At 33.8% G+C, this 288,358-nt stretch overlaps 6 protein-coding genes and 1 long non-coding RNA gene across 15 annotated transcripts in view; 3 read left to right on the top strand and 4 right to left on the bottom strand.

Annotated features, from left to right (window-relative positions):
* Positions 1-20,114: 20,114 nt before the first annotated feature.
* Positions 20,115-22,225, top strand: LOC125061037 (probable small nuclear ribonucleoprotein Sm D2). The gene is made up of 2 exons (XM_047666178.1): positions 20,115-20,122; positions 21,758-22,225. Exons 1-2 carry the CDS (start codon positions 20,115-20,117, stop codon positions 22,041-22,043), a joined length of 294 nt encoding a protein of 97 aa, XP_047522134.1. The 3' UTR covers positions 22,044-22,225.
* An 11,506-nt stretch (positions 22,226-33,731) lies between these two features.
* On the bottom strand, positions 33,732-177,347 carry LOC125060651 (histone-lysine N-methyltransferase PRDM16-like). Of its 3 annotated transcripts, none has more exons than XM_047665641.1 (9): positions 177,065-177,347; positions 121,009-121,053; positions 73,915-74,324; positions 57,334-57,462; positions 56,395-56,491; positions 46,272-46,392; positions 36,486-36,642; positions 36,028-36,171; positions 33,732-35,913 (listed from the first exon to the last, which is right to left on the bottom strand). In XM_047665641.1, exons 1-9 carry the CDS (start codon positions 177,102-177,104, stop codon positions 34,213-34,215), a joined length of 2,844 nt encoding a protein of 947 aa, XP_047521597.1. In that variant the 5' UTR covers positions 177,105-177,347; the 3' UTR covers positions 33,732-34,212. The 3 variants fall into 3 exon arrangements, with proteins under 3 accessions (XP_047521597.1, XP_047521595.1, XP_047521598.1); XM_047665639.1 differs by having other exon boundaries at positions 36,028-36,198; XM_047665642.1 differs by lacking the exons at positions 121,009-121,053; positions 177,065-177,347 and adding an exon at positions 78,471-79,022 and having other exon boundaries at positions 36,028-36,198.
* On the bottom strand, positions 162,202-163,503 carry LOC125060653. Its single transcript, XR_007118896.1, has 2 exons — positions 163,306-163,503; positions 162,202-162,863 (listed from the first exon to the last, which is right to left on the bottom strand). It is a non-coding gene; the product is annotated as an uncharacterized LOC125060653 (long non-coding RNA).
* A 7,834-nt stretch (positions 177,348-185,181) lies between the features above and the next one.
* On the top strand, positions 185,182-275,073 carry LOC125060635 (protein gustavus). 4 transcript variants are annotated; one of them, XM_047665609.1, is made up of 5 exons: positions 185,182-185,405; positions 267,075-267,374; positions 269,262-269,523; positions 271,480-271,735; positions 272,457-275,073. In XM_047665609.1, the coding sequence occupies exons 2-5, from the start codon at positions 267,184-267,186 to the stop codon at positions 272,591-272,593; spliced, it is 846 nt and encodes a 281-aa protein (XP_047521565.1). In that variant the 5' UTR covers positions 185,182-185,405; positions 267,075-267,183; the 3' UTR covers positions 272,594-275,073. The 4 variants fall into 4 exon arrangements, with proteins under 4 accessions (XP_047521565.1, XP_047521564.1, XP_047521562.1 ...); XM_047665608.1 differs by lacking the exon at positions 185,182-185,405 and adding an exon at positions 206,583-207,099; XM_047665606.1 differs by lacking the exon at positions 185,182-185,405 and adding an exon at positions 239,067-239,185.
* A 1,840-nt stretch (positions 275,074-276,913) lies between these two features.
* LOC125060880 lies at positions 276,914-281,618 on the bottom strand. Of its 3 annotated transcripts, none has more exons than XM_047665994.1 (3): positions 281,521-281,618; positions 277,869-278,464; positions 276,914-277,698 (listed from the first exon to the last, which is right to left on the bottom strand). In XM_047665994.1, exons 2-3 carry the CDS (start codon positions 278,452-278,454, stop codon positions 277,250-277,252), a joined length of 1,035 nt encoding a protein of 344 aa, XP_047521950.1. In that variant the 5' UTR covers positions 278,455-278,464; positions 281,521-281,618; the 3' UTR covers positions 276,914-277,249. The 3 variants fall into 3 exon arrangements, with proteins under 3 accessions (XP_047521950.1, XP_047521948.1, XP_047521949.1); XM_047665992.1 differs by lacking the exon at positions 281,521-281,618 and adding an exon at positions 278,543-278,738; XM_047665993.1 differs by lacking the exon at positions 281,521-281,618 and having other exon boundaries at positions 277,869-278,738.
* Positions 281,613-284,390, top strand: LOC125060879 (kelch-like protein 10). Its single transcript, XM_047665991.1, has 4 exons — positions 281,613-281,826; positions 281,897-282,909; positions 283,092-283,441; positions 284,152-284,390. The coding sequence occupies exons 1-4, from the start codon at positions 281,689-281,691 to the stop codon at positions 284,376-284,378; spliced, it is 1,728 nt and encodes a 575-aa protein (XP_047521947.1). The 5' UTR covers positions 281,613-281,688; the 3' UTR covers positions 284,379-284,390.
* An 870-nt stretch (positions 284,391-285,260) lies between these two features.
* Positions 285,261-288,358, bottom strand: part of LOC125060897 — a 22,772-nt gene continuing 19,674 nt past the window's right edge. For both annotated transcript variants that reach the window (XM_047666012.1, XM_047666011.1), the window contains 2 exons: positions 287,163-287,295; positions 285,261-285,859 (listed from right to left, as the gene is read on the bottom strand). In XM_047666012.1, coding sequence (XP_047521968.1) covers positions 285,725-285,859; positions 287,163-287,295 — 268 coding nt within the window. In that variant the 3' untranslated portion in view covers positions 285,261-285,724. The remainder of the gene's footprint in view (positions 285,860-287,162; positions 287,296-288,358) is intronic.

The following is a 288,358-nucleotide window of genomic DNA, read 5'->3' on the forward strand; positions in this document are numbered from 1 at the left end:
AGTTATGACTACACCTATAATTTTAATGTTGTTATTTTATATAACATTTTAAGACTTTAAGTACAGCCTTGCTATTCTGTAACTCACTTTCCGAACTCGAATATGGAGGGAGCTTGTAGTTTATTGTTTATCAGAATGCCAAAATCATAAAATGACTGATTTGAGCGCGACCGCCGCTGCGAAAACCGCTGTGTGAGTTCGAAAAGTGAGTTACAGAATCGCAAGACAGGAAAGGCTGTACCGTTTTTACACAAGCTTAGCTCTTTATTTTCTTATAATCACGTATATTTGTATTTTAAATTTGGAAGTAGAAATTCAAAAATAACAGGCTTTAAAGCAAATTTACGGCTGTCAAGAAAACATTCAGCTGTAGGCTAAGTCCGGCCAGAGGTTCTGCAGTGCATCATATTTTGGCGGGAACGTACAGAAGAAACACAATTATTTCGAAAATAATGAATTGTATCTCTAACTGCCTTCTGAATTGTTGAATATTATTTACTTATTAACACTTCGTTGCATTACAATATAATCATTGAACATAATTAAATGAAAAGGAGGGCTGGCGGCCATATCGCTTTCGAGCGATCTCTTCCAGGCAACCACTGTGAGAAAAAATGTATTAAATTAGATAAGGTAGGCAAGAAGTGCAAAAATACTTATTACATATAGTTATTAAGACAAAAAATAAACCGGAACAAAAAAACAAACTGATGTAAAAAAATAAATCAGTGGCGCTACAACCTCTTTAGGTCTTGGCCTCAGATTTCTGAATCTGTTTCATGATCATTTTTAAATCTAATAGGCAAGTAGGTGATCAGCCTCCTGTGCCAGGCACACGCCTTCGACTTTTTGGGTCTAAGACATTTCTGTTTTCTTACGATGTTTTCCTTCACCGTTCGTGCAAATGTTAAATGCGCACATAGAAATAAAGTTCATTATGCACAGCCGGGGATCGAACCTACGACCTCAGGTATGAGAGTTACACGCTGAAGCCACTAGGCCAACACTGCTTATAAAAGAATACATGAAAAATAAAAAGTGCACATGAATCACTATAGTTTACGAATACCAACACAACTCACATACTAAGGCTACCATCTTAAATTATGTTATCGCAAAATAAAACAGTCTAAGAATAGATGAATAAATTACCAACCACTTTTTGATTTAAATTCGTTAAGACTTTGTCTAAACATCTGAATTGCCTACTAAACGTTATTAGCTTGCTAAATAAGTCCACTTGGTCCTCTATTGAGATGTTAAGTTAGCCTGACAGCCGTATACTTCTCCAACACACCTAAAGGGGCAGCTGAGGTATGTAAGCACATTGAATAGAATGTTAGTGATGTTCAGTGCAGACAAAGGCCGGCCCACAGACGTAGGGACAGGTTAATATATTACGGTGGAGATAGTATCGTGCGAGTGCTTTGAGACTGCCCAGTGATTTTTATTGTGTATATGTAAATGTTTTCAGTACAAATATTAAAATTACAATTTAAAAAAGGTTTAACATCGGCGAAATATAAAATAAACATATTTAGTCTTCCATAATGCCATAATTCAAATTTGATTGTAGTAAATTAAATGTTATTTAATAAAGTTTACCACGTCATAAACTTGCTAAATCTACGGTATATCTCATTGTATTTAAAATGTATGACAATTGAGGTTAACATAAATTTTACAAAAAAAATAAAATAAATACAATTTAAAATAAAAATACCGGAAATTTTTGTTAAGCACAAAAAAAATTACCAGCAAAACAGCGGATTAGGTTCGAGATAGGCACTTAACAATGAAACCGATCAGCCCACTACCGAATATGTCCAGCTCCGGGTAATTACTGTTTAATGTTAAAATCTATTCTTAATCTTATTTATACTTAAAACGAATCAATAAATGATAAGCGATAGTTATAACTTATAACTAATATTTGAAGTAATTGCATATTAAAAATTAAAATAAATCGTTTTTGTTAATTCCACTGGCTTTCGACCCAAACTGTGGCTAGGCCTGCTAAGCTTCTTAAGAAACCTTTTTAATCTAATATATACAACTCTCGTGTCACGTTTTGTAATTAAACTCCTCCGAAATGACTCGACCTATTTTCGTGAAATTTGGTGTGCATATCGGTTGCAAATTTTTTGTTTTTATTTTTTTATGATACATCATACAAACAACCCTTAATTTTCACCCCTCTACGATCAACCTCAATTTTTATTTGTTAATTTAAAAACTTTTGACTTGAACTCTAAAGTTTTATAGAGAAAAATTCACAGGAAAACCTAAAAAGTTTTCATTCCGGAAAATCGCACAGTCTCTGGGGTAGCATAGCAAAATGTTCCATGTAGGTATGTACTAAAAAGGTAGCCTAAGGTTTCTCCTTAAAATCACATAAGGAGAAACGAATTCGATTAATTTTGTTTGTACCTACTAATACTGTATATTTGATTGTTACTACAAATAAACAATATATTTTCTTAATTCTTTAACAAATATACAGAAATAAGGCATAAATTGCGTTTCGTGACGGACAATTACAAAAAGAGTCAGAAATGTGTTAACAAGTGTTAAAACGTGAGAACAATATGACACTACTCAACACCATTTATTAAAACATTTCTTTTATGGAAGTCGCGTTACGTGGGAAACTGTCGTCGACATGATTTATTTATAAAATTGTGTCGATATCCTTTATGTCATAATCTCAATACTTGAATACATACATACAAAATATACAGACTGAAATAATGAGTCATTTCTCATCAAAGAGGTAGGGTAAGTCTAAGCGATTGTGCGTTCTAACTCCGAAACGTCAGTAATTACTTGCCGTTGAAAATAAATTAAGACACATTGGTATGTCTAGTCTAATTTTAGTCGCAGCTATAAAAATTAATCTATTAACTTAACAAAAATCCCACGAAATCTAGTTTTTAATCCGCCCAAAAAAATTATCTAATTCTTAACAATTATTCTTATTTTTAACTTTTTATTTTATTTTATTTACTTCACACCACATTACACAAGACTTCATTACTTACACTGCTAACTTTTACTAATATTATTTTCTATTAAGTTTTATTTTTTTCTAATTCTTTTTTTTTTGCGACTGAGGCGCAAACTAGCTGATGTGGTCTCTGGCAGAATGACCAGCGCTGGAATATTCTGCTCCTCAGCATATTGCTGAGCCAGGGCCAATTACAGCCACAGCACACACGCATTACATACTTGAAACGAACCGAATTGGAAAAGGGATTTTTTTTTAATTTTAATTTTTATTGTTTTGGATATCTCTCATTTTCTTTGATTATTGTTATTTTGTGTGTTTATGAGTGTGAGTTTTTGTTTGTATTAAATGATATGTGTATGTCTAAAATCGCGAAGTGCCCGGCAATTTCCATACCTTTCTCTTCTACCTCTGTTCCTCTATCATCCTTCTAAAGATAAATTATGAACGAAATATAAATTAATAAGCAACCATAAATGTTTGTTACAAACACTTTAATTAAAGTCCTGATAAAAGTTATACGTAACGTAATCTATATTGAAGTTAAATTACTATGAGTTTAATCGGTTGTACAAAAAGCGGTGGCGATACAACCTTTTTAGGTGAGCTTTCTGTATCTATTTGATAACATTTTGTCAATCTAATAGGCAAGTAGGTGATCAGCCTGTACCTGACACACGCCGTCGACTGTTAGAGTCTAAGGCAAGCCGGTTTCCTCACGATGTTTTCCATCATCGTTCGAGCGAATGTTAAATGCATAGAAAAAAATCCATTAGTGCACAGCTGGGGATCGAACCTACGACCTCAGGGATGAGAGTCACCCGCTGAGGTAACTAGGCCAATGAAGAAGGTTCATAGAAAAGGGTAAAAAAGTTACTCCCTGTTTGTTACACACTTTTTAATATTCCTCATCTAGAATCTAAGTAAAAATTCTTTCAATGTTATAATAAATCAAACGACAAATGTATTTTCTTTAGATCTTGCCGCTTAGTATCAATAACTTGTTGTTATTTATTATATCTTTATGAATGCAGGAAATAACTATTCCGTATTGACTAGCTATGCTATAGTTGATTATCGCAAACAAGACCAAAAAGTATTTCACAAAGAGGATTGTCTTTAAGTACCAGAGTCACAGACTTTAGTGGTTAAGCGGGCGAGTCATAACTAAGAACCCCGGCGGGTTAACGGATTTTTCTTTCTACGCAATTAGCACTTGTTTATACGTTGTAGGGAAAAATTGTGAACATACTGGAAACTCAATATAATTCTTAAAATAATGTATGATCGACTCAATTTGTGCTAAAACATATTATACTTCAATGATTGAGATTGGTCCATTGGCCTGAACATGCTAAAAAAGTCGTCGGGTATATTAGAAATTAGATAATCAATTTTATAAAATAGAAAATTTATTAATTCTAATTATGGAAATCTCCTCCGGAGTTTTCGAACTGAGTTGAAAATCGAGTGCTTATTGGCGCAGAACTACCTACTTGTCTATGAAGACCTTTAATCATGAATAAATGATATCGGGGTGGCTAATTTAGAAGGATTAACTGGTTCCCTAATGATGACAACGCTGTTTTTTTTACAATAAATGTATTGCTTTGTATTATTATATTATAATACTCATTTGATAACCAGCATTGCACCCTTTTGATGAAAGTACTCTTTCTTCTCTTTCTGTCAAATTGTGTTTACGCTGAGATAAAAAAGGGACAGACAGCGCTTTAGCTAAAACAATACGATTTGTAATAGCTGCTTGTATAATAAGTATAAATAAGTATTATTTATATAAATGCGATCCCGAGAGAAAAGATTCAATGTAACGTAGTGTTATTTAAATTGCCTTAGATTATATTGTTCGTGAACAGTGAAAAAACTTGAGATACAAAAGGTTATGTATGCAGATTAGCATGTATTCGATGTTATTTCATTGATCGATTCTTGTTTTCGATTGTGACAGTTCAAGGTCTTTATTTTTGGCACAATATGTTGTTTCGTGTCAAACTATTCCAGACTTCATTGAGACGCGCTTAAGATGCTTCAAGTCTAAATTGGGCAAGACGAGCCAGTGCAGCGGACAAATACAAATCCATAGGTGCACAGGTTTGAATGCATGAACTCATGGTTGACTACCCACTAGGCCAACAGTGCTCTGTTTGTAATCAAATGCCTCCAAAAAAGCTTTACCGACTATTTTTTTTTCACAGGGCGCAAACGGACAGGCTCGTCTGATCTTAAGTGATTTAGATAGAGAAACTAAGTCTAATGCAATACCTACACTGATATTATTCAAATTCAGAGATCACATCCGCCCACATAATCAGTCCGCACCGAAAGCCTCCTTTGTGCAATTTTATAACTATTGTTAGTGTTAATCGATAGCATATAAGGTTGACAATTGCTTAAATGTCAATTTAAGTTTCTTGTTGAGTATTAAGATGAGTATAGACTGCTTTTTGTTACAATTTATAGTTAAATAAATGTCAGTTAAAGTAGAAAATTATTTAAGATGACCAATCAAATCAAATTAAAAAAGTTTAAATTTGTTTCAATATTGGTTTCGATAAATTGATTTCAGTTCATAAAATTAATTTCATTAACAATTTGTATGAGATACTTTTTTTTTGTCAGGCTTTAGGTCAAGTCATACAGTGTTATATATTTCGCAGATAAGAAAGAATATAAAATAAAGATAAATTGTAAGAAATGTTACCATAGTGCGTGAAACCTAAGAAACCCTGACATAAAAAGTAGACATCATTTTTGCATCCTCTTAAACGTTGTCTGTGGTTATACGATTAGGGCATCTTTTATAAAAGAATTCAAAAAACACATTTATCGCCCTTTGATTGCAACCTCTTTAGGTCTGGGCTTCAGGTTTCTGTATCTGTTTCATGATTGTTTGTCAATATAATTGGCAAGTAGGTGATCAGCCTCCTGTGCTAGACACACACCGTCGACTTTTTGGGTCTAAGGCAAGCCGGTTTCTCGATGTTTTCCTTCACCGTTTGAGCGAATATTAAAATCGCCCTATGATAGCCAAATATTCTAATGTACACGCACCCTTACTCGTTTTGCATACAAAGAGTTATAAATATTTTGTATGGATTACAGCTAGACAGTTTTGAAATGCAAAGGATGACACGTGATGACGCCGGTACATACAACTGTGTTTTATGAGTGGAAAATGTAAATATATGCAAAGTCATCTAGTTATGAATTGTTTGAGCACAATGTAGAATTGTTATTTTATGCAATCTTACCTTCATTTGGTGCCTCTCATCACTGGAGGTTGGTCTCGTGAAGCGTGTCTTGTCCTTAGCCAGATGCAGCAACTCTTCCGCAGTTGCAACACCTGTCTCTAACGTTACAAAGCTTGATTGAGCCTTCTACCATCACGCCGTTTACCCTGGATTTTACCCATTATAATTACTTGATTGGCCATGGTGTAACACGTGTCCCGCAACATCACAATGTTTGATATCGATTTCTAATCTGTTTACTAATGAGGAAATAATCGATTCGATTAATTTACCGAGAATGTCACATCACTTATAACCAATAGAAAACTAGAATGTCACATCTCTTATAACCAATAGAAAATTAGGAAATGGCAGTTTCACAATTTGACGGTTTCACTTCGATAGATTACAATCTACCGAATAATAATACGTTAAATTGTAAGCAGTACGCTGAGGTTCACAATCTTTCGACAGTTTATAATCTCGCGAGATAGATTTCAATCTAACGGTTTTTACAATTTTACGTTAACATAATATATATTATATAGAAAGATTATTTGTGCACAGCTGTGATTCGAAGGCGTGATCTCTGGGTTGTGAGACGCTCGCTCAAAGCCCACTGCACATTGTGGTCCTTGTGATACCACCGCCGATAGATACTAACATTACCGGAGCGCTCGCAAGTGCGTTGCCGGGCTTAAATTTATAACACGTTATTACGCAAGAGAAAATCCCGATATTTGAAACTGTAACACCTGGTAATCAATGCACTTCGATATCTGGAACGAAATAAAATACGCCAACGGGTGGAGCAGTTGTTTGCTTTGACAGGTGATAAAGAAAGCTAAAATAGAGCTCGTGTTCCGGCTTTATACCGAGCAAAAACATTCTTGTTGAACGAAAGTGAAAAACTTTGTGTATATATAGCGAATAGTGAGGTGTATTTATTTTTAAACACACTGTTTGTTACTATTTTTAACATAGACCAAAAATCATAGACAAATGTTACAGGTGTAAATTATAAACAAATCTAACAAACCTTAAATAATATCTTAATAGCGTGATAATGTGTTTGATTTACGTTAATATAATGAAAATGAAATTTATATTACCATACCACTCAAATTATCGACAAATAGGTATATTATGTGGACAATTATATTGATACATTCGCATTTATATTCCTCATAAAAATAAAAAAAATCAGTGGCGCTACAACCTCATTAGGTCTTGGCCTCAGATTTCTGAATCTGTTTCATGATCATTTTTAAATCTAATAGGCAAGTAGGTGATCAGCCTCCAGTGCCTGACACACGCTGTCGACTTTTTGTTCTCGACTCACGATGTTTTCCTTCTTCGTTCGAGCAAATGTTAAATGCGCACATAGAAAGAAAGTCTATTGGTGCACAGCCGGGGATCGAACCTACGACCTCAGGTATGAGAGTCGCACGCTGAAGCCACTAGGCCAACACGGCTCAACTTATATACTATATTCCTTATAGAAGTTTTTTTTCCACCACCGTTCCGCCACTCGTTTGTTTATGTTAAGCTTGTAGAATCTAAGTCTATCTATTAGTCTATTGTCTAATCCAGTTTTACCCTTTTCTTATACGTCAACCTATATAAATTGTATAGCAACGAGAGAACGCAATCCTATTGAATCGACCACTTAAGTAGATAAAGTAGCTATATTTATTATGTTCCTCGATGTTCTAGTTCTAAGGATGTTGGTTATATGTGTAATCCTTTATCGAAAAAGGTTTGCAGTTCCTTTAATAACAACATTTTTTACGAATACGTGAATTTTTATTGAGTCAATTAACATTTTTGACAGATTTATAATATTAGTGACGTAATGTATTCAAAAATGACAGATAGATAGAATCAGTCCGAATAATATATGTCCACGAAGCACTTTTCTACATAGACCATATGGTTTTTTTTACACGCTGTATATTAGCTTCACCTGTATGTATGTATGTAACCGACTCCTTCGGACTCGATTTTGACCCACTTTTAACGGACAGATTTAAAACTTTGCGCACCTGTCAAAGATCGATGATCGTATTGCATTGTCCAAAAAAAAAATTAAAAAAAATTAACTAAAAAATAAAAAATTTATAATAGTTTAAAAAAACTAGAACACACGCTTTTATTGATGTGCTTTAAAAGCGTGTGTTCTAGATTTTTTAAAGTATTATTTATTTTATTTTAGCTGTATTTGATTTGATTTAAAAAAAATATAAAATCTGTCATTCCATTTTTGAATACGACACCTAAATAGTGTGCAGTATTTCAAAAATGGAATGTATTTTACAGAAAATTAAGTTAACAGGTGTTTTACGATTTTTATATAATTTTCTCGATAAATACTTTCTGCAAATGTGAATCAATACTGACTCAGACATAGGTCCATGTCATACCTATCGCCATATTTCAATTTGACACATCATGTGAGCAATATGTGTTAGATTGTGTTGAACAATAATGAAATATTGATATATTACCGTATTCAGCGCGAATCAATCTCACGTTATAGATATGTAAAGTTTTATATGATTCATTCATAAGAGCAAGAAGTAATTGATAATAATTTTAAATGTTGTCTACTATATGAAGAGCAGAGTAGGCTTCAGCGTGCGACTCTCATCCCTGAGGTCGTAGGTTCGATCTCCAGCTGTGGACCAATGAACTTTCTTTTTGTGCACATTTAACATTCGCTCGAATGGTGATGGAAAACATCGCGAGGAAACCGGCTTGCCTTAGACCCAAAAAGTCGACAGCGTGTGTCAGGCACAGGAAACTGATCACCTACTTGCCTATTAGATTGACAAATGATCATAAAACAGATACAGAAATCTGAGGCCCAGGCCTAAAGGTTTTAGCGCTACTGATTTTTTTATATGCTATAGGTATACGAAAATCTTTGAATATCACGGACAAAATATTTTGTTAATTTTTTTTATACATTTTTATTAGGTATTATATCTTCTGTCTTCATTAATATTGCATTTAAAACGTGTTAATTCAAAATAAAATAAAATTGGTGCAAGTTAATTGGCTCGTTATTTTTATTTGTCGATATATAGCAGTTGATATATAACGATAATTATTGTTATATATCGTATCCATTATATTATTAAGAAACAGTTACATTTTATGAGGCTTTTATGGGGTTGGGGTTAAGTGATATAGTGTACTATATGTTAAAAAGTAATTGTATTATTATCAATTACGCTCCGATGTATTTATATAAGAGAAAAACTCATCGTAACTGGCAGAGTGGAGGGCACCTTGATGCCGATCCCCTACTCGCTGGGCCGATCAAGTAAAGGCCCTTACGGGTCTTACCATCACCGCAGAGGCTTGTCGAAGACAGGGGAGAGTGGAGGAAGTTGTGCCACTAACACGACCTTCAGAAATGAAGAGTGCGACTGAAAGAAAAAGAAGTATTTATATTGGACTCGCGTATGCGCTGAATTGACAGTTTTAATGTAGTAAAGCTAGTATACCAGGCTAAGATGTTCATTTGTCTATGTTACTGATATTTTTTTAGGACCCCTGCATAGTATACTATCAGGCATGCAATAAGGCAGATCTGTGGCGCAGAAAGTAGGCAGCAGGAGAGTGTCAAATATAGGGGATTCATAAAAAGGGACTTTATTTGCTTATATAGCTTTGCGACACACTCCGGGCCCTAGCGACAACTACCCCGGGAATATCCTCATGATATTTATGGGAGAGTTGGCGTTAACCCGCGTTTCCTCATTGATAATTATAAAGAACGACGTGTCAGCTACGAAGAGTTTATCATCATCTGTGATGTCTGCCTTTTCATAATTGTCTGAAATTGCCTCAATTGATAAAGGAACAGACTGACGTATACATAGGGGAAGTGAGATGGTCTATGCTCATCCCAGGATGTTGGAATATCGATGTCAGATCTAAGAAGCAGGTTTAAGTTTACATAAAAATTCTACTTAGGGTCCTTCAAGAAACGTACCAATTAAAAGGCCAGCAACGCACTCGCGAGCCCTCTGACATTGAGAGTGTCCATAGGCGCAGGTATCACTCAACATCAGGCGAGCCTCCTGCCCGTTTACGCCCTGTATAAAAAAAACATAAGAATAATTGTAACATTATGTAAATGTATAAAAATGTTTTTTTGAAGTTATGCTTCTTTTATACGCGTTATGAAAAATTGGTGAGAGTAAAATTTTACGATGCGCGCGCCCCGTGACAAAAAAATTATCAGTATGAAGTTTTTAAACCAGCCGGGCGTCGAGCGTGCGCGAGCGAGATGGGAATAAGACAATCTACAAGTAAAAAGAAATAGAATATCCGTGAAGTTAGCAGCTATGCCAAGAATTATGAATGACCATAATGACCTTTGTAGTACCTTATAATAAATAATAATAATTATTATTATTAATATTAATTAATAATTGAATAATATACTAAATATTAAATATTATTAAATTATTAAGGTTAAATATTTATTATTAATTATTTAATATTGAAAAAAAAATAAAGAAAGCCAAAGAAGTATAACTTCTTACGCGCGTACATAAGTACACGCACCCTTTTTTTTTCTCTGTGTTTAATGTAATTTACGTATTGAATGTGTTTTTTAACTCTTTAGTATATAAGGAATTTAAAATTAGAACTGTGGACTAGCCCTTCAGGATCCAAGGTTAAACCCCAGTGCTTTAGGTATTTTCTGTACTTTATTTATAATGTTTAAGCAATAATAAAAAATCACTTCTTAGATCTGTTAAATGTAATTTCACGAATTGGAAAAAATGAGGCTACGACGCATCGTAAAAACCTCATATATCACCATATGCAATCGAAGAAAAACTGCATTGCATTCATTTACCCAATTAGAATCGATTACATCGCTCCTTGTTAAGTGCGCGCGCGCATGTTGACATCTTCTAAATAATTCACATGTTTCCGGCACGCTCAGGGGAATGTTATGCCTTATGAGTAGCTTTGATGTACTGCTAAGGACTTGGCAGTATCATTAACAAGCTGTGTAATTGTGTAAAATGTTCTAATCAGTATGTGTTTTCCGATTACGGAATTTATTTCTTACAATAAAGTTCGAAAATAATGAATTTCATGAATTACAATCCAATACAATAGCTAATAAGTAATATAATATTAACTTAATTTTCTACAAAAGCTAGCTAGACTTCAATATGGGCTGATTTATGCGGTGATTAAATAGGCATGTCCTGAACAGATGTGCCCTCCAATAGGCCGCATCTCACTAATCATCAGGTGGAATTGTGGCCAAACGGCTGTTCAGGTCTAAATAAAAAAACTATGCTAATGTTCATTAACAGTCTTAGTTTAAAATGTTTTGACACTATGTTCATGTGGCCGAGATACCGCACTTATATATTAACTATACTAGTAACTCAAAAGGGTTAGTTATATTAGTAGAAGTTGGATAAATCTTATGATTTCGTCTTCTATTCTAATCAAAAAAATAACTAAATCAAATTCTCAAATGTATTTGAGAAGGTATTAGAAGTAAAACAAAGTATTTATAGAGCAGTGTTGGCCTAGTGGCTTCAGCGTACGACCCTCATCCCTGAGGTCATAGGTTCGATGTCTGAACCAATGAACTTTCTTGATATGTGCGTATTTAACATTTGCTCAAACGGCGACGGAAACATCGTGAGAAAACCGGCATGTCTTAGACCCAAAAAGTCGACGGCGTATGTCAGGCACAGGGGGTGATCACCTACTTGCCTATTAGATTGACAAATGATCATGAAACAGATTCAGGCATATCAGGCCTATCCTCAAGGATTAGGATCATTTAAATTATCGTCAAATTTATACAAAGCTATATTGATTAATTTACGTTTAACTAGAGTTTTAAATTCGAGAATTTCGCTTGGGGTTTGTTGTAATAATTAAAACATTTTCCATACAAGGAGTGGTTTATCTTCCGGATAGGTGATAAGTTGGAAGAGAGATCATGCGTGTCGTCAATGTATAGCCAGTGGAGTAACTATACCATCTGGGGCCCGTGGGAAATTCTTTTGATAGGACTTTTGACGATTTTTACTGATAGGGTATCAGAAAAATTCGTCACGTTGTACTCAGTATAATTTTAATAAACATCGAGATATTCATCGTACTCAATTACACGTTGTAAATGTCCCACTAATAGCCATAGGCCTCCTCTCTTAGGCGAGAGGGTCTGTAGCCCCCACGCTAGCCCAATGCATATTGGAAACTTCACATTCATCCATAGAACATAATATTTCTTGGGCATGGGCCCTCTTAGATCGGAGGCCCGTGGCATTTTGCCAGCCCTGACACCCTATTGTTACGTCACTGTTTACAGCTATATGCATGATTAAACAATATAAATCAAAGATTTAGGGTCTGTTTCACAATGTACGGATAAGTTCTAGATAAGTTCCAAATTAGCTTTCTATTACTTATTGGTAGGATAAACACTATTGTTGCGTTTCACGACTGTCAGATAGCGCAATTCGTCACATAAAGTCCATCACAAGTATGAGTCCGATGAATGTCAAATAGCACAATTTATCTTCCAATTAATTTATGTGTTGCATAGCTATTCGGTCCATACATTGTGAAACAGACCCTAAGTAATAAATAGCTAATTTGGAACTTATGTAGAACTTATCCGTACATTGCGAAACAGACCCTTAGAATATGGCATAGACATTTCGCGCTGTTACACTTACCTTGTTAAAATATTTCCTAATTCGAATAGTAGGCGATAACCAGCCAACGCAAAGTATTTTTAAAGGATATTACGTCGCATGGATGTAAGGTGACGCATCGAATCGATATACTTGGATGTTAATCATATGTAATTATCGGATCCGCAATTTGAAACGCAATTCGAGATAATTTAGGTTTTCCTCTTCATAAGCACAGATTCAGGTTGATGTCGCGGAAAATAAGGTTATATTACTTAATATAGTCAAGAGTATGCATCATCATAAATTACACCATTTGAAATAGTCTAGGAATCTTGATTTTAAATGTGTAGTTAGTAGATTTGACGGAACTTTGTAGTTAATGTCATAAAAATATCATACTGTTACTTTTAAATCAGAAATTAAAACAAGAGTCTCCTTTTAAATAATATTGTAACAGACCAATAAATACTTGGTAATTGTTACCAATGTATGTCCTAGCTACAGCTACGATATAGCATATATTTATTTATATATTTTCATTATTGGCAGTTGAACGGGCTTTTTATTATTATTATTAATCTATGTTCGCTTAACAATGCTTATAAGTAAACGTACGCACGTATAACTCCTTACTCCATTAAAAAACTAGTTCTAACTAGTTTTGAACTAGAAATTATTTTCTTCTTTTATATTAATATTAATCATATTCAAAACAATAAAAACCAGACTTTGACAAGAATAATGTTTTTGAATACCATTATACAGTACAAAACTACAATTTTTTTTCCGAAAAAAAAGGATTTCGACCGTTCAAACTTCTCTGATTCTAAGTCTCAACTCTGAGCCCCAAAAGTCACGCGTTTCTGGTATAAATAATTAATTATGCAGACAAACGAACCCTAGCCTCATACATAGTCTAGCACTACTCGACTTTTGACTTGTCAATACTCTTATTCAAACCAAGAGAATAAACATCCTTTCACTTTTATATTTACGAGATTTTCCTTCTACGACACCAATTAATTATATTGAATCAACACGTTAGGCTATGTTGGAACAAATTTCGCAGAAACAACTGCAAAAAGTATGTAGGAGCAAAAAGCTTTTCTATTACATAATTGGTTGACTTTTACTAGAAGATGCTTCGTAAGATTTATTGCCGATAATTGACATATAAATAAAAGTAGCCATTATTCGAGTACATAATATCATTACATTAAGTACATGCCATTATGTTTAACATTAGTACACGACCTCCGACGGAGTGAATATCTCCTCCAAATTCTTTGTCTTTCCATCCTTTTTTCATCTTTTTATTCCATCTTCCAAGATTTCTGGTGGGCGTCCTCTCTTTCTTTCCACTAAGCCATTCCAAGTAAGGGTCTTCTATCTGTTTGTCATAATTTTGCTGAATAAATATATTTTTCTGTGATAACCCGACTTGATTAAATTAATATTATAACTCGGTTTCGGAATATATACTACCTACTACTATGAATAACCATGGAGGTTTAAATCAAATTAAACCTCCATGGTTAGCAAGTTAGGCGTTTCCAACGAAACAGTAGTTATTTTGAGATTTAGAGAAAAAATCTTATTTTGACAGCTAAGCGAGTGACAGCATATGCAGCAGGGGCTATGGTTTCAACAGTAGAATATTCTAATTCGATTAATTTATTTCGATAATATTTGTCCACAAACCTTTCTTTCTTATATGGTACTTGCAGACTCGGCCAAGCGTTGTTGTGGCTAAGGTTTTTGTTATATTTCATAGTAGTAAACTATTCAAGGGAAACGGTAGGAGAACACCAGTCATGGGGAACACCGTGTTTTTTGGTGGGTATGCCATTAAATTGTAGCTGTAACGTTGGTACTTTCAACACAGCGCCATCTCTTAGAATTGTGACTGTCAAATAATAATTTATAAATAATTTGCAATAAAACAATATTGCGGGTATAAATTAAGATGTAGGCTATCCTATCGTTTAAGTTAGATCAAATTGCACACGGCGTGCAAATTTGATTGAAATCGGTAAAGTAGTTTAGGAGTCCATAGCGGACAAACGTGACGCGTAATTTATATATATTAAGATTTGTTCAAGCTACGTAATCGTTTGAATTTATTTATAGCATCGAGGTTTGCTCCAGTTTTTTGCTCTCGCTAAAAATGTCCGTCCTTTGCGATGCGTGGATCGTGCTACCTTAACTATCATGTTGATTAACGAATATTAATCGTTTTCGTAATTGGTCTTAAATGGAAACGAGGCCTAGAGTCGTCTTTTTTATTCATCCTTTATGGCTGTGAGCAAGATTTATAAAAAATATAACGCCTTCTATGGCTAATTCCATATTTATTGGTTATTAGTTTTTGCTTCATATTATTGATGAATGTGACATGGAGCCGCTTGTAATGGGTAAAGAATTTGCTCTAAATACTAATTTTGATTAAAAAACTATTTATTGGGAAGTAATATAGCCAAGAAAGGTTAAGCTTTTATTATATAAAAACTGTGTGGCAATGCGTCACAGCAATTACTATGAATTCAATATATCTTAAATTGCGTAGACTTTAAAACGAAATTATATATTGTATTTCTCGTAAACAAGGGGTCATGCGAGACGTTTTTGAGTCAGTTTCATTGTGCTATTGCCAGTTCTTCTCTTCCGTTCTACGCCCTTGATTTGATAACTGGCAGTAAATGTAAAATTAGAAGCATGATATATATTTCTTTTTTGACGTTCATAAGTGCACATTGTTACCTATATGAATAAATGATTTTGACTTTTGTGGTTTGAGTTCGTTGTGACTGTATTATTTATTATCTAAAATGTGTACTTACGAATATGTTCAAGTGACAGATATAGTAAAGGGAAAGGTTAAACAAATATACAAATGAACTGGCCAAAAATCTCTTAACTCCATGAGATGATGTAACTCGTCTAAAAAGAGGGCAAATACTAGACCTAGACCAGGGAAACTATAACCTTAAATACGGTCTTTCAATGGGATCGCACCCAACCCAAATTAACCTCAGAAAATATCTCATTATGGCTGATAGCCGATTGCAGATGAAAGAGAACACACACAACAAAAAAAATATTCAAGTTGATCAGCCTCCTGATTCACATCGATTGATGCCGATTAACTCAAAATGTTTCATCACCATTCAAGCAAGTAAAGAAATAAAATCAATCGAAATTTTTATACGGGGTGTCAGTATTAAGTTGATTTACAATATAAAACGGCAGACAAAGTTATACCATAACATCTGCCCTGCGAGTCTGTAACACCCATTTTGGATAAACACGACTTTCGCTTTTATTCCGGTGACGCACATCGTAGTAATAATATATATAATAATACTAATAATAGTATATATAATAATACTAATCTATATATATATAATGAAAATGGTCTTCTTTTGAGGCTCAATCACGCCTAAACCACTGATCGTATCGACATGAAACTACCACCATTCGATGCGAAATTTTTCCAAGATGGTTTATGGCTATTTATTCCAACGTTCCTTCATTTTTTATTGCTGTTTTACTTTTATGAAAATTTATCCATACGGACTTCACCGCGGAAACATTCGGGGAGGCTTCCTAGAACCTCTAAACGTCAACATCTGTTAAAAACTCGATTTTCGAAATATTTCAATTTTCTTAGCGGGAAGTTAAAAAGAAGAATAATAAAAATATGAAATAAAATAAAATAATGAAACATAAGATTTATTTTAATTCGTCCAGCAAAGCGGGCGCGAAACGGCTAGTAATATATATAAACAATAAACTACAAGCTCCCACCTTTTCAGAATGCCAAATCATAAAATGACTGCTTCACGACCGATTTGAGAGCGACCGCCGATGCGAAAACCGCTGTGTGAGTTCGAAAAGTGAGTTACAGAATCGCAGGGCTGTACTGATTTTATTGTGATCTTTCTACGATGTGCGTCACCGGAATAAAAGCGAAAGTCGTATTTATCCAAAATGGGAGTTTACCTTTGCACATGACGTAATTAATCGGAAATAAATGTTTCAGTATGATAGCTCGGTGCATTTAAGTCAAGAACATAAAAATACGTAAAACCAGTTCTGGACTGAGTTCTCACGTTATTGTTAAGGTAATTAAATAGTTGTCAATTGCGATTATATATGTTTAATATTGTTTATGTATTAAAAAATATATTTATACAAAATTTAATGTCAACATATCTTCGGCCTATAGAATAGTTTTGTATGTATATGTTGTTGACAGAAGTATGTATCTCTAGTTAATATATAAGTTGACCGATTCATCTCCATAATTCTCAATGAAAAGTTCATAATATTGGGGAGGATTTTTACCTCAAAGAAGGAGAACAAGATGAGAGAAGAAAGAAGGCTGTCAGCGTTCTTGGTACCCATTTTTCGTGCTCTTAAGTTGTGCAATCTCTGTTATAGGTTCCAGTTCGTACACAATATGAAAAAATTCTGAGGACACTGTTATGCCTTAGACCCAAGCTGTGTGAGCTTGTCTTGTCTTGTTACCTGTGTGAGCTTGTCTGCTCACCTACTTCTACTACTCTATCAGCAGCCAAGACCCATTCATACATAAAATACGAAATCGAGCCATACTAATGTGAGCAAACCATCAAATCTATAATTACTTCTATCAAGCAGCAAGCAAGCAGTGAATAATCTAAACAACAACACAGTCCAGTGATAAAATACGTTTTATCCGATATAGTTTTTTTGTTATAAAAAATAAAATAAATCAATGGCGCTACTTACAGGGCCCTAGATTTCTGTATCCGTTTCATGATCATTTGTCAATCTAATAGGCAAGTAGGTGAACAGCCTTCTGTGCCTGACACACTGAATGTTATGTGCGCACGTAGAAAGAAAGTCCATTGGTGCACAACCAGCGGGATCGAACCTACGACCTCAGGGATGACAGTCGCACGCGGAATCCAGTAGGTCAACACTGGTCTATGCTTTTTTGTTATATGTAGCATACACCCTAAATATGGAGTAAAAAATGAAAAATCATAGTGAAGGCGGCCTGCAAAATTGTATTAAAAATTCATCGACAGTCGTCGCATACAATCGAAATTAAAATAAGTAAATAAAAAAGGTCCATTACCTATTATAGAGGTAATTAAAACATTAAAAGTATGACCTTTTAAATGGTTATTAAATAATTATATTTTCTACTATTAAAAGTACTAAGTACACATATTAACATGATTCATTACGATTAAACTGTAAGCGATATTTATGATGATAATGAACACTTATGACCATAAAATGAAGACAATCCGTAATAAGTTTTATCTAATATGGCAGCTGTATCATTGTTTATCAAGGTTTTTTTATTATCGATAATATATATTTTTATATTAAATTCATCGATATATTATAATATTAATAATTAATATATGGACTGTAAATTTTGTTCACCTACTACTTCTTTAGAGATGAAACATATTAAATGAACCAGTGGCAACTAAATTTTCATCAAACTTATTATTTAAATTACCTATTTTTCTAAAGATATATAGGGTTTACCTAACACAGGACTATTTAAAACCGATATCTCTTATCTGTCTTCCCAGGCATCAGAATGGAGATGGATTTCATTAGGAAGACGAAAAAAAAGAGATAGCGTTGAATGATTGGAAAATAGATATAGATGAGAGACAAATGGAATAATTTTCGGCTGTCGGGAGGTCGTGTAACATTAAAAATAATAACATAAACTTTATGTATGTGTATGTATTCTTTATTATCTATCCGTCTTGGCGTTGCAGGTTCGGATCCCAATATCACAGATTTTTTTCACCGTCTCTAGTTACCCACTGTACCGTACACGGCCTGTCAGGTTTTTCGTGTGGCGGGTACCGACAATATTGCATCGACTCTATAGATAACTAAGTTTTCCCGTATTTTATTATTTCTTTAATTTATTATTATTTCTTTTATTTCGTTACAATCATGCGGAAGCTAAAATAGATAAATACTGATTACAACATCTTTCCATTACAATAAATTCAGAATGTTTACTGAGATTGCCCCAAGCCACGCAGTTCTATGCTACTGATAATAAATTTTATGTTCGCATATAATTGAAATGTCCATCCAAACGTTTAAGTGTATTTACGGTGTTTAAGATATTCCAATGGTGAATATCAAGAATTAAATGTCTTGCCTATACTTCAGTTAAACAGTGAATTTTGAGTGAATTTTTCATGACCGAGGAATAAAGACTTTATTCCTAGAATAAAGTCTTTCGACGACTCATTGGTCTAGTGGTTAGTACCCCTGACTGCGAATCCTTGGGTCCCGGGTTTGATCCCCGGCTGAGACGAACATCGATGTGATGAGCATTTGGTGTTGTGCTTAGGTCTTGGGTGTTTAAATATGTATTTATATGTCTATCTATCTATAATATGTATGTATATCCGTTGCCTAGTATCCATAACACAAGCTTCACCAGCTTAGCATGGGACTAGGTCAATTGGTATGAATTGTCTTTTAAAAAAAAAACTCCCATGTAATACAGTTTTGTCATATATCGAGTAAACTATTCGATTACGATAGCGTTTTCACGTAGTTATTGTTTATCGAATATTATTATGATCATAGAACAATTACAACGCTAATACTGACGAAGGAAATGAATAAAATGTATTACTAAAAGATCATTAATAATTAAATTAGGCACGTAATGAGTTTCCGTGACATCCTAATATATAATTTTAATAATACAGAAATATTAATAAAAAATGCCTCCGATTTTAAATTTGTATTTGTTTTTCTTTAAATACACAAATACCTATAGATTTAAAAAATGCGAATTATAAACGCTTCCTGTCAAAAAAATTAAATTCTTTGTATTTCAATTCTACAGTGTACATGACAAAACATTGTATGATGAAATTTAATACCATACATACTTCGGTCCATAAATAAAAAAATTCCATATATCCATCCCATTAATTAAGTAATATTTCATTAAAACGATGAAATGTCACGTTCCCAACGTAATGGATACACATAAAGCATAGTTTATTACTGATTAATAACTTTATATATAATGATTTGTTGAAAAAAATATTATTAACCATTAATGGTAGCCATTAGCTATCTAGATACTATTGTTTACACTTTACGACTATGACTGAGTATGAATTATATAATAAAATACTAGAAATATGAAACTGTTTAGTTTGGTAAAATTATTGCTAGTAAAATGTACAACTTTAATTATTTCGTGATTTAACAGGATTTGAACTCAAACTCAGACTAACTTTATCGTATAGGTAAACAAGTACACTTATGAACGTCAGAAAAGAAGTTAAATCAATTCTAAATATATATTTACTACCAGTTCACAAGTCAAGGGCGTAGAGGTGGAGGAAGAACTGGCAGCAAACTTTCCGCCACTCTCTTTAATCGTTTCGTGGGGGCGCCGTGGCATAGCGAGACCATTTTCATTTAGTAAATTTAGTGATATCATAAACTGTAATATCTATCAATAGCGTGTCAACCTTTTAGATCTATGCCTCAGATTTCTAAATCAGTTCCATTGGTCATTTCTAATAGGCAAGTAGATGATCAACGAAATATTTCATTTGATTAACTATGTTTATTAAATTCAGTTGATTTATTAAAAGAATCATCAACAATACTTTTAATGAGAAATTCATTGTTTAAAACAAGGTATTTATTATTCCTTCATTTATTATTTATATTTCCTTTTCACGACTTCCTTTTTGACCGACTTTATTAATAAAAAAATATTTACTGGAACTTGGAATGAAGTTAAAAAACAGGGGCGCTGCAACCTTATAATCTGGGCCTCAGATTTCGGTTTCGTAATATTTCGTAATATTTTATAATATTTAGTATTTTATAATATTTCACTTAAAAAGTATCAGTGCCAACGCCCTTGACTTTTTGAGACCTAAGACATGCTGGTTTAATCACGATGTATTCCTTTACGCACAACTGTTAAATGTGCATATAGAAAGTCCATTGTGGACAGGGGTTCGAACTTACGTTCACATGTATGAGAATCGCACGCTGAAACCACTAGGCTAAGACTACTGTGCTTGGCATGAAGTAGATATAGAGATATCTTTAATTTTTTATTTTTTTATTGATAAAAACTTGCCAACGCTCGGCACACTGATTCATTGATAAAAGAACCACAAAATACAATTTTTAATGTGACAAGCACTAGGCAAACATGACCTACACGAAGAGATAATACAAATATTAAACAAAACAATTGCTAAGTGTGAGGGGATCAACTATGGAAAAAAATTAAATTAAATTAACCATTTGCTGTGGTGTTTTACCTAAACCCGAAATACTTATTCACAAATGAAATTAAAATTAACTTAACAATTGAATAAAAGATTTACGAGATGTTAAGCATTTTTGCCGGGTTTCGGTTTTTCCAAACAGGTTATACACGATAAAATTTATATCTCAATAAGCGTTCAATTTTGATCGCTTTTATTTTGTATATAATATACTAAAGATACAATATACTTATTCATATTTAAATAACGTGGTTATTGTTAGTAATTTTATTGGTTTCCGTTTTAATCTTTACGTCGTTTACAGCTTTTATTTTTTGAACTTTAACTTTATTAGCTAGAGCAGTTTGTCATAGTTAGTTTGTATAGCCCTCCTTCAGGTCAATATAGCTTAGAAAAAATATTAGAGCAGGTTCTGTACAAATTGCAAAAGGCCAAGAAAAAATTGATCGTTTGTGGAGAGTTTAATGTAAATTTGCTTGACAACTCTAGTACCGGACCTTTGTCTGTTCTTACACAATCCGTTAAAAACAATACTCAAGTACTTATTAATTGTCGTAACAACAAGAAATTGTTAGGGCGCGTCAAAGCGTTTGACCGGCATTGCAATATGGTCCTTGAAAACGTTAAGGAAATGTGGACCGAAGTCCCCAGGACTGGCAAAGGCAAGAAGGGTAAAGCAGTAAATAAGGATAGATTCATCTCTAAAATGTTTCTACGTGGAGATTCTGTGATTCTAGTTTTGAGAAATCCACTTGCTACAGCTGCGGGAAAGTAATTTCTGATCTAATGGTGACTTATATTAAATTGGGTAATTGGATATGAGCAGTTGATATAGAGGAAAGTTAAACATTGCTTCTAAATAACTTGTACACAATCCATAGATTACTGTTGTACACAGAAGAAAGATATGTGTCATACTGATTGTGTGGTATTGTAATTAATGCTTAGTTAAGTGTATGAATATTTGTTTTTCAGTATGTACTTTCTTCTGTGTATGACCTTCATCAATAGCTTAATGTATGTAATAAGTTATATTTTGTGTTTTGTTCAGACTTTGATACCAATAGTTCAAGTAAACGTATGCTTAATTTCTTTAAATCATATAATTTTACTGTACCTACTAGGATAACAGCCACCACGGCAACATGTATTGACAATATCTACAGTGATATAGTTCCTCTCAACACCTGTATTATCAACAAACTAACATCTGATCACTCTGGTCAATTGTTTGAATTCCAAATACTTAAATGTAAAATATACCTACTAACATACAACAATAAATGTTTTGTAATCCAAATGTCATGCACACGATAAGTGAATTAACCGGTAAGTCTCAAAGGACCCATATATTTCATAAAAACACGTCACTTGAGAAATATCGCAATACCTTATTAATAGGTACAATTACCCATGGAAACCCTCGGCTAAAAATGCCATAAAAATTGGAAATTACAAATATTGACGTTACCAAAACCTGGGATTCCTATAGTAATGAAAATCCTTTGAGTCATCTACCTACGCGCCGTTAAGGAGCTCCGTAATTGACCGGTAAATACGTTTTATTGGACCCGGAAATAGCTTCAGGCATACTTTATCACTTCGGAGTTTCCATTGTTTAACTTAAATCGATTATCGAATTATTCAATTAATATTCTCGTTAATTTCAATGGCATGTGGATATCATTTTAAAATAAATACTCTACATTTTCAAAACTAAAACAGACTTCTAACAATACTCAAAAACATCTCTGACACATTGCAAATACATGACCCCGTGATATAAAACGAAAATAGGAATGAAAAAGGCATATTGTTACACGTGACTTAAAAAAAATACATTTATCGTGTTTTTTTATATGCGTCATTCATTGTTTGATGTCGCTAGAAACGCGAGTCAAGTCGCGGATAAAAGCTTGTTATTGAAATTGATACCACAATTCACACGAGAGCACCAATGAATGGCCATGCAATACAAACTCATACCGGTAAATCCTGGATTCCAAGAATGTTTCATAACATAACTTGCTCTATAAAAATTGTAACAATGCAAGTTTACTTTGTGGCATTAGAATGATTAAAAACGTACAATAATTAATAGAATCAGTGACGCTACAGTCAATATAATAGGCAAGTAGGTGATCAGTCGTTTTGGGTCTAAGGCAAGCCGGTTTCCTCGCGATGTTTTCCGTCACCGATCGAACGAATGTTAAATGCGATTAAATAAAGAATGCACACCCAGAGCAGTGTTGGCCTAGTGACTTCAGCGTGCGTCTCTCATCGTTCGTAGATTCGATCCCCGGCTGTGCAATGCACAATAACTGATGATCAATTTATAATTAAAAAGCGTTTAGAATTGGTTAGTTGTTTACGTCATTTGATCATAAATCGCGAACCTTTTTAAAAGACTTCAAAATAAGTATGTATTATTGTAATATTTGACAGCCTTTTCAGTTTACAGGCATTGGAATTCGCTTTTACTTTTTTATTAACATAATGATAGATGTCCTTTGTCTAATTGGTTATAGCGTATTGAAATCACTTAAAGTATTAATTTGTGGTATTTTTTATCTTAGCACAATCACAATTTATAACATTGGTAACCTAATTGTTTAGAACAAATTATTCAAAGCGAATGTTTTCCGTATAAATAATTTATTTTGAAAGAAAGAATTATATCAATAACAACTGTTAGTCTTTCTAGTCATATTGTTACTTTAGGGTCATCCTATTGTACTCGCATCTCGTGCGGTGAGTGAGCCGTCTGATTCCCGGAGCCCTCGAAATTCCATCCGTATCACTTCGATCTCGCCGTTTCACAACTGAGCGTTATTTAAGGCAGTTTTTGTGCACCACCAATCTGTGAAACCCAGAAGTATTTCCGAACCAATTCAACAAAACAGTGTACCGATTCTTAAAAGGCCGGCAACGCACTCCCGAGCCCTCAAGCATTGAGCGGTATCGCTTAACATCAGATGAGCCTTTTATTCCGTTTGCCAGATTTCCTCTGTTTTACAAAAATAAATAACAACTACTCCTATTACTCTTTCTTTTATAAAAAATCTATCCACCCACGTGGGTTTTGCACGGATGTTTAACAGAAATCTATGAAAGATATAAGACATATATATGTGCAAATGTATTTATTTCAATGAGTCCTGTTTATACTGTGATAACAGTATTGTGTACTCTTTGGGCACTAGATAGCACTTGCGTGGCGCGTGCTTAATGCTGAATATAAACATTGTATTGTATCGTTAGGTTTTGTAGTGATGTGCCAGGTAGGTCGACGAAAATCATTTGTTTTTAAAAAGTCAGTATTTAATATAATAATAATAAGTGTAATTGACAATCATTACAATTTACTCTCTCTCTTCAGTCGGTAGTTCATGTCTGAGGGTCGTGGTCATCAAGGAAACATCTGGAGCAGACAATCTGTTTCCAACGGTTTCTGTCCAGCGCCTCTCTTATTACAGCGTACAGTTGTGACGACGATGAGTCTTTCACTTGATCGGTGCAATCGGCCAATTGATAATTGACTCACTACCAACTGTATTAATATACTGTGTCATGTCAATGTTCCTGTTATTTTACTCACCTCTGTTTTTGGCGGTTGTTTCGCGTTCCAATTCTAACGGTGGTAATCTCTTCGCATCTTCTTTACAACCAGCATTATTTCTTTTACATATCCTTGTATGTACTTAATAAGTCTGAAATGTGTATACGTGATTATAAAGCATGCTAATCGTGTCTAAAATAAGACAAACAAAACGTAATATAAAAAACATTATAATTAAAAAAAACATAATAACATGACTCCGACACAATATCAATTACAAATTGATCTCATGACAATCGTATATAACATCTATTAAGTAATCGTAAGTCATAGATAGATGCGGAAGTGATAATCGACAAACGATAGTGGTATTGGCACGCACTAGCTGGGCGCGGTCGTTTCGCAACTCACCCCGGCACGCGAACTCGTGTCTACTACTCTACACAGTTTCGATCTTTGTCAATGCGCTTAAATTGTTCAACTGTTGCTCCAATTCTAATTTCCGCGATCTTTACGTTTCCATTAAATCGAATTTTCGGTCGTCACGTTTGTATAACGGTTGGGTTGAGTGCCAATAATGTGGTCCAATTATTGTCGTTGCCTAACTGTACTCACTTGACTTATATTTTATGTTGTCTCTAATGTTTCCGTGGCATGTCGCACGTTGAAGACGAATAAGCCGACGAGTTTAAATTTTTGTATTCCACAAAAGTTAGTACTTAAAAATAAGTGTTGATATAAACACACCAGGAGATGCGTTGCATTTAGACGATATTTGAACTATAATAAACTATTCCTTAACCTAATGATAGATGTTACGAATTTAAGTCTTCCAAAATTCAAAAAGTACAAAACCATTTATGACAAAAATCTCTAATCGATATCTCAAATCAAAATCTAGTATTCAGGGTCAATAGTAATGTTACGTTTCAATCGATGCAGTCAATTTTTTTGCAAATTTTCATCTCTTCGTGTGCAAAAATAATGTTAAAATAAAGAATAGCTTTAAATTTTATTCAAATTGAAGGTAGTCGCGTATATTGGGTTGACCTTTTGGAAAAATCTATGACTAATTAATCGTGTAATCATACATATTTATTTCCACTCCAATAACCCTCCCACCTTATATACGTACTTATAGTATACGGTTACTATAAGAGACATTACTTGTAGGGCGAGTCGCGATTGTTCAAACGGGATTTGGCGCCTTGTATAGAACGCACAATAGCCGGACTGCTCTACTATAAGAAGAAGTGGGATGGGATTACATGGTGCGATATAATTTATCAACACTTCCACAATTGCAAGATATATATAATTTGACACATGGAGTATAGTTCTCACTTCTGGGCTCCCCATTACCAGCTCCATATTTAACGAAGAGCGCATCGAATCGTCGACGACCAATCTCTTTCCGAGCGACTTGATCCCTTGGCGTTGCGTAGAGATTTGGGGTCTCTCTACATCTTCTACCGTATTTACCGTAGTACCGTACCTGAGAGTATTCGCTAGTTCGAGAATTATTGGGGTTAATAATATTGTGTACGTATATCTTAATTAAAAATATAATAATATTCACAATACTTGAGTATAAGATGTCTGTCATATTTTAGATTATCAGTTTGTTTACACTTTGTCGTTTTCCGGGCCCGAAGTTGGTTTAGCTTTTGTTTTGTTACCATGGCAACCATACTTTTTGTACCATAGTATCTTCAGCATAGTAACAACTTTAATATACGTTATAAAATACGGCTGTTTTACGCTGCGAGTATTAACACATACAAAAAGAAATGCATCGGAATGGGAACCAAACGGATGACCCCAAACCCCCGTGTCAAGTCGCACAATAATATGCTTACAGTGGTATTTGTTATATTTTATATATGATGTTAGCCTTAGTAACCTAAAATAACCCAAGAATTTTGTTATATTTCTTCGTCATTAACAAGGAATGTTAAATCTTGCCCGCTCTACGCTCTTAACTAGCGAACAGCCCTGCGATTCTGTAACTCACATTTCGAACTCACACAGCGGTTTTCGCATCGGTGGTCGCTCTCAAATCAGTCGTGAAACAGTCGTTTTATGGTTTGGCATTCTGAAAAGGTGGGAGCTTATAGTTTATTTTTATTTGAGTAAAGTTATTTTGAGTTTGAGTTTATTAATCGAATATATATTTGTCGCCATGTAAATCGACCTTAAGGTCCATAGTGGGCAGCGCAGCAACATGTCATGATAGTGTCGTGCGATCCCTGCGAAGCCTTATTCAGATTTGCACATGTACCGAGCCTTTACACTCACCGGTATACTTTCCGATATTATTTAGTTTAATAACGTAACACTAAGTTAAATTTATGTACCCACTAAATTGGGTGTCCATGCGATAACTACGTTTGAGAGTCCCGTTTTTGCACACCTATACCATAAAAAAATAATTTTGTTGTTGTTTGTTGTTGACGACTCATTGGTCTAGTGGTTAGTACCCCTGACTGCGAATCCATGGGTCCCGGATTCGATCCCCGGCTTTGACGAACATCGATGTGATGAGCATTTGGTGTTGTGCTTAGGTGTTTTATATGTATTTATATGTCTATCTATCTATAATATGTATGTATATCCGTTGCCTAGTACCCATAACACATGCTTCACCAGCTTAGCATGGGACTAGGTCAATTGGTGTGAATAGTCTTTAAAAAAAAAAAAGTTTTAAATAACCATTGATCCAATTGAAAATTATAGACCTGTGTCTCAATTAGTCGTTAGTAACTTTACCGTTAGAAATCATTTAGTACTTTGAACAAAACTTTGGAATGTACCACGGGTATAGTGAAACTATTTTTTTCCTAAACTTATATTATCCGATAATCAGATATTTCGCGCCACATTATGATAAAGAACATAGCTCATAAAGATGTCACAAAGGGAGGCCATAAATAACGCTAGAACGTTTATTGTGTCTATAGACTATAGACAATAAGGCGTGTCACGGAGCTAACTCTAGCGCCCACTTATTCGCTTCTATAAGGTAAGTGATCCAGTAAAATATAGCTTTCAGTTCTAAGTGAAGCTTAAGAGATTTTTTTACATATTTGGTGCAAGTTAAACATTGTTAATACATATATATTCCTGTCTCAAATAGCTAAATGTTGTTTTAGGAGTTTGTAATACATTTATGACGCGGGCTCACGTCGGTACATAAATAACTACAAGTTTTACTATATAGAGAACGGAAAGAGAAAAAGAAATATCAAATCATGATTTTTTTAACTAACTGAAAAGTGATTTCAAAGTGTCAAAGAAGCACATTTGGATATAGCCTAGCCTAGCTCTTTAATCAGTGTTGCGTGAAGACTTAACTGAATATGTTGTAAAAAAATAATTTCCACTTCAACACGTTAATCAGGATGTTGATTGCTATTGAAGAACGAATAGGCCTCTTGAGTTCTTTAAATTAATTTTAATTTGTTTAACTTTTAGTTATTTTATTCATGGTGCCTAGGTATTTATTTATTATTTACACTTCATTACTTCTATAGAAAAACAAGTAAAAAAAAATAAAAAAAATCAGTGGCACTACAACCTCTTTAGGTCTTGGCCTCAGATTTCTAAATCTGTTTCATGATCATTATTAGAAAAAGAAGTAATAGGTACTGTAATGTCCTGCTTCTTGGAGTGTTTTACGGCTCACCAACACCACAACACTTGTACAAACGTCCTACAGACAACCGCTCCGTTCGGGTGTCGGATTACGACTGACAGTCTGACATGTGACGTAGGCGCATGAGACAACCAAGCAACACTTTATTTAGTCAATACACTACTGGTACATAAAAATTATAAGGGCATGCAACGGGCGGCCTTATCACTAACAAGCGATCTCTTACAGGCAACCCTAAGCCTCTAGGTATCGCTGGATCGACCGACTGCTTGCAGACCCTGCAAATGGCCAGAGATGGCACTGGACCGAGAGCGCTGAAAGTTTCTCGTTTCGGAGGCCAAGAGTTGGGTCGCAGAGAGTGTGTGATTATTCCATTCATGTTCATAATGTCTATGCCTCAAATATCAATTTATAAACGTTAAACCAAGTACAAAGAGGACATAACTTGGAAGTAGCACCGATAAAATTGTTTTGTTTGAATTGATATCACTGTATCAAGGAAAATAAAATGACAATTTGGAGTTACTATAGATAGAAGATAGAGAGTATATCTATCGCTTTGATAGCAGTAGAACACTTACCTAAGGGGTAAAGACACGCCGAGCGAATGGCCGGTCGGTCTGAAATAAGTGTAATTGCCTTATCTGCGTCCTTGCTGCGTCCTTGCTTTCACTGATAACAGTCGCCCGGTACCTGAATCTCTTGTATCATATCGCCAACAGGATTTAAAGTAATTTATTCAAAGGGGTTTTCCGATTTCAAGAAACCATAGTAGTTTTAATTCTAGTAAAGATGGACGTTGATTGACTCAGTAATGCGAACATAATTTTATATTTACACGGATATAACATATTATATTATTCACATATATAACAATAATGAACGGAAATCGGAATGTTTTATAACTCGAATTTTTAAAGCGTTTCGCATTGTTTAATAAATAGAATTAAATGGGTTTTTATTTAAAAAAATGATAATCTACAATTTTTAAATTAAAATTTTAAACCAAATCGGATTACAACAAACACAATGTATTACATATATCTTAGCTTGTTAAGGTGTGTGTGTGAGGGTGAATAGGTGTGTGTGTGCGTTTTTAGGTTTTAAATTCATTTGTATATTATTTTGAGCATAGTTTGTACGAAAATAGGTGTAGTAAAAACAAAGTTTTGAACTCATATTTGCAAAGAATTAATAGATACGACAAAAAAAGTACTTTTTTGCAGACTGAACACGAAGATTCCACGTAAATTTTGGAAATTTCATCTCACAACTCGTCCTTTTCTTTATATTACAGTCATCGCAGCCCATGGACACCCATTTAAGTGGGTGCGTTGCCGGCCTTTGAGAGAGGAGTATGCTCTTTTTTTTAAAGTGGTATCTCCCCGCCGGGAGTGAATTTCACAATTCGTTAGCTCACAAAATAAAATGTCTTGCAAAGCAGACTGTGATTGACTTGAACTTTCTCTTTCACACTACACTTCCACTAGAGTAGGCAAGTCTTTTAGGATCTCTAGTAATATCTCGCCATAAAGTAACGGAATACGCTCTCCAGATCCCATACGATTGGCGACCTCTTTACCGTCTTTTAAAAGCTTTCTACATAAAAACCCAAGTTAACCATATACTTTCCATCTGCTCAGTAATGACTTTTGTAATTATAAAATTTTTATCGAATTTTGGAACCTAGCATTAATTGTGATTCATGATTCTTAATATTAGCTTTAAGATATTTTTTGATTCTGATGTTAGTTTGTTAAGTGTACGTAATTGCTTATATTTTTTGTGAATTTAGTTATAGGACATAACTAAATTCACAAATATGTTTTCACTTTACCTTTTTTTTATTTTTACTTATAATCAATCACCCGTTGCCTGCTTAATCATTTAAGTTATCTGATTGTTTATACACTAGTAATGAAGCAGTGTTAATAAATAAATTTAATAAAAATAAAAGTCTGTTTTATCACTTAATATCAATAAAAAACATTCCTTTATTAAATATGCGAATAATGTCTCACGTAAGTCTTAAATCCGTCTCAAGGTAGGATGGAATATTTTTGTTTTTTTGGCGTATAAATTATTCAAAGTACGCCGCACTTGTTTTGGTAATATATATTTTAATCGGCAATTAAAGTTATGAAATAAATATTTGTTTATTCATCAGTCAGACGAAACATAAATTATCATAGCATTTCATAATGAGGTTTTTAATTAATATATTTATCGATTTCATAACTCTTCCGACTGTTCTACTTATGTTTAATGCCTTAATATTTCCTTTCATTCATCAAGTCCATCCCTTATCCTCAATCTTCAACAAAAACAAGAGAGTGACAAGAGAACGCCACGTAAAGCTAAATTTTTAATCGGTTTCAAAAAAATCAAAAAAGCTTATTCGATGTGTTAATCGATTGTTTTTTTGGATTCAAAAATCGTATACGTAATAAAATAAATATTATAGTCTACCTATCTTCATAATAATTGAAGACTCGGAAGCACAACTGACTATTATGGACTGGACACTGACTTAAAAGATAGCCATAATTTCATTTCTGTATATATATATATATATATACCAATGTTGTCCTAGTGGATTCAGCGTGCGACTCGCATACCTGAGATCGTAGGTTCGATCCCCGGCTGTGCACCAATGGACTTTCTTTCTATGTGCGCATTTAACATTTGCTCGAAGGGTGAAGGAAAACTTCGTGAGGAAACCGTCATGTTTTAGCCAAAAAGTCGACGGCGTGTGTCAGGCACTGGAGGCTGATCACCTACTTGCCTATTAGATTTAAAAATGAACATGAAACAGATTCAGAAATCTGAGGCCAAGACCTAAAGAGGTTGCGCTACTAATTTATTTTTTATATAAATAAATTGATTGTCATTCAATAACAATTAATTCTCTTAGTTACCAAACAATTGTTACAATTGGTACTTTTTAGTATATTTTCTACTATTATATGTAGTTAATAGTAGGTTTTTTGGATATACAGAACACATGCTACAACCTCGAAACACTGCTGGAATACGATGGTTAAGAAATTAAATCCTTTATTTATTTTATTAAATTTTTCCAACTCATTACTTTGAGACACTAACCGAATAATGTCAAAACTGAATTTACACATCAAGTTTCACTGTTAATTCCTATTAAGACGAACGCCTTTTCTTATAAAAAGTTTAAAGAATTCTCGTCATCTAGACCATTACACTAACATCAGTGGAGGTATGCGAATCACCTGAGTGAATTCGAGATAGTGGGTGTAAAAAAATGTCCCTTTCTATTAGCGAGATCGGAATGCGATCGCGTAATTTGACGTCGGAAATACATCCTGTATTGCATCTTAATTTATGAGAATTATTTGTGTAATAGCTTTTTTTTATGTAATAGGAGGCAAACGAGCAGGATGCTCACCTGATGTTAAGTGATACCGCCGCCCATGGACACTCACAATGCCAGAAGGCTTGCAAGTGCGTTGCCGGCCTTTCAAGAATTAGTACGCTATTTTCATGAAGGACCCTAAGTCGTATTGCTTCGGAAATACTTCAGTGGGCAGCTGGTTCCACATAGTGATGGTGCGCGGCAAACACTGTCTTAGAAAACGCTTAGTTGTGGAACGACGGACGTCGAGGTGATACGGATAGAATTTCAAATGATTTTTGATGATTAGCTTTTGTATGATTACAAAATGTGCAAAACTGATAAATCGCTACCGGGTACACATGTAGATTTCGTGGTCCAAACATCTGTTACAAAGTATTTTCCGTCACCATCTGTTTGTATTACTAGTGTTATTATTTTGAGGCAGTTTTTGCCGGGCACCACCACTATGTGGGGCCAGCTGCCCACTGAAATATTTCCAAACCAATTCTACTTAGGGTCCTTCAAGTGAAGAGCGTGGAATTTTTTTAAAAGGCAACTCGCGAGCCTCCTATCTATGACCTGGCCGTTTGCTCCCCTGTTCTATAAAAAACTCGTATTATGTCCAAGTCTTTGTTTTAGGAGTTTATAGTGAAATAGATATCAAAGATACTGCTAATATACATACTGTACTATTCTTGGAAATTTAATGATTTCTAAATTAAGTTGTGCACTTTTTGTATAGGCAGATAAAAATAATACAAGAAATTTTATGGTATTTTTTTTATTTATCGATTCTTTATAATAAAGGGAAGAGTCAATGCAGTTAGAATAAGTGACAAAATGCAATTTGTGACAAGTTTTGAAAACGAGTGCTTTGTGAAATGTCTATAAAGTAGATGAGACAAATTGTTCATATTCTGTAAGGTTTGATTAATACGCATTATGCACTAATATAATTCTTATAAAAGAGTTTATGAAAACTTTACAAGAGAAACTTATTTTTTCTGTTCAAAAACAAATTTTCTATACAATCAATGACTCGTACAAAAAGCCGGCGTTAACTTAAAATAATGCCAAAATATGTAATATAAGCTATATTTTCTTTTCTTTAATTTTTGCCTCAACTACCTTATACAAAGAGTTTGGTAGAATAATATTGCATTAGATATGTTTTAATTTTAAGACTTTTCTAATATTAATACTAATTAACCACTCACTAAGGTAATAAAACCTAGTGAATGGTAAAATAATCCTAGATTACACGAATAGAATTGATTTATTATCTATATAAACATACATTCTGACATTTTAAAATTAATTTTAACAACTATCCATATGATATAATTTTTACAGTAACGTGTAAATAACAAATTTAACAAAATAAAAATGATTTTCGCAACGAATTACACCGAATTTTCACGATACACTTTGGTAGAATTTTTGACTAAAACGAACGAAATCGTTATATTTAATTAATGCCAATCACATATAGCTAGTTTAGCCACGAAAGTTGCAAAAATATCATTTTATCTACAATATTGATAAATACCTATACTAAATGTTTAAAAGAATATACTTTTCAAATTAAGGGTCTGTTTCACAATGTATCGATAAAGTACCAAATAGCTATGCAACACATAAATTATTTGGTAGATAAATTGTGCTATTTGACATTCATCGGACTCATAGCTTATGATGGACTTTATGTGACGAATAGCGCTATCTGACAGTTGTGAAACGCAACAATAGTGTTTATCCTACCAATAAGTAATAAATAGCTTATTTGGAACTTATGTAGAACTTATCCGTACAATGTGAAACAGACCCTAAAACACATAATTTTAATATTAAAAGACACCAAAATGGTTATTATCTGAAATGTGTATATATTCTTTACACCATTCCGTAAATGCATCGTAAAGTACAAATACTTTTGCAATTTCGTGGTTTTAAATGTCATATTTTACAATCTTAATATGTACCTTATCTATTTACAAATTCGGAGTCTCCATAAGTAAATCTAGGAACAGAAATTTCGTATTTTTAATACGAATCTAATCTTACCTTATAGCTTTGTACAAATAACATTAATACAAAGTAATAATTAAAATCTATTGCTATCTATTCCAGAGAGTCATCATTACGTTTCCCTAGTTAGATAATATTTAAAATCTACCTCATTGCATGTTATCGACAAAAAATCCACTGAATAACGATTTCAACAAACATCGACAAATACCCTCACTTATTAATTGATTCTTGTCTTTTGCCGTTCTCTTATTAGTAACTGTCATGTGTAATAGGACCTAGATAATTCACTATTCGAAATGATGCCACAAAGGCATCGGGTACATCGTTGGCTAGGTGGATATCGCAAGAGGAGGACGCGAAGCATGGGACGGGTGAGATGAGTGTGGTGTGTGCGGCGAATCAGCTGTTGACCTCGCCCCAGGGGAACAGGTCACTTTACCCATAAACGACCTGATATCATCAAAGCAAGCGTCTTGCTCCGTATCTGCTGAACTAGGAGAATCTCCGCCCTCAGCTTCGTGCTTCTTCAAATGCCTGTCCAAGTTTGTTTGCTGGCCGAAGCACCGGTCACAAAGTGGACATCTAAACGGGCGCTCCTTGTTGTGTATGTTCCGGACGTGCCTCTGCAAATTCGATGAAATGGAGAACGACCTCTCGCAGTATTTACACTTGTACGGCTGCTCCCCTGTGTGTGTTCGTAGATGACGGGTCAGATTTGCACTTCGAGGGAACACTTTGCCGCAGAATTTGCAGGCGTAGCGGTCGCGTAGCTTACCAGATCCGGCACTTAGCTCTCGAAACTTTGCGTAATTTGACTGCCTTTCTGGGCCATCAGTACCGAGAAGTGGGGATAAAAAATTAAATGGACTCGGAACATAAGGTGAGTGTGAATTCAGGATCGACTCGGATGGCTGAAAGGTAGGGAATCTAGGTCGGTACATGTCCATGAGACTGGTATTGTGTTGTGGGTGAACGGGCATCGGAAAGGCCAGAGATGGAGAGATTATTTGGGGAGACTCTTCTCGTTTGGGTTCTACTGCTTCTACGTCTACATCAGTAGTATCATTTTCAGGAGTCTTAGTGTCTCTTTCAAGAGGACTTTCTGCTGGGGAGTATGACTTGATAGATGAGTTACGAAAGGAGCGATCATCATTTTCCTGTTCAGAATATTTTACGCTTTTTCTAGTTATTGATAAATCTAAGGGTTGGTCGTTTTGATCTTTTTTGGTGTCTTCCTCTTCCTCAAAATAATCTGCTTTCTTTTCAGTTCCTTTTATAGATTTTGATAAGTCAGTAGGTGACGGCGAAGGAGACCTGGTTTCCATTATGTCAATATTGTTAATTTTTAGCGACAAATTATTTGGGCTTTTAATATTATCTCTGGAGAAGTTAAACGGAGCCAGGGATGATGATGAGGACATGGATGAATGCTTGGAGATTTCATCCGACTGTGATATGTGCTTTAGGAAAGGGTTTTGAGGCTTAGGTGTAACTCGTTCATTTTCATCTTTTTTGATGACATCCACTTCATTTTCTTGCCTTTTCACTTCTTCAACTGAGGCTGAACTGTCGACACTTTTGACAGACATTCGCCCATCTTGCTGTTGTTTTGCCACTAAATTAGCATTGTATGCCATGTTTTGTTCCATGGCCAGCCTTGCTCCTTGCACATTGAATAGGAGAGGACTTAAGAATTCTGGAGGGCACGCAGCGGCTGCCGCAGAAAACAAAGCAGGATAGTGAGCAAATGTATTGTATGGAAGTGGCAATGTTGGCCTATACATCGGGAACGGATTGGTGTTATTTGGTGTATTCATGACGTTGGGTATTGGTGATATTTGCGGAAGGCCTTGAGAAAGCTGTCCTCGCATATTTACGTTGCCACCGGTAGCTGTGTCACAAAATCGCTTGTGTTTAGTCAGGGAAGCGTAGGATGTAAATGATTGCCCACATTTCTGGCACTCCACCAGGGCTCGACAGGCGACGTGCATTCGTTTGTGTCGACACAAGTTGGAGAACTGCGTGTAAGCCTGGAAAGAAGATAAATAAGAGTTTAAGTTTCCTTGTTACTAAGAATATAATCATTATTATTTTTGGCACCAAAAAAGGTAGCATTTGACACGTCATCAAAATAATATAATTACCTTGAAGCAAACTTTGCACTGGAAAGGCTTGACACTGGAGTGAATGTGTGTGTGCTGCTTGAGGCCTGACGAAGTGGCGAAGGTCTTGCCACACTCAGGACAGGCGTGGCTGCGCGCACCGACGTGCTGGGCGCGGATGTGGCGCTGGAGGTTGGAAGGATCGGTAAATACCTGAAATATAGTCAGGTTTCGGAACGTGATATAATTTTTCATTTGAATTCACTTGGTGATAAATAACATCAGGTTTCGTAACGTGACTTATACGGTAGCGGAATTTGTCTTGTAATCTATTTTAAAGCAGGATTCGAACCTTTCAATATTTAGTCGGTTATTTCACTTAAATATTAAAACATTAGGCTTCGTTCGTGTCATCTAAGTAAATCAAGTTCCTAAGCTAGAGCCTGATCAACGCGCTATGCATATTAATGAGGTTTTAATGGATGTGTAATAACTCTTACCTTAGGGCAGTTTTCGCACGGATATTTCCGTATGTCTGTGTGTGTTAGAGCACGGTGACGCAGAAGTAACGGCCGAGAGCAGTAAGCTCGATTGCAAAGCTCACAATGGTATGCCGCTGCTGGCTGCGCGTGAGCTTGTATAAGATGGCGATCGAGTCTGAAATTAAATATTAAAAACTTATTAATACGTATATAGTGGGGAGGAAAATAATTAAATTAAAAGTTCAATGATGAACACTTTTTTTACACCTGATGATTCATATTTTATACTGTTTACAAGGCAATATTCCTTTCAACATTTTACATTTTTAAATATCTAAAGAAAACAGTTGTCCAACGGCTAGCACACCCATTTATTGCATAGAATTACTAATATTTATCACGTCACTGAGTCACTTAAATAGAACTCTAGACTCAAGTGTTTAAGTATTTAAAGTCATTGTGTCTATTACTCTCACAATGTCAATGCAAATTATCAGTTCTGTAACCTCTTCCGACATATGATGTAAAGCATATATTATTTTCAAAAATTGAATCAAAGACTCCTTGACGCTAACTGGTTCAGTGCACGCAACCCTACATGCCGGAGGCTGCTCTTAATGTTACACCTGTCAAACCCCACATTACCGACTGCTCGACAATGTTAGGAATCCATTGACGCGTTACTTTCAAGTACAAAATTACCTCCAGTATTAATACTACCATCTACACTATGTGTAACGAATACTTCGTTTGCCATTGATAGGAGCGTTTTCACTCTCGACAAGCGGCCGCTGCCATATCTTTTAATTAATCTGCAGAATAAAATCTAAGTGGTACTACCGTCCATTGCGTATCCAACTTCACCGGTAATCAAAATAGTGAACGGGAAAGTGGTTATTTAATTTGAATCAATCTAAGCTAGACCATATTTAGCAGCGATGTTTTCACGCATAATTAATGCAATAGAGACGTGTTCCATTAGCATGGTCTATCTTTTAATAATTTAGATGTTTACTTTATGTTTTACCGCGTGGAATATTTAGAATATCATTACATTTATGTTAATGTTAGAAACAAGCAATCGAATATAGTGAAAACATTATTTTATTCAAAAAAATTGCGTACAACAGTTGACACATCAAGACTTAATTGTAATACGATTATTGTGTTATTATCATTTTGTTACATAAATATAGATGCTAATTATTTCAATTTAATTTGGTCATTATAATCTTGGTAAACTGTTGTACTTAATCTTTTGAAAGTAATATTTAAGTGATGTAACACACATCCGAAAGTTGCATTGTATCTGCGCTCCCGATCTTAACATGAATATTTTTATAAGCAAATAATATACATGACTCTATTATTGTGTATTGTGTGGCTCTTAATTGCTTTTATAAAGATACATCAGAAAGTTTTAAAGGAAGTCTAAAAGTTTATTTTTGGGTTAAATATATGTTTTTCATGGTTATGATGTGTTTAGTTACAATTCACGTATTACTACTTCCTTTTTGTCTAAGCCACATCACTTTTCATATAATCAAATGCAGATATTTCTACCTTTTGAGAAGAGAGAGAGAGATAATTGTGTGTAAGTCCCGTAACATTCAAAGGTTCATCCAATAGGTATATAGCTAGTCTCGAACTCGAAGTATTCAAGCAAAAAATGTCGGCAACTAAAATCTAGAAGTCTCCGAAGTTTGAACTTATAGAAGCCACTCACATAATTTTGTTTGCAAAGCGTTAATATGAAAGCGGTATCTATATTGGATCTCCGGTTGTCGTGTTCCATGCAAATAACAGAAGTTTCAGAAGTATAAGATCTTGATCATAGAAAACGAGCAACGTGTTCGCGGATTGATAACATCCAATGAACAACTTTCATTCCGCTTGGAATCATTTAACTCCACCCACATACGCCGCTGAGGTCTGATGTGGCTGTAAGATGCTGCTGAATTAATCTTACTCATATTACACGGCTTTAAAAAGCGTAAAATGTTTTTATGGAATACATGTAACTACTATATAACTTGAATAAGATATTGATTTTTATATATAATGTGACACAAAACTTCCTGCTGATAGAGGACAAATCTTTGGTTTTGTTTATTTTATTTTTATTAATTACTTAAGATCATGTGGAAAATGGTGTAATGGCTCCTAAAGGTGCGTACAGACTATATAACATAACATGTTATGTATAACATGTTATGTTATACTACTATATAACATGTACTATACAACATGTTTCAGGTAATGTGGACACTGAATGTTATAAAACATGTTATAATAACATGTTATTGATATGTTTGCTAGGACGAACCCAGCATCTACGTTGTTTTGTTTTTCTTTTGTTATTTAAAATGGTTATATAACATTGTTATATTGCATTGTTATTCTAATATGTACAGTATTGTTTTATGTTATAATGTTAAATAACAAGGTTACATAATGTGGACGTGTTATAAAACACAAGTTATATAATATGTTACATAGTCTGTACGCACCCTTACAAACATTGTGTAAAACAAAAAACTTGGCGATTAAAAAGAGTGGCGGAGAGTTTATTGCCAGTTCTTCACTTTCGTTCTACGCCCTTGATTTGAGAACTGGCAGTAAATGTAAATTTAGAAGCATTTAATTTAGCAAAGCAAGCAATTTAGAATAAATGATATTGATTTGATTTGATTAGAACTTCACAGAAGAAAGTCACAGACTAGTCGATGTTCATGATGTTCACGATTTAATTGGTTACGTAATAACTGTTTTAAGTTCATTTATTGGAAAATCATTTTCAGGTTCTCACCTTTCTGACGGTTCTTAGTTTCAGTGGAAGAAATCACTATCTATTTGATAATTAAGTGTACGTTGTAATTCGAATATCACTTAACATCAGGTAAGCCTCCCGCCCATTTGCCTCGTTATTTAAACAAAATAGCAATGTAATGTTTTACTTGGACAGTCATTTTATCATATCCAACTTTGTAGATGTTGGTAAATTTGTTTTAAGCGCAATTTTACCCGCCTAACGCTCTAATGATGCACTACCGACATAAGTGCTTACATTTTAATAACAATCTATTGTAGAAGCCACCTGCCGACTGGCAATTTCTATTTGTTATTCAGATTAGTTTTATTACAAGTACGATCTGATGTAGGAATTAATAGGTTTCGTTTCTTGATATTGCAGAACATATCCAAGATGATTTGAGATTTTTATTATTAACAATTTAAAGTGTAGGTCTAGTGGTTTCAACGTGCGACTCTCATTTCTGGGTTAGGTTCGAAGTTCGCATCCTGGCTGTGTTCTTATGTGAAGTACTCGTTCGGTGAAGGAAAATATCGTAGGAAAGTGATAATTAAACCCAAAAGTTTAGTTTCACAGAAGGCTAATCACCTGTTTAATTATAAGTGCTTGTCACATTAAAAAATTGTATATTGTGGTTGTTTTACCAATGTATCAGTGTCCCGAGCGTTGACAAGTTGACAATTTTTATTATTATTATTAAAATAAGCATAAAGGACATAAAATGCTATTTTTTTGTCACCAGTAGTCGGTGTCTTATCTCCATAACTCAAGAGAAGCATCATTGATCAGAATCTTTTGATCACGCGCGCCTGATTCATCAATCAAAATTATTGTATGTAAATTAATGTAACGGACATTTTACGATCTGACTAGTTAGTACTACGACATTGTCTTGGAACTAGGACAAACAAGTACATAATCCTAGCAATTAGCGGTAATAGCGGCTTTTTAACTTTATAACGTCCAATGAACTGGAAGGCATGACTTAGATCACTTAGGGCTGATTAGGCTTCAGTAATACCTAACAATGATTTCCTTTGCTGACCGAGTAAGTGTTGCAACATACAGTGAAATTAGTCTCGAGAAATTTTTGCATATGTAGTGGTGTGTATATTACTCAGATCTTAGAGCGCGTTTCCACTATATCGTTCTGGCCTATACAAAAATGTTTCGATATCCTAACATTACTATTTAATATTATACTTATCCCTAGCAACACTCTGATTTTTGTTATCAATAAAAACAAGTTTTTATTTAAAAAAAAAGGTTTTGACTTTATAAAAAAAAGGTGTGTGCGCGATTCACACACGATAGAAGTGAAACTTCAAAGAGGAGAGACCGATATATTTTTTTTTTTCCTTTCATCTAGGTTTTTAAAACTCCGGGGGGTCTACGGGGGGGTCAAAATTTATTTTTGGCCTAGGACGCACCGTTTCCGAGATATTTCAATCTAAAGCAAAAAATCGTCACTTGATAGTGGAAAGTGGAAACACGCACAAAACCAGAATAAACCAGTTTACGCTGTCCGCAGGTGCCACGTGCAGTCCGGCGTCAGTCGCTTGGTACTGTTAGAACATAAAGCACACATTTCATTCAAAAATTATAATTATTACGTTAATTGTTAAATTTTGTATTTGTTGATTGTTGTTATTGTTTGTTATTATTGTTATAATATTTGTTGAAGTGTTTAATTTGTGTGTAAGTGTTGCAACTTTATATTGTTAATTAAAAATGGCTCCAGTGTTAAAACATGGTCGAGGCAAGCCTTTGACTTCTCAAACTAAAGAAGTTTTGTACTGTTTGTACAAATATTTCGAAAATGAGTGTAATAACAACCCGAGCAGTATTATGACTCCCACTCAATTAGTTGCTAAATCAACGGGAATTTCAATAGCATCCGTCAGAAAGGTAGTATCAGAAAGCAAATGTCGACCTTCAGATCAGGAAGTAACATTTAAATCTCCTAAAAAGAAACCGAATCGTAAACCTACAATAGTAATCGATAACTTTGATCAGCAAGTTATCAGAAGAACAATTCATGACTTCCACATCACAAATAAAGAAATTCCCACTTTGAAAACTTTGCACGCAAAATTAAAAGAAGATATCGATTATAAAGGTTGTGTCAGCACGTTACGAAAACACGTCATGTCATTAGGTTTTAATTGGAAGCAAACAGAAGATAACCGGAAACTTCTTATGGAAAAACACGAAATTAGATACTTGCGAATTAATTATTTGATGAAAATTGCTGAATATCGTGAACAACGCCGACCAATTGTTTACACCGACGAAACATATATACATACATCACATACCCTCTCGAAATCTTGGTCAGATGGAAGCACTTCAGGTTTGAAGCAACATATATCGAAAGGCAACCGCTTAATCATTGTTCATGCCGGTGGTATGGATGGCTTTATACCAAATGCATTGCTTATGTTTAAAGCCAACCAAAAAAGTGGAGATTACCACGACAATATGAACTATGACAACTATTCAAGGTGGATTCAAACTCAATTAATACCCAACTTACAACCAAATAGTGTTGTTGTTGTTGACAACGCACCATATCATAACTCAATACAAAATCCTGCACCGAATAGTAATTCTAGAAAACAGCAAATGATTGACTGGCTGACATTGCGAAACATTGAGCATTCATCCACGTTGCTTAAGCCTCAATTATATGAACTGATTCTGCAAAACAAGGCGAGATTTGTAGAGTACAAGATAGACGAAATATTACGACAGCACGGTCATACTGTGCTGCGTTTACCACCATACCATCCGGAGTTTAATCCTATAGAAAATATATGGGGGATAGTGAAAACATATGTCGCAAAAAAGAATGTCGCAATGAATATGAAGGTTATAATGTCATTAGCTGAAGAAAAAATGAACGCCATAACTGTAGAGGAATGGAGAAAAGTTTGTCTGCATGCTATTGAGGAGGAAAACAAATATCAGGGTAGAGACGCAGCTTTAGACACAATATCAGAACGAATCATAATTAATTTAAATAATTCATCTGATGAAAGCGAGGATGGGGATGATTGTGATATGCCTGGGGTTGATGAATTATTAGAATAAAACATTTATGGCCGGAGAACACCTAATTCATACACGTCTTCACTGAAGTGAAAACCGGCATTCACTGCTTGTAATATTTGGAACTGGCTTATCTGCCTCATACAGTTCCATAGATTACAATGCAGTGGATACACATTTTCACGTCCGTATTAGTACGTAGTGCGTATGCGTAGACGTGTACGCATTTGGTGTGCTCCAGCCACAAACGTATATTACCTTTAAAAAAATAAAAACTAAAAATAAAATGTTGTTTTTTTTTTTATTTGCTGACCATACACTACTACAAACGCAAAAATTTCTCCAAGCTAATTTACCTATACAAAAATCGGTGCACTGCTGAAGTTCAAACGCAATTTTGCATCCTTAACCACGTGACAATAAAAATTATTTATGGCGTTATTAATTATTATAATTATTATAAATATTAAATGAAAATATTTGACTGAAAATACCAAAAGGACCTCCATGAATTTTTAGTTAATTTTTCCAAGAGTTCATATTTGATTCATGTTAATTTCTTATAGGTGGCAACCTTCTGTGCCTGACACACACTGTTTTGGGTCTAAGGCATGCCGCGGCCGGTTTCCTCACAATGTTTTCTTCACCGTCCGACTATGAGCATCGAAAGTCCATTGGTGCATTACCGGAGATCGAACCGACGACACCAGGATGAGGCACTAGCCCAATACACTCTTGTTTAGTATTGTAAAAAAGTCGAAGTCGAAATCACACTTAAATGTTAAAAAGTATTATATAATGCGGCCTATAATTTTGATCCTTTACTGTCACATCAGATCGCTTATCAAACATGACAGATTGCGAGATGGTAGTGATTACGACGCTCAAAGTAAAAGCGGAATGCGAACTGCATTGTAATGGCTAGTTTAGGTATAATTAGAATCTTGAAATACGTTTATTATATAATTCATACAAATAATGTAGCCTGTACAGAAGTAAGTTAGAAGATTAAGAGAAACTTCTCAAAATATAAAAATGTTCGTTTGACTCGAGAATGGCAGGACGGATTTGGCTAATTATTTAATTGAAATTGTGACAGTTCAAGGAAGGTTTAAACTAATTAATAAGTAAAGAAAAATATTAAAAACGGCAATTGAATTTGTGAATAAAAACTAGCTGGAAAATATTTGATGTCTTTTGTTTTATTAGAAGTCAAAAATTGTCACTTCGTTGTGATATAGTTATGATTTCAGAAATTGATATTTTATAGTTATAAAAGTATTGTTTTAAGTTTTGACACAAATTTATATAGGTGATACGAAGTCCACCGAGTCTTTTAGTGATTTATAAAACCAAAATACGTATTTAAAAATTCGAATACATTTCTCTGATTAAACGTGTTTAATAATTATACCAATATATTTAGTCATTATCAGAAGGTACAAGTTAAAAGTTACCATAACCGACGAGTATGCAATGTCATAAAGAAAAGCAAAAGTTACGTTAGGGCCGTATCAAGTGGAGATCCGTTGTCTCTGCCCATTGCTTTGGAAAAAAGGCGTGAATATAATAAATAATAAATATACGAGAAAACAAAAAAACCGTTCGTCGAATTTTTTTTTTTTGTATATTTTTCCTTTTAAATCAATCTGCAATCAGCCTCATGGCTTTTATCAGATTTTATAAGAAATAATGACAATTAGGGAACGCAGGGAATCCAATAATTTTTTTATTTCCCCTCCGTATTTCGAAAACTGTCAGACTGCGGCAAGTTTTGCCCTTTTCAGCCGATACACACTGTCCGTCGTTTCCAAAAGGCCCGAAGCTAGGGGGTTGACGTGTTACTGAAGTCTCATTTTGTATCGCACGGTTGATCTTTTAATGTCTTCCTCGACAGTGGCAATTCCCAAATATTTATGGACTTCAGTATTTCGTGTTAACCAAGGCGCACCGCTCATATTTCGCAGTGTTTTGTTTTATAGCCGCTGCAGGATTTCAATATTAGAGCGGCTTGCTGACCCCAGAGCTGTATCCCATAGAACCATTTCGTCGAAAAATTTAAATTGATTTTTAGTAAACTATTTAATAGAGATGTGATAGCGAAGATATGTGACCCGTGCATGTCGATAATCTAGAATCCTTGCATTATTAACGAAGTACGATGTCGCTTCAATAGAATATGATGACACGCGAAGCGATATCATAAAACAAATCAATGATTTTACATTGTTTCGTGACAAAACTTTTTTCTCATTAGGATTTCAATTGTGCATTATTTTGTTATTTTTGACAAGGCTTTACTGTCACCGTGGCTGAATGGTACACATAAAATAATATTTCCAGTCGGTAGCCGCCAAAAAGCTCTTCAATTATTTGCCTTAAAAAGATATTAAACTTCTGCAAGCCATATGGCTAAATAGGAATTCGAAACAACTATATATTTTCTAATTTACAAAATGGTGCTTAGCTACTTTTACCATATTACCAGGATATAACCAAACAGTCTCGGCAAGTTCGTAATGGTAGGAAGGAGTGATGGCAGGAGAAGTCGGGTTTGATCATCCTATCCATTGGTCTGACCAGACAATTATGGGTCTCAAGGTGAGGATAGAATGCTGTGGAGGCAACAAGTCGATGTATCGCTTAGAGCTTTTCAAGACAAGCACGACCTTCAGTAATAAAGTTTTGAAGGATATCTTTTCTAATGAATTAAAAAAATATTAACACGACTTTAAAATACGAATTTTGACATTAACGCCTACTGCATCTTAACAATAATGATATTCTTTTTTGACAGATAGCAGACATTCTTCAAATAAATTGTATAGCAATTCTATTCCATTACAGCTTGTAATTACACACCTTAAGATGTCGAAAGCGTGAGGAATTTAAGAGATGTTGCGACGTCGCGTGCCACCGTCGCAAGCAACAAATCATCGACGAGGCTTATCGAATGGGTACATCTCTAGCCATCGGACTTTAGAACTAAATTCATTTCTCGCTGACCTTACGACATTTTATATTGTTAAATAACTATAATTAGCTACGAGGCATTATGAGCTTTGATTGCTATATCAAACGCTATTCATCTTAGGAATTGCATAAGATTTTGCCCTAAATATGTAAAACGAATTTCTATCACCTAGACAAAATGACTCGTTAGTACTGTTTGTATTTTTTTTATAGAACTGGGTGCAAACTGACAGGAGGCTGATGTTAAGTGATACCGCCGCCCATGGACACTCAAGTCCAGAGGGCTCGCGAGTGCGATGCCGGCATTTTAAGAATTGGTACGCTCTTTTCTTGAAGGACCCTAAGTCGAATTGGTACGGAAATACTTCAGTAGGCAGCTGGTTCCACATAGTGGTTGTGCGCGGCAAAAACTGCCTTAGAAAACGCTCAGTTGTGGAACGACGGACGTCTAATGATACGAGTGGATTTTCGTATGATGCCTAATTTTCAGCCTTTTTGAATTTTTGAAGTTATACTTCTTTAGGCGCGTTATGAAAAATTGATGAGACTGAAATTTTACGATGCGCGCGCAGCGTGACACAAAATTAACACAATGAAGTTTCCCACGGAAGATGCTAAGATAATTTTAAAAAAATATACGAATAGTAATATAATTTATGTTACACTTAATGTAAGAGAATAATAATAAATATTTATTTATTTAATTTTTCAAATGTAAACTGAAATTTATTGACTATAATGACTCCTTTTCCAGTCTTTGATTATTTAATTGTAATTAATTATTTGCATGCAATCTAACAACTATTTTTAATAATGCCAAAGAAGTATAACTTCTTACACGCGTACATAATTACACGCACCCTTTTTTTACATATCAAAGATGCATTTATATTATTTTATTTAGAAAACTTTTACATAGACACAGTTCCTTTCAGTATATTTTCTAAAGAATATAAATATGTACTCACGCGTCGATATTTGGAAAAGGTGCGTCGCAGTGGGAGCACCTTGGTTCTGTATCTTCTCTCTCCTCGTCTTCAGTTAGCGCTTGGGAGCCGCTGGATGAATTAACACTAGAGCCTTCACGACCTGAAATTGAAAATATATAACGTCAAAAAAAGTTCCTGTTAACTACGTTGATTTTTTAAAAGTTTATATTTTATGATTCTTTGGTGTTCCAATTTTAAATTTTGAAGATCATGCGCACACGTCACGCATAGTCACCCCCTTTGAGATTTGTATGAATATCTTTCGTAATCCTTGGACCAGTATAGTCACTTTGATAGTAGCATTGTACAAAAATATTACTATAAATGAACAATACAAAATGGATGACTCAATAAATTTTAAAATAAAAATATCGTTTTGTGTCTCACAATTCTCAGGATGGTATAATGATAGCACGGATTCACCAGGTACTGAGTTCAAAAGTCAAGCGGTTACTATTTGATGTCAACACAATACAAGTGGTGAATTATGCCACCCCCACCCCACCTGAGGGTTCAAAACTTGACCCACTCGATTTAGAATCACCAATGCGTGACATACAATATGACTTTAGTTTACGCGATTTATTTTCTATCGACTATAACGTTGATTTTATATGTATAATGTGGCTTTTTGAGCATTATTATCTATTCCCATAAGTATAAACCCTAAAATCTAGTTCTAACTAAAGCAGTTATCGGTCTAAGCCTGAGCAACTGGAGAGAAAAGTTTTGGTTAAAATACTGCAATGACCTTAATTTTTTATGATTACGAATTAATTATAATTTGTAATCTAACAATCTTCTTAACAGTCTTCGGAAAAAGTTGGTGAATATAGAAATTTAATTGATTTAATAATCTGTATTGTATCGTATACTAAACAAATAAATTTAATTACTAGCGATTATAATAATAATAAATTATTTGAAATAGTATCTATGGTACAAAAATATTAATTAATATGTTCAAGATATGTGTGCGTGAAGGGATGTCCTAACAACAGGATATCACGGTGTATCTGTATAATTTGGAAAAATAATAAATAAGTTTAATTAATATAATTTTCTTGTTCTAGACACCCAAAATTATTTAGATAAGCTACCTACCCTAAGAGTTCTTGGAACCTGTATAATTCTTCGCACGAAATGAACATATAAAACAAATAGCAAAAGCCCTTGGTTTTTATAGAACTAAAAGCTCGCGGGCTTTCCCGTTTCTCAACTTTTTGAAATTGGAAGGGTTTCAAGCTTTTTTAAAAAGCTCCGGGCTTTTCCATGTTTTATAAGTTCGCGTTTACATTCCTGTAATATAAACTTTTCTGATGATCTATCACTAATACTTTCTGTTCTAACACAGTTTGAAATTGTCAATTCTAATAAGAATGAGCAGTCGTTTTCTTAAGTATTGTAAAGAACCTATAACTTTACTGGCGATTTTCGTGTATTGTTTATTTAAATTATATTATTGTTTTGCTTAATTTCTTTTTATTATTTCTTATATGGTATGTTTGCCTGTAAGTGCTTGACACATTAAAAAATATTGGTTGTTTGTAAAGTAGGTTAACGATCGAGATGTTTACGTGATAACGTCTTATTGGTGATATAAGTTTTTGGGAAGTAAGGAATTAATGAAGATAACAATTTTTTCAAATTTTATATTACATCTATCGTTTTATTCACACTTTTGATGATAAATTTCGGGTGTAAAATGACAAGTTTACTTATTCGACTATGATATACATTTTTCTTCATACATTCACGGAATTACTGGCAGCGCTCGAGATGAGACGGGAGATCGGTCCGTCTCTCTCTCGTTATACCTGCGATCGCGCTCGTGAGGTTTTGGTGTGACACAAGTTTCTGAACATGTCACCCGACTAAAACGATTTTAAAGACGTTATCACGTCAAAAATTGTATTTTATTTTTATTTTATCAATGTATCAGTGTGCCGAGCGTTGGCAAGCTTTCATAAATAAATAAATAACTGTTGGCATATAACCTTTTCTTATCAACCCGAAGTCTGTCGTTCCTAAGCGTTTTAAGGCAGTTTTTGCCGCGCACCACCACTATGTGTAGCTTCTCACTGAAGTATTTCCGAACCAATTCGACTTAGGGTCCTTCAAAAAAAGAGCGAACCAATTCTTAAATGGCCGGACACTCGCAAGCTCTCTGGTAATGAGAGTGTCCGAGGGCGGCGGTATCACTTAACAGTTGAGTCGTTGAGAGAGTTTACATTAAAAAATGGACAAAACTTAAAGTCACCTTAATGACCTCTTGTTCCAACTCGAAATTGTTGCTTACAGATATCCAAACTCGAGACCACCGAGTTAGCCGACACAGCTCTAACCTACTGTGCATTATCATTATATTGGTCATAACCTCACCTCGCAAAGGCATATTTTAAATAATATGATTCAACTGTTAGAGTAACCCAAAACTAACCATCTGACAGTACGTTTGTATGTACGTTAAGTTTTCCCACGACCGCCAAATGGCGTAAACTGACAGCGTGACGGTGACTTACTGATCTTTTAAATTACATAAGTGACCCCCGCACTTGCTCACCTGTTGTTTCTCGCGGCTTAAACAGCCCTTAATTATTTATATTAACGATGTATTACCGTTGCCGTTATAAGATGCATATTAGGCAAGATTCTTCATGTTGATTAACTTGAAGCTCTGATTTTAAATACGGTTTTATATTAAATGTGTCGCTACAAGCATAAGTATGGTTTATATACATTTGAAAAAAAAAAGTAACCTTATTTTCAATATTGATTTCACTAAATCGCAAGAGGTCTCGCAAGTGCGTTGCCAGTGGCCGGTAAAAGTTATAATTATTCACCATTATATATAACCATAAGAGCAGTGTTGGCCTAGTGCCTTCAGCGTGCGACTCTCATCCTTGACGTCGTAGGTTCGATCGCCGGCTGTGCACCAATGGACTTGCTTTCTATGTGCGCATTTAACATTTGCTCGAACGGTGAAGGAAAACATCGTGAGGAAACCGACATGTCTTAGACCCAAAAAGTCGACGGTGTGTGTCAGGCACTGGAGGCTAATCACCTACTTGCCTATTAGATTTATAAATGATCATGAAACATATTCAGAAATCTGAGGCCAAGACCTAAAGAGGTTGTAGCGCCAAGGCTATAAACTCCTGATTACGCACGCATGTCTAACACATCTTCAACCAACTAAAATGACATCAGATTCTTTTTAATTAATACAAAGTTATTCACCATTTGAACAATACTAAAATTACAGCGGAAAACCTTTAAACGTACAATACGAGGCAGAAGTTCCTATTAGCCTAAGAATGTTTGAATAATACAATGGGCATCGCGATCTTATTTCCTATTAGAAATAACCCTGCGTGCGCTCGCGGCTACTTTCTGACACATCAGGTGCGACCTGACTTACCGTTACACCCCGCGGTGCGAACGGGCCCTTACCGGCATTGTCCGTTGGCGCAGGATGCTGATAAAACGCAGATTTGAATTCATTATAATTTATTACCGTTGCGTATACTGGGTCATAATTTTCATATAGGTTATCAGGGAATATGAAACTTGATTTATAATTCACTACGTTTTATCTCCAAAAGAGCTTTTTATATACACATGACTGGGATTAATTTTTATCTATGGTTTTATAAAAATTGTTTAATTTCGCGTTTCATCTAGGTAAGCTAGATAAGCTAGACTGCTTCATGCTGCTGGATCATAATTTTCATATAGGTTATCAGGGAATATGAAACTTGATTTATAATTCACTACGTTAGATTTATCTCCAAAAGAGCTTTTAATATACACATGACTGGAATTAATTTTTATCTATGGATTTATAAAAATTGTTTAATATCGCGTTTCATCTAGATAAGCTAGATAAGCTAGACTGCTTCATGCTGCTGGATCATAATTTTCATATAGGTTATCAGGGAATATGAAACTTGATTTATAATTCACTACGTTAGATTTATCTCCAAAAGAGCTTTTAATATACACATGACTGGAATTAATTTTTATCTATGGATTTATAAAAATTTTTTAATATCGCGTTTCATCTAGATAAGCTAGATAAGCTAGACTGCTTCATGCTGCTGGATCATAATTTTCATATAGGTTATCAGGGAATATGAAACTTGATTTATAATTCACTACGTTAGATTTATCTCCAAAAGAGCTTTTAATATACACATGACTGGAATTAATTTTTATCTATGGATTTATAAAAATTGTTTAATTTCGCGTTTCATCTAGATAAGCTAGATAAGCTAGACTGCTTCAAGCTGCTGGATCATAATTTTCATATAGGTTATCAGGGAATATGAAACTTGATTTATAATTCACTACGTTAGATTTATCTCCAAAAGAGTTTTTAATATACACATGACTGGAATTAATTTTTATCTACGGATTTATAAAAATTGTTTAATTTCGCGTTTCATCTAGATAAGCAGTCTAATCTGTTAACAAAAGTCCCGTTGCAGATTTAACCCTTTACTGGGGGCGGGAATATTAAATTGAAATATTTCTGTTTTATTGTCCTTAATATTTATTTGATTGTAAAATAAATATGCGATGTGGGACGCCGAGCGATTGTGTACGGTTTAATGGGGTGTGTGGGTATTGTTGGTTAATTTTTTGATTAATCATTCTATATTTGAGGGATCGTTGCGATTATGTCTTTACATTCTATTCTATGTTCGGAGGCGACAGTGCCAATTTGAAATATGTTTAATTATTATTTTATTTTTAATATTAAAATTATTAAATGTTAATTATATTTATTTATATAATACTCGAGATTGAATGATGTACAATTTTTTTAATATTAAATCTAAAAACTTTAGAGGTGTCAAGGGACACCCGGATGGAACGAAATTCCCTTCGATTAATTTATTTGTTAATTGGTATCATAACAGTATGATAGATTTTCTCGATACCAATCTTACGACGAAAAAAAAAGCCAACATCACGAGGTGTTCCCAGGCGGTCACCCATCCAAGTACTGACCCCGCCCGACGTTGCTTAACTACGGTGATCGGACGAGAACCGGTGTATTACAATAGCAAATAGCAAAAAAGTGTCGTGACAACTTTTCGTAAGAATTTTTTCCGTCTAGCCCCCTTTCACAACGCGCGATAAGGAACTTTGTTCCAATATCTTAAAATCTGTAACATTTAAAGCTTTTTTGTTATTGGGCGTCTATATAAAATATGACTTATATTATGGGTTATCAGATTGCGAAAAATAATGGTCCTGATAACGGCTTCTGTTCAATAAAGGCGCGTGCGCAACGGACAAAGCAACGTCATCAATTTTAATCTGACAATTGCGCGATGACAAATGTCAACGCGACACTCATTCATTATACGCATGAGCGCACGCGGCCAATATGAAAAAAGCGCGGCTAATAAAGGGTTGACTCGGTATTATTATTGCGTTTGACAGACAGATTATAATAATTTTATTCATATTTTACATCTATATTAATCCTTAAAGGGCTTAAAAACGAGATATTTGAATATTAATCTCGTTTTATTGTGTAAATGTGTATTCTGTTTACTATATCAACACTCTTATTTTTTGAATTTATAAAATCTTGAACACACCAAAAACAAAATGCATATTTATCATAATATATAATTATAAATTACGCGTCACGTTGTGTGTCCTCTATGGACTCAGAAACTACTTTTTATTTTCTATCAAATTTACACATCGTGTGCAGATTAATCTAATTTAAAAGATATTATGATAGGTTACATATATATATAATTCTACTGTACGTGTGTATGTCACTGAACTCCTCTTAAACGGCTGGACCGATTTGAATGATTTTTCATGATTTGAATTATTGCTAATTACCGATTAAATGATTAATTTTTTTATTAAAACAAAAGACCTCAAATGTTTTGAAAACAGAAACAAACTGTATCGGAAAATAAAATTATTTATGCTTATATTATATTTATATATAATTCGTTAAACACACAAATTATCCTAGATCAAAATTAGCCAAACCGGTCCAGCCATTCTCGAGTTTTAACGAAACAAAGGCAAAGCAATTCATTTTTATATATTTTCTTTGCATATCAATCAAATCCAAAATTTCATTACTACACAACTTATCTAGCATGTGCCATCATATCATTAATCCTTTCGAAGCGTTATCGAAATTAATATGAATGAAAGAATCTCACGATAACTCCCATCAATCATGTCTTACGCAAGGCCCGGAGCTTTATAACAAATGCTTGAATGGAGCGACTGCAAATCGATTCTAATTAGGGATAACATTTGAGAGTCACTGTCGAGTGCAACAGCTGATGATAATGTGGGTGTTCTGATAAATAGCTTTTGTCTGAAAGCTTACGTTTATATATGGAATATATGTACATCAAATAAAATAAATCAGTGGCGCTACAACCTCTTTAGGTCTTGGCCTCAGATTTCTAATAGGCAAGTAGGTGATCAACCTTCAGTGCCTGACACACGCCGTCGACTTTTTGGGTCTAAGACATGTCGGTTTCCTCACGATGTTTTCCTTCACCGTTCGAGCAAATGTTAAATGCGCACATAGAAAATCACACACATCCCCGGCTGTGTACCAATAGACTTTGGTACACAGCCGGGGATCGAACCTACGACCTCAGGTATGAGAGTCGCACGCTGAAGCCACTAGGCCAACACTGCTCTTGTACATACATCAAGTATGATGTAAACAACAATAATTATCTTATAAACTTGTAAACGCCATATACGCTAGCTAGAACAATACCGTTTTTAGGTTGAATAAGAATTGAAAAAGTATTTTAATACAGGATAGCAGACTCTAGAGAAGGCTTTTGTGTTAACTCAAGCAATTATCTATATTCTGTATACTGTTAAGTAAGGTATTGAGATATCTGTATCTGTTTCATGATCATTTGTCAATCTAATAGGCAAGTAGGTGATCAGCCTCTTGTGCCTGACACACGCTGTTGACTTTTTGGGTCTAAGGCACGATGTTCCTTTACTGTTCGAATTTTAAATGCGCAGATATAAAGAAAGTCTATTGGTACACAGCCGGGGATCGAATCTACGACTTCAGGGATGAAAGTCAGACAGTGAAGCCACTAGGCCAACCTTGCTCTTTGTATGTATGGAATATGGTGTATAAATTATATATAGTAAGAATATAAGCATAGTAAGAATGCATACTAGTGACTGCAGATATCCGAATTATCTGCATTGATTGCGCGTTATCATACAATCTAAAGCAAAATAGATCAAGACCACCTTGGCTAAATTCACGAATTGTATCCTCACAATTACCTTAGAATGTAGCCGCACCTTGTACTATGAGTCATTACCCTAACAAACCAGAAAATAGACACTCTAGTGGATAATTTTATAAACAGAACGGTAATTACGTGCAATTGGGATCGCATAAATCACGCAGAACGCGACGCCAGCGGAAGTTGCGCCGGAAGTTCTGAAGACCCTTGTAAATATGGTTTCGTACTGGATGTGACTACTGGCTGTATAAATTTAAATTTCGAATCCACTTTATTTCAAATATTTGAGTCGGTTTTATAAATCCCTTAGGTTAAAATAATCCATTATTAAAATGGACCGTTCTAAAAGCTTTTTTTATGTTTCATAAGTGTGATTATGTATTTAACGGAACATATTTTCGTAGCTTTATACACTAACATTAGTTTTATCATATTTATTTAGTATAAGATAGTGATAACGGACATAAATTTACCTTGTATATGGTTGTATTAAAGAAGGCTTTAAAAATCGCTTGTCAATAACTCGCTAGACAATACATTGAATAGCTATTAAAGACTGGTACGTTCGAAATAATACCGGCACTTTTATCTTTTTAGTTAGCAAAATTCAAGGCAAGAGAAGGGCTGGTGGGAGGAAGAAGTCGTGGTTGCGGAACGTAAGAGAGTGACCGGCATCACATCCGCGGTGGAGTTTTGACTAGCGCAAGATACCCGGCAATTCAAGTTGTTAACAGCAGTAATAAAGCAGCAACGGAAGAAGAAGTAATCCATTTGATAATAAAACAATTTTTTACCGAATTGAAGTTATGTATTTACAATTATTTTTCATAATTTTAAATTTAACCGACGTTTTGCGTGCTTTTTACAGAGTGCGTGGTCACGGTGACTGAAGACAAAAGATGTTGAATGTAAAAAAGTATCACAGCTGTAGAAAAAGTTGTATTATCTGTATTTGTTTCCCCGGAGTTGGTATCGACTAAAAGATGGAGGGTTTTGGCAGAAATGGCTCACGGTGTCCTCTATTTTCGCGGATTGTTTATCTTGAGATTTTAATTTGGATATTATTGGATCCCAGGTGTTTGACAATTTAAGGCCGTCTTCTCTATTGAAATAACTTCCATCCGGTAAAAAAATTGTTTTATTATCAAATGTGTGAAAGTTATGTCAATAAAAGACAATACTGGAAGTAATCCAAATAGCTTAAATATCATTTTAGTTCGTAAGTTGTTTCGTATCTTTTGGATTTTTATTATTTAGGAATAAGGCGTATCCAGTGATAAATAATGATTGTGGACCCCACCGTTAATATGGCATATGCGTGATTTTTCACGACGTGCGTCGTACGTTGCGATTTATCTAAATTAAATATCGTATGCGCGTGCCACCCGCCCTGTGATTTTTGTTCTACAGTATGAGCCTTCATTACTTTGATAAAAATACTTGATTGTGTATGAGAGACATGGGAAAAGGTTGTTTATAATTTGGCAAGCTTTTTGACTGTTTTGGCGGTTGTTTTTTGTTTTAAAATGGGCTTCGATAACGGCGCATATTTTCTTCAGGCGTTCTTGATATGTGCGCATTTATCTTTTATTAACAGTGAAATCGGCTTGCCTTAGACCCGAGTCGACGGCGTGTGGCACAAAAGGCTGATCACCTCTTCGCCTATTAGATTGGTAAATGATCATGTAACAGATACCGAAATGTGAGGCCCAGACCTAAAAAGTTTGTACTGCCTACTTTTTTTTTAATATTTGTTGTTTCGGCACAGAAGGCTCTTGCTTTAAAATTTATCAATACCTCAGAAATATACCTAATACATAAAAAAGGTTATTATTAATTTGAATTAAATCAACCTGTATATGTTGTTCGAACACACAGGGTGCTAGTCACACGTCGGGGGCAGGTGACTCCAATTAACTGCTGGTCAGAGTCAACCTACCATGACACTGATTGTCATATATTCTGATTTTATTTACGTGAATTATTTATATATATATATCACTAGTTTACGCGGCAAACGTTTGATTTGTCATGTATATTATTTCTAGCAAACATTTTTTTAGTTCAATAAAAATAACTATCTACAATAATAAAAAATAAGGGTTGATTGTAGAAGGATGAAAATTAAGTGTTGTATGTATTTTTTTTTGCTACATCATAAAAATAAAAACAAAAAAATCTAAAAAATAAAAATAAAAAATTTGAGGTACTTTTTGTTACTTAGGGGTTTAAAAAAAGATAGTAGCCGATTCTCAGACTCACTGAATATGCATAAAAAATCATAACAATCGGTTGAGCCGTTTCGGAGGAGTATGGGAACGAACATTGTTACACGAGAACTTTATATTAGTATTAGATGTTATGACCAAGGAGTAATTATTACCAATTATTATAATAATGTTAGTACATATATCATTAGACTTATGAAAGAACTCTTGAAAGAACTTAAGAAATTACCGTTTTTTAATTCTTAAATCTTGTTACAAGCAAATTTTGCACTAAAACTGCTTAGTAATAAAATAAGTAATTTAATGTAATAGCCAAAATATATAAACTTTAACTCTTTATTTATTATATACCTACGTAAGTAGGTAGTAATAGTAATGACAAAATGAAAATGAAAATGTAATACTACGTAGTAGTAGTAATATATTACCAGTTAGACTCATATTAAGGAGTATTATCACTGAGACTAAATATACCACAATATACAATTTTTAATGTGACAAGCACTTATAAGGAAATGACTCGAATAGATCATACAAATATAAAACAAAACAATGAAAATTACAAAATAATTCATATAAGATTCAACTTACCCCCAGCGGATAAGACGTCTTGCAACGGCAGAGGTGTCCTTGGGCCAAGAAGGAGTTCCTGTCCTGATGGGATGTCACGTGTTACTTTGTACCATATCTGGAACATTTGTTAAATCATTTAAGTACATAAAAACTTTGTGTTTATCAACGTGTACGTCCAATCATTCGTATGCAAAATGGAGGTTATTTATTAAATTATTTATAGATAATATATGGTGTTTTTGAAATATCCACCCATATATAGATAGTTTTGCGGTCTGATCGTATGTAAGTAATTTCTTGTTATATATTTGAGCTATTTGAGAATCGCACAACGTCGAATAAGAAAAAAATACTTATAATAATTATCATTAGGTACCAACGATTATTTCCATTGAATCAAACTTTTAATATTACATAAAGTTCCCAGACATATAGGGCAAATATCAAATAGCATTTAACCTGAAGGGGCCTGAGTGAATCTAATCATCACATCTGTTCACTCCCCTCTGACCGGAAGTGGGTCACAGTTGTTCGAGGGAACACCGATTTTCAGCCACCGGAACTTGCCAACGTTCCACATTCAAATTTTATTGGGGTAGTGAGAAACGCGGTTTTAATGAGGGTTGTGATTCGTTTAATTGTTCTAAACTTGAATTATTATAATTATTGTTCGGCGTGGAATAATTGCAGTAGTTTTTGTGTGCCTTGTCTTGATACTAGACGCATGTTGTAGCTTACAATATATTGTTTTATTACATTATTGAATAACGAAAAATATTTACGATGGTACAATAAAAATACATAAGTTTGAAAGAAGCAGAAGGTCATCTTACAATTCAATAAAGAACTGTAAAACAGACTTTCAAATTAGTCGGGGGCATGGGGCTTTGGCCGTTACTAAGATTCACATTGACTAATGATGTTATTAGAAAGATTTAAAATAAAATGGTTTCATACTTGTCCTGCCAATAGAAGATGCTGCACATTGACATCATGCGAATAATTTGATGAGCGGACGAATTTGAGCCAATTTGATTTATCTGCTGTCCCGTCCAACCAGCCACGAACACCATTTTTACCAAGAACCTGAAAAGGCATAAACTTTAAAATATGAACGCATTCTTAGTATAAAATAAAAACTTTTTATTTTCAAGGAAAGCGCCATCTAGTGTAATTTATCAGAACTAAGATAAATTTGAGGAATGTACGAACTAAGTTGGTTGCTAGCTATCATTTCTTTTTTTGTTCTATATATAACATGTACTATTTAATTACAAACTACATTGTAATAAATATCAAATAATAAATCAGCACTATTATTATAAGAGACTATTAATATAATTATAATAATGTAAAATTGATTTCTGAATGAGCGCCATCTATATATTGACGTCAATACAATTACTTTTGCGGCTGTCTAATAGATGGCGATATTAGTCCACGCCAAGATTGTCGGACAGTCACAGCTTGTACATTTATCACCTCACCCTTGATAATTTAATTTCATAGGCACTGCGATTATTTATTACGATTTTATCACTCAAAATTTATACAAAGCCGGCTTAGTTTGAACAAGTTTTTTAATTAAAGAATTCTTTTTTTATTTATATATACGCATCGTGTTTCTTTTGTTTCATTAATTATCAATTACAAACAAATCATAAATATGGAGGAAGGAAGAGTTTCTTCATGGCTGAGACCAAATATACTTTAAGATCGTAAGTGTCTAAGTAAAGTTCTGTAACGTAATTGGGCAGGGCCTGATTAACCCATAGGCTAATTAGGCTGCAGCCTAGGGCGCGACGATCTAGGGGGGCGCGGGCGCACTGTAAACGTGTCTTCGCTAGAATCACACCCTGCATACAAGACAAAACACTAAATGAACTGTGAACTGGATCTACAAGCAGATGGAAAACTTTAGTATCCAAATTAGATGAAGAATTACTAAAAAATTCGAAACGTTACTAAAAAATCTGTCAAAAACTCAAAGTAAAGAGACCAAAACAGAAGCAAAAGCAATTTTAGACAAAATGAAAACTAGAAATTTCAAAAATGTGCTTTTGGAACCCTGTGCTCGTAAAGTTTCAAATCGTTAGTACACAGCTACAAGCAAGTTCTGTTGATTTATCTGACGTTGTTACTCTTTATGAGACATAACATGCTTATCTTGAAACGAAACCAAGAGATGTAAGAAGAAGAAAGAAACCAAAATTTCATTTTGTTGAAATTAACACTGGGCACATTGAGTTTGAAGGGAGGTGATCTTTCATTGTTGATAATTATTATGCAATTATTGATTATGTTAAAGGGCACTTAAAAATCGGCAAATTATTTATAATACAGTAAACATAACGTTTGGTTTTTCAGACTAGTAAATAAAGTCATAACTAATATACTACTTTTTACACTTTATACTTGTTACTACTTTTTCGATCGACCGTAACACACCTGTCATCTAGCGGGGGGCCATCTTGATAAATAGCCTAGAGCGGTCAGAAGTCTTGATCAGTCTCTGGGCATGGGGTCCACCCATTAGAATATACATGAACTTTAAAATAAGAATAGGTAGAAAAAAAAAACAAACTAAAAAAAAAACAAAATCCATGACATATTAAAAAAACTTAAGACTTATATATATAGTCATATTATTAAGAATATATGATATTACTAGCTGATCCGGCAAACGTCGTTTTGCCATGTAATAACATTTATAATACAAAATAGAGGTTGATCGTAGAGGGGTGAAAATTAGGGGTTGTATGTATTTTTTAATGCTGTATCATAAAAAAATATCTAAAAATTAAAAAAAAATTTAGGGGGATGAAATATAGATGTTGTCCGATTCTCAGACATACCCAATATGCACACAAAATTTCATGAGAATCGATCAAGCCGTCTCGGAGGAGTTTAACTACAAACACCGCGACACGAGAATTTTATATACGATATTATTAATTTATAGGTTTAATAGAAAACGAATTATTTCGAAGGTGCGGGCGCTAGGTAGGTACCCTAACCGTATCAATTATTGTGAATTTTTAAATTTCTCAGAATACAACCAATGTGGTTTATACTAACGTTCATTCATTCTTATTCCATTTTTAAAGTCTTGAAGTATAACATGAGCTTACCAACTCCTCAAATTACAGATAAACGTAAGTAAAACAAGGGTTCTAACCCACAATTTACAACAGACACTTCATATGCATACAGCAAACCGAGTATTAAATATAATTTTACTTATTCAAGGAATAATAATGCTTGTTGTAAAGTAATTGGGGCTGTTATCGCATATTTTATTTCGATTGAGTCATAATACAATAATAGGCTGTATTTTTGTATTAGAGGGGTTTGTGTTTACGTAATGTTCAATTGATCTATTGCTTTGGTGAATATAGTTAGTGGCCATCGCAAGCTATCGCTCATTATACCGCACTAGTATTAAAATGTTTTAAGTTTATATTTGATAAATGTTTTATTTCATACGCGATAGATACATATAGGTACCTATATTCGCGTTTCGTGCATAAGTATAGTTTGTTGTTCAAAACATAATTGTTAGTTTGGAGATGACATACTTAAAAATGCTAAAAATATTCTAAGAGCTCTAGTTTCTAATTTTAAATCAAATCAAACAAATACAGTCTCTGCTACTTGTAATATTTTAATTAGATTAAAAAAATAAGACTAGCCCCGCTTTCTCTAAAAGACATTATCTTTGTGGTAAGCACTATCTATTTATTTATTTATTTGCACTTCGTTGCAAATAAAAGAAATATAATACATAAAAATTATAAGGGATGCAACGGGCGGCCTTATCGCTAATAAGCGATCTCTTCCAGGCAACCCTAGTTAAAGAGAAAAACTAAAAAAAAAAAACAAACATGATGCTTGCGAGAAGTGCAGAAACAAATGTTATATAAAAAAATATTTATATATATAGAACCTTAATCTAAAGTAATACAAAAAAAAATAACAACCTAAAAACATAAAAGCTAATCTTACAGATTCATGAACAGCGAATAGTGATGCAATGAAAAAGAAAAGGAAACACAAGAATTACACAAGTCACGATTGATCAGGATAGGATAAGGTTAAGAAATGTTTATACAGAAGAGTTTTAAAAGATGACAGAAAGGTCTACTATCTTCGTTATTCATCTCATAAGTCTCTTAATTACGTCTTAAAGAACGAATGAAAAATTTGCCAACACAATACCAATTTGTTAACACTTAAACGATAACTGATAAGACATAACTAATGACAAATTGAATTCACGAGGCGTAAAATTAAATCTCGATCCCCAACACTGAAAATTACTCGAAAAATAAAAAGCATCTGTTACACAATAAAGATATCATAACAAGTAAGGTATTAATCAAAGGTTGGGAAACCCTCCTTACGCGTCAACAGCAAGCCTTTACGCAGCATTTATCACGTTATTAAAACTACGTCGGGTGTAGTAAAAAAGATAATTATCTTAGAACCCTCGTCTTGGGTAGGGCTGGGCTTGCGGAGATTCGAATTTTGAATTCGGTTGACCCGACAAGTGCCACACTTAAGTACCAACAGGATTATGTTTAAACGTTGTGTTCGAGTTATACATTGTTTGGTAAAAATAGTACTCCTAATATCTTCTAAATATTTTAAACATTTTAAATTGGTTTTTATATGAGAATTCGAATTTTGAATTTTGACCTTTGCGTCTCTGTCGACGAGTGTCTAACAGTTTTATCAATAAAATTAAATGTTAAGTCGTGTTTGAATATATAATTAATTTGATAGGATTGAATTGTTTGGTAAAAATTGTACTTCTAATATCTACTAAATATTTTAAACATTTTTAATTGGTTTTTATAACTGAGAATTTGAATTTTGAAAATTGACCTTTGCGTCTCTGTCGAGGAGTGTCTAACAGTTTTATCAATAAAATTATATGTTAAGTTGTGTTTGAATATAGAATTAATTTGATAGGATAGAATTGTTTAGTAAAAAATTGTACTTTTAATATCAAGAGAATGTTGAAATATATTTTAATTGGTTAATTAATTAATTTATAAGTTTAATTTGATAGGTAATGTTAGTTATAATGATAGGTTTGATATAATATACATAACAAATAGTTTTTATAACAGAAAACACAATTGTAAAACTCTTTTTAATTGTGTCTTAATCCAGCCAATATGAAGAACTAATCTTAGATGATTTAGTGTCGTCGGAATTTTTTGTTCATAAAACTTTAATACAAAACGGTCAACCCTATCTGATGTGCTGAAGCAGCACATGCAACCGATCAGTCATCGATGAACAGTGGGCAGAGGATGGTCGCGGACACTGCGACACTGAAATATGTGTGTCCGCTGTACACGACACTTATAGATGGACATTGTTAATTAAATTTGGAACGGAAAATTCGAACGTCATTTGAATTTAAAATTCGAATATTCAAATAGATACCTTGACGGGCAAGTGGCTTAAAATGTTAATTCCCGAATGATAATAATTAGAATTTGAATGTAGGTGGGGCTAAGTTCAAATATATTTAAAGTCTATATGTTTATTCACCAGAATTACATACATTATCTGTAAACTAAGCCAATACGATTATGTCGAATATGATATACACAATATCGCTACTGTGAACACCGCGAACATATAAAGATGCTGATAGTGTCAGAGACAGTATTCAGTGGGACGTTTATATGTTATGGGGATTTGTGTAACATACTGATTCTGGCCCTTGGTATCGCTCACAATCTTGGCCGTCACACATATCCCCTAGGTACATAGAAACCCAGTTCTTAGTGAACCCCGGGGTTTGCTTACTCCCAAAAGACTTTAAGTAAATAGTAGGTAGTACTAGTAGTTTTTCTAATTTATTTTAAAGGTACACTGCCACAGGGGCCAAACTTTTAAATTTGTTTAATTTTTTATTATTAATTATTATTATTTTGGTTAAGAACATTGTAAATAATATATTTGATTGTTATGTTTAGTGACATGAATAACAATATTTATTATATCTAATATAGGAGTTAGTATCATAGATTGTAATAGGTTCAATAAATGAGAAAAACAAATATCAAAATCGCATTTAATTATAAAAACCGCTGCGGTATTTATCATCCGTATAAACGGAGGCCGGAACCGCACTGCAGATTATTATAAAAACTGAGTTTGTAATTTAAACGAACTGCGGTAGATCTCATATTTTCCGCGGAGATCGCAATTTCCCAGAATACTCGGAAAAGCTACAAATGTTCGCGACTCGCGCCGGAAAATTACATTTCATAAATTTTAGTGATGTACGAGAACATTTATCGATGTTTATTGTTACTTTGGTTTTCGCTAATGTTGCAAACATTGTAATTGTTAAAGCTGTATAAAGAAGACTGAAATAGAAGATAAGAAGTTTAGTTTCTAAAATACAACGCTTTTAGAAACTAAACTAAACAAAAGCTTTTATTTCTAATTAAAAACAATTATGACATCTTTTAAGAATTAAAAATGGATTTAATGTAGACAAAAACAATGATGTCAAGAGATATAGATTTGTCCTGAAAAATATTCTGATAATAAATATAATTAAAAGACGTGTTGGCCTAGTGGCTTCAGTGTGCGACTCTCATCCCTGAGGTCGTAGGTTCGATCCCCGGCTGTGTACCTATGGACTTTCTGTGATGTGTTTTAAATTTGCTCAAACGCTGAAGGAAAACATAGAGAGGAAACCGGCTTGCCTTAAACCCAAAAAGTCGAAGGAGTATGTACAGAAGCTTGATCACCTACTTGATATTAGATCATATACAAAAATCTGAGGCCCGGACCTAAAAGGTTGTAAGTATTTAAAGCATTCTTATGATTTCAATAGAAGTAATAGTACAACAATCGCGTTAACATTGTCTGTATTATAAACTTTGTAACACTGTCACATGCGTCTATCTATCTATATGTTATCTTATCTATCTATTCCGTGTATAACATCGATCAAGGCGCATCCCTAGCCCCAACTGAAGAGCGGTTGGTACGAGCGGCTAACACGCGTCGTTGCGCGAATCATACGTCTCGTTTCACAAGATAACAATTTGTGTGCGGGGTTATTTACCCGTGCACGCCTGCGCCAAATTGGACCAACTACATATGTGGCCCCGTTTGAAGAATATACATTTAATTTAAACTTTGTAGGGGAAAATACTTGTTTAATTTAACGTAAGAAGCCTTTGGGAACCCCGGAAGGTATCTTATTTATTTATTTATTTATTATATACATGATCTTAAATAGAAAGAAGTTGGTATGGTGGAAACACAAACTGGACACAGTTTTTCTGTCCACCAGGACGTCAAACATATTTAAATAATTAACTTATTACATAATTAGGCCAGTGACATACTATACAATATCTATCTATCTATATCTAAAATACATAATCTAACAATTTTCATATTAACTGTCTTATAAAATAAACTCTGTTAGAATGTTTGTGTGTAACAATTATTGAATGTACTAGATAAAGAGAAAACTAGTTTTATTTATAGGTATGTTAATCACATACTATATTTATTAAGAATCGCATATGTTGCAAACCGAAGACGGCTGGACCAATTGGAGTATTTTTTATTTAATTTACTCTGAGGAAGTTTTTTATTGGAAAATATAAAAAAATATATATTTAGGGAATTATTTATGTAGCTACTAAAAAGTTAGGCAAAGTTAAAAATCATATTGCGAAATGAAGTAAGTTAATATAAGCTAAGTTATAGCCAAATTAAATTTATGAAAATTTGTTGGATATGGGAAATAAATTTAAAAATCAAATTAGAATACATTGTCTTCTATTAGCTAAATTTCTCTGAATAACTCAACCATTCAAACGCTTTACAAAACGTAATTTAAATTACGTTAAAATTTCCGGCGCTTCAAGAAAAAGTACCTTGTAACCCTCAAGTTTTTCTATAAGCCACATTTCAGCGTGAGGAAGCGCGTTTCCTTCACTTGTCTTCGCTATCAGCAGGAAAAAGTATTACTTCCGGCTCTGACAGCGACCACCATTTTTATAAGGAAAAATACGTATTTTATCGAAAGCTTTGTAACTTTAACACCCGAACAAATTATTGAGAAATTAGAATATATTTCTTCGGTCACGTTTCGACCATTAAACGGAGACAAAACGACCTAATTCCTTAAACGACAAAATATCCACGAACTGGCGATATCATTGCGCAAAAAAACACGAATTTGCTGGGAAATGCTACGCGATTTTGAACCTTATTATAAGGGCCGTGGTGTTTTGTTTATCAGCCGTGGGTGTCAAAATGTGATGTCCCATTGATCTGGTATTAATGGCACCCTAGGGGTTGGCACAATGTACGTCCATCGTTTGTTCAGTGATCGCCACCGCTATTGTGGATATTTTTGTGTTATTTGTTTGTGAAAATAACAAATAAATTGTCGATAATATATTTATAACTACTATGAGTAGTTTTAAAGCATACTCTTCTATCAAGGGTGTGACACAGATACGATACGAACAACAATTTTGTTTAACACACTACTTCTAGGTACGCCTTTTTGGTATTTTTGGAAGCCTACCAAAATGATTGTTATTGGTATTATTATTTATTGATTGGTACAAGCCCCCAAATTATACTATAAATTTAAATAGTACCTAAGCATTACAAAGTTTATATCGAATAATATTATTGGGTACTTTAATTTTTGTAGTTATTTTTATACCTAAGTGTAAAACGGTGACTTTTAATTCCATTTAATTATATTAATTCCAATCTTAATATATATAAATTACGTGTCACGTTGTTTGTTCACTATGGACTCCGAACCGAAAACTACCGAACCGATATCAATCAAATTTGCACACCGTGTGTAGTTTGATCAAACTTAAGAGATAGGATAGCTTACATCTCAATTTATACCCGCAATATTATTTTATTGCAATATATTTGTTTATTATTTAATAGTCATAATTGTAACAGATGGCGCTGTATTGAAAGTACCATCGTTTCACATAAGCTACAATTTAATGGCATAACCACCAAAAAGCATGGTGGTCCCCATGACTGGTGTTCTCCTACAGTTTCCCTGGAATAGTTTTTTTTTGTATTTTTGTTAAGTGTATGTTTGTGAATAAGGTAATAAAGCATAAATAAATAAATAAATAGTTTACTACTATGTAATATAACAAAAACCTTAGCCACTGCAACGCTTGGCCGGTCTGCTAGTAAAATATAAATTTCTGTTAAGATATATGTAGAATCATCAAAAAAAATCTCTAGAATACCTTGTACTAAAACTTTCTTCGCAACATTAAAAGACACAAAGGAGTGTTTAATTTCTTCATCTGAGCACATCTGGACGTGTTAAAACGGATTAACCAGAAGATTACAAGCAAAAAACATTCAAAGACACCGTCGCCGTGACAATTTTTGAGATCCCGAATTATTCGGTTAGTTTTTTTTTGGATATCAATGCTCCCGTTTCGCGTGACGAATGGGGTGATTGAGGATGTATTTTATGGGTTTAACAGTACACACCACTATTTGACACAACTTAAAACTCAATAGGACGTAATAAAACATTTTTTTTTTTTTATAGAACGGGGGGCAAACGGGCAGGAGGCCTGATGTAAAGTGATACCGCCGCCCATGGACACTCTCAATGCCAGAGGGCTCGCGAGATTATCTCAAGATTCAAATATAAACAAAACAATAAGGTATTTTCGGAGCAGTGTTGGCCTGGCTTCAGCGTGCGGCTCTCATCTGAGGTCATGGGTTCGATTCCTGTGCACCAATGGACTTTCTATGTGTACATTTAACATTCGCTCGAACGGTGAAGGAAAACATCGTCATCGTCATCTTAGATCTAAGAAGTCGACGGTGCGTGTCAGGTATAGGAGGCTGATCATCTACTTGTATATTAGATTGGTAATCATGTTACAAATACAGAAATCTGAGACCCAGACCTAAAACTGTATTTTGATAAATGAAAGACTCTGTTAGTCAGCAGTGAAAGCAGATCAATAACTTTAAAGAAAATAAAGAAGAGAGGATACCCACCAGAAAGTTGATGGAATAAGAGGGATAGCGGGGAAGGATTGGACAATTGTGGCGAAGATGAGATACCAGTGGAAGAATTTGGAGGATACCTTCACTCCGTCGGAGGTCGAATGCTAATGGTTAACATAATGGACTTAATGTAATCTAATGCAGTACTCGAATAAAAGCTTTTTTTTTCAAATACTAAAACGGCCGCTTTAATGATCTGCCTATAGCTATTTAAAAACAACACACATGTCACACATTATATACATGTCAAGTATATAAAATAGCTGAGTATTATTTTGTTTATTCAACAAACACTAGAAAAACATATACAAATCGAATATTTTGACATCCAATAGGTTATATTGCGTCAAAGTAAAGCTCTTGGCATCCCACGCATCAACAAAGCGCCAATTGTAAACGTGTCATAACCTTACCCAATAATTGGTGCATATATCGCATTGCTTTCGAAATAATACGTTATTTTGTCTACACGGATGCTGGCGATGGTATTCTAGTGGCCAGAATAAAATGAACTCGCAAATCTCTGAGCCGTGTTTGGCTCGGATTGAATTTCAGGGGAGAAACGTGGGCAGAGAGGTCAGGATACAGTGGGCGGCTGGTTACATTGTGGTTCGAACGTGCCGTGGCTTGAACTCGAAACGCTATTATTGTTCTGGCCAGCTCAGATGAAATATTGCTCCAGTGCACTGTTTTGCGAACGAAAAATATTTCTGAAAATAAGAAGCCGCAGAGACATTCGTGTGTAAACTTCGCAATGCGATTTTATTGCACCGCACTTGTATACAGCCATTTCACATTTAAAAACGTTAATTATTACGTTGAATAAATGTTGTGTCCTTTTGAAGCGCGTCCATACTTTAAATGTTTTAATAGGTTCATAAGTAAAATACCTACTCATTTAAAGAACTTTTTTACCGGATTGAAGTTATATATTATTATAAATTTACAATTATTTTACACAATTTTAAATTTAACCGTATTTCGCGTGCTTTACAGCGTGCGTAGTCACGGTGACTGAAGACAAAAGGTGTTGAATGTCAAAAAGTATCACAGCTGTAGAAAAAGTTGTATTATCTGTATTTGTTTCCCCGGAGTTGGTATCGATTAAAAGATGCAGGGTTTTGGCAGAAATGGCTCACGGTGTCCTCAATTTTCGCGGATTGTTTAACTTGAGATTTTAATTTGGATATTATTGGATCCGGTAAAAAAGTGTTTTCATTAAATGTGTAAACGTTATGTCAATAAAAGACAACACTAAAATACCTACTCGTCGCGTAGTTTGCTTATTTTGCCGAAGCCGCGTCCAAATTATTTGAAAAAGTCTATTGAGTATGAGGGTGTGCAATTATTTATAAAATTACCATCTAAAATTCGTAATATTAGCGCGGTTAACCAATTCAAAAGGGCATTAATGATACATATCAGAATGAGCCTAGTAGACTAAAGTTAGGGCGGCTGATGGTGACGTGTTTCTTGTGAAAAAAAAATACATTTTTTGGAATGAGAAATAAAGGTCTTTAAAATACTAAGTAAATACTTTAAGATAGCGCTGTGTTGGACGTTAGGCCGACGTGATATAGATGAAAACGAAATTAATTGATACTATACAATCCCTTCGCAAGTTAAATTAACACATATAGTATTGAACATCAAACGGGTAAATAATATAATCTTTAGGGAAACAATGAGACTAAATAATTAATTTAATTTATTATTAATGAGTTGGGCTATCTGTGGTATTATCCTTAATATTATCCTTAAATTATTTTGCTTTTAAACTAAATAAAAATAATAAATGAAGACTAATTTTAAATTAATTATTTAATGATTAAACCTCAAAGGCCAAATTCTTCGCAAAATAGGTTACAATTAAAATTCGAATTTCGAATGGATTTGACGTTTGAAATCCACAGAGCAACAAAAATCGGTAATTTTTAATCAAATCGAACCCCAAGTATGAAACATTTCCCAAGTTGGGGTGAAATCCCTTACCAAGATAAATTTCTATCACGCCTGGAGATTAGCTGGCATTGTACAACGGTGAAAGATTAACAGATAAGTGTCTTCTTGTTAATAATAATGTTTGGATAACTCGATGGGGTGGAAATGGGTACAATTTAATTGCAGACGAAATTGGCCATACATCTATAATGTAATTGATTTTAAGGTTATTTAAAAATTGTATTACATTTAATTTCGGAGGAGTTAGTTATATGACAATTAAATTGTATTAAAATTACCCTAAACTTTAGTCACATATATATTATATTCGGACTGTAATTGGCACAGAGTATAAACATATCAATGAATTTTAAATTGTTAGAAGTTACTGCCCGACCTTTTAAAAAGGTTACGTTAAAAATAATGAATATTAAGACAATGACAATTACATTTTACGCAAATATTTTTAGACCTAGATAGCTTACAATAGCTGGAAATTACCGAATCAGACAATGTAGTGCATGAATATTAATTTATGACAAAATGTACAAAAATTGATGGCAGAATTGTCAAAATTTTTAAAAATGGAACGAAAAATATTTTTCTTACCACAGATAAAATTTAAAAACAATGTTGAAACGGAGGGAAAGTGTTTCTGTTTACTTTTTGAATATCGAATACTGTTTGAAATGAATTCCAAAACTGATACTTTTGCATTTAAATCCGCCTGTGTCAGACCATCTGCACTATTGTAAACGGAGATACGCGGATCGTATTAATATTTTTGCTTTTTATTATTATTGCAAGTACAATAGTGTCAGCCGCCTACCGTAATGAAGATGTAATGGGTCCTTAATCCTTTGCTGAAGGGGTGGCTAGTTATGAAAAGATGTCACACAAATTTGACAGATATTTTGACATTAATGCAACGGATTCCATGCGGCCGAGATTAGCGCATTCGAAATTTAAAATTGTGATTGATTAACATTACAACTCGTTTCGTTAATACATTACTGCTTTATTTATAAATTATTTCTCTAGCATATTATTAGATAGTAAGAACTTCTACTGAAATTTATTTGTACATAGAATTGATCTACTAAAGACCCGGCACTGTAAAACACAATTAACATAATCATATTACCATAAAATGCATTTGGATATGAATTTATAATTAAAAAAACAAATTAATTCAACAGAGCGAACTGTATTGATATCAAAAAATAATTTTCCATGCTCCAACACGGCTCTCGTTAAAGTAAACAAATAAAAAATTCATACCCAATATCCTTTGTGAGCAAATTTATTCAAAATATTGCAATTAACAAAAAACATTTGCAAATCGAACTCTATCTCCCTAAATGAACAATCGAATCAAAAATTATAATTTTGATTGACACTTGCCAATAAACTTGTTATTTTAATTCACATCTAAATTATTCATATCTATAAGATACGAATCTGTAACGCGATTAAAATTAAAAACGTGAGAACTTTTTGGTGATTTCGCATTGACAATTGACGTAAAAAGTTGCCAATCAAGTTTGAATTTTTAAGTACGAATTCGATGACATCCCGCATTGTCATTTCTAACGGTGGGTTTTTTTAGAAAAAGTGTAAAATCAATGTTGACGGGGGTCACGCCTCGACCGAAATTAACGTTATTTGTACGCAACCTTTTATTGCACTTTGACATTTAAAGAATTTTTTGCGATCTTTATTGAGATATCTGTGAAATTGTGGCTTCAACTACCCCTTTGACGGTTTAATCCTTTTAAAACGTCTTTGTTAATTTCCAGAAATATAAGGATTTTATAAATAATAATAAACTAATATTATTATTATTTAGTAAATTTCGTATTTCTTAATATTCATTTAATAATTAAAACATGAGTTTAGTCGTACGTGACATTTACAAGTAGTTTTTGTAATTGACAACTCCCCTTTGTAATAACCACAGACATCACAAAGCTAAAGCCATCAAAGAGGTTCTAATAGAGCGGAAATGGCTTGGTCAGCGACCACAGATTGGCGTATTTACTGGTATAACACGTTCAAATAAAGAATGTAACTATTAATATTTAATTATCTCGTATTAGTATAGCCGGTTTATTTTAGTCGGTTTCAAGATGTCTCTTTTCATCACAGCGTAATCACTGTTTGTCAAAAAGAGATGTAGTACGTTAGTTAAAAGAGTGCAATTAGACAGTTTTACGTATATTAAAAAAAGACAAGAGACTACGTTTGTTCTCACTTCGAGCGTATATATATTAATGTGTGTGTTCGTGGATAACTTCGTCGTTAAACTGATTTTGATGATTATTTTGTTGATTATTTTTACTTTTCATAATCAAAAAAACTATTACGTCACTCCTACGATTTAGTTTTTTTTAAGTGAAACTTCCTTAGGCGCATGAGGGTAAGATTTTTACGGAACGTCACGAATTTGTGCAGTGTTTTTGTCGAAGAAAAAGGAGAGAGTTTAAAAGAGAGTGAGAGGGCGAATTACCTTATAGAAATTCTATTTTTAAAATTAAAATTTCGTAAAGAGAATTTATGAAATATTAGTATTTTATATTTTAATGCAAATAATTTATTGAAATCTCGAATTGTAAATTGAAATGCCACGTGTTTTTATTATCGAAGAAATAAATTTAAAAAATTAATTTATAATTGGTATTAATTTTCGACACTTTAATATTTTAATGACAATTAATTTACTAACATATCTTCCTTTTTCCCTCCCTCTAAGTCTTGGAAATCTAAAGTTTTAGATTTGTATAAATATGAACAAGGGTTAAAAAATTAGTTTGCCAAAAAAGTTTCACTTCTGACATGTGTACTTTGTACGCACGCACTTTATTTTGTTAAAAATTAGTTATATAAACATATACACTCGGTAAATAGCTATATGACTCACAAATATATGTACTTAAAACCGATTCAAGCTCCTAATTAATTACAAAAACTATTTTAATATTATCTTTAATGCAATGACAACTATCGTTAGTGAATGCACATTACCAAGAACCCCGAGGCGTGGCGTTATCTTCTGGGAGGAAACGGAAATCAATTGTCTGTCGCGATTCCAGGATTACGCCAATGTAGCAAAAGTATTGAATTACATTCGCGAATTCAAAGATATATTGATAAGCTTAAAGCTGTCTTTTGGATTATCCGAGCTTTTTTTCTAGAAATCATTTCAATTGCTAAATTAATAATTGTATGGGTTTAAACGTTTAGCGAGGTCTAATTTGGACGTCCTAAGTTCGATTCCTGGCAAAACAATCTCACTGAATACTTTAAAAAAACTTTTTTTATATAACAGGGGCGAAGGCAGGAGGCACATCTTATGTTAAGTGATACATCACGTTGCTAGAAAGCTCGGAAGTGCGTTGCCGGTCTTTTAAAAATTGGAACGCTCTTTTAAAGGACACAAAATCGAAAAGTGCCTGAAAAGTCGCTCAGTTGTGGGACGGACGGTTATCATAGCAAATATTCAAATATAGTATATTTTTAACATACATGAATAACTTTATAATATATTTATAAATATAACTGGCTTGCCGATTAATTATTAGTGTTTATAGTACTTCACATTTTTATGTAGTGTATGTATACGAAATCTCACTAAAATATTAATATTAAATTAGGTACATAATAAAACAATCTTACAAATATATTGTTCTTCACGATTATTTACAATTCAAAAGATACTTTTTCAATGATATTCGAGACATCTCATAATTGTTGGTGTCGCATTGCAGTCAAACCACGCCATTGTGATGAGTCGAAGCGCGAATTTAGTTCCGGTCCTTGCTCTATGGTTTATTAGACTATGGTTTTGTGATGTCTATGGCGAAAAGGCTAGCGTTTTTAAGATCGCTTTTATTTGGCAATGTATTTATAATTGCTGTCTTTTTGAATAAAGTTTTTTGTAATAAGTTTCCTTTAAAATTAATTCGATCAAATAAATGTTACATTTTATTAATTAGATAAAAACTTTCTTAATGACAAAATTCATATATCGCTAGTTCCCACACTAGGGAGTCCCTGTGTTGCAGGAACTAGATAATAATTAGTCAGTGGTACATGGTACATTATTTAAACAGTTTTTTGAGAAAAAGTAGATTTAGTGTTACAAATAATCACTAGTCTTAAGACACGTGTAAATGTGTAATTATGTGAATGTGTGAGTGTGTGGATGTATTTAAGAGTTGTTATAAGTGTGTGCTATGTTTATGTTAATTTTTGGCACGTCAGAGTCATGCCTATTCTGTTGTTTATTTTATTATCTACACATTTCTACTGTTTATTCTCGACATTTTATAAGAATTCTTAAGTAAAGAGCTTTAGAATACTTTAAGTTTTGGCTTAATGCGCTTAGTATGAGAAAATACGAAAGCAAATTACCAGTACTTATACACAAGCGAAGTCAGTATAGAAATAACTAATAATAATATTACAATCCTGTCACCAACAAAACCAATTAGGCAAAACGATCAAGTGTCAAAAAAACTGTTAAGTTGCTCACTTGAATTGAGACCAATAAAGTCCGTACTTTATTGCGCTTCTCCGACATGTTTCAAAACTACCAAATTTTGGGTATTATTTATGAACACTTATTCCGTTTTGACACTTAACTGAGTGGTCTGTTAACAAGGATCAACTGTCACCTTTTAAAAACAAAAGCAATCTACAAATAGTTACGTGCCTTGTTTTTTTGGGCCAGCGGTGTGTTGCCGACCTTTCAATGGTTCTAGCTTGTGTTGATGTAAATTCTATGATTGCTTAAGTTGTAATGTACAACAGTTATAGTTTTAATGCTACCCCGGGAAAATCCATTTGCAGTAGGGTTTTAGTGGGTTATGCGTAGGGCTTAGTCGATGGTCGATTCCCATATCCTATCCATATCATTATATCGAATGTAAAATAGCTTTCATCTTCGGTTATCAAATTTTTAAAATATAATTGTATCAAAATTAAACTTTTTGTGTAATTTTATTTAAAAACACCTTTGTTCATGTAATTTACACTTATTTAGTTATAATTATAATTTAGGATTTTTTTTTATGGCTCTGGCACGATTTGTGCATTAGCCAGCGTCAAGTAATTTTTTATAATTCGTGTTTGTCTTTAGAAATTCGACCGTGTCCTCCATTTACGGTTTTGGCACTCGCCCGGTACCGCACAACCCTCCCAAAGGCTGAGAACAAATTTAAATTAAAACTTGCCCTCGAACCGGGAATCGAACCCAGTACCCCTCACCTAGCTGCCGCATAAGGCCGCTAGGCTATGAGGCCCCTATTTAAGATTTTAACATATCATTTATAACATAATAGTGGTTTGTTATCTATGGAACTTGACCTAATTCCCTATTTTGACTGCTATAGTATAGTTTTCAAATCAAGGTTTATAGTTTCATGAGTTAAATTGTGTGTTTGACAATTGACGTTTCAGTGTCCCATTATTTAAGGCGATCATTGTACAGACTATATAATATATTAAAAAGTAACTCACCTCCCACGCGTATCTTCTATCTAACGGCTGCGTTTCCCATTTACCATTAAACGGCCCGTACTTCGTACCACTAGTTACATTAAAACGCGCGTAAATACCGCCAGTTTTATATATCAATTCTGGTGGTACATTATCTGTATCATCGTACTTTTCATCCTTTCCGTTCGGTATCTTCAAGTCGTGGTCTAGAAACCCTGGGTTTTGCATGTCGCTGTACAAACGCCCGTAGTCGCTATAATTCTGTGGAAGGTATGTCTCGGGTAGACCAAAGTCGGCGCCATAATACTCTCTGCTATCAATGCCGGGTACCATGTTCTCTTGTTTTATGTGTACTAGGGTGGGCGCAGTTTCTGATGCTGTGGATTCAGACGGACTTGGTGGTGGGCTGCCAGATTCCTGGCTGTCTGCTGCTGTAAAGGAAAATAAAATTTATTTATTTACACTTTATTACCTTATACAAAAATATACATATAAAAAAGGAGGTTATATTAATTATAAGGCAACGGGCGGCCTTATCGCTAACAAGCGATTTCTTCCAGGCAAAAAAAAATCTTTGCATTTGTTAAATAGTATTTTTTATACATTTGGCACACACATATTGATATACATTAATGTTAAATTGGAGATTTCTAGTCTAGGCTAGATGATTGATAATAATTATAAAAATAAACAGTAGCGCTACAACCATTTAGGTCTGGGCCTCAGATTTGTGTATCTGTTTTGTGATTATTTCTCAACCTAATAGGCAAGTGGGTGATCAGCCTTCTGTCAAACGACTTTTTGGGTCTAAGCCATGCCGGTTTCCTTACGATGTTTTTGCTTTACCGAGAAAGTGTTAAATTTTACAGAAAGTTCATTGATGCACAGCGGGGAACCGAACCTACGACCTCAGGGAGAGTCGCACGCTGAAGCCACTAGGCCCAATCTATATTTCATTAAACCAGACAATTATTCACTATATTTCTGTAATGTTATCTACAAACCACGATTTGTAGTTTTTAATTTTATTGAACGTGAACAAATGAGCAGCAGGCCATGTAATGTTAAGTGTTACCGCCCATAGACACTCTCAATGCCAGAGGGTTCGCGAGTGCGTTGCCGGCCTTTAAAAAAAATCTTTTAATCACCTATAGTTTTGTTATTATAGTGTCATCATGTTTAAATTGTTTAGTTAATTAGAAATGTTGATGTGTTTAAACGCGCGTGCATATAATAAATAGTTATCTTCTGATATCCATAGTCCAAGATTTTATCTATAGATATTCGCCAATACCTTTATCTTAATCGCAAGCATCCTGACGCGTTCTTATTACAGACATAAAAAAATGATGGAATGCAAGATGGTGGCATTATGCCTGATTTCCGCTGACAACAAAGCATATCCGCTTGTCTCTTGTGTCTCGGAGCATCCCTCCGAAATGCAAATGAACTACATAAAGATATTTCTTTGTTTCTTTTATCCTTAATGAATAAAAGAAATTCAGAATGTTATGAATATTCGCGGATTTATTAATTTTAGAACACGTTTAAATGTACCACAGATAATGGTCTTATCTATGGTTATCTATCAATATAGAATTATTAATCTGTGATAGTTTCATATTAAATCGATAGAGGGATTCCTAACACATTTGTTTGAACATGACAGAACCGAATAATGTATATGACAAATGGTAACCATCAATTTCATTTATGCCCATTACGGCCATTACGTAACAAAAAAATTGAAAGACAAACATCATATGTGTGTTTAGTAAAGGAAACAGAATTACATTGCGCGTGTCATCAATAAACTACCCCACTGTAAAAGACACTTCATAAATCATAACGACCCCATTACAACTAATATAGATGTTAAAACAACCCCTATCTTGTCCATAGTAGCACGTGGCGACTAAAAAACTCTATAAAATTAGACGTTGCATAGATCACTAGACTACTTTGCATTATAAAGTGCAGTACAATAATCAGGATGTACGCTAAAAAACCCTTTATATTCTGTTGCTATGCTCATTTCACCTGTCGCCACAATATTAGTATAGTCTGTTGGAATTCTTTCGGAATTTTTAAATTTCGAATTTGCTGTTTTCAGCCAGATCTAATAGGCTAGTAAGACATAAATTTAGGTCATTAAATAAGTAAAAATAGTTTGAATTGAAGTTGTTTATATTGAATATGTGGGAATAGGATAAAAGTTAGCTTATAGTGAATTAGACTTTTAATCGACACAATGTAAAAGCGAGGCATTAAATTGATACAATTTAGTGAACATTTATCTATAGAATGACAAACAGATATTATAACGATATACAGAAATTAAAGAAACATAAAAACAAAAGACTATTAATTTTATACCACAGACTATGAATAAAAAATATTGTTTGTGGCCAGCAAGACAGAGGACTACGTCGTAAAATGTGTTCGAATTTCAAATTCAAATTAGTCATCGCGACGAGCATTGATGTTTTGAATGTTGGCTTCGTGCGGGGACAATGCAGAGGAGTTGTCGTTAAATTTCTGGTTTCCGCAGAAATTCGCGCCAGATTTTAAATAAGTACATAAGCTGGATATAGAATGGTGTGGAGTTGTTCCACGTATGTATTTTAACATTAAATACTTCACTATATCAGCTGTGGAATTTACGATTTGTCTAGGTTATTTCTTTTTAATCTTTGTGATATAAACAAATGTTCCAAGTTTTATTTTTTATCTCATACCAAATCAATTCTTCAAACACATTTCAATCCTTTATGTCAGTTTAAAGAAATCATTATTTTCATAAAGGAAGATAAGAGATCCAACATCTTTAACCGCCATTAAATTACACTTGTACAAAATTACGACGCAAAATTTAATTAAAATCAGCAAATATCACACAGATGTCGTTGTCCGAAGACCCTAGCACGACGATTTCACGTATTAGTCACGGCACTGACAATGCGCGCTTTAGTCCCCGGGTTCATGGCCCGGCGCAATCATAAAACTCTCTAAACATATTTATAATAATATCTTTCGTACGCCGAGCGCCTTTATTCCACTAACATAAGGTATATATTAGTGTAAATTGTGAATAAGAACCGCAAAACGCAAGACTCATCGGACATACAGATCCGCTAAATAGGTATTCAAAATAACAATAGCTAGCTTCGCGGAAAGTTGAGCTTTCTAATTTTCTACGCTGTGGAAATTTGGCATAGAGTTTAGAGAACGTAACACAGATTATAAAGTATAATCTATTTTAATGGTTGTTCCTATTTCAAAACTTTTGCTCTGCCCTGCTCATAGATTGGAATTGGTTTGGGTAATCGTTTTGCATTCTTATTTTAAAATTAATAATTATATTGTTATATCTGTTACATAACTATGTCACATTTTAATTTTTATTAGAATAAATTTCTTGATTATTTTCAAAAGTTTTAGTATAAAGTGTTCATACTATTTATGGACACATGTTTCGTTATTAAGAAGATGTCATATTGTCATAAAAAGGGGTTGTAAATGAAACATTTGTAGCGTGACGCAATCTCAATATCATACAGATTTTATTAGTTCAATTCAATTCAATATATTACTTATTTAAATCAATACTTTTTACGTTTTATTATCTATGCCATTTTATTCTATAGAAACGATTTCTATTATCAAACACTCAACATTGTATAGTTTATTTCTATTGTATTTATCTATAATAAGAATTTAATAGTAATAAAAAAACATTTTAAATAAATCACTTCACAGATAGCATTCACATGATGATGTAAATAAAACCCTTAACATAAGCTGTGACAAATAAGAAATACAAATAATCTTTGGCCCGGCGGCGCCCGCCAAAAGTTGACACCCGCCATTTTACCACAGACAAATAATCAAATTGTGGTCGGGTCTTTTCGCACACACTTGACAGAATTAGATAATGTTTGACAAGATTATATCGAAGAGGTGTATTTTTTATAACAGCGTTTATGTTAAATTTAGTAGTTAATAATAGATTATTATGATTAGTTTAGAAACATCTACGGTCTATGTTTTTATTTCCGTAACACTTACATATTATTCTAAAGAATATGTCAATATAGAATATTAATGAGCTAAATGCTAAGAGCACATATCCTCAATAATATTGACTCTATTTTAATAGTTATAGTTTAAGCAAAATATCTGCAATAATAAATAATACGTGGTTTAATTATCTAATTTTAATTAACCTTAATTCCTTTGTAATTATAACAAATTCACAAATGTTAATCTTGGTTAATAAATATTCAATAAGTAACTGACTTTAAATTTTCATAAAATTATAGATAATACCTATTGGTAGCGATTTTATTTTACAAGTAACTAATATGGACGTTATCAATTAGTGAATCTTATTTATTATTAGGAATATTGATCTGTGGAATTGCTTTTTTTTATTTTTATTAATAGCCATTAATATCAGCTACCAATGTTGACTACAATTAGATTATTTAATTTTATTCTATATACATTAATTATTCGATTTTTAAAAAGTATTACTTAAGAATGTATGAATACTTTCAATAGCAATATCAACTTACCAGACATCTTCATATTCACACAATCACTGTAACAATTACAGTAGAAAATATTTTCATGACTTTCACGCACACATAAAAGATTAACTTGAATTAAACAAAAAAAAAATAAATGTCAATTGTCAATCCGAAAAATCACTGCACGAAAAAATTTAAATTTGGAATTGTCTAGTCATATCACGCATACGCATTCGATGCGCTATCGCAATTCGAGATATGTGCGACGGCCGCGACGAACGGTTCCAGAGTAACGAGAGGAGGCGAGAGCTCATCCCTAGAATCCCGAATCATACCCTCGCCGACCCGGGCCCCTCCCCTCGCGCCCCGGCTGTCTTTGTACAACACCCCTCTCTTTCGTACGAGTTACGGGGTAGCTGAAAATCTTGTCTATGCTCCTTTGTTCACATAATTTGATACGAGAACAATTAATCTCAATTTGTAAAATCAGGCCCTTGTTTCCTTCCCAGAACGCTACTATAACAAACCAGAATAGTTTGGCCTCGTTCCGTTCACCTGATCGACCCTTCGCGTAGACTTTGCGTGCGCGACTAAAAACAAAGCAGGTCAGCCAACAGTGGATATTCATAGCTGATTATGAAAACAAAATTTAAACAATCTTATCGTGTCAAATTCTATCGTTAGACGGTAGCCATATTGGCTTCGTATTGAAGTTGTTATACCATAGATTCTAGAAACAACCGTGATGTAACATTTTCAGTCTGAAAGCGTCGTGTGTGCCGCAAGTGAGACGGCAGATAACTAGATAATATTCAAGATGTGTAGCGGGCTGCGATTGGTGGAGGCTTGCGGTGGGCGTGGTCACGCGACGGATGCACCAATGGGATGCTCCTTATTATCTGCGTCTTTGTCTGTCAACGGAGTCTGTAGCACCTGCGTCGCCCATCAAGTAAGCGTATAATATTATGTATATATGCTGTACGCTTTCAGACTGAAACACTCGTTCTCGCTCGGGTTTGATTTAATTATGAATGTATAATTAAGTAGTTTACGCAAAATACATTTAAGATAGGGTTATAGGTTATTTTATATCTATTTAAAGATAAATAAACTGCGTAAACACTAAACAGGTATTTTGTTGTTCACGTATTTTGTTGTTTCACAAATTTAAAGAGCGATTTTGAAAATGTTTGCAATGCAAGTTGATTAAAATATATAGTTTAATGATTTTAAACATTTTTTACAGGATGGTTGTGGATTCGACTCCAAAAAATCACAAATGCTTCGGTTTTGACATTCAAAAACAGCTGACAGCTTCGCCTAACCTGATTTCAGAATGTTTCAGATAAAAATTAGGACTCTACGCAAAAAATACCATCACTAGTTAATTTTTTTTATGTATTTGTTATTCTTACAAGAACTAATACTAATTCAATTGAAATTTTATTTCTAATATATTGCACTAAAAACTGAGCAGTGTTGGACTAGTGGCTTCAGCGTGCGACTGTCATCCCTGAGGTCGTTGGTTCGAACCCCAGCTGTGCAAAAATTAACTTTCTTGCACTCAACTCAAAAAGACGGCGTGTGTCAGCTGATAACCTACTTGCCTATTAGATTGACAAATTAAGCATATAGGTAACATAATGTACACTTATGACTCGTCAGTAAAGAAATACATATTAATGCTTCTAATTTTACATTTACTGCCAGTTCTCAGATCAAGGGCGTAGAACAGAAGAGAAAAACTGGCAATAAACTCTCCGCGACTCTTTTTTATTGCCATTTTTTTGTTTTACAAAATGTTTGTAAGGAGCTGCAACCATTACACCATGTCCCATGTGACATTTTAAGTAATTGATAATGAAATAGATGCAGAATTCTGAGGTTTTAGCGCCACAGATTTTTATTTTTCAAATTATTATAATTACGGCTTTGAATTCAGCCATTGTTAACAGACTGTAGATTTTAGGCTTAAGATAAAACTTGGTGTTAAGGTGACGAGTTAAATCGATTCGAAATAGACACGATGCTTGATAATTGGTTCTTGTGTCAAATAAATCGATTTTACGCTGGCTATTAAATGTGTCAAACTGAAGTTTAATGATTTCAATTTACTATGTGATAAACGTGAAAGAATTTTTAATTTAAATTTCGCCTGCGAATCGCGCAAAACGGAAGTTGGCCTATTAATATCTATTTCAATGCCAGACGGTTTGTGAGTGCTTTGCCGGCCTTTTAAGAATTGGTACTTTCAATGCTAGAGGGTTTGCGAGTGCGTTGCTGGCCTTTAAAGAATTGGTACTTTCAACGCCAGAGGGCTCGCAAGTTCGTTGCCGGCCTTTTAAGAATTGGCAATCTCAACGCCAGAGGGCTCGCGAGTGCGTTGGCGGCGTTTTAAGAATTGGTAATCTCAATGCCAGAGGGCTCGCGAGTGTGTTGCTGGCCTTTTAAGAATTGATACTATGGGATGTTCTATCTTATAATAAATCATAACCCATATTTAACTTTGTTCATTGGTTTATTCTTCACAAAACAAGAGTCATTAATTTATATTCTAATAGAAAAGCCCATGGAAAAAATATACATATCTCGCTCCTCTAAAGTCTGTGTTGAGTGACATTAGTTTTCTTCTTTTCTTGACCGCCGGTATTTATGTTGCCACATACATCAAAATATGACAGAAAATACTACACAAACGCTACAATACTATCAATGCCAGAGGGCTTGCGTACGAATTGTTACGTTCTTTTCTTGAAAAAAAAAACGGAATTAAAGAACACTCAGTTGTGGAACGACGGACGTCGAGGTGATACGGATGGAATATCGTATTCTGCCTCGACGTTCGATGATATGATTGTTAGAGGAATTTTGCGTCTTACCTCTCTTTTTTTCCATTCGGGCGTGTAATAGATTATAGTCTATTGATTTCTTTTCTAAATCCCTTCTAATCGCTAATATTGTTATAAACCAATGCAAAATTCTAACGCCATAATGGATTTCCTAACAAATTCCTAAGCTAAACGTTAATTATCCAAAAGCGTACACATTAAGAACTTTGTAAGCTCACCTACAGAACTAAGAACTATCATAAATAATGAAACATAGCATGGCGCAACATAGCAACAAAGTTTGAGACGGGATGCGAATTCGAAATTATTTGCGGTCCCTCGGTTTTTAGTTCTATATTTTTGTTGTTTCTTATGATGTATACGTTTTATAAGGGCGGATTTTGTAGTAATACCGACTGTCAAAATGGGCTACTTTTATTGATTTGTGATTGAAATCTTTATCTAATTAGGTATATATTATAGTGAAATTAGATTATGAGTGAATAAATTCAAAACTCTCGTTAAACGTAAATTAAACAATAAAACTTTTTATAAATTTTACGATTATTTAAATGATCCTAATCCTTGGTTGATTTGCTCCAGTTCAAACAATTTATATGACTCAAAACTTGTTAAAAAGAGTGGCGGAGAGTTTCTTGCCAGTTCTTCTTGCCCTAGTAAATTTAGAATCAATTTAACTTCGCTTCATAAATGTATTTATTTACCTATATAAATAAAGTTTTTGAGGTTTAATCTATTCTTAATTCTATCAAGTATTGAAATGTCAAATATTCAGTTTAATAACCCGCCAAAACGCTTATCCAAGATGGCGTCACACGTCGTCAAGTGTGCGTTAATTGTCAATTCGACTAATCTATGACCGTTTGACGTGACTGACGTATAAGAAATAATTGTTTTAATGATGAAAAAAAATGTAATAACGAGTTTAACGCCATGTTTAATACAGATTACTCTAAATAACCCGTTTTTCATACTATCCAAGCCAATTGTAAATGCCCAGTGTTGGAAATATCTGATGTACCTACACAATAATGAATACATTAGCCGAGTATAGTAGATTGAGACTGTTGGGAAAATGTGGAATTTTAGGTAAATTAATTCATTTTTTTTTATGTTGTCCTGATACTTAATAGGATACTTAAGGCTAAGTAAACAATCTTAATAAGGCGAAACAAAGTTCGCGAGGGCAGCTAGTGGATAAATAAAATAAATAAACATATATTGTTTCATACAGTCGCTGTTGTGTGATCCCAAATGTATGAAACTACTGCGGTATTAGATATGAACTCATGTACAGGTACATACAAACCAAATGATTTATGACATGGTGTCGGTATCAAAAGGTTCGGCGGCCGTTGACGCACAAAAAAATATTAAAATAATAAGCATAAGTACATACCTGGTTTCCATATATTCATAACATGAAAGGCACACAATTGTCAATGTCAAGGATATGGAGATAATTTAGGAATAATAAAAGAGGTTAGACTGATTACAATAGTTCACAAATCACAATACGCACAAACACTTACTAAAAACTTAAAACATTGAGGACGTAACTAATAATGAATATAATTGGCAAAAAGGTAAACCCAGGCGAAACAAAAAAAACTTCGATCGGCCGAGTTAAAATAGTTTAGATTTTATCAAAATTTTTGAAAAAAAAATCGAACAATGTCTATTAAATGTCAGTAAGAGAAATTTTTGTCACAGTCTTAACTATGAAATCTACTCACAATAATTGTATCTATGGTTAGTCGACGTGACACACAACAAATCACAATCAATTTAAATTAGTGTTCCAAATTCGATTCTGTCAAAATACGCGCACCAAATGTCATTGTCGAAACGTGACAATTCTAAATTCAAATCGAAAGATACGCCGTTCACAGATAAGGAATCGTAGCCCGAATATAAATTTGATCATTTCGATACCCTATCGGTCACCTAAAGTACGTTTAAAATGTCGATTTTAAATCGCTCCAACAATAGCTTAGCCATTTCAATTTAACGAAGAGAGCCGATAGCCGTACCCCGATCTATTGAATTTATAGAGGTTATAAACTTGCATTGGAAAGTTCGCTTTCTATGTCATTTGGAAAGGTCTTTTTGTTAAAGATATATCTGGCATAGTTGTAAAAGATTGTTAGAAGGGACTTTGATTGAACTTTTAAATATAGACAGGGTTTATTTAAAGGACGAAGCCCATATCCAGTAGAATGTTCAACATTAAAACATATACGGTCATATAATTATTTATTGAAATTATTATTTTTTATTTTGAAATTATTAAAAGAAAACGTAAAGAACTTTTAAACATAGTTACGACAAGTAATCTACTGTTCTAGTTGCTGCTACGTCTCCATTCACTTAGTATGTAGAATAAAACAAAAAAATCTAATAGCCAAGTAGATGATGAGCTTTCTTTCACACGCTGTCGACTTTGTGGGCCTAAGGCATGCCGGTTTCCTCACGATATTTTCCTACATCGTACGAGCGAGAGTTACAGATAATTGGTGTACAGTTGGGGGTGGAACCTACGACTTAGGTATGACAGTCGCTGAGCTACTAGACCAACACTGCTTTGCATAAACAAAAATGAAAAGCAAACTGTGCAAACCTTCTCTCTACTATGTGCAGTGGCGTAACAATACCATCTGGGGCCCGTGGCAAATTCTTTTGATGGGGCCCTATCAGCAAAATTCGTCACGTTGTACTCAGTTTAATTTTAATAAACTTTGAGATTTTCAGAGTACCCACTAATGGCCATAGGCCTTCTCTCTTAGGCGAGAGGGAATGGTCTGTAGTCCCCACGCTAGCCCAATGCGTATTAGAGACTTCACATTCATCCATAGAACATAATTTCTTTTGGGTAGGGCACTCTTGGGTCGGGGCCCGGGGGCCCGTGGCATTTTGCCAGCCCTGCCACCCTATTGTTACGCCACTAACTATGTGTGTATTCCAGACGATAGACTGAAAAAAAATCCAGAATAAAATTGTATCTAAGTTTATTATCATCGTTAAAGAATCAGTATATATATGCAGTCTGCGCCACTTCTTAGATCTGATAGAAGCTACATGAATTGAAATGAAATAGTTTATTCTTGCAAGTAGGACTATATAAATAACTTTTACAATGTCTTCCTCAGGTAGATGAAGTCGTCATTTCCTAACTGACTGCCCTGAGAAGAAATATCGAAACAAACGCGGGGGTCTTAGTCTCTTTTATAGTCCAGATAATACAATAATAAATTAATAAATTGGTGTAAACAAATGCAGAGTATTTACTGGACTGGTCTTTGGAAGAAAGAACCTGATCGATCTGAGCAAGCCTGTGCCAGCAGACGGCAAGCATACCCCGAATAGCTCATGCAGCTCAACCATTTTTGAGGGAGCTGCACAACCCGGTACACCACAATACCGACGTACAAAGTACAGAAAGTACAGTCTTTAAAGACGCAAAGTGATTTGAGATTAGTAGTATCATGTCTAATTTAATAATTGTGTAATTGAAGTAGCGATCGCAGAACAAGAGCTCATCAGTCACTACACCCTAGTAGACTTCAAAGTATAAGCTTATGCGAAAATACTACATTACTTAGGGTCCTTCAAGAAAGAGCGTACCAAGTCTTGAAAGGCCTGCAACGCACTTGCGAGCCTTCTGGCAATGTGTCCATGGGCGGCGGTATCACTTAACATAAGGTGAGCCTCCTGCCCGTTTGCCTCCTATTACAGAAAAAAATGTCACTTTCTTTTGTTAAATATAATTTTTAGTAAATTAGGTTAGGGAGCGTTCAAGTATTACGTCTCGCAATTTTTGGAGATTATTGGCCCCCATACATGGGGGTATCACGCCGTAACGTTTTTCTGTACCTACCCAAGTTTAGTAAAACGTTTCGTGACCACCTAGTGACTCTTTATACCTAAAAGTAAAAGTTACCATTATGTGGTGTTAAGTACCTACTGGAAAGTCGAAAAACAATAACGCGCAATTTTTTCGTTTTACAAAAGCATTATCATAAAATTTATCTTATTGCGAAAACGAAGCCAAATGACCAAAAAAGGAAAATCCAAAAGATATTTATAAAAATACTCCATTACAATATATATACTATTTATAATATTCTTAAGCTACATAGTAATAATAATAACAAATTGATACATAGAAAGTTGAAACAAATTTAAAAAGTTTGATCCCTGCATTTAATGTTGGCATTTCCTCGCAGTATTGTGATACTTATGGAGCGAGGAAAGCACCAGCCCTGCGATTCTGTAACTCACTTTTCGAACTCACACAGCGGTTTTCGCATCGGCGGTCGCTCTGAAATCAGTCGTGAAGCAGTCATTTTATGATTTGGCATTCTAATAAACAATAAACAAACCGCTGTGTGAGTTCGAAAAGTGAGTTACAGAATCGCAGGGCAGCTCTGGGGTCTGGGACTGGGGGTATGTTATTTTTATATTATATATATATATAAAAACAATTAAACAATTTATAATTATGAAAAATAATTGTAAATACATAACTTCAATCCAGTAAAATTGTTTTATTAAATCATTTACGATCTTTGTCTTCATTTATTTAATTTTATTTTTCTCCTGTTTAAGTGTTATTATTAATATCTCTCGCTCGTCACTTAAAACACAGCCTTTTGATAAAACCACTTAGAGCGTTATCCTCACTTCAGTTTTAGTAGTCATTAGAGGAAATCGCTAATGTCTTGAGGTCTGTAGGGGAGACATTGAAAATTAATGTACCTCTATATTTTTGCACAATGACTTCACGAAATATACAGATTATATTTACGGTGATAGCGGGATTGCCCTAACATGGACTGCGTGGTTTAAAAAAATGTGTTTTTGTTGCGTTTATGAAGTTTGTGAATAATTTCATGATTTAATAAACTAAGACAATTATATGATTGCTTAAACAAATAAAAAAAACGTGTGTGTACTTATGTACACGCGTATAGAAGTTAAACTTCTTTGGCGTAACAAGATAAAAAAATCTTTTCAAAAATTTTACCTTTCGCCTTATTCTACGTTTTTCTCCTATTTTTCCCTAACGCGCCAAAAGAAGTATAACTTTAAAAAAATATTAAAAGGTTTTCAATTTTTAAAAAAATTAAAAAAAAATTTAGTAAGTATATATTAGTTTTGGAGGTCGAGTTGTTACCGGTGGAATTTTGTATTTTTCCTCAACAGTTGTCGTTCCACACCTGATGTTTTAAAAAAGAGAAAATTCCAAATATTCCCTTCTGTATTCGCGACTGAATCTTAAAGAAAATGGCCACCTTTATCAGAATCCTTCCAGCTTACAGGTAATGGACAGATGCAACAGATGCGGCAATCTTTGCAAAAATAAGATTGGCAAGATCAGCTAATTTTTCCTAATGTTATCAGGTTTCCCAGCCCTTTACGGTTATAGAACCTTAACTGCACTTCTATTAGGTCTCTTCTTCTTGATATCACATTTCATAGAGTGATACAATGCTTAACACCCAGCAATCCAAGACTGCTTTATTATTATTTTTTTTAATTTGCAAGTTTTCTCGACAGGAATCAAACCTACGGACAGCATTGAAACGATATACAGCGTGAAGTTTATTGTTAACTTAATCTGGTCGAACTAAGAAGTTACACATGCTTGTATGAGGGCGCGGTTATGTTTCTAAAATTTCGATACATCTTAACTACCCCTAAAATCGCCTTATAACAATGCATAACTACCATTGACTTCGAGCCCTTCGCAAATTGCGCGCAAACCCAGCAATTACTATTTGCTAACAACAGATACATTTGTATGACAATGTGTTTTTTTTATAGAAATATGATATGAAACGGTCCGTTGTTCGCTCTTTGTTAGGTTTGCTAGGTTTGCGTATCGGCTAAAAATATGTTCCAAATTCAAAAATAGTCCGTAAACTATAGTGGTTCGTCAAAAGAGGTTATGTGTTCCAAATTCAAAAATTATCCATAACGTTGGCTAAAAAGGTGTTCCAAATTCAAAAATGATACGAAAATATACAGGTTCGACAAAAGAGTTTTTATTGTTGACAGAGTTTATTTACGAAATTATAAGAATATTTTCGATGTTTTCAAAGTCTTCTAAGGAAAAGTAAAACTGATGAAGTTCTAGAAGTGCTACGGTAACACAACAATAATACAAATAACGTAATATTAAACAATCGGTGGCTCTACAATCCATGGTCTTTGTATTCTATTTTTGTATCTGTTGGTCGTTATTTTTTTTCAATGGACTGCGACAAAAGGGAGTTATTTCATTAATATTGATTTGGTGCGAAAAGTATCCACAGATAAAAAATTACTATAGTTAAAACGCTAATCAAAAAGATCATATTAGTATATATGTTAACGTAAAATTGTAAAAACCGTTAGATTGTAATCTATCTCGCGAGATTATAAGCTGTCGAAAGATTGTGAACCTCAGCGTACTGCTTACAATTTAACGTATTATTATTCGGTAGATTGTACTACACTAACTTAGTTATCATTCAAACTTCTTTGGTCAATTACAGATTAATTTTACTTCCCAACAATTTCATATAACTACCGAATAATAATTCCTTAAATTGTAAGCAGTTCGTTGAGGTTCACAATCTTTCGACAGTATACAATCTCGCGAGATATATTACAATCTAACGGTGTTTACAATTTTACGGTGACATATACAATGTAGTAACAATTTAGTTATTTAACTTAGATTTTTTATAAAAAAGATTTATATTCAACATAAAAGTTTTAATAAGTAGTGAGATTCTTTGTACAGATTAAATATCAATTCCATAGAATGTTCGGTGAAAATTATCTATAAGATATCGAATTATGACCTTAACCCCGCTTCCGAACTTCATAGAATAACTTTGTAAACATTACTTAGTATTAAGTACGATAAATATTTTTATCGTTTCCTGGTCATAGGTGACAGAGGATGCAATAACCACTTTATGGTACAATAAAATTTTATCATTATCATAATCAGTATTTACATTAATTATGCAAAAATTTCAATGTGTCTACTATACACTGAGCGTTATTTAAAGTAGATTTTGCCGCGCACCACCACTTTATGGAACCAGCTGCCCACTGAAGTATTTCCGAATTAATTCGACTTAGGGTACTTCTGGAAAAGAGCGTCCCGATTCTTAAAAGGCCGGCAACGCACTCGTGAGCTGTTTGACATGGGCGGCGATATCACTTAACATTAGATGAACCTTTAATAGTACAGGGGGGCAACAGGTAGGTTGCCCCCCTGTACTATTAAAAAATCTTCATTGTCTGTATTTTAATTTTTTAATTTGAGAGATTTTTGGTTATGAAATTTTCAGCGTTATTATTATTGACGTCTGCGTTTTATATTCTATAGTTTATGAAAATTATATATGCGTTGACAGCTATCAAAGATTATTTTGATAATAAAATGATTGAGAAAAAGATGGACGACACGGTAGCCAAGTTACGTTACCAAAATTCATAGACAAATATACTTTGATTGATCTCGAGACTACTTTTGTCTTATCCACTCTTACAGTTCCTACATAAAACAAATCTATAGATATATAAGAAGTCTGACATTTCAACTTTCCAATATCGGTTAACTGTATGATAGAATGAAGGGTGAACGGAACCCACTGTGATCTGTCATTCCCGAACGAGTGAAAGGGTTTTGTCGCGCGAATTAAATCGGCCAGCGGGAGGCTTCAGAGGTGACGCGCAATTGATCGGAACTGGTTATAACCGGTTCTTTTGTCATGTCACTCTTTAGTCTATTAGCTATGGAGTGAAATTTAGGCGCCAAAATGATAACGTCTTTCATTCGCCGACGGCTATGTTCTGACTACCAAGTTCAATTATAATAGCTATACGTCGTCTCGTTCGGTCATTCTATAGAAAATGCACCAAGCTTATATTATAGAAAAGTACTTGGATTTTGAATATGGAACTCGCCCGGAAACCCGGAACGTAAATTTTTTTTTAATAGAAACGGCCAGTTGTCATTTAACACATCAAAGAGATATATCAGAGACAACCTGTGGTATGAATAAAAAAACAGAAAATAAAACAGATGCAGAAATGAAATAAAAAAAAATACTTAATAGGTTTTGTTGACGAATAAGTCCTTCAATTGATACTGAAGACTGGACGCACCATCTTAACGCAATTCTCAAGTTACTTATTAATATTTGGTTCGTAAACAAACCTTGAACTTCAATCAATCATAAATTTCATAACGCGAGAAAGGGGATTTTCTTCCGATCAAATAATTATCGTTTTGATAAAATATTGGCAACATACCCCAGCGAGGACTGCTGATGTCACCTTAATTTACGACCTTCAATTATAACTTCTCTCCCGAAGAGATAGTTGACCTTACCTCCTTAATAATAAGGTTCACAATAAATGATTGAGATTGCTTCTTCATACAATGTTTGGAACGATTTGAATTTCGAATTCGGCTTCTAGAACTCCACTGGCATTTCTTCTCTATGAAATAGGTTTTGTTTTTTCTTTTGTATTTTGTTCTTAATTCAAATTATTAACTTTCGCACTTGTTTCCCGCTCTTTTTAAATCATTTGAAATAAATTGCTTGCAAATTTTAAAATCGCGGAGGATTCTGGCTAAAATTTAGATTACGCCCTTAAACTCTCCTCATTGCCGGATGCCGATATTATCATTCTGACAAGCATTAAAAAAAGAGAGTTGTATCTTCTCTTTCTTCAGTGTACGCTTTTATTGCGAAATGTAAGGATTAAGATTTTAAGTCAAGGCTCAGCTTGAGTATAGCTGGAGTATTTGATTTAAAACTAAGTTTCGAATCTAAGGATCAATCTTATTCCTTAGCATCAAAGTAACATAGTACACACAATCAATAATATTTTATTTTTTTTATAGAAAGGGGGGCAAACGGGCAGGAGGCTCACCTGACGTTAAGTGATACCGCCGCCCATGGACACTCACAATGCCAGAGGGCTCGCGATGCGTTGCCGGTCTTTTAAGAATTGGTACGCTCTTTTCTTGAAGGACCCTAAGTCGAATTGGTTCAAAATACTTCAGTGGGCAGCTGGTTCCACATAGTGGTGGTGCGCGGCAAAAACTGCCTTGAAAAACGCTCAATCAAATATTATAAGAATGTATTTATCCACATCTTATTTACATATAATATACAAAAATTTATTGAGCGGCCCCCGTCCGGTTGAAGGACTCGTCCAACTGTTTTAATATATTTAGCTTAAAATTCTGATAAAACTGAAATTATCACTTCATTATAAACATATAAAGATAAATTGTCACTGAGCCGGTCTGATGATTAACAGTTTCCCGTAATTAAAACCGTTAGTTAACAGATAACGGATGATTAAAAATAATAGCCGCTTTATGGCGTCATTTTAATGTTTTAGTTTCCTTGTCGACGACCTTTGACATATTCACGCTAATTAAATTTTATATTTGTATTGTTATCTTTTAATGGTTTATCAATAGCTTGTATTGTGACCTCTGATTCGGTGAATTTTTATTGCCTTCAACAATCGTGGGAGGTCATAAAAAAGTAACCCAACAAGAGATATTTACGTTATTCTAAACGTATATAGTAATATTAAGGGTCTGTTTCACAATATATGTATAAATTCCAAATTAGCTATTTATTACTTATTGGTAGGATAAACACTATTGTTGCGTTTCACGACTGTCTGATAGCGCTATACGTCACATAAAGTCCATAATAAGTTAAGAGTCCGATGAAGTGTCAAATAGCACAATTTATCTTCCAAATAATTTATGTGTTGCATAGCTATTTGGTACTTTATCCATACATTGTGAAACAGACTCTAATAATGCTAAGTTAAGTAAGTTGACCCCAGAGCTGGTGCTTTCCTGGCTCAACAAATAAGTATTGTAATACAGCGAGGACATGCTGCCATCGTTAAAGGTACACTGCCACAAGGACCAAACTTATTAAATATGTTTTAATGTTCTGTATAGTCATTTTTAATTATTTTTAATTATTACGAAATTGAGTACTGTTTATTTGATTGTCATGTTTAGGTTTTAATAAACGATAAATATCTATTAGTAATATTTATTTGTTCCCTTTGGAGTAGACTTGGGTAAACTTTTAAGTTGGCTGGTTGATAGTACCGTTAACCCCAGAGCTGGTGCTCCTCGCTCAACGAAATGCCAGCATTAAAGGTACACTGCCAGAGATCAAACTTTTTTTTTAAATTTTCTAATTACCAATTTTTAATTATAATTGACATTAAATTACATAATTTATTTGTAACGTATGTAGGTTGCATAAAACTATACAATTTTCGAACCAATTCGACTTAGGGTCAAGAATCAAGGTCAAGAATGGCAAGTCACAGTCTGGCAATGTTTATGGACCTATCACTTATCAGGTGAGCCTCCTGTCTGTCTGCTATATATAAAAAACACCAATATTTATATCTAATAGAGGTTATATAGTATATATATTATATAGTACACACACTAAAGATGAACTATAATGGGTATGCGTCGACGTGTTGCGTGATTAAACAATCATATTTCTCTGCATAATATAGAAGTCTAAGCAGAAATACTGTATAATTTGTACATTGACCCACTAAATTCAAAGGAAATTCGTAAAAATCACTTAGCGATTGGCGAATTTAAAATTGGAATATCAAAGAATACTGTTATTGAAAAGTTGCTCTCTCGGGTGTCAAAAAGAAAATTAGGATGTGAGCCGTCAAAACTTCAAAACCAGCCCATCAAGATGACATTTTAGAGGGATTCCGCCCCCACATTACACCTCTCTTATTATTTATCACATTGTTGCCGAAATTAATGGCAAACCCTCGTCAAATGATTTTTATTTTATAAATAAAGACTGGCTTCTGGCAGCTTAATAACATCCTCATGCCCTCTTTTCTATTACGAATTGTTGCATTGATGATCAAAGTTTAAAATTCAAAACAATTATCACTACATTATAAAGAATTGAGGTTAATTAAATTGGATTGTAGCATTCATAATATTTGTTATCATTATACACATCAAAAAAATACGTACAATTTCGATTTTTAATACATTTTATTAATTGATAAGCAACTCTGTGCTTACCGTTAAGGACCTACATACGTTTGGACAGTTAATTCAGATTCTAAATAAGTAATTGTATCGTGATAATTCATTGCATTTTATTCAGTCTTTCATGATCATAGTTCAGTGTTTAATATCAGACATATTATATTTTATTTACTTCTCACGTTAATTTAATACAAAAATTAAACACAAAACATAATATCACCATAGGGGAAAAGCCGGATAGTTGCCCCACTTTTCGAAAAAGCTTTATATTTTTTAAATATGAACTTGCTGAAAATTATTTAGTATGTATCTCGCAACATAGGTCTTTTATCTTCTATAAAAGCCTATTTTTGTATACATAACTAACAATGGTTTTGAATAAATACTGTTTTATTTCACCTCTCAGAAAAGGGATAGTTGCCTACTATGGCGGATAGTAGCCTAGCGTAGAAAATGCTTCGGGGGATACTTGCCTCGTGCGTTTTTATTTTGGATAGAAATAAATTTATATCAATTAGAGTAATCTTTATTATTTATTTAACATTCTTTATAATTTACTGAGATCTTTTATTAAGTACAATTTGAAATATTAAGAAACAACAGTAATTTTTCTCCTTTTTCACCGGAAGTAACTGATTTAACTGCTTTAGCACCTTTCTTAGCTAATACTTTACCAATTTTATTATTGAGTTGGACACCGCTTTCATCCATGTTAAATATTTTATCTGGCTTATCCAGAAAATTATTCTCAGTTAAAATAGTTGTCAAGAGTTTGAAAAAAATTTGCAACTTCTGTTCTGTTGAGACCCTTCGCTCTTTCAATTGATAAACCCTCAGCTTGTCTCAAAGTTATATCAGGATTTTAGCCATTGAGGTCCAGCCATTTTACTCTCATTAATAAAGTTGTGCTTTAATCCCAACTTGGTCTCAATTTTTCGAAGGCAAGTGTTAAGCTATCTTCTGTCCAGTTGATGTTGATGAGGCATTTTGCTTATCTATAATAAATATATAAAACTGTGAAGTAGATATATATTTAATTTACAACAAGTTAGAGACAAAGTAAATTCGAATAAACACCAAAAAAACAGCAAAAAAATAAAATCCGTCTTTGCTTGTTAAGAAATGTTTAGTCACTCTAGGGGCAACTATCCGCGACAGTAAGCAGGGCAACTATCCTTTTTGATGCGGATACTTGCCCTTTTTATTTGCGAAATAAATAAAAATTATTTAGCAATAAAACATGATAAACAGTGTAATTTAAACTCTAATGCATGCAAAGAAACAAAAAGTTGACTGAAACCACGATCAGTAATAAAAATATTCAATAGAAATTACTTACCAATATAAATATAACGCCCGTCAAAGTTTCGGCGCGGAAGATTTTTGCTTACACGTACAAAACACTTGGGCCTATTCCGATGGCTTATGTGGCATTTAGGCCTGAGGGGCAGTCACTACTTATTGTAGTAAAGCGCCAATACAAATCATAATCTTAACATAGTTTTTTAAACACCGGGGCATGTATCCCACCGAGGCAACTATCCGGCTTTTACCCTATATAAAACAAGAAAACAAATCCTATTTTATAAGCATTATTGCAATAGACAATATTAAGCAGTGCCGCCTTGTTAAGCAAAAAATTACTAGTAAAAACTGAAATTGAAAATTTAATATTTTTATTATTTAATGTTTTGTTACACTTATGTTCACCATAATTTAGAATAGATAGCTTGTAACTAACTGTAAGAAAATGTATTACATATGATGTGGTAAACTTATAAAAAAATATAATAATGCAATCCTTGTGACCCGACAGTGTTCAATTAAATAGATCATTTCACTTGCATTAGGTATATTAAAAGTGCAATATATATCTCTCTATATATGAGATCTTTGTAATATAAAATAACTTCCCAAGGCTGGTCTACCGGTCTACAAAGACCTGAAGTCATAGGGGTTTGAAAAATTAAATGAAAAAAAAAATGTAATGAAAATTCAAAAATAAATCAGATTATAGATCCACACCTTTCTGTTTGAACTTTGAACATTAGGTGTCGATTACATTAGGTATATGACGTCACTTGTTCGAGCATCAAAGGCTGTCTAAAACAGAATGCATGGCCGATGCAATTCAATGCAGACAGGGCTGTCATAGTAAAGGCAAATTTAAATTTAAGCAAATAAATAAATAAATAAATAAATAAAATAAATAAATTCACAAAAATACATGAAAAATGTTATTAAATTAATATTTTTTTTACACCCCATAAAGAGATATTTGTAGTTTGTGAAAGTATAGATATATGTTTGAAGACTAAGAAATAGTCAAGAAATCTTAAGAATATGTTGCACCCCGAAAATAGAAGAAAGAAAACCATGCATGGCCATCTCATAGGAAATGCAAATTTAAATTAAAAAAAAACAAATGAAAAGCGTTATTAAATTAATAATTTATTGACACTCCATACAGAAATATTTGTGGTTTGTCAAGGGTACAAATATGTCGTAGACTTAGAATAGTAAAGAAATTTCAACAATATCATGCACCCCGAAAAACAAAAGAAAGCACATCTTCGTCTGCATAATGAAGCATGATAATTTTAAATTTCAATCTAGAACTATATTGCAAACACATAATCAAACATGTAAAATATTAATTAAACCGATAATAAAAAAGTTATAACTCAAACAGATATTGCACACAGTCGGCGCCAGTAAATCAAAATCTCGATAGCAACTCATGACGCGACGCGTGATCCGTGAAAAATTGCTTATTTTACTCCATCCTTTCTACAGGCTATCTAAAGCAATGTTGTTTTTAAATTAAAAAATAATTTATTAGCACTACAGGTAAATAATTTACGAAAATATCATAAGAACCACAATTCAATATGGTTTCATCATCTGACGAATTTCCACACGTATCACCTCTACGTTCGTCGTTACACAACTGATATTTGTATATGTACTAGCAGACTCGGCCAAGCGTTGCTGTGGCTAAGGTTTTTGTTTTATTACATAGTAGTAAACTATTCAAGGGAAACGGTAGGAGAACACCAGTTATGGGAAACACCATGCGTTTTTGGTGGTTATGACATTAAATTGTAGCTTATGTGAAACGTTGGTACTTTCAACACAGCGCCATCTTGTAGAATTGTGACTGTCAAATAATAAACAAATAATTTGCAATACAATATTATTGTGGGTATTAATTAAGATGTAAGCTATCCTATCTTTTAAGTTAGATCAAATCGCACACGGTGTGCAAATTTGATGAAAATCGGTTAAGTAGTTTGGGAGTCCATAGCGGACAAACAACGTGACACGTAATTTATATATTAAGATATGCATATTTATCTGCAACCAGCTGCCCACTGAAGTATTTCTGAGCCAATTCGACTTAGGGTCCTTTAAGAAAAGAGCGTACCAATTCTTAAAAGGCCGGCAGGGCACTCGCGAGCCCGCTGGCGTTGAGTGGCGGTATCACTTATCAGATGAGCCTCCCGCCCGTTTGCCCCTTGTTATATGAAAAATTGTTATGTAGTGTGCAGTGTCAATTATTAAAAAAAAAAACTTGATTCGTTTAGCTTGGAATGCGTCGTATTAACGCCATAGAAATCGAACCAAGTGATTAGATTTCTTCAACATTCTTTTTTTTTAATTAATGTTTTCTAGATAATTCCCCGACTATGTAATCTTCGGAGGTTAAATAGCTTACGTAAATTGTATTGGTAACCCGAATGATTAAACACTACTACCTATTTCTTTTAACAACTTTTTGTATGGCAACAATTTCAACATTCTAAAATATTAAATGATTTCATTTATATATAACTTGTACATATATGTATACCCAATTGAATATATATATAAACTTCAAATATGTTCAACAACACGCTGTATACCTCGCATCCATATATCATCGGAGCTCATCGCATTTTTAATAAAATCCGTTTCAGGCGAACTCCCGGTTGATTATATTTGTTTTGTAATTGATTTATTCGTTCATTTTGAAAACATAATGTCACAGACTATGTAAAACTATGGAGTATTGACTGGACTATTTAAATTCAATATGTACTCTACTATTTGGAATGCAGGTAGACCAACGAAAATAAAAAAAAGTCAAAATTTATATATATATTTTGTTGCCTGTTCAATCGAGTTTAAAATGAAAAATAAATAATAAAAACTTTATTTATGACAAAAGGGTTTGTGACAGAATTAATATATCTTGTTGTGGCTTAAACTAGAAAATAATTATTACGTTGTACATGTTTAAATTAGTTTAAAAAAAAAAAGTTATAAATTTAGTGTTACAAATGAAGTGAATCAAAGATATTTATTTGTCTCTTCTTGTTTAGAGGCTTGTTCCATATCAGCCCTCCCGACAGCGTTACGTCCTTTTAGCTCAGGGCCTCAGTTTAAAAATATCAGGAATTATCCAAAAATGCAAATACAAGACTGGCAGACTATTGGAAAAGATAGAGACAGCTGAGCATAAGAAGTAAATACTAGCAACACTTCTAACAATTTTTGAAATTGAAATTAAGGATTTGGAAGTAAAAAAGGATTTATTATAATGGCTTCCTATAAAGCGAATTTGATAGCCCTTATAAAATAATCTACGACTCTTGAATGCAACGGCGAAAATGGAATATTCGGTCAGTCAAAAATCAATTGTATTTGTAATGATATAGTTTTCGTCATCTGCCGTCAAATTATCGTAATTATAAACCACGGGCCCACTTCAAACCTCTCAGGTTGCTGTCCAAATATACGTTGGGGTCCGTTACGATTCTTGCAGTCAAAAGAATTTATCGGCAAAGTCGACCCCATATCTATTCTTCTCAAGCCCTACCTTGAAAAGTATGGACAGTTGAAATTGACTCTTATTGATGTGTGGTAAAGTTCTTAATACATTGAATGCATTGCTATTCAAAGTCGAGTGTCTGCTAAAGAAAATAGTCAATAAACAAAAAGTTAAATTAATGCTTCACTTATGTCAGGGCAAACAGTGTGTTCATTGGTTTAGGATTTGCGTCTTTAGAATTATATGGCATAATGTTTGGATTTTTGGAATTTCTGTTTTTTTTTTGTTTTTGCCAAAACTCCCAAGAAGAATAAAAGTAATGTTTTGTGTGAATTATATGGTATGTTTGGATTTTTGGAATTTTTGTTTTTTTTTTATTTTTGCCAAAAACAATAAAAGTAATGTTTTGTGTGAATTATATGGCATAATGTTTGGATTTTTGGAAATTTTGTTTTTTTTTATTTTTACCAAACCTCCAAGAACAAGAAAAGTAATGTTTTGTGTATATATGTAAAAATATGTGTATTTTCGTAACTTCAGCTTTGGCAAAAAAGGGGGTGTATATGTATACGCATTAGAAGTTATACTTTTTTGGCGTAACAAGATAAAAATCTTTTCAAAATATTTCTTCTACGTTTGTAGAAAAAGCGACTCTAACAATAAAAAAATAAAATGTTGACTATAGCTAACTTCAAAAATTTACTCTCATCATTTTTCGATAACGCGCCAAAAGAAGTATAACTTCAAAATAAATAACTTGCTAACAGTCGTAATAGCATTATATAACTGACGGCAGCTGTAGTGGAACACCTTGTATATAGATCGAAGAACAAAACTAAACTTGATGAAGCCCTTGAAATAATAAACGTATAACATTGTGAGCCGAGGTCGGGAATCAAACCTACTTTCTCGTTAATTGTTTTTTACCCCAATGAATCGCGGGACAAAAGATGTCTTGATAAAATCACAGTTCATTTGTTAAATTGCTCTATTTTCTTGGGAATTCATATTTAGTTTTAAGTGCATTATTTTTTACTAAAATTTATCCAGAAACAGCGGGAAAACTATACAGCACTACAGTAGTAGTATTTTATATTGAAGCTTTAAATACATTTTATTATTTGTATGTTAATATATAATCTATTTTATATACAAATAAGTTTTCTAATCAATTCAAACTTTTGTTTAATTATAAAAAAACTTAAGAGGGTATTTGCAAAATGTTTCAAAAAATGTATGTTTCAATTAGTATTTTTCATTTAATATGACAATTATTTTAATATAAGAAGTACATAAATACCAAAAGGAATTCATAGAAAAATTACATTACAATAAAAAAAATCTGTGATTCCTGTGAGTACCTTCATTTTAAAATATAAATTAATTTATTTCAACTATTCGTCGTAACAATTTAATTCAAGGTGTGAGATAAAATACAACAATAGGCACTGATTAACCCGAAGATTCACAGATTTTAGAAAAAATTAACCTTTACCAGAGGTCAAGGGATCAACCCTTTAAAGATAGCACGAAGATAACCCTTTGCCAACCGAAATTACTTGTATTCAGTCTGACACATTGATTGTCATAACTAATCGTGCGAAATTAGAACGGCACAAAAAATGGCTTTTTTTGACAAAAAAGGGTAAAAAATTGTGTCACTGACATCTGCGTGATTCACGCTCTAACCTTATTTGAATCGGTTAACTGAGTAATTGTAGATATTGTTACGAACTACTTTTATATCTATCTATCTCTGTATAACTATCACTTGGCACGGGCGTTAATAACAAGCTACTGTAGCAAGATATTTCAAACCAATTATTATGGCATATTTGAATTCTCTATTTTGTTTAATTTAAATTAGTAATTAATTTAAATATAACTTTGTTTTTAAGTACTATAAGGTAAATTTGTCAAATCACAGGTTCACCTTAAAATAGCTCCAAATTTTTTTTTTACATATTTTCATGCAATAATGTGGTGGCGCTTTAACCCTTTTGAAATTAATTATAATACATAATTTGTTAAATGAATGAAAGAAGGTACAATTGTTTGGCGTTAACATAACCTAAACCTGCCACTTAGAACAAAAAAATAATAACAATAATAAAAAAATAAAAACCTAACCTAACCTAACTGGGAACTGAGACAATATCAATTACATCATGCACGTAATATTATCAGTATTTTTATTTTTTTTAAGGTTTCCAAGTTTTTCTTTTTAATATTATGTGCATTTTATGTTCTATTACTACATACAAGTCGTAAAGACCGATAGAAATAAATTTGGAGCTGTTAAAGGTGGAGCAGTGATTCAAATTTACCTATTATATTAATGATTCTACTCTTCGGTGGACGGAGAAATTGACTAAAGTGTTCTACCGTCACATAAATTTCTGTTTTTTTTAAATTAATAAATAAAATATCTCTCTACAATCTTAACACATACTGTCTAGAATCGGTTGCCTGGACTTTCTTGTACAATTAATCCTGAACAAACTGACTGGAGTTGACGTCCAAAGACAGTAACGTAACACCATCAGAAGGCCCGCAAATAATTTTTAATTAATAGTTTTGTAATATGTTATGTTTACGCAATTATCTCTTCGCTTATTTACGATCCAGCTATGCTTTTAAATCAACTAAATTTTAGCTAAATATTCAATAATATCTATGTACCATTAAATTTCGATCTAGAAAATTGAACATTTCTTCATGTAACTCACACGAATAAAGATAAAAACTTTCGCATACTCGACACACGCTGTGATCCATAGGCGTCCAGAGTCACGTCATTACCACATTATAGTTTAAACGCCTTTATATAAACGTTGTTAAGGTTAAAAATCCCTTAACATTTCGTAGAATGTAGCCACAGGGCGTATCTATAAAGGTAGTGATGTGAATAACTCCTTAGAAATCCTTTTAGTGTTTATCATTTGAATGACAAAAGTCAAGTCAAAGGGGCAGCTATAACGATCTTTGCTATGTGCATAGTAGTGTTAATGGTTATTTAAAAGTCAAGCAAATTCAGGGGCAACTCCATAGTAGTCGGTAACGATTCTCCTATATTTAATTTTTAACTGCAGTAATGGGATTTTGTCATGGCTTAGTTGGTTTATATGTGCTATATCAGAATAACTTGTGTTCAAAGTCAGTTTTCTCGCTTTTATTTATTAATTAGTCATCTTACTTGACAGTCACAATTCTAACAGATCGCGCTGTGCTGTACCAACGTTTCACATAAGCTACAATTTATTGGCATAACCACCAAAATATCATGGTGGTCCCCATGACTGATGTACTTCTACCGGTTCCCTTGAATAGTTTACTACTATGTAATATAACAAAAACCAAAAGCCACAGTATATTATATAAATCAAATCAGATATAACCTGTGGACGTTTCAGATAGCGTCAATTTGACGTACACAATTCTTACAGTGTTTTGTTTGTTCTGACTGTATCCAGATAAGATAGATCAATCAAATCAAAATACGTTTATTCAATTTAGATGCGTATTAGGGCATGCTTATGAATGTCAAAAACGTTTACAAAATTCGCGAAAGAGCAAGACTACGCCATCCGTTAGCAAAACTACCAGGAGGCCTTGTTCTGAGAAGAACGGGCAAGAAACTCAGCAAGTTTTACCCTTCCTCTACATTACAATTATTCAAAGGAAAATGTCATAAACCACAACGTCATTAAAGTTACATAAGTTAAAAAAAAATTGTTCTGTGATTTACCCACCATTACACACATATTCACAACACTTCAAAGATAACAAATCAAATTATAAGAATATATTTAGAACTATTGCCAAGCGTTTTTATCTTCTAGGTAGTTATTGACTGTGTAGTAACCTTTACACATTAAGGTTTTTTTTATATGTGTTTTGAATCTGTCCTAAGGCAGTTCCAATATTTCACTAGGAATCAGTTCAGAGCGTGTTAAATAATCCTATTACGTATGCATATTACCAATATTTAAGTATTGGTTTTTAATATTTAGAAATGTTATTATAAGATTAAGATATTTTATACGCTTTATATTAGTTTCACCTTTTATGTATGTATGTATGTAACCGAGTCCTTCGGACTCGATTTTGACCCACTTTTAACGGACAGATTTAATTCAAACTTTGCGCACCTGTCAAAGATCGATGACAATGCAATAATCCGAAAAAAAATGTAACTTAAAAAATAAAAAATAAATAATAGTTTAAAAAAACTAGAACACACGCTTTATATAGAAAACTAAACTAAAAAACAGAAAATAAATTTTAATAAATATTAATTAAGAATAATGTAAATAATTCCTAATTTAGGCTGAAAATGGTAATGAACAAAAAATACTGGTATTATTGTGAATGCTGTGTTGCTCGATAGACGAAAAATATGGCACATAGCGCAAATATGGCAATAAACGGCATTGTATAAAGTAGGAACAAAAATATCGAAACAAGATGACACAATGCCACTACGAACTACGTAGCATCGATCTGCGGCCACAAGTGAGAAAGTTTTTCAAGATGGCGGGGGGCTCATATTTTTTACTGTCGCAGTCAGGGTGAGCAGTGAAGCCTATCGCTACATCGCTCTCCACTCCTCTTAAAAGCCGAGGGATCAATGTATGTTGATGTCTGACTTGTAGCCGTGCGTAGCAGATTCTTAAGATTTAACGTATGAAAAGAATTTCAAACATTGTTGATAGGCAGTTTCACCTCACATATAATGTGTTAAAAACACAAACATACTAATAAAACCTCTCTAAATCATATATAGTTATAAAGACGATCGTCTGATAAGCCGTGATACTGCCAAAAAGCTCGCAAGTGCGTTGCCGGAATTTTAATGACCGTTCTTTTTAGGACAGGTCTTATTTAAACTAGACTTAAATAATAACCATATTATGAAATTTGGTGAAAGTTTTTAGAAAACTGATGAATTATTCGTCCTCTCGTAGTAATTTAATATGAAAAAAATATTATCTATCTAAGCCTTTTAGTGCGTTTTTTAACCTTTTTTAGGTCTGGGCTTCAGATTTCTGTATCTGTTTCACGATCATTTGTCAATCTAATAGGCAAGTAGGTGATCATCCTCCTCTGCCTGACACACGCCGTCGACATTTTGGATCTAAAGCAAGCCAGTTTTCTCACGATATTGCTCCGTTCGAGTGAATGTTAAATGCGCCCATAGACAGAAAGTCCATTGGTACACAGCCGGGTATCGAACCTACTACCACAGGGATGAGATTCGCACGTTGAACTAGATAGATTTTTTGTAGATATTGATATGTTCTGAATATTGATGAAATACATTTTATAGGCATTTTTTTACACCTATCATTGTTGTAGTTTTATAGCCTATATTAATCAGTGATAATGTAGCATTCCAATGGTAAAAGAATTTTTAACTTTTTAAGATACTTACATACAAATCTTTTCTCTTTATAATAAACAGTATACTATTTACCAACAGAAGTTAGTATTAGCTACGAGCATTCATAGTGAATGTCATGAATGTGGATGATGAGAGAGAGGTATGTCAGGAGTGTAGCAAGTCAGTGGTCGCTGCCTATCCCATCGAGAAAAAGGCGTATAGTTCCAATTGAAAGTGTAATTCGGATAATATATTTGTTAATTGTATCTTTTTTTTTCCTGATTTAACTCCAGAAAACAATTGAATAATGATTTGCTCTACACATTCATTCTTTATTATAATACAATAACATAAACAAAATTACTACAAAGTAGATAATATTATATCAACGGAGAGTTAATAACCCCCAGATATTGTAACTGAAGTCTGACGGATGGCAAGCATATGGTCGCTACTGAACTTTCTCGCAAAAAGTAAATTTATTTATATTATGTTAGAGTAAATGCAAATTTAGACATCGTTTATAATACGTATATGAAAAAGGCAAGCTTTAATTGCTATTTTGGTTACAATTCTATTGAAAGTGTTAAGATTTCTCTCGATACTAAATTTATAAAATAGGTGAGAATTTTTCTTAGCATGTTAACATATTAAATTAAATTATAATCACACATATGTTTTACTTTATGAGTGGAACATAATCTTATTTAAATGATTAGGATGACATTATTGATAACATTATATTATTCCTCCACCGTATATCAACATTTACCCCTTAGTAGCTTATCTGCTACTTTTAATGGCACACGTCCAACATATAAATATATAGGTAGAAGTGTTAATTTAGAGGCTATAAGGAAGTGTTAATTTAGGATTTTTCTTTCAATATTCCATAAGCTTATACGGTGAGATCCAGCTTCTAAAGTGCGTATAGCTGATTAATTCCTTGCGTAAACCAAAATGACCCATACGAAACTTCTTCTTTTAAATTCTATAATTAACTTTAAGTACAACTCATATACAAGCCTCTACCAGTGTTCGTAAAGTACATAAATCCAGTTGAAATTAATTTCACATAGCCCGCGGCCTTTGACAACAAGCGGACCTAGACACGTGGCATATGTACACAATCATATTACCACAAACAGCTTAGCTCTATACGATAACTAACTAACATGTTTATGAATCTATGAAGTATGGGTATCTAATCAATCTTTTGTGCTTTTTTACTCCATAGACACAAGAGATGTACACACGTTTTTCATTTGTTTTCTTCTGTTATCCATGCATGTTTTGAATAGAATTTGTTTTATAGAGCAGGGGGAAAACGGGCAGGAGGCTCATCTGATGTTAGGTGATACCGCCGCCCATAGACACTCTCAATGCCAGAGGGCTCGCAAGTGCGTTGCCGGCCTTTTAAGAATTGGTGCGCTCTTCTTGAAGGACTCTAAGTCGAGTAGGATTTCTAATAAAAGCATACCGAGTGTTAAGTTTTTTGATTTATTTTTTAAATATAGCCAGAAAAATGTTTGAAGGGCGATCAAGCGACTCCGACATATAATAATAATAATAATTTTATTCATCAGACAAATACAGTCCATTGATTGATTAATAATTAGGAGTTTTGGAGTCACAACAATTTTTTTTTAATTTTATTAAATCAAAGCAGATTTTTGTTTAACTTAATATACAACACAGCTTCGATTCTATTATCGTTTGTTTGCCTTTTCATTACATACGTCATCGTTTTTGCAATGTACTTTATTATTTAAGTATCTAGCAAGTTTTTCCGTCATGAAATAAATTCTGTACCGCTGTATGTGTATTTTTTTTAAATCTGTGAATACATTCGGAAAATTGTATAACAAAATATATACAATTTCTATTGATAGGAACAAAATAGCAGTTTGTGAAATGTTAATTAACCTAAAATATATTCCAATATTTGTTGTTTTATGTATTCATATATGGGCTATTGATTTATGTATGTACACACACTTTGTATTGCGACAGTGTATAGCGTACAAATATCAGCGCCGAACATTCTTCCCGCCTGAACAAAATACCTATTAGTTACCGAATAAATTTCCTACACACTCCTTAACTAGATGGCAACATATTCACTGTATATTATATGATCATTACGTGAAATAAAATATTTAACTTTTATCTGTTACAATCACGATTTTTGTTGAAAATCTTATTCTTATATGAATATTTGTAATATTTTAGTTTGTTTCACGTTCCTCACATCAACACCATGCAAAAAAACCTGTTTTCTCGCAGCCTGGATTATGACCACTATTTAAGCCTTGACTTGCTTAAGTTATCGCGGAATATGCTTAAAAAGGGTATAAAGAATATCCATATCTCTATATAATATACACTCTCACATACACACCATCACACAGCACAGCCGAATTAGGTTAATATTTTTTGTTTGAATCTTCACTATCACTATATCTATATATATAAAAGAAAGTCGTGTTTGTTACAACACTTATAACTCGAGATCGGCTGGTGTAGTTATGTCTTTTTTGATGGATTTTTCTCCACTCCGAATAGCAGAATAAGTAATAAAATATCGGATAAGTTATCGAATAACAATAAATTAATTAATTAATTTTACGAATGCACACGGTATGTGGTGACATTTGTTGACAAAACTACGCATCATTTTACGTCGAATTCGTGTCACTTCAAGAAATTCCGAACTTGAGGTAAATGAGGAGATGCATAACCAGGCTTTGATCTTGATCGAAAACATGTGTTACCTCATCAAAAAATGTTGTAAAGCAGAAAGTGCTTTAACATGCAGTATCGCAATATTGGCGATAGAGAGAAGAGGCCTAATGTGTAAAACTGCCAATCTTCTTTTGCAATGGCAAGCAATAAAACATTACTCTATTTGCAAAAAAAGTTATCACCTTAATGAAATTCTAAAATAAGTTTAACTAAAGTAACAACGATATTATTATTAAGGCGGAACGAAGTTAGCCGGGTCAGCTAGTATAGTATAAAACAAAGTCGTTCTCTGTCCCTATGTCCCTTTGTATGCTTAAATCTTTGAAACTACACAACGGATTTTGATTTTTTAATAGATAGAGTGATTCAAGAGAAAGGTTTATATGTATAATAACATCCATTAAATAGTGGAGAAGTACTTTTATTTTTGAGGTTTTCAAATGTGATGTCGTAAATAATTACATTTTTTCCGCTTACATTGCAAACGCAGGCTGAACCCTACGAGTTTTATCAAAATAATGTACTAAGTATTGTACACATTGAAAAGGTCTACAGAAAAGTCCGTGATGGTATATGTCTATCTCTTATGGATAACCCACAATAACTTTTTTTTGTCATTTACTTTTTACGACAAATAATGGCTAATTTTCGAAGCGATTTTAACCAATACAGCATTAATCCTTAACCAATTAAATATCTTGAATACATTGTTCATTTAATATAGATCTATATGGCCCTTTACAGCATATGATTTAAATGAATATTTCGAAGATATTACAAATTTAAAAATTGCGGGACGCAGCGCGTCGGAGGCCGCGGTTCTCCCTATACTTTATAGCACTTTGAATTTAGTATCAGCATTGCATCCGTGCGAAGCCGGGGCGGGTCGCTAGTTTTGTATATAATATTATGTATTCCATCTTTGGCTTTATCTTTAGTATAATTTTTGTTACATATATTACGAAATAAATTAACAATAATAAAGGTGTTGAATTCGCTATGTTAACGTTAAATTCGAACCTGCATATACAACCAAATTAAGATGCTCTCAATTGAAACAAAAGCACTTAATATTGCATTTTGCATTGAAAAATGTAGAATTATCTTTTTCTCGTCGGGACCGAACAAAGGGCACGAACAAAAGCTGAAAACAATGGTCACAGTTTAATACGAGAGCCATTATTTGAGTATGGGAAGAACTGATGAAATTGAAATATTATTTAAACAAGCATTTCCCTCGTGAAGAGTCTTTAATAATTACCAACCATGCGTGAGCTTATACGTTTTTGCGTTTTAATGATAATTGGCTTAATGCGATCCAAATACGCCGGTATTTTATATTTTAACTTTGTGGAATAATTCGCCGCCATTTTGGATTAGTCTTTGGTCGACATTTTAATTTTAAAAATAACAATACATTTATTCTTATAGATAACTAGCTGGTGCCCGCTACTTCGTCTATATAGCTTATAGAAGCGTATCGTAGAAAAAAAACTACCAAAGATATTTACTATTTAAGATAAACATTTTCATCATACATTACATTCGTGTAATTGTGTAACTCTAGCGGTTTTGTCATCGCACGCCAGAATAGCTCGCAGATGGTAGATTTTTTCTACTTACTTGATATTTTATCTTTATAAATTGTAGCCTTTGTGTTATTCTGATGTATAAGCTATAGTTTTGTAAAGTTTCATTACAATCCGTTCAGTAGTTTTTACGTGACAGAGTAACAAACATCCATCCATACTTACAAACTTTAGCTTATATAATATTAGTATTATAAGATTTCAGTGGCTCATTCTTATTGACCTTAACTTAGTAGCATGTACCTTAATACTCCCGGATTCGATGACAACAAATTATTGTTTCACAGAAATTTAAGATTATGTTTATGGTATTGTTTTCGTTTCGTTTTTGGTATTGATTGTATTTTTTTTATTAGAAATTTAAAGAATTTTGTACTGTTGCGTAGCCCTTCCAAAACTGAGTGGTGTTTTCTTTACTTTTAGTTTTTTTATAACGTTTAAGGAATAATAAAAAAGCTTTTATACACACGTGTAAAATGTCAATAGACCGATTATCAACTTGCATAAATATTATTAATCAGATTTTATAAAATTGTCACGTTATAAGGTGCTGTACGTATTGCTGCGCGGATACATGGGAATCGTATAAAGCAGAAATAGGTATCCAATCAAAGGTGGAATGCTTCACTGCAATTATAGGCTTTATTGCTTCAGTACGGATGCTTGTGCTTATTTTAACTAAGTTTTATGACAGATTTCATATTTTATAGTCTTTTGTTTTCCGTCTATAAGAGTATATCTCACGACTGTATTTACCAATAAGGATTTCATTCTAGAGTCTTTGAACCCCGCTGATCGGAATGAACTGAGAAATTACACAAGAACAAACTTTTGAATTGTCGCTTCATTAGCAAATTACCGTCCAAAAACCTTTTACATCAGATGCTGTAAGTAATTTAAATACAATAAAAAAAATCAGTGACACTACAACCTTTTTAGGCCTTATTCTTTTTAGTCTCAGATTTCTGTGAGTAAAAAACAAGTAAGTAAGTATAAAGTAGTAGTGCAAGTAGGTGATCGGCCTTCTGTGCCTGACACACGCCGTCGACTTTATGGGTCTAAGGGAAGCCGGTTTCCTCGCGATGTTTTCCTTTACCGTTCAAGCGAATGTTAATTGCGCACATAGAAAGAAAGTCCATGGGTGCTCAGCCGGGAATTGAACTTACAAGAACAGTGTTGGCCTAGTGGCTTCAGCGTGCGACCCTCATCCCTGAGGTAATTTATGGTCTCATTAATTTCTGAAAATCTTTATCATATTAACGGCTAATGAATAAATTGTTTACACCCCGCTTTATTATTATAGACTAACTTACATACCTGAAACAACTAATAATATTTTCTACTTAAAAAAAACAACTTATTTATGAGGGCTGCTGAAGGAGTACAGTATATTGTACATAACATAGTTATACATAGATTACCGTGCTTCTATGTTGATATAGTATGTACCTATGTCTAGTGTATATAACTCTCAAACGTACGATGTAATGTGACAGAAAACGTTCCCTCACGGTTTGTCAAACTCCCCTCGAATTGATAAAATGGCTCTGCCTCAAAAACGATAGAAAAATCTACAAAAGGCTGTTCCCTCAACGACTCTCGACCTAAACGCTTTAACTATGTCCCAACCCCATACTCCAGGATTGCTCACTCCACTTGTCTCCGAAAAGCCGTGAATTTTTTATTGGATTTTCTGCCTAATTGTTGGGGCGGAAGAGTTAGCTTGCCACGCAACTGCCGAGATAATGATGGTGCTTCAGAAACGGTTTGGGTATTGCTTCTAATTGGTTTTGGTGCTCATGTAAAACTGTTGCACGCGCCACTCTTTATATACGCAATTTAACTGATCTTATAAAAATTAACTATGTAAAAGCCGTTGGGTATTTTCAAAAACAACCATTTTCGTTATCACACACTGTTTTATTGTTGTTTTTTTTCATTACTCTTTCGTGTATAATATTGTACAGTTTCAATATTTGTAAATATGTGAGGAACATGTATACTAACAATACAATAATTGATCTATCCGCTTCATTGCTTAATTTGTAAGTAATACTTTGTGCCTGTTTTATTCTAGTCGTACATTGTCTTCACTTATAATTATTTACTAATGTACACAAAATATTGTAAAACCTATTTTAAAAAGTAAGTGTGGAGTTTCTTTCCCCTTCTTCTCCACACGAAAGTACCTTTTGGAAGGGGCAACTAGAATCATTTTTATATTATACTAGCAGACTCGGCCAAGCTTTGCTGAGGCTAAAGTTTTTGTTATATTACATAGTAGTAAACTATTGAAGGGAAACGGTAGGAGCACACCAGTCTTGGGGACCCATGGGGACCATGCTTTTTTGGTGGTTATGCCATTAAATTGTAGCTTATGTCAAACGATGGCACTTTCAACACAGCGCCATCTGTTAGAATTGTGACTGTCAAATAATAAACAAATAATTTGCAATAAAATAATATTACGGGTATAAATGAAGATGAAAGCTATCCTATCTTTTAAGTTAGTTCAAACTGCACACGGTATGCAAATTTGATTGAAATCGGTTAAGTAGTTTAGGAGTCCATAGCGGACAAACAACGTGACACGTAATTTATATAAAGGGTTTTTCAACAAGAACTTTGTTTTCTAAAACAAAATAAAACAAAGAATTTAGAGGAAAATGAATAAAATTTTTATTGTATTACAAAGAGAAAAGTTTGGCAATTATGAATGAAAAATGATATCTGGCAAATGTCCACCACGACCACGCTGACAGATGTTGATTCTTTCATCAATATTTTTAATCACTTTTTGGCAAAATGGAGGGTCTATTTCGTTAATGACATCACGGATTTTGAGTTTTAAGGCTGCAATCGATTCGATTGGCTCCGTATAGACTCTGTCTTTAACATAGCCCCACAAAAAATAATCCAGTGGTGTTAAATCACACGATCTGGCTGGCCACTTAACAGCTGAATTTCGCGAAATTATGCGCTCGGGAAATTTGGTTTGCAATAAATTGATCGTTTCATTGGCTGTGTGACATGTGGCACCGTCCTGTTGAAACCACATTTCAGTGATATCCATGTCATCAATAATAGGCCAAAATTTAGTGGTTAACATCTCGCGATACCGTGATCCATTGACTGTTACCGCATTTCCAGCCTCATCTTCGAAAAAAAACGGCCCAATCACGCCTCCAGACCACATAGTGCACCACACAGTAACACGTTGAGTATGCAAAGCCTTCTCAATAATTGCTTTAGGATTTTCAGAAGCCCAAATGCGACAATTTTGCTTGTTGACGTACCCTGACAAATGAAAATGGGCTTCGTCTGAAAAAATGATTTTTTCAGAAAAACCAGCAGGTTGTTCCTGAATGAACTGAGCGAATCTGCGGCGATTTGAATGGTCGATCAGCTTTAATTCCTGCACCAGTTGAATCTTGTAAGGCTTCAAAGCCAAATCCTTTCGCAAAATTCGCCATGTTGTGCTTTTGGATAACCCCAATTGTTGAGAACGTCGTGAAATTGACAAATTTTGATCTTCTTCAACACTGTGGCTCACGGCGGCGATGTTTTCTGTTGAACGACCCGGTCGAACACGTGTTGGTGTTGGCACATTTTGTACCGAGCCTGTCGACTCAAATTTCGCGACCAAATTCTTAACAGCGGTCTCAGAAGGACGATTATGCTGGCCGAAAATATCACGAATTTTACGAAATGTAACTTTAACAGAACCACCATTTTTATAGTGGATTTGAATTATTTTAATGCGATTTTCGAGCGAAATTGAATTCATTGTAATAATTGCCAAAGCACCTGCTACGAATACCGCCAAAAACTAAATGTCAAAACTATCACGTTCTCGGTGTTGCCGCAATTGAAAAACAAACTTCTTGTTGAAATACCCTTTATATTAAGATTTACGTTCAAAAGCCATTTTAAGTGGTCTAATTGGAATAAATGATTTGACTATTAACTATTGACTATTTCCGCCTCTCGCTTAACTGTTGGGAAGCTCTCGAATAATAAGTAATTCCTATGTATTTTTATATGAATTTACATTTGTTAAATATTATAGGAAATAGCATTAGTCCAAACGATAGATAACTCTCTGCCTGACACATGTCGTAAAATTTTTGGTCCATCATTGTTACTAATATTTTGTTTAAGTAAATTGTCTTTCTACGGCATTGATAATTACGATCTAACTTAAAACTAATAACTTTAAATTAAACCTAATTTACTAATTAATACATTTAGTGTCAAAACACTACTTACAGTCTCTATTTAGGAGAAGACACTAACTAGTGTATGCTGAAATATTGGCATACCAGCGCATATCTGTGTGTCAATATCTCTTAACTACTGTTATAAGTTTATCATATAACATATATTGAAATTTTTTTATAATATAAAATTTAATACGGCTGGCAGTGTACAATTTATCGCGTCTCGGGCTCTTCATTTTAATTAGTCGCCATGACGAATTATGTAAGAGGAAGGTTTGCACAAACATTTATTAATAAAGTCTTTATTATTGTATATATTAATAACGTCAATAAAAAATGACCATATAAGATAAAATCTTAAGAGAATTTAAAAAAAATAATTGCAATAGAGGCTTATATAGTTCATAAAATATTGATTTTACTCTTAGTATTTCCAATTTTAGTTTTTTTTCCTAATAGGTTTGCCTGGTGGATCGCTTGTTAGCCATAAGGCCGCCCGTTGCTTCCTTAATAATTTATCTTATTTGTTTTTATTTAAATGTAACGAAATTTAAATAAATTAAATGCCTTTTATCAATGCATTCAAACTAGTTATAATGTATGAAAGATAAGGGAATGTATGACGCAAATATGAAGTGCGTTGAAAATTTAAATCACAATAAAATGCAATTTACATACGACACTGATTTCAATACAGAATTTGGTTTATCTATTCCGTTCATATAAGAATCACTAGACTTCAAGTCTAAAAAGTAATTAATGTATAATATATTGTTACGATGTATCACAGAATAAAAGCCACTTGCACTCCTGCGACGCTAAACACGCTAAGGTTCAAAAGTGCGTTGGCAGCCTTTTAATACAATCCTGTATGTGAGGCCTTATATCCATATTTTTCCCGCCTAAGATCAAGTCCACCCTGTATAAGACAGTTTTATCGGCAACGCGTGCCCTACACTGCATTCCGGTTGCCGCGACCCGAGCCGTTTTACGAGCAACATTAATGACACATGGTAACGACCGGGAAGAGAATTGACGACCTCACCGACCGCAACTTTTATATGACGATTTAGAAAGAGAAAGAGATATGTGTGCTAAGAAAGATTTGTCTCCAGAGGTTATGTTACGTGGGTAACACTGAAAATGTTTAGAACTGGCCAGTTAGAAACATTCCTAATGAAAACTTTTTGTATTTCAATTTTAGAACTCTTTGGTAACCTAATGTACAAGCCGTCGGAAATATCTGCGAACCTCGCTGGAATGCGAGTATGGAAGCGATTCTTTGTATTATTTGTAAATTTGTAAATAATTTGAATTTTAAATAATGTAAATAATATTTATATATTATAAGTATTTGTAAATTTCAAGTAGGTACGAGTATCAATAAAAATAAGTACACAAATAAAATATTTTTTATTTTTACATCTTCAATTTCAAACGTCATTAAGCCAGATTCGCAGATATTTCGATTCGACAATACATTGCATTCATTTGTCATTTGTTTTTGTGAATTGGCGGCAAATCTAAAACTCTTGTTATACGTGAAAAGGTAACACTTACATTACCTTGGTATAAATATGAAATATGTATAATAATCTCTGAGTTCCTAGGTGAAATGATTGCTGTGAAACCAGTGGCGTTACAACCCTTGTGAAGACTACAGATTTTACTATTTTTCGTGATAAGTTTTTTTAGTGTTTCCGGATACACGCCGTCGACTTTTAGGTATAGAACATGTTTCCTCACGACGTTATCTTTTGCCCCACGTGAATTAATTGCGAATATAAAAGAAAAAGTCTAGTCCCAGCCAGGATTCAAACGTGCGATCTCAGAGTTAAGGATCGCACAGTCAAGACACAGCTATTGATTTTAATAATAGGAAATATAAACTTCATTCCATAGCAACAATTAAAACAAAAGAAAGCTACTAAATTACATGCTATATACTGAAGAGAGAGTGACTAGTGTTGGCCTAGTGGCTTCAGCGTGCGACTATCATCCCTGAAGTCGTAGGTTCGATCCCCGGCTGTGCACCAATGGACTTTCTTTCTATGTGCGCATTTAACATTCGCTCGAACGGTGAAGGAAACCATCGTGACTCGTGAGGAAACCGGCTTGCCTTAGACCCAAAAAGTCAAACGGCGTGCGTCAGGCACAGAAGGCTGATCACCTACTTGCCTATTGGATGAATCATGAAACACATTCAGAAATCTGAGGCCGAGACCTAAAGAGGTTGGTAGCGCCAGTGATTTATTTTTTATTATTCAAGATAACAAAAACATACGTGACAAATTACCTAACTTGTTTTATCAAACAACTTATCAAAGCGGCGAAAGATAAGATTTTCCTTTTTTATTTAAAATTACGTTGAAACTACATTAATTTTTTAATAGGTTTTAAATTTGATCGGTAAAGCAATTATCATTATGAAAACAAAATCGGATTAGTTATGTAAAGTTACGCCCGAGAGTATACCCAGTCTCTCAAAAGCATTTTAACATTAATTTTATAGTATTTAATCTATTAGCGGCACATTCAGTATTATAGTGAGTGGTCCATTTTATCTATTGCATAACTGTGCATCTAAAGAACTAACTTTTTTTTCTGCGGGTATTTGCAATCAGCCCTAAGGCTATGAGCGAATTCGTTCTGTGGTGCTGTCATGAGGAGTGACTTACCATTGGAAGCAGATGCTTAGAGTGAGTAGATACTCATCTCCTGTCTAGAGCTACTGCCGGTTTTCTAGCTCTAGAATATGGTGACGTTTTAGTCGACTCACATACTGTCTAATGGTGAGCTGGCGAGCAAGTTCGTTCGGGTGACAGCTGAACCGCTCTTTGTATTTAAAAAGAACTATCTAACTTTCTATAACTAATTAATAATGCAGCTAGGAAGCTAGTATAAAGTTCTAAAGGAGCTGGACAGCGGTTGATGATGATGAAGACTCGCTTGGTGATGATCTTTTGATGAAGGCTAGCGATACCTGCCGAAATCACATATGCCAGACTTCGTGGGTTTTTCCTCAACGAATTTCACTGTTTTGTGATAACATATCAATGTTCATCATTTAATTTAAAATCTATTCGTACTATCTACATTATCAGTGATATAACGAAAATTCACATAGTCATAAATAAATAAAAATAAAATAAAAAAAAATAAAAAAGCCTTTTATTTCCAGTATTATATAAGTTTACACTTTTTACAATTTATTTTTAGTGTTAGTTCATGTTATTAATCTATATTAGTTAAAAATATATACATATATATTCCTTTTAAATACTTAATCTACTGGAACCCCAAGTTGGGTGTAGGCCTCCTCCAGTGACGCCCATTTATCTCTGTCCTCGGCCACTTCACTCCAATTTCGACCAGCTATCGCTTTAATGTCGTCTTCCCATCGCGTAATAGGTCTACCTTTTGTTCTTTTGCCTAGTGGGCCTTTCCAGAAAGTTACTTTTTTAGTCCATCTATGGTCAGTTAGCCGGGCAACATGTCCTGCCCACTTCCATTTCAGTTTTTTTGCGTAGCTTAAAGCATTTGTTGCTTTGGTTATTTTTCTTATTTTAGTATGGCGTATTTTATCTGATTTTCTGATCTTTAGCATACTTCTTTCGAGTCCTCTCTGACAGACGGTTATCTTTTTTCTTGTTTCAGCAGTGAATTTCCACGTTTGGCAACCATATGTCAAACAAGGCAAGAGGCTTGAATTCATGACTTTGGTTTTAATGTCTTGTGGTAGATCACCTTTAAAAATTTCCTTGAGACCCCAAAATTTGTTCCATGTTAATTTTATTCTTTTCTCTATTTCTGTATTTTTATTTTTTCTGTGAAAACTTATGGTTTTTCCCAGATAGACATAATCTTCAACGTATTCCAATGGTTTGTTATTGATTGTTATTGGTCTTTGAGAGCTGTTTGTCATTGTCTTAGTTTTTGTAATGTTCATCTCTAGGCCTACTTTTCCACTAGCTTGGTTCAGGGTTTCTACCATGCTCTGTAGTTGGGAAGATGACTCGGATAACAGTACTAGGTCATCCGCGAATCTCAGGTGACTCAAGTAAGTACCGTCTATGTATAGACCTTGTTTACTCCAATCTAGCTTGCTAATGATCGACTCAAGAACAGCTATGAATATTGTTGGAGACAGCGGGTCCCCTTGTCTTACTCCTCGTTCTATTGGAAAACTAGGGCCTAATGTTTCAAGCTTAATTTTACCTTTATTGTTTTTGTATATGGATTTGATGATTTTTATATATATTTCCTCTACTCCCTGTTCTTTCAAGCTTTCCCAGATGCTGTTATGTCTTACTGTATCAAAGGCTTTTTGGTAGTCTATGAATGATATATAGAGTGTTCTTTGTTTTTCCTGATACTTTTCCATTATCAACTCAAGGGTATGGATGTGGTCGACTGTTGAAAAGCCCCTTCTGAAGCCTGCTTGCTCCACTGGCTGTTTTTTTTCCAATGTGTCTCTAATCCTTATGTTTATAATTGTGGAGAAAAGTTTATATAGACTCGGCAGCAAGCTGATTGGTCGGTAGTTTCCGATATCCTTCGGGTCGCCTTTTTTGTAAATTAGTATGATGTTGGATTTGGACCATTGGGAAGGTGTTTCCGACTCTTGCAAGATCTTGTTAAACAGTTCCGCTAGCGGCAGTGCTAGAGTTTTGTGTCCAATTTTTAGTGTTTCGTTCGTAATATTATCTGAACCAGGGCTTTTATCTAGTTTCAGTTTCTTTATTGCTTCAATTATTTCTGTTGCGTCTATGAGTTTAACGTTATTTCTAGGTGTAGCATCTGTTTCTGTGACAAGATTAAATGATTTCGTGTCTCTGTTTCTGTAAAGATGTCTATAGAATTCTGTTGCGGTAGATATGATGTCGCCTCTAGTGTACATTTCTGTATCTTTTTTCCTCAGTCCTTCTATCCATGATGTATTAGTTTTGAGCTTCTTATAGGCCTTCTTTGTACTTCCATTTCTTTGAATATGTTCTTTTATTGTGTCTTTCCTATATCTTTTGTAGTCTGCTTTTATATACTTATTGACTACTTTGTATATTGCGGACAATTCATTTTTCTGACTTCGTGATTTGTTTTTAGTTTTCTGTAGTTCCTTCCTTCTTTTTAGTAGCCTTACTGTACTTGCCGATAGTATTTTATGTTGTTTATTTTCTTCTCTCTTTGGGCGAGCTTGTTTCAAGCTAAAAGTGATAGCCTTTTCTATCATGTCGTAGCAGTATTGTACCGTGGTGTTTTCGCAGCTAGTTGTAGATAGCTGTGATATTAGGGTTTCGTTGAACTTACTTATTTCCTCTTCCCTCTTTAATTTGCTATTTTGGCTGTTTGTAAACTTGGCTCTTGATATTTTTTGTTTGTTTAGTGTTATTGTTGATCTGACTATTCTATGATCGGAATTGTAGTTCAGATTGAGCGTCTCGATGTTTTGGAATATTCTATGTTGGTTACACAAGATAAAATCGATTTCGTTTCTGTATTGTCCGTTAGGAGATCGCCAGGTCCATCTTTTGCTCTGTCTTTTTTTAAAACATGTGTTTATTATCATTAATTTGTGTTGGAGCGCAAACTTTACTAGTCTTTGTCCTCTTTCGTTTCTCTCGCCGTATCCATGTTTTTTAGTAACTAAATATTCGTCAGCTTTGGGGGTTCCAAGCTTGGCGTTGAAGTCACCCATTAATATTATGGTTTTTTGCGCTGTGCCCAAGGCTTTCTCAACTGTAGTGTAAAATTCTTCTATATCAAGGTCGCTTGCCGCTTCTGTTGGTGCATAAACTTGTATAATGGATATTTTATGTCCCTGTATATTTATGTTTAGTGTTGCCACTCGCTCTGTTATGCCATTGAAGCTTATTATGTGTTTTTTGAGAGACTTATTTATAATGAAGCCAACTCCATGTTTGCCAGGGGTTTGCCCTATGTAGCACAGTATAAAATTTTCGTACTCTTCTATTTTATTTCCATGTCTTCTCATTTCAGATATTCCGATGATATCGTATTTAATATCTCTTATAGCCTCTTCAAACTCGAGCAAACGGTCATACGATGAGAGGGTTCGGACGTTGTATGTTGCGATCATTAATTTGTTTTTATGCAAGGTGTTTCCCTGCTCCGTTGGTGTGATCATTGGAGGGTTTTGGTCATACTGTGTGTTGCTGTTAAGTGTTGCTATATTTGTTGCCATATGTATCCTGTTGGATGGAGGGTAGTAGTCGCTGAGCCCCACGGTGACCAGCCGGCTTGGGGTGGTTGGTGCATGTTTTCTTTCGTTGTCCTTTGTTGGTGTTGATCTACAGTTAGCATTGTTTTTGTTCCGGTTGTCGGGGGCAGTTAGTTGTTTTTTGATACCTCTGAAAGTGAGCTAGACCTTCCCCTTGCTATATAATTTAATAAATTAGGTTTTATTACATCCTTTGTATTCGTTGCAGTTGGCATCGTTGCTTTGTTAGGGTTTGACCTCTTTTGTGTAGGTGATATCGGCGAGCCACTCTGTTCCCGCTTCCTTTTTTCACGGCCTTGATCATTTGGTTTCTTAACGATTAGCTTATCATATTTGATATATGCAAAGTTACCCTTGTTTCTTTCTTCCTCTACTTTTGGTTGCAGTTGCTTTCGGGTTTCTAATATGTGTTTCGGGTAGTCTTCTTTTACATAGATCCCAGATGGAAGGCTGGATTTATTTTTAAGTATCAAATGTTTTTTCCAATTTGTCGACAAGGAAACGACAACTGGCCGATTCTTGTTAGTTTGTGCTCCAATTCTGTAAACATTGCTTATTTCTTGGCTGTCTAGATGTAAACCTGTATCTGTTATAATTTCTTTGATATAGTCTACCAGTTCAGATTCCCTTTTTCCCTTTTCTTCAACTCCAAAAAATACCAAATTCTTTTTTCTTTTATCTATTTCCATTTGATCTAGTTTTTGTTCAAGTTTTGCAATCTGAGTTTTTAATTTTTTGTTTTCTTGAATAATTGAATCCATCTTATCATTTAGTCATAGTGACATTTAAGTTTGTGTCTGAAGTGTAACCTCTAAATGGGGTATGCCAGTCCTCTGTTTATCAAAATAGTTGGAGAGAGATAGAGAGATTGATTACGTTCCGTATGCTTTGGAAGCATAGCATGATTTTAATCCTCAATCTTCACGGCTGAGCTTTTGAGGTATAATTCTTGGTACAACTTAAGTAACTGTTACGCATGCGCCTGGAAGTACTGGGAAACTCACAGGTGTAGCACACAGTGTATTACCATCGCTATAGGTCGTGCTGCCTTAAGAGTACTACTAATAGCGATTTATTTATTTAGTAATTAGTTCTGTAAATATGACATTAAATTTAGATATTTGATATATAAATAATACAACTAATAATAAAATAATATACATTGAAATAAATAACTAAACTTAACATAAACTAAAATATATCATTAAAAGGAGTCCCTTTAGGCAAGGTTCCGAAGATACTGGCAGCGTTCCCCCTTTGAATTGCTAGACTAATTCTTTGTCCGAGGTAGCTGCCAGATCTTCGGTCTCCTGTGATGTCGACTAACCTTTTTGAAATTTATAATACTGTATAATATCTTACGGAACTAGAATTCAATTTAAATGGGTATTGTTATTCCAATTTCATACTAACGATTTCTATTGATTGTGATCTGTAGCCGAAGTTTTCTTTCAATTCTATGTATTTATTTTTCCATTTTTTGGACGAATTTTCTTATGTATATTCTAAGTTATATGTACAATAAAAAGTTACTAATAATATGCCACAACATTATTTATGGCAGTAATACGGTTGTGACAAAATTCGTGTGGGTTCTAGATTATTCCGTTGTAAATGGTAATGTAAAACATTTTTTAAAGAAAAAGTAGTAAATAGTTGCATTTAATGAAACAAAAGTCGTATAACACCGAGGAATTTGTTTGAGTTTGCGTGAATTTATGGGTGTTTGTGTGTGCGTATGTATTTGAGAGTTGTTATAAGCGTGCGCTGTCTATAATCTAATATGTAAAATTCTCGTGTCACAATGTTCGTTCCCATACTCCTCCAAAACGGCCCGACCGATTCTTATAAATTTTTTTATGCATATTCAGTAAGTCTGAGAATCGGCTACTATCTTTCAAACCCCTAAATGATAGTGGGTGTCCACCCCAAAAAAATTGTATTTTTATTATACAACAAATACCCCCTCTACGATCAACCCCTATATTTGTTGGTAAATTTAAAAACTTATGACTTGAGCTCAGATATACTATATAGAGAACAGTCTCCGGGGTAGCACAGGAAAATGTTCCATGTTGGTATGTACTAAAAAGGTAGGCTAAGTATAATAACATTAAGGAGAAACGAAGTTCACGGAGGCAGCTAGTAATATAACTTAACAGTTATTTTACATAGACTAACCCTAATATTATCTCAGAAACATCTTCTAAAGTTGAGAACATGCCAAAGAGGAATGGAAAGAAGCATGGTGGGTGTAACACTGAGACATCGAAAAAGAGCAGAAGAGATCAGATCAACGACAAAAGTAGAAGACATTATAAAGAAAATAAGGCAGTTGAAATGGCGCTGGACTGGGCACATGACGACAGATAGCAGGTTGAAATGGACAAAAATAATTACAGAATGGCAACCACGTGATGGAAAAAGGAAAAGAGGAAGACCGAGCAAGAGATGGGCAGACGATATAAAGATAATAGGAGGCACAACTTGGACACGAAGAGCTAATAACAGAAAAGAATGGAAACAGCTGGAAGAGGCCTACGTGTCACAGGACACGCTGATTACCAAAAACGGGTCATATGATGTATTAGATTAAGTTTTGTTTATGTGTTAGAATTAAGTGTTTTTTTATGTAACTTAAATAATTGTTATTACATTATACTGGGTGTCAGCAATAAAGGCTTAATAATAATAACCCTAATATTTATATAAATTAGTTAAATATTAATCATACCTTAATGATTCAAAAACACAACACGCACTTTAAAATTAAAATTATAACTAAAATATCACAGGTGAATCCACTATCGATAAATTAGATAAAAGATAAGATAAAAGGATAATTTCGGTGTATCTGAGTTTTATCCTTCGAAATAGATATAAGAAAAACACAAAAATGTTATCATTGTGATTAAATCACACATGTACTTATAAATATATAAATGAAGCTGTTTTAATGTATTAAAACTGAAACGTGAAACGTGTTTACAGAAAGGCCGGCAACGCACTTGCGAGCCTTCTGGCATTGTGAGTGTCCATGGGCGGCGGTATCACTTATCATCAGGTGAGCCTCCTGCCCGTTTGCCTCCTAATACATAAAAAAAAAACTCGCCTGCGGCTTGTTTCAAAAACTACACTCATGTTTTAATATCCTCTATTATATGACAGTTGTATAAACTACTATTATCTATTGATTAATTGTTTGTATGAGAAAATAATCTTAACATACAATTACGAAGCATTTAATAAGTCTGTTATCACATCCCAATATCAAATGCCTTATCAAAATAATTTAAGTGTTAGGTGGTATAAAGTTTATAGACTGGTATTGTAATCTTAAAGAATTAGCTTCTCCTAAGCTATTATTGATATTTTGACTTAGCAATAACTGACGGTTAGATATTGAAACCGGGCGCCAAATAGATGAATATTCTAAGGTTCTCGGTGAAATATAAGAGCGTCACCACAGACTTTCCTAAGGCTGCCGTGTTGACACGCGAGGTGAGATTTTTGAACATTTTAATTGTTTTAGTAAGTATCTTAACAAAAAAACCTTGAGTGGGTTTAAGCTGTTACCTTTGAGAGGGGAATGTGGCGGGTATCAGAAAAAATACTTTATCTAGAAATACAATAAACTATTTAATTGATACATACCAGCTTCATTTTCACCAGTGTTTGCTTCTCCATCTACGCCTTTGCCTGAAAGTAAAAGAACATTTTGGTTAGATTTTTAAGTATATTTTTCAGGACAACTTACTATGGATAATGGAATTGTTGTATATCTTATTTGCGAGGTAAATAATAATGCATGGCACATTGGTCTCGGAATACATCTGTATCGTTAATAATTAATTTTTATAAGCAAGATGGTGATCAGCCAACTCCGCTCCGCTTTTTGGGTTTAAGACTTTAGTCTAGTCAACAAGTTCAAATCATGAAAAATAGAGATAAAGGTACTAAAAATATGAGCGGTGGCTCATTCGATTCGGAATCACCTCTAGAAAAATGTTTTTGAAGAATTTTGGTGCAGGTTAAAAATTGCAATTGTTATTAACAAAATAAGATGAAAAAAAATATATATTTCGTTTTTTGTTAAGAACTCAAAAAATATTAACATTTAAGCAATTTTGAAAAAAAGCTCGTTAAAGAGGAGGAAATTTTCAATAAAAAAAGTCCGGGCTCCCGGAACTCTATCTCCGTTATTTATAATTTTAATTAGTCGCTAAAGAGAGTTTAGCAATAAAAATATTTTTTTATAACATAAAATGTGATTTTAAAAATTTGAAAAAATTCTAGTATCTTCTTAAGACTTGAAAGAATTGAGACCTAAAGAAAGAATAGTTTAATCACTATTTTTCAAAGAGTTATTCAATTTTTAACTAACCAATTTTTTCCCAATCTCCATTGGCATATACAATGGGATGAAGGATACTTCCAGATTTCCGCACGAACTAACAGGCGGTTAAGAAACTGTATTTAAAACAAAATATGGTTTTGACAATATTGGCGCTCCTACCATACTATGGAGCCCTTAAAAACATTTGATTTTAAGAACATACTATAAACTTATTACTGTTTCTATTTTTTTCTTTAGATTTGATTTGATTTTATTTTAGTTATAGTTACATGTTATTTTAAGTTTTTCTAGTTAATTATTTATGCACTTCTTGTACTTTACCCTCTGTAGGTGTTTCTTTTTTATTGTTCCATATTAGTTGCCTAAAAGAAATCGCTTGTTAGCGATAACGCGATAAATTTTTTATATGTATGTTATTGTATAAGTATAAGTGTAAATAAATAAATAAAAATAAATAAAGTAAATATTGTGTATTTTTGCAAACTGGACATCAGAAGAGTTTTTGTAAGAACCAATACATGGGGTAGGAGGCACCGATGTCAGACTATACTATGTTCAAGAAACCACGACAATCCCATATTATATTCTCGTTTCCAATATCATTCATATCAGCCGTCGACCGTTAGCCAAGTCACAGTTACCCTAATAATCTATCAAAACATCTTGACTATACAGCTAAGCCCGAACACCTTTACCGCCCACTTATACTCAAATAGTCAAGGCACGCGACAAGAGTCCCAAACAAAAGCAATGCACTACAAACCATCATTACGAAAACGAAGAAAAAGACGCGAACCAGCTGCCTTCCTACTTCCTCTTTATACAAAACGCTGTAATACAAGATGTCTGCATTGTATTTGAACCTCATTCATTACGGCACTCATTTTTGGCGCGTGTTCTTATCTGTAACTACGCATTTGTCTTGCGCGTGCCGCTCTATGATAAACCAGTTTTGGATTAGGGTGAACGGTAATTTCATGTCATGCGCGGCGGAAACGTCTTGGTTATAAATACTATTTGTATAGGTTGAGTACAAATATGGTTTGATTACAGGCGAGTACCTGATAAATAAATGCAATAAAATTATAGTAAACTAGTAGACTCGGCCAAGCGTTGCTGTGGCTAAGATTTTTGTTATATTACATAGTAGTAAACTATTCAAGAGAAACGGCAGGAGAACACCAATCCACCATGCTTTTTTGGTGGATGCCATTAAATTGTAGCTTATGTGAAACGTTGGTAATTATTTTGATAAGGATCAATATCTAGGTACGAATAAATAGCCTTTTCTAGAGGTGGTATTTTAATTAAAAAAAATTAATAAAAGGACGCTTATTGTGACGTAACTATAAAAGATACCTAGAGACATGCTGTCGCGACATTTTGTTCTAACATTAATAGTTTTCGCAGCGCACACGATTGAAGGAAGTTTTTTGTTTATTTTTTTACACCTTGGGGTAGATTATTCAAGTTTTAGTAAGCATCCCTAATTTTTTTGAAAATAAAATATAGCCTATGTCACTCGGGAATAGTGTAGCTTGCCAACGGTGAAAGAATTTTTGAAATCGGTCCAGTAATTTCGGAGCCTCTTCATTTCAAACAAACAAAAAATCAAACCTTTCCTCTTTATAATATTATATTAGTATAGACATAGTTCCAAAACGTCCCGCTAGTATGGAACAGACGGCTTGCAGTTATTACATAGTAAACATGCCTGTTTGTACCATATAATACGAGTATAATAACTTTTTCCCGCAGTTTCACGTTGAATAATTCACGTAATAAATGTTTTTGATAAAGAACATATCTCTGACGTCACATTTCAAATTAACTACCGTAAAAAATAGGGAGTCAATTTCAAAAGGTTGACAATTTCAATTAATTAATTTAAAAAAACTAGTTTTTTTAGAAGACTTAAAGGAGAAAGATAATTCAAAATCTTGTATTGGCTCAATAAAAGATTTTGAATTATCGCCCGTCCCATTCCTTGTTGGAACAATACAATTATTTTTCCAGTTCAACCAGCAGTTCCTAACTTACAAAATCTTCAGTATAACATTGTTCTATCGAATAAAATAATACATACATTAAATAGGTAAATCTTTCCTATGTGACAATAGATGCGAACAGCTTAATAAAAAAATTCATTACTATCTTAGTAATTTATATCTTTGAAGAATGTTAAAAATTATAATTCGTAGCGATAGATAATAATTTATATCTATATATTCCAGTGTTTGATTAGAGATAATTAGTCTCTCAATATCACTTTGATATCATATAATAGGTTCACGATATTTAATAAAATTCGCTAATATATAATCATTCAATCAGGAAATACCCTCATTTGGAACATTGATAAAAGATTTAGTCGCTTTATATCTAAGGGTAATGCAAACTAAAGCATATATTACACACAAATAAGGCCGTTCGTGGGCGGCGGTGCCACTTATCATCAGGTGAGTCTCCTGCCCGTTTGCCCCCTGTTCTATACAAAAAAAACTTAAGACATATTCGTACACTTTTGACGTATGTGAGTGTCACTTAGCGCTAAGTATCGACTTTGAATTTGAACATCAGACTCCTTAAGATAATTCTACCAAATTAAGAAGTAGGCAATGATTTGTTTACATCGGTGCCAGGTTTTTTAAAACTTTTCTATAGTACTCCTGTAAAATGTCTCTAAGAGGTATACATTTCAGACCAGTTATAAAGTATTAAAAATAATCGTGTGATATATGTATGGACTATATCGGTAAGGCAAAATCACTTAGCAACAGTGATGCTCTGTGCCCTTAGCCCTTATATATACCTTACTCGGCCCTGTGTATGGCTAAGGATTTGATTCCGACATCACATAGTAAAACTGTACTCAATAACTCTTACTCTAACTAGTACTTTCTATTAAAAGTATTTAATAAATGATATTTCATTTATTAAATTATTTTAATGCCAGTATCTCTCACACACGTACACACCCTCGCTCACACATACACACACTCACTCTCTCTTTCTCACACACCCACACACACACTCACATACATCCATACATGATACAACTCTATTTCTGAAGGAATCTAGTTAACTGTATGATTAGGTTTTTCTTTGAAACTTTAAATTTTGTTGCCTACTCATATACGGCTATATACTTTCTAGTTATGACCTTGCTTTGGAATGGAAGCCTGGTCATCCATATCACAGGTTCCTACAATGGAAACCAATACCTTCTTGATTGTAATCGTACTGTTTGTTTCAAAAGTTATATGGGAGGAATTAAAGTATTTGTATCGAGGAAGACAAAGAAAACCGGGGGGCAAGTGGAATGCGGCGTACAAATATGGAAACACCACACACCGAATGTCCTCCGTCTCTTCACCTTTCTCCGTGGGAGAAGATCACACATAAAAGTGTTACCACAAGAAGCGAAGACACAGAGAGGACTATAGGTTCTTGACGTGAACAGTATTCAATCATCAGAAGCACTTAGCAGCCAACAATAAAATATGATCAATAAATTAGGAAGAACAAAAAACTACTTAATTAATATAGAAATATGTTTAATTCTATTATATTATTGAAAGCCTTACTGGCGGTTTGCCAGAACCACTTAGCAACCGAGTTTATTAGAAACCCGTCTCAAGATGGCACGCCATCTGCCGGGGGCGGTAGTCTTCCGTTGCATTGTGGATTGCGCACGCGTCGCTCCGGTATGCAATACGGATGTTCTTTTAAACTTTTGTGGGGTCATTTCGTCTTCCTCTGCACCAGGTCAGGGAACTCGGAGGAAATGATCATTTGCTCTTATTGCTTTGTATTGATTGGAGTTTTTTTAATTAATTCTTGGTATGTCGATTGTGCCTACTACGGACGATATTTTAAATGCAAATTATATGTTAATTTTGGATTTCAAACATTCAAGATGAGATCCAACCAAATTCACCCTTATCTATATTTTGATTAACATAACCTTTACACATTTAAAGAAAATACTTTTTAACCGGATTAAAGTTATGTATTATTATAAATTTACAATTATTTAACATAATTTTAAATTTATCCGACGTTTCGCGTGCTTTACACCCTTATCTATTTAGGTAAATTTTTGAGCGATTTTGAGCAGTGATGGCTTAGTAGCTTCATCGTGTGACTCTCATCCCTGAGGTCGTAGGTTCAAACTAGTACTCTTTGTGCAGGAAAACATCGTAAGGTAACTGCCATGTGAGATGAGGCACAGAAGGCTGATCACCTATTAGAAAAAAACTAATTGCCACGTAACGATTATTATTGCGTTTTAGGTAGACTTTAGACCTAGAATCACCGCTGTATCACCATTGTTTAATGCTACAACAGCCTCTTATCTTTCAACGCTTATTAACCGACTTCAAAAAAGTGGTTTCTCAATTCGACCGTTTATGATTTTTTGTGTGTTCGCGGATAACACAGCAGAATTTGTTGGAAAGGAGGAAACCATCTGATGATGAATGAGAAATCGAAGGGAACCTTCAAAAGTCGTCGTGGCGTCTAGTGGGTTTGTTAATTTAGTTCTAAATTATCTCACTAATATTTAGTAATGGATGTCTGTTTTTTTGTCTGTAAATTTTGTAATATTATTCTTCTTTCTATCCGGTACACTCTTGACAGAGCGGTCGTGATCGCTATGAAGTAGTGGTAATAGAAGACGCAGATGTGATGCGCTTCACGACGTTTCGCCATCGTTGCCTATAAGTGGTCATATTATAATTAATTATCTATTCCGCCTGTTCTTGCATTACCCCTCTTCCCCTACCAATAGATTTTTTTTTTAAATTCATACACAACATGTTATTCATATATATCACCAGTTTAGCTGCAATATTAACCCCCGAATATCATTCGCTCGGCCCTTATTTGCACGGAAGCTAAGCTGCAGTAACGATGTTTACCGACACAAATTTATGTCTGTCGTTACCGGACTGTCACAAATCTACTTATCTACTACGACCACGCCTTCGATAATATTAGCTTTTATAGACATCTGTTATTATTGGCTCAAATGAAAACAAAGTAAAAATACGAAAATAGCGATATCGCGGTACGATGACCTTTACACAAATCGTTCTAACATAAGCTCTGACTACTTCGAGATACGCTTAATTTAACTTAATTAGTGGAAAAAATAACTATTGTCAGTCGTAAGCTGTCATTAACAAATATAGGAACTAAAAGTAATATGACCTTTAAGTAACAAAAATTTCCTACGCACAAAACACTCCCGAAGTTATATAATATTATTAAATTAATTATTATTATTCTAAATACATTGGATTTGTGTTTAAAATAAAATAATATCTCATTTATAAAAACATCAAAATAACATATTATAGAAACTTTCTTTTGTAGTTTTAAGTGCTATATCTGAATGGGGCTGGGGTTTTTGCGTTTGTTACTAGAATGTAAATTAAAAGCAATATTGTTTCTCTGAAATATAAAGATCAGCGTTGGCCTACTGGCTTTAGCATGCGAGTCTCATTCCTAAGGACGTAGGTTCGAACCCCGGCTGTGTACTTATAGACTTTCTATGTGCGCATTTAACACACGCTCGTACTTGCCACTGCTTATTTTCTCTCTAAATCAAACCTGCGAGTCACACCTGGATTAATACTTTGTTATTCTATTTAATCATAGAAATGCTTTATTTGCTTTAATTTGACATGAATTATATTTTTTTTATTACACTCAATAAGTGTTAAGTTTTGTTGTGTAGTATTTTTGTTATTCTAAACATTAGTCTTGAAGGAACCGATCTAATTGGACGTGAACTCTTTGTTCTGACTTCTGTAGGGGAGCGCGGGGCTTGTTGTAACAGGGGTAAATAGTAACAGACCTTTTTCATTAGGAATTTGAATTTTATTCACGTTTTTTTTTTACCTTATCTTAAACTTATAACGTGCCACGCCACTTTACCACAGCCAGGGTCCCACCAGACGGCGTAGTGAGTGGGTGTGTGCAAACGCTTTATTGTTGACGGGTAAGGGGGCGTCCATAAATTACGTGAGGTGTTTTTTTAAATTTTCTGTACCTCCCTCCCCCCCTGGTGAGATGTCGTGAGATTTTATTCAACCCCCTCCCCCATCCCCCAATCTCACATGAGATTTTTCAAAATGTGGGTTTCTTACGTAAACGCGTTGCATTGTTATTGAAAAAAGAAAAAAATTGCTTCGTGCTTTTATTTACGACTAAAACAAAATAAGTGAAATGTTGAGCGTTTAGGTATGGAGTTAGCGGGAAGATGCAGAGATGGCCTGGCCTTTAGGGTCAACCGTTTTCCAATTTTTTTTTCAAATAGAAAAAAAATTGCGTGATATTTGCCGCGACCCCCCCTCTCTCCAACGTAAGATTAAATGAGATTTGACTCGACCCCCTCCCCCCCTTAAACACCTCACGTAATTTATGGACGCCCCCTAACCTATAATTTTACTTACGTAAATTTTTGGTTAGTTTTACTATTTTCGTAGCTTTGAAGTTTTATGTATTTTATTTTATGCTAAAATATAACTATTTATGATGATGTGTAACAGTTTTTGAGATTACTAAGTTGATTTAATAGTTATCGTGATAAATATTAAGAACTATATCTAGGGGCTAGTTGTAACAAAACCTCGGGGTTTGTTGTAACATGTTACAATTTGCCCCCAGGTTGCTGTAAGTTACTGACGAACGATGTTTATTTTTCCCCGGCTTAAATACTCGGAAATGTTCATTCGCAGTGGACCTCAAGATTGCATTGGAGCTGGCAATTCTTCAGGGTGGATGACTGAAAAAGAATTCTTGATTTTTATAGATCATTTTATCAAACACGCGAAGCCTACCAAGAAAGAGCCAGTTCTGTTACTGCTCGATAATCATGGCTCACGTATGAATATTGCAGTTGTCGAAAAAGCCAAAGAAAACAATATTATCGTGTTATCGTTTCCCCCCCATTGCTCCCACAATTTGCAACCTATGGTTGTAGGAGTCTACGGCCCCTTTTAAAAACCACGTGAACAGAGCACAGACTGCATGGATGTATAATAATCCAGTAAAAACGATGGCAATTTATGACATCCGAAGTGTAGTGAAGGAGTCATTATCACTTGCCTTGAACCCTGCAAATATTATCAGTGGATTTAAACCTTTTGGTATTTGGTCTTTGAATGTTTATATTTTCCAAGATAGTGACTTTGCGCCCTCTTATGTTACTGATCGTCCAGATCCTACAGAACAATCAGAAAATGTTCTAAATGAAAGTGATAATTTATCGTTGAATCTTGAACATCCGCAACTATTTATTAGATTCTGCTCCTGAAGTGGATATCAGCACAACAGAAATATACGCCACATTGAAACTGCGAACAAACCAACTCCAAGTTGCTCTGGTCAAAATCAATTTTCGTAATGAAAGATTAGACCATTACCAAAGGCGCCACCACGAAAAACAAATATAATTTGCAGACGCAAAAGGAAGTCTCCTATTCTGACAGATACGCCTGAAAAAGAAGCTTTGAGACTGGAATATGAAGAAAAGATGAAGAAAAAGCAAAAAAAGATGATAAAGAAAAGCGAAAGGGGAAAGGAAAGGTTAAAAATCTGCGAAAAATAAAGATTGAAGGTGTCACATTTTTGTATTTTTTGTTGTTACAACTAGCCCCAACCACGGGGTAAGTTGTAACACTTCCCTTTTTTCAAAAAAATCATAATTGTGAGATAGTTACCTGTAGATTTGATAATATTTCAATTCGACTTCATAGATTAATAGTTAGAGTATCGATCAAAGTTTATTTGGTAGTAATTTAGCCAATACACTTCATGATATTCAATTATTTGTTAAAATTGTTACAACTAGCCCCTCGCTCCCCTACACCTCAAAACATTTGCATGAATTTTGTTACAACAAAGTTTGGTAACAACATTCTACTGTACCTGCTCTTGGCTGTTAATTTATCGTCCATTAAAATAGCTCTATATATTCAAATAGCAACATGAACCCATATTACACAATGTTATGGCACGTATAGATGGATGTAGTTATCGTTCTGAGCATTGTCCATTGTATTGACGCCTTTCCCATTGTTCAAGCCAATGTTTACAAGCCATCGTACCGATGCACACACTTATATAACCGATTCTAGAACACTTATAGAAAAATCAGCTTCTTTGCACTTTTTTCCTCTTTCTGAATTGTATTTATCCAATATCAGTCACCTATCTTTCGACGTTTTCGCGATTATAAATGATTAAACGCATTTTTCCTCTTTCTGAATTGTATTTATCCAATATCAGTCACCTATCTTTCGACGTTTTCGCGATTATAAATGATTAAACGCATTTTTACTCTTTCTGAATTGTATTTATCCAATATCAGTCACTTATCTTTCGACTTTTTCGCGATTATAAATGATTTATCCAATATCAGGCAGCTCTTTTTCCAATCCTTCGCGATTATAACGGATTAAACAGTACTTATCCAGACCTAGATATAATCGGTAGTCTGATCAAAAAAGAAAGAATTGTTAAGTGTCTATCTCATAATCCGCTGTTTTGCTAGTACTTTTATTTGTTTTTTGTAACATTTATATTTACAAAAATTGTCATATATTTTAGGTAGAAGAGCTGGTAATATATACCATAGTAATATCTTGTAAACTTAAATAAAAATATCAGCCGAATGACGAAAAATTACTAAATATTTATACTCACTGTAAAATTTTAAAACGCAACAATAGTTTTTTACAGTTGATTTACTGACATTAAATGACTTGTAAAATTTAAGATTTGATTACAGAATCATTGAATCGAAGACAATAAATGACTAAATCAGACGGTAAATAAATAAATAACGCCTTTATGACTGTTTAAGTGATTATAGTTTTATGTTTAACCAATAGATGTCGCCTGTGGTTCCTTGAATCGAGATATTGTTTTGATTCAAGAATAGTATATGTATTTCAAATTTCAATTGTATATCTCAGCTTTGCAAATGGTGTTTTATTTAATCATGATCCGGCTCGAAGGACCATCATCAATTAAAACACCATTAGCAAAGCTGAGATGTTCAATACAAAATACAATTGAAATACTTATACTATTCTTGAATCAAAACAATACCGCGATTCAAGGAACCACAGGCGACATCTATTGGTTAAACATAAAACTATAATCACTTAAACAATGACCGTTGGTTACAAACAAATAATTTGTAAGAAAAAACAATTGATATCTATTTTTTAGGCACCAGTTTTAAGGTCAGCTTGATCTCTGACATAGACCTCTCCTCTGGGCTATCATACTCCATAGTTCCGGACAATTATCACCGATGCTGGAAACATAAACTTTTTGATGTGTGTGACTAGCACTGTCCAGCGTCAACCCATTCTGATTACTCTCGCAGCTAAATAGTTTTCTAAAGTCTTCGCCAGAGAGCGACAATAATTTTTGTCAGATCATTTTAAAATTGATATTAAATATAAAAATAACTTAATTGTATAATAGTTCTTATAGGCCATACATAAACTGTAAATAAATAAAATAAATCTTTAGACAAATCAGACAGTAAACTACGGTGATGGTAAGAGATTTAAACAGACAATAATATGATTTTAGTTACCGCGAGTTCTACTAAAGCCCTAACATTTATATTAATTTTAGAAATCGTAATAAGCATGTGTAACTGTCATTTGAAGGTAAATCCGACTGTGAATTGTTCGGAATTCGCGTTTAGCTAAATTAGATGATTTATTGTCATCTCGGATCAAACGACAATATTATTGCTTTTCACCCTAATTTTATATGTTGATATTCGGAAGAGGGGACACACATGTCTACATCTGTTTTATTGATAACTTGATCAGCTTTCAGCGGCTTTGAGTCAGATATTTTTGGCTGAAAATTGAACCCGGACTGGTCAAAATGCATTTTGATTTGCAGAAGCGATGTGATACTTATTACTTAAAATTTGACTGAGCTACTATAAATTTGTCGATATATTTTCATTTTCTCTATTAAAAACCCTTTCTTATATTAGAATTAATAAAAATTAATATTTGGTTTATGTCTTTATGTAGGTATATCTCGTGTAACGTTTGTAACCAAAGTCCTTCGGAACGGCGTTACCGATTTTTACGATTTTTTGCGTATATTCCACATCAATATTTTTATTAAAAAAAATTAATTTAAATTATTTGTTTGCAATTTTGTAATTTTTGTAAATCTTGCATTAAAAAATGCAAATTTTTGTATTGTGCAATCTTTAACTCTCAGGGTTCGACAACTCAAACTATCAAACATTGTTTTGCCATAAACTAGTGACTTTATAACGCAAAACAAAAGTGTGCCTGGTATAAAAAAAATGTAAATTATTATAAAAGTTTAAATAATAGCCAATTTAAAGATCCCTCGTGACCCTCGCGATACGTTAAAGGGTAATAAAACTTAAAAATAAAGGGGACGCTTGTCTGTCAAAAATTTGTCGATTATTATATTTGAAAGCGTTTTAATGGATAATAATTCATGTAATAATTTTGATACGTTTATAATAACGATGTCTATGAATAGAATACATTTGTGCGCCTTGCATTTTGTCATTCCAGTTGTCTTATAACCATAGACACTAATCAATTTTAGGTCATGGTCAGATGGGTATCATTTTTTTAATTAAAGAACAGTATTGGGCAATCGGTATGCGATTTCACCCTCTTAAATCTTAATAGTTTTAATGTACTCAGTCTGTCTAACACGGCATGTCTTAGACCTATCTCAGACACAGCTGATCATCTTCTTATTAACATATTAGGTACGTTTAATTGTTAATCATCAGGCTCTGAAAACAGCCAAAAAAGCCTTTTGGAGATGAAAGCATACCTCAAAATCTCACTTATGGACCAATATCAGTTGAAAGGAAAGTTTGATGTTATTTCATATTCTACAAAATCTTATACGACGGCGTAAACACACTATCCTAAGGCTATATCATCAAAACTAATGACCTTTTATTTGCAATATTTTCATATACTGGGAACAAAGTCGTAAAAGCAAAATCAATTTTTTAATGAAAATAAAAGAAGGTTATGTTATTATTACTAGGATACTCAGTACATTACTAGGTTTTTTTTTTTCTACTGACGTTTGTTATTGTTATGTATTTCGTGTAGTTTAAGAAATTTTACATTACAGTCATTTATCTAATTAGACGGACACAAAAACGTTCCACAATTGTTTCATTATTTAAACATAATTACGGACGTAACACCATAACCGTACATTACGACGGTAATTTTGACGAATGTCTAGATCGTAATAATTCATTACCACTCTTTTCGCGGAAATATTCACCTTGGTGAAACAGATATATATTATTACCAACCACTTTTTAAATCACATTAACTTTTATGATTATTTGTTAAAATTACAAGCTATACTAAAACTATCTTTATGGTTGTTGATACCTATTTCAGGAACTGAGTATTACTAACATTGTGCACAAAATAACTGTGCACAGAATAAAAACATCCTCGTGTTTTTCTTAATTAAATGTTCTGCAAACATTCTAAAAAAATATAGTTACAGTACATACCAAGGAAGTCGAAAATGAGAAAACATTAAAACAGTCGAATGGTACTTTACGACTTCTCCAGGGCAAACGATATAGTCTTACAGTCACGTCGTGTTACTCGAAGGCGAACCATTAAGATGGAATTGATGAAGTGACATTCCCTATCACATTAAATGACATCAAACATGAATTAACTTTCAACCCTCAAGTAAGACACGATCAGCTAAGTGGTCGATAGGACCCCGGCGCGAATCACTTCTCACGCGACGGTGGGCGGTTGAGGGATTATGAGACACGCGACGCTACAGATATTGTCGATTTAGAGGCGCGGGAGTAATCATGCTGTAATTGGGATTTTTAGATTAATTCCAAGGGGTAATTTTAGTAATAGCTTTGATAGCTCGAATGTTATGTTGCTTGAAGATGTTTTGTTGTCCAAATACTATAGATGGTCTTTTTTTTTTAATTATAGGCAACGCAAGTGTATTGCAACATTGAACCAGCTATTCTAATACAAACCTTTTAGATTTTTCATCATCTGACGTCGAGGCAGAATACAAAGTTCAGTATTATTCCACAACTGAGCGTTTTTATAGGAAGATTTGACGCGCAACACTATGTGGAACCAGCTGCCCACTTTATTCCCGAACCAATTTGAATTAGACTGTTTTAATAAAAAAGGGTACCAATTCTTAAAAGGCCGGCAGCGCACTCGCGAGGCCTCAACATGAGGAGAGCCTACTTTTGTCGCTGTTATATAAAAGAAAAAATTAAAAGTTATTGGTGGTATGTCTTTTATATTATGTTCTATAGATAATAACGTAGACATAGAATTTACAGATTAAACAATCAAAAATAAAAAACAATCCTTTGAAATAATTCGTACCTAAGCGTTGATAAGACAAAAATTCATAGTGATCAGATCGGAGATGTTCCTTTTATACCACGATCAAATATATTACTAAATATTAGATAAAGTTTAGTATCCGAAACAAAAACTTGTTACACTATTCATCATTTATCACATTTAAACCGCGAGCAGGGGTGCAAATATAGTGTTAGAAATTGGGGTTGCCAGAACTAAAATGCATATATGTATATTTATTTGGAATGTTTTAAATTATTATAAATATATCAAGTGTATAAAAGCGTGGGTAGAACAGTGAACTTTACTCGGAGATCCTGGGTTTTATTCCTTGTATTTCAATAATTAGTTCACATAGAAGGATAATACGAATTTCTGACTTACACCTAAATTGTAGTGAAATTTATACAAATACTAGCTGACCGGGCAAACGTCGTTTTGCCATGTATATCATGTATAATAAAACAAATAGGGGTTGATCGTAGAGGGGTGAAAGTTAGGAGTTGTATGTATTTTTTAATGCTGTATCATAAAAAAATAAAAACAGAAAAAAAAATATTTAGGGGTGGACTACCCTTAACATTTAGGGGGATGTATAGATGTTGTCCGATTCTCAGACATACCCAATATGCACACAAAATTTCATGAGAATCAGTCGAGCCGTTTCGGAGGAGTTTAACCACAAACACCGCGACACGAGAATTTTATATATTAGATTACTATAACTATATTATGTTCATAAAAAAAATATTGGTTGTTTGTAAAGTAGGTTTACGATCGAGATGTTTACGTGATAACGTCTTATTGGTGATATAAGTTTTTGGGAAGTAAGGAATTAATGAAGATAAGAATTTTTTCAAATTTTAAATTACATCTATCGTTTTATTCACACTTTTGATGATAAATTTCGGGTGTAAAATGACAAGTTTACTTATTCGACTATGATATACATTTTTCTTCATACATTCACGGAATGACTGGCAGCGCTCGAGATGAGACGGGAGATCGGTCCGTCTCTCTCTCGTTATACCTGCGATCGCGCTCGTGAGGTTTTGGTGTGACACAAGTTTCTGAACATGTCACCCGACTAAAACGATTTTAAAGACGTTATCACGTCAAAATTAAATCTCAACACCACTTTCATACAAATTGGTTGAAGGTTTTATAATAATTTTATTGACAACCCTACTAAGCCCTATGGCCCCGCTACTGATAATTCACGCAATTGTTGGCCAAACCCCGAACAATAAAATTATTAAGTTACACATGTCCCGTGCAAATACAGATATGAAATAAATGCATCCATTATTTATAATGACCCTATTAATCGCTCTTGGTGTTAATAAATACATCAAAGGACAGAATTATTTTTATATCTGTTTTCGTGATTAGGATTCACGAAGTAGAGCGAATAAGATAGAGGCACTTCTGATCGCTTCGTGCAACTTCGCTTCGGAGTCTACAGATAGCAAACATAAAACTGTTTAAGTATTGTTTCGAAATTTTTGGTTATATTTACCTCGACCGTCTTACTTAAAGATCTATATTCAAATTACGCGAATAAGACAGAGGCACTTCTGATCGCTTCGTTCGTTCTTCTAATAGCAAATATAAAATCAATTTTCAGTATTTCGTTTCGTAATTTTAGGATATATTCTCAACCTTGATTAACAATCTATATTAACTATATACAACTTTTTTTTTTAAATATTGATATATTAAAAATGACACATTACAAAAATAGACATTTTACACTTTCGTTGTAATTTTTTACATTATTTTAACTAAAAGTGTCTATCACAGGTATTACAACATATTTATTTACTAAAACTTCATTACATTTATAGAAAAACAAATAATACATAAAAATTATAAGAATGCAACGGGCGGCCTATCTATAACAAGCATACTTTTCCAGGCCACCCTAGTGAGGAAAAAACTAAAAAAAGAACTAAGTCTCATGGGTAAAGTGCAAGAAGAGCATAACCAAATCTTATAAAAAAAGTTATTGTAATAAACTGAAAACGTAAAATAAAGCTAATCTCAAGGATTCATGAATTGCGATGCAATACAAAAGAATAAGAAATACAAGAATTACAAGTCACGATTGAGGATATGGCTAAAAAAAATTTATATAGAAGAGTTTAAAAAGATGTTAGGGAGGTAGCCAATCGTATGGAGTCGGGCCTATTCAACAACTTAATAGAGGAGATCCTAAATGAATTGCCTAAGAAGGATGAGATGTGAGATGGAATTTCCAAAAATTTCTATTAGAGGAGCGTAACATATAGTTATAAAAAAAAATATAACAAAATATAGATAGGAGATTGTAGAGCAGTGTTGGCCTAGAGGCTTCAGCGTGCGACTCTCATCCCTGAGGTCGAAGGTTCGATCCCCGGCTGGTGCACCAATGGACTTTCTTTCTATGTGCGCATTTAACATTCGCTCGGACGGTAAGGAAAACATCGTGAGGAAACAGGCCTGCCTTAGACCCAAAAAGTTAATGGCGTGCGTCAGGCTGATCTCCTACTTGCCTATTAGATTACCAAATGATCATGAAACAGATACAAAAATCTGAGGCCCAGGCCTAAAAAGGTTGTAACGCCATTGACTCATTTATTTAGATAGAAAATACTTCGTTAAATATGTCTGATTTAAATTTCTCAAAAATTATTTATATATGCTCAGATGACGTAAATCTCCCAAAAAAGCTTGATGAAAATAACATTTCAATATCAAAGAGGAGAAGCCAAGAAAGGTTGAGTCTGTCATGTGGAGATAAAACAAAAGACCTTTGATCTATCACCCTCGTCACTTGTGAGGCCTCAAATACGCAATTTACTCCACAAAGTCAGGTTTTGTCGAAATAATTAGAAAGCGTTATAAACAAATCGATTTTACATACATTCGGATTTAAAAATAGCTATTTATTTTATCTGATTTGATGTCTACATAAATACTTATTATTTATTTTATTTATTTACACTTCGTTGCAAAAAACAATAAATGAAACACAATACAAAAAAATTATGAGGGATGCAACGGGCGGCCTTATCGCTTATAAGCGGTCTCTTCCAGGCAACCCTAGTTAAAGAGAAAAACTAAAAAAAAAGAAACATGATTCGTGCGAGAAGTGCAGAAACAAATGTTATATAAAAAATATATATATATACAATATACATAGTACCTTAATCTAAAGTAATACAAAAAAAAAATATTAACAACAGACTAAAAACTTAAAAGCTAATCTTACAAATACATGGACAGCAAATAGTGATATAAAAGGAAACATAAGATTTATACAAGTCACGATTGATCAGGATAGGTTAAGAAATGATTATACAGAAGAGTTTTAAAAGATGACAGAGAGGTAGCCAATCGTACGGAGTCGGGCAGCGTATTCCACAACTTAATGGCGGAGATCGTGAATGAATTGCCTAAGAAGGATGAAGTGTGAGATGGAATTTCCAATAAACATCTATTAGAAGAGCGTTACATATAGTTAGAAGGACCTAAGAATTTAAAGTGATTTTTGAGAGTCACTTACTTGACCTAAAAGAGACCAGCTTCGTTTAACGCACGTTATAAATGTGGAATTATTTTTTCGGCTTACTTGCCTTGAAAATTATCAATAAAACAGCCGTGTTGTGAAGCATGGTTTATGATATAGTCCTATATGAACGCTAAATCGAGGCCTGCTGATTAAAGATATCTCTTGAATCGCTTCTTTAGATGAAACGTAATGATATATTACTTCATTACCATTCATTCATACATTGTATCAGGTTTTGTACTTCTCTGTTTTATGCTTCATATTTTCGCAAGTGCGTAGTCGAACTTTTAAGAATTGGTACGCTCTTTTCTTCAAAGACCCTAAGTCGAATAGTACACATAGTGGTGGAGCGCAGCAAAAACTGCCTTAAGAAACGCTCAGTTGTGGAACAACGGACGTAGAAGTTATGGGATTTTATATTCCGCCTTAACGTCCGATGAAACTTAGCAGCTATATTAATCCTAACACAATGAACTCGACGAGTTCATGGATTTTCACATCCCATTGCAATACAAATATATATTTTATAATTTTATAAGATTTTGCATATACTGATGAATATCGCCAAACATACAGTTTTAGCACTTAAGAAGGAATCAATACAATTCTCCCTAAGTCCCAGAAGTTACAGGCGTCTGAAGCTTTTATATCCCAAAAGTTTATCCAATTAACAGTATTCAAAATAATTAAGTTAATTTCGGAGACCGTCGCGGATAATGTCAATTGTCGAGTGAGCGACATCTGTTGGATCAAAGCGACAACTCGCATTCGAATTATTGTTATTAATTAGAGAGGGCCTTTGAATTAATTAAGTAGGGCGCCAATCACGTCGTCAACTTCGCACGATTCAGTCTTACTGAACGTCTTAGTTACCATCGAGATATAGAGCTTCGATAAATAGACTTGACAATAGCTTTAAAAATATCTTACCATCGTGTAGGTAAATTTGGTTTTATAATGATAAGTTCCATATATAGCCTTATACTCAAGTCGACGGCGTGTCAGGCACAAAAGGCTGACTTTGCCTATTAGAAAAAAGAAATGATCATGAAACAGATATATAAATCTGAGGACTAGACCTAAAAGGTTGTAGCGTCACTGGTTTCTTTTGCTGCAAGTGGGTTATTGGAAATGCATATTGTGGCCGGCAAATGAAATCGGTTACATGCTATTAGATGTATTTTTTAGGTTTTTTTCTATCTTGCCAAATTTCACCGTAATATGCAGAAGTCTTTTGTAAGAAAATAAAAAAACCCGTTACACAACATTTTTAAATCTACTATTTATAAAGTTGCATCATAAAGACTAAAAATTTGTATTTTTTAATCGCATTGAGATAATCATTTAAATTGTGATAACAGCGAGATACCGTTGTCTTCTGCGATAAAATATAATTGCGTTACTTATAAGCCTGTAACGTCACCGTTAATATTCTTAGTTTTTTTATCGAATTAAAAACAAATATTAACGAAATTAACGCCAACTTGCAAAATAAATATTGTGGATATTTAATGTTAAGCTTAAGAAAGGAATTCACTGCTGTTTTTTTTTACATTCTTATTAGAGAACTAAATCAACGGAACAGTAATATTATGGCTTCAAATAAATAATTCCTACATAATTAGCATTTAACAGTCGTTTATAATAATAAAAAAAGAAAAAAAGTGTGTGTGTAATAAGTACACATGTCAGAAGTGAAACTTCAGTGGCAAACTAATCTTGAAGTGTTGTTCATATTTATACAAATCTAAAAGTTTAGATTTCCGATCCTACTTAGAAAGACGGAAAAAGGAAGATATGTTAGGAATTTAATGAATTTAATTGTCATTAAAATATTAAGTGTCGAATAATAAATAATAAATAATAAATAATAAATAATAAATAATAAATAATAAATAATAAATAATAAATAATAAATAATAAATAATAAATAATAAATAATAAATAATAAATAATAAATAATAAATAATAAATAATAAATAATAAATAATAAATAATAAATAATAAATAATAAATAATAAATAATAAATAATAAATAATAAATAATAAATAATAAATAATAAATAATAAATAATAAATAATAAATAATAAATAATAAATAATAAATAATAAATAATAAATAATAAATAATAAATAATAAATAATAAATAATAAATAATAAATAATAAATAATAAATAATAAATAATAAATAATAAATAATAAATAATAAATAATAAATAATAAATAATAAATAATAAATAATAAATAATAAATAATAAATAATAAATAATAAATAATAAATAATAAATAATAAATAATAAATAATAAATAATAAATAATAAATAATAAATAATAAATAATAAATAATAAATAATAAATAATAAATAATAAATAATAAATAATAAATAATAAATAATAAATAATAAATAATAAATAATAAATAATAAATAATAAATAATAAATAATAAATAATAAATAATAAATAATAAATAATAAATAATAAATAATAAATAATGTGACGGTACATTTTTTTCCAACGCCGATAAAGAAGTTTGACTTCAAAAAGGAACATGGCGCGTAACCGAAAAACGTGACGCGTAACGAAAAAATGTTACACTACATTTTTTTACAACCCCGATAAAGAAGTTTCACTTCAATAATCATATTTTATTGAACACCAATGAGGCTAATGTGATGGTAAGTGATCGAAGAAGAACAGCGTCGCGTCCAGAACGCTAGTGCGTTCATTTCAAGAATTGATACGCTATTTTGAATACCCGAAGTCGAACTGTTTAGGAAATACTTCAGAGGACAGCTATTTCCACGCTCAATTGTTTTTTTTGACGTGATAACGTCTTTAAAATCGTTTTAGTCGGGTGACATGTTCAGAAACTTGTGTCACACCAAAACCTCACGAGCGCGATCGCAGGTATAACGAGAGAGAGACGGACCGATCTCCCGTCTCATCTCGAGCGCTGCCAGTCATTCCGTGAATGTATGAAGAAAAATGTATATCATAGTCGAATAAGTAAACTTGTCATTTTACACCCGAAATTTATCATCAAAAGTGTGAATAAAACGATAGATGTAATTTAAAATTTGAAAAAATTGTTATCTTCATTAATTCCTTACTTCCCAAAAACTTATATCACCAATAAGACGTTATCACGTAAACATCTCGATCGTAAACCTACTTTACAAACAACCAATTTTTTTTTTTTTTTAAAGACAATTCACACCAATTGACCTAGTCCCATGCTAAGCTGGTGAAGCTTGTGTTATGGGTATACATACATATTATAGATAGATAGACATATTATATAAATACATATTTGAACACCCAAGACCTAAGCACAACACCAAATGCTCATCACATCGATGTTCGTCTCAGCCGGGGATCGAACCCGGGACCCATGGATACGCAGTCAGGGGTACTAACCTACTAGACCAATGAGTCGTCATTTAACGGTGCTCATCGAGGTGATACGGGTGGAATACCAAACACTCCTCCGAACATGGTAACTGATGAAGAAGCTGCAGAGAGAAAACATCCTTACGCCACGATATGTACTCGAATGGCTCGTCGTTGAATATATACAGAATTAGAGTTAGACTGCGTTTATCTTTTCACCTTGGAAATTCAAATCATTTTTCAACTCATCTATACAATATACTCCTAATCGTAAAACTGAATTCTATCACTCTTTCACTGTGAAAAGTATCCTGCTATGGAATTACTTACCTATTGTTATCAGACGAGCTCTTTAAATTTACTTAAAAATCTTCTTTTTGTTCATTTTTCTTCTGCCTCGTAAGCTACTACTTGCATAAATTGTGACTCAATTAACCTTTGGATTTGCTTTTACATTTTTGTTTATATGTACATATTATTATTTATATTTTATTTAAATTTTAGTTACATGTTATTTTGAGTTTTTTTGTTAATTAATTATGCACTTTTTGTACATTACCCTCTGTAGTTCTTTTTTTATTGTTCCATATTAGGGTTGCCCGGAAGAAATCGCTTGTTAGCGATAAGGCCGCGCCCTAATAACTTATGTAACCTGTTTTTTTTAATGTATGATTTTGTATATTATGATAACGAATTGTAAATAAATATAGAAACTGTAAAATCGTCTAAAACTGGTAGTCTATAATATTCATGTCTATGTTCTCGTCATTGCCCCGGCAATAATCGAGAAGGATCATTCGGATCGCGATTGACGGAATAATGTTGTAACCACGTGGTGCCCTGCCTACGCAACTACACGTTCACAAATCTTAAGTACGCAACGAATCACTTGAATTTCCTTTAATTAATTTAATCAAGTGAACAGTGATAGCTTAAGCTGTTAACCCACGCAACGGCTGCAAAAGATTCTTTTCTACGCGCACTTTAAAGTAATCGTTAGGAAATGGGTAAGTTAAGTCAAATAATAGACTGAATATTTCTTAAAGATATAAAAATTATGGCACTGGATGATAGATCTACTTGCCTATTAGTTGTCGAAACTTAAGTATATCACTGAGAAAAAGACACATTTAATGGAAAATTCCATTGAAATTACATTAAACTTACCAAAAAGGCTGGATTCTGTATCTGTTTCGTTATTAGTTTTTTTAAGTTAAGTCAAGTCAAATCATTTATTTCAATTAGCATTAAATGGCATTTTTGAACTTCTAATCAAATATAAAGATTCTAGATTCTAGCCCCTTCCAAAAGGTAGTTTCGTGTGGAGAAGAATGGCCAAGAAACTCCACACTTACTTTTTGAAAATAGGTTTAAGGGGTAAAAAGGTGATCAGCCTTCTGTGAGATGCCGTCGACTGGATCTAAGTCATCCCTCACGATGTTTTCCTTCACCGTACGAGCGAGTGTTAAATGCACATATAAAAAATATTGCGTCATAGTCGGGATTCGAATCTATGACCTCATCATGACAGTCACACGCTGAAGTCTAGGCCAACACTCTAAATACAATCTAAGCTTCGGGTAAGCTTGATAACTTTGACTGTCGTTCTTGCCTAAAACAATATTACTTTATCGAACTTTAAATTTCGTAGCCATTTTCTATGCAATATAATCAAATACAACGTACATACATACATACACGTTACTGAAGATACTGGTTAAAGAACTTTATTTCTCATTACAAAACATGATTTTTTTTTTACATGAGAAACTTAATACGAACAAGATACACGTGGCCATCAGCCGAAGCAATTTTTCTACTAGGCTCATTCTGATACGTATCTTTAATGCCCTTTTTAATTGGTTAAACGCGCTAATATTACGAATTTTAGACGGTAATTGATTAAATAATTGCACACCCTCATACTTAATACGTCAAATAATTTGTACGCGGAAAGATATATCGTACATATAAAAAAAATATCAACATCTTATCATAACGGGTGAACGTTAAAAACAAAGCACTAGTCGCACTATTGTCGAATAAAGTGTTCCCCCGGGCTTCGCATTAAGAATGAAAATTCTTTAATTTCTTGCGCAATTAACATCCGGGAGCCGAGCAACGCCAAGTGTCATCGTAAGTTTCAGAACGCGTCATTAAGGGCATCTGCAGCGCGGTAAATAACGAAAAAACTCGACAAGAACTGGAGGGGAGATGAGAGATTTTATTTAACAAAGTCTATATTAACCCGATGCAATTAGCGAACGGTAACGAGCTGACGTAATGACTGTGCGACGCTATTCTGGAAACGAGAACTAGACGATAACGTTACGATATCGTTGTGATTTTTAAAATTTGAGATGATTGAATTTAAGAATAATAATAACATATAATACACATGTAAAGCTGTTTTAAAAGAGTAAGTGTGTAGTTTCTTTCCCATTCTCCACACGAAAGGAAGGGGCAACTAGAATCATATTTATATTTTATTTGATGTTCAAAAATGCCATTTTAGGTCGTCTAATTGAAATAAATGATATGACTTCATCTTCATCCTTTTAACTATTCAATAATTATGGTAAAGTTCCTAATTATATACAGCAGTACTTCCTGTAGGCTGTAGCGTTTTTTAGTGTTAGTACTTTCTAGTTTTAAGTAGTATATTTACTACAAAACACCAAGTATGAGGTCATCAATTCGTGTAACTTTGTTTGTTAAGTATTTTCAAATAGCGTTCCTAATCAAAGTAAAACGTATAACCTCCAGGAACAACATTATATTTCCAATCTTAAGATATTCCTTACATCGTCTAACTAACATCCAGAAAAATCCAGAATAAGGTCGTCCAGCGTTTCTGTTGACACATTACCGGAGAGTGATGCGAATTCAAAGCTGCCGCTTTTGAATATAATAATCGTTGGGACTGGCTATTTATTGTTTAATTAACACTCGGTATGACCGTGCCCCTGTTGTTTATAAAATCTTAAGTACTTCTGAGGAAATTACTTTTTTTTTAAATACGACTTGGAGAACCAATGCAGTCGTAAGAACTTTGTAGGACGGATGAAGTCAATGTTAGTGATGTCCTACCTTTTTCTTACTGTTAATAAAAATTCAGTAAAGAAATATATTTAATTTATTACGAGCGCTAAGTACACTGGTTGGATCTAGACTAATGAACATGAAAAATATTACAAACAAACTACACACACAAGTTAATGTATGAGGGAATATGATGTCACTACACAATCATATCTCAATTTTGAATGTTTACGCCTATGTACGATATTTTGGCTATAATTTTTATGTAACAGGGGTCAAACGGGCAGGAGGCTCATCTGATGTTGTGATGCCGCCGAACATAGACACATTGCCAGAGGGCTCGCGAGTGCGTTGCCAGCCTTTTAAGTATTGAACGATCATGAGAGCAGAATATATGTTGGAACGAAGTTCCTTATCGCGCGTTGTGAAAGGGGGCTAGACGGAAAAAATTCTTACGAAAAGTTGTCACGACACTTTTTTGCTTTTGCGGTTCTCGTCCGATCACCAAAGTTAAGCAACGCCGGGCGAGGTCAGTACTTGGATGGGTGACCGCCTGGAAACACCTCGTGATGTTGGCTTTTTTTTTCTTTTCGTAGGGGCAAGAAATTTAAATTATTTTTGGAATCTCTTAACTAAATTAGTCCTAGTAAACGTACACCAGAATCCCTGTACAATAAATGCGGGGTCCCTAGTTTCCTTGCAAAATACAATACCTTTAAAAAATATTCATTGTAATTCTGCGAATTCAAAACTTAGTGAACTAATATAACAACGAGAACACCTTATACAAGGAGATGAACCAGATGAGACTGAATTAAAATATCTGAACCACGAAATACGAAATATGCTTATTAATTGTGCCACTTAATTTTATATTTAGGTTATTTTACTATTTAATCCCAGCGTAGCACAAGGACATCATACTTCTTCCTCTTCTAGATTCCTGGTCTCTTAAAACTTTAATAGACGATGAAATATAATATTGGTGTCGAGAAAATCTACCATACTGTTATGATACCATTTAAAATATAAATTAATCGAAAGGAACTTCGTTCCATCCGGGTGTCCCTTGACACCTCTCAAGTTTTTTATTTTTAAAATGAAGTATCAGGAAGGCTAGGTATATAAAAAAATAAAATATGTTTATTATTGAATATAAGGTACATGTATCACTTATTCTACGTCATTAAATTTTAATCGGTAGAAATACCTACTCATCGGCAAAGAAGACAGAGGGTGTAGGCCGAGAGAAAAAGCCGGCGTAAAAAACTCTCGATACTCTTTTTAAATAGAAAATCATCAAACAACACTTATTTTCAAACAAATATTGCAAATTAATTGGAAGTAGCCTGTCCAACACTAATCCCAGGCACTTTTACCAACTAGATAATCGTTAACTTTATAGTAAGCCTTTTCACACAGCTTTTCTTAAATTTATTAAAAGGCAGAGATAAAAGAGCCTTTGGGATTTTATTAAAGAAAATTAAGTAATAAAATCCTCATAGCATTTAACATTAAAATCAATAGTTAGATATGTTAAAAATATCTTACTAGAATAAAGCCATCCTAAAGAATTAGTGTAGTCAAACAAAATTGCCTGAAAGTTGATAACGGTGTGATTAAGGGGAATAAGATAGTACAATGGCATGCGATCTAAAATTGGTTTGTTACAGCTAATAACTACGTTTGTTTTTATACTTCCAATTAGAAGCCGTTTCGGGAATAGTCGGGACTTAACTAGCGGAATATTTACAAATAGAATCTATTAGAATCTATTATTGAAGAAGTAGCTAGTACTCTCTCGTTTTCTAAACAAAATATGTGTAATAAGTTATCGCGCGGCAAGCGTCGGGGAGATAAAAAAAAATAAAAAAAATACGAGTGGCCTGTCGCGGATTTCCACTGCTAATATAAACAATATTACTCAAGGTCAAGGTATAATTTTAATAGTATTTGAATCTGTCCAGTCACTGCGATGACGCATACCTACCCTGAAACGCTGAAAGGATATATACAACTTATCGAACTTAGCCTCTGGGGCCTGACAAAAAAGGCCCGTAGGAGGCCCCGACATGTAAAAACGGATTGGGATCCAATCACCGTAGCCAATGATAGATTAGCCGCCCGCGCGGCACAACAAGTCAAAATCAGACTATAGTAAAAAAACCGGGGAAGGCATGTTTACTTCGCACTTCGCTCCCTACAGTAAGTTTCCATGCCCTTCAGGTAATTGACCACCCCGCTATAGCTCAAGCCGAGGTCCGAGCCCGAGACGTTCTTGCGAACAACGAGATTTTATTAAAAAAAAATCCATTGTAGCCTTTCGGCCAGTCAGTGGTTAGACTGGTCTAGGATCCTCCCTTAGGCTGGTTGCTGAACAGTACAGCGTCCAACATAGTTTATTTATTACCAACAATGCGTGACAAAGAGCACACATATCCTTAAACGTTGGTATCCATTCCCCAGAATAGGAGTTGTTTTGTTTACTAACTAATACTATCAACTAAGACCGAATCGAAGACCTAACTACATATAAAATAAACTGAAATAAATAAGTTATTATTATTACAAACATACAAATATATCCTCCGTATTAGTATAATACATTTATTATTAATTCAAAGAACAGTATACAAATTGAATTGTATAACAGAGCTGTTTAACGGTTTTCTTATAAGAACGTAGTGACTAACGCCAGTCTTTCTAATATATGTATCTGATAATGTACCAGATTTGAACTTAATAAACGTATTGGAAAATATGACTATTTTCACTTGGGCATCGCATGAACACAAGTAATATATTAAATTAGCCTGTTTATTGCGATTGCCAAGTCATATTTATTAAAAAAATTACAGATTTGCAATATTGATGTGGTTAATATATTATAAGATGTTGTTTTTGGCATAAAAACTGCGTTGCGAAAAGTTATTTTTATATGTTATGTTTTCGATGTCTCTTATATTTAAAGACTACAAAACATCAGAAGGACAATTATCAATTCGTCTGTTTTGCACTTTTTTGTATAGTATGAGTTCGAGAATTATTTCATAATATAAAACATCTCCTAAATATGAGCTGTATTTATATCACCATAGATAACTATAATATTGTCTATACTCTATGTAACACGTTGACCGATGATATTGTTATATCCAGTAATCAATTACGCACATTTATTGCCGTTGTAACTGAGTGGCAGATTTCTTTGACATCTAACCTCTGTTCTAACATCGACCAGATTATGTTGACCTCTCACATCAGATATTCGTGATCATTTGTGCTTAATAATATTTTATAGGATATATTTCGGGATTTCATACTTATATATATATATACATAAAGACCCATGTGTATGCAATCGTTTGCATTAAGCAGTGTTTGACAAGTGGCGACTCTCATTCTTGAGGTTATTCGATCCCCTGCTGTACACCAATAGACTTTCTATGTGCATCTAACACTCAGTCAGTGTAGAGGAATCAGTCACCCACGTAGTCCTGGAATGCGAGCCTATGGTTTCCCAATGAACAGAAATCCTTGGAACAGTGAAGTCGCTACGTGAAGCCTGTGAAGGGGCCAGGAAACTACTGTACTTCTGGAAGGAGCTAGGCTGGCTTAGTTAGCCAGGACTTTTCGCACAACAGACCAAATGGGCGTCGAAGTGCGGACACTCGTATGAAGGAAAACACCGTCAGAAAACCATCCGTCAGATAAAAAAATCATGTGTCAGAAAGCTGATCACCTACTTGTCTGTGAAATAAAAATTATCAAAGAAACGGATGCAATCTGACGCAAGACCGGCTCTAGCACTGGATTATTATTATTATTCGTTTGCATTATTATTATGATTATATCAGCATTTTTATAAAATCTATATTTACTTAATAAGAGTCCGTGTAAGATATTTTTATGAAAATGTTATTACAGTAGTAGGTTCTTGAACACCTTAAGTGTACATTGGTAATAAGATTCGAAGTACAAAAAACATTACGTATTTGACCAAATTTTTCGTATAACTTAAATAAATCTATCCATGACATTGGGAGCTCTATCTCGCTGGTCCATGGGGTGTTTAAATGACAGGCGCCATCTGTGCGAACCTATAAAACTACCCTTATTGAATGTGATAGTTTCTTGTAAGTGGCAATATTTAAGGGGCGCTGTGAGATTTTTAAAAGGTTTTTGAGATTCGTAAAGTGTTTTTATATTGTTATACAAACTGTTTGATGTCATTTTGACGTAAGATGCAATATTTAAAAAAAAATCCAAGGCTTCTTTACTTACACTGTTAATTTTTACTATTATTATTATTACATTATTTTTCTTTTTTTGCGTCTGAGGTGCAAACTGTTGTGGTATCTGGCAGAATGGCCAGCGCTGTGAAACACGTCTGCTTCACAGCCATGGCCAGCTACAACCACAACACACACACACTTAAAATGTACCTCATTCCTTAAAAAAATATTTTGTTGTTCTTCTTTCTTTTTTTGATTATTATTATTTTGTGTGTCTCTGTGTGTCGTTAGTAATAAATGGCATGTCTCTGTCTATATGTTCAGTGTATATAGCTGTCGCTTCAAGATAGTGTGAATCCTCCGAAAATCAGTGTCGTTGGTGACAACAACTCAAAGCTGAGTTGGCCCCATTTTTGATTAAACCAGTGGTGATTGTATTTCTTTTCTTTATATTAATTAAATCAATGTTTTTTTCTTTCTAAATTTAACATCTAATTAATAAAAATAGTAATACATATTAACCAAAAACTTAATACACACAATAATAAAATACAGTAAAAATTAAAATATAAATTACATTAGATTAGATTAACTAATTACTTATTTAAAAAACCAAACAAAACACGTTGAAATATAAAATAGGCATTTAAGACAATGTTTATTATAAATTAGAGATAAACTTAATTTATTTTTACTTTATAAGTTTTATTATAGACCTACTGCAGCTGGAAGCTAGCAATTGGCGAGAGGTGATGGTTTTAGTAGATGAATATTTGCATTTTTTTATGTATCTAAGATTAAGATAATACTGTATTGAGTGTTGCCTATACAAAATATGGATTTAAAACACTCAAAAAAATATCTCCTAAAATTAATTGCAATATTTAATAACGATAATATCAAGTCAATTAAGCAGTTCAGAATACATAAAACCGCTGTCTTGTTTTCCACCACAGTTATCATAATATTCAATCTGACGCGGTCAGAAATTGCCCCCTTGCCCCCTTTATGGATATTTCGCCCCCCGGGGGACACTTGACCCCTCCTATCTGAAACATCATCTACCCCTAAAATGAACTAATGGGCAAAACGTCACGATAGAGAATCTGGATGTGCCATGGTCAAATGGTCAGAAATTTTACTTACAAACAACTCAAAAATTTTTCATTTTAGTAAGTAGTTAATAAAAATTCTTTTATTTGTATTAATGCTATATTGAACTAATATCATTCCAACACACAAATATATAGTATTTATAATATTCTAACCCACATAGTAATAATAATGAAAAAAATATTTAAATAGAACATTAAAACAAATGTAAACAAGTATATGGGTGTGGAAATGTATGTATGTATATTTGTGTGTGGGAATTAAATTAAACATATTGCTTTGGATCATATTATGATTCCTGTTAATGACCCTTTTGATCTTGACTTCATTTAATACCACTCCTCACTCGTTTAAGTCAGCTGTGATGAAAAAAACATATTGTTACACTAAGCACTAAGCTAATGACTTCATAATAATATAACTTTGAATTAATCTTTAAGCAATACCTACTATTAATTCAATAAATAATTGGCGGGCTACACAGCTTGCATAAACAATTATAGATGGACGGTAATAAATTGGAAAGACCCACCAGAGTAAAGATGGGTAGAAGAGTAGAGTAAGAAGGGACGTTACCCTCTTGCAAGGGCTAGCTTAAAGAAGTTGACGGGGAAGACAGCCCAAAAATAATCAAGTTAGAAAGATAGAGCCGAGGGGCTTTTACTCTTTAAGAGGTCCTTGATATTATAACATAGTTATGTACAAATGAAGGTATGTGTGTATCTTTAGTAAATAGTGTTGTTTCAAATAAATAAGGCTTTATTAATTAAATGTATTAAAAGTTCTGTCAATAAGGTAAGCTATTAGCAAATTTTTATTCGTCACATCCAGTCTCTTTACATCTAATTTCATAACAATGGTGACAATTATTTGCTATTTTTGCTACTTCACTTTAATACCATAAACATAATTTCCCTCACATAAACTTAATTACAGATAACATATTCTAAGCGTTTGACTTATATTACACTAGGTTTTCTATGAATTTCATTTTATTTTATCTTCTTAAAATTCAGTGTGTTATTTCCTAAATAAATAAAAAAGTATTTCTAAATTATTATTTACCTTAGTACTTCCTTTTTAATTGGAATTCCAATTAAAAAGGAAAACGGCTGGGCCAGAACGAGCCAGGACAAAGCGGACTTGTTTGCGAACTATCTAACAAGCTCCTTTAAACCTAATGTAACACTGGACAACTCATCAGATGAATATGTTGACCAAGTTCTAAATCAAGACCTTCAAATGGATCATCCCCCTAGACCTGTGTCGCCTGCAGAAGTCATAAAAACTATCAAATGCCTGGACAGTAAAAAGGCACCAGGTTACGACCTGATAACTAAAGAAGTATTGATGGAACTACCGAGAAAGGCTATGATCTTCATCACTATACTCTTCAATGCTATGTTACGAATAGGCTACTTCCCAGTTGCGTGGAAAATCTCAGAAATCATCATGATTTATAAGGCTGGCAAACTGATGACCGAAAAAACATCCTACCGACCAATCAGTCTGTTGCCTACTCTTTCCAAGGTATTGGAAAAGACAATACTTCGTAGAATTGTGCCAAGCCTTGTGGAGCGCAAAGTAATACCAGATCATCAATTCGGCTTCAGACAATACCATGGCACAGTGGAACAAGCTCACAGAGTATGTGACGCCATAAGAAAGTCCTTAGAACAAAGGGAATACTGCTCATCAGCATTTCTGGATATCCAACAAGCATTTGACAAGGTCTGGCACAAAGGCCTGCTATGTAAGATCAAGCAGAATATTTCCCACTCTTACTTTCCAATATTCAAATCTTACCTAGAGGATCGCATATTTTATGTAAAAGAAGGTGACGCCACTTCGGAATTTCAAAACATTGATGCCGGGGTACCACAAGGATCTGTTCTCGGCCCCATGCTCTACACGTTGTACACTGCTGACCTGCCGCTATTGCCAGGAATAACCACAGCAACATTTGCAGACGACACCGCTATATTAGCAAGCAATAAAGACCCAGGACTTGCATCAGAGGACTTGCAGAAAGGCCTTGACAAAGTTAACGAATGGCTGCAAAAATGGAAAATAAAAGCTAGTGCCGCGAAGTCAGTACACGTGACCTTCACCCTTAGAAGAGGAGACTGCCCACCTGTAAAGTTGGACCAATGTATTCTGCCCCACAGCGACCATGTAAGATATCTTGGCTTACACATTGATCGTGGATTAACGTGGAGGCACCACATCAAATGTAAAAAGCAGGAGCTACAGCTAAAGTACAACAGCCTTTACTGGATGCTAGGTAGAAACTCAAAACTTTCTCTAGATAACAAACTTCTTATATATAAAGTCATCCTTAAGCCCATTTGGACATATGGCCTCCAACTATGGGGCAGCGCAAGTGATACCAACATAAACATACTCCAGCGACAACAGAACAAGATCCTAAGAGCAGTTGCAAAAGTACCCTGGTACATTACAAACAACGAAGTTCACGAGCACCTCAACATAAGAACAATCAAAGAAGAAATCCGGAGACTGGCAGCTAAGTACAAAGAGCGGCTAAGCTGTCACCCGAATACACTTGCTCGCCAACTCACCATTAGACAGTATGTGAGTCGACTAAAACGTCACCATATTCTAGAGCTAGAAGACCGGCAGTAGCTCTAGACAGAAGATGAGTAGATGCTTCCAATGGGAAGTCACTCCACATGACAGCACCACAGAAAAAATTTGCTCATAGCCTTGGGGCTGATTGCAAATAACCGCAGAAAAAAAAAAAAAAAAAAAAAAACCTTAGTACTTAGTACATATATACTAATATTAATAAAATTAAAAACACGGTGAAGTGACTGGTGAAGTTTGTAGAGGATAAACTCTGGATCTACTGAAGCGATTTTAATAATTCTTTCACCAATAGGAAGCCACGTGCTATATATATTAACTGAACCAAAAAAGTATACTTAATATATAAGTTAGAGAAAAAACGGTTCAACGAATACGCTGCCGTCTAAATTCTAGAGAAAACTTGTAGAGATATGTAACACCTACAAAGTCAGCAACAACGTAGCTATTGTTATTTATATGGCAACATAATAATTTAGAATATATAAAATACATCACAAATAAGAAACTACAAATCTAGTAAATCAGCATTCGCGAATAGTTTACTGTAAGCGCATATAAAAAGCCAGCCGAGCTAACATTTCACAAAAACTTGAGACTTCGTGGGTCCTATCTGGGCTATAGACACCCCCTTACCTAATCTGGGGGTATATATCACCCGTGGTGTTGCTATCATAACACATTAGCATATTCGGAAGTTTGAATATTAATGGGATACATTAATATTGTTGCCACTGTATCCTATTTCTCGTTTCACGAAGCATTTGTCAAAGCTTTAAAAAAAAAACACTTACCTCTAGAATTTACATGTTATTTAAAATATGTCATATGCGTTAAATTCAAGTAAAATATTTTTAAATCGAATCATAGATGAAAATTTACAATTAATTATTGAATAAATTTATTCAATAATGATACATAATTAATAAAAAAAATCAAAATAAACAAATATAAAACAAATTATAAAAATTTTGGTAGTGTTTTAATAAAGCATTTCCTCGCTGGATTGCGGTACTTATTGAGCGAGGAAAGCACCAGCCTTGCTATTCTGTAACTCACTTTTCGAATTCTCACAGCGCTTTTCGCACCGGCGGTCGCGCTCTAATCAGTCGTGAAGCACTCATTTTACGATTTGGCATTCTGATAAGGAGGATGTAGTTTATTGTTTATCAGAATGCCAAATCGTAAAGAGAATTCGAAAAGTGAGTTACGGAATCGCAAGGCAGCTCTGGAGTCACCAGTACTATCTACCAGGCACCAACCTAAATCTTTGATTAGCAGCTAAAACGACCTAAGAGTCTCTATTCCAAACGCAATAAAATCAATTTGAATTATAGAACTATCATATAATCATTAAATAAAATCCTTTAATGTAGAAGTTCTTATAAAATAAACGTTTATAGGCCGACGTAGGTAATCTAGGCCTATAAACGTTACGTCCGATAGTAGGGCAATTTCAGAACACGGTAATGACATCTATTAGAGCTCGCCATCCTGTCGCATAATAACCCCGCATCATGGGCGGAGCGAACACAACCTACTTTCAGTGGGCTCGAAACACGTTATGTCAAACGTTTTAATTGCGTTGCTGCAAAGTACTTTAAGTTTTTATAAGTTTGAACGAATTTTGCTTTATGTTAGGTGAGGTGCTACTGATATATATTTTACTAGCAGACCGGCCAAGCGTTGCTGTGGCTAAGGTTTTTGTTATATTACATAGTAGTAACCTATTCAAGGGAAACTGTAGGAGAACACCAGTCATGGGGACCACCATGCTTTTTTGGTGGTTATGCCATTAAATTGTAGCTTATGTGAAACGTTAGTACTTTCAACACAGCGCCATCTGTTAGAATTGTGACTATCAAATAATAAACAAATATTTTGCAATAAAATAATTTTGCGGGTATAAATTGAGATGTAAGCTATCCTATCTTTTAAGTTGGATCAAACTACACACGGTGTGCAAATTTGATTGATATCGGTTCGGTAGTTTAGGAGTCCATCGCGGACAGACAACGTGACACGTAATTTATATATATTAAGATAAGCTACAAAGTTGTGCAGTGTGAAGCTACAGCTAAGCTTTTTCTTAAGATTCAATCCCCGGCAACTGATGGTCATGTGTGCGGTGAAGGAAAACATTGTGAGTGTTTCAAGCACAGGCCTACTTGCCTATTAGAAAAAAATGATCTCGAAACAGATACAGAAATATGAGGTCCAGGCCTAAAAGGTAATACAATAAGTCTTTTGGTATCCTTTATAAGCAAGAACATGTCCTTACATATACATAAATTAAAATAATTTGCGAAATGGGAGCAATACAAATATTTTTTTATTCATTTCTTGAACTGAGGAAAAGATTTGTTTTATTTAGTACTTAGGTTTTTACTCCGTTAAACCAGTCTCTTTGTTTATGTAATAGGAGGCAAACGGGCAGCAACTCGCAAGTGCGTTGCCGGCCTTTTAAGAATTGGTATGATTTGAGAACTAACAGTAAATGTAAACTTAGAAGCATCTAATATACATTTCTGTTTTTGACGTTCATTTAGACGATTGTATACCTATATGATTAAATGATTTTGAGTTTTAAATTGGATTGTTTTAGAGCTTATAAATGAATAAATAGGTCCCTGATGAAGGTTATTACTAACACTTTGTTTTGGGATACTTAAATTCCAGTGGGTTAACACAGCTTACAAAATGTTTCAATAGATGAGTGGATCTAGGACACAAGTTTTTTTAGTACTACAGAGAGTTAAAACTTAAGTTTTTATTACCATAATTAATAGTTAAAGCGATGGTTTTGGTTTTTGCTACCACTGACGTGACTAATATCTCAACTATAATCACCTGCTTTAATAACCACGATGGTTAAACATAATTAACTTGCAAAGACCAGTCTAGACTACCAATCTTAGTTTAAATCTGACGTAAAACTGTTTTTAAAATTTCACATAAAAAGATAGACGTAATCTTTAAACATACTAATCAAGAGCGAAAGTTTGTGATGATAAAAGGGATAATCGCTGGATTTATTGATAAGACTTTGTTACTAATAGAAAGACGCGTTATTTGTGAGTGTGATAGCCTATGTATTAACCCTAAAAATAAAAAAAAGAGTTTCTTGGTAGTCAGATTTGCAAGTAGAAAAAACGTTCGAACGTTTCTTACGAATGCTGCCTTAACAAGAGAGATATATAATTGAGTTTTAGACTAAAGGTGAAGGGCTTTTATATTGAATAAAAACAAGTCGTCCGCCGCGTCTAAAAAAAAATCTGTGACGCTACCACCTATTTAGGTTTCAGATTTCTGAATCTGTTTCATGATCATTTTTAAATCTAATAGGCAAGTAGGTGATCAGCCTCCAGTGCCTGACACACGCCGTCGACTTTTTGGGTCTAAGACATGTCGGTTTCCTCACGATGTTTTCCTTCACCGTTCGAGCAAATGTTAAATGCGCACATAGAAAGAAAGTCCATTGGTGCACAGCCGGGGATCGAACCTACGACCTCAGGTATGAGAGTCGCACGCTGAAGCCACGCCGCGTCTACTTGCCTATAAACTCCACCACACGGCACACGGTTTTCACCAATATCTAGGATCATACGTATAAAATTATTAAACAAAATAAAACCGATTCACCTTGGAGTCTATAATATACAATTATTATCACCAACAATAGAATCTATAATTTTCGTACAAGAAACAGGACAAAAGACTGGACATGTCGTGTGATCGAGGCTCGCGTGTCGGCGTGTCGTGGCCGACAATAAAATTATAAGTCGAGCACAGTGACAATCCACTGATTTACGCGGGCACACACGCGAATATACTAATACTTTTTGTAAACGGGGGGAAAATGGAATGATGGTATGTGAACCACCCATACTACCTTAGGTATAGTAGTATAATATTACAGCTGAAAATACGTGAATTATACACTAAAGAAAAACATTGTGATACCATCGTACTCTAAGATTCGAGATTTAGCGTCAAATATGTACTAAGTATTGAATGTAGAAGGTACTAGTTAAATATCGATTCGGAATCTTACCCAATCAATATGATTACGCGCAGGCACAGGTTTATCTAGCTAAATAAAAATAGGGCAAGGTCCGACTTTTTAATCCACTGTTTTATGTTTACAAATATGACCGATATTTTGACAGTTTGTCAGCAAAGTTAAAAAACACACTGGCAGGAGGTTCATCTGTTATTAAATGCCCATGGAGAAACTGTCAAATTTGATCTGAATCTGATTCCCGGTATGGTATTGCGACGTGGAAGGGATGTTCAATTTCTTTCTGCTTTATATTGACTCTTGTTTAAGCCACAGACATACCTTTATACTTCTTGCATGTTTGAACAAAGACTAAGGAGGCGGACAGGCGTATGTATGATAGGTGGCGCTACACGCTCGAAGCTTAATGAGCCTTAACCATATTTTCTTTCAATTCTATAATAAAAGGCTATAATAACGTCTTTAAATTTCCGGCTACTGCTCACGCAAACGTTGCTTTATATTCAGTTTATAAGATGTAAAAAATATGACAGTTACAAGGTAAATTGTAATAGATTGTCCAAACAGTAACAAATTTCTATAACGTATAGAATAAATACCTTGTATTGTATAGTGTATACTATGTTAACTAAGCCCAAAGACTCTTGAAAGAATTGGATAAGATTGGAGTATTAAAATTGGCAGACACAGATATATGGGAAAGATGCTGCGGAAAAGGACCTACCTACGCGGGGTATAAAGGTAGCGTTGTCTAGTTTCGGAGGCAAACGATTTGGATCGCTGCGCCAGCGGAGAAAGTATATATAGCTACCAATACTAGTATTGTAAAAGTTATGAGTGTAAAACGCCAAAAAGATTTTTCTGAATTATAGCATATTGAGTTCTGATTCTCTGCTAACCCATGTAAGAACAATACAAATAATATAAAACAGTTGAATTAAAAATTTGAGAAATTATTTTATTTCTGGGAACTTTTCGGAATTGGGAATAAATTTATATCATTTCCCTGTTGCAATAATAAATTCATGTATTTAAATATAAAGTGTAAAAATGATCAAGGATATCTTAGGAATTATTAAAATTCGGGCCAAGCCTGTCAGTTTGATAAACTCAAGAGATACCTAAGAAAGGTTTAGTTATAATTAATTACGGTTTAAAAAATAGCATGGGTGGAAGCTCAGAAAATTGTCTTCGGTTTACGCAAATACTGAAATATATCTCGACACTTTTCATGTACTGTCGGTTTAAGTGTTCAATTCACCAAACAAAAGAAGTGAATAATCCACTTAACTCCGAGTGTAAATGGGGGAAGAAAATTCCGCATTCCGACACGGAAGGTAAGAAAATGGCACGAAATTACTCGACAGATAAGCGATAATACCGCCGGTGCTGTCTACTCCACTTAAAATTCAATTCGAATACTTCCCAAATTACCCACTTAGTTGTAATAACGTTTAATAGTTGTAACATCATTTGAATTAGGAATTCCGTCTGCTGTTTTAATGCTTTTACGGATTTAGAACTGAACTTAATTTGAAACTTTTTAGACTATTTAATAAGTGCTGGCTGGTAATAAAAAAATATGGTATTGGAAAGAAAAATTGAATTTAAACCCACGACCTAAGAGATCATATGTCTAGTACGCTCACAGCTGAAAAAAACCCTAAATTTGCAAGTTTTTTTACGGACCAAATTCGTTCAGAAATACTCAATTCAAAAGTTACGTCTTTGTAATAAGCTTATTGTTACGTGAATTATTAGTTAAATTACATAGAAAAACACACTAATACAAGATGCAAATTTCGCGTTCCCAATATCCCTTTGTTTGCGCAAGATTGCAAATTGAAATTTAATTGCACGATATACATTGCCACGACTAAATTGTATTTAAGTAGCACAACTATTAAAAACTCGGCAATTTTTCTTTAACAACCTTTACTCACGTGAACCTTTGTTACGTCCGTATTGTGTCTTATCCAAGAAAATATTTTAATTAAACGACCGCCTAAGGAATTGTTTTCTTTGTACTTCTTTACCTTGACCTGTTATAATCCAGCAAACCACTATAGGTCTAACCCTTAGATTGCTTTACTTTATAGGCAATTAGACTGTTAAATAAATAAATAAATAAGCCCAAACGGACAGGAGGCTAATCTGATGTTAAGTGATACATCAGATGGACAATCACATTGCCTGAAGGCTGTGCGTTTGCTGGACTTTAATGCCCGCCTTCCACTGCGAGAGGAGACGGACCCATTACTGACTCCGCTATACTCGTAACGATGATTTTCATATAATAATTAAAAAATAGCTTAAATTAAAAAAAAACATAAAATATTGTTATTTTATTTTAGGTAAATTCACTCGTGTAATTTTAATTACTGAATAAACTATCAAAATCAGAAAACTTTATTTAAAAAATCATTTTGTCCTTGTCTCACGAAATGGGAAACGAATGAGAGGCATTGAGATAAGTTTTAAAGAAAGCATTGGTAAGTGCCTATCTCGAACCGAATTCGCTGTTTTGCTGGTAATTTTTTTTTGTGCTTAACAAAAATTTCTGGTATTCCTATGTGTCTTTATTTTGTCTTGTATATATTTTAATTGTTGAGAATTTTGTTAATAAGAAATGTTGACATACGCAAAAAAACAAAACTTACAGACGCACTTGTACACGTTGTAAGGCTTAAATGGAAATGGGCAGGTTATATTGTCTGAGCGCGTCATAAAAGATAGACACTTGAAATAACGAAATGGACTGGACCTACTGGAAAGAGAAATATAGGACGACAAAAGAAAAGATGGACAGATGACATTATAGAACTAGCGAGGAAAAACTGGATGAATGTTGCTCAAGACAAGGAGCAATGGAAAAATATGGAGGAGGCTATACCCTTAAAAAAACTAACTAAATTTTTTTTAAACTTATACTAATATTAAGGAACGTAAACGAACCAATTTTTGTATGGATTAATAAAGCTTTAATAATAATAATATTTTAATTGTATATTTATTATGTTTACCTAAATTGTCATTCATTTAAGATAGTTTGTAACATATACCGTAGATTAGGTACTGTGATATGATGTAGTAAACTTTAATGAATAAATAAAGACAGAAACTTTCAGTTACCTGCTAAGCTATCCCCAAGCTAGAGACGTCAACTAGAATTGCGTGAACAACTATAATATAATTACGTGTAATAAAATATCTTTGACCCAACATGACATAGTCTTATTTATTATGGTACGCCCATTTCATGAGCTTTGATGGTATCGTCGGCCTACCACGCGTCGAAGATCGGCCATAAGTCAAAAGTCACGAAGCTAGTTAACGTTAATTGACGTGACTTGGCTTAAGCACTTATAAGCTTATCAAAAACTTAACCTATATACAATGTAATGTCTAATAGGGTGAACTCAGAAGGAATATTTCATCAGCGTACCCTTAATAAGAAATAGGCTCATTGGTCTAGGGGTTAGTACCCTTGACTGCGAATCCATCGGTCCCGGGTTCGATCCCCGGATGAGACAAACATCGATGTGATGAGCATTTGGTGTTGTGCTTAGGTCTTGGGTGTTTAAATATGTATTTATATGTCTATCTATCTATAATATGTATGTATATCCGTTGCCTAGTACCCATAACACAAGCTTCACCAGCTTAGCATGTGTCAATTGGTGTGACTTGTCCAATCATATTATTATATATTATTACAAATAAATAAATAAATAAATAAATTATTATTATTTTATCAAAAGTACTAACTTTTTTATGAACATACAAACACTTCACTTTGAATAAAGTGCTTACTCATGGACACCTGCTTCATTGCGTGTTGCTAACCTTTGAAATGGTACGCTATTCTTGAAAGCTACGTCGTAAGAGGCTACTGGCAGCTGTTTCCACAAAGATGTGGAAAACAGAAAGAGCTTTAAAAGTGTGTGAACGTCAAGTAGGTGGAAAGGAATTTCGCATTCTGCCTCTACGTCAGATGATAGGCGAAACATTTCATCAGAGCGCTCTCCATTATATGCGTTAGAAGATACCATCTGTCTCTGCAATATTTTGACAGTTGACAGAAAGTGACTCCTAACAGGCTAATTTAGATTTTATGAATAAGGTGTTATATTACTAATATAACAAAGAGATCTTCTTTTGTTTGACTTAAGTACTGGACGGAATCATGTACGGATTGGAACTAGGTACATTATCCTAACATTTATTTCCAGTTTAGGACATAAATGGCAAGAAGTGCGTAGCTGGGTCGCTAGTTCTTTCAATACACATCTGTAGGCACGATGTGCATGTATGTTGTATCCATCTCAATTTGGTCTGATATCCTCTCCCTCTCTGTGGCTTAGTAGGAAATCTAGTAGAAAAGACAATTCGCCATAATTTTGCTATTGTATACAGCACTAATACGCAAAGTAGTTGTAAAGTTATTTTTGAAGTTTGAAATGTGCGTAAATATATGTTTTTGATACATTCCTACCTGGTCTGAAATCTTGATTGGAAATTAAAAAGTTCTATTGGGAAATAGGAAAGTGCCTAAGTGAACATAAGATTTTCATTTTGAACCTAAATACGTTATTAATAACGTTTTATTAGAAGTTGTGTAACAAAACAAATTGTCATGTAAAATTCATGCTTGTCGTAAATAGAGCATTTGAGATATCGTATATGGGATTTGTTTAATTAGTGCGTGTGCGCCGATAACCGTCCAATTACTCGTTTTACCACCAATTACTGTTTACGATGCTCTCAATAGTTAGTTTATTTGTTTGTGCGTTTTAATTGGATACAAACGGACAAATCCCAAATATAAAGCCAGCTATATGATTAAAAAATCATACTTCATAGATTTTTCTTAGGCAGAAAGGTATTTGGAGTGCGTTGAACATGAGATTTTGTCCCTAGATTCGAACCTTGGCTGTGCATCAAAAGACTTTATTTGCTATGTGCGAAGTTAACAGTCGTTCGTACGGTGAAAAACAACACCATGGTGATTTAGACACATAGGGCTGATCACCTATTTTCCTATTAAAGAACCATCTGAGGCCAAGAGCTGATGGTTTACTGGAAAGGAAATTTCCTGACATTCTAGAACAATATTTAAATAGCTTCTTTGGCTTATTTATCTAAAAAGAGCTTGGCAAAAAGTGTTAACTGCTAAAAATAGTTTATTTCATCATGTAGATGTCAATTAATTTCATTTGTGCTTTTATTGCGTTTCATTAATAAAAATATGTTACAATGCGTTATATGAAATTCGTAGATTAACTTTTTTAATATTGCTGCTATATGGTACCTAAACGGAGACATATGACGACTCATTGGTCTAGTGGTTAGTACCCCTCACTGCGAATCCATGGGTCCCGGGTTCGATCCCCGGCTGAGACGAACATCGATGTGATGAGCATTTGGTGTTTTTATATGTATTTATTTGTCTATCTATCTATAATATGTATGAATATCCGTTGCCTAGTACCCATAACACAAGCTTCACCAGCTTAGCATGGGACTCGGTCAATGGGTGTGAATTGTCTTTAAAAAAAAATATACATATAATATATATGTACATATATTAAATACAAGATTGGTATAAGTCGATTTACATATTTATACAATTAAAATCTGTTTATACAATTTCAACTAAAATTCTGTACCAGATGTGTTGACCTATACATCATTTGTAAAGCATTAGAAGACCAGAGCCAAGGACTAAATCTGATAAATATTTATAAATGTTTAACGAAATATTAATTATCAGCAGAATCTGTTGCGTGAGGGCTAAACGTTGTGAGCCTCTAGCATGATTATATACAGTCCTTAATATTTTACGCTTCTGTACGCAATTTTTGGGCTTATCGCTACGAAAAGGCCAGATAACCTTAATTGTGTGGTCTTTCTTTGACTTTTACTCAGAGGTTTTTTTTTAATTTCTTTATTTTACAATCATAACAAGTTACATTAGCAAACCGCTGTGGTTTATATTGATGTAACCATAACAGTCTTGTTTAGGAGCGCGACAAATGCATATAAAAGTAGTTTTTTTTAATTTGCTGTTTATATTGGTTGGCGTTAGACATTAAGTAGAGGAGAGTGACCAAATATGGAATACCATTTTGATTTTTAGGCATAATTTCCACAAGTGTTATAAATAAAAAACTTTTTGTGGTAATTATTAACAATCATATATTTGCACTTAAGTTTGTAATAAGTTTAGGTTTTATTGATTAGTTTAAGGTAAGAAAAAGTTTAAGAAACTAAATAACGATTTAGGTACCTAAATATGGAATAGGTACCCCAAATATGGAATACTATAAACACTATCAAAAATTGACCTTAAAATACACGAGACTCTTTGGAAACTTGGTATAATATAGAAAGGTACATAATTTTTTTAGAAAAATCACAAATCCAGGTCATCCATCCATCAAACTCTGGCACAGCGCAATCATTACATGCCCAGAGTCCACACATAAGATACTTGATCCATGTTTCCCCATGAGTATCATTCGAAAACAGCACACCACAGAAAATACACTGCGAATTTTCAGATTATGGAGCTGTATATCCTATCAAGGCATCGGGTTCACTGTCAGTATCAAAAAGCATCACCTCCTCATCATCTAAATTAGGCTTAGTCTTCTGTTTTAGTTTTTTTCCTTTTGATATTTTCTCATTCTGTTTTTAATTCTTGTTTTTTGCCAACACGACAGTTTTCTTTCCGAGTGTAGTAGCTGCGGCTTCTCCTGGAAAAAATTCGTTTTTCTGACATAATCAAAACAAAGTAGATATTGACACATCAAAGTATTTTCCAGCTTTTAAATAACCCATTTGTTTCTCTCTTACTAATTTTATTACTTCCGCCATATGCTCTGATTCCATTATTTTCGCTTTTTTTTCGAGTAAAAATTTTGGTAAAACATTAAAAAAATATATAATTAACAAAATCATCATGTCAGCTGATACTTCAGAGAACCAATTATGGAATAGTCCATAATTGGATACTGTGATCTGTCCATATTTGGATTTTCCAACGATTTCAAACTGACATTCAGATTTTTATATTTAAGAAAGTAATATCATCTAATACAGCTAAAATATACAAAAGAACGTCTAAACGGTCTCTAAAAGCTATAAAATCAATAATGTGTGCACTTTCTTTACGAAAAATACGTATTTTTAACATACCTTAGAAAGTTATGCGGTAGCGACAAAACAAAAAACTGTCACAATGACGAAAGCACTTGCTCAACTGACATGCTACAACTTGTACGCGTAAACGGGAGTAAATAGAGACACAAAATCATTGTTTATTGCGTATGTGAATTTGCATTTGGGAGAAATAGGGGTATTCCATATTAGGGATACTATCCCATATTTGGTCACTTTCCTCTATTATATATACCACCGATACAAATTCCATTTATATAAAACTCGTCACTAAATAGGCCTAGAATTCAGTTCTCGTACTAGTATTTCTCGCTCCAAGTTTTCGTCTGTCTCTGTTTGTCAGGTTGTCAGGTTTGCTTGTGCCAGATTTTTGCGGCCAATCAAGTGCCTACTTGGGGATATGATTGGAATCTTTTGAGTGTAGTAGTTTGACTTTGAGCGCCATCATTAATTGATTTTAAACATTTAGTAAAGTTTGTTAAAATTGATAAAATATTTAGGGTATTGAAACACAGTCGTTGGATTTTAGGTCGCTACTGATTATTTTTGTTTTGACAACACTGTTTATTTATTTATTAAAGTTCACCACATATATAAGAATGTTATAAAGTATATGTTACAAGCTATCTATTCTAAAATACATGGCAAATATGGTGAATATTACACTCACAATTTTAATTCTTACTAGTAATGTTTGTTTAAAAATGTCGATTAGGTACCAGATAGACACATAACAATACTTTTTAAAACTGTTAATACCTAACATAAAAAAATATGCAAGTAAAATGCAAAATGAAATTAATTTGCATAACTTCGCGACTTTCCGCATAAGCGATGCCTTCATTAACATTTCTCTCCATTTCTTATAATATACAGTGATTAGCTAAAAAATAGTAAAGCGATGTTTTAAATTACTTGTGTCATTTAAATTTGATCCGATCGTGCCTTTATTATAATAAGAAATGTTTGGTCTGGCTGCTAGTAAAAATGAGCGTTTATTTTGACTACGTTGGATTAGGCTCCATCAATTGTGAAGTTGTAACTCTCCCATATCACTATTATTGCGAATCCATCGGATAATAAGTATGTTTAATGGGATTGACAAATAAATATTTTAAATAATCAATTAGATTTTTTTAAATTCTAATTAGTATTAAAAAAGCATTAATCAGATTATATTTTATCTTTAATTTTGTGTTATTATACGTAGTCGTTTAGGTCGTCAGTAGGTATACACAATATATAACTATCTACCTGCAAACACAATGAATTCAAATTGATTACTGTATTTTTGCAAGTTATTTGAATTAAGAATCTTTTACCTAGGGATCTAGGCAAATGTCATAAACCATAGTCGAAAATGGAAAAGACCTCAGATTAAGGAAATCGTAAAACAAATAATCTTAATTTAAAAATCAATTATAGCTAAGATTCAAAAAAGGAATGTAATATACAAAACTAATAATTTATAATATACACATTATTACACAAAACTTATAAACCAAAATTTAATAAAGTTAAAACTATTGCCATAAAAAAAATTATGTAATGAAAAGCACCTCAAATAAAAGAACAAATACAGAAATCAAATATTCTTATTTTAAAAAGCCACTTTAGCATAGATTCAAAATAGGAATCTATTTAAAACCGGAACTTATCTAAATCAACAACGTCACAGAACAAACAACCAATTCTTAAATCAAAAACCCACTACCATCTTCAACGTTTGCGACGTGCTCAGACTAGTTTCAAGTTGACAATAGAAGATCGTTTCTCACTGTTATCAGTCTTATCATTGATAGATGGGGCGAGTTGCTTTGTCCACTGATGGATGACCTTCATCTTGATATTGCACTACACTTATTGATGAGATCGAATGTCATCTAAATTGATTAAATTCCAATTGACTTGAATAATTCGATATATTTATATGCCTTGTTTTAAGGGGCAATATTAAGGAGCATATTATTGTTCATTTTAATTTTTCTTGTACCTTCAAAATCCGTAATGAAGCGTTTTGTTGTTTCCTATAACATAGATTGTATATGTTCAAAATACATTTATACTACTTAATATTCCTAAATATGAAGAAAATGACCATAAACTAGCAAGCTTTAATAAAGTTCGTGTCTTGTAGCCATTATCAAAGCAGGCGACGTGAAGAGATAACATCGTATTACGCGCACTGGACAATAACCCAAAGATATACCTATATTAACGTATATGTCATGTTTTTTTACATTAAGACGATCGATTTAAATTCATTTTATTACTTATCATATTTTTTTATTATAAGGCGCCATAAAGTCGAAAACTTTTTTATACTGTTCACTAATAAATGATATCTGAGGTAAGTTTTTTTATTATGGTGTTATGTAAGGATGAAAAACAAATTAAATAAACACGAAATATGGAGTGGTAAGAAAACGTGGAGGCTGTTAGCTAGAATAGAACGGTAAAACAGAAAATGTTTGGCAGAGAAAGAATGAAAGTAGAAAAAATGTGCGTGTACTAGGTGTACACACGTAAGAAGTGAAACTTCTTTATGACCTTATTTTTCGAAAAATCATCTACTATATGCAACTTTACAGAAATTGGTTAAATAAAGTTAAATTAGATAAAGTTTAACAAAAGGCTTTTATTATCATAGACATGAATACAAATACAATTATTTCATTTTAACTTATTACTGTACTACTATGTAGTACTAAGATTATTACAGAATTTCATTAATTGTAATAGAATTATTAGTATTACTATCATTGTTATCGTTATTATATATTTTTGTTACTAATGGCTTCGAATCTCTTCGGATCAACCGTGGTAGGGACAAGAAAAAGATGGCGCGTAACCGAAAAATGTGACAAATGTGTGTAAATTTTTTTCCAACGCCGATAAAGAAGTTTGACTTCAAAAAGCAACATAGCGCGTAACCTGCTACAAAATTTCTCCCATAGGTACGTCGATAAAGAAGTTTCACTTCAAAAGATGGCGCGTAACGGAAAAATGTGACGCGTAACGAAAAAATGTTACACTAAATTTTTTTCCAACCCCGATAAAGAAGTTTCACTTCAATAAATGCCGTGTGAAGTGTGAAATGTATGTATGTTGTAACATTGCGCAATAAGATAAGTAATAGAGAGAAACGTCAGCAGTGTGAGTGAAGAGGATGCAGTGACAAGGATAAGTCAAGTCAAGTCAAAACAACTTTATTCATACTAACAAGTACATACAATTATTAACGTCAGAAAAGAAGTTAAATTAATTGAAGTGAAACTTCTTTATCGGGGTTGGAAAAAAATCTAGTGTAACATTTTTTCGTTACGCGTCACATTTTTCGGTTACGCGTCACATGTTTCGGTTACCGCGTTACGCGCGTCTTTATCTCGTCCCTACCACGGTTGATTCGAAGAGATTCTAAACCATTAATAACAAAAATTTATAATAACTATAACAATGATACTAAAAATTCTATTACAATTTATGAAATTCTGTAATAATCTTAGTGGTAATAAGGTAAAATGAAATAATTGTAATATTTGTATTCAAGTCTGTGATATTAAAAGTCTTTTGTTAAACTTTATCTAATTTAACTTTATTTAACCAATTTCTGTAAAGTTGCATATAGATAATTTGTCGAAAAATAAGGTCATAAAGAAGTTTCACTTCTAACGTGTGTACACTAGTACACGCACATTTTTTTCTAAATTTACATTTACTACCAGTTCGCAAGTCAAGGGTGTAGAGCGGGCAAGAAGAACTGGCAATTAACACTAAGCCACTCTTTTAATCGCTAAGTTTTGAGTCATACAAATTGTTTGAACTGGAGCAAATCAATCCCAAGGATTAGGATAATTTAAATATTCATGAAATTTATGTAAAGCTTTATTGATTAATTTATGAGAGCTTTGAATTTATTTAGTGATATATGTATATCTCTCTCTTATTTGGCTTGTATACGAAATGTTGATACGAAAGGTAATTCTTAGGTGGTTTGCTCATGTAGAACGGATGACTGAGAAGTGAACAAGAGGATATACAAGCCAACCCTGGTCAGATCTGGTTGGATAGGCCTTGTTGTACATACCTGGACCAAATCCAGAAGGTACTAGAGAAAGGACAAGTTTAAAGTTGCCATAACCCACGAGCGTGTGAATGTAATGAAAGTGGATGAAGCGAGAGAGGTATGTCAGGACCGTAGCAAGTGGAGATCCGTGGTCTATCCCTTCGGGAAATTGGCGTGATTACAAAGATAAAATAAACGTTAGAACTTTGTTCCCACATGTATCGAAATGAAACTTATACTCACGTAGCAATATAAAATTTTATTTGCTTGATCGTAGCATTCTGTCTGTACAACGTATGTGTAAAACTTAATGATAAAGAAAAAAAAACAGTTTACTGCACTGTTTTACATATACTGCATCATACTAAGTCAAAAAGTCAAAAGTCATTTAGGTATATATAATAATTATTTATCATATAGGTAACAGAAGGTTATAAACGTCAAAAAAGAAATATACATTAAATGCTTCTAATTTTACATTTACTGCCAGTTCTCAAATCAAGGGCGTAGAACGGAAAAGAAGAACTGGCAATAAACTCTCCGCCACTCTTTATAATTATTTTGTTTTACACAACGTTTGTAAGGAGCTGCAACCATCACACCATGTTCCACATGACATCTTAAGTAATGATTCATAACAAAATAAATTAAAAACATAGATTGGTCCTCTATCAGCAGGAGGCGTGGTGAAATAGGAGCACGCACTTACATTCTCGTGGGTTATTTTATTATATTTAAAAGAGATTGCTCAAAAGCGATAAGGCCGCCAGAAGCCTTCCTTTTTATTTAATTATTTTAATTTTAATAACTGGTACTAAGTATAAATACATAAATAAATAACTTATTACAGAATAATAGGAATCATACGTAAACCTTGGAATGTTAAATGTTAATAAAACTATTCAATATCGTTATCAATATATTTATTTAAAATAGGTATATTGTATATTAACGGTACCTAACTATATGTATATTAAATGATTATATACAAAAACAATCTCACAATCTACTTATAATCTATTTGCGTTGACCTTCAACCAAGGTTTGACCAAATGTCCAACGCATTGCCGATAATATGGTATTTTCATTTTCCTATAGTGAAAATACCAATGGAGGTAATTCAAGCGTCCATCTGACTGCAGGGGGTCACACTTAGGACGGATCGTTTAATGTCAAGGTCCGAAAGAACCTTTTTGGTATATTGATTTGAACCACTGGTAAGGTACTACTGTCATTGAAACGATAGGTTGTGCGGATGTTTCGGTTTAAACAGTCTCTTATTTAATTTTCTTTTAACCTATGTGTAGCTTACATAGTTGACTCAATTATAATATGCTTATTTATAGTTTGAATTTTGTATTACCGGACGAGTATTTGTATGTTAGATGTGCTTATGTAAATATGTGAGGAACATGTATACTAACTTTTTATTATAGTAGTTTATTCTAAGAGTACATTGTCTTCACATATAATTATTTAACAAATGTAAACAAAATATTGTAAACCTATTTTAAAAGAGTAAGTGTGGAGTTTCTTGCCCATTCTTCTCCACACGAAACTACCTTTTGGAATGGGCAACTTGAATCTTCTTTGTATTTTGTTTGACGTTCAAAAGTGCCATTTTAGGTGGTCTAATTGAAATAAATGATTTGACTTTGACTTAGAAGCGAAAACTTAGATACTGGACCGATTTTAACGATCAAACACGACAAATTAAAATAAATCCATCTATGCGAAGCTTTAGTCTTTATATACATTACTAACTGTCAAAAAAAGTTCGCAGTTCGGACGGAGGTTTCCAAGGCTAAAAGAAATTAGACTAGAATTTTCCAAAAAAAGGGTGCGTGTACTTATGTACCTACGCGCGTAAGTTATACTTCTTTGGCATTATTAAAAATAGTTTAGATTGCATGCAAATAATTAATTATAATTAAATAATCAAAGACTGGAAAAGGAGTCATTATAGTCAATGAAGTTCAGTTTACATTTTAAAAATTAAATAAAGAAATATTTATTATTATTCTCTTACGTGTAACATAAAATCTATTATAATTCGAATGTTGTTTTTAAATTATGTCCAATGACGTAGCATCTTCCGTGGGCAACTTCATTCTGTTAATTTTGTGTCACGGTGCGCGCGCATCGTAAAATTTCACTCTCATCAATTTTTCATAACGCGCCTAAAGAAGTATAACTTCAAAAATGCCACCTACTATACTAACTTTAATTCCTAGTAAGGTATTATATGTGTTTTAGTATTCTCATATGCCGATAGTGGCTCACCTATATGCCCTACTTTCATATAATCTCGTACAAAGGAAAATACGGTAGCTTATGCGTTTATCTGAAGCATGAAACATTGGTTTATGAGTCACAGATAACATATCTTGCTGAGATCACCGTTTTGCTATTAAGAAATTTCCATTATGTCCATAGTGTGCTATTTCTTTATCTGAATAAATATTCGTTTCAAAGATACTTTATTTTCTCATTTACATTCACAGTGAGAAAATTTAGGGTAAGTTATTTGTGTATATCTTCTTCTTTTTGAAGTGCCTCTCCACTACTGGAGGTTGGCGGTCAGCTCGAATATATATATTGTGTATATCATGTTATCAAATTATTAGAAAATAAACTGTATAAAATAGAAATATCAATTGCTACAATAGTTTTACAAAATATTCAAGTTTAAGTCAAGTCAAGTCAAAAATTATTTATTCATGTAGGTAACACAATGTACACTTATGGACGTCAAAAAAGAAATTCATTAAATGCTTCTAATTTTACATTTACTGCCAGTTCTCAAATAATGGGCGTATAACGGATGAGAAGAACTGGTTAAGGTTTAGGTTTAAGAATAACTTTACTTCTCATAAGAATTGCATACATATTTCACTTACTGAGAAACACATATTTAAAACTAAGATTAAAAATGAGAAATTAGAGCGCACAGATGTAGGTACATATATAAAATAACAAAACAAAACAGCACCAAAAATGTGGGTAGACAAAAAAACGGTCAAATAAATACTTTACAAATTACACAAACCTACGGTGTCTTTTGCTTCGTTATAAAGAATCTTTATGATTTAATAATAAAACAAAAATAAACTTATGGAATTCTAAACTTGGGATTTGAAAAGTTGGTGAAAACTTTTTTATGTAAACCTGTTTCCTTATAGACCAAAATAAATATTTCTTCATATTCTTTGACTTTTATGTATATATAAACTTTGGACTCTTTAGAAAACTAACGGCAAACGTTGTTTCGCCATATAAATTATACAAGATATACACACAGACAGGCTGTCACTGACTTTTTTAATAATAATAATTTATTGCAAGAATATGTTACAACTATGTATGGTGAATCGTAAGTTCGCATATTGTTGCGCGCAAATTTGTCTTTAAAAGAATTTTACATTTTACATTATTAGTCATATGAATTGGTCAGTTCTTATATTATTTGTATCGTACATATCATATTATACTTTATTAAATTTATATCAACTACAGTGTTTCACGCAAATAATCATTTTTTGAATAGTAAATTTTTTCCAAAAGTAATACACCAAGTCACTTTTTAAAGACTCTAGTCGGAAGATCTTTTAATTCTTATGGTAAATTATTGTAAAACTTAATTGCCATACAAAAGGTGTTTTTCCTAAACAGTTCCAGATTGATTTTTGGCACAGCCAATTTCTCCCCATGTCTACTTCTTACTTCGACTTAAAAATAATGTTTCTGTGCACGAATAAGGATATTTCTAAAATATAAATACAGGGAAGAGATAACTTTGTATTATGTGAAGAAATGCGAAGATGGGAGACAAATTGTAGAATTGGTACGCTCTTTTCTTTCTTACGCGTTTATGAAAGTTTTATCGCTAACAAGCGATATACTTATAAATATTAGATCAAAGTCTGCAAGTAAATAATTATTTTCTTAGGTTATGTAATTGAAAATCGCAGAAACCCTGTTAGGTTGAGGCGACCTCATTTTCTCAGTAATTATAGCTCTCACCCACATGACCCCGTAACTGTCTTTTAATTAATAAAGTGTCACTCGACAACGCTTGATTAAACTTTTATTCTTTTAACACATTACGGTGCAATCAACCTTGAATAAATTGTTTTTATATACTTGGAATAACGCTTCTATGGCTGGTAATATTTACATAATATTTTTAAAGTTATACTTCTTTAGGCGCGTTATGAAATATTGATGAGAGTGAAATTTTACGATGCGCGCGCACCGTGACACAAAATTAACAAAATGAAGTTGCCCACGGAAGATGCTATGGCATTGGACATAATTTAAAAACAACATTCGAATAATAATATAATTTATGTTAATGTAAGAGAATAATAATAAATATTTATTTATTTAATTTTTCAAATGTAAACTGAACTTTATTAACTATAATGACTCCTTTTCCAGTCTTTGATTATTTAATTGTAATTAATTATTTGCATGCAATAAAAAACTATTTTTAATAATGCCAAAGAAGTATAACTTCCTACGCGTGTTCATAAGTACACGCACCCTTTTTTTATGTGATAGAAGGCAAACGCCCATGGACACTCACACCGCCAGAAGGCTCGCAAGTGCGTTGCCGGCATTTTAAGAATTGTAACGCTCTTTTCTTGAAGGACAGTAAGTTGAAATGGTTCGGAAATACTTCAGTGGGAAGCTGGGTCCACAAAGTGGTGGTGCGCGGCAAAACTGCCTTGAAAAACGCTCAGTAGTGGAACGACCACTAATAATTTAATTCATATAGTAAAATAGTTTAACCGTACTCAGACTCTATCTATCTATAATAATAGATTAAGTATTATCAAACTTAGCGACGTAATTTAATGCCAAATTAAAACAAATTTCAGGAAGCATAGAACAACGAGAAATATAATAGTTTTCAGTGTCATCCCATTTATTTATATAATTTATAGGCGAGTCCTATATAATTTTTTAATAAATATTATATTGTGATAGATTTGATGCATACCTATACAGTAATAGAATTCAATCCGTAATACCAAAGCACCCAATATCACTCATAATACAATAATTTTTCCTACTGTCGAAGTTTTGTTTGCATTTGTGGAGCAAAAATCTCATAAAACTGTTTATAAACGCCTGTCAACTACGGAATTCTATGTTTTAAGTTTCCTATTCAACTCTTATCGATTGCACCTTAAGGTATGAGCCATTTAAAACCGTAACTCAGTTGTGCCGGAAAACAATTTCCTTGTATAAACATCATTGTATTAAATGTAATGCAAATTATTCTTCATACAAATATTGTTAGTTTAAAGGACTACAGTACTAATAAAGCTAAAAGCTTAAAGTTAATTTACGACGGCGTTGTGTGGCAAAATCGTCATTATCCGATCACCATCTGCAGGTAAGTTAGTGCCGGTGAAGCACGCACAACCCGCACATGCGCGCACGCACGCACACCACGAACGCCGCTGTCCACCGGTCGAACAATCGATCGTAAATCAGCTTCGATAAAATTATAGGAGGGAACACAATGGATATCGCCTCGCGACAACTGCGACGAAGAATCTACCCTCCTCCCAGCGCAGAGAGTCCGCTTTCACGCGTTCGGATACCTCTCCCGGCTAACTCCGTCTCCGAGATAAAGTCTACATTCGCACGTGTACAGACAAGAAGTGTTTATTTTCAGCGAGCCCCGGCAAAGGATAATCGCCACTAAAATTGGAGCAGTTGAGAGGTTATTCGTGTGCGTCGTCGCCGCTCGCGTAATTGCGAAATTCACGCTTCGCGGTGCGGTACAAAAATAAGATTATGGATTCTGCTGAGTTCCAGCGTTATTGTGATTCGAGGATCCATAGGTATGTCTGCCGGCTTTACGACTTCTATTCTTGGAAAACATCGGGTTATTGAATATTGTTCTGGTTATTTTCGGAAGATCAGCATTGTCCGGCGAACTGAAACTTGGATTTGGCGTTTTACGTTTATTATTTCCTGACTTACCAGTGTTTCTATTTGCGTAGACAACTTCAGTATTACGTATAGGTATACGTTTGAAAATAAATGCTTATTTTGTCTAAGGACACTTTTCTACACACTTGTGACAAGGTGACCATTTACTGAAATGGCAATCACAAGGGACGGAATCAAATTTCACGACACTCAGATGATATGGCCAGTTTTATGGCGATCGTAAAGACGTGTACAGAATTTTATTGTATGTTTTGAGTTAAATTTATAAATATTGTAGGATTTTATTTTCAAATATTTTGAAATAGAATACTGGTGTTTTTGCATTAGGCATTCGGACTTCTTGTGGACAGACTTATACTAGAAAGACTTGTAATTCGTTCTCAATCTGAGATCTTTCGTTCAAGCTCCGGTCGTACAGGAATGGATTTTTCTCCCTATCTACTCAATTAGCCTACCCTCGTCCTCTTAAGTCTATATTCCACAATGTCTCTAAGTTTAAATCTGGTTTCCAAAGCTGTTTTTACATAAGGCTCGCACTGTCCAGCGACAACAAGCGCTCATTCCTCGTTTACTCTCGCTGCTTAATGGGTTTCTCGACTCTTCACCGGAGAGCGACCTATTTGGGAAGCGTATGGGGGTAGTATACTGTGATTTGAGAGTATACTTGGAGGGGATAAGGGGATAGCATTTACTGTCAATTTTATAAATAACTTAATTGTATTTTATTGTAGTTTTATGTCTACAAAGTCTAAGTTTGGCCATGCATGGGCTGTAAGTAAATAAATAAAAGACACAGAGCACAAGTTTGTTACTTGAAATTACCATAAACCCTGCAACTTGAATTTAACTACTTGCGCCTCTTCGGGCACATAACGCTGATCGTGTATCTGACTAAAAGTAATTAAAAAATCTATAACTAAGAATAAAAAATCGATTTTTTAATGAAAAACTTGGGTTAAAAAGTTGGAATAATAAAATATCATCTAAGCGTTGGTTTGTCATACTCTGATATTTTGGCGTTGACGCATTATACGAAATATCAAAAGTAGAGTTATTGTGGACCACGGAAGTAAAGATCCCATTTTACAGAGACAACCGTAGGCCGATATTCCAGAGAATCAAACCATTTCTTCTGTAAGTATGTTCTGTATGTATGCGACGCTTTGGACAGTGCCCTTTATATTCTTTGATTTCCAAATACGGCCTTTAGTCAAATTCGTTATCATAATTACCAGTACTATAGCTAGCTCAATCTGACCCACAATAATGAAGTTTAAGTTGAACGCGGTGAATAAAAATTTACTTCATTAGGTCAAGTGGAAAGAAACTGAAACTTAAACAATAGAGTTAAAAGCTTAATGAAAAGGAATCCTATGATAATTAGTATTAAATGTTTAATTTTTTGTATTAAATTAGTAAAAATTATCGTAAATAAATTTCACAAACTACTTTATTATTTATTAGAGAGAGTGAGGTACCATAAAACTATCTTAAAACTATTTATCTAAAATAAAAGTAGAATATATGTATCATCAAGTAACACGAAAATAAAATTAGAATATATTTGTACGGTATGACGTAAACCCAATGTAATGTTTGAAATTGAATTTATTGTTGTTATTTTGGAAAGACGCACGCCTAGCTTCAATATGCTACTGGTTAATGCAGTCGTAGATTATCAATAGATGTCTATTCTTTTAGACATAACGACTAGCTATTAGATCCATTTAACAAGAATTAATGAAGTATCCAGAAATAGTTATATAATCTATGTAGGTACCAACGTACAACAGCTATAAAACATTTCATTCCACAGATATATTTTCACTTAGATTTCAACAATAAAACGTGTCGTAAAATTGATATTGCTGTGTATACGACGCCGGATATTTGTTTAATATAAAATCCTTTGAAATAGGTTAGATAGAAAAATGGCATTGAATCTTACCCTATGATGATCACACACCGTAGGTCTTTCATATTTTAATTTCCTTTGCAGTGTTGATTGCGCATAAAGGTAGCTATATATACTGACGGACTCATAAACTGCATCAAACTTCAGGATCATTTCAAAGTATGAAATGATTTTTTTAATAAGTATGAAAACTTTTTAGATTAAAATTATATAAATATGGAGAGACTGGCCCTTAATCTTAAAAAAAAGCAATATTTAAAAATGGAACTGCAGTTAAACAAATGATTATAGCCGGGAAAAGAAAATTTTTAATTTACTCGTACCTAGTATCAGATTTGCGTGTTTTTTTTTAAATTGATTGAAGATTTTTTATTCTTTTGACAATTGTATTATTGTTACTTTGATGCAGTTTATGAGTCCGTCAGTGTATATATGAATTTAGTGATACAAAGAACGCACTATGTAAAGAGGTATCAGTCTACCAGACGAAAATGTATTTAAATTACTAATTTAAAAATCCTCGTGCTGTCTTCGTAAAATTATTTTTTTTAATTAGAAAATTATATGATTTTTATAAGTGGAAAGAAAACTTTATTAGTTCTATAAATTCTTAAGCAAACGAAGGTTTTGTTGTAAAAATGACAACAATTATCTAGTGTATTAAAGACTGTAACTATCAACTATTAACTGCATAAATTAGAATTTATCTGAAAACCGCAAAATCTAAGCAGCATATAATGTATATAAACAATGAAAAGCCCGCGTGCTCATCCAATGACAAATGACAGTAGAGGGATCGTCCCTCTCTTCCGTTATACAATCAAAACTAGACCTTATCGCCTGTACTTATGGTCGATTACTGTGGGATCGTGAAACGAGGATGCCCGCTACTATCTTGTCAGGCGGGGAGGCGTTGGCCAATAGCAAAGCGCTATCAGCGCATCATTCTATTGATACCTACACGAATTTTCCTTCTCTCACTATACTTGTGTTAGGTATGCCTAGTATCTTGCCACTTATAAACTTATATTGGATTTATTTATTTATACTTCATTGCCAGAATACACATAATTATACATATAGAAAAGTGAGTAGGTTACATAAGTTATTAGGCAACGGGCGGCCTTATCGCTAACAAGCGATTTCTTCCAGGCAACCCTAAAATGGATCAATAGAAAAAAAAGAAACACCTACAGAGGGTAAAGTACAAGAGATGCATAATTAATTAACAAAAAGATGATCAAAAAGGAAATTTTTAAATAAATTGAAAGACTGAGCTCGTCTGATATGAATAGGTAAGGAATTCCATAGCAGGATACTTTGCACGGTGAAGGAGGAGTGATAGAACTCAGTTTTATGAGAAGGAGTTTCAAGAATTAAGGATTTACTAATTTGATAGACTAAAGATGATGCTTTATACAGTGTTTAAAAAGTGACTTCCCGCCAGCATAAGATCTCTTTAACTACACTCCTATTTCTAGCGAACGAACGCGCAGTAGCAAGTGGTCTAAGTCACTGTATTACATTATAAATCGCAGAATTAAACAATTTTTTATTATTAATAACGTGTATTGTGGTTACTAGCACTACTGTACTACTTACCTTTATTTTCTAGAGCTATCTTATACTTAAAATTAATAATTTAATGGATGAAGTATCTGTTTTATCTTGTGTTGTTAGCATAAATTTAATGAGTCTTATCTTCGTGTAAACAAATATTATACACATAGTTAAATAGATGTTTTTTATAGCATTAATCGCTTTCATATTTAGGTTTGATTAAGGCATATGATGGTCATTAGTCGGGTCTTGTATTATAATCTTACCTTGAGAATGAAGTCGCCTCGCGACTGCCTTAGACCGCATCGCCGAACCCGTCGCCGTAATGACAAATCGATGACACAAAACAGTTAAAAAGTTTTGAATTGAATACCTCGGGGTGCGCGCGTTTGGGCGGGCGGGATGTAGGATGGGTGGGATGGCGCGGCGTGTCCCGCAGACGGTCGTCGTGACACTGCGCTCACGTGGTGGCACTGTGGCCGCGGGAAAATGGTTCTCGCGCGGGAAAATGATTTTCACGCGGGAAATAGTGTCCGGCCGCGGTGTCTCGCGCGCCACCGCTCTCAACTGTCACTGAGTTACACATTTCAGGCCGCCACACCGCACCCCGCCTCTCGACACGGTTTACGGAAGACATTACCTTTTTCTTTCTTTGCTGTGATTAGTACCTATCATATTATATTTTTTGACATATATCTTCAAAACAAAACAAAGTTTATGATTTATTTGGCTTTCATCAAAATTTCCTTATTACTTTTTTAAATGTATGGAAGGAAAACATAATATATTTTCCTATAGGTACAAACTCTTGTCTATATTGTATTTTATATAAACTCTTTTGTAATGTTGTCTTTGCCGTCTGATCGACGATGTTTAATTTATGTCACTTGACATAATATATGTAAGATATTTTAATTTTTTTCATTATATTATTTTACTGTATAAAACCTAGAATATAGGCTTTAAATGTTGTTTCTTTTGTATTCACAGAGAACCGCAGTTTCGCCTTATTTATTCCCAGTATAAGCGATGGATACGATTATATGTATCTAATTATTATAAAGAATATAATACATTGAATGTGGGACGTTTAAAAAAGTAACATTTGTTGACATTATTATGTAGTTAGTACTTTTAAATATCATTTAATCATTTTTGCACTAACTTTATACAATATAACAAGTGTTATGTTGTTTTGCGATAGTTAATGCAAATCGATACATGTGCAGTTGCATAATCTATAACTTGAGAAATTAACTAAGTTCTTAATTAGTACATTATTTGTCTTTATCGAAATAACATAAAGTTTGTTAAACTTGTATATGCTATAACATTTATAACGTAACTTAATTGAAACATAATTTGTTTGCTCACTTAAAAATACTTCTTACGAAAGTGTTAATAAAATTTTATTGATTAAGTCCTTTAGAGCAGAATGTTTTTGTTTTATTCATAATACTTTCGTTACCTTTATAAATAAAAAAAATCCGCCGGGATTAAAACTCAGTACCTGTGGCTTGAAATTAATGGAAGCCAGCTAATAAGGTTTTCGTAAGTTCCAGCCCTAAACAGGTTTTTTCTTACTGTGGATCATTAAATAGAAGAGCGTTTTCGCGATTTATCCTTTAACAAAAATACAGTCCTATCCCACTAGAAGAGAACCTGTGCACTTCAAAAAGAAGAAGTCATGAAATAATTTTGAATTGATTGTAACAAATTCGTATTCATAAAATTTAATTCAAAATTACACAACAGTATATTATCTAATATATAAAATTCTCGAGTCGCGGTGTTTGTAGTTAAACTCCGAAACGGCTTGACCGATTCTCATGAAATGGGTATATATGTCTGAGAATCGGACAACATCATTTCTTATACCCCTAAATGTTAAGGGTAGTCCACCGCAATATTTTTTTTTAATTTTTTTTTTATGATACAGCATTAAAAAATACATACAACCCCTAATTTTCACCCATTTACGATCAACCCCTATTTTTTATAATAAATGATATACATGGCAAAACGACGTTTGCCGGATCAGCTAGTTTATAAAAGCTTGCCAACGCTCCGCACTGATTCATTGGTACAATAAAAAATACAATATTTAATGACATAAGCACTGATAGGCAAACAGAACAAACACTAGGAGATAATGAAAAAATTAAACGAAATAATTCAACTATAAAAGTAAAGGAAAATCGATTTCAAAGTGTAAGAGCAACTATGGATATCCAGGCCTAGCTCATTTATCAGAATGCTCAATCTGGATATCGGTGAGTTTTGGCCAAAACGCTTTCTTCTGAAAGGAGGGTCAAGTGGGATGTGATGTCTGGAGTAGGTAGAGGGTAGGTACACGAAACTTAAATTTAGTCAAAAGGTTAATGACAAAAAACCTTTTAAATCTTTACAACAGTCTACGGTGTTACTTGAGGCGGTACGAGGGGTGACGTCGTAAATATGATTATCAAGGGGGTGACGTGGACTAATCATATTCTCTGCAATTTACATAAATATTAGCGTGTTCCGTGACACACGACTGTGTGGTCATTACGAAGCTCCGTCTTTTTAATGAAGCCCGATCGTAGATATCGCTTTGTCTTTTTTATGATTTATGTTGCATATTAAAGACATATTTTTATTCCTTTCGATAGAACACAGAACAGCAATAGTATTATGGATGGTGACACAAGCCAAGCGTAATAAATAAATTTATTCTACATAAACAAGGAACATCGTCTTTGGTGGTTTTTGATAGGCAACTAAAAGCTGGAATAACCTGCTGGAATAACCTCCAATTCCCGACTTTCAAGGCAGTACGTCTTTCAAAATAATTGTAAAAGTAGTTTTTGGAATGTCAGTCGGCTGGGTTGGTAATTTTGCATTCTCATATTTTATGTTCTATGCTTGTGTTTGTAATTTGAGTTTTTTAAATCTGATTTAAAAAAATTGTTTTGTTTAGACAAAACATTTTTTTTTGTTTTTTTTGACCTATAGGTACTATCTTGTATCGCTCCAAGATAGGTCAACTAAAAATCAGCGTTGCTGGTGACAGAAACTTAAATTTGGCCCATTTTCGATTAAAGTATTTGTATTTCTTTTGTACACATGTGTGCGTTTGTTTCATCAAATAAATGTTTTATTTTCTTTTTAATCCAGCTTCAAGCGATATCAGCGCTATAGATTGAACTATCGAAATTGTGTTCGTCGTTAGGTGAGTCGATCTTTGAAATCACTATTGCAGTAACGTAATCTATATTTTGAACCGATCAGTGGACAAGTGTTGCGGTGAGGTGACAACCGTCAAAACTTTCTAAAATTTGGTTGTAAATATACTTAGTACATAAAGTCAAGTCCAATGGTAACTTCGATTTTGTTACCTTTGGTCTTTGGAGTTGAGACTCTTGGTCCGTGTTGGTTCAAGTGCACCGGCGCTAATTAAAGATTTAGGTTAGCCTCTGGTAGATAGTACCGATGACCACAGATCTGGTGCATTGACTTGCGAACTGGTAGTAAATGTAAATTTAGAATCAATTTAACATCTTTCCTGTTGACGTTCATAAGAATACTTATATGAATAAAGTTAGTTTAGGTTTTGACTATTAATTTTCAAATAGCTATAGTGCCACATAGCTTTCTTGGCCGGCGGCTGAATTTTTTTACATACATACGTTTGTAAATTGGTACTACTGTCGCCATTTTGAAATGTAATGATTTTGAAAACTAATCAAATGTTTTTATTTTTATTTACAATAGTAAGATTTTAATTATCGAACGGTTCTGATTGTTAGGTAGGTAACTTACGAAATATTATATTAATAGTACAGGTAACAAAACCTTTTATATCAGATTTTCGAAGTTTGTGACACATTTATTTAAGCCTAGAACTGTATTTTCTAGATACTAATACATTGTTTTATTAAACATTTCAATAAATTATTAAGTTAGCCTGCATCACCTCAAATTATTCCCCTTATAATGGTTAATTTGTATTTACTGGCAATACTATTATCCATGACAGCGACGCTCTTACCGGCCAAGAAAAGTATGTGGCTGTGTTCTTACGCTTCTCCTATCACTTAAAGTTACAAAACACTTTCTATTTGCAAGCCATTAAGACAAAATAATACAAATTTGCACGCCATTATGTGTGGCAGAATATGCGAACTTTAGATTGTAGGTACCATCATAACATATTTGTACCATATTCTTACTTAATTACTATTGATATCAGAGTTGAATCTTTAATCTCCATATTTGTTATTCAAAGACTACAGACGATGCTATCCATACAAATATAATATCTCAATTAAGATTGTATTGAGTTTATATTGCAGAATCTCTACCCTTTCTAATTAGACCGCAAACAAACCGAAACGAAAATAAATAATTAATTACAGCGACCGTCCTGAAACGCAGACTTCACCCTTCAAGGGGCCAGATGTTAACAGACTCGGAACAAGCCCCAAATATCTTGTAAAGCCACCCACTGCGTCCGGATAACTTAACCACATACACAGGTGACTCCACATCCGCTCAACGATAAAACTCCACCCTATATCCAACACGCTAAGAGCGGAAATGGTACAAACTGCGCTGTCTTTTTGTCTTTATTGACTTCAGAAACAGTTTCTTCTTTATATTATATCGTAGCATGTTACGACAGCAAACGTCGTAACCGCAGGTAGAATTATTTGAAAATAGAACCTCCGTCGTTGAACTTTAATTCGACGCTCGTAGCGGGAGCGTGGGGGGGGTTAAGTGAGGTTTTTCGATCCAAGACGGTGATATGATATTATCGAAGCGAGACAGAAAGGGATAGTAGAGCGCAGGCTCCTCGGCAGACGTCGCAGTTGCCATGGCAACGCATCGATTCGCCGCACCCCTGCCCTGCGATGCAGCCTCCTCACGTATCCAGGTCATTCGAAGCCTTAACAGAACCTGCTTAGATTAATTCCGAGAAGGCAAACAGTGTGTAAACGAATGGGATTACGTTATTACTTATAAATTTAACAGTTTGGCTTCTTCAAGATTTAACTATAGTAGAATATTCTGAGCGTTCTCTACGTTTTCAAAGATTAATTGGGACTAGAAAAAATAACTAATGTATTATGGAAATCTATGTTTTGGTTGTGGCACATTGGATATAACAATAGAAAGTGCAGGAATTTAAAGAAAAAATAGTCTGTATATTGTTTTGTTTCATACCGTTTTTATTATTTTCTAGACACAATTTTAAGATAAGTCAATTTCAAACCGTTTTACTGTGACCGTGACACTGATATTTGAATTTTAATTTTAATGTGAGAAATAATTAATTCTGACGCAATCATCATGTAACAGATATCTTCATTTTTTCTCCAGTCAGGCAATCAATCTCCTAACACCTAGTCATGGACTTGCCGGCCTAACGATCTTTTCCTTCACCAATCAATGCGTAGGTATATAGAAGAATCCACGGGAGAGACGGGTTTTGAACGAAGCCACCTCAAGGAGGTCGATTTACGCATTATGACAATTACAAATCTACGTTAAGTAACTTACCTAATTACTGACATTTAATTAGTTAATTACCAAATAAATACAGTAAGTGTAATAAATATTAGTTTGTCTAACATGGTAAAAACGTACCAGTCTCCATAAATATAAACTTATTATGTTACTATGTCCTTGAGATTGCCACACGTTATAGTTAATTACCAAATAAATAGTGCAGAAAGTATAATCAATGGAGTAGTGTTGGCCTAGCTTCAGCATGCGACTCTAATCCTTGAGGTCGCAGGTTTGATCCCCGGCTGTGAACCAATGGACTTTCTGTCTATGTGCGCATTTAACATTCGCTCGAACGGTGAAGGAAAACATCGAGAGGAAACCGGCTTACCTTAGACCCAAAAAGTCGGTGTGTGTCAGGAGGCTGATCACCTACACTACCAGTGGTGTAACAATAGGGTGGCAGGGCTGGCAAAATGCCACGGGCCCCCGACCCAAGAGGGCCCCTGCCCAAGAGATATTATGTACTATGGATGAATGTGAAGTCTCCAATACGCATTGGGCTAGCGTAGGGACTACAGACCATTCCCGCTCGCCTAAGAGAGGAGGCCTATGGCCATTAGTGGGGCCTATACAACGTGTAATTGAGTACGCTGAAAATCTCGAAGTTTATTCAAATTAAACTGAATACAACGTGACGATTTTTACTGATAGGGCCCCATCAAAAGAATTACTCGGGCCTCAAATGGTATAGTTACGCCACTGTACACTACATAAGTCACCAAATCAGATGACCAGAAACAGATACAGAAATCTGTGGACCAGACCTAAAAAGGTTGTAGCGCCACTGATGTATTTATTTGTTTTAAGTATAAACAATATATGTTTGGTAAAAAGGTCGCAGACTCTATAAATGCTAATAATTTATACCTGATGTCAGAGTAACTATTTTCTTAAGTCATTTCAAGCCCTTTAATAAGCCGTATAAAAGTAGGTACTTTATCTTTGATCAAGTCCCAAACACCGACCCAATTTATCTCAAAGACATCGTTTAAACCTCAGTAACTCAACAAAGGTCCTAATAAGGCCACTTGAGGAAGCAAACGTTCTTACGCCCTTTGGTCCTTTGACGTGGCCCATAAAACGAGGCCAATTCGCCGACTTAGGTTGACACGTCAGCGAAAAATTTCGGTACAATGAAAGCTTAGTTGAAATGTTTTTATGTGTTGATTTTGGGCTTGAAAACTACTCCGATAGCGCTGTAGGCGCTGCGCGAATTGGAAATTATTTTGTAATTACGGCAAACAGTACATATGTATTTCTGTTGATATAACATTAATAGAAAACACTAGTTTTTATTCAATATTAAATAAACATACTTTATGTCATCAAATGTTTTCAATTTAAAAAAATTGTTTTGAAAGCGTTCGATTTTTAAATTTAAGAATATTTACACAAAGAGTTTATATTTGAATAATTAAATATGCAAGGTGCCATAACTTTGGCCACCTACTAAATTTTATCGTGTCGGATGTTCAAAGTTAATTAAGCATGAAATTGAGCACACCCATAAATAAAATGTGGTTCATATTTCATAACATTTCAGCATTTGTTCAGCTCGTAAAAGATAGTATAACAAACACGTGGAAGAGATATTGAAATGCTTTTTTCTGAGTATCTTAAAAACTTTGTGTTTATATTTTTTAGAAATTAAACTGTCTGTAAAATATTGACGGAAAATTAGTGTTCTTTGTTTAAAATTATTGCAAGTTCGTGACAAGCACGTTCGGTTATTATAGCTCCATCTTTCGTCGAATTTAATAAATAATAATGTATAGTAACATATATTATTATACAATAATTGCAATGACACATTCAGAATATCATAAATGTAAGAAAAAATGCAATAATTTATACTATGTCTTTTTTAATTCTTAAAGTACCAAGTAGTATACTTACGTTGTTTTTGATGGCGACATCTATCATAGAAGGTACGTACTACCAAGTTTCCTTATATTATCATCTCTATGTTTTGTTTAGCGACATCTAACGAGGATATTTGAAATTGTTTCAAGATAAGTTAGCTTCATGTTTGTATATTTAGACCCCTATATATATTTACCCCCTAGGTATATTATTTTTATAACCATGTTAAATTATTTATCTTTTTAGTTCAGTAGTAGTAGTAGTAGTAGTACTATATTAGAAGATAGAAATATTATTAAAATACATCTCATGTCTTCTATTCATCAGCTGTTTATATATAACTTTTGTCAAAGTATCCAATCTTTGACTGTTTTACCGATTCTTCCGACTGTAAATCTACTGCGTTACCGACCGAAGTTTAAATTTTTTTGACGCAAGCGCGTTGTATTCCGGTCGTTCTCTTTTAGTTTTTTCGTTAATTTGTTGTGTTTGATGTTGCCACCTTAAAGTTTTCCACCCAAAACACAGGTCATTATCAATTATTAGAATCATTATTTTTCCCAATCGAAAAAATTAGAACAAAATATATGTCGTATTAAAAATTATTTGAATAATTTACGATTTTTATTTAACATTTTAGAATGTTTTTCGTATTTTCTTATTGATAAATTCCTAAATTAATTACAATAGATATATTAAAATAGATAAAAAACAAGATTTTTCTGACTAGAAGTATAACTATAAATCGGAAACCAGCATATTATCAAAAGTAGATAATTGGAGGATTATTCTATACGGTATATCAACATTTAAATATAAATATTAAATTTATATTTTTTATAAATAAAATAATTACATTGCGTACAAAATAAAACGCTTAAGTTAAATGTTTTGAAAATCATTTTATTGGTAATTTGATGCCGAGTGCTTTTTTATTTAGGTGTAACTACTAATTGGTAATTGCGACTCCTCATATGGCAACACTGGTTTTGTGTCATGTTCGAAACCTTGCTTGTATCCAGCTTGTGTATTTTAAGTTAAAATATTGTTTTATTTGAATATATAAGTTATAATCTATCTTTTAATGATAGAATTGGTATAAAACTAGTTATAGAATTGTGATGATAAGTGCTGTGAATAACTGTAGTACGTGCTGGGAACCTAAAGCGGCATCGTGGAGTCACAAAAACGAAGGTAAAAAAGTTTCATTGTTTCTACTGACGCTTGGGTTTCAAAGAAAAATTGAAAATCGATCCGACAGCTGCAAATGCTGAAATCGTATTTTACTGAGAATATGTTCATCTGAAATATAAATAATTTTAATGTTTATAGTTACTTTACTAGAGATAATGGTTTAATGTTTTTAAATAGACGTTTGGTAGTATTAGTTCCACAATTTTTTTATAAATATATTAAAACTACCTCTTTACCACTTAGGTATTTTCTTAATAAAATAACTATTACCTTATTTAGTATAATACTAAATATCGTAAAATTTAGTAATAATGTAGGAACATGTGTCATTTGAGGACTTGGTAAGACTAAAATATAATATAATATATTGATGCAATTTCAAATCCGTGTAACTCATGTAACTGATTTTAAATTTTTAATATACTTTGTCATATCTGTTTAAAAAACATTTTAACAAAATCTTAATAATTGAATTTTATTTATTTTGATTAACAAAGCATCAGGCAATTGAATACATATATTTTATTGATAAAATGTCTAAAATTAAATAAAATATTGCATTTGAGTATATTATAAATTGTAGTAATTAAAATAAACAGGTTTAGTCCTTTGAATAAGGTAATAATATAATATAAATATTGTTTACATATTTGCAATGACATCTTATGACTTCAATAGCTTTTTGTGGTTTTGTGTCCTCTTTTATGTACTCTATGCTAATTTGGTTTCATTATTGATTTTAATTAGTAAACAGTTAATGTTTATTTATTATTATTGACTATAGAGAGTAATTGCATAGTAAGACTCTGTCCCTAGTTAAATACCAATTCAAACTATATTCAATTAAGAAATCTATATGATAGGTACTTTATGATTAACAACTTTTACTTTAAAACTACATAATTTGTCTGATCAACTAATATAACATCCTGTTAGTGATACATACTATATGTGTATGTGGACAGCAAGAAATAATTCATTATAAATTAAATGATTATTTGGTTTGTCTTGCAAAGAGATTTTTATAAAAAATATATAAATAAAAACATAGCTATGTACAAGAGTAGTTACTAAATATTATATGAATATTGTATTGTAGCTGAGGCATAAATGTTGCCCATCCCGACTTTGATTCCTTGTGAAAAAAAAAGATTTTTCCTGTTTTGTAATGGGAATTAATTTTCATAATTGCTCATTGAGTTGTATGCAAACATTATGGTTTTGCTAATGGAATTAGCAGAAATCAGTATCTAAAATTTGTACTTGGGTCCAATTTAATCCAACTCCAAACTTAAGCCACACATGTGTCACATACATTATCATAACAAAAGGTAGCATTTAAATATTAAAACCCTCAAAGGAAACTGTTAAGTTGGCTGCTGGCCTTGAAACAGTCACTTTACCCACAGATGACCTCTAAGATAGCTCAAAAATGATCCTTTGAATGCCTTTATGATAAAGACTTTATTCCATAATTTAGTTTTGCATATTAATTTTAAAAAAATATAAGTGATAATTCCATTTTCTTTTCCATGTTTAATTACTTGTAGGTAACTGTTTAAATCTATAGTAGCTGTGAATATTTAATATAAATTCACTGGTCTTTTAATATCTTCAATGACTTCTTAATAAGACTCTTAAAATAAAACAATGATTTATTTTCATCTTATCAATACTATTTAAATGCCACTTAATGTATAGCTTTTTTCAAAGATTTTTGTAATACATAAGCTCATATTATTATACAGTGTTTCCTGATTGTTCGACCTTTAGTTTATGGCAAATTGCTCCCTCTTGGCCAATTTGGACAGCCTTGCTATCACAATTATAAGTTAGGTACCCATTGCTGTCATGGCTCAATGGTAAAACATATACAATTAATTAAACCCAAAGCTGTTTTGATTTATGGTGAAAAAACTGTTTTAGATATAAGTTGATAGCAAATAATCAGTGAGACATAGAAATGTTTGTAGTAGTGTTTTGTTAAAAAATTCAAGGTGGATGAATTAATAATTCTAAACATATATTTATCCATATAATTCCCCAAGGAACCCCAAGAATTTTAATACCATTTATAGTTTTAATTGAAACAATTAGAAATATTATTTGACCTTATGTGTTTCATTACAATTAATCAAAGCAAACAAAAAATTTATAAATCAATCATATTACTCCTACCTACTTACCTATGGTACAAAAGTTTAGTTTGTACCCTCACACAACTACCCAACATAGTTACCCTTACAGTGTTATTGTATTCAGCCTACCTGCTCGGGCAGTGGCAAAAAAGAAAGGATAATTTTTGTAGAGCCCTGCTTTGGAAGAACAAAGGCTTTTACCTAGTTATAGTTATTCCACGTCGCAGGTGCGACTTATCTTTACGTAGACTTGTTGTTTTTGTTATTTGCACACGAAATTCTGCATCAGCCCGTTCTATATTTAGAATACCTGAGTTACAGTTTTTAGAAGATTAATGCACTTAATTTTACGAACGAAATCGTCATGATCGTAGAAAAATGTCGGATTTGAAAAAAATCCAAAATCCACTTTTTATCATATTTGGATACTACATTGACTAAATATTACGGCTACATTAAAAAAAATCCATCTGTTTTAAATTTAAAATTAATCAGTCGGTAAAGTGACGGATTCAATAGAAACATGTGATTTTTCTAGAAAACTGTAATTTAATGTTATTTTGATTTTGTTTCATAACAAACCGTGTTTTTGTTTGCTTGTATGCCAATTTTCATAATAACAGAATATTATTAAATTAGGGTTAAATAATTAAGCAGCATTCAAAATAAAGAAAATGTTTATTATCACAAAAGCACAAAGTTAGTGATATATTGGCGAGAGCACACAATAAAAGTACAGAACAAACTCAAAACTTCATCTTAACAAAAACAGTGTTGCCTTACAAAAATATTTTATTATTGTAGAATTGAACATTAACACCCACTCCCAATTCTACAAACCATATACAAAATTAAACATTTATTAGGTTCAATTTATTACAAAAATAAACAAGCTTATTTAAAGACAATGCCTTAGTCATTAAGTCTCCCAACTGTTCACAAGACTCTATATAGATTAATTTTATTCTACCCTTAGAAATTAAATCTTTAACAAAATGAAATCTAACATCAAAATGTTTAGATCTTTTAGTTTCCATAGTTTGGGCAATCTTTATGGTTCCTTGATTGTCTTCAAAAACTGTAATAGAATTTCTAATATTAAACAATTCAAATATCAACTCTTCCAGAAAAATAGATTCCAATAAACTGAAAGCAAGAGCATAATATTCTGCTTCACAAGAACTAAGAGCAACCAAGGATTGCTTCTTAGAACACCAACAAATTGCATTATCATTAATTTTAATTACATAACCTGAAGTGCTTTTCCTATCGTTAACATCAAATGCATAATCAGCATCTACAAAAACATAAATATCAAAAGTGTTATTCTCAGATTTTTTAAAATTTAAACCTATACATAAAGTATATTTCAAGTATCTAATTATATGTTTCAAATGCTTCCAATGGCTTACATCATAACAGTTTTGGAATCTTCCAAAATAAGAAACACAAAAACATAAATCAGGGCGGGTGCATAACATAAGATACATCAAACTACCAACTAATTCTTTATAAGGGACTTTAAAATTTACATCAATGTTATTAGATTTGGTCAAATTGAGTTTAGGTTGAATTGGTATCTTACTAGGCTTACAGTCGGTCATATTAAATCTTGTAATAATTTTCTGAATAAGAGCGGTTTGACTAAGCATAATACTTCCATTTTCATTCCTAAGAATTTTTATACCCAAGAATTGCAATTCTTCCGATGAAGTTAGATCCCTAACATCAATAATAGCAATTAAATGAGATTTAATACTTTGAAGATCATTTAATGACTCAGATACTAAAAGGAAATCATCAACCCATACTAAAATAAATGTTGATCCCTTAACATATAAACAAGGATCTTTTTGAGATCTAGAAAACCCGATTTTTATAAATATATCATTGACAAAATCATTCCATGCTTTTGGGCTTTGTTTAAGACCATATAAAGCTTTTATTAATTTTAACACTTTTCCATCATCACACTTAAGCCCCTCAGGAGGCTTCATAAACACAGACACTGGCAAATTACTTTTTAAAAAAAGCTGATCTAATATCAAGTTGATGGATATGCAAACCTCGTTCAACAGCAACAGCCAGCAGGACCCGCAGCGTGGTAAGACGCGCAACAGGTGCAAAGATGTTCTCATCCTCAAGTGAGGGTTGTTGGTAGCCCCTTGCAACAAGCCTCGCTTTCTTCATAACTGCTCCATCGACGATCTTTGTAGTGAAAACCCACCGACTGTCGATTACTGTGGCATCTCTGGGACAATCCACCACCTCCCAAGTACCGTTGTCTTCCAATGACTTTAATTCTTCATCAATTGCTTGTCTCCAACCCGCATCCTGAACTGCATCAGTATAATTATTGGGAACATCTAGATCTGATGATGCAGATAGAGCTAATGCATCAAAGGCAAAATTGGTTACAAAATCTTCCAAATACTTTGGAGGCTTTCTAATTCTTGAGGTCTTCTTAACAGTGTCAATATTCTTGTCTGATTGAAAATCTTCATCCTCTAAAATAGGCAAATCTTCATCCTCCAACATAGGCTGCAAAACTTGCTCAACATCTGAAGACTGAAAGACTTCAGATTTGGTCTCGTGGTCAACGCAAGGAATTTGGACAGTATCGGGATTAGTAAATTGGCCTTCATTTGTCAAATCGGTTGTCCTAGATTCATCGAATATTACATTCCTAGCAAATTCAATTTTCCTCTTATTTGGATTCCATAATCGGTAACCATTGTCACAGTACCCTGCCATAAATAGTCTCTTAGAACGCTCACACAATTTTCCATTCCTATCCTCTTCATGAATCAATGAATAAACGGGACAACCAAATATTTTAATTTTACCTAAATCAGGTTTAAAGCCATACCATCTTTCTGCAGGCGTTACACCATTTGGTAGTGTAGAAGTAGGTAATCTGTTGATTAAGTAGATAGCTGTCATAATTGACTCACCCCACATATCCTTCTTAAAATCACTGTCAAATAAAAGACATCTCGCCTTTTCCAATATGGTTCTATTCATCCGTTCTGCTTTTCCGTTTTGTGAAGGATTCCTGGGCATGGTGTAGCTTATTCTAATACCCTCTGAATCACAAAAACACACAAATTCATTAGACACATATTCACCACCTCTGTCACAACGTAGGTTTTCAATTGATAGTCCAAATTTAACTTCCGCCATAGCCTTGAATGATTTGAATTTTTGAAAAACTTCAGATTTATTCCTTAACAAATATGTACAACAAAAATTGCTATAATGATCAATAAACGTGACAAAGTAATTATAGCCATCATACGTTTGGGGTGATATTTTACCACATACATCCGATGAAACAATTTGGAGAGGTCTAGAAGGCTTTCTTTCTTCTGGTGTATTACAATAAGGAAGCTTGGTCTGTTTCCCTTTAATGCATATGTCACACATAGTAACTGGATACTTAGAAGAATGCCCCATTCTCCTGTGCATCAATTCATTATTCATAGTTGAAACATTGGCATTTTCTAATAATAATTTGAGCTTAATAACATATAAACGTCCAAATACTTGACCTTTCAAAATTTTGTTTCTGAAAATAATTTTTACACTTGACTCCTCGAAAATGATCTTACATCCTTTTTCTTCTAATTTTCGAACTGATAATAGATTAAACGAAAGATTATTACATACCAAAACATCATTAATCCGTATGGTGTCACCAAAGTCAGACAAGCACGAAATAGTACCCTTGTTTACAGCTTTTATAGTTTCCCCTGCCTTGGCTACACTAATTTCCATGTCCAAATCAATTAAGTTAGTGACAAATTTTTTAAAACAATTTTGTATAAGATGGCAGCTAGCCCCACTATCAATAACAAAAACAATGTCCGTCAACTGGTCAGAACACAGCGACATTTCTCTGTTTACTTTGGAATTTTCAGAAGTAAAAAATGAAAAATCCTCCTCTACAGCAGCTGCCTTCTCTTTATTTCGATTCATTAACTTGGGGCAATATTTTTTCGTATGACCCTGAGCCTTGCAATAATAACATATGAAAACGTTTTTTGAATTTGAGAATGGATTACCTTGGTTTCTATTAGAAGAAAATGCGTTGTGAGGCTGAGACCCTTCCTTTTTCAATATTCTCTCTTCTTCAGCTAAAAGAGTATTTCTTACGTAATCCAAAGTTATCTCAGTCTGCTTACTGCCACATAAAATATCAAGAGCGGAAACCACTGAATCAAATTCGGGTGGCATGGCGCCCAATAACTGATGTATGACATCTTCATTTTCTAACTTACCACCAGCCATCCTTAGTTCAGCTGCCCTAGTCTCGAATTCTTGAAGAAATTCCTGAAGAGGTTTCTCGAGCTTATATTCCATTTTTCTCCATGATTTCTGTGCCATCACAACACTTTTCATTCCGGTTTTCTCGTAAGTTTTTGACAGAGTGTCCACGATTTCTTTTGCTGAAGTTTTATCTTTTATTAAAATCAGGATGTTATCAGACATGCAACCAATCAAAATAGACCTTGCCTTAACATCAGCGGTTTTGAAAGTTTTTAACTCTTTGGTATCTGCAGGAGGGTCCTCTGTAATTACATAAAGTACTTCGTTCTGTTCCAACACCAATTTTATCCGAAAAAACCAATTTGCAAAATTTTGTCCATCAAATGGTTTAACACCAAAAACACCGACCGGTAAAACATTTGAAGCTGGTGAAGTCATATTTAGTTTACAATAGTCCAAACCAAACTCATGAACACGTGTGCTCTCTAACCACAACCACAATCACATCCCGAAACTTTCACAACGAAAGAATAAACATTTCACTGCTGGGCCCATAACCTATTAAATTAGGGTTAAATAATTAAGCAGCATTCAAAATAAAGAAAATGTTTATTATCACAAAAGCACAAAGTTAGTGATATATTGGCGAGAGCACACAATAAAAGTACAGAACAAACTCAAAACTTCATCTTAACAAAAACAGTGTTGCCTTACAAAAATATTTTATTATTGTAGAATTGAACATTAACATATTAATAATTAAAATAGTTATGACAAAATTAACATGATTATATTATTTTTAAATGGCTGCCCTGTAAAGTTTACTATTTGTCAGATCCGTCACTATTCTACGACTGTGACGAAATGGATCGTTATAATATATAGAAAACGAGCGAATATATTTATTTTTATTTAATATTTCGAATGCGTAGTAGAATCGTAAACACAGTGAGAATAATGGATTAAGAAATCGGTGGTTATAAAATAGGTGACAAGATGCATTAAAAGACAAAAAAAATTATGCTCATGCTTTACCGGGATCTCGTAGACAATATGTTTCTTAAAACCTCTTAACAATAAACATATTAAGGGTAGATTTTCGGACACAGTTGACATGATACAAGCCAAGTCCGGTTTTGGTAGGCTAAGTTTTGAAAGCAAAAAATAACAAGTGGCATTCACCCAACGCCCTTGAACCAAGACGCGGTCACCATCTAGCAGCTCCAAGTCTTTGGTTACGTCTAGGACGTTCAACCTATTCTCAAAATTCATTTAAAAAATATTAATGTCGAAGCAAAAAGGTCCTCAACATAAACTCATATTAAACAGCAAAGATATAGCGAACCAGACTATGTAAAAATAATATATATGTTTATTATGTCCTTGCATAGAAACCATATACATATATTATTTTTTTGACAGTAGCAGGTAGAACCTAATTGGATATTAAACAAACGCTTAAAGGCAATATTTGAACTTGTCTGACAATGTTGCTAATATATCAATTACATACAAACCTTATTAATTAATTGGTCGTCTCTATATACTTTAGAATATATATTATTTTACTCTAGATTCTAGTTATGTGATATTTTTATTAGATGATCTATAGTTTGTTATGTATTAATTTAATCATTTTTGTTTCTAAACATTCTTATAAGTGTTTTTGTTATACAATTCGTCAACTATCGCTACTTATCTTTGTTTGTGGCTTAACATATATCATGGATTGCTTTTCGATTGAATTTATATACATACCTACGGGTGGTTCTATTTTGCGTTATATTATTATTAAGTTTGTTTCAATATGTTATGGCAAGCATGGCGTTATGTTGCAGTTCCTTATAATCCTTGTACAAAACATGGCGATAAAAAAATGTATGGAGATGGAGAAATTCTTGTTAGGTCTTCTGGCCCGCTTTACGCCCTTGATTCGAAAACAATAAAAGAAAATGTAGACCTTCTTTTTGAAGTTATACTTCTTTAGGCGCGTTATGAAAAATTGATGAGAGTGAAATTTTACGATGCGCGCGAACTGTGACACAAAATTAACAGAATGAAGTTGCCCACGGAAGATGCTACGGCATTGGACATAATTTAAAAACAACATTCGAATAATAATAGAATTTATGTTACACTTAATGTAAGAGAATAATAATAAATATTTATTTAATTTTTCAAATGTAAGCTGAACTTTATTGACTATAATGACTCCTTTTCCAGTCTTTGATTATTTAATTGTAATTAATTATTTGCTTGCAATCAAAAACTATTTTTAATAATGCCAAAGAATTATAACTTCTTACGCGCGTACATAAGGAAAAATGAAACAAATGATAGTATTAAAATCCTTTGGCCATTAACAAGCTCCAATTCCTGTGATGACACAGGAAAATATATATGAATAGAAATGTATATTATATATTTGTGTTTCCTGTTTTCACACGAACGAACAACGAACGAAGCCGCTTGCTACATATAAAAAGAAGCATTGTTATTTTATTTATTTTCAGTAAAACATTTTCCTGTACCTACGGTACGTAATAAATTAAGCCTGTAATTATTATAGAGGACGTGAAAAGATAAAGGTAGATGAAACAAATTTAATTGCTTCAAAAATGTTGTATACAAAATAAATTATAACATATGAATAAACAAATAGTTTTTTGAATTTTACTTCGTTGCTTTATAATTTCATTTTTTTTGCTGTTGGTACTCAAAGAATACTCTTAGGGTCCCCGCACATGGGCCACCGGCCACAACCACAAAACGCCGCCACTGGCATATTTCCTGTAGTTTTCATACATTTTATATGGACTCGCCGCACACGGTGGCGCCGGTGGCGGCCACACGCTACAAATCGTCGCAGCTTGCTTCTTGTGGCTCGCACCGGCCACTAAACGCCGACACAAAAAGCCGCCACACGCCACTCGCGCGATTCCGCGCCCCTCTCTCCCTTACCTCAGTTAACCTGAAGTCGACGGTAACGCACGCACGTAGTCTGTGTTTCATATAGGTAGATAAATATGGATATAGAATTATTTATATCAGAGATGCAATCCCGTCCTGCGATTTGGGATTCAAAAAGTGATAGTTTTATTTTTAATTTTCCAAATATTTTCCAGAATATGGCCTCATCATATTTTCACTGAGGCCAAATGCTTCTCATGTATAGTTCAATGGTTGTCGATTACCGACCTGTTGTGGTGAGGGGATATTTAATGTCTTTCTGTGTATCCAATAACTACGGTTTCGTCTTCTACGACGACGTCTTTTTATCAAAAGTAGCGCAATTAAACCTTCTTCGTCAGAGTCCATCATGATTATTATGTTAAAAAAGTAGCAGCCACCGACCGCAAGTTTCGACCACCGGCCACAAGTAGCTGTCGCGCGCTTCAGCTACCTTTGTAGCCGCTTCTAGCTTCTCGTGGCGGCGTTTGTGGCTGTGGCATGTGGCCCGTGTGCGGCGACAGTTAGATTTTTGTTAATCTGTGTAGTGTTAGGAACAGATCTATTAAGCATTAGATCTGTATTTTCCAATAACAATTGTTTAACGACACTCCGTAAGAAATGAACATTTAAACATTTACATTGATTTTAGATATCGCAATGACCCCAGATATATAGCTAAACTTGTAAGTGCATTAATTTGAAAGTTGTCGACAGACAATTAATGATCAATTGTATCTAGGTGACTTGTAGACAATTGCTTCGTTCCGCAATAGTTTCTTGTCGTTTTGATATTGACGATAATTTATGATAGTTGAACACGTGTTTTAACAATAATTACAACAATTACAAGAGCTGGGGCACCCAAACCGCCTACATGACATAGGCAGACATTTCATCATTTCAAAAATGAGTTTTTCCTATTATTCTATATATAAACTTCGGTGTTACTAAATTGAGCACTGTTGGCCTAGTGGCTTTCAGTCGTAGGTTCGATCTCCGACTGCACCAATGGAATACTTTTCTATGTGCGCATTTAACATTCGCTCGAACGGTGAAAGAAAAAGCCTGAGGAAACCGGCATGTCTTAGACCCAAAAAGTCGACGGCGTGTGTGAATGCATCTTTAAATATATGACAATATGAAAAGACATCAAATTTTTCCCAGCGAGAAACAGTTTTTATCAGATTTCAATTGTCATTTTCAGTATTTTTATTTCCCACCTTAAACCTTCCCTGAGCCTCCACAAATATTTAAAGATCTTAATTAGGGAAATCGGTGCAGTCATTGTAGAGTTTAAGCGAGATAAACGAACAGCAATTCATTTTTATATATAAACCAGCTGTCCCCGCGAACTTCGTTTCGCCTTACCATGATTTTTCTACTTAGCCTTTTTTCCAATTTTTCTCTATGTCAACCTTCCTCAGAGTTCAAGGAAAGAAAAAATTACTCGAATTGGTCCAGCTGTCTTCAAGTTTTGCGCTTGGCAACATATTTTGCGATTCATTAATATACTAGCTGACTCGGCAAACGTTTGTTTTGCCAGTGTATATTATTTCTAGGAATCATTTTTTTTGTTCAATAAAAATAACTATATACAATAATAAAAAAGGGGTTGATCGTAGAGGTGTGAATCGTAGGGGTTGTATGTCTTTTTGTATACTGTGTCATAAAAAAATAAAAACAAAAAATAATCTAATAAATAAAATTAAAAATATAAAAATATTTTTTTTTTGGGGAGGCCGCCCCTTATCACTTAGGGGTTTGAAAGATTCTCAGACTTACTGTATATGCATAAAAATTTCATAAGAATCGGTCGAGCTGTTCGGAGGAGTATGGGAACGAACACTGTGACTTTTATTATTTATTATTTACGAGAATTTTATATATGTACATATAAGATTTATTACACATACATTGTTCTAATAACTTTTCTCATTTGAAAGACAATGACTTCTAAGTTAATCCGTCCTTCTGTATTCAATAACATACATAAGAATCCCTGTTAATGTATTTACTTTAGCTATATATGATATTGAATTAATTTTCTTAAAAATGTCGTCTTAGGTATTCGATTGCATTAAGCCCTTATATGAGCACAAGAATGGATAAGGTATGTATGGAATTGAAAGAATTATAGGTAAAAATAAATAAATGGCAATAAATTTTAAAACTTTGACAGCTAAATTGTACGTATATATTAAAAATAATTAATAGCTCGATAAACAAATGCAAATATCGACTGTTTCCCTAACTCTTATTAATATTGACTGAAACGTGTGGACGAATAGTGAGTTTGAATCCCGACCTAAAAGTAATGGATTTTTTCTTCTGCGCAATTAACACGGTAAACGGAATTTTGACCTGGAGTTTGATGCAGAGCAATTAGAAAGAATATCTCCTGCACGTCAAAATCCAATTCGTTTATGATATACAGAAGTCATACTTACCGCTAAGTCTTCTGGAATTTTGACCTGTTTATTTGCAGCATAGCATCTCTCCATTTACTGAAGGTTGGCCGTCAGTATCTTGAAGCGTGTCTTGTCCTGTGACAGATGCAGCAACTCTTCCACAGTCGCAATACTCGTCCACTCCCTAACGTTGTGAAGCCATAACTTTTCCTTCTACTACCGTTTACCCTGGATTTTACCCTTTATAATTAAGCAAAGGAGATGGTAGCGGTCATGGCGCAATACATGGCACAGGTAGAGCATAGATGCCAAACAATAATTATGATATTAGTAACTTACAAACGTTACTTACTTAAAATATAAAAACATCTTACATTCGTCGTCAGTATTCTCCAACGTGTCACAAATATCCAGTTCTAGTGCAGAACTGAGGTTAACTAGCGAAATGCGCATAACTGGTGATTGCTGTAGTAGAACTGTGCTCAACGCATATAGCATCCGGAATCTGAATTACTTGTGATGTGTGAGACAAAAGGCTAATCGTTTCCTTGTCTAGAAAAGAAAATTGAAATATATACAGGCAAGACCCGTTAATGGGCACTATATTTTTATTTTATATAGAGGTTTGAACTAATGACGTAGGTGCATATATATAAAAGTCGTTATATATCAGTTATAATAACGTTCTAACTAATGGACCACCCACAGTACATAACCTTGTTAGTTGCTACAATGAATTCTGTTTAGTGGGAAGTATAATGTCTTATTGTTGAGTAGAAAAGTCGCCGATACGCGGAGGAATTCAGTTTATTGAAGGTTTATTATTGAATCGTATTAATTCATCGTCATCAATGGCTATACAGGCCCTTGTAACCCTACTCAATTTATGTAGTGCTTCTTGCGTCCAACTTCGAACCCCTTTTGTTTCGAAGACCTTGACAACTCCATCCTACCAACGCAGCCTCGATCTGCCGGGTTTTCTCTTGCAACCAGGTTGTGAGTTCAGTAAGGACCTTGGGGTTCTGTCGGCCGCCATTCGATGTCCCAAAATTGAATCATGTTTATAAAGTCCTAATTAACTAGATAATTATATATTGTTTCTTTTGTTGGCCTCACGGTTAAGCGATTTCGTTAAAATGGATTATCGTATTCGATTCCCGGTGAGTGCACAAATTATAATTGGATAACAAATTTCCTTTGCGATGAGTCGTGTGATGTAAACGAATGGTTGATATTCTTTATTGTAGTTGTTAAAAATAAAATTGGCGCGTTCTACTTTGTCTATATTGTGTAGTCTGTGGTTCTTTTGCGAACTGCACTACTATGAGTTTATACTCTATACTCGTTCTGAACTTCCTTTTTGATAACTTTGATAAACTATTACCTATTGTATTTTCTGCTATATTAACAATAAAACTTATTCAACAAGTAAATGATTATTCAATTACAACCACACGCTGACAGTAGTTATAGTAAAAACACTGTTAAATCAAAGATAAAATAATTATTTTTTAAAGATATCGTCACAAAATTTATGTTAGACTTAATAGCACTAAACATGGAAATGTAAATCCATTTAAAACGTCAATGCAAATGGTCAGGTGACGTGCGTATGCGCCTCACGCGCGTACTTTCGCAATACCACCTCGGTATACTCAAATTGTAAGTGGACTTGAAGGTTGGAGGTAAATTATACAAGGGCATATGTCGACGTGTTTGTATAGATTCTTTTGACTATCGTATAAAATGATTAATTCTGTTGGATACCGCTCTTGAGGAGTGACTGTATTGAAATAATATATTGTTATCGTTCTTAAATTCTCAGCTCAGCTCTTCAGCTCCTTACAAACATAGTGTAAAACAAAAAACTTGGATATTTAAGAGTGGAAGAGAGTTTGCCAGTTCTTCTCTTTCGTTCTACGCCTTTGATTTGAGAAATGGCAGTAAATGTAAAATTAGAAGCATTTAATGTATTTAGTTTTTGACGTTCATAAGTGTACATATTTTACCTATAATATGAATACATGATTTTGATTTGAGTTGAGAAAGTTTATTTTTAATACATTGTTTTATAGTGAGTCGTAATAGCTTTTTTTTCCAAAGAAACATTGAAATCTCGCTCGCACTTCTTGCCACCAGCACTTTGTGGTGACAGCTGCCAGTTCAGGTATTTAGGAAACCGGACCTTCAAGAGAAGAACGTAGGTACTAACTTAAAGGCCAGCAACGCACTTGTTTGTTTTTCGAATGTCCATGGGCAGCGGTAAACGCTTAACTTTTTGTAACCCGCGTGTTTGCCTCCTGTCCCATAAAAAACGATAATGTACTTTAGCCGTCTGAATATGAAGCAAAATTAAAAAAGGCTGTGTTTAGACGTAGCTCTGACGTAAGTAAGCATAATTATTACCTAGATAATAAACCTCTTGGAAGGTTTTTCCGTTATTACATTAATTATTAATTAATATTTTCCTGTTTTTGTTTGAAAAAGTAGTTCATTTGATGTAAAATTAAACTTTATTTTACGTCTTACTTATCTAACAAAAACTATTATTTTAATATATATTTCTATATATACCTATACGTATAATGATGTTTCCAGTTAATTTTTTCTAAATTGCATAATTAATCAATATTTATGTTTTTCGGGCTATTTTTATAGAACACACAGAGATTGTACACTCGATGCAAGAGGGCTCGCGAGTGCGGTGTCGGTCTTTTAAGAATTGGTACGCTTTTTTCCTAAGTCGAATTGGTACGAAAATACTTCATACCGGCTATACCTTGTTTGCCGTATATATAGAGTATTCCAAATTTTAAAAAATCACTGGATTTTATCGTGTAATGTTGGAACTCCAAAGCTCATCTATTACGTCCATCGATCTAGAATGTCCTTACAATTTATTTTGCTATCTTAACTAGAAGTTCATGAAAATGGTTCTATTTAATATTGAAAGGTTAGTTTTTTAACTCCGTAGAACATTTAGGAAACGGTTTTAGGACTTAAATTTAAATAAATGTTAGATATAATTCATAAGATATGTACAATGTAGTTTTGATTCGAAATTTGAAACTTTAACAACAAATTAATTTGACTTTAAGTCACGTGTAGTATGAAAAAATTTAGGCTTCATTATGATTAGCGTGATTGATAAACTTTTAAATTCACCTTTGAATTGTATAAGTTCTTAATTAGGGATCTTAGTTTAAAAAGTCGAGGTATGGTCAAAGTCAAACCATTTATTCATTTAGGTAACACAATGTACACTTATGAACGTCAATAAAAAATACATATTAATTGCTAAATGCTTCTAATTTTACATTTACTGCCAGTTCTCAAATCAAGGGCGAATGGACGGGAACCAAGTGAGATTCAATGTCAAATGATATAGGTATGTATTTAAAAAAATATGTATATACAAATGATTCATATTGTAGAGGCACCTTTATATTGTCAAAGTATCGGGGCTTTCTTTAATCTTAGGGTTTATAGGTTTCACCACACCAAGTTGGCACCAAGTAATGAATCATAAGCCTCAAAGTAATAGACACACAAGCTCATATTAGCTCATTATGATTTAAGGATTAATGATTCGATTATATTGATTCTCATTAGACTCTCTCTATACTCATATCTCCACGCATATATAAAGATAGATATAGTATTTAGAGTCGCGTCTTAGCTAGACAGATTTTGACTGTATATCTAAGTCTGAGACTGTATAATTAAGTTTTGTTCTACCTATCTATTTGTACAAAAAGCACTTCAAATTGCGTCATTTAATTGTATATTTCAAATGATAATATTGTTCGTCATACCGTCAAACTAAAATTTTTAATATAGGAAGTCTTCTTTATCAACGTTTTTTATTACGCTGCTTAGCAAAATTTTTATTTCCTTATTAATATCGTATTTTAATATTTCATAAATTCGATTTAACTTTGTACCAACACTTTGAGCAGTCATAAATTACTTTGAGTTGTCGATTTTTTTACGGACTTCACAAAAAACTTACGGAAGTGTAATTTTCCGTTTTTGACTTCCAAGAATTAGATTATTAGGATTGCCTGGCCCGTATATAAATTATCGTTTTATATATCTAATTCTCTTGGTAATACAATTCATAGATAAGCAATATTGTTATTTAATATATTTTTATTTTTTTGTAGTACGCTTAATCAATATAAATAAAAATGAATCGCTAAACATGTTGCTTAGGACAAAACTCGGCTAGACCAATTTGAGGCATTTTTCGTTTCCTTCTTGAAATTCCTCTGAGGAAGGTTTTTAATTTTTATAGAGGGAAGAAATTGGAAAAAATTAAAATAATATAAAAATTCAAAATTTTGTTTCATTTAGTACACTGGCAAAGTGAACATCCTCTATATAGGGAAGCATAGCAAAATGTTCCGGAAGTTGGTATGCTACTAAAAAGTTGGCAAGTAGAAAAATCATGAGATGATATTGACATTACTGTTAGTTGTGCTAAAGTATTTTCTAATCTATCTACATAATTGAAGAGAAACACATACAAAAGAACACGTGTAGATGAAAATATGTTTAACCAGTGCCTACAACCTTTTAGGTCTGGGCCTCAGATTCTCAGTGTATCTGTTTTGCTATCTAAATTTTTGTATTTTCTAATAGTAAGTAGGTAAAGCCGTCGAGTTTTTGCATCTATTTCGCTATCTAAATTTTTGTGTTCTCAAATAGTAAGTAGGCAAAACCGTCGAGTTTTTACATGGTTCATTGGTGGCCGGGGTTCGAACCTACAATCTCAGGGATAAGTTAACGCTGAATCCACTAGGCTAACACTATTCTGCAATAAACGTTTAACACAATATTACGATTATGTAGAACTTAAATTCATACAAATAGTGTGGTCGTTATGGTCAAACCACACCATAATTTCCATATTCGATGTTATACTTGATACGAATTAAAGATTTTATGATTTTGTTGCCGGCTCCAAATATAATACAAAATGATATTATCAATGAAACGTTCACTGCCTTTTAATAATGCCTCTAATGCACAGAACATTTCGTCATAGTCGTAGAATAGTGACGGATCTGACAAATAGTAAACTTTACAGGGCAGCCATTTCAAATTAATATAATCATGTTATTTTTTGTCATAACTGTTTAATTTATATTCTGTTATGATGAAAATTGGCATACAAGCAAACAAAAGGGTTTGTTTTGAAACAAAATAAAAGTAATAACATTAAATTACACAGTTTTCTAGAAAAATCACATGTTTCTATCAAATTCTTCACTTTATCGAGTGATTAATTTGAAATTTAAAACACATGGATTTTTTTTCAATGTAGCTGTAATATTTAGTCAATGTAGTATCCAAATATGATAAAAAGTGGATTTTGGTTTTTTTTCAAATCCGACATTGTTCTACGATCATGACGATTTGTTTATATTGTAAGAAAGTAAAGTAAAGAAAAAATATTTTTTATAGGAGACATTCGTAGTGTTTTGACATTTTTATATTTGAAATTAATTAAGTCTTTATTTTAGCTTTATAAAGATATAAAAAATTATGTGAAGATATTTTGAACAAAAGTAATTTGTACAATTTCTGTTCATACAAAACCGTCCATTAAAATTATTCAAAAGACAAAATGGAATCGCAAACATGACCCAAATGTATTGTTTCGTTTTCCTTTTGAAATTCGAATCATTGTACATTGTCATTTTACCTGTAATCAGTACTTAAATTGCGAGTAATCTATTGATGCAAAGTGCAGAAATTGGTTTTATTGGAAAATCTCTTTTCTAGATTTCATTGATTTTTTTATGCAATATTCGATCTTATTTTGTTTAATTTATGAGTCATTTTCCCTTATTGAAGTCGTGTAATATTAAATATTGATTATATTATATAAAACATACACAGACACACACCCACACACATACACATAATTTACACATACACACATACCCCATGTGGTTTCCTCTATATATCGTAATGTATTGTATTGTATAAGATCTTCTGTCGATCCGAAGTGGTGGAGGCCTGATGACCTGTAACACAGGTACTCTTACCTTTAGCAGGCACAGACTAGCTTTTTCCATTAACAGAAGTAAGAATATAACTGTCACTTGCTTATGTCCTAAGTTTAAGTTTTTGTGAGAAAATAAATAAATAAACAAATAAATAAAAAATAAATATTATGCGTTTAATTATCAACATGTACGAATGTATTAAATGTCTCGCATCAGGCGTAGAAAAATATAAAGAAAAAAAATAAAAAAATTATAAAATAAAAAAACTTTGTTCTAGTCAATCCTTAATTGTAAGAGGGCTCCGTTTCTCTCTGTCCTCGCCAAGTATATCCAAGATACTCCCCTGTCTTTAACTGTAACTCCATCAGACCACCTCCCACTGGCCCATTTCAAACTTAGTTACTGTCTTAAAAAATATACCAAAAATACCAGAACGCCTCATTAAAGTTTTTATTTACATTGTTTACGGTCTATCTATATTATTGTTTGATACTAAACTAAACAGCTAAAATATAATGCAATGCCGACCAGTTCTTTGGTCGAAATATGTTTTTTTAATAATAAATCCTTTGAATACGGGGTCATACGCTTATCGTTCGCACATACTAACAATGTTCGCGTAACAAAGCAATAATTCGAAGCCAATTTTAGATTTACGTTCAAATATTTTGTGTCGCGTTCAATTTCATGAAACGAACGTTCGATCGCTGATTTTATTAGACAGGGTTTATTGTTAGATAGTGGTGATACGGATTTTTTACACGCTTTATATTAGCTTCACCTGTATGTATGTATGTATGTAACCGACTCCTTCGGACTCCATTTTGACCCACTTTTAACGGACAGATTTAATTCAAACTTTGCGCACCTGTCAAAGATCGATGACAATGTAATAATCCGAAAAAAAAATTAAAAAAATTAACTAAAAAATTAAAAATAAATAATAGTTTAAAAAAACACGCTTTTAAAGCACATCAAACTAAAATAATTCCTAATTTAGGCTGAAAATGGTAATGAACAAAAAATACTGGTATTATTGTGAAAAAGATTGGGGCGCTCTGTGCCATATTTTTCGTCTATAGATTATTATTTATTTATTATTTAAACCTTATGTTGTTCTGTGTTATTGATGAGACCGAGACCAGAAGGTATACGGTAATACATATTTTTCTTTAGCTACACTCCCCGACTATGTTTTCGTCGGAGGTATTTAGTAACTTATGTGGGTATAGATATTATCATGAGGAAAATAGCATTTGTTCAGTATTGTACCTGTCGTAACCAGCCATACATAGACAGTCTGTCAGGACATGTAATACCGTCTTTTCAGCTGTATCGTTACAAGGACAGGCAGCATTTTGCTTAACTTTGAATCTGTGAAGATACATCTGTGTGATGAATCCCGTTGGTTTTATTTCTTTAACTATTGAATAGGCCGAAACAACCTATCGCCGTTGCTATATTTGTGCTTCCATTTCTATCGTCAATACTATGTTAATCAAACACAAGAACTTAAGGTGACGCAATGTGCGTTACTATAAGGTGGAGCCACGATGTGAGGTATATACACTTTATGTAAAATTACGCTGTACAGGTGTATTTATATTCTTTTATTCCAAAAGACTCCTTGACACAAAAAACAATAGTCATTCAATTAAAATAATCATAATAAATAAGAGTTTCGTGCAAGATTGCAACATTTATTCAATGACATGATTGTTAATTTTCATTATTTGTGTCAATTTTACGAAAAAAATAACGTAATTTTTTACGAAAAATTTAACATTCAAAAAGATTTGTTGTAGCGTAACCCAATGTTTAATATTGTAAATTTTTTGAAGTGGTTGCCTCGTAGAGTAGGTACGCTCGAAAGCGATAAAGCCGACAGTTGCGCTTCTTTTTATTTAATTATAGGTATATAATAAAGTATTAATATGTATTATTGCAACGAAGTGTTTATAAAAATCAAAGAAATATATATTGTTTAATATTTTTTTGAGAGCCTAAGTAGGGTTAGTCACCTGATGTTAAGTGATCCGCCGCCCATGGACTCTCTCAATGTCAGAGGGATCGCGAGTGCGTTGCCAGCCTTTAATAAATTGGTAGGTACGCTCTTTTCTGAAAGGACCGTAAGTCGAACCAACTAGTCTTACTATCATAAAACAATTTTTGTTTCTCCGTGAATTAAACCCAGACCCAGTGAATACTTATTGTACTTTAAAGACCACGGAGGCATAATACCATTATCTTTTTGACAGACAATTTTAAAAAAGGTTTATTTCTTTTGTTATCGTTTTGAAAAATACGACGGATTTTGATAAATATAAATAACGGGTTCATAAGTAAAATCATTAACTTGTTAAAAGGAGTTTATAAGTAAGCTAATCGTGTTCTGTATTAAAAAACAGTAAATGTGCTTTGTGCTATAGAAACTTTATATTTATCCTGCGAACGTCGCGGGTGGGCTGGATGGCAACTAAAATAAAAATTGCTAAAGATGTTTCTCGTCGAATATAATATTTCACGATATTTCATTCTTGACTTGCTACAAACACTTCATACAAAAATGGCCGATGTCCTCTAGAAAGGAAATCAATGTCTATATATTTCTATACAAAAAATTCATTAGAGCTTATGAAAAAACGGTTAGGAATTAGTTGTGATTATTTGTGCTTGAAATCTATAATGCATTTAATCAATTTGTACCGAGTTTACCTCGACGGCTTTGGTTCTTTTATAAAGTATTACATATTGTATTTTTTTATTAAATGTCTCTGCACAAACACACAATTTAACATTAGGATCTAGCCTATCTAAGTAAGTAATTTAAAAGTTAAAACTAACCTTAAAGGATATTTTCACAAGAAAGTGCCCAATAACACTACTTACAGTCTCTATTAAAAAGAATACACTCTGTTCTTGTGTAGGTACATATTGTATTCAAATATTCAAATTTCTAAACTGAAAGTCGTATAGATATGATATGCTTATTTTCCTCTTGTCGATTTTCTGAATCTCAAATCGAATTCGGTTCGGTGACGCCGATATTCGAGTGGTTTTAGGTATGGTGTTTTCTAGGCCGTTGGCTCACCGGAATTCACATCTGCCAGGCCACCGCTTTTCGCCATATTGCACATTTATTTAATTATTCGTAATTACGTCAATAAAGCAGCGTTATTGCATGAAGTAACTAATAGATTAGACCTTTGTTTCACGAGTTTTAATTCTAGAATTCAGATCTAATTAAAATCAATAAGATGCTGTATTCAAAAGATATTTTACCCATTAAATTAGATATTATGGCGTTGGGGTGTTATCTCGGCTAGCGGGGGCGAAACGCCGCCACGCGCTCGAATCTAGCGAAGAGTGACTGCAGCCGAATACGCGCGTCGCGTACGGCAGTTGAATTCGGAGCGACGCACCGAACGATCGCCTCGCGCTGTCACGCGACACGCGTATCTACCCTCGTATACACACATCCCGCCAGATCCCTAGCTCGGCAGACCCCAATTTTTTTAGCTCAAAGTTTATCGACCCCATACCGACCCCTGTTGCACGCTCCCTATTTCGCTCCCCTAAATCCACGATCTCCGCGAACTGTGTCACACATTTTTTCCTTATTCGACTGACCAAGTTCCTTTCCCTTTGTTTTCTTGGCCTGTCACTAATCCTTGGTCGTCGGAAAGTTCCATATCGTAAATTGCCAAACGGTTTTGCGTCATCGTTATCTATATTCGGGTCAACTAGAATCTGTGAACCATGACACTGCGTTGACATTGACACACTAGTTCCGAGTGCGGGTGGTGATTTGTGTTGGATCGTGGTACACATGGTGTGGGGGCAGTGGATGTGGACACCGCTGCCGTCTTTTCGTTCCGGCTGGAATGCCAGCTGCTCTTAATCTAACTAGGTACTTACTCAATTTTATTATTTATACATAACTGAAGAACTAATTAAAACAATTTAGAACTGTAAGAAATGTGATATAATTATTTAAATTGCATTTGATTTGTGTATTATGTAGACTTAGTCTAATATTGATATGTCCTGTTCCTTTCTAAATATTTGCCGTATATCATAATTTATCATGAGTCAAAAACAAGTAAACACTTCACAGTTGTTTACATTAATTATAAATCAAACATAAGATACAAACAATAGAAAATTATAAGCTTTTTAAACACAAGCACAGGGCATTGATTTACCATCCATTCTGGTTAATACGAAATCCATTCAAAGTCTAGGTTTAATTTAAAAAAATATCTAATCTTTACTAAAGCTAGTCTAAATATTCCTATCGGAAAATGCTTATATATTAAGTACTAAGACTATCGAGTCGAATATCACGTTGTACGAATCTTTATAATGCCTTTATAAATATCTACCTAAAATACATTCTAGAATGTATCTATTAGCTAAGTGAAATAAGGTAACAATTGTAATTGATATAATAGTCACTATGAGCTATTTAATTAGCTGATTGTATTGTAGTGATATGATAGGACAGGATATTAAAAGATTAATTTATCAATAACACCTCAATACAACCTACAACTAACAAGTGAGCAATGTAGCCCTAGTAGCTTGGACTCTAGGTCCTAAGGTTCGTAGGTTCGAAACTTGGGACGTGCACCAATTGACTTTCGATTGATTGACTTACTCGTACAGTAAAGGAAAATCATGAGTAAACCCTAACATCATCGACGTGTGTTACAAAAGGCTGATCACCTACTTGCCTATTTAGAAAATAAATGATTCAAAACAAATGATGAAAAAAATGATTGAAACAGTTACAGAAAACTGTGGCCAAGACCAAGGGCAACGTCACAGGGTTTTATTACAACTTAAGTAAATAAATCCGTGCCATTAACCTAACACAATGTAATCAGACTAATTTAATATCCTTAATTATAAAACTATCAAATGAAAGCAGTTGTTTCTGTGAATAAAACCCAGCAAACAAAGTATTTAGAAATAAATTACGTAAGTACAAATGCATGTTATGGAATACTTGCGTTTATCACGGCAATGTTATCAAAACGAAATCGTTACTTTGAACTTTTGTGATCGTAATAACTGAATTATTATTATTGCAGTAATGTATAAGAAATGGTAATATTTGCTTTATAAATAGAAGTATGTGTGTGTGAGTATTTATTGAGCGGTGTATATGGTGAAGGGAGTGGTTTCTTCACCTAGAAGTGGTTCGGCTCCTGGCTGAAACAATTCGATACCCAATTCACACTTGTCTGTATAGTGAAGGATATCGGCATGTCTTACGCCCGAACCCAATAATCAATCCACAATCTCACATTGAAAACAATCTGAGATCAGACCGTGACAGTCGATCGATCTCCTATCTGCATCCCAATGGATGAGTTTGAGATAGGTTATTGGGTTCAGGTGTTAGTCAAAAGGCGGACAAATTGTCTATTAATAAATATTATCAATGAATCATGGAATATGAAGTCCATAAAGTCGCCACTAGATGTGTTTTACTGTAAAATGTTTTACACTTGTTTATATTGCAATATTGATCAGGTAAAACTTCTATAAACATAATAATTTAAAAATATTAATATGTAACATAAATGTGCGTTTTTATACATTTTAACTAAAGTACTGTGCTCCAAACAAAGACAAAGGTGACTTTGTTAAAATACTGTAATATAACATTCCAAATTAAATACGATTTGACATTAGAAGATTTAGCGTTGATTCTTGGTCTTTGGGTTTCTTATTCTTAAGGGAAGGGACATATTTCAAAACGCCTTGTATCTTAAATAATACGATTGACTTAATTAGTGATTCTATAATCGTTATTTATTATTGCAAGCCGGATCTTGTGGCAATGCAATAAATAAAATAGACGTCACTTAAAATGTACTGTAAAACTTGTCCTTCCTTATTCTCGAGTTTACGATTTAATACCTGCTCCGAATGTTAGTATGCTACTTAGGGTTTCTACAAAAGGAGCGTTTAATTTGACTTGGGGAGCGTTCAAGTATTACGTAACGTATTTTGGGAGGGGGGTCCTTTTGTAAAACGTTACGATGCGGGGCGGGGATTGAATTACGCGTTATTATTAATATTTTTTTCGACTTACACCACATAATAGTAACTAAAGAGTCACTAGGTGGTCACGAAACGTTTTACTATACTTGGGTACTGAAAAACGTTACGACGAGTTACATGGGGGGGGGGTCAATATACTCCAAAAATTGCGTATCGTAATACTTGAACGCTCCCTTGGTTATAAAATATGATATAACTTTTGCTAATCAGTGTCTTTTCATCTTTGCGTCTGGTGATCTGGACTCGAAATCGAGCTGAAAACCTCGAACATGACAGTCATAGGGAAGCTGGAATGGTTTAAAGTTAATGTAAAATACACTTTACTTGAACGTGTTAAGGTGTAACTTTCAGTGTTTTATTTTTCATCGTTGCTTATTCAAAGTCATAATGAAACAATATTGCCTATCTGGACACACTGGTCTAAGTTATATTGAATAATAGGCAATTAATAGATTACGGAAGTATTGAAGCCGTAATACATATTTGATAGGCGTACCCTCTATGGTAGGGGAGCCCACGATGCTAAATGGGGATTTACTCGAGCGTCGTAGAGACCTATTGGGATGCAAAGCTTAGATAAAAAGAAGAAAAAAATGTTATATGATAAATTCCTTTTCATCGGTGGGGGAAGCGGCTATAGATAGTTAAATATGTAAAAAAAAACTGTTGCATGGACATACTCGAGCGCGTCAGATATTGATAGCATCTATGCCCTACGTATTTTTAATAATGTACGTATGTTAATCTGATCGTTTGCATGATGCGGGTGGTTGTATTTAAGGGTTGAAAATTTAAAAAAAAAAAATTTATCGAGCGCGTCAGATTTTCTAAGGGAGTGTTAAGTGCACCAAAAAAAAGCTCTCATTCACTAATCTGACGATTTCGATGGGACGCAAACCCACAGCCATTTTCTTAACTTGCAAAAAAAAAACGCAATTTTGAAATACTCAAGCGCGTCAGATTAAGATATATGTGGTTCATCTTTATGTTCTAAACGTACTGTCTCATAATCTGACGATTATCTAGAGGGATTCGCCTGATCTGCCAAAAAAAAAATAGAAAAACGGTTCACCTAAAGGGCCATCCCTGCAACTTCCCGCTAATTCCATTCCTGGGCGCTTAAAATTGATATTTTGAGCTCGCTGAGTTCAAAAAAATAACATGTCTATGCATTTGAGCTCTCCCAGCTCGAAAGTCTGATAGAATTTTCATAGAACACTATTTTTGGAATTTTCAAACCGCAATAACTTTTGAATGGATCAAACAATTTTCACGCGGTTGGCGGCATTCGACGCAGTTTTATCATCATCATAAGTAATTTTGCAATTTTAATTGATAGAACCACAAATTTCGGAGTAATCCCGAAAAAACACTTTTTCTGGTTTCTTTCGTTCACGATATCTCTCGAACTAATCAACCGCTTTTGACGAGCTTGGTGGCGATCGACGTGGTTTTTCAAGCTCAAAGGCGGATTAGTTTTTGAAGTTGATCAATAAAGAAACCACTTTAAAAAAAAATATTTCTTATTTTTTTAAGATTTTTCAAAATTTCTCAAAATCTATCGGTCCGAATCGGTTCAAATTCACAGGAAATGTAATTTTGAGGGAAATATTTAGAACGCCGTTTAGTAGATTCCGATCGGTTAAAGGAAATGTAGGCATCACGCAGCTGCACGCATTTAACTTTATCGACGATTTTTTGTTATTTCGGCTTGCGGAAATCGTCAGATTATATATTTTTCATTATTCTTGAATTATTTCCTTCAAAATAAAAAAAAAATTAGCTACGCTCGAGAATGTCGAGATGACGGTTTTTTTTACAACTTTGTTGCCCTCCCCTTTTTTTCCGTCACTCTCAAATTGTCAGATTAGTGGAATATACACTTTTTAGGATGTAATTAACTCACCCTACCTTAATCTGACGCGCTCGGGAATTTCTGATGGTCAATTTTTTTTTACTAAACTGATCCTGTCTCCTTCACGTGCGGCTTTATATATGGGCCTCATATTTTGTGGAGGTACTTAACCGGGTACAAGGTATCCCCCTATATATTAATCTGCCGCGCTTTAGTAAATCCCGAAATCCCCTCTTGGGCTCCCCTACCACTACTCCTGACTATATATTATCATTTTTAATTGCGATAAAAGACCCAACTGATTTTTTTTTTAAATTTGACGGATACATCGCCTTATAATATTGAAATATAGAATTGATTCTAAATACACGTTGTTGCGTAATATTTTGAGAAGTTTTGTAATAAGGAAACCAGTTATAAATTATCTATCTGTAACTATTATCACTTAATTGTTTTAGTCTTCTGAGAATTTGTACTAGGAAATAACCTTAGTACCATTTAACAATGTCTGCTTCTCGACTTGCTAATAACCCTAAATTGTATCATATTATTGAATTAGTTGCCATCGCGAACTTCGTTTTTCACTTAGCCTACCTTTCTAGTAGCTACATACTAAACATTTTGCAAAGTATATTTTTTATTGTTAAAAATTTTCTCTAAAGACCTTTCTCGGATTTAAAGGACTCAATAAAAAAATACTCTAATTGGTCCAGTCGTCTTTGAGTTTTAAGCTTAGCAACATATTTTGCAATTAATTTTTATTTATATAGATATATTTAAAGAACATTGTTATTAACATGGTTATATATTTTAGTGATAGCATAGACAAAGACAAAGTAATATAATTTTGGGTTTGCTTAATTGTTTTCTTTTAGTATAATTGCAATAAAATAGTATTTATTACACATACATATTAATAAAGATATAACGAAATATTATAGAATTCGTTTTGCCATGTATATCATTTATAATAAAAAATAGGGGTTGATCGTAGAGGGGTGAAAGTTACGGGTTGTATGTATTTTTTAATGCTGATTCTGCTTTAGGGGGATGAAAAATACATGTTGTCCGATTCTCAGACATACCCAATATGCACACAAAATTTCATGAGAATCGGTCGAGCCGTTTCGGAGGAGTTTAACCACAAACACCGCGACACGAGAATTTTATATATTAGATATAATTTGTTTGGAATGAGGGTTAGCTTAGTTACAAATAATAGTAATTTGACATTATTCTAGTCTGGTTTCTAAGAAAAATTATTGCTAGTTAACAACCTTCTTCGAGTTGTTGTTGAAATCTAATTAAGATTGAGGCAACATAATGTCAAATCGAAAATGTTTAATACACATTGGGTATTCAAACAACGTCTTCACCATTTGAAGCACAAACGATAATAAAAATTGTATAGACACACGTGTCCATATTTGATGCACTAAAAATATGCCACCGTGTCGAGTATACCTAGTATGTATATGTATATAAGTTCTGTTACAAATGAAAATGCATTTGTTTATGACGTAATGTAATATTATTAAAATTTATTCCTACATATTTATTTAAGTCTCAGCAAAAAATAAAAAACATATTCTATTCGAAATGGCCACCTTTGGCTTTTTATACAGGTCTTTAATCTGTTTGGTCACGGTCACCTATGGATTTACGCACTGTTTCCAAGCGATCACTGCAAACCTATTTTCTAACACCCCATTCCATATTATACAGTTTGATAATGAACACGAAAAAATATGAGAAATGCAAAATCGAAAGAAGTTTTTAAAATATATACGTGTTCCAAATTCAAAATAATTAAAAAGATGAAAAATAGAAAAGTTTTTATGTAACAGTATATATGGCCAGAATAGTTAGTATAGTATTGACAAAATATTTAAAAAAATCATTTTTTTTTTACTATATCCATAGAAAGATTAAAATCGTATTTCTTAAACTCGGCAATGCGTCAAAGTGTTTTGTATGTTTAAGGTGCGCAACACTCACGTACTTTGAGACGAGCTTTTTTTATCAAAATGGTTGATCATCTCTTGGCCTATAAGAGAAAAATAATTAAAGAAATAGAACCCTTCTGATATAAGTTAAAAGCTTGTAAAGGTCTATGTGTCTATTATTCAATAGTGTAATAGCTAGTTATTATATTAAAGTCAATTTATAACATATTTCAATTCAGTAATTATAAATGTCATTTGTTTCAAATATAAGTGACGTAATCAATATTTGTTCATGTTCAATTGTTGGATAACAATGGCACGTTTAATGATAGTGTTAATACATGAAATTTTACAATAACATTTTGATGCGGTCATCATTAATTTAATTATATACGAACTAGATGTCTCTTGTCATTCTAAACTGTTCCATATATAAATCAAATGATTAGCTTGTGAATTAAATGGTTCTCAGATTAATAGAGAAAAATCTATTGGCAATTACGACTGGTTTCTCAGGATTATGAAGTACATAGCATGATTGTTTTTTTGTATAATATTATGTCCTATGTTAGCAGGCTTATTTATTATGTATATGCTCGGCTGGGTACATTAAAATGATTAGGTATAACGACTGTTAATTTTATTATATACAAGCTACCCCCGCGAACGTCGAATTCGCCTTAATATGTTTTTTTAACATAGCTTATCTTTTTAGTAGATACATACCAACATATGGAACATTTTGCTATGATACCCCATAGAGTTCTAACCTAAATATTTTTTTTTAATATTTAGTAGGTACTTAGGTGTTTATAACATTATGTTAATAGTCATTTTCATACATGTAATAGCAAGTGGAAGTTGCGTTCAGAACTACTGAAAAAGAAAACTGTTTTTTTTAAGGTTTTTCCGTGCAATGTTGCTCTCCTTAAAAACCTTTGTCAGAGTTCAAGGAATAAATTTAAATAAGATTTTTTTGACTTAGTTAAACAAATTTCTCGAAAATCTTTATCAATATCTGATCGACATATAAATAAAAGGTCAAAAAAGCTAAAACATACATTTGGAATTTTTTTGTTAACCTTGTGGAGTTGCGTGTACAAGGAACATTTTCTCAAAACTTCATAACAAGAAACTAAAGAAAATTACTTAAGTTACACCAACGTAAATTTGATAATAATAATGTTTTCCTTTGACATATTTAGCTCGTTTTGTCGATCCCTGGCTGTGCACCAATGGACTTTCTTTCTATGTACGTATTTAACATTTGTTCGAACGGTGAAGGAAAACATCTTGAGGAAACCGGCTTACCTTAGACCCAAAAAGTCTGCAGCCGGAGGCTGATCACCTACTTGTCAATTAGATTTAAAAATGATAATACAACAAATTCAGAAATCTGAGGCCAAGACCTAAAGAGGTTGTAGCGCCACTGATTTTTTTTTTAGTTTAACACGTTAAACTCCGGAACTACTGGAGAAAATTTATTTTAGTTTTGTAAAGTCCATTTGTCAAGGAATGTGTAGTTTATAGCTTGGCCTAGATGCTACATAACATCACGCTACGACCGAATTACGAGACTACTAGTTACTACATAGTACAAACAATACGCGAAAATAGCAATTCTTGAAAATTTTAAAGCTAAGGCAAAACACAACAGTACTGAACAAATAGCGGTGCTCTGAGGCTGAAGCGTTCAAGTAGCGTGAACCGTTGAGTTTGTTGTTTATAAAAAGTTTTAACTATGCATGAATAAAATTACACTTTATCTGGAACCTGATTACGTTTATTTTCTTGGTTATACATAGATTACGAGGATCCGCTATAAAGCAAGGTGGCATTTCAAATTAAGAACGGTTTGAGTTATATATGTACTGAACGATCAGTGTTGTAATGGAATGTAAATGGAAACCATTATTTTTTAAATTAAATTAATACTCTCGCAATTTTATTTTATAAAAAATATCAGTTATAAGTGTAAGGATGTGGGTCCTTGCCAATCGAGGTACTAAGAACACATATTTCTTCTAGTATTATTGATTTTTTATAAGCAAGCAGGATCATGTACCCTTTATGTTTAATTGAAATTATTTTTCAGCGATTCATATTTATTTATTTATTTACACTTCGTTACATACAACATACATATAAGAAAACAGGTTACATAAGTTATTACGCAACGCTAACAAGCGATTTCTTACAGGCAACCCTTGTATGGAAAAAACACCTACAGAGCGTAGGTAGGTAATTAATATTTACAGAAGTGCAATTAACATAAAATAACATGTAACACTAGCTCAAACTAAACTAAACTAAAACCTAAAAAAAAATATAGAAATGTAAAAGCTTATCTTAGGGACTAATGAGTCTAATTACGAGGGGTTTTTTTTTAGTTTCATATTATTTTTGAGTTAAATTGTGTTTCATTTATTATTCTATATTTAAATGTTCAGGACAGAAATCTTAAGAGATTTTTCACTGGTCTTTTCTTCCTAAAGCACTAACTAATCGTTTATTTTTAGAGAACTGAAGTTGTATCCTTAATCTATAAATAATGGACGTCTCAGAGTACGGCTGATAGTGTTAGGTTTATCGTTCACTTTAATTAAACTTAAAATAATAAAGTTCCACCGCAGTGGTTTCTTTTTAAAACTTTGTATCCCTTTTACCGAGGGCCTAATCCAATTTTCTGAACTCATCTTGGCTTTATTAAGTTAAAGTTGGCCTTTTAGGCTAAAATAGGAATTTTGATGGAGAATTAATATTTACTGGTCGATTGAAGCATTCTCTTCTTTGATAACGAGTATTTGTAGGCTTTATAGGAATTCTTGTGATGCGATAAAATATATATCTCTACGGTGTTTTTTTCGGGTTACAAAGAAAAACATTGATCACCTATAATGATGAATAGACCAGGCCCCGAAGTGGGTCTAAGGCAAGCCGGTTTTCCATCACCGTTCGATCGAATGTTAATGCGCACATAGAGAGATAGTCCATTGGTGCATAGCCGGGGTTCGAACCTACGACCTCAAGGACGAGAGTCGCACGTTGAAGCCTCTAGGCCAACACTGCGCTTATTATTTCATAAAAGCTAATAAATAAAAATTCAACAATTCATTGTTGAATCGCTGTCGCTGTCGGTAGTTAGATTTATGTCGACCATGCAGAATTCAGAGTTTATTCAGATTCGAAGGCGGGGCACAAGGGTATTGTAGATAAGGGTAAACCGGAGAAAGATTATACTCTCATTTATCTCTCTCTCTACAGTGATATATCGCTCGTGGGTTTGAATACCACCAGCTCTCTTTGAGGCCACTGGTTTTTTTTGTTGCCATAGTCGGCAACTAAAAATCATGTCGAAATGAACCATGATTTCTGTAACGTACATGTAAAATATAATAATTCAAACTCAAACTCAAAATAACTTTATTCATATAGGTAAACAAGTACACTTTTGAACGTCAACAGAAAAGATGTAAAAATGATTCTAAATTTACATTTACTACCAGTCAAGGGTGTAGAGCGGGAAAGGAGAACTGGCAAGAAACTCTCCGTCACTCTTTTTAATCGCCAAGTTTTGAGTCCTACAAATTGTTTGAACTAGAGCAAATCAATCCCAACGATTAGGATTATTTAAATAATTGTCAAATGTACAAAAAGCTTTATTGATTAATTTTCGTTTAACGAGAACTTTGAATTTATTTAGTGATAATTCTCTAATTTCGCTTGTTGTTGTAAAAACTTATACTTATTATACTGGTGAAAGTCACAATTTGTTTTAAAATCGTTTATATTTTTTGTACAAATAAGGCTTCAAGAATATACTGACCAGATAGTGTCATAATATTTAATTCCATAAACTTATTCCGTACCGACTCCCGTGGGGAAACACAACAAATACCCCGAACAACCCGCTTCTGCAGCACAAATATGGCTTGAACCTCTGCAGCAGCACCTTACAGTAGAATACCGTTGGACATAACCCTGTGAAAGTAGCTATAATACACAATTTTAATGTTAAAGACTAAATAAAACGGACTAAATTCTGAAGTATTTTTATTTTGTATCGTGCCTTGTAGTTTCAAACTACATGATTAATATTCCCTATATTCATAACATTCTATGCAATGTTCGTTATTTGAAACAGGTTGTTAAACATGTATAGTAAATGAACGCATTGAATATAATTCAGAGTGTAATGTATAAACGCTACTTATCGATTGAAAGTAATTTACCTGAAAAACGTTGGTAAGTGGAGGGCGGCACGCGATCTATTATGAGCCGGTATGCGATGGATGAGCAAAGTTTTAATCATTTTATTACTGGCTGTGACCTGATGTTTTATCTTTAGACGTATTTAATTATTTATTAGTAATCTTATAGCTACATATTATGAAACACTTAGACAATACAGAAAGCCAAAGCAGATTACATAGATAAACAATATGTATAGAACAGAAAACAAGTAAGTAGATAGACAAAAATATATGTTTAAAAAACTAAAGAAAATAGAAATTTTACATTTGAAACAACAAATAATACTTAATATTTCAAATTACTGCTTAAACAGAATTAGAATCTTCCCGCCTCTTCAAATACTTCCTCAATTTTTTTTATGTAATAGGAGGCTCACCTTATGTTAAGTGATACCGCCGCCCATGGACACTCACATTGCCAGAAGGCTCGCAAATGCGTTGCCGGCCTTTCAAGAATTGGCACGATCTTTTCTTGAAGGACCCTAAGTCGAATTAGTACGGAAATACTTCAGTGGGCAGCTGGTTCCACATAGTGGTGGTGCGCGGCAAAAACTGCCTCAGTTGTGGAACGACGGAATTCGAGGTGATACGGATGGTATTTTAGTGTTAGTGTCATCGTTAGATAAAGAACTATACACTATATAAACTACTTGAAAAGACTATACAAAAATATATTTTAAACCAACCTCTGAATCGAGCTAAAGATAACCTAACTAGAAATATTATAGTTTTTCTATTTTCGTGGCTCAACTTACTAGGAACTCAGAAGCCAGATAGACATTTTCTCATTTAATATTTTGTTTCCTGTAATTGCTTCGCATTTGATAGGTTGTCTAAATAACTAACAATTGATAGCGTCTTAAGTTTAGCGTGCGCCTTTCAACCCTGAAGCCATGTCTTTGCAACCTTGCAGTGTTAATTAAATACTATTATTATTTTCTTTTGACAAGATATTGCTATTTATGTATTTACATTGTATTCGCGTTGCTTGGCGGACCCATTTTCGATATAAAGAGTCCTCTTGGGAGTTGTGTGCTGCGATATTACGGACGAATCGTTGGATTTGGTTAGCGCTGCGCCTTTTTAAGTTCTCATGTCATTTTCACACGTGTATATCCTTTTTATAACATACTAGTAGACTCGGCCAAGCGTTGCTGCGGCTAAGATTTTTGTTATATTACATAGTAGTAAACTATTCAAGATAACGGCAGGAGAACACCAATCCACCATGCTTTTTTGGTGGTTATGCCATTAAATTGTAGCTTATGTGAAACGTTGGTAATTATTTTGATAAGGATCAATACCTAGGTACGAATAAAGAGCCTTTTCTAGCGGTGGTATTTTAATAAAAAAAATAATAATAAAAGGGCGCTTATTGTGACGTAACTATAAAAGATAGAGACATGCTGTCGCGACATTTTTTATAGATAGTGATGTGTCCTGAAAAATTGTAATATAACATTTTGTTCCATCATTAATAGTTTTCGCAGCGCACGCGATTCTAGGAAGTTTTTTGTTTATTTTTGTACACCTTGGGTTAGATTATTCAAGTTTTAGTAAGCATTTTTTTGAAAATGAAACATAGCCTATGTCACTCGGGAAGTGGAGGTTGCCAACGGTGAAAGAATTTTTTAAATCGGTCCAGTAGTTTCGGAGCCTATTCATTTCAAACAAACAAAAAATCAAATCTTTTCTCTTTATAATATTAGTATAGATTTTCATAAGCATTTGATTGTCCTCACTCTAAACATCTAACATGTTTGAGAGTGTAAATAAAATTACATTGAAGTTTCTTACTATGTACGCGTTTATTACTCGCTCGTACGGTGAAGGAAAACTTTGTGTTCTTGATGTTAGGGTTATTTTTGTAAGTTGTATCAATAATTAATATAAAGGGGTTTATTTATACTACACATTTTGTATTGCGACAATGTGTACGTACAATTAGTAGCGCGGTTTGTTATTTTCGCTGTGTACTCCACGATTCCAAGTTGCGGCAGAAGTAGTATCTAAAGTGTATACAAAAACGTTGGCAACGCAGTGCTGCCGTTTTGTTAAAACTTTGTAATATCCACTATATCTTTAATATCTTGCTTATAAAACCCTTTTCTTATTGATACCGTAAAATACTCTATACCCTTCTACAAACTCCAAAGGCGGTACCCTCTTCGTCCATTATCATCACTAAATAAGGGACGCCATTAAGTCCCTTTGTTTCCGAGAACTAGTTATATTTTAGCCAGGTTCAGTGTACGCTCAGAGTAAACACGAAACTGAATGGCATTCGAAATTTAAAAACGCAATGTCACTGAATTCTTAACATAAATGCAGTCTGACTCAGTGTTTGAGTAGAATGAGTCGCACTGATAAATTTGTATTAGAATATTTATATTTACCTCTTCACGTTGTATGTGAGCCTGGTACCTCGTGAACTTTGTAGTATTATGGCTTATTTATGTAAAGTAAAACAAATGCGTAATATTTATAAAAAGAACAACAAACAAGTAGTCTACAATATTATGATTGAATAAAACTAAACTAAATCTTAATATAACTTAAATTAATAAGTTAAAGCGTCAAGGGGATTTTTGAACAATCCTACTAAACCGATTTTTACGTGGTAATTTTTTCTACACAAATAAATTGTTTTTCTATCACCATATAGATCGTACACGTTATTGGATGGCGTGTCCCAAAGCCCATAAAAAATTACAAAAAATTAAAATTTACTAAAAGTTACAAAAAAAGAACTACTTATTTATAAATCAACTACGGCAATTATAATACGTTTATCAAAGTGATTACTCATTGTATTACTTGTCCATAAAACTGATTAAATAAGAAGCTTCAGGAAGAAATAGGAGACATTTAATAGTATTTTAAAGTTAAGTCTCACCATCTTTAGAAGAACAGTTGTGTCAAATAAAACTCCACATATTCCTTGTTCCGCAAAGTATTTCCGTTCTAACATTTTCTACAATCAAGATATTTCACGATATTATCCACACTTTTATCTTCTATTGGCAAATACTTCAGTAAATAAATAAACTAAAAAAATACTAATTTCTTAGAAAAGTTATAGTTACAATAAATGTTACATATTTTTATTTATTTGTTTACACTTCGTTACTTTTAGGGTTACATATAAAAACCTGGTTTCATAAGTTTGTAGGCAAAGGCAGCCTTATCGCTAACAAGCGATTTCTTTCTGGCAACCCAAGAAAGGAAAAATGTGGGTAAAGTACTAAAATGAAACTAAACTAAAATCTAAAAAATAATAATAAATTTAAAGCTAATCTATGGGTTAATAAGTCATACTTATATTTATACTACTAGCTGATCCGGCAAACGTCGTTTTGCCATGTTTATCATTTATAATAAAAAAATAGGGGTTGATCGTAGAGGGGTGTAAATTATGGGTTGTATGAATTTTTTAATGCTGTATCATAAAATAAATAAAAATATTTTTTTTTATCTAAAAATAAAAAATTAGGGGTGGACTTAGGTGGACTACCCTTAATATTTAGGGGGATGAAAAATAGATGTTCTCCGATTCTCAGTTATACCCAATATGCTCACAAAATTTCATGAGAATCGGTCAAGCCGTTTCGGAGGAGTTTAACCACAAACACCGCGACACGAGAATTTTATATACATATTAGATAATTGGCTATTTACAAATGAGAAATGCTCAAAGAGAAAATTCTTATACATATGTTATATAGAATTAAGAAATAACAACGTTTATTATTTTGTAGATGACATCATAGAACGGACATTGGTACACATAAAGTTGCATACTTGTTGCTCATTTGTATTGTGATTTAAATTTATTTTCGCCTATATTGCAAGACGTGACTAATATCATTCGAACTGTTTATGAAATGTTTACCAATTTATTTTTACTAAGCGATAGAGGCACGTACCGAATATTGCAATTGTAGATATTGATATATTTCATAGTATATTACACTAACAATTTATACGCAAGCTACAATCTAAAACCCATTTTATTATAAGATTAGTTGCAGTTTAATAAAATAAATATTTGTAACCATTTTTGATACTTTTTATTGAATTAAAGCGTGCATCTATATGTAATATATGTCTAACACAGCGCTTTTTGAGGTGCTTTCCACTTTGTGAAACCATCTCCCAGTTGAGGTAGGTATTTCGGAATTGATACGACTTAGAGGCTTCTGGAAGAGAGCGTACCGTTCCTTCCAGGTCGACCACACACAGCATAGGCGCAGGTTAGCACTTCATTCAAAATCCCATAAAAAATATACATATTTAAGTATTTTGTGTGTTTTTAAAAAGAATTTCTGGATTTCATACTTAAAGTACATACGCGAGCTTTCCTCTACCTAGCCTTTTCACAACCTACCTAGGGGTTTTAAAAGATACTCGCATTTAAATAAAATTTTCCTGCAGTATAAATTAATCACACATTGCGAGAATCCCATAGTAACATAATTGTTAATTCGTGTGCCTAAACTGGTGGGGGCGTCGCTTCGTTTGCCACTTCCGTGTTCGCAAAGCACGAGCAGCTACGAAGCAAGGTCATGCGCAGTTCTTTGTCTATATTTCGCATACGTAAGTCATCTTATTGCAGACAAATAACGAAGAAAAATATGCAGCGTTTTATTAAAGAACATATAATATGAACAAGAAAATGTGGTTAGTCCTTATATACAAAAATTAAAAGCTATTTAAAAGAGTGACGGAGTTGCCAATTCTTCTTGTCCGTTCTACGTCCTTGGTTTGAAAACTGGCAGTAAATGTAAATTTAGAACTACATATTAATTTACTGACGTTCATAAGTATATTATCGTGTTGTGAATATTTTCACAGTACAGTAATATTGGTTTTAAATTTTATTGTATTATGATCTCGGTATAGCCCCTCCCCTTATTTTATGCAGTTTTATAAACATTTAATTAATATGACTTTTTACTTAGCCTACCTTTTTAGTATCCCAAAGTGACTGTTCGTTTTTCCGGAATTAAAAGGTTCCTCTCCGCAATAAATAAATTTTAAAAATTTACGAGAATGTTCTTTTTTAATAAGTCGTCGTCGAGTTGTACTTAGTAACATATTTTGCGAGTCAGTTTTATTTATATAGCTTGCGCTAAAAAAGACTCCGAAAGCTATTGGGTATATATATGTTAACGTAAAATTGTAAAAACCGTTAGATTGTAATCTATCGGTTATCGGTATTCGGTAGATTGTACTACACTAACTTAGTTATCATTCAAACTTCTTTGGTCAATTACAGATTAATTTTACTTCCCAACAATTTCATATAACTACCGAATAATAATACGTTAAATTGCAAGCAGTATGTTGAGTTGACAATCTTTCGACAGTTTACAATCTCGCGAGATAGATTACAATCTAACGGTTTTTACAATTTTACGGTGACATATAGAAGGCGTGCTTAGCACTGAGTTTCGACACTCTAAAGTAAAGACACTTTGTACCTTTGTATTTTTGTTTACGCTTAACACATATTCGCTATCACAAAGTCAAACACTTTTCTTGCAATATCTGTTATGTATAAAAAGCCGTGACATTTAACAATTAGACGTTGTCTGAAACATTAAAAAAATATTTTTATATTTGTACCAGCCATGTTTTTTCGGATTATACAATCACTGAAACATACTCCATTTACTTAGACACACACTTAATTGAATAACTCTGTATAAGACTTAGAACTAAGTGATTTAAGTCTTAGAGAGTTCTCTGTGTTCGTTGTAAGTTTTATAATTCCTTATTACAAAACCATCCTTTGTGGACGTGACTGAAATGAAATTCCATTTATCTTTCCTAAGCTTCTGTTCATTTTAAATGTTATTTTTACTAAGTACTAAATGACTTCAAAAGTTTGTATAAAGTCATATGACCAAGGACACATTTTTGTTACAATTACTTTTATTAAAGCATTATGTGCTTGAAGCTCATTCGAGTTTACACCAGTTTCTTTACGATATGTGCAAGAACTTTGCTTGTTCAAGTTCATTTACAGCCTAGATTCGAACTCAACTGCAGTGTGAACACTTCTGAAGAAGTTCTACTTAACCACTAGGCACTCGCACACTTGGGGAGTCGGTTTCACTAAGAAGTACATACTTAATTTTGTTAGTAAATGAGAACGCACTAATTATATTTTCCATGTTCTCAAATGTTTGTGTTAAGTTAGTAACTCCTCTGTGATACTTTTACTGTGTTAAGTTCTTGCGTTTCAAGTATTACGTCACGCAATTTTTGGAGATTATTGACGACCCCCCCCCCCCCCATGTAACGCGCCGTAACGTTATTCCGTACCCAATAGAAAACGTTTCGTGACCACCCAGTGACTCTTTATACCTAAAAGTTGCCAATATGTGGAGCAAAGTACTGGAAAGTCGAAAATAATATTAACAATAACGCGTAATTTAATCCCCGCCCCGCATCGTAACGTTTTACAAGAGGAATCCTAAAATTCGTTACGTAATACTTGACGCTCCCTTATACTATTAGCTAATATTGTTCTTCAAACTTATATCAGCAAATTTCATACATATATATAATCTTTTGTCAGGATAATTTTACCGTAATTATAAGTAAATATAATTGTCTTTATATATAAAACATTGAATCAGTATGGTTACGTACGTAATTAAAATATTTGCCATCGCTTCGCAATATAAGTTCTATTTGCGGAAACACTGTATAAATCACAATTTATCCTTTAACTCAATGTCTTTGTATTTATTCCACCATGAATTAAATAATGGGCGTAATTAAAAAGTAATCATAATAAAAATATTGAATGACGAAGTAAGTCCATTCTTTACTAAAGGTTTCTGGATGAACAGTGTCAACTGCTACCTTCAATTATATGGTCTATAATTATATCTATTTAGGTGTTGAATTATTCACTAGCGACACGCAGTCCTTCGCACGGGCAAACCCGTAAACCTTGAAGATTTAGATACCTAAACCTTTCTTATGAATCATTATTCATGATTCATCTAGAATGCTAGATATTGGGGAATATCGCAATTAATTCCGTGCAGTAGAGTAGTCTTTGAGTTTATCGCCTCAGATGCGACGGAGGACGTTTTTTAATATAACAAAAGTTAGACATATTGACGTTGACTTTTATTATTATTTATATTATATTGTTGACATTATCAAGCTCTATTTTTTCTAGATCTCAATCATATATCTATCATCCCTAGACGTTAGTAAGAAATGTCATTCTACCGTATCCGAAGTTGCGATCCGACACATGACAAAAATTTTCGCGTTAACGTGTTTTTCTATTGATAAGAGAAATTTCAAAATCGGTTCAATAGATCCAGAGATGATCCCTACAACCTCACATACTTTCTTTATAATATTATGTAGTAGGTTACAACAAGTTTCAAATACTTTTTTGTTTGTGACATAAAAACTATCAGACTTATAAATAAGTATTTGCAGGGAATTATTTATTAGAACGTTTTTATAATAATGTAACAAATTAATAGTGTAGGCAAAGCAAATAAGACAAACCGGAAATCTATTATTTTTGAACTCTATAAAGATTTACAAAATTTTGTCTATGTTAATTCCATTTGACTGCCAAGTTATAGCTAGGTAATCTAATAATAAATTTCAGCGTCACTATATTTGTTTCAGATTTAAGAAAAGGCTATTAAATAGTTCTCGCAGGTACGAAACACCGGACTAAATAAACATGAACTTAATTCATGGATTAGTGAATAGTGAAGGAGTCTTGATTGTAGGTTAGCCGTATCGCCCCCTCGTACGTTGAACCTACGGTTTATATTTAACTACGACACCACGTGCGTACGACACAGTTGGAGAGCTCTATATTGGAAACGTGTATTTTAAAATCCCTTTAACTTTCAAGAATGTGTTAAAAATTTACGATAGTCTGTAGTCTGTAGGTTAGATTTCTGAGAAAGTTTGATATTCTGAAATTTTTTAATTTGAGTATGCGTTCTAAATTTAAATTTTTAACTTTGTACGTTTATAGGCGATTTTAAGATGTCTCTTTCAACTAGCACATTATAAAGGACATCAGTGTGTTTCTTAATTATCTGTATTAGGATACATAAATACATAATATAAGTAGAACAAGCAACGATACAAGTTGTATATAGTTGTAATGTAATACATATTATTATTTTTTTCTTCGGATTTTACTTAGACATAATTTTTGTTCGTCCCCATGTTATGTATTTTAGAAGTGATAACTGAACTTATAAAAGAAATTTGATTTTTATTACAATTGATAAAATCTACTCGTTATCGATTATTTACTTTATTTTCACCGTTTGTGCATTCCCAAATACAGGTCCATAGAAATGGTGGCCAAACAAAGCTTTGACGGTTTCCTTTTTGGTTTTGCCTGAAAGTGCGAATGCTCACTTTAAAACTACCTGGAAGATGCACAACACCGGTCATTGAACCCAGTGCGTCGCCCACCCGTGTCATTATGACGGTGACGCGTACCTCCATTGTGTATATTATTTGTAACTGGCTTATGTTTGTTCGTATTTTAAAAATATTAAAAATTTAATTCGTTAAAATAATCTTGTCATTTTTCATCTTACGTATACGGAAAGATCTTTGTTTAAATTTTGGATTTACTTAGTCACTACATAGTATAAAACAAAGTCGCTTTCTCTGTCCCTATGTATGCTTAAATCTTTAAATCTACGCAACGGATTTTGATGCGGTTTTTTTAATAAATAGAGTGATTGAAGAGGAAGGTTTATGTGTATAATAACATCCATTAAATATGGATGGAGAAATACTGTTATTTTTGAGGTTTCTAATGTGATGTCGTAAATCGTAAATAATTACATTTTCCGCTTACATTGCGAACCCTATGAGATTTATCAAAATAATGTACTAAGTATTGTACACATTGAAAAGGTCTACAGAAAACTCCGCGATGGTTGGTATATGTCTACCTCTTATGGATATCCCATAATAACATTTTTTTGTCATTTACTTTTTACGACAAATAATGGCTAATTTCGAAGCGATTTTAACCAATACAGCATTAATCCTTATCCAATTAAATACCTTAAATACATTGTTGATTTAATCTATATGGCCCTTTACAGTATATGATTTAAATGAATATTTTCGAATTTATTACAAATTTAAAAATTGCGGGACGCAGCGCGTCGGAGGCCGCGGTTCTCCCTATACTCTATAGCACTTTGAATTTAGTATCAGCATTGCATCCGTGCGAAGCCGGGCGGGTCGCTAGTAGTCCATATATGTAATTATTTAGGTGTCTTAAAATGCACTTGAGAATTTGTAGGCATATGATTTGACGACTGCAAAGTTGCAACTTGCCAAACCTATTTTAGTATGTTTAGTAATAAGATTAATTTGCAAGAATCTTTATGTTTTAATTGTACAATTATAGATATTGATAGAAATCCGCGTTTTCGTGTCTAAAAGCCGAAAATAAATCTACTCTATAAACGGAATTATTGACAATTTTTTAAATCGGAATAATGATAAGCTTAAATATATTTTATCTATGTTTGGTGTCATTATGAAAATGAAGATAAACATGTATTTTATGACGTAACAAAATATTTTGTATTGGATTCTAAATGCAACAGATTTGAGTCTTATTGCCTTAAAATAAGACCGATATTCCTTAAATGTGTAGCAGTGTTGGACTGGCTCCAGTGTGCGGCACTCATCCCTGAGGTGACAAAATAAAGAACCACATGGATTCTGAGGCTAAGATCTATATGGTTGTAGCGCCACTAGATTACTATTATCCCTGAAATTGCTTCGCTTCGCTTAAGTTTGGTACATGAGAGTATTGAGATGTATTAAAACTACGATACATTAAGTCAACATATGGGCTGATAGTGAACCGACTTTACAAGTAATGTTCAAGTTCCGATGTATCACTTGCCGATGCGGTCATTAAAATTTGTGTTTCATATTGTCACTAAGAGCAAATGAGTTCAGAAATTTTAGTTTGCGAAGTAACGCAGTCATGGATATTGATCGCTGTGCGCGCGCATTCTCGTGTATACAGGAGCGACGAGGCGGCCACAAGAATTTGAGTGAGCACTTGGCCGTATCGATGACATCTTATGGAATTCAGACCATCTTGACAGCTCTGAATTTTTTCAAGTCTACCGCTTGAGTGAAGATGGGTGAAATTAGAATATAACAAGTAGAATAGGTCAATTATGAGTTGAATATTAATAAATCATTCCTTGTCAAAAAATACACGAAATCTCGCAAAACAATGGATTTTTAACCAATACCAATAATGGTTTCTTTCCACTTGCGAAAAAATATTTTTCAGTTACAGTTATTGGTTAGTTTTTAAGTGAACTTCAAGTGAAATGAAATATGTAACTTTAATTTTGTTTTAATTAATAATCAAAGCTTATTTTCTGTAATTTATTTATGTATAAGTAATCTTACAGCTACACGTATATATTGCAAAAGAAAACACTTGACAATATGCAGAACCAAAACAGATTTACATTGTTAAACAAAATATACGAAACAGAAAACGTAAGTCAATTAAGTATATTAATTTAAAAAAAAAACTGAAATTAATATTGAACAAATTACTGCTAAATAAAGTCAAAGTCTTCACGCTTCTTAAAATATATCCTCACACACACTTTGGTAAGGTGAAAAGTGTCTACTTCATAAAGTGTATTGTTAGCTAAAAACAGATAATTCGTGTTTGTACGATGCACATGGAACAATTGTGAATATGTTAATACAATAAAAATACTTCGAATTATTTATTACGTAACTAACAATTTATTATGTTTACATGCATTCGTAGCTTAGCGTAAATTCATTGTATGTTTGGCCATTTGAATGTTTTCTATTACATAACGTTTGTTATTTGTTATGTGTATTAAGGATAAATCCTTGGTTGTATTTAGTCAGCTGTTTTATTATTGTCCTCAATGTCGAATCTTATTTACCTAAAGCAAATACACGCATTTACTAAACACAATTTAATCACCAAATATTTTTGGTATTATAAGTAGGTAATTCTAATATTGTATTGACATAACCTTTACACATTTAAAGAAAAATCTTTTTTACCGGATTAAAGTTATGTATTATTATAAATTTACAATTATTTACCTTGGGATTGAATTGCTCCAGTTCAAACAATTTGTATGACAATACTTGGCGATTAAAAAGAGTGGCGGAAAGTTTCTTGCCAGTTCTTCTTACCCGCTCTACGCCCTTGACTTGCGAACTGGTAGTAAATGTAAATTTACGATTAATTTAACTTGACTATTCAAAAGTGTACTTGGTTACCTACTTGAATAAAGATATTTTGAGTTTGAGTTAAATTATCGTATTCTATCGGCGATATAAATTTACTTAATATAAATTATAGACAGATGCTCCAACTCCACATAGATAGTTCGTTTCTAAATTTAATACATTTTAAAAGAATAGGCGGTCTTAGGCAGGTCCTACGTCAGGAAACCAACGTGGTACACTAGGTATGGAACTAATAACCACATAATACACGAAAACTGTGCTATAAGCTACCCAAAAAGCGCACTTTCTTTGCCGAACACTTTTTCTCTTTCAGACACTTTTACTTTCTTAAGAACAAATTTTCATTATCTCTTCTAAACTTCATACTAACAATTTTAAGCAACATCTTCTCAACCTGTCCTATGCCGAAGTGGAAAGTATTCTTATTGTAACAGTTTTTTTAACAGAAGTTAAGTCAAGTACCAAAAATCATTAATTTGTCAAATGGAATCCTGGTGCACTTCTCTTTCAACTATACATTTTTTTTTTAAAGGCAATTCACACCAATTGACCTAGTCCCATGCTAAGCTGGTGAAGCTTGTGTTATGGGTACTAGGCAACGGATATACATACCTATTATAGATAGATAGGCATATAAATACATATTTAAACACCCAAGACCTAAGCACAACACCAAATGCTCATCACATCGATGTTTGTCTCAGCCGGGGATCGAACCCGGGACCCATGGATTCGCAGTCAGGGGTACTAACTATTAGACCAATGAGCCGTCTGTACATCCTTTTTTATTACGTGTAATAAAGTTTTTTTTCAACCTCGGAAGCAAATTATATTAAAGTATTATTGTATTGTTATCAAGATTATAATTGCTAAACTAAGGTATAATTATTGAGTATCTATTACGGTAATGCAGCTGCTATTTCATACGTAAACCTCGTTTGTTCTTGATTGCTGACCTCGCAACGTTCGCTTACCATCTCGTATCACAAGGTCCCATTGTGACGACACGGACTTGAAATTGTCTTATAGAAAACGAGTCTTAAAAGCTTAGTAAAGTTTAAACCGGTATCACTTTGATGCATAGTCCAAATCGATGTTTCGGGTTAGCACACTGTTAGGTAATGAGAGAATTTGCATAGGTAAACCGTTCTTCATTCCTTCATACCCGGCTTAATTCTATTGTATTAGGAAGTAACAACGTCATCAGCTGTTACGACTAGCGGTTTTTACGACCAAATATGAGTAGTCCCTCCGATGTCGTTATGAGAGAATGTCATGCTACTGATACTACTACTACTACTGTACTGGGTCAATGTAATACAATTCATGAAATAGTATTATTGTGGTAGGGGAGCCCAAGAGGGGATTTCGGGATTTACTCAAGCGCGGCAGATTAATATATAGGGGGATACCTTGTACCCGGTTAAGTACCTCCACAAAATATGAGGCCCATATATAAAGCCGCACGTGAAGGAGACAGGATCAGTTTAGTAAAAAAAAATTGACTATCAGAAATTCCCGAGCGCGTCAGATTAAGGTAGGGTGAGTTAATTACATCCTAAAAAGTGTATATTCCACTAATCTGACAATTTGAGAGTGACGGAAAAAAAGGGGAGGGCAACAAAGTTGTAAAAAAAAAACGTCATCTCGACATTCTCGAGCGTAGCTATTTTTTTTTTTATTTTGAAGGAAATAATTCAAGAATAATGAAAAATATATAATCTGACGATTTCCGCAAGCCGAAATAACAAAAATTCGTCGATAAAGTTAAATGCGTGCAGCTGCGTGATGCCTACATTTCCTTAAACCGATCGGAATCTACTAAACGGCGTTCTAAATATTTCCCTCAAAATTACATTTCCTGTGAATTTGAACCGATTCGGACCGATAGATTTTGAGAAATTTTGAAAAATCTTAAAAAAATAAGAAATATTTTTTTTTAAAGTGGTATCTTTATCGATCAACTTCAAAAACTAATCCGCCTTTGAGCTTGAAAAACCACGTCGATCGCCACCAAGCTGGTCAAAAGCGGTTGATTCGTTCGAGAGATATCGTGAACGAAAGAAACCCGAAAAAGTGTTTTTTCGGGATTACTCCGAAATTTGTGGTTCGATCAATTAAAATTGCAAAATTATTTATGAGGATGATAAAACTGCGTCGAATGCCGCCAACCGCGTGAAAATTGCTTGATCCATTCAAAAGTTATTGCGGTTTGAAAATTCCAAAAATAGTGTTCTATGAAACTTCTATCAGACTTTCGAGCTGGGAGAGCTCAAATGCATAGAAATGTTATTTCTTTGAACTCAGCGAGCTCAAAATATCAATTTTAAGCGCCCAGGAATGGAATTAGCGGGAAGTTGCAGGGATGGCCCTTTAGGTGAACCGTTTTTCTATTTTTTTTTTGTCAGATCAGGCGAATCCCTCTAGATAATCGTCAGATTATGAGACAGTACGTTTAGAACATAAAGATGAACCACATATATCTTAATCTGACGCGCTTGAGTATTTCAAAATTGCGATTTTTTTTTGCAAATTAAGAAAATGGCTGTGGGTTTGCGTCCCATCGAAATCGTCAGATTAGTGAATGAGAGCTTTTTTTTGGTGCACTTAACACTCCCTTAGAAAATCTGACGCGCTCGATAATTTTTTTTTTTTTTAATTTTCAACCCTTAAATACAACCACCCGCATCATGCAAACGATCAGATTAACATACGTACATTATTAAAAATACGTAGGGCATAGATGCTATCAATATCTGACGCGCTCGAGGATGTCCATGCAACAGTTTTTTTTTACATATTTAACAATCTATAGCCGCTTCCCCCACCGATGAAAAGGAATTTATCATATAACATTTTTTTCTTCTTTTTATCTAAGCTTTGCATCCCAATAGGTCTCTACGACGCTCGAGTAAATCCCCATTTAGCATCGTGGGCTCCCCTACCATTGCGATTAGTGATTTTTCGCGACATCCCGTCATTTTATCAGAGACGTACCCAGTATCTTCTTCTCTTTATGACTAACTATTGCATGTTACAGTTTGAGAGCGTCAAAGGTTTATCTTTGATTTCTTCATTGTGTGTTATGAACTAACATTTCCATCTCGCTACATCACAAGGATGTGACCGTGACAGCACGGAGTCCGGAAAGTTACAAAATCTTGGCACTATTGCCCAATATTGCTCATTCAGAAGACGTTCAAATTTGCGAATGGAGACCCACAGTTTATATCGAAATACGTTGTATAGATAATTTATTGGATTATATGAACTTTAATACGGCTCATTGGTCTAGTGGTTACGAATCCTGACTGCGAATCCATGGGTCCCGGGTTCGATCCCTGAGACAAACATCGATGTGATGAGCATTGGGTGTTGTGTTTAGGTCTTGGGTGTGTAAATATATGCATTTATATGTATATCTATTTATAATATGTATGTATATCCGTTGCCTAGTACCCATAACACAAGCTTCACCAGCTTAGCATGGGACTAGGTCAATTGGTGTGAATTGTCCAATTTAAAAAAATATGTTTATAAAGAATAAATGGGTAGCTGTTATGTGGTTATTAAGTGTTAATGTTTTGTGGTCTTATGGTTACCCACTTGTGGGTAAAGATAGCTGCCGCCTCAAGCATCTATTGCTTATATACCCAATGCCATTATCCGAACTTGACCTCCTTACAAAACATGTTTTATGTGCAATTAGCGGGCGTCATCTGTTTTGTGCTGATTGACGTAAACCGTGACTTTTCGTGTTTGAATAACACATCGATGGCATTGAACAAATTTGCTACTTAGTTTTGCGATATTAATGTTTTTGCTGCTTTTAATCTTTCGAATTTATGGATTATTATGATTCCGCAATAAAAACTTTATGGAGATATTTTTAAACATAATCCTTATATATGTAAATCTGTGGCTGTGTTTGTAATAAACGGCTGCATTTGATGCTTTTTTTGTGTGAGTTCAATATTATAATATTAGTTGTTTTTTAATTAATATTTTTTTTTCAATTTTATATTGCTAAAAGTACATATATATAGTAGACCGAGGCGAATCGGATCACTTTTTCTTTGAGGTTGAGTAAATCATACTAAAGTGCTATATAATGTTATTTTTATTGTTAAAATCGTAAGAAGTAACAATTACCTATGAAATAAATATTTGAAAACTTAAATCATACATATATTCTCTTAATTAGCTATTAAAAACTAAAAAAAGGAAAATATCCGATTCGCCCCAACTCTCGGGGTGAATCGGATCGTGCACAAAATATAACAAAATTTTAAGGTATAGTGTTAAATAACTTTGGAATCAGTAAAAATATATAATAATAAGATCAATTTTAATTATTGGCACATAATTCACATATATATTATGGTCCTTTTTTTCTGTTAGCTCGTGAACGGTACTGAAAAACTCTTAGCAGCTTTACGCAAGGTCAACTCTTTGTTCTGGACTTAATTTACAGCCTCTTTCATTTTTTCTTGACACCATTCTCCGGTGGTCATGAAATAAATATGAATCAATAACCTCAAACATTTAATAAATCAGTTTAAAAGTATCATCCAATTCGCCCCTAAGGATATGATCCGATTAGCCCCATAATTAAGACTTTTGAAATAAATATGTTAGACGTGAACCTCTAAGATTATACTTAAAAGCGAATTGGTTCTTCAATATTAACACCTTGCTTAGCAATATAAACCAAAGTAGTTAAATTTTAAGACAAATCCGTCATATGACACAAAGAAAACGTAAGTACGTAACCTTAGATGAGCGCCAAATTGCGACACACACAAAAAACCGAGTGGCTGACGAGCGGCATTGCCACTGATCCACAAGCGCGATCGAAATACTGCTTATGTCGGGAGGTGCTCAGTAAATGGAGAGACACAAAACGCCGGTTGAGTGCGTTCTATGTGAATGTGATATTTGAATTATCAACACATTTCTAATTTTGATCCGATTCGCCCTGTGATCCGATTCGCCTCGGTCTACCCTAACTAAGATGTCACAGGCTAAAATATAGTTCTCAGTAGATACATGTTTATTATGTAATCTAAGTTTATGGCAATACATTATTACTAAGTATGCAACTTTGTTCAAAGTTAAAGTGTTTAAGTTTTATGTTGTGTAGCTTTGTTCTCGCTTAAGATTGTGTTATTATTATTGAACACACAAAAAATTTGTTACGCAAATTTTAAAATGTATTAATTTATTTTAATTAAGTAGATTAATCAAATGTATTTTCTTCTTTCAGGTATGTTACGGTCTCCAAACGGATCAAAAATATAGAGGTAACGATCTATTAAATAGCGTTTGCTGATAATATAGATATAAGAATAGCTGACGTGAGCAGAGATTTTAATGTGCTGACAAAAGTATCTTTCGAATCGCATATAAACCGGTGGCGCTTTAAAGTTCCGAGCCTTAGATTTCTGTATCTGATTCATGATCATTGTTCAATCTAATAGGCAAGTAGGTGATCAGCCTCCTGACGTCCGGCCGACTTTTTAAGTCTAAGGCAAGCCGAAACCCGGTTTTCTCACGATGTTTTCCTTTACCGTTCGATCGAATGTTAAATTCGCACATAGACAGAAAGTCCATTGGTGCACAGCCGGTGATCGAATCTCAAGGATGAGAGCACGCTGAAGCCACTAGGCCAACACTGTTCGTATATGTAAAAGGTATTTGGTTATATACATAGAACAGTATAAAACGTCACCATAATCTAGAGCTAGAAGACAGCCAGTAACTCCAGGCAGATAATGAGTAGATGTTTCCAATGGGAAGCTACTCCACATGACAGCAGCGCAGAACAGATTTGCTCATAGCCTTAGGGCTGATTGCAAATACCAGCAAAAAAAATCTAATATATAAAATTCTCGTGTCGTGGTGTTTGTGGTTAAACTCCTCCGAAACGGCTTGACCGATTCTCATGAAATTTTGTGTGCATATTGGGTATGTCTGAGGATCGGACAACATCTATTTTTCATCCCCCTAAATGTTAAGGGTAGTCCACCCCAAAAAAAAATTTTTAATTTTTAGATATTTATTTTTTTATGATACAGCATTAAAAAATACATACAACCCCTAATTTTCACCCTTCTACGATCAACCCCTATTTTTTATTATAACTGATATAAATGGCAAAACGACGTTTGCCAGGTCAGCTATTAATTATATACATGTACTGATTAACTTTATATACTTAATAACATAATTAATGCCGCAACACCAAAAACTTATGAATTCTATTAACACGCCACCGAGGCTGAGTCGCAAGGTTTTCTTGTACATTAGGTAAAAAATATTTTGAAAGTCGTAAGGCCGTATAAAGAATCGTCAGGTTTTAAATTATGCGCAATGTTGGCGATGTGGTTTTTCTGGCGATTAATTGATCACGTTGTCCTTCAGAACTCGAACAATGCAGGTAATTTTACTTGCTATTTTAATGAAACACTTGATGTTGTGTGTGTATTTAGTTCGTATAGTCTTTGCGTGCGTTATGGCAGTATGGTATTATAATTATAACTCGCAAGCCTGGTATGGAGTGTTTATGGTTGTATCACTTAAAACCTCCTTCACGTTTGCCCTGAGTTCTATCAAAAGATAAATTAGTTCGAACTATACCGCTAGCATTATCTATTTTTACCACATATGTTTTGTTTCGACGGCTCATTGGTCTAGTGGTTAGTACCCCTGACTGCGAATCCACGGGTTCGATCCCCGGCTGAGACGAACATCGATGTGATGAGCATTTGGTGTTGTGCTTAGGTCTTGGGTGTTTAAATATGTATTTATATGTTTATCTATCTATAAATATGTATGTATATCCGTTGCCTAGTACCCATAACACAAGCTTCACCAGCTTAACATGGGATTAGGTCAATTGGTGTGAATTGTCCAATAATAGTAATAAAAAAGATAAATTATTACGAATTATTTTCTTGTACAAAATTGTACCCACAAACAAAAACGATCAAATATCTCTTAGTAGTTGTAGACGTTAGTATAACAGCCATGTTGGGAAGTTAGTCTAACATTTTTTTTATTAAAATTTAGTGCTCATATATTACAAGAAGGTACAGTCAAAACCGTTTACGACGACATCGTTTTGAACAACATACCGTTTATATTGACCAAAATCGAAGGTCCCGGCTGAATTCTATTGTATTAGGTACTTAAGAACAACGTCATCGGCTGTTACGACCAAATATGAGTTATCCCTTCCATGTCATATAACAGATTTTGAAGTATATATCAAAATCAAGACGACAATAATGACATTACAGTATTACGCTTCTGCTAAAACCAAACATTTTAGATGTGATTATTAACATTTACTTAGATGGGTTTTTGAACGCGCAAGTGTACGCGGGCCTGCCGCACCTGCTTCTGAACCGGTGAATAACGGCCTTGCACACGAATGCATCGGAAAAAGTTGCCCGTACATAACGGTTAAGCAAATCGCTCTACTAAACTCCCTGCAATTGCATATCGTTTGTTTCCTTAGTACACTTGGTTTATTATGGGATTGCACCTCTACTATTTGTGGTCGTTTCAAAGCTTACAAAGCGTATTTATGTAGTGTGGACAATTTCCGCCGAAGACACATTTGGTCCGGCGTAATGTTCCAATTAAGCCAGCCTAGCTCCTTTCAGATGCTCAGAACCTTCACGGAGCGACTTCTCTGCTCCGAGGATTCCTGTTCGTTGGAAAGCCACAGCGACGCAATCCAGGACTACTTGGGTCACAGCCTCTGTACAAGAGTCTGTTTGTGGCGCCGAGGACCAATATATGTTTATTAGGGACACAGTGGCCCATATTTGTCCCTATCATTAGTTTGAGATTAGTTCTGTTGAGGCATAGAAGTCGCTTTGTCACTACCTGGTTTACTGCTAGCAATGCCATTTTTCACTGTCGGCAGTCCGCGTTTGCGACCATCGGTGATGGTAGATTTCTGTGGTTCTTCGCCGAATCCAGGTTCGCATTTGCGAGAAGGGCAAGGGAAGTACGGGCCAGCTGGCATTATTCCAGAACCTCTCCTTGGAAGCTCGTCGATACACAGTGTATTTACTTATTTACGCACATCAAGTTGTACTTGTGGTTGTAACGCACTCTTAGAGGTCTATTCTGGGCACGGCGTGCTAAAAAAATAAAAGTAGTCAAATCATTTTGAGAATATATTTGCTTTAAATGAAAACAAGCATCTTCATGCACCTTATTCACCTTATTATTAAAATGGGCGGTGCCACTATAAATTGTAGGTAAGAGTATAGAGGTACTCCATGTTAATGTTGCCAGTGTGTTTACTAAAAAATATTAGAACTACGTTTTCGTAATCTAGTAATTGTTTTATTTTTTATACAGGTGGTCTATAACGTTATTAATAATTTATTAACATTAAATGCTTCAAGCATTATTGTATTGAATATTTACTTTTAATGTTTCATTATATAGATTTTCCACGGAATCTTGGAGACTCCGGAAGCTTAGATGTATATCACGTGATAAAACTAAGTTGACTTTTCGTATGTGTTAAATGTAAAATTAAACTTATGCACGTTTAACGTAACATACTCAAAACAAGGCAATTAGATCCGAAAATGCATTGAAAAAAATCAGAAAAAAGAATGAAATATGGACGCTTGGCACACTGATACATTGATAAAAGAAAAATAAAATACAATTTTTAATGTGTCAAGCACTTACAGGCAAACATAGCATACAAAAATGTTTTACCCTAAAACGGGTCATATAATACTAGACCACTAAAAAAACTAATACTCGTATTAAAAAAATGTTAACTAACCAATTTTGGTATCAATTAATAAATCTCTAATAATAATAATGTCTTAAATAACGGTGGTAGGTATAAACGACAAAAATATTCAGTAGATTTTCGTTTTCGTGGTGACTGTATGATTTTTTGACATTACATTTGACATTTTCACATGATTATCGAAAGATTTCTTGCTCAGGGTCCTATCACTTTCAAGCCGCGTGCAAGTCTTATTAACATATTTCTTTAAAAGTCGAATGTAAAAGTAACATTTTCATGGTCTTCAAGTTATCGATATTAAAAATCAAGCGTCATTTAAAGATAACAAGATGGGAACAATCACTATTATATAGTACTTTATCTTTGAAAACTCATGTATGTATTGGTTAGAAAAAAAACCTTAAAATGCTGTATGTGATAATTACGAAATCGTATATACAACCTCTTTAGGTCTTGGCCTCAGATTTCTAAATCTGTTTCATGATCATTTTTTAATCTAATAGGCAAGTAGGTGATCAGCCTCCAGCCTTGCGATTCTGTAACTCACTTTTCGAACTCGCACAGCGGTTTTCGCAGCGGCGGTCGCGCTCAAATCAGTCGTGAAGCAGTCATTTTACGATTTGGCATTCTGATAAACAATAAACTACAAGCTCCCCCCTTATCAGAATGCCAAATCGTAAAATGACTGCTTCACGACTGATTTGGTCGACCAAAACCGCTGTGCGAGTTCGAAAAGTGAGTTACAGAATCGCAGGGCAGTGCCTGACACACGCCGTCGACTTTTTGGGTCTAAGACATGTCGGTTTCCTCACGATGTTTTCCTTCACCGTTCGAGCATATCTTAAATGCGCACATAGAAAGAAAGTCCATTAGTGCACAGCCGGGGATCGAACCTACGACCTCAGGTATGAGAGACGCACGAACTAAAGTACTTATTGCTGTCTTTCTGGATGTGATGAAGAGTTCTTTTATTTGCTTTAGATTAAAGAAATAAACGCAAGTAATACATGGGAAACGTCAGGAGTACCTAGTTCACGCCGATTTATTTCCGAACCAATTTAAGGTCTTTTAAAGGCCTCTGGCGATGTGAGTGTCTATAGGTCTATCACTCCTCTGCCCTCGGACCTCTGCCCCTACTCCTGTTATATAAAAAAAAAGTTTCAGTTAGTGCCATATGTAGTACACAGCCATTTTAGAAAACAAATAAAAAATATTATTATGATTTACACATTAATACTATATATTAATACTTAAAATTCTATTAATTATAATATCATAAGTAAAGTTAAAACTAGGAACTAAAAATTTATTAAATGTTATTTATACCTGGATATTTAATTCTGTTCTAGTGTAGTACCAACGATTAATAAAAATAATTTGGAAATTACTTGTTTGGTAGTACGTCTTACAACTGTATGTTCTTGGTGTAAAGAAATCAAGAAAATCTTATAAAGAAAATGTGATTTTCTACGGTGTTTCGAAAATGGAACGAATTTTTACTGGCAATCACTGCTTATCGTTTGAATATGGAACTAATTTCATTAATTACGTTCGCGATCTAGTAAGCGTAAATCAATGCGACAAAATCTAACGGGCCCAGTGTGGGGGAAATGGTCCGTCAACCTGCGCACGGACCGCTATAATAGACCGACGACCGTTCCAGTTGCTTTCGGCGCGTTGGCATTACGTGTTGTATCTAGTGTTATTGACGTTTTTGTGTTTGATGTGCTTATAATACGACATGTGTGGACTATTATACTTGCGAGGTATGTTTTATCTTAAGTGTGTGCAAATTGCTTAAGACAAAAATGGTTCGACAAATCTTGAAATTGAACTTGAAGTCAAGGTACAGAAATACGCTTATAGAATGTATATATCGAAACATATTATATTTAGTTTATACTAATGAGGCTGATAAGTAGTTTTTAAAGGTTTTCATAGAATGTACGAGAACATTGGATTGTAATCATAGGTCATTAGGAAATTGCTTTAGACATTACTTCTCGATTTACTTATAGTTAAGTCGTTAAAATTTTCCACTAAAATATTTTATAATAATTCGATAATTTGTTACAATGTATAATGTAACAAATTATTTAGATTAATCTATATATATATGAAATTCTCGTGTCACAATTCGTTCTCATACTCCTCCGAAACGGCTCGACAGATTCTTATGAATTTTTTTAAAGTCTGACTCGGCTATTATCTGTCTTTCAAACTCCTAAGTGATAAGGGGTGTCCACCCCAAAAATGTTCGTTTTATTTTTAAGAATTTTTTTTTTTGTTTTTATTTTTATATGATACAACATACAAAAATAAATACTACCCCTAATTATCACCCCTCTACGATCAACTCCTTTTTTATTATTGTAGCTAGTTATGTTTCTTGAACTAAAAAAAAATGTTTCCTAGAAATAAATCAGATAGTTTTAGTATATAATACTTTATGTACATTGCTTATATAAAGGTCTTGTGAATACGGAAGATGTAAAATGAAGAAATATTTAATATACTCTACATTAGTGTTTAGTGTGATAATGTTATCTTCAAAACAAAACTGGACCGTCAGACTTTGTTATCTTTGACCCCTGTCCATTGCAGTAACGTACGTAATCGTTGTTATTTATTGCTCCAAAAAACTAAACTTTGGTGTTTTTTTTTAATATACGGATATGACGTAATCTGTATATATTACATCTCTGACATAACTAAATTTCAATAATAGTAATAATAAATGGTAAGTGAAATTTAAATCAGTAAAATTATTTTATTTTAAATTGTCACGACACTTAGGTACACTTATACATAAATGAGAAATACATAATACAATAAACTAGATTAAGTAATGCAGACATTAAATAAAATATGTATTTCTTCTAATTGCAATTGTTTTTGGTGATTGTGTGTTCCGCTAGAGGCGCTGTAATGTGTTTCATACAAACATTTCATATAGGTGTAGTTTTTATTACACACCGTGAAACAACTGTTGTCTTCTTTCATCACGGCTTAAAAACAATATAACAGAAAGAGACAAATCAGTACTTTAGTTTAAATAAGATTACTAGATCTATAGTCTTTATTTACCTGCGCGCTGCGGTTTCGACCACGTTCATTAAGTACTAATTCTCAGTCAGAGATATACTATGTATATATTTTACTTGATTATACACAAATTAGTTAATATTTTAAAGGAGTGGCCGTCGAATGTTTCGAGACTTGAATAATGACTGAGAACAATATTATTTTCTTTTATCCTAATTGTTGATAGTTATATAACACAATCGTAATATAATACATGTTATTTTGACAAAAAAAAATTTTTTTTGGAAAGTTCTAGAAGTATGAAGAAATTATCCTCCCATTGACCTTAGATCAGGACTCGCGTGGTATTTTTATTGAAGCCCATCGAGGTAGAGTATTTTAGAAATTCTTTTTGTAACAGCCTTGCTAAAACGCTGGGTAGCTGCTGGGATGTAGAAGGAATGATCCAAGCAATAATAATTAAACGATAATTCATTATTACATTTAGATTCTTCACAATATAAACAGGGACTCGCAATAATACAGCGTTGTCGGAGCAGCGGGAAAAGCTGTGTCTAAAGTAATTTGAGCCCTCATACATGCTGATAAGGGTGATATTTCCATGGCAACCTTATACCAGGAATCGATTTGCTTAGCGAATGTGAACTTTAAAGTAATACGGTATAACGTTTATTGGTGACACATTGACAATCGTAATCCTATGTATTGAATAAGAATAATCTAGTTTCTAAGCATTTGAAATTACAATGCAAGTGATACAGAAAAATAGAGTTAATAAGAACTTCTGAGTCTGCCTTGTGAGCTATTCAAACCAAACAAATATGTATATCATAGTTTTTTAATAACAGCGATATATCGCAGTCGAATTTGGTTTTTATTTTTCCGGGAATCGAAGTGGACCTCCGGGCCATACGCCACACAGAGGCGATCTATAATATAATTATATATTTAATCGCGCTAATGACTACGGAAATATGTTATTTACATTTTTGTTTGTAAGAATATATTTAATTAAGGAAGCAATAAAATGGCGGTTCGCCATTTTGGCGTTATGAAGTATGATCCTTCAGATACGAAATTATTAATTTATACAGTCTTCGTAATATTTTAGAAGTTTTGGTTGTAAAAGTTTTGTTGTATTAAAAATGAGACTCTACTCAGTTATCTTGTCATCATTAAATTTGTTTTATAATATGCCTCTAACATAGTCTCCTATTATAAATTAACAAGTTGCCCCAATGCTTGTATTTTTCGATTTTACTGCTTTATATTAAAGTTATAATCGTGGGGACGATTAAAGCAAGGGAAACATTTAAAGAACCAGTGGAAAACACGACGAGAAATAGGTGAAAATCAATGGCCGAAAATTAGATTTGGCTTAAATTCTCGTTACCAGGGGATAAAATTTGAAAAAAAAAGTTATAAATAGTACTAATCTTTTTGGTTTTAGCTTTTATACGCTTATCATTTCATTTAACCTTACCTGACTGTGAGAGATCGCTTGATGCCCTTGCCATGCTTAATTATTTGAGTATTCTCATTTGGTTCTTTTTGAAAATGAAGGATTCGACGGTGCAGCACAAAAGGCCGATCACCTAGTGGCATATTAAAAGGGATATTTGAGGCTAAGGTCAAAATCAGTGGCGCTACAACCTCTTTAAGTCTTGGCCTCAGATTTCTGAATCTGTTTCATGATCTTTTTAAATCTAATAGGCAAGTAGATGATCATCCTCCAGTGCCTGACACACACCGTCGACTTTTTGGGTCTAACACATGTCGGTTTCCTCACGATGTTTTCCTTCACCGTTCGAGCAAATGTTAAATGCGCACATAGAAAGAAAGTCCATTGGTGCACAGCCGGGGATCGAACCTACGACCTCTGTTATGAGAGTCGCACGCTGAAGCCAATAAATATGTATATATAATAATAAATAATAGCTGTGCCAATACAATTCGACAGTATTAAGTTGGTAGATTATTGAAAGTGGAAAGCCTTGGCTGACGGGTTGTGAGTTTCGCTACGGCCACATGTGATTGTACGATTTTGACGTCATTCCCGATAATAGACGAACGTCAATTATAAATACCAATTATTTGTTGATTTGGTAGTAATTTATTTGTCTACGTATAAAGAGATGGCTATAGTTTTGAACTGGCATATCTTACCCAGGCACAGGAGAAATATTTATTTACATAAATATATATTAAAAATAGGTTACATTAATCATTAGGCGACGCGCTTATCGCTACCAAGCGTTTTATCTCACGTAAAAATATATACATATGTACTTACTGATGCTACCCTCAGTATAAGAATTGCATAACAAAATTAACAAAAAAACGTCGCTGTAGAATCATAACCTCGTATGTCCAGAGAATCAAACTTTACAGGTAACGAAAAAATTTTTCATTTCGTCAATGTTCGTTAAAGTATTATTATGTTCTTTTGTCTATAGTTTTGGATGGAAAAAATGACTTATTTATGTTATTAACCAATCACTACTTCATTAGATATTACCAGTTAAATGACATAAGAGTCTAAGAATAAAAACTACATAAAAACAGTGACGAAAAGTTAATCTTAAGGTAATTTAATCATAATGAATATTGAATATATAATTAGCTAATTACAAGGTAGAAGAGAAATCCTCAAGAAGATTTCAAGATGAAAGGAGTTCCAAATTTTTTTGCACCGTTAAGGAGTGATGAATTCAGTTTTATGGGAATACTTATTTAAAAAATATCCTAATTTATATAGAAACTGATGAAATCTAAAGCCAAGACCCATATAGCCCCAATGGATTAAAACATAGAGAGAGATAAGAGTTTGAGAGATATCTTAGGTATGAGACGAAATATAATCTAAATAAAAAATTCGTACTTACGTTAGTTATAATAACTTATTCACATATCCGAGGGTTCACTGAACTTAGTGTTTTGAGACCCCCATCTCATTATACTCACTAAATATTACATGACTCTAAACTCGTTAAGAGGATGCGTTTAATATTTAAAAAGGTTTGGCACAACTTGTTTTGATACTTGCGAGTAAAATGTATGATGTTTTCGCTTAAGTCAGTTGCATCAGATTCTCTGATATTTTTTTAATTAAATAAGTATTCTCATAAAACTGAATTTATCACTGTTTAACGGTGAACAGTATCGTGCTTTGAAACTCCTTATTTTATAAGACTAATTAAAAATTCTAATGGAAAATGGAAACGTTTTTTTAAATAAAAATATAATATATGCCGTACCGACCATTATATATACGTAGTAGGTTTTAGAACGAATTTGTTTATATATTTTCTATTTAAAAAAAATATTCCTAATCTTGCTTTAAGAATCTAAGATTAGGTTTTTTTAGTTTCTAGGCTTATATAGTGTTTTTTGTTAATTAATTATAGTATGGTAATTTCCTTCCCAACTTATACAATTAAATACTAGGAAGTAGTAGTCGTAATTAAAAGCATTGTAAAGTAATAAGTTTAGATGTGAAATAAAATAACGGTTACGTAAGGTGAAGCTTAGTTGGTCACGCATTGATGCGTTTCTGAAGGTTTTAGGTTTTCGAGGAAGTTCAACGTAATATCCGTTTTACTAGAACCAAAGGCCAAACCAAAGGTAGGAAGAATCTGACAGCAACCCCGGGTCCAACTCTACCTACCTTAGGCTAGGTGTAGAATGAACTTAGTTTCCGTATTTAGAAGCACATTTGGTCCGTTGTTCGTTAAGGGCTAATTGAGCCAGTCTAGCACCTTCCAGAGGCTCATAAGTTTTCTGGGCACTTCTCAGACATCACGGAGAGACCTCACTGCTTGGAAGATTTCTGCTCTTTGGGAAGCCACAGCCGCGCATTCCAGGACTACATGGGTGACTAATTCGTCTCCACAAGGGACTGTCGCGTCAAGGGCAAAGAGATGTTTATTAAAGTAAAGTAAAAAAATCATTTAATCATATAGGTAACATAATGTTATCGACTCGTCAGTTAAGAAATACATATTAATGCTTATAATGTTACATTTACTGTCAGTTCTTAAATCAAGGGCGTAGAATGGAAGAGAAGAACTGGCAATAAACTCTCCGCCACTCTTTTTAATCGCCAGTGTAATAATAATCGCTTTTTAAGGAGACAGTGGCTCGTAATTGTCCCAATACCTTAGGCTATTAGACCTGAACAGTAGTAAAATAAGTCTTATTCTATGAAATAGAAACATTTAAATTTCAGTACACTATTTATTCGATTAAAAATTTATCCGCTTGGCCAGGCGGGTGGCCAGGTAAATAAAAAAATGTTAATTTTGGGTCATTGTTCTCAAGCCTTCAAGTTTCCTCTTCCTTGTTCTAGCCACAATACCTGGTCCATTTAAAACTGAAGCCGCTCGCTTTTGTTCTAATACCGTACTACTTCTTTCAATTTGTGCCACAGTTATAGTAATAACACGCCATTTTATTGTTTATTTACATTTTTATTGTTAGCCCTAGTTTTGTGTTGATAACATTTATTGAAAAAAAATTATAACGGCTTTTGGTGAATACTTTCTAACAATAAAGTGATAGTTGAGAATTGTTTATACAAACTTATTGATTAATTTGGAATAGAGGAAAATTTGATAAACTATCTGGAGCCAGACAAGACAAGTGCGTTGCCGGCCTTTTAAGAATTGGTACGCTCTTTTGAAGGACCTTAAATCGAAACCAGAAATAAAGTATTTATATGCGGCGGTTTAACTAAGTTAAGATAGTCCTTGCCCGTTTTTTGTTGACCTTTTCAAACCTATAAAACACTGATATAATACTTATAGTATTTTATTCAAATCTATTGAAATTCCAACGTTTTAATTTTAACGGTCCTATATTGCGGCTTACGGGTGCATTATATTAAAGAGGCTTCCGAAAATTTATACGCTTTTTTATCTGAAGAATTTTGTAAGCAGAGCGGCTTTCATTTCGCTGGAAAGCGCAATTTTCCCCATTCTATGGCCGCCCAGCGAAATCGTTAACGTGTGCCGGCGCGCCCATTTCCTAATAGCTCTTTTGCGTGAGCTGAAAATGCAGACGAAAACATTATTTTTATTGTTGTCTGTCAATAAATTTCTAATACAAATAATCGAAGTATGATTTATAAAGAATACATGCAGCTATGCCCCCGCGAACTACGTTTCTCCTTAATGTGATTTTACTTAGCTTACCTTTTTTAGTACATTTGGTATGTACTGGAACATTTTGCTATATATAAACCTCAGAATTCATGTCATAAGTTTTTAATAAAAAAATAAAAAATAGGGGTAAGCATAGAGGAGTGGAAATTAAGGGTTGTATGTATTTTTGTATGTCATAAAAAATCAAAGTTAGGGGGTGGACCACCCTAATCACTTAGGGGTTTGAAAGATAGATGTTAGCCAATTCTCACTTGGCTCATTCACAACACTTACTGAATGTGCATAAGCATTTCATAAGGATCGGTTGAGCCGTTTCGAAGGAGTATGGGAACGAACATGGTGACACGAGAGTTTTATACATTATGGGGTCATGCACCGGTACCTACTCTATAAGCCTAACAGCAATTCAATGTTGAGGTTTTTGTATTAGACAATTAAACATTAACATTACTGATCTTGAAAGAACTAGGTCAAAATTGAATACAAAAACGGCGGAGTCCCGAAGTACGTGCGCAGGTTATATATTTATTTATTTGATAGAAGGCGAACCTGAAAAGATAGATCAATGACACAGACGTGGAATTGACTCTAGAACAAAAGTTTTTACCTTTTATGATGTAAGAGGTAGTGTTGTTGGGATTTTATTTATGGTTAGATACTCCCTGAGTACTCCCGTAACAGTTTCTTTAACAGAAGTTGTATGTATGTGTTGCTTACATTTTACATTTCTGGTTCTCATTTCAGTAGAAAACAAATGAAGTCGGATATAGCAGGAAAATATAATGTAATCGAGTAAGAATATCTAACTGTCTATTTAGCAAAAGCGTGATTTTATGCGTATTCAAAACCGCAGTAAATATTAAAATATCTCATTTCCGTGTTTGTGGATCACGTACATGTTTTGATCACATCGCAACAATGTAAAAACAAATACATTATAATACATACTACATATAATGACTGCGCACTCAGCTAAGAACTTGGTGATACAAAGATAATGAAAAGGTGCGCGGAAATATGTGTGTATAGTACACGTATTAACTATTATTTTATACATGCAGCAGGTTATATTGTTTAAAGAAAACACTTTTTTATCGGATTGAAGTTATGTATTATTATAAATTTATTATTATTTTTCATAATTTTAAACCGTGGTCATGGTGACTGAAGACAAAAGGTGTTGAATGTCAAAAAAGTATCACAGCTGTAGAAAAAGTTGTATTATCTGTATTTATTTCCCCGGAGTTGGTATCGACAAAAGATGTTAATAAAAGACAATACTAGGTTTTATTGTTTAAAGAAGAAAAATTTCAGCAATAGTGTTGAATTTTTTGCTCCTTTTATATCCCAGAACTGAGATTTCAACCTTACAATATGATAAATGTTCTAATGTTGACAAAAAATCTAAGGCGTATATTTTATTATAAACATTCTTCAACACTTTTCTGAAATGGCCAGGCTATAAAACGCCGTTATTTTCGAAATTATCAACTCGAAACGCCTTCTCAACTTGTTTACGGACGTTTTGGCGCAGATTTGCTCTTTGAAAATACGAAACACAAAGTACAATAAAGTAAATTACAGCAAGCGATGATATTTCGAGGAAAAAATAAGCCGTCGACACCCTCGGGTTTAGTTTCGTCTTACGCAATTGGGATACGGAGGCTGTGAATTTGTCTTGACGTGTTGAAGTGAGAAAACGTTTCTGATTTGAAACTCCTTTCTTTAATAGAAAACCTTGTATTGTAACCGTACTTTTCAACTTCGTTGCATTGACATTTTTAATGGAATTTTTATATAGCAGCGTTTATTTGTAATCCGAAGTCCGGTCCTCAGTCATAGAGATCCTCATGGCTTAGCAATCTACTATCTATGACTTGAAGTGGAATATAGGTAGCTAGAAATTATTATATACGCATGATGCCACAAGAAGCCTCCAACGGAAGAGCTACCTCAGTTGCTCGCCTACATGTACAAGGCGCTAAAGGCAGACCTAAACAGTACAGTATTTGTTTTATAAAATTTTGTTAACCATTCATCAGGACCATATATTATACTCTGCGAACTTTGTTTCGCCCTAATATGATAAATATACCAACATATGGAGTATTTTGCTAAGCTTCCCAATAGAGATTGTTCGCTTTTCTTGAATAAAAACCTTCCTAAGAGTTGAGGTCACCTTCCTTGAGGTATAAATTTACAAAAAATACTCAAATTTGTTTAGTTGTCTTCGAGTTTTGAGCTTTGTAAAGTTTGCTATTCATTTTTATTTACATAGATTATGAGATATGTATAATATTCTATCTGATATATAACAGCTGGCTACAGCGTGCGAATCTCAACCCTTAGGTCGTAGGTTTGATTCTCGGCTGGGCACCAATGGACTATTTTTCTTTGTGTGCATTTAACATTCGCTCGAACGGTGAAGGTAAACATCGTGAGGAAAGCGGCATCAAATGATCATGAAACAGATACAGAAATCTGAGGCCCTGACCTAAAGAGGTTGTAGCGCCACTGATTTATTTATTTATTATATAACATAGTGGTTTGAAAATAGTGTTGCTATATACCAATAGTGATAGTGAAATGCATTTCGATATTTCTTTACAAATGTGTAACGTAAAATACAATAATGCAACGTCAACTCGGGTCATTCATACCGTTCACTCGTTAATTGTATTCGAGCAATGGTGAAAGTTGGCCGAGCCCTCGAAATGACTCATATTTCAATAAACAATATTTACATGTAAATTAGGACAAAGTTAATAAGTCAAGTTTCTCTTGGCCCTTAGCTTTCTCGTTGGTTTTTGAATTTATACTTCTTTTGGCGCGTTAGGGAAAAATTATGAGACTAAATTTTTACAAGGCGCGCGCACACCGTCACGAAAAACCGACACCCTGAAGTTAGCTATAACATTTTAGTTTTTTCTATTGTTAGTGTCGTTTTTTCTACAATTGTAGAATAAAATTTTTGAAAAGATTTTTATCTTGTTACGCGAAAAAAGTATAACTTCTAATGCGTGTACACAAGTAGGTAGGTAGGTACATGTGTCTTTACTAAGACATCATGGAACATTACGATCTAGTCTAACTTAAGACTAATTAGTAATTTAAGCCTAAACTAATTTACTTATAAGGATATTTAACATAAGAAAGTGTCCATTAACACTACGTACAGTCTCTATTAAAGGGAAAACACTCTGTTCTTATGTTCTATTTTTACTTACTGTTTAGCACTTATGACTAACCTGCACTAACACTAATTTTAGTGCAAATGGTTTCGTCCTTTTCAGTCTTCTTACCAGGCCTGTGGTGTCAATGTGGTGAGTTGAATAGCCTAGACATTCACGCGATGGTGGAGCCTATGTTAAAAACTGTTAAATGATGTTATTTTGCAGCGCTTGGCATGTTCATCAATCTACGAAATAGTTTCTCTAGACTGCCTAGAATATTTCAAGGAGATACCTCAATCCTGTGGGAGACTGCATGTTGCACCACTGTGTATTTAATAAATTATACATTTATTTTATCACCTTCCCAAAAGTTATAGATCACTTCCGTGCAATGCTTTCAAGGGGAAGGTGATTAATTTTTTAAAAGCAAGGTGCCTTTATAGCGTGGGAGAGTAGGTATTTAGACCATAAGTTTTGACAACAATTATAAATAACTTAGCTGTTCTAATTATTATGACATTATGATAATTAATATGACATTGGAATGTCTATTTTTATATGGCTGATTGTTTTTTGAAGTTATACTTCTTTTGGTGCGTTAAGGAAAAAATGATGAGAGTAAATTTTTTGATACGCGCGCACGCCGTCACAAAAAACCGACACCCTGAAGTTAGCTATAGTCAATATTTTAATTTTGAAGTGATACTTCTTTAGCTTGTTATATTCTATTGTTAGTGTCGTTTTTTTTTGTCTAAAACGTGGAATAATTTTTTTTTAAAGATTTAAAATTATAAATTTATTAATACGTAGGTATGTAGAACTTTCTTCGCAAATAAACGTTAAATTATCGTCCATAGGTATAAAATTAAGTAATAATTAGTTAATTATTAGTATAATCTTGTGTTTAAAATTTATAGCATAAATTTTCTTTAAAAAATGTTACTAAACGTTTCGTAATGCTATTTAAAACAGCTGTGAACCCTTGTGAGGCAAATGTCATCGGGTGACCTATTTAGGCCAATTGCAAATGGTAATAATGTGTAACTTTCTTTTAACTACTGAATTAATGAACTCTAACCAAATTTCAACACATTGCGCTAAATAGAATTTTGAAAGTCTGAGTCATTAGTTAACGAAATTGTGTCGATACCCACTACTACTTTTAGTAAATCTAAACTAACATTTTGAAATCCAAAAGGATTATAAAAATTACAGATTGAAAAAATTGTTCTTTAAAAAATATTGGCTCGTTTACCCTTTGTTCCAAATTCATGTAGATTGCTTGCCCGCTCTAATTAGTTTGAGGAAATATGCAAAACGAATGCGTCTCAAAGTCAGGACTGACAGACGTCTGCGGGCGAGCACGCACCTACGTATACCTGGCGTCGCGATGCGCACCTCCGCTTCACCTCACGGAAATGGCCAAGCAGGTAGCCAGGCTCGCGTATTGTCGGCCCGTCAGTGCGCGCGTTCACTCGCCGCCGGTGGTAGTGTCCGAGGTGCGCGCACGCACGCGCTTTAGTGAGCATGGTGTCTACACCGTTGTGAAGTGTCATCGCTGTGTGTGTCTATTCAAAAACAATGTCCTGTGAAAGGAGAATAAAGGCTGCCCGTTTCCTCGCCCTACGGTGAGTTCGAACACTTCCTGTCAAGACGTTCCTTTATAAATGAGATACAGCTGTCTCACTCGCACGCGGGCTACCTGCAATCATATGCTTTGTGTTTGTGTTAATTCTGAAAAGTGCAAACAATAGATATCGTTACAAAATAATACTGATTGTTTCGCTAATCACGAAGACGTTTGAGGAAGCGTATAATAGTGTTATTAAATCTGCAAGGATTTACTTGAATTAATTTACAAAGAGTTTCCAGTTGGTTTACGTTTTCAAGTACAAAACCATTAGTACGCGACCTTGATGAAGTTATGAAATCGGTATCCAAGTGAGCACATGCTTGATGAAAAGCGTGCTCAAGAATTTGCTTTGGTTGTGAAGTCCTTTTGTTTGATAACGTCTGGTATGTAGGAGATTGTAATAAGACAAGTGGTTCTGCTACAGATGTGGGGCGCTCCCCGCCTCGCCTCCCGGCCTTGAAAGGCTCTTGACCAGGCCAGTGCCGCCGATGTCGTATTTATTGCAATCTCCACGATCCGTACCGGCGAGGTTATTGACGCCTCGAGACAACTATTCAATCCTCATGGGAACTCGTAACAAATAGATTCGACATCACTTTAATGTCTGTCGCCTTGAGTGCGATCGTTCTCACAAAGATATAACCACAATGCCTATTACGTCACTGCAAAGCTAGTTTCCGCCTTTGAAGTTTTGTTACCGATGTGAGTCAGCAATCTATAGAAACAAAGTCTTTTGAATTAACCACGCGGAGTGCAATGTCCTTATTGAAACCACTTATTAATTTTTTGTCTTGTATTAAGTTTTCACATTCTCAGCCAAAGTTATAAATATACTCGTCTGGTGGGAACTGTAGGATCGATGAACAGCCAGTCCTAGGTGAAGGTCGGCAGTTGTTCGCCCTTTGAAGCTCATTGACAAGTATATTTCATCGCTATTTTGCGATGGATATTGCTGAGCGGCAATGTATCTAAAAGCACCATAAACTTGTGTGCTTTAGAGCGGTGGGTATTGATTTTGTGTGACCCAGTGTAGTAACCATATGGCGTCAGATCCACACTTTACAAAATGAGGCCGGCATATGTTGCCGCTTTCACTCCCTGCATCACAATCATTGTTACGTAGTATTCAAAGTTTCAGACTTAATCGCAAACAATCAATACTTCCTATCTATCAATGTTAACTATTGACATGCTGTGTTCACAATGAAACTTGGAATTTCTACAACTATATTTTCTATTGTTGGGTCTTTAATAGAGATTTATATTTTTGTTAGAATTAATATTGTTGAATTAATGTTCTTTCAAATAAATCGAATGGCTTTAGTATGCAAAATATTGATTTGTATTTTCTAATGAGATTAGCCGGGCATGCGTGTGTTTATTACAGTCGGGGGTGGGTTTTTTGTTCACAGCAGCTGGTTAACCCCCAGTAGTGACTCACGTCCTGTATATCTAACCCAGGGTGCGTGTCATTGACCCCACTCGCAGCCCTATACGACACACCATACTTTGCCCTTTGTCTATTATGCTATCCTCCGTTTAGCCCTTTATCTCAATTCTCTATGGTACATTGCAAAAATCGATTGAATCTTTTTGATTTTATTTGGCTTTTCTATTTATAAAGGGTTTCTTTCTGTTACAATTCTCTACCGAAATGGATTTTGATAAATTCTAGCATAGATCGTTAGTACCAAATATAACTGGTATACAATACGCCATACATAATGAAGAATGTAAAGTTTTACGTTCTGCTCAGTTCTCGGCCCATCCGACCACTGCGGTACCGGTTTCCAGCGCAGACTCACAAAGAAAACGAACAAAACAATCACTTTTTTTTACAAACGTGCCACAACATGAAAGGATTCCAAGTTAACTATATTGACTACATCTTCATAAGACTATAGGATAGTTTAACATTATTGTTCTGTTTTGTTTGAAGCATCATAATAGTTATTTTCAATAGGCCAATAGAATTATGTGTTTCAGTTTATTCTAGAGTTTCAAGTATTGCTAAAAGGTTCATTGTTGTGTTTATGTAGCAAGTATATGTCGGAATTGCTGTAGCTGTCTTAAAAATCTGATGACCTTTAAGGTCTCCTTAGATTTCTATATGTATTGTGATCATTTGTTTTTTCTATTAGACAATTAGGTAAACAGCTGACTTTTTGGATCTAAGACATGCTGGTCTCACGAAGTGAAGAAAAACATTCTTCACTTGTATGTGCAAGTGTTAAATGCACATATTATAAAGTCCTGGTCTTGGTGGTCCTTAGGGATAAGAGTCGAACAATGTAGCCGCTAGGCAAATACTCTTACGGCAGATTAAATATTATACCTCTCTCGTAGCTACAAAAGTTGTCTGCGTATAGAACTGCTTTCAAGAAGTAAAGGACAGAAAAACATAATTTTCAATTCTATCAATGGTGAACTTGTTTTAATAGCTTAACTATATGACTATTAATATTGTGGAACATTTTTTTGTTCTATCATCAACAGTTTTCGCAGCGCATGAGATGAAAGATATTTTATGGCCATTTTTTACACCTTGGGTACCATTGCTGTAGTTTCAGCAGGGATCCTTTTTTTTTTTCTTGCAATTAAAATAGCCTATATTAATCAGTGAAAATGTAGCATTTAAATGGTGAAAGAATTTTTTAAATCGGTCCAGTACTTTTGGATCCAAAACGTTACAAACATACTTACATTCAAATCTTTCCTCTTTATAATATTTGTATAGATAACTATTAACATTTGTCATATTTCCAACATCATACGAAAAATCAGCTTAAACATATTCTTTTTAATCTTCAGTTGAATGTGCCTTAACATTAGGCGAGTGACGACTAAGGTAAATAGTAGATGAATTATTCATGTCTGTAGAGCGCTTCGTTCCCAAATCAGACACAGGTATTCCAGGACTGTCATTATCATTTACGGTGTGAATACAACGGGAATATATAGGATAAGGAATTTAAAAAGTTGAAATATATATAACCGAGATTAAATTGTCTAACGTGGACGAATAATTTAAGACAGTACAGTTAAAATATAGACTACTAGCTGGCCTGGCGAACATCGTACCGCCTAGCAGTCGATTCTTTATTTTTTTTTAAATATTTATTCTGCTATTCGGGACACCGGTCTAGCTAGTAAGATAAAAAAAGAAAGTTGATAAGACAACAAATACATTATGTCAAAAAATATAAATTTACCTTCCCGGAACCCCTCCACTAACACTTGAACTTTATGATATGGTATTAAAGTTCAAATTGACTTTTAAGTATTATTACGAATCTTTTGTATAGGAATATAGAAAAGTGTTGTTTTTAGACGTTTTCACTCAATTTTTTTTATTTTTCTCTCCGTAAGAACCATCCTCGTACTTCAAGGAATATTATAAAAAAAAATCAGACAAATCGGTCAAGCCGTCCGTCGTGACAACGGAAAACGGGTTTCATTTTTATATATATAGCTATCTATACTTCCGTATGTCAAAACGTATTTTTACGTACGGGTCACACTTGGCGCTAGGTCTCGTCTATGAATCTGTGGGTTAGAGTCTGGCTAGTGAAAGATAATTGAATTATTTGAAAACTTTCGGATGGCAACACAGAATGTCATTGAATTTCTTAGGTTAGTATGATTTATGGTCTTGATACTTCATGAAATTACTCATTTTTATTTCTATAATATATTTTTTCCGAATAGTTAACAGGTAATAGCCTAAACTTTTTTTTATCTGATGGAATATTTCGTTTCTTTCGGAGGATTTGATTATTCCGAATAAAGTTGTGTTTTATAGCAAATATAGTTTTAGTTTGCATGCAATGCTACTCATTTTAAGTATCAATAGTAAAAGACATACGTATAGTATTTAATTTCATAGAAATACTAATAACTAACTAATAACTATAATATTATTAAAAAAAATAATAAAATAAAAATCAAGTATCAAGTAAATTTAATCCACAAAATATATCAAACTTTTAGGGATACCATACTAATTTTTTTTTTAATTTGCCGCGCTTTTTCGTTATCTTCTTTCATTAGCCAGACTCTAGTGTAGGTGAAACTGAATGATGGCAATCTAAAAGAATGTTTTGACTTAATGTTATATAACCCCGAGTAGGTCAGTCCACAGTGAGCCTCCATCGCGTTCGACAATTAAAATAACATGCATAAATGAGCATACTTATGTTACTGCTGAAACAATTTTATTTCAGTGTTGACTAGGTAATTTTACTAGTTATTTTAGTAGTTAATTGTAGTGGTACATTTAGCGCTGTCGCTATACAAAGGAAAAGCGATGCTAATATCTCGGAATAGAAGAGAAGTTATCGTCAAAGAACGTCAATGTGTTGACCTGTAAAGCGATAACTTTATCTCAATTTTTTTTTTTAAGATAATTCACACCAATTTATCTAGTCCCATGCTAAGCTGGTGAAGCTTGTGTTATGGGTACTAGGCAACGGATATACATACATATTATAGATAGATAGACATATAAATACATATTTAAACACCCAAGACCTAAGCACAACACCAAATGCTCATCACATCGGTGTTCGTCTCAGCCGGGGATCGAACCCGGGACCCATGGATTCGCAGTCAGGGGTACTAACCACTAGACCAATGAGTTGTCGATTTATGAACGTGAAATTATATTTTTGAATTCATTTCTTCTTAATATCAAAATAAAATACTGAAATTAGCTGTTATTAGACTATGTTAACTATAAGAGTGATTTATTTATATGTATAAAGTGTCAAGTTTCGTTAATTTAAAAAAAAAATACATAGTTGCATACACAAACAAACGGATAATACAGCATTGCGTTAAAGCCTACTCAAACAATAACCAGGCGCGGAGGTCATGTTTAAATTGTTTTTACCTTCGGCTCGTTGTTATAACCTATTGTGCGCCAATGTTCAGTCAAACACTCAATGACCCAGTTTCTCCTTCACACTGTCAAAGTTTTATTTCCTCGTTTGAATTTTTTTCAACAATTTTCGCAACTGAATGCAACTTAAATCAATTTACTTGAATCCTTTGTTAACGGTAGGTTTGAATTTGTTTTTGTCTTATGAATGGCGCCGTATTATTTAATGTTATCGGTCTGTGATACGTTGTTGGGTAGGTCCTGACTGTGTATACGGAATAGATTAGAAGAAAGGTAGGGGCATGTATAAATACTGTCACGTGATTAAACAGTCATACTTCATAGATTTTCAATGCCCAGTGGACTGTAAAAGTAGAGGACGGACCTTCAGAAACCTGAGATTTAAAAGTACGGGAAAATAGTTGCGAAGATGAGAGACAAGTGCTAAGAAGTTGGTGGAAGCAAGGGTTCTTCGGAGATCGTGTCGTATTAAATCTTTATATATATAATTCTTCTGTGAGTGTGTATGTCACTGAACTTCTCTCAAACGACTGGACCGATTTTGATGAAATTTTTTGTGTGTGTTCAAGGGGATCTGGGAATGGTTAGATTCACAAATCAGCCCGCCAGATGGCGCTGCAGTCGGTACTTTCATACTTTGGTTTACTAATCGCTTGAAATATCATGCAGGACAACGTCTGTCGGGTCCACTAGTATAATAATATAAACTTAATATTAAATTTTAGTACCTACTCGAAAAGGTTACTTTTTAACTTTTGATGTTATATTTAAACGATCATATTAGATTAATTTAAGTTGTGAATAGGGTATAAGGATCCAAACATATGTGTCTGGGCTTGAACATGAAAAGAAAATACCAATTCTTAAAAGGCCGGCAACGCACTCGCGAGCCCTCTGGCATTGAGAGTGTCCATGGGCGGCGGTATCACTTAACATCGGGTGAGCCTCCTGCCCATTTGCCTCCTGTTCTATAAAAAAAGAAAAAAAAAACCATTTCAATAATCTTTCTTATTGTATATTTATAATTACCATGAAGGGATTATTACTAGGCGTAATGTGGCCAATTTTGAATCAGTTTTATCTAGATAATCGTAAATTTTCGTGACACCTTTTAGGCTCAGGCGTGGCAGCGAAAGCAGCGCTCCCTTGACATGCTACGGCGTTTGCGCATTGCAGTCAAGGCTCGCCACCGGCGCAGGCGCATTACATAAATATTACCTATTACTCATATCATAACATGAGCTATCATCACGCGTACGGTATGTTAGGAATTCATCACAATGATGTTTATACTTTTGTGAATCGTCAGTTGCCTTTTGAGAAGATTGTATTGATTCTTTATTTAATACAATTCCTTTTAAGGAAGTCTTTATACATACATTGACCGTATTCTGATCTTATTTCGAATACAAAGAGTTTGTAAAACTGTTCCTACAACAGTCTACGGGCTGGTCATTGTATGAATTCGAAAATGAAAATAAATGTTGAATTTTAAGTTAATTCTTAAACTTAATTTAATGATAACCCTTGACATGAATGAGTTCATTATTAATATTCCTATTTAGATCTTTTAACAGTTTTCCATGGAGATGTTCATAATTGCTCAGGCCAAGGTCGAAAATGCAGTTACTGACAAGAGATACGCTCAAAAGACCTCCATTTACTCGCTATACACGTCTTGCATTTATAATTTTAATGCTCAGATTTAACATAATCGTGTCAGGCCTATGATGCGGGCTCACAGTGGATAATGAAATAGAAATTTAAAAATATATGTTATAATACTTCACTAATACATTCAGAAACGAGAGTTGGTGCGTACGTCAAAGCATTTTTGATTTCTCTCTCATTTCGACTATGTATTTGCGTGTTGTTCCCACGAGAGCGTGCGTGCTCCTATTTCACCATGCCTCCTGCTGATATAGGACAAATCTTTGTTTTTAATTTATTTTATTATTAGGTATTCATTAACTATTAATTACTTAAGATGTCATGTGCATTTCTTTACACCATGTGTAATGGTTGCAGCTCCTTACAAACATTGTGTGAAAAATACTTGGCGATTATATTTCTTTTTAATATTAATATATATTATTAATATTATTATGTATTACACACTAGCAGCTTAATAAGCTGATGCGCGTGTATTCTGAGATTTGGAGAAACTATCCAATCTATTTTTAAAGGAGTTCAGAGATGATGCACTGATCACACTTTCCGGAAGACTATTCCAGTATATAGTAGCTAAATAATTTATTTGGAGGTTAACTAATACTAAGCATACAATCATTGTGAAAATAATATACTAGAACACATGTGTATTATTTATTAGTTAGTATTAATAGCATAGTTCGCGAAAATAACTTTGTAGGCCCGTTCAGGGCCAGGGAAACCGCTAAGTAGGTTTTTCCTTGACACAAGGCTCTGTTGTAATGTAGCAACTGATACAAGGTTGCAGCGACACGCCCTAGCGATTATTTAATTGTTATTAAAAAGGGACACTTCAGACAGATAATGACGTCACAGTTCAAGCGGCTGTCAGATGTCATATCGCATAATGACAGCGGTCTTTGACAGAAATTAAGTCTTCTGATTAACTTTCTATGTAGTATAATGTGTGTATTGCGTTAAAGAAAGAAAAGGATGTTACCACGGAGACATCCCAATGTTTTAAATTGAAAGCTATCATAACCTTAGAAAATCTAAACTTTTTATGTCTAATGTAATTAATGTCGCACCAACCCAGTGCCATTGGTTACTTTTTATTGTCTATGCACAAATACATCGTTTAACAATACGATCTAACTTAACAGATGAATAAGTAATTTAAGTCTAACCTGATATACTAAAAAGGATATAAGATAAGAAAGTGTCCAATAACACTACTTACAGTCGCTAGACTCTAGATTCTAGGGACTCTATTAAAGGGGAAGACACTCTGTTCTTGTGCACAACTTTTTCCACTTTCACTCTTCATAACACAAATTTTTATGAACTCCAAATCAGACTACATGTTGCTATTACTCATCATCATATAAAGAGGGATGATGAATCGATTGGGGTCGATTTTGGGTCGCAGAGACAGCGATGAGTGAGTGTTGAAGGAATAAAAAGTTTAGATTTTAGCAACTTTATTAAATTTTATTCTTTGTTATATATTATATCGTTAAAACATTCTATCGCCCAAAAGAACGTGATTATTAAAGTATAATAAAATGTGTTTATTCGTTATAACAATGCATTACAATGTGTAAGAAAATACCTGTGTTAGGTTTTCCAGCTCTTCCATACCAAACTTAATACAATCAAAATCGCTTACGATGACATCGTTTAGAATAACATACCGGTTATATTGACCAAAATCAAAGGTTCCGGCTGAATTCTATTGTATTTGGTACTTAATAACAACGTCATCGGTTTTTACGACCAAATATGAGTAGTTTTGACTGTATTTAATTCCATAAGTAAGTTAATATTTTTTTTATTCTTTACAACAACTCCCAACAAAAAGTATTACGTGCCTGAGTGCATGAGTGAGTGTGATGGTGCATTTGTGTGTGTGTGTGTCCCAAGTAATGTTTTAATTATTATCAAGCTATGTAACAAGGATTAGTAAAGTTCACACGAGTTGGTACACGTCGTTTACGCTCATAGTCATCAATATTAATCGAAACATCGTAAGTAAATCATACCGGGGCTTATCAATGAGATTACAAAGTTTGTTCAACTCGCGAATTAGTTTGAGATAAAGGATTTAGGTCGCCCCTTACATATATTTTACGTTCAATGTATCGTTTGGTTATATATGCAATATTACTAGTATATATCTTCATACTACATGTGGTGATGGTGTTACATAGCCTGCCTGTCTTCTTCGGCAAGTCTTAGCACCCGGAATAAGACCTGATATGCCCTTAAATAAGTCGGCCAGGGGATCTTGTGCCTTCCACTCTACCTTTCCATTATTTTCTTATTGATAATAGAATCTACTTCCAAAATCTTTTCACTTCACAGATGTGAGTAGTGAAAGTCTATTCATGGCGCAACAGACCTTTTCTCTGAGTCTGAGTCAAGTGACTTCCAGTATACCGGTCACGACAAGATTCTCCAAGTTACCCGTGCTATATGTCTAAAGACCCTTGAGGTTGCCCCTTGTTGTCTAGTAGTATTTATAGCCGGTATCTTTTCTCGATAAATTGAAAAGAATTCTAAATCGAATAGATTAGTGCACTTAAATAGGTAAGTAATAACTATTGGGAGGAACTTTCTACATTTGTTTCAGGTAAAGTTTTCTGCCAAAACTAGTTGGTTTTTTTTTTACTAACCCCGCGGTCTCGTAATAATTTAACTTATTTACGGACCGTAACTTAAAAATAATCACAATTATTTATTAATTTCATCAATTGGTTGTGACTTCTTAGGTTTTACTGTATTTGAATATTTTAGTAAATATAGTTTAAAAAAACTATAAAACACGCTTTTAAAGCACATCAAACCAGTATTTTTTGTTCATTACCATTTTCAGCCTAAATTATGAATTATTTTTCACTTTTTAGTTTGATGTGCTTTAAAAGCGTGTTTTATAGTTTTTTTTAAACTATATTTATTTTCCACTTTTTAATCCTAGCAGCAATACGTGTTGTCTCAATTTAATCGTATTGCTTTGTGGACTTAAAAAAAATTCATTATTTTTTCGAGATAAACCTATGAAATGATATTGTCGCTGATTCTTTATAAGTATACAAAGTTTGAATTAAATCTGTCCGTTTAAAGTGGGTCAAAATCGAGTCCGAAGGAGTCGGTTACATACATACATACATACAGGTGAAGCTAATATAAAGCGTGCAAAAATAGTTATTAATTTACACTAAATTAACGAAGGAAATGAATAATACATAAGTACAAAGAGTCGGGAAAAGAGTACATTTGATTATGGAAATGTTTTATTTTCTTAAATAACATAACAAAAGATATGTTAAAAGTAACTATTAATTATTGATTAAAATTTACGTTAAAATTCTTGCACGGAATATATTTAACACTAAAACCGCTTTTATCCGGATTTCACAGAAATTGGTTGATCCGCTTCTAAAGGACGTAATTCGCACTTATGCTGAATTATAAAAATCTAATGCGATAAAAACAAGTTGATACCCTAAATCTATAGTATTAGTGGACTTTTTGGCTTAGGAAATAGGTTTTCTATAATCTGCTTTCTTTCTTCTTCTTTTCTTCGGGTGTCACAGTTCAGGCTTAGTCTCGAGTATGAATCGGCCTGTACATTAGCACAGAACCACAAAATATAAATGTCGGAGCAATGGCGCTACTGCCAGCGTGTATGTCACAGGGCTCATTAATTAGCAACGTCAAAATCATTATTTTTTATTTTATGGCACCTTTTTTTCTAAAGGGGTAAGAAGGGGTTGCCTCTTTCGCTTCATCCACTTTCATGACGATCACCATGCATGCTTGTCGGTTATGGGTACTTTTAACTTGTCCCTTCTCTGGTACACATGGCCATGCATTGCATTCTGCATGGCCAGATGGTTTGGCAAGCATTCCCTTTGGTATTATTGTCATTACTTCCTCTTTTAACCGTTAATACATGTACCTTATTCGATTGCAATAACTCTGTCATATATAATTTTAATGAGTTGATTTATCTTATACGCAAGTATGAACTAACAATCTTATATTTTTAACCAATTTGTATTTCAATATCGGGTTTTGTGTTTATATGCTCTTAAAATATGAATCTAAATTTTTATTCTCTGATGAGAAGTATATTTCAAGACTCACCTATTACAGATCGACTATGGGTGAGACCCGTTGCACGTTCTATGGTAAATGTTTTTTGTATTGTTTTATTGCTTGCTTAAGAAGTCAATTCAAGAGATCGATCTGAGTATTGAATGAGATTTCGTAATGTATGGGGCCGGCCCAAAGTTGAAATCTTTCGTAAGACGACCCTTGAGCCGGCACTTTCTCCGCGTTTCGAATGTGAAATGCTCTTTTATGTAAGATTTTTAACTGAACTTTAAACCTGCAAAAATTTATCGCTTTCAGTCTGCCATTGCAGTAATCTGACCTACATACATGGTAAAACAAGTGTTAAGCCAATTTAAGTTTATTGGTACTGAATTAATAGGGGAAAGTAACGAAATTAATAACTAAAGGGAAGCTGTAATTGCCTCGTGGGTGAAAATAATTGTTTACGTTGATTTGGATAATTCCAGTAGGTAGTTTCGCAGAGGGATATATTTTTATCAAACGTCATTATACAACTTTCCAGTTTGATCAAACTGATCGTGTATTTAATATTCTATACATTTTATCTATCGATATAAAAAAAACAACTGTTTATGTATCTGTTTTGTGTCTTTTCTAAAACACGTCGTCGACTTTTGGTTCTAAGGCATGCCGGTTGTGTGCGAATGTAAAATAGACATAGACTGAAAAATGTGCACCGTCAGGATTCAAACGTACGACCTCAGAGTCGCAGGCTAACATTAGGTCAACCCTGCTTTGTCGTTATCACCAGAGAATTATTTTTTTGGTGGTTGTATATATAAATTTTTACTCTTGAACCTCTGAATCGACGTATATGTAAACTAAACAAATCATTCATAGAAATATTGTTTTTAAATCGCCATCGAAGTCTCTTTTACTATTATTACTAAGCCTTTGTTTTATATCCTTACAAATAAAATATTCACAGCACAACAAAAAAAATATATTAAATTGAATTTAGAATAAAGTTTATTGTAGTGTTTGAACACCATCTTGGATATATACCTCCTTCAGCTTATGGCATTCATCTTTGATTTTCGATAGTTGCATATACATGTTTAACAGATAGGAGTTGGGTTTTGATCAGAGCCTTTAGTTAATAATGTGTGCCTAATCGATGTATGAAGCAATTCTCTGATCCAATTATTAATAAATCCGCTCAATTCTCGTTATTCAATCGAGTTCGGACGTTTCAATTTCTGTTGTGTTTTTATTTGAGTTCCGAATTAAACGTTGCCATGTTGCCAATCAAAATTTTATTCTGCATTTAACTGCAGTTTCTTGTTAAGGTTGCATATGAATTTAAGATTGTGAAATGAATGCGTCTTTTTTTGTTTACCTTGGTGTATTTAATAATTGTCGTTTAAATGGTCGGAGCTTTCATTATTTATTGATTTGACACCGTACTAATTTTAATGAAGGTACTTGATATTCTGCTACTTGCTGCTTAGTACATTTAAAGATTTGTCCTTTAATGTCAATTACAACTTGCGCAGTGTTGTAGTGTTGTCAGCGTGTTACTCTCGTCCCTGAGGTTGTAGATTCGATCCCCGCCTGTGCACCAATCGGCTTTCTGTCTATTTAACAATCAAAATTGCTGGCAGTGCCTCGGGCGCATACGAATTTACTCAGAGAAGCACCATTTGCGCGTGTCTTGCGCACCCTAAACACTATTGCTTGTGAGACGGATATATTTAGTTGCACACTGGCTGAATTCACAAGAATTGCATTATTTATAATTAGTTAAAAAAAAGGTTTAGATTTTAAGTTTTTACTTGTTATGTTTTTAGTTTAGTTTTCTATCGTATTAGTAAAAAATATGAGGAAACCCGCATGTCTTAGGTACCAAAACTTGACGGCGTCTTTCAGGCAAATAAGGGTACGGAACGAAATAGATACAACAACAACTTTGAGACCCAAACCAAAAAGGTTCTTAAGCGATCGGTTTATCTACTGATTATTCTTGCTATAGTAATAAATGTCAGAAATAATTTGAGTATTAAATACATTTTGAATCTGTATTCTAAATGCAAAGTAGGTTTAATATGGCCGATGAATATTGGTTTAGTCAATAGTGAGGCTGTAAAGCAGTCAATAAGCTTAAAGTTAACGACGTTTGAGTGCTGGCTCGTTGCCGGCTAACCGCGTTGTTGCCAATGCCAATGGTGTTTAGTATTTACCACTAATCAGGGCCTAGGTTTCAACAGTCGATTAATCTTAATATATATAAATTACGTGTCACGTTGTTTGTCCGCTATGGACTCCTAAACTACCGAACCGATATCAATCAAATTTGCACACCGTGTGTAGTTTGATCCAACTTAAAAGATAGGATAGCTTACATCTGAATTTATACAAGCAATATTATTTTATTGCAAAATATTTGTTTATTATTTGAAAGTCACAATTCTAACAGATGGCGCTGTGTTGAAAGTACCAACGTTTCACATAAGCTACAATTTAATGGCAACCACCAAAAAAGCATGGTGGATTGGTGTTCTCCTGCCGTTTCTCTTGAATAGTTTACTACTATGTAATATAACAAAAATCTTAGCCACAGCAACGCTTGGCCGAGTCTGCTAGTAGACTATAAGATGTAAGACAATTTGTCACGTATTAAACCGATTCTCGGGAAATGTTTCTGGTTGTATAGTACAAAACGATCACCATATCTCCCAATGTAAACAAATCAATGGCGCTACAACCGTTTTAGGTCTGGGCCTCAGATTTCTGTATATGTTTCATGATCATTTGGTAATCAAATAGGCAAGTAGGTGATCAGCCTTCTGCGCCTGACGCCGTTGATTTTTTGGGTCTAAGGCAAGCCAGTTTCCTCACGATGTTTTCCTTCACCGTTCAAGCGAATGTTAAATGCGCACATAGAAAGAAAGTCCATTGTTGCACAGCCGGGGTCAAAGCTACGACCTCAGGGATGAGAGTCGCACGCTGAAGCCACTAGGCCAACACTGCTATATATCTATCTATTTATACATATGTATATGTAGATATATATCTATCCTCCCAATATCTTCCTTATTATTTTTCATTTCACTGTTAACATATGTTTTCATTGCTTTGCTCTGTTCCATTAGTTTTGTCTGTGTAATTTGATGTCTTGTGCACTTCTTGCGCTCGGCAAAGATCACTCGGAGCCAGTTGCCCATCTTTTTATTTAATTATTTTAATTGTACCGTATTTCTGTGTTACTGCAACGAAATCTAAAAGATTAAAACTAAACTTTTTTTGAGTTAGTAAGAGATTTTATTATTAAGGTTCTGTCGTTTGTCCCTTGGACGTCTTATTAACAATTTTACATGTAAATTGAAACGTTTGAAAATCACCAACATATGTTGCACAGCGTGGTATTTAAACATGTAAATGTTAAATGTGGCTCGATTTCCTCTGGCGTTGCTATCTTAGCAAGTGTAACTAAAATATTTACCCGTGCGGTGTGCAGCGAACGATCGTCATTTGTCTAGTTCATTGTTCGTTGGCAGTTGGCACACGCTAATGTAGTCGGCCTAGCAACGCTCCAATCCATTCACCTCTCACCGAGCGTGAACGGTTATGTTGAATACTGCCGCACCCGGTCCAACGTTTACTTTTCATATTCCAATTTTAAAACTTATCGATAGCACCTGACAAGACGTTTCCCACGATACAAATCGTGATTATGAGTCATCGACCTTTTTTGTTACAATTCCAATGAACTGAATTACTTCATCGGATTTTTCAATTATTCAAATCATTAGTAGTGGCAGTGTTTAGACATAGAAGCGTTTTCAATTGATCACGTGGTGAACGTCTGTTTATTTTCCTAACGTCACGTCAAATGATGAGGTGATGTACATTTTATTACTTTGTTTTGTATCATGAGTTGTGGAACAAACGGGTTTCAAAAGAATTGTCGTTTTGGTTGAAGAGGTTTGCTGTCGGAGTTAACGCGACATCAGTACATTCACTACCTTTCACTTCCTGCTTTTATTTACCGCTCTATTCAGACTGGCCTTGCATACCTTCTCGGCAACCCTTCGTTAAACCGTATACGTCTAACACCATACAGACAATAGGTTAGCAATTTTTGGAATTGATTTCCTATTATGATTTGCAATTACCCGATGACATCACGGTGGCAAAAAGTCGAATGTTTTAGATGTGGTTTTCGTGGCGTGTGTTAGAACCCAGGGCCGCGGTAACCTTGGCTTTTGAGCGGCGACTTTCACGGTTAGACCGCTTACATAAGATGGACGCTCGTGTCAAAGACGAGCGCTATCTGCTATGATGACATCGCCATTCACTTAACACTGGAAAACCGGTTTTTTAATGTCACGTAATTGCTAGCATAAGTCAATATGAATATAGATATATTAGCTGACCCGGCAAACGTTGTTTTGCCATTTATATTATTTCTAGGAAACGTTTTTTTTTTTGTTCAATAAGATTTAAGATTATAGCAGATTATTTATCTGCTATAATAAAAAATAGGGGTTGATTTTCTTTTTTTTTTCTTTTTCTGCGGTTATTTGCAATTAGCCCCAAGGCTATGAGCGAATTTTTTCTGTGGTGCTGTCATGTGGAGTGACTTCCCATTGGAAGCATCTACTCGTCTTCTGTCTAGAGCTACTGCCGGTCTTTTAGCTCTAGAATATGGTGACGTTTTAGTCGACTCACATACTGTCTAATGGTGAGTTGGCGAGCAAGTTCATTCGGGTGACAGCTTAACCGCTCTTTGTATTTAGCTGCCAGTCTCCGAATTTCCTCTTTGATAGTTCTCATTTTAAGGTGTTTGTGAACTTCGTTGTTGGTTAATAAAAAATAAAAAATTTTTTTTTATCTAAAACATAAAAATAAGACTCTTTACTGAGTGCATAAAAAATTTCATAAGAATCGTTCGAGCCGTTTCGATGGAGTATGGGAACATTGTGACACGAGAATGTTATATATTAGATATTGATTCAATAAAGGTACGTCAGTATTCGACTTTTAAACGCCATGTCATTATTTAACCGGTCTGTAAGTGACTTAGCCGAACCGGCAAAGTGCTTAGACGTTTTTAATGTGTAACACGTCAGTAGTTAATCTATTGACGGTTTTTTAATAGATTTATGAATATATTATGAAATTGAGTCAGTTTTTTATAATAAGACCGTAAATGTATTATTTTCGAATAAGACATCAATATAACCAATTGTTTGATTGTCTCGTAGTGGATCATGCTATATTGATTGTTCTTATATAAGTACCGATATAGTTAAAGTTTAAGTAGAATAATTTGTCAATGGTTAAGACTCCCAATATAACATAATTCTCTAAGGGGGCGTCCATAAATTACGTGAGGTGTTTAAGGGGGGAGGGGGTCGAGGAAAATCTCATTTAATCTTACGATGGAGAGAGGGGGGTCTCGGCAAATATCACGCAATTTTTTTTCTGATTGAAAAAAAAATAAGGAAAACGGTTGACCCTAAAGGCCATCTCTGCAACTTCCCGCTAACTCCATACCTAAACTCTCAACATTTCACTTTGTTTTAGTCGTAAATAAAAGCACGAAGCAATTTTTTTTCTTTTTACAATAACAATCCAACGCGTTTACGTAAGAAACCCAAATTTTGAAAAATCTCACGTGAGATTGGGGGATGGGGGAGGGGGTTGAATAAAATCTCACGACATCTCACCAGGGGGGGAGGAAGGTACAAAAAAATTAAAAAAAACACCTCACGTCACTTATGGACGCCCCCTAACAGACACATTTAACAGCTCCTTATATTGTCTTCTTGTAATCTTCTTTCTTTCTTTTATAATGGGCACGGAATTGTTATGTAATATAAACATGTTTTTAGGTTAAATAAACTCAAAGCACTATTCGTTATCTCTAAGTATAGAAAGTTAGTTTTGAAAATAGACAAAAGGCTGTTGTAGTGACATTTGTTTAACGTATACTTTGTAAAATTCCAGGTACAAGAGCGGGGAGCGCTCAGTGAGGGGCGGGGGCGGTGGCGGGGAGGAAGGGCGGCGCGGCGGCCTCAAGGCGCTGCCGAAGCGCGCCCGAACCCGCTGCAGGGTAATGAACATGGGGCAAAAGCTCTCCGGCGGTGTTAAGTCCGTGCCCCGCGAGTGCACGGCCCCCTTCAAAGCAGTGGTGGCGAGGGAACTAGCCCCGGAGCCGCCGAGACCAGCGAGGCTCGACGCGTTGTTGGATGCGCCGCCCGCCCATCCTGACACGCAAGTCAAGCATGCCTGGAACCCAGATGACAGGTAATTTTTTTTTTATAGAACAAAAACGGCATCTGATGGTAAGTGATACCACCGCCCACGGACACTCTCAATGCCAGAGGGCTCTCGAGTGCGTTGCCGGCCTTTTAAGAATTGGTACGCTCTTTTCTTGAAGGACCCTAAGTCGAATTGGTCATAAAATACATACATAAGGCTGATAGAGGGGATTTTATTGACACACATGTCTTAAACATTTAGTTTCGGATAAATATCGAAAAACGTATCTGTTGGCATGTACGTATTACTATGGCCAGACAAGTTTTGTTAAATGCTCTTCAGCAAATGTCTCAAAGAGATATCGTGGGAAGGATTGAGGTCTCACCTGCCTTACCTGCTAAGTGCTAACTATTGTCACGGAAAGTTACCCTATGAAATTTCTTGCATATCATGCTTTACAATATTCTCTATGAAAACAGGTACCACGTCATTATTAATGGTTTTGACAAATATTGCGCAATCGCATATGAAATTATTATAATACGCAAATATGGATTACGTTTCGTTTGTTCCACCTCTAATAATTCATCGGGTTTATCGCGTTAATACGTAAGAATCGAGTACCACACTCTCTTCAATGTTTTACATATAATATTTCACGTTTGACATAACACCAAGTTCTCACGAGCGGAATGCGTTAAAACTACTTCTTAGGCAGTCACCGTCTTTTAAGCGGATATTTATATTGACTCAAACACTGAACACACTGCGCATCCGAGTCAACTCGAACTTAAAGTTTTTAATTACACAATATATGAAGTTTGTGTTCGGTTCAGTTTTCCTTTGTCTTTGCAGCTAGTATGTAATAATTCGCTCTACGAAATGACATATCAAAAACATAACTTTAATTGCGATGCGCTCATCTAGTTTCACTTTTAATAAAATACCTATTGGCTATAAGCGAAAAAAAACTTTCAAATTATTGTTCTATAGATAAATAATTTGTATTGATTATCTCTGGTACTTGAAATATAGAGCTCGGTGGTTAGTAATCGGTATCAACAGCAATGTTCGATTTTTTAAAAATGACATTCTCCTAGCACACTCGTGTTATTTGAATTGAGAATTTCCGTTAAACCTTGTACAAAGAGAAAAGTCACTCGAATATTTGGCCACTTCCCACTACACAATACCATTGTGTGTTCCCCTTCACTATTGTACCTAAGAAAAAGAATTATTTGTATGCGTTCACAAATGTGTCCTTGCCGCTTGCCATTTAACAGCCAATTCTCCTCATGCGTATTTGGCAGTACAAGGTTGTCTTATCGATAAAGTCGTAGGTCAATGGGTCTTCGTTTCGTAATTAATTCACAATAATTTCATATTGGTGATAAACCAATGGAACATAATTTATATTACACGAATACGATAGTAATTTTAATGACAGCTGTGCTAATTAATTTTAATAAATAATAAATCGATTAGGATGATTTCCTCTCGTTTAGGAAAACCTTTTTGTGCCGAAATTCATCCAAATATCAAATGTGTATGTAGATTATCTGTCTGTGGTATTGTCTGATTATTTAAAATACTTTGTTAATTAAGTAGTCTTAATATACTGATGAATTTAAAAAAAATATGTCGTTTTCTTCGTTCGATTTGTTCACTGTTTGTTCACACAAAATCAAAAGATAACAACAATAGGTCCAAAATGTAGATTTTTAGGGCAAGGGCTATATGCCAAATTAAATTAATTTAAATATCTGCTTAAGGGTGGTGGACTTAAAAATATTACCACGACACAATCCTTTAAGACACACAACTTTTTATATAATACCTGATTACATCACGATGACAATATTTTGTTCCATGTCAGGGGAATTTTTATCTGCGCGTTTCCATCCATCCTAACTCTCTCCAATCAATTTTCAGGTCGCTAAACATATTCGTGAAAGAAGAAGACGCGTTAACCTTCCACCGGCATCCAGTAGCCCAAAGTACGGATTGCATCCGTGGTAGAGTCGGCTATTCACGAGGGCTTCACTGTTGGGAGGTGGTATGGCCCGCGAGGCAGAGAGGCACGCACGCAGTAGTCGGTGTGGCAACATCGCACGCGCCGCTACACTCTGTCGGCTACCAGAGCCTGGTGGGTGCGACGGATCAGAGCTGGGGATGGGATCTTGGTAGGAATAAGGTAATTCAATTTGTTTTTTTTACACTTCGTAGCAGTTTCGTACTGGACAATTAAAATAATTAAATAAAAAGAAGGGCAACTGGCCTTATCGCTTTCGAGCGGTCTGTTCTAGGCAAGCACTGTGAAAAAAAAATTAAATTAGGTAAGGTGAGCTCAAGAAGTACAAAACTACATATTAAGACATATTATTTATTTATTTGGAAATAAATACTCTAATATTCTCTTGTATTTCATTGTATGTATTTACTATAACTTTAATATTCTTAAAATGACTTAAACAAAACTAATGGAACAAGCTTTTTATCCCTTTTAAGAGTGATTTGAATTTCGAATTAGGTTTAATCACCAAAAAGATCCTTTCTTAATTTCTTATAAAGGTGATAAAAAGTAGAGTATACCTCGAATGACACAATTTTAAACTCGAATGACCCTCGCTCCACTTTGGATTCAAAATACACTCTTATCTTAAAAATATTGGTTTGCTTCTTTGGCACGCAATTTACTATTGTATATGGACTGCAAGGTTAAGAAATCCGTAATTTTCCGCAAAAGAAAAGGAAATATTTTTCGTTAAGATTCGAATTTTGGACAAACTATTCAAACTCAAAAAATATTTAGTAAAACAAGTTCTTTCTAAATGTTTTAGTATAATAAATTACAGTATAATGGTATATTAAAACGCACGTTCTATTACATAATATAAGAAAAGTGATGTTTACTTAGTAGATTATGAACTAGCCTTGAGTCAGGCGATAGCATGCACATAATTCAACTATTAAAATGTGTTTAATACTTCAACTACAATCTTGTAACAACAAATTATTTACAATTTACCTTGTATTCACAAGAGTTGACAGATCTGTTACAAAAATGCTCCACATAAAAATAAATAAATAAATCAGTGGCGCTACAACCTTTTTAGATCTGGGCGTCAGATTTCTGTATCCGTTTCATGATCATTTGTCAATTTAATATGCAAGTAGTCGATCAGACTCCTTTGCCTGACGTCGTCGACTTTTTGGGTCTAAACCAAGCCGGTTTCCTCACGATGTTTTCCTGCACCGTTGGTTAATGCGCACATAGATAGCAAGTCCATTTGTTGTTGTCTATGTACAGCCGGCGATCGAACCTACAACCTCAGGGATGAGAGTCGCATGCTAAATACACAAATTGGAAAAAATCAACACCATACGAACTGTAAAGGGAATGTCAATTGATAAAACTTTAGTTGTGATAGTATTTATTTCATTCTCATCATATGTGCCTTCTATTCCATGAATATTTGATTTTGTTCTTGGGTCGCGTACTTCGTTACTGAAGGTCATGTTGGTGTTGCATATCTGCCTCCATTCCCCCCTGTCTCCCTTAAGCCTTAGCGCCTCTGTAATAATGTAAGGATCTGAACTTGGTTGTTCCTTTATTATCTTTCGGACAATGTAAAATCCAAAATCTTCTGATATATGCTATCTAGTACAGTAAAAGTCTAATTCCAATGGCGCTACAAGTCTTTATCATTTAGGGCCACCATCTTGTCAAACTTTTCTTTGCAAGGAGGCGATCTGCCAGCGGTGACACTCCATAGTAGTTTATACTAAGATTTTTTCTTGTGTCTTTACTAAGACGTCATGGAACATTACAATCTAACTTAAGACTAATAAGTAATTAAAGTCTAACCTAATTTACTATTAAGGATTTTAACATAAGAAAGTGTCCAATAACATTACTTACAGTCTCTATTAAAGACACTCTGTTCTTGAGTTCTATTTTTTTTTTTTCATTCACTGTGTAGCACTTTATACTAACGTACACTATCACTTAATCACTAGTTTAAATGGTTTTCTGTCTTTTAATTACGCCCGTGGTGTCAAGGAGTTGATTAGCCTTGAGATAATACTAATAATAGTGTACATGGAAAGTATCAGTGCAAAATTTAATTTTTAATTTTGTTCTCTTCAGGTGTACCACAATGCGAAAGGCACAGGCAGCAGTGGTACCACGTATCCGGCTCTCTTACGACCGGATGAACAATTCCTAGTACCGGACCGATTACTAGTGGTCCTTGATATGGATGAAGGCACTCTGGCCTTTTGTGCTGATGGTCGTTACTTGGGCGTGGCAGCTAGAGGTCTCCGCGGGAAGACACTGTACCCCATAGTTTCCGCTGTATGGGGACATGCCGAGATCACTATGAAATACATTGGCGGGCTCGATCGTGAGTATATTTCAGTATTATAACTATTTGCGAGATAATTTTGATATTTATTGAAGTCTAATTATCAAATGTAATGTCAATATTCAGTCAAATCATATTATCAAGATGAATGCATAGTTTAATTGGTGTAATTAATTATATATAATACTAGCTTCTACCGCGAACTTCGTTTCTCCTTATTGTATTTTTTATTTAGCCTACCTTTTTAGTACATACCAACATGGAACATTTTGCTATGCTACCCCAGAATGTTTCGGTTTTCTGGAATGAAAACTTTTTAGGTTTTTGTCTGTGAATTTTTCTCTATGTAAACCTCCAGAGTTCAAGTCATAAGATTTTAATTAACCAATAAAAAATAGGGGTTGATCGTAAAGGGGTGAAAATTAAGGGTTGTAATTTTGTATGCTGTATCATAAAAAAAGGGATGGATTAACATTTAGGGGTTTGAAAGAAAGATAGTAGTCGATTCTCAGACTTACTGAATATGCATAAAAATTTTCTTAAGAATCAGTCGAGCCATTTCGGAGGAGTATGGGAACAAACACGAGAATTTTATATATTATTTTTGATTCTATATATGTGTAATAACTTTATAACTAAAGTTTTAATCTTATCTTGTTAAATCACCGTAATCATCTAATTAGGCTATTGTCCTCATATTGACCCATAAACTCTCGTAAATTTTTAATATAGTATTTTAAACAGCAAAATCTCTTTTCAGCCGAACCGCTCCCACTAATGGAGCTCTGCAGACGCGTGATAAGACAGCGCGTGGGTCGGAGCCGGCTCAGGGCTGCGGCCTCTCGCCTCGCTCTGCCCCCGGCCCTCACCGCCTACCTCCTCTACCGGGCGCCGTAGCACACACCCCCACACACACACGCGCGCGTGCTGACACAAAACGTGACGTCACGTGGCGTGCACGCACACACGCACGCGAGTGACGTACACGTGAACTTGCAAGCACGCTCTGACCGCCTCAACCGACCGAGCCCTGTAACACTCGTCCGTGGACGTTGAAGTACCGCCATTACTGCAGAGTTTGTGAAAAAACATTTATTTACCGAAACAGTGGGGTTATGTTTGATTTTGTGTTTCAAAGAAAAAACTTTATGATAAAAAACTCGCAATTTTTTTTTATATTTCATGGTGGTACTGGCGGTGAAGCGTGTGACGTCACAATCGATTTTCGTTGCATAGTATAAAGTTCTTAAAATACCGTATATGAGAAACCGGTATTTTGTATTGAACTTACATTTGGCTTTATATATTTAAGCAGCGTTCATTTCGTGCAACACGTGCAACGGGGTTAAAACGCTATTAAACTAAATAGAAGACATGACAGCAAAGTTGAGTTTTAAAATTTAAAAACTACAACAAATGCGTTTTAATCCGGTAGTTTTAGTTTCTCACATACGGTGTTTTCAAAAAGCGCATAGGCCATACAATGTATAATAGCGATGACATAATTACAAGTGTTTAGATGTAAAGCTGTGCCTACAAAATACACGAGCTACCTACAAGCAAGTAACGCTAAAACCCATAATGAAGTTGTCCTTACATTGCTAATTTATTCATTTATATATTTTTCATGCTTTTCAATAGCAGTGTGGAGACAACCAGTCGAACCTTGATAAGACTAAACTGAAAGATTTTTTGCCAAAAAAGGAAGAAAAGCCCGGGTCACGTGACCCGCGAATAATGTATGGAAATGGTCACGTGACTGCTTTTATTAAATTGAAAGCGAAAAAAAATTTTTATGGAATTTATTACTCCCGATTTCTATATCGATGATACAGACAACATACTTAGATTATTCTATAGAACCCCTATTTCTGACTTTATAGATATCTACTAACTATTACTACTCGTATCCTCGATATAGGAACTGGTAAAATCATTTTCCATATGTTATTTCTCGAAGGTTTTTCTTTCTTTAGGAAGGTTCGATATTTAAAATCGCTTTCGTTCCAATCCTCTTAGTAATATTATAGCATAATTTCGATTCGATTAATTGATACATTGTCTCGATTTTTTATTTTTATATTGTCTGTGATAGTTATACTTTAAATGGATGACAGTTTAAAAATATAAATACACAACCGATTTTTTACAATTTTATATTGCTTTTTGTGGTAGACTTAAGTTAGACGCGACACTGAAAATTACCAAAACTTATTTAATTTTTCAATTTTCAATACGATCTCAGTATGGGGTCTGCATCTAGTCATGCAGGAATCGTATTTTAAGAAATATCCGCTCGCCTCGGAACAGCGATTGACATTTGACTTTGAGTTTGAAAATGGAACGCGCTCGAGTGAAGGTCGCTCCCAGAGTTGCCAGCGTTAAAAATAAGAAATGTCATTGTTTATCTTATAGTACTACAGGCCAGTTTAATCGTTGGCGATAATACTATGTTATATTAAGTGACTGGTTTATTTTAGTTTAGGTGATTAATTCCTATTGTAAAATGGTGTGAGTGTGATGTATATATTATCCGGCTACGCATACTCGAATCGTTAATCGCCGATTTTAATATCGTTTAGTAATTTCGAGTTAGACTTCATGACGTCTTCTGTTGTGACATAAGATTAGGTATAAACGCAATAAATTAATGAGAATAGTATTTTTAAAGCACGATACTAATCGAAATGTCAGCCATTTTCGATCCAAATTAGTTATTATGAACGTGTAAATTAAGTACTTCCATTTTAATAGATTTCTTTCGTAGGATATGTCGCATGTGTAGACCAGCGCGGGCCCTCGGCCGGTATTCATTTCGGCTATTCATATTTTATATGCTATGATTTTGTGTGATTTATTTTGAGCGATGTGAATATCGGTTCTGGGGTAATCATGAAACTGCCAAATGCGAATTGTACGTATGGTGTATGATTGTGTGAGTAATGCGGCGTGTGTGTGTTAGAATGATAATTTTCGTTGTGTAAGAGATAATAAACATGGGTAATGTAAAACACCAAACGACGCATTGTTGGAATCCTTTGAGATGCTCTCACGACCAAGACTTTGCATTTTTTTTTGCATCTTTATATCAGCGTTTAGGCGCCCGAAAGGATTGTACACATTAATTCAATATTATTTGAGTTCTATGAACAGCAGTTAGTCCTGTATATAAAATAAACATCGTTTGCGGAGTTCAATGACTTTATTAATAAGTGAAAATGCATTTTAGTTTTATAAGTTGTAGGCAATATTTTTAAAGTCATGTCTAAACAGATTTCAGATTGGTATTCGAATCTCTTAGATACAATGATTGAGAAATAGCAAAACAATTGGATACATAAATATAACTGGTTAAGAAATAAAATGATACGAAATTAGATAATGTTTTTTTATTATTTTCCCAATAAATTCAAATTCCGCAGTACATTTTGAACTAAATTGTATATTTATATATAATTTACTGTATGTTAAGATTAGATGCTAAGCACTTTGTTAAGGCAAGATTTTGTTTTTCTTACAAACAAACAAAAGCTAAATATCATAGCCTGATGATCACGTAACATTCTTAAAGAAATATCATTGCATGAACAATACGTAAAATAAACTTACGATAGTATGGAAAACCTGAGCAGTGCTTCGTGGGTATATATCTAAACCAAAGTCCAACGAGCCAATCCAGAACCCATATATTATATTGTAAATTTAGTCTAAATGCGTTCGAACTGTCATTAATTATGTATAACTAGAAGTTGGAGCATGTACTCCAAAAATAATATCCATTTTCACAAATGTAGTTTTGGATAATTTATTGCATTAGAAAATGTAAGCGAATCCAAGAAGTCCTTTAAGGCGAAATATTATGTATATGCAGCATCTGTGGCATTAATTTTAGTTGACATACCATTATATTTTATTGACACATAATAAAGATCAAAGACAAACCATAAGCAATAATTGGCTTTCAAAATTAAGAATTTGACAGTAATAACTAATAAGCTAGTGATTGACACAGCTTCATGGTCTTTTCACCATAGACAATTCAGCTACATGACATTCACCCTACCATAAAGTCTTACAGGTAAGGTGGTGGACGTCAATTTTTGCCTGAATGCCGCAAGGGTTCATCGCTTAGAGCTAAGTCTTTGGCGGGGTTGGTATATCTCTAATCTTGACATTGTTCGTTCATCATAGTCTTACTGTACTGTACTCTCTCTTGATATTTAATATGAACATATGTCGGATTTCTCTGTATGAGTCCTCCTTCAACTAACGAGCCGAATTTAGAATTTCGAATACGCTTTTTAATGAGGATAGGGCCAGGAGTCATGAGCTAATTACACCTCATAATAAATGTGGTAGAATATGCAGAGACCTTACATCTCTCTGCAATGCCAAGGGATCAAGCCGCTCGGAAAGTGACTGGTCGTCGACGATTCGAATCACTACTCGCCCAATACGGCCACAAGTAGAAGAAGCTGGTACTGGGGTGCCCCCAGAGGTGAGAACTCCATATTATGTGGCTGAATATGCGCTTGATATAGTTGCAAGCGATGCCCCGAAGTGAAGTCTATCTCGCGTTATTGAGCACACTGCGCTTTTTGGAAACTAATTAAGCCTTTCCCTTCAAAGGACTGCGAAACTGTACGTCTTTCGATATGTCAACGCCCAGTATGCTACGAGAGCGACTTCGCCGCTATTCAGCTGGCGGCCCTTTAGATACCCCAGGAGCTGGCAATTTGTATTAGTTTCCATTATTTTGGAGTACGAGAGGTTATGGCTATTGAACGATAGTTGGATGGGTCAGAACGATCGCCTTTTTAAAGTATTGAGTGTATTGATATTGATCTTTCAGCCGTTTGGGACAGTACTGAGGGAGTTTAGGTCAAAAGGCGCGTTAGGACCGGAGCCAACTCAAAAACACAAGCGCGCAGCATAATTTTGACATGATGCCGCCCGGCTTGCTCAACTTATAAGATACGATTAAGGGGACTTATAGGATACGATTAAGACTTAACGTACTGCTCAGAGCTCGTTGCAGGAATATGGCAACGAAGTATAACACGACAAAATTATGAGTAGTCCTTTGTCATCCAAAATCGATTCTATCATTGTCTTTTTCTCCATAGACAGTTCAGCTAAATGACATTCACTCTTGACAATTTGCATTTTGCACTTATCAGTTAATTATTATTGACATTAGACGTAATGGCGCGAAGACCAAGGTAACAGTTTTAAATACCATCGCACTTTTTTGACGCTACTAATTATTTAGGAGTCTCGGAGGACCTTCATTGGAACACCTGCAAGTGAGTTTTGCTCCGGAAACGCGTCAAAAAAACGCGTTTTTTTTTTTTTTTTTTTCACCTGGGGAAACCCGATTACGGGCCCCCGCGCCTGGGCAAGTGTGATTGGCGCGGGGAGTGTGGGGATCAAGGTCGTAAAATGCGATGGTCCCCATACCCACTAAAACCACCAGGGCCCAATACATAGCCATAGCACGTGAAGAGCAGTAAACAAAAGCAAAATAAGCAATATAGCAAAATAAAAAATCGGTCAGTCAGTGTTTAATTTATAGACATATTTGACAGCTTTAATTAGCTCCAAAAATGGGTCTTTTTTATGTTTTATATTGTTTCGCCGCCACAAATATTCATAGACATGATCTGAAAAATTTTCAGTGTTATTATAATTATCCTTTTTAAAAAATCTTTTTACTGCCCTCCACTGTGACTCAATCCTTTGCGTATGGGTTCCATCTTCAGCCACAAACGGGTTTTCAGGGTCTGAATGATTCACTTTTTGATGTATGTACCCATGGTCTGCCAGACAATCGTATGCTTTCCAGAAGTCAGTATGAATGATAGTACCAACTTCAACATGTTTTTGAATGAGAGGAAGTAATATATCAGCTGATCGAATATTATTTGGGCACACTTCCAATCTTAGGTCTTCAGATTTGTCTTCGATCATACCAAGGACCCAATGGCCCTCAATATGTCGTCCTACAACAATTAAAGAATTAGTTAATAAGCTTAATGAGTTAAATAAATTTTGTAGATGTGATAATAATAGGGTTATTGGACAGCTCTGGTTTTTAAATTACACTCTAGGAGTAAAACAGACTAATAACACATATAGTAAATATTAATTAATAGTGCTATAAAATAATTACCTCGATTATATTTTCTTTTCCCAAATTTAGATTCATCAATCTGGACTATCTTCCCTGGGCCACCAATCTTTCCTACCGCTTGAGTTTTATCCATTTGATATATAACTATAGTTTCCCTACAATAACTATACCAATCACATATAGTAACTCGGCTTAAGGATTTAAGTCTATCATCTTTATATGGATCTTCACGCATGGTTGTAAGATAGCTCCAATTTTGCGAAAACGCATATAATAAATAGAAAACATGAACTAATTCTATTTTAATATTTTCGAAAAATGTTCCTTTATTTCTAGGAACTTTAGTTTTTGATCTGCAATTTCCTTTCGTGCAACACCATGAACCAAATGTTTTATTCGTCGATTTAGCAATTTTCATGGGTTTACGATGTGTACTACATTGCTTTTGAGAATGCACTAAACCATTTTCTTCAGCGAATGCCACACACTGCTCATTGGTACCTAATTTTTTATATAATCTAATCAGATTCCACAATGAGACCACTTCCTCACTATTCAAGTCACGATTCACAACGGACCCATCGTCCTCAAAATCATTTTCACGAGTAGAACTTGTAGACGCCATCACTATAAATCTGAAAATGATCGCGAGAAATCAGTGTTGATTATGTATGTAAAGCCAAGTTTCAAAAAATGCAAATAAAATAACGCACTTTCACGTGAAAATAAAAAAGAAACGGATTTATAAAGTAAACTTTGCACTGTAAAACTAATTACCGCTAGTCTAGCATAAACCACATTCAAAATGGCCGATTAAGTTTATAAAATTAATAGGGATGTGAAAAATAATCGATTTTTTTAAAAGTGAAAATCGATTTTTGTATTCGATTTTAATATTACAAATAATTGAAAATTCGGCGACCAAATATTCATATACTAACTCTAACCTAACCAATCTAAATAATATTTGTTTTTGTGGACAGCTCCGATCTAAATAGTAATTGTTTATTCAAGCCTCGGCTTCTCGGCGTCCTGGTCGCCTTCGGCGACCAAATATTCATATACTAACTCTAACCTAACCAATCTAAATAATATTTGTTTTTGTGGACAGCTCCGATCTAAATAGTAATTGTTTATTCAAGCCTCGGCTTCTCGGCGTCCTGGTCGCCTTCGGCGACCAAATATTCATATACTAACTCTAACCTAACCAATCTAAATAATATTTGTTTTTGTGGACAGCTCCGATCTAAATAGTAATTGTTTATTCAAGCCTCGGCTTCTCGGCGTCCTGGTCGCCTTCGGCGACCAAATATTCATATACTAACTCTAACCTAACCAATCTAAATAATATTTGTTTTTGTGGACAGCTCCGATCTAAATAGTAATTGTTTATTCAAGCCTCGGCTTCTCGGCGTCCTGGTCGCCTTCGGCGACCAAATATTCATATACTAACTCTAACCTAACCAATCTAAATAATATTTGTTTTTGTGGACAGCTCCGATCTAAATAGTAATTGTTTATTCAAGCCTCGGCTTCTCGGCGTCCTGGTCGCCTTCGGCGACCAAATATTCATATACTAACTCTAACCTAACCAATCTAAATAATATTTGTTTTTGTGGACAGCTCCGATCTAAATAGTAATTGTTTATTCAAGCCTCGGCTTCTCGGCGTCCTGGTCGCCTTCGGCGACCAAATATTCATATACTAACTCTAACCTAACCAATCTAAATAATATTTTTTTTTGTGGACAGCTCCGATCTAAATAGTAATTGTTTATTCAAGCCTCGGCTTCTCGGCGTCCTGGTCGCCTTCGGCGACCAAATATTCATATACTAACTCTAACCTAACCAATCTAAATAATATTTTTTTTTGTGGACAGCTCCGATCTAAATAGTAATTGTTTATTCAAGCCTCGGCTTCTCGGCGTCCTGGTCGCCTTCGGCGACCAAATATTCATATACTAACTCTAACCTAACCAATCTAAATAATATTTGTTTTTGTGGACAGCTCCGATCTAAATAGTAATTGTTTATTCAAGCCTCGGCTTCTCGGCGTCCTGGTCGCCTTCGGCGACCAAATATTCATATACTAACTCTAACCTAACCAATCTAAATAATATTTGTTTTTGTGGACAGCTCCGATCTAAATAGTAATTGTTTATTCAAGCCTCGGCTTCTCGGCGTCCTGGTCGCCTTCGGCGACCAAATATTCATATACTAACTCTAACCTAACCAATCTAAATAATATTTGTTTTTGTGGACAGCTCCGATCTAAATAGTAATTGTTTATTCAAGCCTCGGCTTCTCGGCGTCCTGGTCGCCTTCGGCGACCAAATATTCATATACTAACTCTAACCTAACCAATCTAAATAATATTTGTTTTTGTGGACAGCTCCGATCTAAATAGTAATTGTTTATTCAAGCCTCGGCTTCTCGGCGTCCTGGTCGCCTTCGGCGACCAAATATTCATATACTAATTCTAACCTAACCAATCTAAATAATATTTGTTTTTGTGGACAGCTCCGATCTAAATAGTAATTGTTTATTCAAGCCTCGGCTTCTCGGCGTCCTGGTCGCCTTCGGCGACCAAATATTCATATACTAACTCTAACCTAACCAATCTAAATAATATTTGTTTTTGTGGACAGCTCCGATCTAAATAGTAATTGTTTATTCAAGCCTCGGCTTCTCGGCGTCCTGGTCGCCTTCGGCGACCAAATATTCATATACTAACTCTAACCTAACCAATCTAAATAATATTTGTTTTTGTGGACAGCTCCGATCTAAATAGTAATTGTTTATTCAAGCCTCGGCTTCTCGGCGTCCTGGTCGCCTTCGGCGACCAAATATTCATATACTAACTCTAACCTAACCAATCTAAATAATATTTGTTTTTGTGGACAGCTCCGATCTAAATAGTAATTGTTTATTCAAGCCTCGGCTTCTCGGCGTCCTGGTCGCCTTCGGCGACCAAATATTCATATACTAACTCTAACCTAACCAATCTAAATAAAAATTTTTTTGTGGACAGCTCCGGCGCTACGGGAAATGCAGCCCCTCCACCCTTGCGTACCAAAGCACAGGCATTTTATTCAAGCCTCCGCAACCTCGGCTTTTTGGTCGCCTTCGGCGACCAGCCTCAGCCGCTACAGCTTTCATAATGCCTGTGCTTTGTTACAGCGGGTGGGGGCTGCTCTTCCTCCGCGCCTCCGATTATTTATATACACTCTAGGGGTAAGACAGACAAGACCACGTGGATAGTGGGGTGCTCTGATTCGGTTTTGGGTACTTTTTGGATATTAAAGTAAACACTTTATTCTAGTAAAAATTAAATAATATAGAAAGTTGCAAACAATGAAATACAAGTACTAATTAGAAAATACAGACGAGTAGGTATCGATAATTTCAAAAAATTTCAGAACACTATAATCTATCAACACGAAATTAGGTTAATTTCAATGTTGATTATTCTATAACTTTAAATTTCAAAAATGAGGAAATAATCGATAAATAAATAAAACGATTATTAACAATCGATAAATTAAAAACACGATTTTTTTAAGTGAACGTCACATCACTTATAACCAATAGAAAAGTAGAAAATGGCGGATTGTTTACAAATTTTAATACATTACACAAAACTTTAAATTTTTTATAAAAATATTAAGACGCGTTTCCGGAGCAAAACTCACTTGGAGGTGTTCCAATGAAGGTCCCCCGGACACTCCTAGATAATTAGTATCGTCAAAAACGTGAGGTGGTGTTTAACACCCAACCCAAGACCAACATCATTAAACCCAGACTTCTATACTTCTGTATTTTTTATTACAATTGAATGCGTTTCAAAATAATTATAGAAAATGGCTCAGATTTCGCTATCAATAAAAGGTAGAATTTTTAATGTAAGTAAAGATATACTCTGTGAATATAGCGATTACTTTCGGGCTATGTTTAGTGGAAACTATGTGGAAACCAAACAACAAGAAATTAAAATAGATGTAAGTACTTATTAAATAATTTAAACGTAAACGTATTAATGTCATGAATAATATGCATATATTATTTCAGACCCTAGAGCCGGACACGATGGAACTAATTTTAAAATATATGAAAATGGGTTTAATTGATCTTTCCGATCACTCTTTAACGACTATAGGCGAGATTGCAATCGCAGCCAGCTTTCTTCAGATTACTGAGCTGATAAAGCAAATTGAATACATATTGGACCTTCAAATTTCAGTATCAAATTGGATACAAATAATGTCAATATCTGAACAATGTTCTTATGCCAAGATAGAAAAGCTAGCAATTGTGCATGGACTTTTATCATTTCAAAATATGAAACCTGAGTATGTTCCCTCTATACATGTACTAGCTTGGTATTTGTCTCATCCATTTTTGGACTCTGAAAGTGAAGGAGCAATTTTTAAATTTGGATATGAATGGTTGCTTCATCACGAAACTGGTGCAGATGCTTTGTTAATAATTTTAGGATGTTTGGATATCAAAAGAATTACCCCAACAGAGCTAAAAGAAATCAAGAAACTGGTAAAGGAATATGAGAATAGCTTGGCTGCCAAAGTTGTTGATTGCTTGTATGATTTATTTGACAAAAACTGGGAATTGACATGCAAGAGCTTGCAGGATCATAAGACTACAATTTGTCAAAACTTTACAGAACGTGTCTATAATGAAGTACTGAATAACATAAGAAATAGCTCAGTTCGTAAGCTGTTGTACACTCCCGTTATACCTATTTGGATATTAAAAGACACAAAACCAGAGTTCTTACCACATTATCTGTTCTCTTTCACCCATGAGAATAAATTTCAACAATGGTTGGAGGTGGCTGAGAAGAATCTATGGGGTTGGAGTATTGTGTCTTGGGGTCCAAGTAAAATAGTTCTTGTTTGTGGTGAACATGGACGAGGCACAGGGATATATATGAGAGATGTAAAAGTGTATGACACTTTGAGAAAGGACTGGATATGGCATGGAGTTCATCTTCCTCATAGAAGACATGCCGGTTGTGCTGTGATAGAGGATTCTTTATATATGATTGGAGGAGTAGGTGCGTTTAGGTCAGTTTTATGAAGAAAAATATTCCTTAACTGTTTAATTTTTAGTATGAAATATTCTTAGAAAATTTATAACAAAGGCACAATTCTTTGTGTAGTGTTTTTTAATTATGATATTAATTATAAATGACCTGTATAGAGAAGCATTTTTTCAAAATAATTCTTATTCGTTAATTTTTTTACAGGGTAGTTTTGGACTCAGCAGTGATATATGACTTAAAACAGAGATCATTTAGGAAAATAGCTAAATTCCCAGACTCCATACAGAATCCAGCCGTATGCTCACATGACAATAGTATTTATGCAGCTGGACATAAAAACATTTACAAATATGAAGACCAGGTTGATAGTAGGAATCAATGGAAAACTGTAATAAGTACCGAGATAAGAATGAGCTGTATGAGGTCCTATAGAAAATATATATATTGTATACAAAGTTATTTTAGCAATTTATATAGATTCAGGCCAGGCATAGATAAAAAGCTGGAATTAATTACTTGTTTTTCAAGCCCCCCATCGACAATGTGCAATATGCGTAAGTAATTTTTCTCTCAATTTTGGTCATGTAAGTAACTCGATACTTAAACAAACTGAAGAGCTAATTCATGCTAATCAAGTAATCAGTTTTTTTGTTTAAATTTATATATTAAAATAATTTATTTAATAGGACTAAGATTGATTGTCTTTGCTACCTGATGCTTCAGTTCAGACTAATGAGAGGTCTGCCGCATAGGACAGGACTTATTTCAGATTCACTGATAATAGATAATTATTGATTATTGGCTTTTTTGATCTGGGAGCGTTCAAGTATTACGTAACGTATTTTGGGAGGAGGGGGTCCTTTTGTAAAACGTTACGATGCGGGTCGGGGATTAAATTACGCGTTATTGTTAATATTTTTTTCGACTAACACCACATAATTGTAACTAAAGAGTCACTAGGTGGTCACGAAACGTTTTACTATACTTGGGTACTGAATAACGTTACGACGAGTTACATGGGGGGGGGGGGGGGGGTCAATAATCTCCAAAAACTGCGTTACGTAATACATGAACGCTCCCTCTACCAATCTAAAATAATCATTATTCAATTTCGTACATACTTCCCCTAAGATTTATAGTCTACTACTACTCCCGTATGTGAAAACGGATTTGACATACGATTGATTTGTGTCAAATTTAGCGCTTAATTACCTATTTTTTAGAATTATTATCTAATCTATAATCTAAATAACAATCTTTATAGGTGACAATCTAGTCGTTTTTACAAGAACTGTGTCCGATGTAACCTCGGTTGAGGTTTTAAAGGGAGATACAAAAGATGAAAAGCCAAAAGTGATATACACAGAGAGAGATACAACGATAAGAGTGAATGAAGTTGCTGGTTCCTGTGTCGTTGTTCTTGAATCTCCTCCAACGGAATGGGAAGTTTCTCAATACGTCAGGAGTTATTTACAACATTATAATGAATAAATATTATTCTTGCATATTTGTTTTATTTATAAAGTTGAGAATTAGGATTTTTTTAAATGGATATAAAATCGAATGCACCTTTGCGATGAACCCATTTAACATATGTTTTTATATCTTTTAAAGAAGTTTTGTTTAATTGTACTTACATATACCAAATACAACACCTGTATATACCACTTTTCTGATAGACATCAAATTTGGCCGTTACGTTTATTTTTCGACCGTAAAATTTAATCTTACGAAGTAGTATTTTCTGAAGGTACGGATTATTGCTGATTAGTAACATTTTGTTCAAAGTAACATTTTGTTAAATAAAATTTTTATATAATATTATAAAAAATATGATCTTCGCGCCCATTTACCATTTCCATTTATAATAAATAATAATAGTTAAAAAAAATCATTTTATTTTTTAGTTAATTTTTTTTTTTTTCATTTTTTTCGGATTATTGCATTGTCATCGATCTTTGACAGGTGCGCAAAGTTTGAATTAAAGTGTCCGTCTGTCCGTTTAAAGTGGGTCAAAATCGAGTCCGAAGGAGTCGGTTACATACATACATACAGGTGAAGCTAATATAAAGCGTGTAAAAATTACGACCTAGTCACAGGATTCATAAAGGAATTATTATACATCAGAATTAGAAAGAATATATTTATAATAACCGACTGGCATAACTAAAGAGTCGAGCCACAAAGGCTCAAATGCGACTTTGTTGGTATCTTATGTTTTGTCAACCACTGACTTCGAGATAATACGGATACCGTTTTTGGTAATCTACAATTTCTGTATTAAATATGCTATTCTTACTAAAAATTAATCTTCTACTTGGGTTCAAACAACTCAATCTTTACGGTTGGTTTAAAAAAATGAAAAAAACGAACTAATTTAAATACATTTATTTAAAAATCATACATCAAATCACTTTTTGTCATAATTTAGCAACATAAGATAAAAAATCACTTTTTGTCTTCTGAATTCTTTTCGAGGGAATGTATGAGTTTAATAATTAAAATAACAGTCTTTTATGGTTAAAGCTTATATTAAGTACATTTAATCTTCAGGGATTTTTTTAAGACATAAATTAAATATTAAAATTAAAGAGAAAAAGGACAGGAATACTTCAAAATAAATTTCAATTGACATATGTAGTTATTAAAGGCTAACATATCTTAAGTTTAAAATAAATTACAAACATGTTAAGCCGTAATTGTTTCGCTGGGACTCGAACCCAGATCAGGATTACGTAAGTACGTTAATCTAAACGAACTTAGTGTAAAAATAATATCGTTAAGCCAATTGCGGTTTAATTATTAGCAAATTATATTCTCTACTACGGCGATATAAATTATTCGCAAAGTGTATGATGTTCTAACATCGTGTCATCGCTAATAATAGTTGTGTTGTCATCGACGAAGTCCTGTGGGACGTCAATTTGAGCTGTCAGCTCTTGTAGGCCTTCAATTAGCTCATTCAGAGATGCCTAGAAAATTAAAATTTTAAATGTAAAATAAAAAAAAATAACAACTAAATACAAAAAATGTTGCACAACTGGTCTGGATCTCAGATTTCTCTTTTGTGATCATATGTTTTTTTAAGTGAAAACTTCTTTAGCGGCATTGTACACTTTTTTGGAATGGGTAAAAACTGTTAAACTCGCGTCGGGACAAATTCGTAATGGGGCGTTCCCACGGAGCGTTAATCACGACAGTCAACTACGCTAGTCAACTGTCGTTAGTGACACTCACGAAAGTGTGAATTGATGAAACGTTCACATGGTTGGGGGATTTCGTGCCGTTCACGCTTCGTGTTTCGACTTAGTCATTATCGAAACATCGATATATAAATCTCTATCACGGTATTCCTCCAAACTTGGATCATATAACACCTTTTCCATAGAATATAACTCCAAAAACGCGTAGTTTCACTGTCGTTAAACTTAATTCCACGTTGTTGTGACGACATCTTGGCTTCACGAACGGTATATGACTGAAAATCAAACACGTTTGATCTATCCACGCTTGAGTCGTGCGCCGTTCCTCACGAAAGCAAGTTTAACGCCTATGCGTTCATACAGAAGTGTATTTCACGAAAGCGTGGTTGACTGTCGTGATTAACGCTTCGTGGGAACGCCCCTTAAGACAGATGTTTTTTATAGGATTATGAACCTTCGTGCTATATAGTTACGGATTTAATTCATTTGTCTCTTTCCTCAGATACATTGATGAATGTGGAATTGGACCTTACGTCAATACATCAAGCTTTATTATTAACGATTTGGTCAGACTGACGACGGATGGAGAGTAGACAGCTGGCGCGGCGTATTTAATGTAATATAAATTGTCATGTTTGTGTACGATAGCGCAATAAATAAATATTATATTCTACCACATAAATTATAGTACTTTTATACTGATAATTAAATCAATTCGTGCAAAATTATTCTCTAACCATGCTCTCTAATCGGTTGAGCCATTTCGGGTGAGTTTAATTACAAACACCGTGACACGAGAATTTTATATATTAGATTTCTCGTTTTATTTCGTGAAACTTTTGTTTTTATTATTTCTTTTTATAATTGAGTTTTAATTGAATATTTACTATGGTGTGGCTATTCAAGTCTTAAGGGCGAAAAACCTCAAAATTCACCAAAAGATGAACTCAAAATAGACTCCCGAGGTCTTGTCCTAAGAGATATTATTATTTGTACCCAATTATAACTTCTATGGTGAAGTAAAAATGCAATAACCAACAAAATTAAAAATTAATAAAAAAAGCCTAATTACCTTTGTCTCGCTGAAGTTTTCCAAATATTTATCCAAAGTCGGATCCTCTCCATCAAAAGGTTCCGCCAAAACCTTCAAATGCTCCGGCAATAACGAAGTATCAAGGTGTCCGTTGTTTTCATCGCGAAGTATTCTGGCAATTCAATTGTTTCTTAATTTTTTTAATATCCTCATTATCCTACTGCTAAAGTTAGTCTAAATCCTGACTGGTGCGTTTGAAGTTTGAACCCCTGGCTTCACAAATAGATCTTTACTTTATTAAACCTATATATACCATGTAAGAGTAACATTTAGGGGAGATAGGGGAGAGTTGGGCAGACGGGAGACATGTATTGAATTTTTTTTTATGTTGTATAATTTATTTACTGGCAACACTGTTCATTTATTGATTATCTGTCATTTAAATATTTGCGTATCAGACTCAGAAGGCTGATCACATGGATGGTTAAAAAATATTATCTAAAAACAGATACAGAAGCCAGTGAATAGCGAAGATTAGTTCTTGACATATATGAGAATAGAAATGTATATAATGGTATCAATCGCTTATACGAGTACTGGGAATAAATAAGGCGCAACTGCGTTTCTCTGTGAATATAAAAGAAACAACATTTAAAGCCTATACTCTAGGTTTTATAAAATAAAGTAATAAAATTAAAAAATTTAAAGACCTTACAAGTGACAAAATTAGCATCGTCGATCAGACGGCAAAGAAAAATAAAATATAAAAAGAGTTTGTAGAGGAAAATATGTTTTCCTTACATGTATTTAAATAAAAATATTCAAACACTGTTTTAAGAAAATTATCCTTATAACAAGTCTGGCAGCAATTACTACACGTGGTCCTTCGGGCCGGATTATTTTACTGTAGCTTACGTTACGTTTATTGACAGTTCTTAATTAAATTGATAACATTAAGAAAACGACTCTTAAATATTAAAATTGATAGTGTCTTTGTGTATACAAAGATCGTAGAGGGCATGCGACACAAAAAAAAATCACGATATTTAAACTCAAACTCAAAATATCTTTATTCAAGTAGGTAACTAAGTACACTTTTGAATAGTCAAGTTAAATTAATCGTAAATTTACATTTACTACCAGTTCGCAAGTCAAGGGCGTAGAGCGGGTAAGAAGAACTGGCAAGAAACTTTCCGCCACTCTTTTTAATCGCCAAGTATTGTCATACAAATTGT

Source organism: Pieris napi, chromosome 22, assembly GCF_905475465.1.
Source record: "Pieris napi chromosome 22, ilPieNapi1.2, whole genome shotgun sequence".
Taxonomy (NCBI): domain Eukaryota; kingdom Metazoa; phylum Arthropoda; class Insecta; order Lepidoptera; family Pieridae; genus Pieris; species Pieris napi.

Bases quoted from the DNA above. Each gene is read 5' to 3' on its own strand.
- LOC125060651 (XM_047665639.1), bottom strand. From the start codon at position 177,104: ATGCGGTCTAAGGCAGTCGCGAGGCGACTTCATTCTCAAG. The intron at 74,325-121,008 runs GTATGTATCAAT...TTTCCTTTACAG, and splicing joins CACTGGTGAAAATGAAGCTG to CAGCAGACAGCCAGGAATCT. The intron at 36,643-46,271 runs GTGAGTACATAT...ATTTAATTTCAG, and splicing joins CCTTTTCCAAATATCGACGC to ACTCGATCGCCATCTTATAC.
- LOC125060635 (XM_047665607.1), top strand. From the start codon at position 250,381: ATGTCCTGTGAAAGGAGAATAAAGGCTGCCCGTTTCCTCGCCCTACG. The intron at 267,375-269,261 runs GTAATTTTTTTT...ATCAATTTTCAG, and splicing joins GCCTGGAACCCAGATGACAG to GTCGCTAAACATATTCGTGA. The intron at 271,736-272,456 runs GTGAGTATATTT...ATCTCTTTTCAG, and splicing joins ATACATTGGCGGGCTCGATC to CCGAACCGCTCCCACTAATG.
- LOC125060880 (XM_047665994.1), bottom strand. From the start codon at position 278,454: ATGGCGTCTACAAGTTCTACTCGTGAAAATGATTTTGAGGACGATGGG. The intron at 277,699-277,868 runs GTAATTATTTTA...TAATTGTTGTAG, and splicing joins GAAAAGAAAATATAATCGAG to GACGACATATTGAGGGCCAT.
- LOC125060879 (XM_047665991.1), top strand. From the start codon at position 281,689: ATGGCTCAGATTTCGCTATCAATAAAAGGTAGAATTTTTAATGTAAGT. The intron at 282,910-283,091 runs GTCAGTTTTATG...ATTTTTTTACAG, and splicing joins GGAGGAGTAGGTGCGTTTAG to GGTAGTTTTGGACTCAGCAG. The intron at 283,442-284,151 runs GTAAGTAATTTT...CAATCTTTATAG, and splicing joins ATCGACAATGTGCAATATGC to GTGACAATCTAGTCGTTTTT.